The sequence below is a fragment of the Lagopus muta genome, chromosome 14 (genome assembly GCF_023343835.1).
Source record: "Lagopus muta isolate bLagMut1 chromosome 14, bLagMut1 primary, whole genome shotgun sequence".
NCBI classification, from domain to species: Eukaryota; Metazoa; Chordata; class Aves; order Galliformes; family Phasianidae; genus Lagopus; species Lagopus muta.
This window is the reverse complement of record NC_064446.1, coordinates 7,927,220-8,201,617: the sequence shown is the minus strand read 5'-3', so window position 1 is coordinate 8,201,617 and position 274,398 is coordinate 7,927,220. Positions and strand designations below refer to the sequence as shown.

Genomic DNA, 274,398 nt, shown 5'->3' with positions numbered 1-274,398 from the left:
GCATAAAACAATAAGGCCCTTATTTATCATAAAACATGGACTTCGGCAGCAAGGGAAGCTCAAAGCCAGCCTACGCCGTGTGATAATGTGCAATCCTTGAAGGTCTTCTGACCTCAAATTGTTTCCATTCAAAAAAATGCCCAAGTCTGCAAAGCTGCTCAAAGCTTGCTATCATTTCATGGCTGGGAGGAGAGCTGGGAGCAGCAAATGAAGCCAGGAGCCGACTCTGAACACAGCTCATGCACACTCTAGTTCTGATAGCACTTCTGCAAGCTACTGCTAGTGCTTCTGTGCTGTCCTTCAAACTCAGAAGGAAACAAAGTAAAGCCAGCTGCTCACAAAGTCAAATTATAGCCTTAAAGGGATTTGCACCTTTAGTATCAAGCTCTGCAAAGCAGCTGAGCTCACTGCAGATCCTTTAGGAACAAGTATTCCTTTTGGCCACAGCCTTCCACTAACATACGACCTTTCCTTTGTGGCAGAGGAAAAACAGCCCCAGCCTGTTTTGAAGTTTCATTAGAACATCCCCATACCCTGGCACAACAGTCGGTCATTCTCTATTCTTTGTACGCAGACCTTGCACAACCCCCCCTCCCCACCCCCTTCCTGTTTAGCCCTAGATAATAAGGATTACATTAAAGAGCAATTTCCACATTAGAACACACCATGAATGCAGTTGTTCCACTCAGGCCCAATTAGGAGGGTGGGCACTTCCTCTGCGTCGTCCCTTGCCTCATGCTTCCAGAGACATTAGTGCTCAGAGCAGACAGCTCTTCCTCCCAGCCCCCTTTTCCCTTTTGTCTGGAGCCTGCAGTGATCATAAACTTGCGTTATGACATCGATATGAAATCATTATGATTTCACTGTGACTAAGTAAGGAGCAGATGGGCTGACGAAGCTGGCCAAGCAACAAATCTTCTAAACTGAAGAATGCTGTCAGGAGAAATTAAAGCCTCGTGTAAAAAACCGGCCCAGGATCACAGAGAGAATCCCAGTTGGAAGGGACTGCAGGAAGGTCTCTACTCCAACTCCTGCCCAAAGTAGCAGCAGCTGCCTTAGGCACCTTCAGCTCTTCTGCATCCCTTGTAGGAAAAGCACAGCACACAAAGCCACATCCGAGCTGCTGGAAGCAGCACACCTGAACCAGCCCACTGGGAACAGCACAGTGCGCTGGCAGAACAAACCAACATGGAAGCTTGAGAAACAAAGACCACAAACTCTGCAAGTGAAATTCAACAGAAACCAGCAAAAGGTTAGAAACCCAGGATCACACACACAGAACAGGTTTAGCAAAGCTAGCAAAAACATCGATAGCTTTTCCAGGCTGACACAGTATGACACATGCCTGTGTGTGAGAAGAGTTTGATTTCACCACTATCACCAACACCCAACGCTGCACAGAACAAGAGGCAATGGGGGACACTGCTCATCCAGATGAGACCTGAAGCACTCTTCTGAGTGCCTTTTACGTGGGAGAAAAGAAATAGGCTCTTAATTGCTTGCAACAAGGAATGGTTTAAATGGGTTAAACAATTATGAATCAGCACACCACGCAAACACTCCATCCTCCCACTTAAGCAAGCCTTTTAAATGTGGCCTTAAAATGCCTCGGTTGCCATAAAGAAGTTAATTGCTTTAAAACACTGTATGTAGCTTAGGAAGATGGTTGAGAACCTGCTGGTCACAGACTAGTTTTGTTCTCCAAACTCCAGCACCTTCCAGGGAGCACAAGGTTGTAGTTCCTGTACTTTATGGCCATCTTTGTAAATAAGTACTTGTGAAGGGCCCGAGTTTGCTTGCAGATATTTCACTTTGCATCAGGATAACAGATAAACCTCTCAACACAAAACCTTTGCAAAGCTGCAACCAGAAAGTCAAGATCCACATAGTTTTTAATGCTTTGTTTTAAATCTTCCTTACAAACCAAATAGATCATACAGCAAACGAGTGTTCAATATCATCACAGCATCTCTTTGAGAAGGGTTGCCATCTTGGTCAGCATGTCTGGCGAAGGCTGGCTTTCTGCAACGAAGCACAACAGGGCTGACAGTTTCAGCTCACACCTCTGTGTAGAAGTAAACTCTATTAACATAGCAAGTTTGAAAGACTAACTGGACTCCGCACTCTTCTGTATTGCAAGACTTGCAGTAGCAAGAACTACAAACCAACGCATTCTGACACACCAAGCACTACAGGCTGTTCTTGCTTATTCAAGGACAGTTCTGTTTTTCATCTTTGATAACCCTCTTAGAAGTTTAAGTTTAATGAACAGAGGAAATTTCTTCTCCCGAAACCAAATTATTTCCTCTTATTTTTGAGCATTGTACGTCAAAGCAAGAGAAGAGGTACCAAACAAATCCAAACAGCCACTCTGAAACCAGCTGCCAAGGAGGTGTTTCATTGATGTCTTCCACCCATGCCAATGCATGCTGTCAGATGTATTGCCTAGACATCTGAAATCTTAAAGAATTAGCATAGTCTTCTAGACACCAGTTTTTAGAAAAGATACCAGTCTTCATTTGAGGCATGGCTTGTAAAGCATCCATTAGTGGATGGGGCAATGATCAGAACTTTAAAAATACCCTAGCCAAGAGAGAGAGCTACATTTCCTTCACCTCCCAGGTAACAAAGAATGCTCTTAAAACAGCAGACAGGTTTCCAAAGCTGCACGGGTATCTCTGAAGCCTGGCAGACTTCCAGCTCCCTGCACTCCAGGTTAATCTATCCAGCATTCATGAGCACAGTGCTCTCCAGCTCAAGTTTACCATCTCCTCAGAGCAGATCCTTCTTGTACAGGGAGCATGCACAGCAAGTGAGCAGCCTTGATCCAGATTACAACTCTAAGATGACAGAGTGCACAGTGTGGTTGTTATGACCTTGAAGAGACAGTTTTCAAAACAAAAGATCTTTCCAAACGGTAGAAATATGAATTGTGACCAGAAACTGTTACATGCATGGAAACTGGCTAAAAAGCTAACATACAAACAACATTTACACAATAGGCATCTGGCAGCATTTTCAGACTTTTTTTTTTAATTTATTCTGACATGCTATAAAGGAATAAATTACACTGTTAAAGAATTATCAGCAATAAAATTATTTCTGTCTTTCAGCTGGGCTAGAATAAAAGTGAGAAGGAAGACAGCCCGGGGCAGTAACCAATGTGAACTCTGCATGGCGTGAGGCTGTCTGAGAACAAGAGTAAATCCGCTCATACCCACTTCACAGGAACTTAAAAGAAAACGCCTTGGTTTAAAACCATCCAAAAACTCCATCTCAGCTTTCCCAAAAGGAGGCAATCACAAGGCAGTCCAGCCGAGGCATGACGTGGCAACGCTCAGGCTGCCAACACTGGGTCTGCAAAAGATGCCGTTCTGAAAAGAAGCCAATCTCAGCAGAGGGATGGGTCTCAAACAGCAGGTTATAAAAATGCTAGACTGCCCCTTCCCCTCAAGAAAAAAATACAAAATCCATTTAAAAACAAAACGAGGAAGAGTTACAACACTACGTCTAAAATGATTTAGAAAGAAATACGACTTCTTTCGCTTAACAAACGGCCTTGAAACCTGGTTTAAAAAACAGGGTAATGCAGATTTCTCTTGAACTGGATTAACAAGGCAAATTAAAAAAAAAAATTTCCTTACAGAAACGGTTTTTAGTTTTTAATGAACTTGTAAACAAAAAAGCTCCCGCTTCAAAATAAAAACAAAATCCCAGATCATATAGATGTTTACAGTGATTACATTTATCTAAGCAACTTACATACAGGTTCAGTTGTAAGATGTTAACTAAATTTCGTGACAAATATGCTGTTTTTCCTTTTATACCAAGAACATTATAGAGTTAATGCAGAGTCCTAAAGATTATCTAGTAGTCGCTAAGTTTCTCTTAAGTCTTCACTTTAGATGCTGTTATTTCTAGCACAGGTAAGCAGGCAGAGTCTTTCATACGCTTAAAAACTGGAATCTTTGGTTACTACCATGTCAGCTGGCTTGGTATGTTGCACATAGAAGCCAACAACTTTAAGAATGTTTAAGTGTACAACTTTCAAAACCCAGGGAGGAATAACCAGAAAAGAGTGCACAATTGTGAGCATTTACAATTATCACAACTGTTGCCGAAGACTGTTCATGCCATTCTTCCAAAACAATGAGATCTCATAAGCAGTGTAGTTCAAAGTAAAAAGGTAACAAAAATTGGCATATGCACAATTTTCTCCACTTGTGTGTCAACCATTAGTTAACTTTTCCACTTGAAAAAAATGCAATAGAAAACTGGACACCATGTTTCACTATCTCAGTAATATTCACAATTACAGCTGCTACAACTCAAAGTGCAGCATCGTTGACACTGCCCAGAGCCAGTTTATACTGATATTAAGTTCTTTACACCAATAAATGGTTGCCCACAGCCACTGGCAAGTGTACGTATGAACTAAATTTCTAGGATTTGGGGAGTGACAAGTCCTGCTCCAATCTGCTCTGCTTTGTCCCATCCTTCCATGCTCAGAAACCTGCAAGACAAACACAAGGGCAACTTACTGATACAGGATGGAAGTGAGAAATAGCCTTCACGGTAAGAAAAGTAAACATCAGTTATGGTCACAGGGGAAAGTGCTGTTCCACCTCCGAATTTTGCAAAGTTCTTGTGGTTTTCCAAAGTTTAACCAGTATTTGCCATCATCCTTTAACTCAAACCCGTGGCTCTCACTCACACCTACTGCTGCACTGGAGAAAGGGTTCAGGCACCAGCTGGATGCCACATTACTCAAACAGGAATTCAGACCAACAGTTTGAAGGATGGATTATTGCCTCTAGGAAGCAGGATGTAATTTCATAGGATTGTTTTCTACTCGTCTGCCATGCCTCACATTCATATCCTTGAAAGTCAAACTGTCATCTGATTGCAGCGGTGCTCTTCAGAGACACAGCACAGCAGTGCACACAGACAGAAGGAAAAGAAACAACTTACCTTCCAATGACTGGTGCTCACTACATGCTCAGATGTACGATGCTCTGGGCAACCACAACAGAAGCTTTACATTAGCTAGAAACCCAGAATACCTTCTGTTCTCGGAAGGACGAGTCTAACTGATATGTGACCCAGAGGGGGGCATAGAGAACAACTGTTTAGGAGTTCAAAACTGCAAGTGACAAGTTTAATGTGCTGTGGGAAGGGGAAATGAAAGGAACACACACACAGATCTCAAAGAACCAGTTACTGCAAACTAAGCTGGTCTTATCTTCATGAGACTGCTTACGTACTCATTTCTGGTGACTCAGGCAGCAGCCTGTGCTGTAAAAGAAATTTCAGCTGAAGACTACTGAGCAAGTTTCACTGTGATGGCCTCCAAACAGCACTGCATTCTCTGAACGTGTTAATTCCTTTAAGCAACAGCTCTTTTTTTCCCCCTCAAACAGAATCATCTCCAGAATGAACTCCAAAGCTGACCTCAGCAATAGCCTGTGCTATCATCCAGAGCAAAGCAAATGTAAACAAGCCTTAAACAGGGCCTGACATTCCATCCCACATATATCTGGGTAACAGCCAGAAAACTGCTTTAACTCTTCCAGGATAAGTTACAGGTAATTCAGAAGAGATTCAATGGCTTTGTGTGAATCCAGTCTTAAAATAACAGACTTCCCCTTATGCAACACTAGCAATTGTTAAAAAAAAAAGTCCTGCAGCAGCATCAAAGCAATCATTCCTACTGCAGTGCAGAATTCTCACAGAAGCCCCAGTGATCCCTTGGTTCCACTGGGATAAAGCTGCTCACAGCCCTTCCTTGATTCACACAGCTGACATTTACACTGTTTTTCCATGTAAAGTGGTCATCTATGAACACAGATTCATCACCTGAACCACTTTCTCCATCTAAGCAGCCAAAACCAACTTAAGAATGGAGTCCATTCCCCATATGGAAACAAACAGACTGACTCACTGCTCAGGAGCCTGGACATTTCAAAAAAGGGATCCTGAACCTGAGGACAAAGGATATACTAACAAATGATGTGCTGCTGTTTGCTTTGGAGTAATAGTCTTTACTGTACAAAAGTCTGGAAAATTGAGCCACTTTTGAAGGGCAGAATATAGTGCTCCAGATTCCAATCTGACAACTGATACACAAAAAACCATGCAGACAATGCAATACAGCTATCTTTGGCAGGGCTTCTCCATATCAGACAAGCATCTAAGCTCTACATACACAGGTATAAGTCACTTGGATCATGCTTTTGTTCAACTCAGATCCATTGCAGCTACCTCAAGAAGTCAGATTTGTATGGGCCAAAGTAAGGACACTCAGAACCAGAGCAGGCATGCTGCTCACCTTTTAACAATAGATCTCTCAGACTCTCAATTGCAAACACTCAGCACCAGTTCCTTCGAGCTGCAGGGATCACCTTTCTTTGAATCAAAAATAAGAAACCACAGGTTTGTCATCCCCATGTATCAGATCATTAGTTGAATAGCTGTTCTTCATGGTCAACACTTAGAAATAAGCCATTTCAAAATCCAGTCTGACTGAGCAGCACAGCAGTATGCACAGCGCTGTTAAGAGCACTCACCTTTCATCCTGCTGGTCATGGCTCCTCTCTCCACTTTCCTAAACTATTTTATCCAAAGCTTGGAAGGCAATAGTGACACAGTCACTCAAAGGCAAGTTGCTTCTAGCTGGAAAACCTCAAATTTAAGGTACTTGGCAACATAATGCCCAACTTTGCAAATATCAGTAGGGAACTGCATTCAACCCATAAAGGCCCTTGCAGGTCCTATTACCACTATGTAGATATGTTCACCATATATAGGGCCAGTTCAGATCTCTGTCTGTTTCTATCCGGGCGTTACCCCAAACTTTCATGTCCACAACAGTATACAATGGATGCTCAAACTGTTTTAATATTCCTGTAGCTACAGAATTATTTGGTTCCTGCTGAAACAAGCAGTGAGAATTGCTTAGTTGTCAACTGGCTAAACCTCACAAAATGAGCAGTGTGTTCTGAGAAACACTGCCATGACCAAAGGTATCCAGTGAATGTTAATGGGACTGCTTGACAGGCTATACAGCTCCACATCAAAGTGAATGAACAACATCTCTCAAATGGAATGACAATGTATTCTGGATAATGACTGTTTCAATCAGTTTTATATCTGAGGGAAGCTGACTGTAAGCATTGTTACAAATCACACCTGAACTACTGCACTGTCAGTCAAGAGATTGAGCTGAACTTCCCAGAATCAGCAGGGAAGCACTGTTCAGTTCACCTCTCCCAAGATCAAAACCAGTTCATCTTGCTGTTACAAAAGACATTGCAGAGTTCCAGAAGACAGGGACAGGAGAAAAAATACTAAAGGCCAGTGAAGGGACTACCCTGGAGGCAAGCAGAATATTCAGCCTGAATAACCTGCAAAATGGTTTAACATGAAACACAGTTAAGGACAGCCTAGAAATGAACGTGCTGTCAGAAGAAGTGATGAATGTCATTTAAAGGTTGATTTTTTGCCCCCAAGATGCACACCTCCAATAGCAATGCTATATTGCATAAAAATTGCATTAAAAATGCTAGTTCCAGTACTCCTGTTACACTGGATGTGTTTATAATTTGGTATGGTAAAGATCTTTAAGCCAGTTCAGGACAGCCTTTACTACAGCAACTACGGGAGAATGTAACTGAACACTAGAGAAAAATAACCATGCATTATTTCATTAATCTTCAATGTGACACCAACGTATGAGAGTCATGCAACCTCCTGCTTGAGTTTAGCTGGCTTCTGATCTTTATTAACAGGCAATGTTCCCCACAAAAATGCATGTAAGATTTTTGTAAGCTGACATCTTTGCTTTGATGAAGTGATTAAGCTATCCATTTTAAGAAGCTGGAAAACCTTCAGATGTTTCACACGCATGACTTTGGTGCTTTACCAACATTGCAGCTTGATCAATCTACACATCACGGATCTTCACAATGGGAGAGGAAGGAATCATTCCACTGAGAGGCTGCCACGCCAGGAGCCATGGAGATTCTCCCAGGAACACACTCCTTCCAGAGGCTCAGGGCCCAAGGATCGTGCACAAGGGGAAGGTCCATCAAGGGACAGAAATGCTCCTGGGTTCAGCCATACGGCTGCTTGTTATTCGCGCTCATCACCCAGCTGCAGCTTTTGTTCTGCCACTAACTCATTATTAGGAAGTGCAAGCAGATAATGATGACAGCCTTTACTGATGGTGTAGCAGTTGACCAGATAACTCCTGAGCCAGCCAATCAGCACATTAAATGTTAGAATACTTCACCATCAAATCAGCATTTCAAATGCACATAAAACTTGATTTTCAAGACAGCATTGGTTTACAGATGGCCACAACCTGCAAAACCTTCACTTTACAGAACAGTTGCTGGGCAGAATGTTTTCACCCGGATCACTTCTTCCTGCTGTAATAACCAACCTTTCCACACACTGAATAGGACTGGCTCCTGCACTGGGTTCTAAACTTCAACCACAACTTCCTGTTTCAGGAAATAATCTATGCCTGCTTAGTTATCACCAAGTCTGCTATGCACCACAGTTTCAATCAAGGAAACTGGTTCACAGCTTTCAATGTTGTAACACCTGTCTGCTCCAACAAACCAAGAAAACCTATTAGTTTTTTTTTTCCTTCAGGAAACTTCCAGACTGAGTCTTGGAAAGATCAGCAGGTATTTTAGTTCACTCAGAAAGGTGAAAACATACACCTTTGGATAGTTATTTTGACTCAGGCTACCTGGTAAGGTTTGAATGCTGCCACAATACATAAAAAACAATATTTTGAGAAGCTCTCTGTAAACACTTCTGCTTTTATTTGCCACCTAAATCTACCATGTTAGACTGCTAACTACATATGTAAAAATACATAACAAAAGTTAGTCAAGACAAGAATGTACTGGAGAGTAGCAAGCGGTAGCAACATCTCAGTACATAACTTGAACCTGCTCTCTCCATTTGATCAACCCCACAACTTCAATCTTATCCAAACCTCTTCCTGAAGAGTCAATTTCATGCTAAAACTGGCTGTAATAGCTGTAGCAGTGTTTCATTCTAGTGGCTTACTAGACTAACACTGGAAAGGTACTTAAAAAAATTAAAGCCTGTAATATGTCAAAAAAATTCTTAAGTGCCTCTTCAGAACTTAATTTTCTAGCTTTTACATAACTGTATGAACATTATGCAACATTTCCCCTTGAAACCATAACCTAGAAACATTAAAAATAGTCCAGAAACCTGAAAACCCACCCAAGCCATCTATGTACTTCAGAAAATTGTGACGTGGCAGTCCACAGCAGTTCAGGGTTACTCAATTTAGGCAAGACATTTTGAGCTCACTAGTGCTTTCCTTTAACTGTGGATCAAATGTCTCTGTGTAAACCCACTGGAGGAAGCCAGACCATCCACAATTTTCTGTTTGCGATGTCTGAGGCATACAGAACAGCAACAAACCCACAGCACTACAACAGCTGGAACAGAGTAGAACCCAAAGTCTCTAGATCCTTGCCTAGTTGATGAGAATTATCCTTTAAGAAGTGTTAGGTCTAGGATTTTGGATTGTATTATATATTTATACATATACAAATATATGTATATATATATATATATATATAAATAAAAATAAATAAAAATGTCCCATTCCCAACACCAGGTCAGTTCCTTGTTTTTGGAAAGTGGTTAATGCAGGAGCAAAAGATGCAGTGGTTAAAATGACCCAACATCCCCAGAAGAAATGATATGAAGAACAAGGACATTTTGGTATAAAGTTAGTAGTCAAATTCTCCAAGGACGTCTTTTTGTTTTTGCTTTTTCAATTAACAGCCAAATGTATGTTTTTAACCACCTCCTTGATCTAACACTTGAATTGCCAACATCGTCCAAATTAGTGTAATTTTTTTTCCTGTAACGTCACTTGGTTCTTGGCTACTAACCTTTCATGTTACTCTTGGATTTGTCAGTTTGCTTGCCTGTGGGGGTTTGGGCCTGCTGCCCCTGCCCACTGGAAGAGGCTGCCTGCTGTGCTGCTTTCTGCTTTAACATTGTCCAGTCGAATGTGTAGTCATATTGGTGGTTCAAGGTCCTAGAAAAGAGCAAAATACTTTACTACAATATCATAACTACCTCACTGGTAAAGCAGTCTTTGCTGAAAACCCAGAACTAGAGATTAACTCTTTCTGGAAGCTGCTTTGGAGATTATGAATGATACACAAATGCTAAGAACTGCTAACTGAAATGGATTCTTGAAGTAAGCCCAAATATCATCAAGCAGAGTTTTCTTCTTTCTTTATGCAAGAGTCTACATTTGTCTCAGCAGCAACCCAGATTACTGCTTTGTCTTAACCCTGATTCTCAGCCTTTTAAAGTATATGTAGTTCCATAAGGAACTGCAGTATCATAAATTCCAAATTTAGCAAATACAACTTCTTTGGATTCTAGAAGCTTGGAGACTCTTAAAACATCAGTATAGCTCCTCTTTTTGCAGACACTACTCACTCTGCAAGGTTGGGTTTATGTTCTAGATTCTCTAGCAAACTTAAGGAAACAGCTCTATGCCCCTCCTCTGAAATCAGTCTCCTGGATACTGCTGCTATTCTCATCACTGTCTGCCAAACAGGAAAAAGCTTCAAACAGTTCCACGAAGGGGCCAGCTCCTCAATCCATTTGCAACAGATTTTGAAGCATAGGCTCAACTCTCTAGCATTAGTGGTAAGATCACAGAACTCTTAAGCAACAGAATCTTTTCCTTCATACATAAATATCATGCAGTATTTTTTCAGGGTCTTTTGGAAGCAACTATAATCACTTTTCCAACTCTGAAAGAAAAAAGACCCAGCGCTCCAACACCAGGCACCGCAGCTCTCTGCAGTGCAAGTTCCAGAGCAGTTACTGGCTGTACAAATTCCTCTACTGCACTTTGAGACTGACCTGAAAAGAATACGGAATAATTGCCTCAGATACATGTAATCTGGTGCCTCTTCAAAACGCAGGCCACGACAGTAGTTCAGATACATGGCAAATTCTGCAGGGAATCCCTGTAAATCAACAGTGTTAATCAAGCCATGATTTGGAACAAAGGGCTTCATACACTCCTAAGGCAAAAAGCTGAGTCTATAACAGAAAAAGAAAGCTGGCTGAAGATTCAAATCCCTAAATTCCACCTTGCCTCTGTTATTCCCTTACCCTGTATTTTAGAAAGCAGATTTGATAGCAAGTTACCAGGTACATGGTTTTTTCCCCTCCTGAATCACTACTTGATGCATTATTTGCAATCATAAATACAAAAACCTTCAACATACAACATTTGAGCAATTGACTAATCCTACTTCTTATTAATTAGGCCTCTGAAATACATAATCCTAGTAATTGATCTTAAGAGATTACGCTCATTTTCTTGATAACCTGATTGAACATACCAATGGACATTTAAGTAAGCATGAAGACTTAAATCATGAAGACCTCAACCTCTTTCAAAGACTCTGGGCTCTGTGTTATGTACTTCTCAATTTAGAATGTGTTCAAGCACGCAGTTGAGTAGGTAACTGTAAATACATAATGCTATACTACAAGAAAGAAAAGAATGAGCAACAGTTCAATAGTTTGCAAGACTGTTGGTGCCATTTTGATGTGCAAAACTATGCGTTCTCAAGGACCTCTGTTAACCAGCACATGGCTGTACAGCCCAGGAGACCTCTGCAGACAGAAATAAAAATCACTGCTCTGTGACATACCTCTGAAGATCACTGACATCCAATCCTACTACAGGACGCACTTGAGATACAGAGGACATCTAAACAGGTAAAGGCGGCCTATATACATCTGCCTTGGTTTTATTTATCCAAGAGGGTAAATGTCAAATATTTGCTGTAGAAGTTTAAAAAAAATGGATAACCTTCTGCAGAGAGAGAGAAAGCTTGCACAGCCCAGTCTCCAACAACTGGAATTGTGGTGGCATGAGCTATCCCAAGAAACAGCAGTGAATGCCTGCCCTGTTCTAGCACTTCACGCTCTTGCTGGGTGGCCGAACACAAGGCATTTATTGACTGCCAGAGAAGTATAACTCAGCAGCAAATGCTATGTGAGATTAATACATTGGCTCTAATTTTAAAAACAAGAAAAGAACTTCCAACTCACGGCATGACATCATTTGGAAACTCTTACCTTACACAAAACCTCAACAGGAGTGGACATTTTCTTTTCACTAATCTTTTCATACTTTTGCTTCTTTGTTGCAGCCTGTGGAACATGTAGGTCACAATATAAGAGATATTGTGCAACACTGGATTAAACAAGAACAGTAGCAAAAAAAATGACAAAAACCCTTTGGTCAGCTGTAAGTATTTTACGTGAAATCTCCAAGTCCCACACACTCACTGCAAAGAGAATGAAGGTCAATCTGGTATTAAGATTTGGACACAGTTTAATACCATTTGTTGCAGTCTAATGCTTCCCTCACATGGCATAGCTCGTGTAGTTCCAGCTACTGCTTTTGTGCACTGAACAGACCAGACCAGCAGATCTATTTGGTAAAGTTACATCAATTCCCACTCAGTGCCCCATTCAAGTTCTGCCTGCTTCAGTACACAGTCATTACACTCATTAGCAGCTGAAGCATTCCTGTGTTTCATTCCTAAAGCCTGCCTTTAGAAAGCTAACATCTGCAGCTGCAACACTACTTGAGTTACACAACTCTCACATAGAGAAAAAAACAATTAAAACATGGATACAAGTCACTGAAGTGTATATAACAGAAACAAGACATATCTGCCACGCTTGCACTTGGCTACTACCGCATGTAATAATATTTGAAACAAGTACATTTCAGCTGGCAATCGTGCCATAAACTAGACTGAAGATAGCAAAGCTTAACCTGGTAGGCAAGAGATTATTTCCATGCTCTCTACGGCAATTCAGAAAGCCACTAAAAATGTTATTTTCTACTTCCCAAACAGGGCCTCAGCCTCAGACAGGACAATAATAATTTGCAAAGCTGACGTAAGCTATTGTTTAGCATAATTTTTAGGAGTCAAACAATACACGTTGCCTGCTGCACAAGGAGGAGGCAGAACCTTTTTCTTCTATATTCTATAAATACCATGCCTCAGGAAAAGCTATTTTGCTGAACTGGAACTGAACATTATATACAGCAACCTGTCCAGACCAGGAGGCAAAACCATGGATCCCAAATAGGCAAAAGAAAAGTGCAGAAGGCTCAAGAGGGAAAGCAACATTACCTACCTTTAACCCTTGCCAAGGCAGACTGGTTCTGTTAAAGTACATCAATACGTAGCCTAGAGACTCCATGTCATCTCGGCGACTGTAGAAAGGGAAAGAATACCCTGAATCACACATTTCAGCATTTCAGCTTTGTTCCAAGCAGTGAAATCATTGCAAAATTAAAAAAAAAAAAGGAACCAGCAGTGCACCAGTCTGGGACCAATAATGAACACCTGTGCACAAGGAGCAATGTATTTACAAAGGGCATAACTCCTGCCTTTTCTTTGCATTCTCCCTCCTCCAGTACAGTTAAAGAACTCTTAAGTTAACCATCTATAGACTTCACTGACAATTAGCATGCAAGCTTTCATGTAAAAGGCCTCAAATGTTCTCTGTACTGCATATGCTCCAGATCTATGCTTCAGCCACACGAACACCATCATAGTTTGCTACACAGCTTTCATGATTACTAAGCCTAAGTACAGCTCAGTGAAGTGGAAAAAACACTCCATGATTTTTTCCTCTTGGCAAAAGTGGATCTGACTGCTTCAGCCTCTTCCCAGCTGTAGCAGTCAGATTTTTCCTGTGACTGCATCTCTGCAGCTGACATCTACCTGAAGAGAAGAAACAAACAAAAAAGAACCCTAACAAAACCCTTATTTTTTTCCTAGTTCCCTTCTAAACAGAAGCTGACAGGTATAGCTGCTGCAAGAAAAGCATTTAAATGGTAACAGGGAAGACTACACACCTCCTGTCCTCACAATGGAGTAAAAGGCTTAGAGAGTGGGAGTGCTAACAAGATTATACATATGGATGAGGTAGCAGAGCTTCCTTAAAGTGAGAAAAATCTGCAAGAACCTTGACAGTTCTACCTCCAGCTCTTGGTATCAGAGGAAAGAAGCTATAGGTAAAGCTTCATGTTAAGGCCAAGCTGATATAACCACCAGTTATACCCAGAGCAGCCTACCACCCCATGCTTCTTCCACCTCTTTGACCCCTTGGGGAATTACTGCAGAAGAGAATCAGTTTGTGTCTTCCTAATCCACTGCACTACAAAGGGCACTAGCTGTGGGAGGGCTGAAGGCTGGAAGACTGGTTCCCTCCTCTTGACAGGAGCTAGCTCTCAAGTCATCTCAGCTGTAACACAGCCAAGGTCAGAGGGATGAGAACAGATACAAAGACCACAATCCCCACCTGTGAGGCTTCAGTTCTACTGGATTTGTCTTTTAATCATCAGCAGAACCCAGTGAAACTGGTATAAGGCCATGACACAAGACTAAATTCTCTGAGGAGCAGTGGCAGATTCATGACCAGTCAAGAGATTAATGGCTTCTTTCTCTCACCTAGTTCATTCTTCAATGTTCAATTTCATGATTTGGTAGTAGGAAACATTTATGAGATCTTCAGTGGAAACATTACATTTGGATGGACTGTAATAAAAATTATTTTCAGGATTTGGAAAACAGGATGATACTCTCCATTACTGTAACAAGAAACAGAACACTACAAACAGCTCCTTAGGAACAGTTGTCACTACATATAGGAAAACATGCTCTGTAACTACAGCACTAACAGTTGGAGCATTCTGCCATATGTTTCAGACCTGGTCCCTCCTGATTACAGTAATGTGTTATCTGTCTGCTTCACTGCTAGCCTGAGAGAGGCAATTTCACAAACTGGCATGGACCAAACCACATTTCTAATTACACTAGAATTTCCAATACCAGCAGACAATGGTACAAGACCTGTAAACAAATTCAACAGCAGTAATCCTCTGCAGTTCTCTCCCTTCACTGTGAAGGCTAGCATGGCTTCTCTCACAAGAATAGCTAAAGTTCTGCAAAATTTATTTAATTCAGAAATAACACCTGTCATTTACACCACCAGACCCACAGGTCAAGTAAGCTTAAACAGTGATACTGACAGACAACAAAATATTCTTAAGAAATACTAGTGAGAGCAAAGATGAAAATTTTTTTTGGATTTTTTTTTAAAGGAAACAAATATTTTTAAGTTGCATTTTCTACCAGTGCTACCACTAGAAATTGTCTTTGCCATTTGATTAAATTCAAAATCATAGGCACCGTCACCCATGAAATTTCTGAGTAGGAGTCCTCAGCATCACGTGGTAAAGCCGTGGTATTACACTGCTGTACAACACCCAGGCACACAAGAACAGAGCTGAGTTGTTCTTTCATACCTAACAAGAGCCTTCCAAAGAACCTGAAGTGCGACCTGCACCAGCACACTGCCAGCACTCTGTAGCAATACCTTCTCATCCAGACACTAAAAATGCGGTGCTAAAGTAAAGATAAAATGTGTCTGTACACACATACATACACAGTGCTGCAACTACTGCTACACAGGGCAGAACGCAGCAGAAACTGAAACGCAGCACGTGTGGAGTAGCAGCGCGATCATAGGCAAAAGAACAAACAGTAGCTTGATAATTAATAGGAAGTCAGAGAACATCAGCTTCAGACAAGTCCTTCTGGTAACAGAACTGCCCATCTCAAGTCAGTCACCAGTGGCACTGACAGATCCGCAATCACAAAAATGCAGTTATATCTGTGAAGAGACAACAGTGTAGATTGCCCTAAAAATGAAAAGCACACAGACCATCCAGCTCACGCTAGCAAGAGAGCATCTCTCCAAGAAGCAGATTAGGTGCTCTGGTTTCCTATCCTTGCACAAGGAGCAAAGGGATACATACACTGACTCACACAAAATTGGTTTAGACATTTCAGAAGCTTACAAATAAGATCATCTTACTGCTGTGCTCTTCAGGGCTGCAATCTCTTTGAACTCACCTCTGCTCAATGCCAAGATGTGCGTTGATACTGGCATATCGAGCTGTGCCAGTGAGGTTTTTGTCTTCTCTGTACGGTATGTGTTGCCTTGTCCTGTTGTCCCGGTACTTTTTGGCCAAACCAAAGTCAATAAGGAATAACTTAGAAAAGAAAAATGAAAACACATTATACTTATACACACGGAATCCCCAACCAATTTCACTAGGCATTAGCTACACTTTAGGACATCCACACAACATAACAGCCTACAGTTACAAGGAAGCAAAGTAACAGTGCAGTCACAACTAGCTTTAACTAACAAGTTCAAAAACTTAACAGTGAATTAGTTCAAGCCTTTTTTCAATCCAGTGGAATAGATTAGACTGTGCTACTCAGCATCTCTAGTTTAGCTCTGCATTTATTTTGTTACTATTATAGTTTGTATCAAATTAGCTCAATAACTACAGTGCACAATGTAGAAGAACTGTGTCAGTGTTCGTCAGGAAAACCCACTCTCACAGAGCATTTTACATGTACAGATAGTTAATGGCAGCTCAGCAGCTTAATGCAAATGATGCACATCCTGTTCTCTTTTCTATGTACTGTGAAGAGCACTGGCCATTTTGCAGAGCAGAAGGCCAAAGCCTCCAGCAGCAAACAAGACATCTTGCCTTCGACAACATGTCCTCTGCAAGGCTACCAGAAGACATGAAACAGCAGCATGAAACTCTTGTTGATGAAATTAATACAGCCAGGAAGCTAGAGCCTAATGCATAGAATCCAATTTAGATTTCTAATGATCAAGCTTGCTCAATGACTTGGTATTTAGCAACAACTGAGTGCGTGCTAATTAGTGTGCTAACAGCCAGTCTATCCACATGTTCATACAGACAGTAACTCCCTGCGACAAGATTTCAGGACTAGGCAAATAAACTGAGGCAGAAATACACAAGGAACATTTCAAACTCTAGCAGTTGGCCTTCAAGCTATTCATCATCTGGCTGAGCAGATTTCAATGCTGGATTAACGACAGGGGATCAGGGACTACAAGCCCTGCAAATTAGTGAATGCTGCAGAAGTGAGCAGGGGGAGGAAGATGATGGGAGAAGAGACACGGATTGAGAAGTTCTCAGTAAAAACCTGTTCAGCATCACCTTAAAGATAAAGAAAAGAAGATACTGCTTTTCATGCAAACAAGTACAGGGATTCACATGCAGTTGTATCTGCATTCAAGAATGAAACAGGTCACTGTAGTACACTGGCACTGGAATGTGCTATAAAAAGAAACACTCAGCATGGAAGATTGCAAGGCAACGAAAGGAGTTTCTGAATGGCACAGCAGACACCTTTCAAAATACTGGCTGAAGATTTTTCTATCTGTAGTAGTCGAGACAAGACAAAAAAAAAGCTAAAAGCCTCTTTAAATGGCTGATGTTAGAGCAGAAATTCTTGAGCTGAAGTTGTAACATGATTTATGTACAACGTTTCTGTTCATCCGCTTTTTACAAACAGTTCTATGGAAAAGTCACCCTGAAGGGCCCAGAATACTCCCAGCAAGAGGAGTTAAAATAGACTTTAAAAATGAATTATATCAATTGGACAACAGCTTGGGAAAGGTGAGGGCCTTTTCTTTGTTGCACCCACTATGCTAAGCAGGCATGAAGATGGTCTCAAGCTACAAGAGAATGAGAAATGTGCATACTAAACTTCCAAGCATGGAGCACAAAGCTCATATGTGATTACTCTGGTGCAAATGCAACTTTCTCAGAAGCAAAGCTTGATCTCAGAGGCTATCTTGCATTTTCTGATGAAAGGTCTGTGATTTCATGATAGTGTCTGACATACAGTTTGCAACAGCTACTTCACAAGGCCTTTGCCAATTAGCTTAAGTAAAGCACTATGCCTAGAAAAGGAAGGAAACCGAAGACTTCACCCACAGAATCTTTTCAGTACAAATTTAATTACAAACAAAGCGATTCAATCTTGACATTAATTAATGCCACGAAGGGACAAAGTCACAGCTTGTGAATGAATACAGGGAACATTGAAAGCACACCTCTAACATGCAAAGATTTGGTGTCTCGTTCTTTGTTTAACAGACTACTTAAGATTACTTCCCTCAAGGGGCAAAGAAGTAAACTAAGTGATGTTGTCTCTTGCACAGCTGCTACAAGCTCTGAATATTAGCCCTGAACAAGGCAATTATACATTCTCTTAAGCAGTATGGGGAGCCCTCTTTAAAGACATACACATATAAAATAGAATCACTTTTGTAATACAGTTCTGCTTTACACATTAGTCAGGTTATTAGATATTATTTGACAACACTGGCCTCTCTGTGCAAGATTTTTCTATTCCCTAGCTCAGGCTCATGCTGTACGCCCTATTCTAGATGGATAGAAGTCAAGGGTGTTAAGTTAATCTCAAAAGGAGGGACACTGGAAGATACAGCCTTATTTGGGTGAATATAGAACACATCGATGCCAGTCAGCAAAGAAGTTTTTCCATAGATAACCTCATGCCACCTTAGCTGTGCTTACTGCATGATCAGTAGGAAACTAGAAAAGTAGGGCAAGATTTCTGCCAAGAGCAACGACAAAAGTAGATCAGAGTCTCTGCTTCAACCGATAAGTGAGTTTCAGAAGCAGACAACAGAAGTCTAAGCCTGCACACAGCAGCTAGCTGGCTGGGATTTAATGCTTGAAGACTTACTGGGGAAACTATGGGCTGCTGTTCAGCCAAACTCCTCAGCTATGATACATATTCAGCAATTTCCAGCTGTTCTGCTAGAAAGAGGCATGTGTCTTGATGTGCTTCCAATTCATCTTTCTTTAAGAGTCAAGAGTACTACATTTAACACTAGACACTTCTCCAAGACACTGGAGTAATTTTATAAGCACAACAGATAAAAATATGAGAGCCCTTATCACACATTTGTGAAGATTTTGAAGAAAAATGGTATGGGAAAAAGTCTGGTTGACACGACAGCAGAACTTGTTCATGTGTGTGAAGATGCTGCAGGAACCCTATGGGAAGGCAAGGAGCCACCTGCGCAGGTGTCCGTGTAGAAGCCCTGCTACTTCACTTGGGTGGCAGGTCTGTTCTTTAACATATCCAAGACCTCGCCTTTCAGTTATAAAGGACAGAAATGAAATCTGCTTCTGCATCTGAAATCAAGCACATACATTTAGCCCTTTTGAAAACCAAGTTTAGAAATAATTTCACAATTTAAACAAGCGCCACAGGGAAACATCTTAGTAATGTTACATGTTTGCCAAGTATGTCTGAATAATGCCAACATAAGAGGTGCTTTTGCAAGATCTACATTCTCCAGATTAAAAAAAAAAAAAAAAACAAAACGAAAACAAAACAAAAAATAAAGCACATGAATTTGGGGTTGAGGTTGGAATAGGAGACAGTTCAGACCTGGTTTAATCCTGAGAAAGATGGGTCCTGAGAAGTACTAACAGTCATGCTTCTTTTCCTCTTCCCCACTGGAGATTCTAAACACTGAACAAACAATAGAGGGTGGCAGTGCATCAAACAGTATTGCTTACATTGCAACAATGGCCGGCGCAGACAGGCAACACCGAGGCGTTTGAGAAAGAACAGGGTAGCCAAATGCCATCCTTCTTCCACCAAGCTCTGTAGCTTTCCAATAGCTATGTCGGTTTGGTTTTTTAATTTGTTTTTGTAAGGAGAAAATTTAAAAGATATGGCAGGGTAAATTTCAACTGCGAGCCGCTCCAAAATGGCACTGCCTTGGCCAGGGATAACAGTGGTGACATTTGGCTCTATTAAAAAAGGAAATTGAAGTTTTGCTTACAAAAGCATCCTTCGGTTCCATAAACTGCCCTTCCCCCGAAAGACATTTAGAAAAAGTAAATCTTCAGTAAGGAAGAGGTAGAAGGCATTTAGTCACCTTAAAGTTTACTTTCATAAGCATGCAGGGCTTATTTCTAGCAGAGCTGAAAATTCACCTTTTAAGGGGGAGCACAATTTCTCCCAAACACCAAATTAAAATTTGAATACGTTCATGTTTTTCATATAACTGACAGGAAGCTACTGGAACAAGATTACCATGCTATTCTCGCATTTGTGGCTGATTTTGATTCAGGTAGTGTACAGTCATCTTTCCAAAAACCCTCAACTATCCTTTACTACAAAAAGGAGCAAACGCTGTGTGGTGGCAACTGTCCCCAGATAGAACACCTAAGTGCTAAACTCACCCAACCCCTTTCTCATTCTGCTCATGTAAACCTGCCAATTTGCACTTCTCTCAAGAAGTGCCTCTCTGATCTCCAAAACCCTGCATCAGTAGCGAAGCCCATACCCACAGCTCACAGGAAGTATTTAGCACCATAAGGCTGCAAGGCTCTCTAACTAGGATACTAATGGGAAAAGAAGAAAAATAATGGCTTACTGGCATTTTTTTTTCCCCAGTTGATGCAAATCTAATGTGTCTTTCCACTAAAATAAGCACAGCAGTATCTTCTAGGCCATTAATCCAATGAAGATGAAACAAAGCACAGCAATGCTAAGCTAGCATAACTGCAAAAGCACGGATAAATGGCCCAAAAAGAACAACTGGAAATCAGAAACTAAAACTAGAAAAAAAGCTGTTTTTACTCCAAGTTTGGTTAGAAAATTAAGGAGCCTAACTGCTTGACACAGCAGAGAAAAATAGAGCTCTACAGAGTGAAAGTATGAAACTTGGGAATGAGCAAAGTTTAATAGCAAAAGAATTACATAAAGACTGCCTTTCAATTAGGCTTACAAGCTTTTCCAACAACGGTTGCATCTAAACATTCAGTGCACTGCACCTCTTCAGACAACAGCTGTTACCTGATGTTAATACATTTCCCCCTTCTAGTGTTCGTGGCTCTGAAGTTGGCATTCATACAGGCAAACAAAGGTAAACATTTTAAACACTGGTAGTGCCTAAAGAGATTAGACATTCTCTAATGGCATATATAGAAAATAAGTGGGAATCTTGCTTCCAATAAACAGCTTGATCGTGTACATTTGTCCTGAAGTTAATTTCTATTAAGTAGCATGCTTAATGCATTGCCAATGCTGCCTGTCTGCCCGAGCTCAACACACAAATTGCAGGATTAAGCATATTTTACTTAAGACTAAAAATAAAATAAAACCTCATGTAGAAGAAAACTCCCCCCCTCCCCCACATCTGGAAACATGCACTTCTGAGTCTTTTTAACCACCCAAACAGTGCACTATAGCCCGCTTCCCACCCCCACCCCTCTTTTCTTCACAAACTAAAAGAAGTTTTTTGTTGTACAATATATTCAGGTTCTCTATAAAGTTTTTCATTCACGTTTCAGCATAAATTCATTTATTCATAGAGACAATTGATCTACACGTTGACTAGTAGTCATATCCACAGTTCTGATGGCTGAAGAGTCCTCTTTACCAGTCTGTCACTGCAAGTCTTACTGCCCTGATGACTGGTAGGCCAGGAGCTCCCACGATGGCACAAATACTTTTCGTCCCAGGAAGTCAGCCCAAAAGTCAAAGATTTGACTTCGTTATTAAGAAAAAATGCCATTACAACAGTCATCTCAACAGTGAAACTCCATCACCGATGAGAATAGCAAAGTATTCTCTATGGTTCGTTTACAACCTTGTTGCAAGACTTGAACTCATCTTGCAATCAAGTCCATCTCAGCGTGGGTCAGAGACACACACACGTGCCACTGCATTTAGCAGTGGATACTGAGAAAGCCAAATTAGCCAAGTTCTCACAAAGATTTATGGTTTAGCATCCAATACATCAGCTTCAGCAATGAGTAAAAAGGCTGTGCAGCTTGAATTAAGTAACATAGCCATTCTCTTTGAATCTTTTAAATACAGCATTAGACTAACCTTATTACAGTGACGCCCAATACCCATTAGGAAGTTATCTGGTTTAATGTCTCTGTGTATAAAGTTCTTTGTGTGCACATATTCAATTCTACTGATCATCTGTAAAACAGAAAACATCAAGAAAGAGATTCATTGAGAGCAACACAATTCACTTATGCCTACAATTAAGCATGACTTCTTAGTGCTACTTTCCACTGCAATTTAAAATGGTTTTTGCTGAGCAAATTATACAAGCCTTTTTCATATACTTTTTAAAGAAAGTTCTTTTACGTGTTAAAATTCCATACTGGCTGTGAGCTGGAAGATTAAATATCTGAAATTATTTCCCAGACATTCACATTCATCACGTAACTACAGTGTCCAACTGAAATTTATTTTTGCAGTGTAGCTTTTCAATACCCACCATGAGACAACTTTAAAGCTTGTCTCTTCATGCAGCACCCATCTCAGTTATTCATTCAGACAGTTATTCACTTATCACTAAGTACTGCTTTTCCAGTCACTTCTTTAGAGCAAGTAACAACTTGATGGTGGCCCATCCTACCCTGACGACTACAATCCAAGAATGACAGTGAGCAAAGATGCAGAGAAGTTCTCACATCTTAGCATCATAAATGGTCGTGCAATTTCCCGTGCGTGAGAAAAGAGCACGAGTTCATATGGAACAGCTTTTCAGCTGCACTTCACACAGCCTTCAGTGAGCTAAGTATGTTACAACATCATATCCTTGACAGCTGTTCTACTTTATTATGTCCTAAAACCCAGTTCTGTATGCTGACCTCATACATCTCCCTTCTTTTCCCAGATGACAAAAAGTTGGTATTCCATACAAAGGAATATTGCTCAAGAACTGTGTGGGTTCCTCAGAAACACTGTAACAGCCTGACTCTAGTTAAGTGAGCATGTAAATGCTTTGTTCTAGAGCAAGCATACCAGCCATTTAGAGCAGCAGAGATAGGGGACAGCTGATCTTGTCTCTAAACAAGCTCCCCGAGCTTCCCTGGCCATATGCCTGGGATTCTACGAGCTCTGGCTAAATGACAACTGGGTACTAACATTGATTATGTAATATTAGATTAAATTGCCATTGAAAATTCAACTCACAAACCCCCTACTGCCTTCCAAATAACTGAGAACAGTACAAGCAAGCTATTTACTAAACAGCAAGTGGCTACTTCAAAAGCTGTACTCTCAGAACCAAGTTGAAGAACTGTCAATTGCTAGAAAAAAGACTAAACAGACAGGCACTCCTGAGGCCTCAGTTAACAGACTGCAAGGCCTTGATTAAGTTTGAAGCAGTACAGCATCTCAACTAACACAGAAGGCTGTTTAACACATTATTTAACCTACTTAAAGAGAACCATGCTACACGAAATAACATTCAGGTTTTCTGACATCCTGACATTTATGCTTGTACGTACCTGGTCTGCTAGCATAAGTACTGTTTTCATCGTAAACCTGCGAGAACAGAAGTTGAAGAGGTCTTCAAGGCTGGGACCAAGAAGATCCATAACTAGAACATTGTAATCCTTTTCTTGACCATACCACCTGCAACAAAGAAACGCGCTCAGCATTAGCAAGAATCATACAAGTTTGAGCCTTAGCCATCAGTAAACAGGAGTGAGCCAAGCAGCTCCATTACTGTCAGTAACATGGCAGTTATGCTCCTGAACGTACAGAAGTGATCATTCTCAAAATGCATTTTTGGAAGCCAATGGATGCTTTTAGAACATTCAACATTTCCAAACCCTAGAAGCCCTCTGCTGGACTCTCTCCAGTCCTCCCACATCTCCACTGTCCCCAGAAGTCCAGAGCTGAACACACCACTCCAGGTGCAGCCTCAGTAGAGGGAGTGGACCATCCTCCTGTACCTGCTGGCACCACTCCTGATGCACTCCAGGATGCCACCAACCCTCTTCAATGCAAAGGAACATTGCTGGCTTATGTTCAATCTAGAGAGTTAACTAAAAACCAGAGTTATTAGTCACTCTTACTTTCCTGGAAGCAAACCCTGAAGGCAAAACTGAAACTGACAACAGTGCATGGCATGTTTAAGTTTCCCTGAAGTAGCAACATTAAGTTTTAGCAGCAACTGAAACACCAAACACAAGAATTAACACAATCAAAGCAGAAGTCATTACAAGCCAACATACTGAGGTTTTGGTATATATCTCAAGAACTGAACTAAAATCTGAACTGAAATTCATCAGCAGGACACCTTACAGTTCTATCTTTATTTTCTGCATTATTTAATTTCACAGAAGCATTGTTAATTGCTTTAGGCTTTGTTTCATGTAAGGCATCTCTGCAATGCAAAGAATTCATGCAGTTAACTCATACTACCTTCTCATTTATTCATTCAAGTTTTGCAAATATCAATCAAGTACTGCTGTACTACTAAGTAAATGACAAGAACTCTTCACTAGATTTTTAACATGATACAGGGAAAGGCAGTTGAGTGCCACAGAGGCAGAAATAGTTGTTGCAACACACACACTTTCAATCACAGCCAAGCAGGCAGTAGGATCAACCCTTAAGTGTCTGATGTGTCAATCTGGGACAAAAAAAAAGAATGTTTGTTTCAGGAATTACTCGATATGACATCTTGGTTCCTATCAAAGTCACCTCTGCAAACTGCTGAGTAGTTATGACGAGGGTCTATAAACAACTCTGCAGCTCACAGTTCAAAATGAAACACTGCAGTCAACCAAAGCGATGAAAACTGGATTGGATGATCTGCTAGATATTCTGCCATGAAATTTAGCTGCTCTATGAAAAATAAACCGAATCCAAGCACCCTAAGACCTGCCATTCTAAAGAGTAAATCCAGATTCAGCTAAACTATGTTTTGCTTTAAGAAGTGAAAACTATTTCAGATGCTGATTGTAATTGTTCATTACAGTAATGGCTCAATAGCCAATAGCACAGTCCAAGGGAAAACATAGGCACAAGAACTTTTTTTAATCTGCTGATCACTTAATGTTTCTGAAAAGCAGACTCAACTTTGCAAGACAACAGGACTTCTATACGCCCAGTTTTCATGCTTACAGGCCTATAATTCCTCAAGTAGTAGAGCACCCCATTTATTCATTGCACTGACAGCAAGTGAAACTTCTGCTAGAATACCAGAGTCACCCGCGCTTTATTTACTTTGCTAACGCTCAGTTTTCATTTCCCTTGGAACATTTCCAGGGAAAATGAGATTAAGAAGTAAGGCTACATCAGGTCCATTCAACAGCGTGTCCAGTAGCTGCTACTGCTGGCAGCACAAGAAAAAACATTACAAATGTTGGCTCTTCTGAGGAATCCTTGGAAATGATGATGCTCAAGAGCTTGGCAAGTACTCGTTGATCCCACAGTCACTGTAAGATGACATATGATCACACCTTTTGGACACGTGCTTTGCCATGCAAGTTTTAATGCTGCGGGGAATGCCACAGCACCAAACGGAGCACACCTCTGGAAAAAAGGCTGGTCGTCTCCAGAGATCTCCAGTGGTCCAAGCCCTACTGCTGGTGCAGTGCCAGAAGCAAACTACCAGTAGGAAAGAATGACTGTACAAAGCCCTGGTTAACTATCAGATGCTACAAGAACCTCAGAACACGTCTTCTACTTGTCAGTTAGACAATTTTCTTCTAAACACGCCCAGAAAGTGAATTTCTCTCTCTCACTGAGGAGCAGAGAACAGCAGCAACATTTTTTAAGCAAGGAGAGCTCTAGAAAGCAGGAAGAAGATATTTAACAACTTACCAGTTCACTCTGGTTACACAATAACCCTGTGTATTAGTTACGTACCACACATGTTCAAAAGAAATACAGAATCCCTGGACTAGGAAAAAATCGTTATCACTATTCTAACTCACTTGCACAGTGCCCACGTCCTATTAGGACATACTGCACAATTAGACAACTTCAGTTCTGCTGCACAGGTCCATCTGTACCTACTCATGAGAACATATATATATATAGCTTATAGCAAAATCAGCTTTCCCAAACATTTGTAGAAAACCTTACTGGAAGGCTTCACTAATTATTAGCAGGACAGTGCAATACTGTAAGACTAGGAGTTATCTGTGAACACTGCACGCAGCACAGCAAGCCCTGACGCAGCCGCTAAGAGGCACAGCCCATGCTGAAGCTGCAGGCCGTGCCTAAGCTGTGTGTGCGTAGAAATGCTTCGTCACTCCCATGTTTCATTTGTTCAAGGCCACTGATCAGTTAGAGCATAGTTCATAAAAACAAAGCAAAAAACCCCAACAACTCTTTCTGAAGCTTTTGTGGTTAGAACATTATCAAATTCGAACTGTGGCCTTCATTTGGCTTCAGCAGCTCATCTCACTCAGCAGACCAAGACTCACCATGTCGACAAGTTTCCAAATCACATGGTTTAGCAGCCTGCTACACAGCTCCCATATACTCACACACAGAACTTCTTGTAACATCCTGAACAGTTTGCAGCTCTATGCTAAACAACTAAGTCACATGACACAGTAGTTTCAAAGTATTTGGTTTCCAAATCCCACCCAGTGAAGTATGAAGCCAGATCACATGACAAATGAACGCTTACTCAAATGTTTTTTCATCCCCTTAACTAACCTGGAGACAAGCAAGCGAAGTACTGATGCACATCTAGCACTTAGTGGCAAAGACCGTAGGTCAACTTGACCCAAGCTTAAATCCTTTTCTGTTTCCAGAGATGCATCTTTAGAAATCATATCATCTCTATTTCATAACCACATGGCTCCTAAATAATGCCAATAGTAAAAAAAGCCCTTCAGAAAACATGTCTAAAAAGAACTTTAAGAAAATGAAATATTTGGTTATTCCCCTGTTCACATTTTGTATTTCTTTCCCTCGAAGAGTCAAACTGAGGTAGACCAGTAGTAAAGAAGTCAGCAAAGAGCTAGCAAAACTCAGAAACAGGCTGAGAAACTACAGGCCCAGCTGCAGCCTCCTGTGCCACTTCTGCACCCTTGTTGGACAATGAGTAGTTTTACGCATTACACTGATAACTGTGCTGGTACTGCTACCTTGTTGTAATTACCACCACCAAAACTGTGCAAGCTGTTCAAGGGATAAATAAAAGCATTCAGGAAATTCATGTTTACAAAGTGGCAAATGTGAACAGCAGTGAATGAAGCAGCTCACTGGACAGCTGTTGGTCACCAGCAAAGAAAACCCAAACCCCAGGTGCTCCGAAACTACCAAGGCATGAGCATAAGGCAGCATCATTTCACCTACAGGTTATTGTATGTGTAAAACCAGAACATCAGCTCACTGTCACAACAGTGCATCCCTACTACCAACTATAACAAGACTGTCTTGTTTCAGATCAATAAAAGCTCTCCTCAGACCCCTGTTTTGCCCAGTGTCTGCTCTTCTGCTCCAGGCTTCTGTGAATTTGACTGCCACCACTGACTATTCCTGTACCACCAGGAACTGCAGAAGGTCACGCTTGTGTCCTACAACAAAAAAGCATCCTAGTGCCTCAGTGCAAAGAAGTACAACGCTGCTGTGAGAAAGCTTAGACCCAAACCTTTAGATTGTGGAATTCAAGCAAAAATATAATATTGATGAAAAGGCATCCAGAAACAATTATATCTTCATTCAATAAAAAAGGTCAATTTGCACTTCAACATTCTACTACCTTCTGCTAATTTCATCATTTGTACTATGTCACCCTACCATTACTCTGTCTAGTTCTATGCAATTAGTTTCCCAGCGTTTTGGCTTTCAAATGTCAGACAGAAGAACTCATATGACAAAAAAGTGGAGACTGTCAAATGAAAGTGGATTGAGAAACACTACTAGAACAAAAACAAGCCACAGTGAACAAGCAAGCTGGAAAGAACTAGTGGGATTACCTGAGATAACCTTATCAGTAAGTTTGACGAGTCAGTGTGCACATGAGGGTGAATACACAAGTCTGGAAGACCTGATGAGCACAAAGGGCTCAATGTCCGAAATAAAACCGAATGACAGCGAGGCGATGAATGCACTGGAACTGTTCCACTTCTGTGATCACTAAAGCACTGACACAGAACTCTCCTAACCGGGCGTAACGTAACGAAAGGGAAAACACAGGCCTCCCTATAATCATATGCTTCCACAGGCAGCACTGAAAAAAATCAGCAATCCTAACCAATGCAAACACAGGTATTCAACAGAAACTGGGCAGGAGGTGGTGCCAATGCTTACAGCACTGCTGTCCCTTCATGCAGCAATCCACAAACGCACGGGTCAGATATCCAGGAGAGGCAATATAAAGCAGAACAGGGACAGAGGACTTCAACATGGATGGAAAGGTGGTGATCCTAGCAACCGTGTTCACACAGCTCAGCAAGCCAGTCATGAAGTTATGCAACTGCTCATACAGGATGACTGTAAGAGGGAGGCAGCCATTAAAGAAATCAAGGAAGTAGTAAATGGGCACCGACCGCCTACGGGTACAAGCACTCATCTTCAGGCTCTTTCCAACCACAGAGCAATGAGTGCTGGCCTAAGAAGTCAGCATTGTGCCAGAATCACAGGAAGAACTGCACATTAACCAAAACAAGCGGGAACAGGACCAAAAGTAATCTCTTTGGACTTCTCAGGCCAAACTCCTGAGAAATAAGGATGTTACAGACAAACCACTGAGTATATTCTGCCTGTAGAAGTACACTAATTTGAGTCTTAACAGATATGGAAGCAACACACGAGGAAGGCAATCTACCACTCAGATTCTGATTCACATCTACATTGCCACATACCCTGTACTCCCTGAAGCTGGAAAAGCACTTCAACTGCTAGCCAGCTTGGAATCAGTAACATAAATGAACCTAACATAACATGGCATGACTGAAATACTGAAATGGAATATTTAACAGATGTCATCTAACATTAGTTGCCATGGTGAGTATGAATTAGGCCACTCAAGTACTAAATAAAGAAATAGCAAAGAACACCCTATGTTATCAAGTTAGGTAGGATATAAATAAAATTTTGTACCACTTTTTGTACAGTTATGAGAAAAATATGAATACATGAAGCATGCCAATGCAATTCATCCATTAGGCACAAGGGAAATTTCATCTGCCTGGTCTTATGTTGCATACATACTTCTATGATCTGCTGCTTTGCTAGTTGTTTTATGAAGTAAACTAACAGCTGGTAGGAAGCGAGGGGAACATAAGTCACATTTCTTCCATAGAAGTCAAAAGGCTCAGTTCAGATGAGAAGGTAAGCCATTAATCTACAGCATGTACTGCAAACACTGGAGGAAAACAGACCCTTTCTGTAGGACTTCTGCTGATCATCTGTGCCAAATGGAGTTAACACTGAACTGCAAGTGCACACTTCTGCAGCTGTTTCTGCAAAGGACAAACTAAGGCAAGAGAAAAAAAACAATAAAAAACAGGGTCTCAGCTGCTTTTAAGTAGTCCATGAGCACCAACTAAAACAGAAGTTTAGACTGTTATAAAACATGAAATCTTGTTTAAAGACATTCACTCCCAGCAGTAAAAGTTCAGGGATTCATTTCAGTTTCACACTGAGCTTCCAGAACAGGAGTGTTGCTCATATCTACCACAGTGGGTCTGTCCCTCAGTAAAAAGGTGCTTGAAAGAAATTTACCAACTTTTAAGAATAGAATTTAAAATGCTCAGGGAAAATTCCATTGTGAGAACCACCTCAAAATTACTGAACTTGACCATGGTTTTCCACTGCGTGTACTATTTAGTGAAGATAAATATGGAGAGAGGCTTATTAACAGATTATCCACCAGCATGGCACTAAGTAATGAGAGCCCTGATGTCTGAGATGCTTTGACTTTTTTGACAGCAGCTTTATAACATGCCACACGATAGGACATAATGTAGCAATACCTAAGTGACAATATTTAATTTCTCAACCTCAAAATATTTTGCAAGAACTTACTGTATTGTCATGTTAGAAATGTAGGATTTTACTTGTTCAACCTGCAAAAACAAAAGAGTCAATAGCATTTGTATTTAAACTTCGCAGTGACTGAACTCAAATATTCCCCTGATAAGCCTCAGATGCAACTGAATACTGCACCTCTCCAGCTCTGCTCACAGAACACAAGCATCTTCTGTTTTACAGTCAACCCTGGTTTTTGTGCAACACTTTCATACCTTGCCAACAGCTGCAGCTAGATCCAGCACAACACCCCTTCCTAGTGGGAAGCAGGTAACAAGTTACACCAAGGTGTTGTCAGGAGAAAAAAATTCTTAAGTTTGCTTTTCTTTTAGAAGTACATATGCAAGATATCTAAAGAATCTTCATAAAGGATATCAACTCTTGTTCATAATCACCATAAATGGCAAAAACCAAGAGCGGCAACCACAGGCGGTTCAAACAATTCTCTCGTCAAGAGTGCTTCAAGAGATTCACACCATAAACAAAACAACGAAACCTCAAAGTTTCACTTCTCTGAATCAAGATGAAGAAGGTGGGAATCAAAGCAGATATTCCAAACTATTAGGATCAACACCCAGTTAGCGAGACGATCACAGCTAAAAATGCTTTGCTACTAAAAAAAGAGAAAGAAAGAGCTGATGACCGAGAACAACCAGAATAAACCTACCAGAATATTGCAGACTTGGCACTGTGTCCCAAGGCAGACCAGATCATCAGATGTTAAGCTTGGTTCCAAAGCTGGTTGTCAAAAATGAAGACAGTATAGCCAAAATTCGTGCCTACCACAGTCTGCAGCGGTATTCACAGGTTTTGTGACATTTCAGAGAGCAGTTCAGAATCCTCCCTGCTCTTCCAGAAAGCAGCAGCTTGCAGCAAAGTTGAAGAGCCCCGTGTGAATTTAAAGTTGTGTAGATATTCAGACAACAGACAAGCTAATCTCAATTTTTGCTATTTCATGTGGAAGTGATATGTTCTGTTACAGTGCAAGCAGCAAGGCCTCTCCACAAGTGAAAGCTCACAGTTAATCCCACAGAAGCAGCAGGATAAAAACGCCGTTGAGCCCAGCTTATACAGCACAGGAAGTGGAAAAGCTTGGAACCAGATACTTCATTTCTGTTGTTGCTGCTTAAAGGTACCACTTCACAGAAAATTTAACCAACTTACTGCAGGAATTTCCTCAACCTGATTCATCCTTCTCAACACACTGAGCCAAGAACAGCTCATTCCAACTGGACAGCAAACCATTACAAAACAAAAGCAGAATGCGTATTATCAATTGCACACGCACAGACCTGAGTACAAAGTCATACACTCTCTCAGCTTTGCTGCTGCCAAAAACTCATGTCAGAAAACTTGAGCTGTCTGGAACAACATGTGCAGTAATCTGACGTTGCTCCTAGGCTCGGTTAAGCACCTCAGTGATGCACCTGATTGTGTAAGACAAGTCCCCTCCTTCAGATTCCAAGCACCAGGAATTGGGATTCTAATGACACAATGTTTCAATGCTTATCAAGCGAACTGTGAGCTGAGCAGCCCCTCTGCTTCCTCTTCTAGAATATAAACAGAAGTACTGGTTTTTATTTTTTCAAGCATCACCACATTTCATATCACAAGACAACAAGAAAAGCACAAAGAACCAGTCAAGCAACATCTAATATGCACATACTTAAAATTTACAATAAAAGACACTTCCAAAGTTTTTCAGAAAAGCTTTTCTAAAAAAAGTCATCCTAAGATTAACAATGCTGGAACCTGAAGGTAGAAATCTTCAAGACCCCCTGACATAATCAAATAGTACCTCACGTACAACAGAAGCTATCTGTGTTGTTTTGAGGGCTGCCCCAGTTGTCAATTCTTACCCAGATTCTTGTAATCTGGTACTACTTTGCAGAGGCCAGATGTCAGAGAAAGTTCTTAGTTCCTCTGTGGTGATGGAACTTTAAACAAGAGTCACAGGGAAAGTGAGGTCAGATAAAAGTATGTCAAATACAAAGGAAAGAAAGCTTACAAGATTACTGCCTCATTTGAAGCTGGAAACAAGTTTCTCAACATGTAAGACGACTTCCAGCATCTCGGCTTTAAATAAAAAGCTCGTATGAGGCATTTAAATCAAACCCAAGAACTTACTTCAAACAGTATTTCACTTCTGTTACATGGTAAGTTTGAAAAACGTGAAACTTAAGTCTCATTATAGCACTAAAGATTTTCAGAAAAAAGCATAAGCTTAAGAAAGCATGCTTTTCCAGTTTTGTGATGAAACACCAGATACCCGCACGCTTTGGCTGCTCTCCCAGTTACCCTTGTTTTAGCACGAAGCTGTACCGTGATGGCTTTCCAATATGCAACTTCTATTTCTCAGCTGTGAAACAAATGTATTCATACAAAGAAAAGAGAAACTTGTCTAAAATAAAAATTAAATCTGGTTACACCCAAGCAACTGCTGTAACTGTAGCTGTTCTGTTTCATACAGGTATGTTTGTTCTATTCCTGTAGAAGGCTGCCACGAACAGAGAGGACAGATGGGTGAAACAAGGCTGCATAACTCCAGCATACAATCAGGTCTACAATCAGTTGTGTTTACAGAGCAGGGCGAAAAGCTAGCAACTTCTAGGTTTTGTTAGAATATACAATCTGAAATACACGAATGTCCCTCCAGTTTGTACAGAACACTAGTCTATACATGTGCAACAAAGTGAGTTAAGAGCAAAAGGACTAATTAGAATTTGCAGTTTGACTCATTAGCCCTAACGAAGTTGTTCCTGCAGCACAAGACACCAATTCCTTTTATAATACTGCACAAACACCACAAATACTAACTTTAAAAACAATTATTTAAAATACTCTTGGCCAAAGTGTTTCTGGAAAAGAAAGAAGTTTCACTTAGGCTACTCTGATGTGGATTCAGCAGACAGAACTACACAGGATAACACCTCAATAATCAGAGAAATGACTCCTCCTAGAGTCTGCTGCACCAGAACAGCAGCAACTTACTTCTGGATCAGGAAATTATTGAAAACTCTGAAAGTTTCAGGCAGAATAAGAAACAAGGAAACTGCCTAACAAGCAACTGGGAGGGATTAATCCTGGCACTTTAACTGTACGGAAATCCTAGTGACGCATCTGTTGCGGGTAACAGAAAGGGGCTGCCATTTCATTCCTGGTCGAGGTTCTCAGCAGTCTCAAGCCTTGCTGCACATAACTATGAAAGGAAAAGATACATGCCTGAGCACGTCCCTTGTCCCAACAGGAGAAGGGGGAGGGTTAATCACGTCTATCCGCCATTTTCTGAGCGGAGGAGGAAGACATGTTGGAACAAAAAAAAAAAAAAAAAAAAAAAAAAAAAAAAAAACACAACAAAAGAAAGCAGCCATTTCCAGTACCAGCTCCAAACTCAGCTCATCAAGAACACTGGCTCACACAGAAACAATCTCATGCTTTATTCTGATCGCTTTAAGAATTTCTCATAGCTCACAAACTGCTGAAGATCTCACTTCCAACGCACAGTATGTAAGCCTAAGAACAGAGTCTGGAGCAGGGAGAGGAAGCTACAAGGATACCCAGGTAGTTGTTAAGCTTAGAAAGGAGTATTTTCCCCAGCAGTCCAACTCCTTCAAGAATGAGTCTCTTATGGTGGTGTCCCACCTCACGGGAACATTAAAGAAAAGTTGCCATAATCAGCATCTACAACTGAATCCTACCGTATATGTGGGATGCCAACTCCTCCTTGCAGAATTTTGTAGAGTTTGCTCTCATACAGCAGCTGGGGATGTCTGGCCTTCTGAGACTCCAACTTCACAGCAACTTCCTGCAGTGAGAGGGAACAAGGAATCAGAGCAGAGCGTCCACCGAGCACTGCCTTGCCACTTTAGTATTCCCCACACTCTGAGCTACAATTTTTTACACTTCTGCCAATCAACATCCTGCAATTTGTTGCCTCTTCAAATAAAATCCATTGCATGATGATTTGTACTCGAATATCCATCCCAGGTCATGAAATTGAGCTGGAGATGTTATATCTTCAGATTCACACAAGCAAGGAAGAACATACGTGGGTGTTTCTTCTTTACAGCTCAGAGAAGTGAGGGGGAGAAAGAATTAAAAAAATACGACAAAAAATAAAAAAGAACTGAAGAAACAGGGGATCTTCTTTGTTTCTACTGCGGTTGATGAACACGAGATAAATCGCTTCCCAGCAGAAAAAAGGGGCAGAGATGACTGCCAGAAAACAGACTTCTCCGGCCGCTGACAAGGCGCTCTCCTCTCCCTACCTCTCACAAAGCAAAGCGCCGGGCGGCGGCCAGCGGCTCCGTGGGAAGAAGCAGAACCGCTCCCAGCCAGAGGCCGTGAGCTGCGGGCCCAGGACCAGAACAAAACGCCCGGCTCCACAGCCAGCGCCCCGGGAAGGCGAACCCAGGGAGCCAAGCGCCGGGCTCAGGAGGGCACCGCCGCTCTCCGGGTGCGCCGAGCCTCCGGACGGGGGTGCGTGCCGCCCTTACCTCCCCGTTGGTGATGTTGATTGCCAGATAGATGTCCCCGAAGGAGCCCGAGCCGATCTTCCGCACCAGCTTGTATTTGCCCCCGACGATGAACTCGGCCTTGGAGCCGCTGCTACTCGCCATGGCGACAGGCGGCCGCGGGGCGCTCCCGGCGCTGCGGGGCTCAGGGGAAGGGAGAGGGGAGAGAGGGCTCTGCCGCCGCCCCGGGAAGGGGAGAGGGGCAGGGGAGGGAAGGAAGGCGCGTGGAGAACGAAGAACAGCGGTCCCCGCCGCTCAGATCGGGCCGGGCCACTCGGGCGGCCGCCCCGCTCCGCGGCTCTGCCCCGCTCCCCGGCCGGGAGCCGCTCGGCTTCCCGCGCCCTCCGGAAAGGTGAGAGGCGGCCGCCGAGATGCTGCGAGGGAGCGGGAGGGGAGAGGGGAAGGGAAGCGCGAGGCCCGCTGGCTCCGCCGGGTCCCGGCAGCCGCCGGTCCCTACTCGGCCGCCGCCGCCATCTTGTCTCTCAACCACTGCTATCGCGGACACAAAATGCCCCCAGCCTGCAGCCGCCGCTTCTTCACCGCGCGGGGCACGCTGGGAGCGGGGCGGGGCGGCCCGGCGCACGCGCTGAGGCGAGGCCGCCTCCTGCCAGCAACGCGCCTGCGCGACGGGCGGCGCGGGCGGGGACAAGGCGGAGAGACGGCCGCAGGAAGCCCTCCGCGCATGCGCGCGCACCGCCCTTCCGTTGTGCCAATGAACGCCGTCGTTTTCCATCCGCCCCCAGCACTGCGTCGCGACGCGTTCTGGGTGTGCGCGTGCGCGTCACTGAAGCTCGAGGCCGGGCGGAAGGGGAGAGGCGTGCGTGCCCTCAGTGCTCCTTAAAGGGGCTGGAGCGCCGGGCTGCGGGCAGGGCGTGCATGGGCCTCCGAGCCGTGGGGCTGGTGACAAGGGCTGTGTTCAGTCTGGTGGGCTCTGTCTGCACAGGGAAACGGCAGGCGGCGCTCTCACTGCCTGCACAGCGATGTGACACCTCTGCTGCTGGCTTTTCAGGGCCGTGTCATACGTGGAGCCTTGCCTGCTTGTTTCTGAATTGCCTGCATTTAAGCCATGAAGAGAATCTGCAGCAAGGTGCCCTGTGTCCTGCTGTGGTGCTGTAAGCACCAAACTCCCATTTTGTGGGGCTCAGCCCCACTACCTGAAGGGGTGTACAGGAAAGCTGGGGAGGGGATTTTTAAAAGGGCCAGTAGCAACAGGATGAGGGGGAATGGTTTTCAATTGGGTAAGGGTAGGTTTAGACTAGATATCAGGAAGAAATTCTTTACTGGGAGGGTGGTGAGATGCTGGAACAGGTTGCCAGTGAGGTTGTGAATGCTCCCTTGCTGGAAGCATTGAATGGAGGTGTGGAATTAAGGGTCCCTTCCAACCCAAACCATTCTATGATTCTCTGAAAGCAGCTCTCCATGATGCTGTGAGCACACAATATCTGCCTCGTTACTGCTCCCTGCCCAGCCTGTGTTATCCATCCGACCTTCAGCCCTAGCCTGTCAGGAGGCAGCACGCAGGGCTGGCAATCCCAGCAGGCCTCACAATGCTGTGGGAGGTTTCTGGGGCAGAGGTGGGTTTGTGAGGAACACGAGGGGCCCATAGCTTCCTGTGAAGCCCCTGCCGGGTCCTTGGCAGTGTCACCTGCTGTGATCACCTGGAGCCATGATGCCGCTGCCTTTGCCTGGCAGCTTCACTCAGGCTCCAAGCACAAGAAGCTCCTGCTCCAAACCCTATTTCTTGCTGTCTTTCAAAAACAAGTTCTCCTCCCTTGTCCTCTAGCTCAGTGCTGTGAGTTTTTCCTTTGCAGGAACATAAAACTGTGAATTCCCAATGACTCATTATCACTCCCTGTCAGAGCAGCGTCTTCTGCTGTGCAAGCCTACATTTGGGAAATGATTCAGTCCTCAGCAAAAAGAAAGCTCCTACAGTAATGTAGCTCATGTATATAGAAGGAACATCTACTTAGGTTATTTAATTTAATGGGGGCATGCAGAGGATCTGTTTTCCAGCTTGCCTGGCATCCTTAAAGTAATGGGAATAACAAAAAAAGGTAAATTATTTTAAGACTGGTCTATGCACAGATTGTTTTAAATAGCTAACACTGATAAAATTGAGATTAAGAGGTCCAGGTTAGGACATTATGGTATCAATAGGAGCATGTTCGTATGAAGGTAGAGGAGTCTTAGCATAGCAGCGTCTACACGATAAGGGAGGTTTTTATTGCACCCACCATATTGCTTTCTAACTTGGTAAAGTTACTGTGGTATGAATACTTTCTGTCTGCACAAGTGCAAAAAAGTCCTGGCTTGTGTCCATGTGGCTGTTGCCCAGTGAGGGAAGTCTGCGATTTGCTGTGTTTCTTCCTGTGGTGGACTCACTTAGCTACAGGATGACTCCATGGTGAGAGACCAGGAGGAACAGAGAGGGAAAATTGGCAGTCAGCAATGCTGTGAACTGCAGATATCAGTTCCAAATTTCCCTTATGTTTCAGGGACTTTAGACCCAAGGTTCTACTGCAGGTGCCTGTGCATTTCCAATAAAAATAAAATGCAGGAGACTCAAAATCAGATCAGACTGTACCATATCTGACAGAATGAAAGAGATGCTGAGAGAGCAAGCGAGCCTCCGGCTCATTCCTATCTCAATACTCTAAGGGAGCATTCGTAAGAGCAAGAATATCCACACTCTTCTCACTGAGAGGGAAGGTGGATTTTGTGCGGAGGAGCTCTGACACATCACACAGCACTTAAGGGGGCTGGAGCTTCAAGGGCAAACGAGGTGTATCTGAACATCACACTCGTTTCTAAATACAGAGCCTTTCTGTCCTCACTTGCCCTCATATTACTGTTAATCGTGATTTGCAAACAGATTAGGACTGATGTGCACTTAGAGGCCTTTGGGGTTTAGTCGTTTTTAATGATTGCTCTGGATGGGATTTGAGCAGTCTGTAAGGGTTCGAGTCACGTATCCTTGGAGGAGCAGGAAAAACAGGTCTGCAGGTCCCGGGCAGTACCTAGCCCGTCCGTGGGATGCAGGGGAACAGGCTGTGCTGGGCTGTGCAATGCTGCCACCTCCTGCCTGCCGGGGGACAGCTCTGCGGCCAGGGGATGCTGCCGCCCGGGGCCCAGCGCTGCGTGGGGACCGGCCGAGCTGAGCCTGCTGCAGAGATGCCCAGACACGCATCGTCTCCCAAAGGTCTGCAGTGCAAAAACAAACAAAAGCGATGATCAACAGTCAGGTTTGTTATGTTGTCTTTGTGTTGAGTCCTGCAACGATGTTAGGAATGGAGGGATTGGAAAGCAGGCCTGTGTAGGTAATGTGGGAAGGGCTGCAGGAGGGCAGAGGTGGGAGAAGTCAGGCAGCATAAACTGGGACACATCACTGGGACACAGAAGACCTATCAGTGCAGCTGCAGGCTCCATCACTCCTGGCCAGCACACTGTCAGAACAACGAGCGTGGGGAAAACCTTGCCCCCATCGCCAGCTGTGGCAGCTCCAGGCAGCCTGCCTGCTCCTGATGTCTGTCGGACAGGTGAAGGAGCAGCAGAGCCCAGTGCCAGCATCCCACCGTGTGACATGGGATGACCTCAGCCCGCTTCCTGTTTGCTCTCTGCCTGTGGTTGCAGCCACGTTGGAGCCCACCGCTCAGGTTTATGCCTCGGCCACTCCAGTTCTCTACTTGTGTCTCCACAGGAACAAGGAGAGGTCTATTTGTTTGTGAGGAAGAGTGAAGGTGCATGTGTATTTCTGGGTAAGCAGGATTTAACCTAGGGAATGAATAGCTCTATTGAGAGAATGATGGCGGATGACACTGAGACTGAAGGACTGTAGATGTCCAAAGCCGGAGGCAGGTCTCATTTCACATCCGGACAGATCTGACATCCACCTGTTTAAGACCTGTTGCTCTTCTCTATTTTGGCCCATGAATCTGTCCTGTCTTTGTTCCACACATAGGAACGTTCCCCTCCCAGCCCCTCATGGTAAACCACATCCTGTGCTGCCACATGCGGGGTTTGCCTTGCTGAACAACAGAGATCCTGATGGTCTGAAAGCAGTGCTGGCATTGTAAAAAGCCTACACAGCCTGGGCTTGTGTCCTGACTCTTTGGAAAGCACAGACGTCAGTGAAGGCACACAGTAGATGTGCACAAACATAGAAGCCGTGGAGGTACCCATGGATTTAAATTGATACAACTTAAAAATCCTTCACCTGTAGGTTGGGAGGAGGAGTTCAGGCTGTGGTTTTGTAGCAGCTGACCCAATCTAAACCAACTTCTGCATTCTTCTCCCCTCCTGATCGCCCTGCTCCCAGTGCCTTGGTCAGAACCTCTGCAGATCACTTTGACCCCCTTTCAAAAATTGTCTGCATGTGATTCTTCATGTTTTCTTTCGGTTAATATTTTGCCAAACTGGAACAGTTCGAGGAGCTCCAGGGTGCCCCTGTGACAGTGCAAGAGTTGTCCCTTTCTGTCAGCCAGAACACAGATGGGAGTGGAGAAGTGTGGCCTTCTGTCAGGAAAGGTTCTCTGCAGACACCCAGGAAGAACACAACAGTTGTTGAATTCATTGCTAGTGAGGAAAACAGCAGTTTTAGCACTAAAAAAAGAGGGGGTAAATCCGGCTTCTGGTGCCTCATGCAAGCTATTCTTCAGCTCCTGTTCATTACTATTTTTCACATCTTTCAGGGACATGGAGGAAATGAAAGCACTTTATAGCCGCATCACTTGATAAAGTGAAAAGAATTCTCTCTTCTCTTTCCAGAGGACAGGCCAGCAGTCCTTCTGCATGGCCCAGTCTCCAGCATTGCTCATCCTTCATTTGTGCCTGCTTTGCAACTGAGCATCTCCACACCTCTCAATTTGATCACAGCAAATGAAGGGAGTGTTTTCAGTGTAATAAACCAGCTGTTTGAAGCAGTGCTGATGGAGCAGCATCCTTTTTGCATGCTTGTAACTGTGTCAGCAAATACTTGCTGCTGTGTTGGGTCAGGAGGGAGCTGTTCATCCTCCTGGGCAGCAGGGATATCCCAGGCTTCTATAAAAAGGCTCAGGGGGAGGGAGTAACATTGAAATAACAAGCTAGACAAAGTCATATCTGAAAAAGTCAAAGGCCACATAATGCCTCTGCTCCAGAGCCATCGACTTGTGTTTGGTTTGGGTTGGAATTTCAGAGCTGTCTGAGGTGGATGTGCCACTTCCCAGGGCTCTGCTTGTGCTGCTGCAGGGGGGACCTGGGGGCACAGGGGATGCACATCCTGAGTGCTTTTGCAATGCAGACCACAAATGTACGCTGCAGCTGAGCTGAACTGAGGGATCCCCTGCTGGCCTGTAGCTCTGCTCACCGCATGCAGTCTGGCCACTCGCTGAGCTGGTTCATCCTCCTCACTTGTGGGAGGGTGGGAGAGGACTCACTTGTTTCACAGGCACTTGTTTTTGCTGGGCTGGGGAATCAAACTGCCTCACGGCAGGACCAGTAAAGCTGGAGCTGACAGGAAGGAGAAAGAGGAGAGGGATCACCAGAATCCCAAATTCTTTCGAAGTAAAATGTATATGTTTTGCATTCTGTCTCCTCGGCTTTGCCACCCAGCATCAACCCCATTCCAGAGAGGCACATTTCCCCTATGCACCCTATATAGCCAAGAATGAGTTCCAGAGCTCCAGCACTTCTTCCTGAAGTGCTTATTGTCTCAGATAGAGACAGCCATGGTGGTTTTGCCTCAGTTTTCACGTAAGTGGCCAAAGTCTGGGTGCAGGTGTACAAACTGAGACACTGTCGATGGATTTCCCTGAGGCCTGGACAGCCAAAGTCAGCTCAGTATTTCTTTGCTCTTTGGCAGTAGGGACAAATGAGCTCCTGGCACTTCCCACGGCCGAGGGATCTGCGCTTTAAATTAGATCTGGGTTACAGGTTTGTAGACACAGCAGTTGCTTGTCTCAGGACACCAGTTCTGCTCACACATCTCTCTGTGCTCCCCCTGCCCACGCAGCCCCCAGCAGCACGCCTTTCACACCGGCTGTTTGCCCTCCCTTCCCTCCAGAGCTGTGGGCTATGGCTTGGCTCTGACCTTAGCTGACCCCACTATTTTTAGCAGGGCTTGTGGTGCTGGAGAACATGGCTGGAGAGGAGCTGCTCGTGCCAGGACGAGTCAAATCCAGCTTGTGCTGGTGATTCCAACAGAGGAGACTGGACTGTACCACCATGGGCATAAGTGAAGTGATTTTGTCTCAAATTCAAGAAGTGGGGACCTGAAAGAGCCCTGGGTGTCTATGCTACCTGAGTTTTAATTGCCCTTGGAAAAAATGAGACTGGTAAGAGGGACTGGGGCCCCACAGCTCTGGGGAGAAAATATCCATGAGCTGACAGCGCCATTGCCAAGCTGCGCAAGAAGTTGGATGGGAAATTGTGTGGCCTGGGATGTTCTTGGCTGCTTGGAGTGAGATTTTTTAAGCACAGCCGGAAAAGGGGGATTTTCAAATAATTTTGGTGATTCACAGGAAATGCCATTACTGCACAGCTGATGCTCTACCAATGCACTTGTTCCTGGAAGACTTTCCTGCAAAGTTTCCCTGGTGAGGTATTGCTGCCAGGAGTGGTGCCTGCAGGCTGCTTGGATTGCCTGGGCTCTGCTGCAGAGCTCTGAGCATCCACCCAGCCAAAAAGGTTTGGAGACATGAGAGCCCTGCATGTTTCTGCTTTCCTTTAGGTCTGCGGCCAGGAGGAGGAACAGCAGGTCCTTTTGTTTGGCACACTCCCCAGGGACAATTTGCTGAATGGCGGTGAAGCTGAGGTTGAACTTTTCCATGATGTCAGACTTGAAACTGCTTGGAATACGCTGCTGAATGCCTTGTGAGGTGAGGCGAGAGGCTCCCAGGAAGTTATGGGACAAAGGATGTAAATGGCAGCGAGGCTGATTCATGGCTTGTCATATCCGTGGGTACGTCAAGTCCTCGGCAGCAGCTTCTCTGGCACTGGTTAATTTATTACGCTGCTAGTGAGGAGTGCTGATATTTGGCTTCCACACCACAGTTCCACTGCTGCAATCACTCAGCTTCAAATCATCGGGGTGAGTCTTCTCTAACGCAAAGTAACTCAGCTTGTGGACGGTGGCTGATACACATGGGGCTGCCATCAATCTTCCTGAGTATAATTGCTTGAACAATTTTAGGCAGCATGGATTTCACGCATGCCCTGTGCAGTGGTGCGGGATGCAGAGGGGGACGGGAGGAGCAGAACAGGCAATGCAGGATTTGGCCATACTTCATGGCTGCTGCTGCTCTCCAGTGGCAGGAGCCAGCCAAGCAGTCTGTCCCTCTGGGTTCACCATTCCCTTTCTGAAAGCTCTGGCTTTTCCTGGCACATTTTGGGAGGGAGGATCCTGAGCCGAGGACAGAGGTAAAGTACTATGCTGTCCCCAAGCCCCATGCAGCAGGGACCCTCCCACTGCCTCCCACCTCCTGGATGTCAGAGCGCTCACAAGCTGCTCTTGGAGCAGAAGCTAGCACTCGAGCAGATTGCAGATGAGGGACAAAATCAAGGGCTGCTGAGTCTGGTGATTTTATCGCTCACAGCACATCACGTGATGCCTTTTATCAGCATCTCCTCAGGGGTCACAGAGCTGGTCCTGTGCAGCCAGGAAGGTACAGTTCTTTCCAGATTTTTGGAGCTAGTTGCTTCCTCTTATGATTAGGATAAAAAACCCTCCATGATTAAGAACATCCCAGAGAGCAACGGGAGCAAGGCGCAACAGAAAGGAGCCCCATCCCTACAGGGCCTTGGTGGCAATGTCTCTGATTTCTAGGCAGACTGTTTCCTAGGCCATCCAGATGTCTAGGTTCTGGGGGGATTCACAGCAGAGCAGCTTCTGCAAGGTGCCCAGTATGGGCCCATCTCCCACATGCCATGGCAAATGGACTCAGGCTGGCACTCCCAATTCCAGACAAGTGGGCTGTCTGGGGCTGCAACCCCTTGTGCGAGTGTGTCCTCCCAGTTCAGCATCTGCTCACGTCTCATTCATTCCAGCAGTCACCTGCAGGCCTGAACACCTCTGCTCAATGGAGCAGCTTTTCATGCCATCCAAAAGCTAATTTCTGTTGAGATCAGCAAAGCAGAGCTGAGAGATACTGCTTGATAATGCTTGAATTTATTCTCTCCCCTCCTCCAAAGATTATCACGAGCTCCAGTTCATTTGTGCTTGTAAAAAGCACAGGGTGGAAAGTGCCAGATAAGGGGAAAGGCTCATCACGTGTTGTTGCCACAGTGCAGGAAACATCGCTAACAAATCAATCGGTCCCTTGATGGCACGGCCCAGCTCTGCATCTCTGGAGCAGCATTCATGCCGTGTGGGTCCCACTTTATCACAAGGGGCTGAGGGAGCAGATGACAAGCATGCAGGCTGTCCCGCTTTGATGCTTCAAAGAGCAAGCTCTTTCAAGGACTCCTTTACTGATGGCCCTTCAGCTAATTTTAGCACCAATGAGCAGCAGCTTAGCACAGCTCAAAGGAGCAGCACTGAAAAAGCAGGAGCTCCAGGCACACGACACTGGCTCTGTGTGCCCTCACTGTGAGGTCTTCCTTACAGCCGTGGGAACTCGAGATTCTGCTCTGAAATCTTGAAACTCATTTACCTTGCAGAATTCAGTAGCGCCGTCTGGGTATGCCAGCACTCAGATCAGAGCCACCTGGCAGCAGGCAGGCAGAAAACACTGGAGTCAGTGGCCACGTCCAAGCTCCTGCCACATGTGAACTGACTCAAACTCTCATGAGCATTAAGTGGGGGCATGGAGACATGCAGGCTGGAGATGGAGGCTGGACTGAGTCCTAGCGAAAGAACATTTTTTTAATGATTTTTGTAACCTGAATAAATACTGTAACTTCCGTGAATTCCCATGCTCTTTCTCTCCACCCTGTCTCAAAGACATCACACAGTTAGCAGCAGATTACTTGCTTTTGCCACATTGTATGTGTCCTGAAAAGGCAGTGGAGACAGAGCAGAGGGATGCTCCCTGCCATGAGGTGTTCCAAAAAGTGCTTCAAGAAAAATAATGGACTCCAGCTGATTATTATAACTGCTCTGTTAAAAGCAGACCTCACGATGGCCTGCATCCCACGCTGTGGAGCAGCCTTCCTGCAGAGGCTGTGTCTTGGAGCAGCCAGGCTCGTCATGCAGGAGAGGACCCCAGGTGTTCCCAGGAAGCTGCTGGGTGCACGGCCTCACCACACTGCCCAGTGGGACACATCCAAGGCCGTATGACAGCTCACCCTGGCCAGGTGCTGGCAGAGGAGCAGTCAGGGTGCAGCAACAGTTGCCAGGTGCAGAGCCCAGCAGTCCAGCAGCCTTCAGGAAGAGATGCTGGCTCTTTCTGTTTAATAACACAGCAGATTTTTCTTCCATGAATTCATGCTGTTTAAATGCTTTACATCTGTCACATCCTGTGGCCAGAAGCTCTGCAGTTTAACTATACGTTGCACCAAGAACCACTTCCTTTTTGTTGTGTTAAACTTCCTTCAGGTAGTTTCAGCTGGAGCCCCTACTCCTGCGTCAGAGGAGACAGCGCACACTCCCTCCCTCCCTTTACGTGCCTGCCAGGACCACATGGCTCTGTCTCACAGCCTCCCACCCATCCCTGCTCCCAGCCATGGAATTGTTCCTCACCCCGAGGCTGCTGCAGGGCTTTGGGCACTCACTTCCTTTCCCTGCTCCATCTTTGTGACACAGAGGCAACAGGAAAGCTAGACGTGCACACATCCTCCTAAGCTGTTGGCAGTCATTTTGCTATTTCTCCTCTTTCTTGGAACATTCATTTTGGGGTGAAAATCTCAAATCAGGCATGTTTGGGCCAATGTTGCCTGCAGTGATGCAGGCTCTGGGCACACAGTGGTTTCTCCTACAGAGGAAGGAGACCCTGCTGGCAGCCCCAGAGAGGGCATTGGCTGCAGCCCAGAGCATAGGCCAAGCACAGGGAGCCCTGTGAGGCCAGGAGCCAGGAAAATCTGCCTCCTGAGAGCCTGATAATGAGCAGAAAGAAAACATAGTTGTCGTTTTGCATCGAGGCTCCTAGGGGGAGCAAGGGCACACTGCGAGTGGCCTGCTTGGTGCTGCTGAACGTGAAGCTGCTGCTGGCTGGTGGGGCTGAGCTTTTTTGTGCCTCCCATCAGTTCTCTCTGTGCAAAGATACCTGGGGGCCAAATCTCTGGTGTGCTCCATGAGGAATCAGCACATTACCTGCTGTGGTGTGTGATGAGAGAAGGACACATCCCCTGCTACAAGCCCCCTTCCAAAACTGGGCATGCTGGTTTCCTACCAGCTATGGGGTGGCTTGCACAACCCATTCCAGCCCAGGCAGGAGCCTGGGGATGCTGGAGAATCCTGGATGCCCCCAGGACTTGCCTTGGCCAAAAACAGCACCCAGAACTTGGCAGAGAGCTCAGAGGCCTTGAGGCTGATGGCTCTCCATCATCACAGCCTGGGGAGGAGGCCTGCAGCTGGCACACAGGCTGGTGACTCGAGGGGTGGAGAAGCTGGAACTGGTATCATCTAACAGGATTAATAATGGAGATGTCCCTTCTGACACTGCCATTGCCTTGTGGCTGGATGGGATGAAGTAATTTCTGCTCATGCAGCATTCTTGAGCTGGGTGCTGTCACGTTGGCAGGAAACTCCATGTTGCTGGAAATGTCCACGTGGAAATGCCAAGCTCTCCTTGAGAAAGAGGAAGCCCAGAGGAAGGAGAAGCCCAGGCATCAGACTGTTCCCCTGTGGGCTTCCCCAATGGGCTTCCGCAGCCCATTGCACGGTGCCTACCCTGCCCTCCACCACGGGGTCTGGGACATCCTCGCCATGCTGTGAGCCTCAGAACACCAGTCAAGTTTCATGGGAAGAGTCTCTGCCCCCAGTAGTGAAACAAACATGCAGTGCTCCCTTTCAGGAGGGTTGCTGTTGTGCTCACTTGTGGCAGAGACTAAAGCCCCATCAAATCAAAGACACTCCCAGTTGCATCAGTGGAAAAAGGAATGGAGAGCTTGCTCACAAACTGGATTGGCAGCTTCAAAGGCTGATCTTGCCTTCCTCCCACCCTTTGTTCCTCCAATGAGCAAGGGTAGCTATCTCCTGCAATGTGTGCACAGAGAGCAGCTATCGCCATGCCTGCAGAGCAGCCACTCCTGCAGGAACCTGCCCAGAGCAGCAGATAGTGATGGGACTCCAGAGGCGGCCAATCCCGGGGAAGGTGCATCCTGAGGGGACGTGCCTCTGCAGAGTTCCTCACACCCTCACCTTGCACAGCACAGCCACTTCACCCTGGTGAGGTGTGGACAGCAGGGTGCCTGGCTGCTTCTTGAGGGCACCTGGAGGAGGCGGCTCCCTGGTGACCTGGCAGCTGCAGGAACTGCACAGGCAGGCAGACACATCCTCCATGGCTGCAGAGCACCAGAGCCCAGAAGCAGCTCAGTGTGTGCAACCTTGATGGGCAGGGATGGGAGATCTTGCAAACCATGGCCCTTAGAAAATAAGCTATTTTCTACCTTGCTGACAGTAAACTGTTCTCCTTCACCAGCAGAAACACCAGCATGAAAAGCAGCCACAAGCAGAAAAGGCTCCAAGTCAACAGCCTTGGAGGTTTTAGGGTAGCGAAAGCAATGCAAGGCAGCAAGGACGGGGAAGGGGAGAGGGAAGGGCCACAGAGGCTGGTAGACATGAAGCCTCAGGCTGTAAATGTGGGACAGGAGATGTGAGATGCTGCAGACCTGGAGAGGGTGAGAGGAGCTGACACTCCTTACACAAAGTAGATTTGTCTTGATGGTTGGGCTCGATAATCTTAGTTGTCTTTTCCAATCTCAACGATTCTATATTCTTCTTAGGAGGGTTGTTCTTTCCATTGGATTCACCACAGTGGGGAAAGAAAAGTCCACGGGAATGAAGAGTGAAGCCCACAGCCTGGGAGGAAGTGTGAGGGGCAACAGTCGGAGCTGTCACTCCATCTCATGCTTCTTTTGCTGGACACCAGGGTGCGTGCTTTGGGGATGACAGCATGGAGGTGATGGCACAGGTAGAGCAGTGACAGCAATGTTCTGCCATTGCCAAAGAGATCTCCATACAGAGCAGAGAAGGAATACATGGCACAGCTAAGCCAAAGACAAGCAAACCTTTGGCCCATAAATAACCCCTTTAGAAATAAAGAGCTGGCTCTTAATTTATTCTGCATGGATCAAATTCTATCTCCTTATTTTTAGCCTCCGCTCTGCCTCGTGGTGGAGGCGGTGCCCCCCAGCACAGCCTGCAGCCTGCAGCTCCTTCCTGCAGCAACTGCTGCCTGTTGGAAGGCCCTCATATGGCGTGGGGGTAATTAGTGTGAGCGGTGTGCTTCCCTTCCGTCATGGACTTAGGCACAGTTTATATGGACTGGAAAGAGAAGAAAGAAATGGAATGACATCTACGTGGTTTTTCATGTGATGCTTATGCTAATGACCAGCCCAGATATGAAGTCCTGTGAAAATATTTAACTTTATGGCACTTGCCTCCTTGCCTCAGCACCCCAGCTTGGATCCCATGCTTCACTGCATGCATGAGTAACCGTGCTTGAGGCAAAGTCCACTTCCCAGATGTGCAGTGTGGGAGGAAGCTCTGTGATTAGGACGCACCTGCCACCGTATTCTTCAGCAGTTGGGTTTTTTTTTTTCTGTGTGTTTTCACTTCCAACATGAATGGCTGATAGCAGTGTGCGGTCGTGAAGCCCTTTCAAGACAGGAAAGAAATCCGAAGAACAGTAATAATGGAGAAGATTAAATAAAAGGAACACTGTTTTCCTGTGCAAACATGCTGCTCTGTGAAGAACCCCTGCCTGCTGCAACTGGGCATACCCAGGGCTGCTGCACTTTGGGCCTGCTTTCTGAGCAAGCCCTGACTAACGCACAGCACATCTGCTGCGTTCCCACTGAGCCCCCTGACGGCTCCAGCTTCCAACTTCCAGCTACCTGAGCCTTAACCTTTTGTGCAATTGGGAAAATCCCTCTGCTCTGGCCCATCAGCTGCAAACAGCTCTCCAGGAGTTGTTCAGTTTGGGCTGAGATGTTGGGAGGCTGCCCTCCCCTCTGGGTGCTCCTGCCGCAGCTGTGGGTACAAGCAGAGCCAGTGGCGTGTGGGGGTGACCCTGGAGAAGCTGTGAGCAAAAACAGGCGTGCACCGAGGTTGCAGAAACCAGGGAGCCCAGCAGGAGGAGGCAGTCCTGCCCTGCCGCCTCCGCAGCTGTGTGCCTCCCCATGCCACGCTGCTGGATCACATGCTTGCAGGATCTAAGGCCACAAGGCTACAGCAGTCAGTGCCAACGGGGTGGAGAAGAGAGCAGGGCCCTTTAGATTGGCTTATTGAAACCTGGAAACATAAACAATTGTTCTAGACCAGCATGCACCTATTTGCTTTTCCTTGTAACCAGAGCCTGGCAGTGGCAGCCAGCCCACACCCATGCCTTCCTGACTCCTGGTGAGCCCTGGAGTGGTGACAGCATGTCTGCGTGGAGCTGTGCAGCCCCAGCTTGGGGCGGGATAGGAAGAGAACAGGGCTAGCGACACAGCAGGAAGGAAACTGCTCACACTGGGGAAAATCACTTGGCAGCACAGTGGTCTTGCAAGGAAATCACCCTAGCTGTGCTATCAAGCATCCGAAAATACTGGTTGGAATTGAAAACATGCCTGGGGAAACACCCACAGCATGACCCATCTGGGGAGGAGTAGACAGCCGGGAATGCTGCCCCACTGCCCTGGCTGCTGGGGCAAGGGACGTGCTGGGAGGAGAGCACTGCCAGCCACGGTGTGACGCAGCACTGGGTGCTGATGGGAGCCAAAGTCAGTGACATACCTCCATGGCTTCATTGGATGTGTTGGTAAGTGTGCCTGCCCAAGGATGGAGCCGGGAAGCTCCTGACACTGCTGAGATGCTGTCCCCAGGGGCACCTGGCCAGGCGTTCTGCTGCTCCAGAATGGACCTGGCTGAGGCTTGAGTCACTGCTGTGGGGGAGAAAGAAAATCTGCATCCCTGCAGCCAGAGCCAGGTAAGGCCTTTGCTGCCAGCCCGTGTGGGTTGCTTGCACTCACAGCCCCATCCCCACGTGGCCATGTGTCTGCCCACTGTGCCCCTCTGTAAGCCCCTACGTGTGTCCTTTCACTGCGCCACTTCTGGATGCTCTGTGTCAGCCTGGAAAAATCCAGGTGCGGCTGTCACCTCCCTGTGGTTGGATGGGACGCGCTCGGGGGCGGCGGGAGTTGGCTGTGCATCAGCTGCTGCCGTCTCAATAGCTTGTTTACAAGGATGCAAATACTTCACAAGCGAAAAAACCTGCAGCCTAAAACGGCCGCTGCGTCCCGGTGGCACCGCTTCGTCGGCTGTATTTGGACTTTTCATTTCTGCTTTCTCCGAACCCCTTTCTGCGGCTGAGCAGCAGGGCAGCGCCAGCAGAGCGGGTGCCCAGGCACCGCACCGGGCCGCGCCGGGCAACTCCAGCCCCGCACAGCCGGGAGCGAAGCCATAAACAGCCGCGGAGCGCCGGGTCGTACAGCAGCGGGGAGCTCCGCACCGCCTCGAGCCAGCCGCAGCCGGGAACCCGCAGCCGGAGCTCCGCCGCCGCTGCGTAGCTGACCCGGCTTGGCGTTCGGGCACCGGCTGCAGGCGCAGTCTCCCCACCCCCGCCGCCGCTCCTCTCTTATCAGACCCGGGGGGGGGCATCTGCGGGCGGTGCGGAGCCGCCGCCGCCGCGCTCCTCCTCGCCGCTCCCCCGGGCGTTGCGGGCGGGCCCCGGCCGGACCCTGTCCCCTCTCGCCGGGGGCCGCCCAGTCTCTCCCGCAGCGTGCTGTCATTGACCTCCCCCCGCTGCGGCTGCGCGGCCGCGGCTCCCGGCGCCGGCCCTGCAGGTAAGTGCGGGGTCGGGCCCGGGCAGGGGGGTCTCGGGCACCGGGGCGCTGCGGGGTGGGAGCTGGGGCCCGGCAGCCCCTGCCCTCCCCCGGGTGCAGCTCTCCTGCGGGGATGCTCGGAGGCTGCAGCGTAGCGCCGATCTGCAGGCAGGCCGAGGGGAGAGCCGGGGAATCAAACCTGCTGTCAGAACGGCTCCTTTTCAATTTTGTTATTTCTTCGCCGTTTCAGATGGGGGCGCAAAGAGGTTTCCTAGCCTGGGGGCCGTTCCTGGAGCATGGGAGAGCGGGGGTCCCCATATCGGCACTGGGACCAGTGGCACTCAGTGCCTGGTTCCTCGAGCTGCAGCCAGTGAGGAGTGGGGCAGAGCTGCACAGCGCGGTGGGTCCAGAGAGCACGGCAGCACCCTGAGCCCTGCCTTCCCCTCGGTCCCTGCATTTGTGTGCCCCTCTGCCGTGCAGAGCTTGAAGCACTTCCAGCCCCGGCCCCAATCATCTGCTTGTCTCTGGGGTACATCCCACTGTCTGGGGACCTCCGAGGCACCCAGTAGAGCGCAGAACAGTGTCCTGTGGCAGCCACAGATACGTAGGGGGTTGGGATGACAGCTAGCAGGGTAGAGTTCTCCTATAAAGCAAGCAGAGGCGCTGTGCCTGCTGTCTTAGCGCATGTATTTGTGTTCTTGCCAAGCCTAGCTCTCCTGAAGAGCAGCTGCGGGCATTTGCCAGGCAGGGGCACTCACTGCTGCAGCACCCAGCATTTGCTGGAGCAGCCCCCAGCTGAGGCTCTGGCTCAGCTCTCCGTTCCCACCACATGCACCAGGGCTGTGCAGCTGTGCAGGAGGCCAGGCTGCCCTAGGCTGGCTGTGTCTCAAGGCCTCCCGCCTCACGCTGCCCCAGCATCTGTCTGTGCCACCTGGAGAGCTGTGCCTTTCTCCTCAGCACCAGCGTAACAGGGGATGTTCCCTGAGAAGGAAGTGCCGTGAATCAGCTCCCAGATTTTGTGCTCTCTACAAGAAGAGAGAGAGCCGGAGCAGCACTTCTGCAGAAAGCACTCTGAGCACCAGGGGCTCCCAGCGCCTCTGGCACCAGGCGCTCACGCCTTTGCCCACTTCTCCCCCCAATTTGTAAATCAGCTCTCCCTCCCATAGAAATGCCTGTTGTTCAGGCGTCACATAAATACTCTTTGTACTTTGAAAAAGACACTTGAATGCAAGGCAGCACGCCAGGCACTGCTGAGCAGTGACAGCCAGCCCGAGCAGTGCTGGAGCAGGCGCGGAGGTGGTGGAGCCCTGTGCTCCTCTTGGGGAGGGGCGCACAGCTGGTGCTGGGGTGCTGCTCTGGCAGCTGGGATTTGGGCACGACTGCTCAGCATGTCCCCATCTGCCTCACGTGGGTGCCTGCCCTTGACAGCCAGTCTACTTTTCGCTCTCAGCATTTTATGGTTTTATGTTTTTGGAGTATTGCCCTATCCATCCAGACCTTATCAGTGGTAGGAAAGCCTTGCTTGTAGATGTGAATGGCTTGTTGTCCCCTGGAGCAAGTGTGCATCCCACAGATGTGCCCATGGAAGTGTTCTCTGTCCCCTGGCATAGGTGGACCAAGTGTGAGCACCGAGCCGGACACCGGAGCACCAGTCCCTGTGGCTGCAGCTCAGCCCCTGACCCAAACTCACTCTTGCAGAGCATCTTGTCATGGCAAGCACCCACACAGAAGAGCCACTTGCTGAGGACACAGCCGACCATGATGCACACATCTATGAGGAGGTGATGCTCTGTGAGAGGATGGAGCACAGCCAGCGGCTGGCTGTGGAGGAGCTCATCACCACTGAAGCCAGCTATGTGCACAACCTCCAGCTGTGCCTGTCCGACATCCGGGCTCACCTCCAGAAGAAGCAGGTGAGGGCGCTGTGGGGTGAATGTGCTGGGAGCAGAGGGGCTCCCAGTTCCCAGCAGGGCTGATGCTGAGGACAGCTGGGAGGCCAGTACCTGCACCCTGATCCTTTCAGCCCCCCAGCTGCCCCCATCAGGCAGGGTCGTGGGTTGAACAGACATTATGTCTTAGCCAGTACAGCCATTGAAAGGCTTTAAGTCTGCATCTGTAATGTTAGAAAGGCCTTGTCCTACTTGGGAACAAAGACAGGTCTTATCTCCAAATGCCTCTTGAAATGGAGCGTTTCCAGCTCCTCAGATGTCACATGAGGCTGCTGGAAGGATACTGGTGTTGAGAGAGTGCAGATGATTCCACAATGCTAGATCCACCTCCATCTCATCTGTTTGGCTTGTTCTGGGGCAATTGTGTTCCTTCCAGCTGCCTGGTCTTGACCTGGAAGGACTCTTCTCTAACATTGATGACATCCTCCATGTCTCCAGACGGTTCCTGAGGGGACTTCAGGACACTGCTACCCAGGAGCATGAGCAGCTGCTCAGCATCAGTAAGTGGAAAACAAACTCATATGGTATGTGGGGAAGAGACCCCTTCCCATAGAAGAGAACTGTCCCATCCAGCCTGACCCTCCTCCTCCAGGCACTCTGTTCCAGGAGTTCAAGGAGGAGATGGAGATGGTCTACAAGATCTACTGTGCTAGCTATGAGCATGCCCTCCTGCTGGTGGAGAGCTACCGCAAGGACCCCAGGCTGCAGGAGGAGATCATGGAGACCCTGACCACAACAGTGTAGGTACCCATGCCACCCCCTCCCTAGTGGCCTTGCCCTTCTCTCTAAACAAGCTCCCTTCGTGGATAGGTGCCTGCTCTGGGGTACCTAGCTGAGTGCCACATCTTCACAGCCTCTCCCGCATCCTCTGAGACCTGTCAAAGCACTACAGTTTGGGAATCTATTATGGTGGACTCCAAACCTATGGTGGGGTGGCATCCATGGCTCCTGCCTGCTCCTCTCCCCCTATCACTGCCATCCAAAGGAGCTGTGCCACAGAGAATATGCATTTTCCAGTATCAGCAGAGAGATAGGCTAGCCCCAGTGGACATGGAGGACCCTTCCTGCCACAAACACTACAAGCCACTTGCATTTCCTCCTGCTTGCAGTGTAGATGATGTGCTGGAGAGAGGGGGTCTGTGCACACAACCTGGGGTGTCTGTCCTGCACCTCTCAGCCAGTCAAGCACAGTTCTGTTCAGGAGCACCAGATGCCTGCTGAGGCTTGGAACTCCCTTTGGGTCTGATGGGGACAGCACGCTGGTGAGACTGCCTGAGGGTGCACAGCTGGGGTACATGGACAGAAATCCAGGCACAGCTCACTTCTGGATCCCAGGCAGCAAAGCTTTCTTGGTGCTGGAGAAGGGCCGGGTTATCCCCAGAATGCTTGCAGAGAAGCCCAGAGAAGCATCGGGCTGTCCTCCATGCCATCCTCACGCAGTTCCCCCTCCTTCAGGCCTCACACGAGCGCCTCGGACCTCAGCTTCTTCCTGGTGATGCCGGTGCAGAGAGTCACCAAATACCCACTGCTGCTGGGCAAGATCCTGGAGAACACCCCTGCCAGCACCAGCTCTCACGCAGCCCTCGCTGCAGCCGTGCGTGCCATGACCCAGGTCAATGCCAACATCAACGAGTACAAGCGGCGCCGGGAAGTGGGTGAGCAGGGGCACATTTCAGGTAGAGGGCACGGCACAGGCAGCGGGTGGCTGGGGAGGCTCAGTTCAACCCTGGTTGCGTCCCATTGGTGCTGCACTGATTCCTATTCAAGTCAGTTCAAAGCTCTCCCTTTCTCCTGTCCTTCAGCCATCCTGCCAGGTGGGGCTGCAGGCTGGGCTGCGTCCCAGCAGCTCCTGGCACTGTGGAACCTGGCTCAGGGTGGCTGCTGCACTCTGGGTAAGCTGCAGGAGCAGGGTGGCATAGGAGCGAGCACAGAACTGGTCCATCTGCATTCCCTGGGCTGGGGAGTTGAAGGAACAATCCTGCCCTTGGGATAGGAGAAATCAAGCTCCCCACAAATGCAAGCTCACTCTGCTTTTTGGTTTTCATGGTAGTTTCCCTGGGGCTGCCCTTCTTTGATGTGGGTTGTGCTTATTCTGTTGATCAGCCCCAGCCTTGCTGCTGTTCTCACCTTGCTTTTTCCGTTTCACCCATTCAGGCTGCTGCTATAAAGCTTCTGCAGCCACATTGTTCTCTTGGTCACACCAGCATCCCAACAGCTGCCCCAGCACCGTGCAGGGAGGCTGCTGGGCTGCAAGGCTGTGATAAGAGCATGCTACCTGCAGAGAACAGCCAGGACACAGTGCCGCAGGAGCCAGATCTGCACTGGTTTGCTGGTGGCTGCAGGCAGGATTTCTGGTCCCAGAGCACTGTTGTCCTATGAATGAAGGCCAAAGCACCCTCGGGGTCCCGCTGTACAGATAAGCAGCTGTGTGAGCAGCCCCTCACCTCGGGGCCGCCGGACCGCTCACCAACAGCTCTCCTTCCCCTCTCGTGTCTCCCCGAGGCAGCCACCAAGTACAACAAGGCTGAGCAGCTGACGCTGCGGGACCGCTTGGCTCGGCTCAACACCCATTCCATCGCCAAGAAGACCACGCGGCTCAGCCGGCTCCTCATGCACGAAGCCGGCATCGTGGCCAAGGTGCGCGCCTACCTCCCTCCTCTGCCGCTTCTGCGGCTTTCCTCCTGCACCGAGGCACGGAGAGCCGAGCCCGGTGCTGACACCCAGCGGCCTGTGCTGTCATGTAAGCCCCCGTCCGCCTGCCGGGTGACCCAGTGTGGCTGTTGGTCTCCAATTCTAGCCGCTGCGCAGGCACAGACCTCCCTCCTTGCCTCATAAGTATCAAAGGGGAACATTTTGACCTCCGAAAGCCCTTCAGACCCGTAGAGCATCCCAGCGAAAGGATGCACACCCAGTGACACAGAGCACTGCTTGCAGTTAGGACATTTTCCCCAGCACCACGTCCCATGTAGTGCCCAAACACCCCGTATCGTGGCCCTTATCAAGCTCCTGGAGCCCCTCAGGGTCTCCCCAGCTCCAGCTTCAGGCTGCACCTTGTGTTGACATCCCCTCTGCCCCCACCCTTCCCGTTCTGCCTGCACAGAGACAAGCCGCCCCTTGCCTTGCAGACAGAGGACAAGGAGTATGATGACCTGGAAGAGAAATTCCAGAGCGTGGCATCCAGTGTGGTTGCACTGAAGGAGAACGTGGCATCCTACCTGAAGCACTTAGAGGTAAAGCTCTGTCTGTGTGCAGGCAACTTTCCCCATCCAGGCCTCAGGACCCTGTCTGGGAGCTGCAGAACACCCCCAAGCCCTCTGCAGACAACAGCTGGAGGTGCTCAGGGATTTGTGTTTCTTGGCTGAAACGTGTTGTTGTGCTGGGGAACTCACAGCCTCAGAAGATTGCTTCCATCCACAGGAGGCTGAAATGAAGCTAAGGCTTCATTGGCAGAGCTGGGTGTCAGTTGAGAAAAGTCAATCCTTACACTGATCATTATTTCAAAGTACCAAATAGCTGGAAGTGCTCATTGTTGTTCAGCCTGGAAATTCTTGCTTTACCAGGTATAAGGCACAAGTGTCCCCAGATGAGGCATGGCAGCAGACTTCCCTTCTGAGTGACCTGGGTCAGTAATTGCTGTAATTTTCTTATAGAGATCCTTCAGGCTGTCTGAAGGAAATGAAAGCATGAGTGATGGCAAAAAGACTGTCAGGAAGATCTCAGGAAATGGCAGAGGGGTCAGAGAGCACCTATGTCAGGACGGAAAGACCTTGTCCTGAAAATACTGAGAACGGTTCCCCACACTGGTATGACATGAAGGAAAAGGGGACAGGATGACTCCTTGCAGCCCAAACAGTGCATAAAAAGAGAAGAACACACGAGGATGGCAGTCTGTGTGCTAGTGAGATGTGGCAGGGAATGGCTGTTCTTTCTCCCCCTTGTATTTGTGTGCACTACATGTATGGGGAGAAGCTCCCATGCTGCTGGAATAGTTACAGGATGCTGCACGGTGCTGGGCAGCTCCCAGAGGCCTGCCCTGATTGCTTTCTCCCTTCCAGGCATTCCTGCTGCCCACCCCACACAAGTGTGAGCTGCAGATGGAGGAGGGCCCTGCCCAGCAGTACCGCCGCCTCGCAGAGCACCTCCACTGCGCTGTGTTCCCAGAGTTTGTGAGTGCTCCTTCTTTGCAGAGCTCCTTTGGGATCAGAGCCAAGCATCTCTCACACCTCCTGCCAGGGCTGCCAGGGCAGGGGAAACAGAGAGTGGGGTTCAGAATGGCCCGGTGCAGGGAGCATTCTTATCAATATTCAGCTTTGGGAGCCCATCAGCATTCCATAGATGGTGTCTGCCCTCAGCCCCACTGATTGTAAGCATGGCCAGGATGGGCTTCCAAGCAGTGCAGGCTGTGGCAGGGCAGACAGATCCCCAGACTGGATACAGTTCCCCTATAGGGAGCACCAGCCCTTCCCTTGCCCATGCTGCACAGGGTGAGACACGGGGTAAGCACACACAAGTCCCCCAGCAGGCTCCCAATCCTTTTCTAATGCATAAGACAGTGTTGCATGCAGACAGCGGGGCCTGTCCAGTGGGGTTCCCATGGAGATTTGGGTTTTGTCATCCCACAGAGGCGCCGGCTGGACAGGCTTGTCTGGCAGCCCCTCTGCAGCCTGGCAGAGATGCTGGTGGGGCCGCAGCAGCTGGTCAAGAAGCGCCTGGACAAGCTGCTGGACTACGAGGAGATTCAGGAGAGGAGGAGCGAAACGGGCAGTGTGACATATGATGAGGAAGCAGCCATGAACACCTATCTGGCCATCAATGCCCTGCTTGTGGCTGAGCTCCCGCGCTTCAACCAGGTGGCCATGCAGCTCCTGGAACAGCTCCTGGGCTCCTTCTGCGTCCTGCAGCAGGACTTGGCTGCAGAGATTCTGCATGAGGCTAAAAAGGAACTAGAGCAGGTGAGAGGAGGAGAGCGGGTGTCCTTGTGCTCATCCAGGCTTGCCTGTTTTAGCTGGGTTCATCCGTCTCCCCCTCTAGCAGTCCTGTGGGGCTGTGGGCGCGGGCCAGGACCTATGGCAGCTCTGGTGAGCTGGCTGCATCCCACACTGACCTCAGGGTCCTTCACAGATGCCCCATGGCCACATGCTGCTGCCCGCTTTCTGGAGGCTGGTGGAGGACACCCTGCAGCAGTCAGGAGTTCAGCTCTCTACCTTCATCCAGGCATTTGAGACTGTCACACCAAGCCCTGTGCCACAGGTAGGTGCTGGAAATCATAAACTCATTAAGGTTGGAAAAGACCACTAAGATCATCAGGTCCAACCACCAACCCATCTCCACCGTGCTCACTTAGTGCCACATCTCCACAGTTCTTAGACACCTCCAGAGATGGTGACTGCACCACCTCCCTGGGCAGCCTGTGCCAAAGGAAGGGCTGACAATGAGGAGGCACTGTGTCTGAGACTTCGTGGTGCAGGATGCTGGGGGCAGGTTGGCTCACACAATGGCACAGGGGATCCCCACAGCCACAGTGCTACTCCAGAAGAGGCTGTCTGGGAATAACCAGAGCTGGAACAGCCTCAGCTTTTCTGGTTCTGAGCTCTGGTCTTCTCCAAACTGTGTGGAAGAGCAGATAGTGTGGAGAGGTTTCTCTAAGCACCCATTGGAATGTGACCACATGATGATAGAACATGCTTACAGAGGGCCTCAGTCTCCTGTGTCTGAATGAGTGCTCCTGTGTTTCTTGTTCCCCTCCAGCCCCTGAACCCTGCTGAGGAGCGGAAGGTCCTTTCCCTTGTGAGCAAACACGGCCCAGACAAGCTTTACCAAGTGACAAGCAACATCAGTGGCAGCAAAGACATGGACCTGACCTTGCAAAGGGGGCAGATTGTGGCTCTGCTGCAAAGTGTGGATACTAAAGGCAACAAGGGCAGATGGCTTGTGGATGCTGGAGGTACTGTTAACACTGCAGGGAGGCACCAGGGTCAGAAAACAAACCCAAACCACTTCCTCAGCTTGGATGAAACAGTGAGCCATTGTCTCCTGGGCCCTCCTTTCCAGGACTGGCTTAGCCCAAACCCATCTGTGCTCTGCCAGCTACACCTGTAGCCATTGGCTGTAGATCTTGGGTTTCCTCATTTGTTCCCCAAAAGAGCACTTGTGAAGTGTCAAGACTGGGAAAGGAGAGTCCAGCCCACACAGAAGTGTCTTGAAACCCATTATTTGGGCTTTTGCTCTGGATGTACCCTAGCGACGGACACGTTTGAGTGGGGCTCCTGTGCTGTGCCAGCCACAGCCAAGTTCCCCTCCCTTCTCCTCCAACCCATCCTATGTGTGCCAGGTGGTGGAACCCCATGACCTGTGTGTGCATGTTCTCCAGGTCCCCGAGGGTTTGTGCCTGCTGCCAAACTCCAGCCCTATTGCCTGGGACCAAGCCAGCAGCCCAGGATGCAGATGTCAGCCCTGGAGAGTGGTACAGAGAGAAGGCGACATTCTTATGTGTCACCTGAAGCTCCTAAACCCCAGGTGGCCACATTCACCCCGGCTTTCCAGGTGAGAGGAGAGGACAACCCAGGGCTGTTCCCAGCGACCCTGATAGCTCTCTGCTCGTGGGCAAAGACACAGACCTGTTTTTCCAGCACACATACAACCATTTGTGTGCAGCTGTGTGCCTTGCAGGAGTGTCACAGCCGCCTGGGTAAGGCTGAGGTTTGCCTTTCTGGGACCTGGGGTGGACAGAGCAAGGGAATTGTGCATTGGAGGTCTCCATTGTCCCTACATCGATGTCCTTGGTGTCTCTAGGTCCTACCCTGCCATGCATGTCCCTTTGCTTCCTAGCTCTGCCTCTTGCTAAGTGCTTCCTCCTCTCCTCCTGCTCTCACAGGTGGTCGCTGGCTTCTCCTTCACAGCACGCAGCCCACAGGAGCTCAGCCTGCAGGCAGGGCAGCCCGTGGTGGTGCTGGAGCCGCACGACAAGAAGGGCAGCACCGAGTGGAGCCTGGTGGAGGTGAACGGGCAGCGGGGCTACGTGCCCTCCAGCTACCTGCGGACAGTCCCTGTGCAGGAGCCCATGGGCTGGAATCTGCCCGTGTGAGCAGCACCAGCGCAGCACCCGATGGCTTCGTGCCGCTCACGGAGGAGAGCTGTCTGATTGGCACCCGATGAGCTCGTTGCTGAGGGAGTGGCTGCACAGCCCTTGCCTGGGGAAGCAGCAGAATGTGGCCCAGGGGCGGTTGCAAGTGGGGAGATGTGCTTTGTGCAGCTGTGCACAAGGGCAGGAAAGTGCGAGGGTGCCACGTCCATGTGTGTTTGCTTCTGGCTGGGCAGCACGGAGAGAAGACTTGGGATGGAGTGACATGTGGCTGCAGCTCGGCAGGGATTCATTTTGGTGAGAAAAATGCCTGTAGTGGTGATGAGAGAACCATCCCTGAGTAAATCACGTCTGAGCTGCAAAGACCGCAGTGCTGCAAACGGGGCTCCAGCCTGGCACGTGTCTCTTGGAGACGTGCTCTCCACAAAACGGGTGGGATGACGCTCCCTTGTGCCCACCCACACGGCCCATCGCCATCTGGGCATTGGTTGCCCCCGACGCCAGCGCTCTGTCACCTCTCGGCCACCAAGCCCTACTCCTGCTCCCTGCACTGCGGTGCGGTGCTGCCGAGGGCCGCTGACGCTCCCGGCGCGAGAAGCGCTCTGTGCGCGACCGCAGCTCTTGGCTGTGACGGTACGAGACTCCGGTGCGGCCGCAGCCGTCCCCGGCCCCGTGCCCACGGCGTGGCTGCGCGGCCGCGAGGTGGCGGCGCCGTCCCGGCACAGCTCAGCTCAGCTCAGCACCGCAGCGCCGCGCCTCCCGCCCGCGGCTCCTCCGGGATCTTCCGTTGCCAATCGCATCGCGTGGATCCTCGGTGCCCGCGGACGTTCCCTGCAGATGCTCTCCCCGGGACGTGCGCTGTTACGGGGTGTGAGGACGCGGGGCACCGACGTCTCTCACTTCTCCCATTCTATCACCCCAACTGCGCTGGTGCACAGAGGCTTCGGCTGCTCCCTCGGGGTCAGCGCAGGGCACGGGTCCCTTCCAGCCCAACCACGAGGAAGAATAAAGGGCACAAGCGTGCCTTTAAATAGCGCGGCGAGGACACGCTCTCCCGAGAGGAACGCTCTGGCCGGGCTGGTGGAACATGCCTGTGCCCGGGGGGCGGCTCCTGGCCAGGTGCCCACCTCAAGGTCAGGCATCGCCCAGAGCAGCAGCTCGGCAGCAGGGCCGTGTGTGGGGCAGCCGCTCACCAGCCTGGGTTTCAGCATGCGCAGGGCTCTGGTGGCGGTGGAGCTGGGTGGCACTGCTGCCCACAGCCTCCGCTGGCCAGCAAGGGACTCGGCACTGGCACTGTGCCTGAGCTGATTCATATCCTGGACATGCTGGCATTTGGATGGTGTCCACCCAGAGGGTGCGACGAGGATCAGATCTGACCTGCTGGCCCTGGGCCGGCTTGTTTGTGTGCGAGGCGCATAGTGACCGAGGCACGGCTGGCATCGCCGAGGGAAGAACGGCATCCATGCAAACTCCAAGGCCTGGTTCCCAAACCTGGGTCCATCCCAGGGACGCAATGTGTGCAGGGCTGTGGTGTGTAGGGAACGCAGGGCTGGATGCAGAGCAGCACATGCAGCAGGATCTCAGGACCCAAGGTACCTGCAGTGCTGCGCTGCTGGGGGGCTGAGCCCCGCAGATGGTGGCCACAGGGCTGGGAGATAGGAGCACAGGCATGAGCGGCACTGCTTGCTCCCGTCTTGCACAGCCAGCACCTGAATTGTTTAATAAAGTGTGAAATTGCTTTCATGCTCTGCTACCTTTGCAGACACGGACCATCATTACTGCCTCCCCCCACCCCCCAGCCAGCCGCTGGCTGCTGCCAAAGTCCCTGCTGTCACAGAGCTGCCAGATGAGCTGCTGGCTCACATGGCACCCAGCTCAGCTCCACAGCACAGCCACAATGCGCACCCTTCCCTTCTTCCCAGCCCCATAGCAGAGCTCCACTGCTGTGGATGCAGAAGCCCAGCCATGAGGCTGGGTTGGGGCTGCACACCCCATTTTTCCCCGTTCCCCTCTTCAGATGGCCCTGGGGATGCTGAGAGATGCTGCACACTGCAACATCAGCCAATGCTCTGCAGGGAACACAGGACTGCCCCACCGCCAAGGTGGACCGATGGCTTTTGAGCCGCCTGAACATGCTCAGAAACCATTTGCAGTCTTAACAGAGATAATCAATCACTGTGCTCCTGCTCTGGGCCTAGCTGCTGAGGATAGCTCTCCTGAGCTGAGGGCTGGCAAGGCTGGTGAGGACTGTGCTGCCAGCAGGGGAAACGTCCCCTCGAAAGGACACAGATCTCTGCTCTTTCCTTCCTGCAGGAGGGCAGTCTGTGCCCCTCTGTGACAGGAAATGCCGAGGGAGCCAGGCGTGGGATGGGTGCAGGGATCTGCAGGAAATGCCAGGCAACAGAGATACTTTGCCCCAGGGAAAAGGTGTCATGTTCTTCCAGCCACTGATAAAGTTAAACCCTTGATCTTGTTAAAGATTTAGTCCAGAAGGCGAGTTTAGATAGGACATGCACGCTGCCGGTGCTGCGCAGGCACAGGGACAACTCTGCTGCCCTCCTTCCTACGGGAAGAGGATCAGCCCTATCCCAGGCACAACAGTAACAGAGCAGAGAGCATCACAGTCCTTAGCTCTGCTGTGCTGCGGAGGAGGCATGGGGAGAGCAGGGCAAGGCTGGGTACAGCCTGGCATTGTGGAGCCCTGCGCCCCGTGCCCGGCTCTGGATGATGGAGTGGTGCCCCGTAGCTCACCCTGTGCTGTAACCCTATAGCCCACGCTGCCCCTGCCACCTCCTTGTGCTGCAGCTCAGCCAAATGCCGTGGGTGGGGGGAGGCTCTGTGCTGTCAGCCTGCCCCTGACGTGAAATGAGTCAGCTGGAGCAGCCCATACTGCCGCTACCCCTCACGGACAGCCGGGTGCCCCCCCACCGCTCCCCATATCCCTGCTGTGTCCCTGCAGCACACAGCCCAGGATGGCGCTCCTGGAGCAATGCACCTTTCTCTCCCTGCCTGTACCTCCTCCCCTGGCAGCGGCCCAAGGCAGAGCCCTGCAGGCTGTCCCTTCCCCAAGGTGACCCTGCTGGCGGGTGTGCTGCGCTCCTCGGGGCTTTCCTGAGGGCACCTGAGGTGAAGGCAGTGTGCGTGGCAGGGGGTATGTGTGTGCAGGGCACAGGCTGCTGGGTTTGGTGACAGCTGCCCACAGTGGCAAATGGCCTAAACCCATATCTCAAGGGCTCCTGCTGCACTTGTGGGTGGCCACTCACAGTTGTCACAGTGGTAGCAAGGACTGTAAAAGCACCCCAAACCCCCAGGTTCTGTACCTTCAAGCAGCTCCCAACCATAGGTGCACGCTGCTGACAAAAACTCCCTTTGTGTGCTGAGCATCCCGGCTGGAATTCACCTAAACACACCCCGGGGAGGGAGGGATGGGTGAAGGGCGGGGAGAGGAAAGCTGCCTGCTGTTTGTTTTTGCTAATGAAGCCCCATAATCAAATCATTTCAATTTTAATTGTAAAGCCAGCAGGCAGATTTCTGTCTCCAGATGGGATGCGATATGAATAGCTCAGGGCTAGCCACGTTCTGCCCTCACCTCAGTGCCTGCCCAGAGGGATCCCCAAATAAGCCTGGGGAGTGCTCAGGGTCTCTTCTGCTCCCCCATCCCAACAAAGGGACCTACAGGTGCTGTGCTGCACTGAATGGGAGCAGTGGAACAGGAGTTGTTCCCCTGGTTTATATCCCAGGGTACATGAGATCTATTTGCAGCTTGCACTGACTGCTTTGTTTTTGGGTGTTTGGACATGCGAATGAGAGAAGGAAAGAAAAATAAATGGAATAAATGGGGTCCAATTTGTTTTTCGGATAGCTGCAGTGCTAGCCTCCAGCCTCAGTGGGATATGTTGAACCTGGAAACAAGCAGCTGGGAGAGGAGAAATTGTCTATACTCAGTAAGACACGTGCCATGCCCAGCTTTGTGTTTAAGCTGCTGGGAGCTGGGTGCCAGCCACCAAACCCAAGGTGATGCTATATAGGTAATTGCTGGATCCCTGCATCCTGTAAGGGGTGCAGCTGCTTGTATTTCTGACAGCACTCCAGGCACCCTGCAGGAGGGCTCCAGGCTGCAGGATGAATGGTGTGGAGCAGCACCAGCACCCCTTGGGCAGGCCATCACTCTTCTCTCCGCTCTCTGCTCCTGCCCATATGGCTGCATCACCAGAGCCAAGCACACCAAATCCAAAGTCATCCCCAGGGCCGCTGCTGCCGGTGGGCTCACCCATAGACCTGCTTGTCTGCTGCCCAGGGCACAGCCCACGCATGTGTCTGTGAGCAGTGGGAGCGCGGGCACGGAACAGCTGCTGGGAATTTAAATGACCGCTCATGAATGCCGGTTTTGTTTTGTCCCAGACGCGGCTGCGTTCTGCCTGGGAGAAGCAGCATTCAAATGTGGCTGATCACAGGGCTCTCCCCTGCAAATGAAGCTGGTCTGGGAAATCCGGGGAGAAACAGAGCTTGAAAAGAGCCTTGGAGTGACTCCTGTCCCTGCACGGCCCTGCCAAGGGAGCAGTGGGCACCCAGGGCAGGGAATGCAGCGGTGGTGTGGGGACATGGGGACGTGGGACCTGTGATACGTGACATAGGCACATGTGGAGACGTGGACATGGGAGCCAGCTGCGCTCCCCTACAGCCCTGATGTGCAGCCAACACAGGGCTGGGCCTGGGGAGACAATGCCATTCACAGGACAGGGTCAGCAAGACTAGAGGAGAGAGCAGGTCTCCAGGGACAACCTGGAGGTGAAGATTTTGGCCTGGTCAGGGTGGGAAATGCTGTCCTGTGACCAGGCTTATGCCACCAGTTGCCACCACTGACTCAACGCATGCTGCCAAATGCATGCCCTGGAGATCTGGTTGTGAATGGATAAACAACATTTCTTATTACGATTGCTAATGGGATACCAGCCCATGACAATGTAGATATTTTAATAATACAGAATTCTTTTAATGAAGAAGCTTAACAAACTAAATTACTTCCCAACATTTGTATATGTCATATTTGCTCATTTATGCATGCAGTAAATGAAATGAACATTACCAAATAGTTAGAAAATAGCGAGCATACACAAGAAGTGCACTTGTATGAGAACAGAATTGGGCACTGCTTTGCTCAGCACACGCTGCCTCACACTGCAGTCGGGCATTCCCTCCCCAGTGCTACACTGCACAAAGCAGTGATGCAATGGCAGAGCTGCCCCCACTCATGGCCAAGGATTCTGCAGCTGCTGCAGTTGTGACAGCCCCGGTTGCTAAACCCCTGTAGCAAATGGTGCTTGCAGATGGAGGGCTGCAGCCCTCACTTGGATCCCGGCCAGGAACCTCTTAGTTCATGGCAATGGTGCTCTGCACCATGGTGCACCTCCACACCTCTGTTTGGTCTGCGTGCACACCTGTAAGGATGTGAGATGTGTGGGCAATGCACCCCGCTGCCTCCTTCTCCCCTTGTGTCACTCGGTGTGTTCGGATGTAATTCCCCTTCTGGTTCTCTGCTCATGGGAATATTATGCCCAGCCCTTTGTAGGACAGGTGAGCTGCGTGGCTGTGTTCCTTCCCCTCCTAAGGAGCCGAGAATGCACGGAGAGATGGAAATAGCCCTGGCTGACACAGATACCTGTGCAAAGCAGTTGGGGCCTGCACTTGCTTTTGTAATTGCATGCTGCATGGCGATGAGTCAGCCAGCCCTGTGCGGCAGGCAGCATGCTGCGGGATGGCTGCAGCCCTCACCACGCCAAATCGGTATCCATTGGTCTGAGAAAGAGCTGTGCCCTCCCAGAAAGGGTGCTCAAAACACAGCCAGCACATGGAGAAGCTAACAGGGAGAAGGATGGCAGCAAGAACATCTTGCAGCTTTTTCAGCTCTCTAGACACTTCCAAGTGGCAGGAAGGAGCGTAAGCTGTGATCGTGCTGCATTCTCTCTGTTGCTATGTGCAGAACTGCTGCCTGCAGTGTTCAGGCCTGGCTGCAGGGCTCAGCCCCCAGCTGGCATTGCCCACGCCCTGGGACCAACCCAGAGGGATGCAGAACCCCAGGGTGCCGGTATTGCAGCCACCGGCACAGGCAGCACTGCAGACAGGGACGAGGCGGGGGACAGCGGGTGACATCAATGGGATATGACACATGCTATAAGCGCAGTGCGAGAGCTGGAGTGAGAGCGTAAGCAGGAGGAACACGGAGCATACGGCACAGCTCCCGTTGGGCCCTGCAGGCACACAGCCTCCCAGTGCCAGCGCTGCACGAGCTGCTCGTAGGAGGCGCACCGCGGTGCCCAGCCCAGGCAGCGTCGGGGCACAAAGCTGTGTGCAAGGAGCAGCCTCTCTGCGATAGAGGGCTTCTGGGACCCCATGGAGACACTGTCCCCAAACAGGACAGGCTGCCAACCCTGCACCGTGCCCGTGCTCAGCTCTGGTGTGCAGCGCAGGGACTGGGTGCACAGCTGCCGTGTGCCGCTCCCCGCAGGGACGTGAGTCAGCAGCAGCACTGTGGGGAGACAGTGGGCATCCCGGGGTCCTCGTACAGCCCACGCAGCCAGCAGCAGCCCCATTGCATTGGAGACCTCCCCACCCTCCTCAGCTCCTTGCTCTGGGAAATTCCCATCTGTTTCAGCAGCTAATCCTCAAACCCCACGTGTCTCTCTCCACAGGTTTCCTCTGCAATAACAGCCTGACTTCAGCATGTTCAGGGAAGCAGCTTTGGAGATGAGCAGGCTGCAAAAGCAGGCTGGACCAGCAGAGCCTATGCTGGAGCAGCTCCATCCCTGCCTCTGCTGTGGGCTAAGAGCTGCAGCACGCCGAGCCCTGGGGCAGCTGTGATGTCCATTCCACATGGGGCTTTGTGTCACAGTGCAGCATTGCTTTGGTGGAAGAGCAATGGATCCCAAGGAGAGGAGCCCAGCAGAGATGCTCAGTGCCACATGGAGCAGCACAGCTGGGAGCCCTGGGGACAGTCCCACGGTGCCTCATTTAACGTATCATAGAATCATTAAGGTTGAAAAAAACACGACCATCTAGTCCGACCATCAGCCCATCACCCACGCAGGTGACAAGGAGAACACGACATTGAGTGGGGCTGGCGAGCTCCCGGGGAACCCCGTGCTGTAACCAGGAGGACCCCACTCAGCCCTTACAACATCTTACAACAACGAACCCCAGTTCGGCCCTTACAACATCTCCCCATCCGCAAACACAGCGGCTGAAACCCGAGCACGAGGGCGGGCGCTGGCGCGGGGTGGCTCCGGCCCTGGCGCCGCTCATTGGCTCCGCTCCGCGTCCCGCGTTGGCCTTTGGCAGTCCGAGGGCACTCAGCCCGCGTTCCCCCCGACCGCTGCCCTAATGACACGGCTCGCCCTCCCAAAGGGCATGTGCAGCTTCTTGTTATATTTTACCTAGGCTCTGTTATCCCCGGGGCAGACGCTGGCGTGGGAGCGGGGTTGGGGTCGGCACGCTCAGCCCCGTTGTGGGGAGGCTGCGGGGCTCCTCCTCTTGCAACGGTCTCAGCTGCCTGTCCCTCTTTGAAGAATCAGGAAATTTCTGGTGCCTGAGATTATGAGAGGTGGAGAGAGCAAAAACCAGCTTGGCCATATCATGGGACAGAAAGTGTCATTGCTTGGGGACGTTGGCTCCTTCAGGGCTGGGGCTGGAGGAGAGCAGTTGGAGGAGGGCCTATCTTCCCTGGCAGAAAGCTGAGAGCTGCAAACCGTAGCTGACACCTCTTCAGTTACAAGAACCAGTGGGCCTTGAGCTCTGCCAGCCCTCCTGCTTGCAAAACTCAGGTTTTGATTTAGAGAGAGAAGTCACAAGCAATTGATAGTGAAACTGCACGATGCTCTGCATGCAGCCAGAGAAGGGAGCACTGCATCCTATTCACACCACTACAGGCAGGACACGCTCCATCCCCACCTGATCACTTCTGAGGAGGCAGAACAAAGCAGTGAGACATCTTGTCCTCCTTCACCACCTCCTTGGGGCTCTCCGTTCTACAGGGGAAAAGCACCAACCAGCACAGAAAAGCACCGGGGCTGTGCGAAAGCCCAGAGCAGGCAGGAGCAGAGGGAGCATCCAAGCACCACCACGCAACCACGTCAGCAGCTGTGCTTCGTCCCCAGGATCCTGTCGGACCCCAGGGACACAGCCAGCAGCACGTCCTCTCTGCAAGGTGTCCCCATTGTCCCACCTGCGCTGTCCTCCACTCACCTGCTGGCACAAGGGCCTGTCCCCAGCTGGCCCTGCCCAGTCTTGCGGCCAAATGCAGCCCTGTGTAGAGGAGCAGTTGGGCGGTGTGGGCTGTGTTTGGCTCTGCTCTGCTCCTTGGGTGCTCGCATACTCAGCTGGGAGAGGTGTTTTTGAAACTCAGGGCTATGGGGGCTGGAGTTTCAAGCCTTTTACAAATGATTCTCATAGATGGTTACTTCCCATTTGAGTGCAACTCACATAAAGGAAATCACGAGATACACGAAGGAGAACCTCACTTGTCATTCAACAGATTCGGCTTGAAAGCCCACATTCAGCGTGATGCGCTGCAGCCCTGCTTCTCCCCCAGCGAGGCAAACACCGCTGCCGACAGCTCACCTCTCCCTGTACTGCATACAGAGGGGCACTGGGACCACACTGCAGGACCCTGGAAGCACAGCCCTCCTCTGCAGGAAACCACCCGTATCCCAGAGCCATTTCCTGCCCTCCTGCCATGTGCGGTGGTGTGGGCTGCAGGAAGCACTCTGGGGCATGGAGCCCTTGGGGGAGGGAAGTTTTACTGCGGTGAGGCAGCGTAGAAGTGCCTTGGGTTGCAGTGCTGCTTAACAGTAATCAGTACTAAAGCAGCACTGCATGGGGAAGAGCTTTGGCAGCTTCTCTCTCACTTCTTCCATCCCAGCAGCAGAACCCCACGTCCCAGCTCTCACCAACCTCGTGCTGCCTGTGACACTGTTGGTGCAGAGCTCGGGGCACAGGGAAACCCAATGCAGCTGCTGCTGCTGCTGAAGGGTCTGCAAAGAGCCTTTGGAACAAGAGCAAGGAGAGAATGCTGATGGGCAGCAAGGCTTGGCTGCTGGGGGAAGGGACCCTCAGCACAGCCATCAGAACACAGCACATGCCTCCCCACCTCATGGCCTTCCCACATCAGCAGCTGGACACACAGATGTCCGGCACCAAGCCTTCTGATGGGACTGGAGGCTGCAGCTCCTTGAGCTGCAGGTGCTGCCACTCGGCTCATTGGGCAGCAGCTAATTCAGGCTGCAGCAGGGAGCCCTGCTCCTTCCCGTGTAATTGCAACGGCTAAGCAAATAGAACATTCGTGAGATTTTCATCCTGTCATCAATTATTTCTAACAGGGCTTTTAGCGTGCATATGCCTCAAAACCTGAGACAGAAAACGATACACGTGACATCGAGATGCTCGCTGTAGGCACACTGCTGAGAGGAAGGCGGCCCGAAGTCCTTCTGCCTCTCTCTTCCCACTTTCTGTCCCCCGGAGCAGCTCTCCCGCCCGGAACCCCCCCGCTCTCCTGCAGCCCCCCAGGACGCACCCCGCGGGCGGCGCAGCTCAGAACCTCCCGGCGCAGCGCTGCCCCACGCGCGGCCGCAGCTCTGCGGGTCCCCCCGGCGGGGCGGCGCGGTGCCCGTCCCCCCCCTTTCGCCGCCCCCCCGGGCTCCCGCAGCCGGCGGGCGGGGGCTGCTGCCGGCTCCGCCCCGCCGGCCGCCCGGCTCCTCGCCGCCGCGCCTGCTGCATGCTCGGTGCCGCCTCAGCCCCAGCCGGAGGTGGAAGATGGCGGAGCCGGGGCCGGACTGCGGAACCCTGCTCGACGAGGCGCTCTCCTCCTTCGTCTTCAACTACCTCGCTGACAGCCAGGTGGGGAGGGCGGCGGTGCGGTGCGGTGCGGGAGGAGCCGACGCGGAGCCCCGCGGAGCGGCGCGAGCCCCAAGGGGAACCCGCGGCTGCACCGCCGGCTGCGCGGGAGCGATTTTAGGGGAGGGGGTCTGCGGGGCAGCGCCGCACCGCGCCGCAGCGGCTCCGGCCCCCGCTTTCAGCACCACTCGCACGTGGACTCCCGGCCCCCCCCCTCCCCGTGCGCGTGGGGCGAGCGGGAAGCCGGCGCTGCAGCCCCTCCGGCCGCGGGAGAGGGGCGGCGGGGAACGCCGGGGGGGCGGCGGGGGGCTGCGCGGTGGGGGCGATAAGAGCCGGGCTGCGGGATGAGTCATGCCGAGCGTCAGTTGCACGCATACGGGCTGGGATCTGGGGATGGGGAGGCTGGGAGAAGGGGCTTCGTGCTGCGAACCGGCTGCTCCAAAATCTGGATCGGCTCCCTCCTGCACGGAGCCGGGTATTAAAATCAGATTAAGGCTCCTTGGCAGCTCCCGCACAATCACGAGAGCGAGCTGTGCTCGCTATAGGGCTCGCATGCTTTTCCATTTTGGGGGCTGGAAGAGAGGCACTATACGATAATCCGGGCGGCAGCGAGAGCCGTGGCCGATCTGGAGCACCTCCGCGCATTTCACAGCCGGATTGCTGAGGCCGGTGCAAGTGGGAAGAGTTTTCTGTAGTTATATATCATCCCTCCAGCCCTTCACTTTCATAACCCCAGATTACAAAATAGCTTCGATTGTGAAGTGAGCAGATTCATCCCAACCCGTGCTCTCTTACCAGTTAGCTTTGGGATTGCACACAGCAGGAATATGTCGGGTGTGTGTGTGTGCGCGCGCGTGGGGGGAGAACGGGACACACGGGGACTAATCCTGCTGTTTGGGTTCCAAACAAACAAGCTCTCAGGACTTGGTAAATCAGATTTGCCCCTGGTGTGTGTGCCAGACAGAACCAGGCAGGTCTTGCCACCAGCTAGATGGATGTGGTCCCAGTGCCTGCCCCGCATGCTCCTGCCTGGCACGGGACGCGGGCGCTTTGCTGGGGGCAGAGCAGCGGGTGGCAGCTCCGGCTCTTAACGAAGAGCTGATGACAGGCTGCTTACAGCAGAAGGGTCAGGGAGGGTGAGAGGTGGGCCGAGGAGGTTTTGTAAGCAGTTCGCTTTCTCTAATTCGGATTGATTTATCATTGTTGGGGGGAATGCTTGGCTGAAGGAAGGAGGCAGGTTTGGGGGTTGTTGTCCCCCAAAGTGCTGCTGCGGCTCCCAGCAGCACAGCTGCTCTCAAGGCAGGTGAAAGTTCCTGGCTCTGCTTCGCAGCAGTGCGCTGTGTGCTCTCAGTGGCTTTAGCTCTGAGCACAGAGCTCGTGTAATTGCAGCACGCATCTGAAGGGCTGCTCCGTTTTGCTTTTCTGGTCAGCATTTGACGTCTCAATCTAGGAATCTTTTTTTTTTCCCAAAAAGGGACTGTTCAGGGAAAAAAGAAATCCTGATGATTGTCATCCTTCTCTGGTGCAAAACCACCATGTTGTGAGCATCCCCTGCAGAATTTGGGACCGTGAAATGGCCTGTGATGAAATAAGACCATTTTTATGGCATCTCGTGAAATAAGACTGCTGCGCTTGTGCCCTCTTTTTCCCTCCCTCTCCTCTATGTGCATCGTGATGCTGGAGGGAGCGCCGTGCGTGCACATGGGGTCAGTGCTGGTCTGACGTCTGCCAGCCATATAATGTTACGGGTGGCAAACGGATCCGCACCGACTGCCGCAGGTCCGGGCAGCGACGTGCAGCCCGCGCTGGAACAGATATTGCATTTTCCCTCTGTGCCCTAAGTGCGTAGAAGGGTTAAAGCCTGGTGTGAAAACAGAAGGAAAGAAAAAGAGAGAGAAGAAAAAAAAATAAAAAATAAAGCCCCCCCCCCGGGGATGATTTGCATACATTTGCTTAAGGAAGGACTAAGTTGTAAGTGTGTGCTGTTCGTGTACCTTCACCCCTGATGAAACTGCAGTGGCAGCTCCTGCTGCTGTCACATGCTTTCTCCAGAGCTGGAGCCAGAGGCGGGCCCCGCGCTCGCCGCTGACGTCCCTCCCCACTACTACTGTACAGCCCTGCTTACAACTGGGTGCTGGCTGCTCATTGAAGCCCGAAAGCTGCTTCTGCACAGTCCCCGGTGCTTGAGCATGGAATCAGATTATCCTAAGTGGCTACGATGTCAGGAGGCCATGAGATCATGAATATTACCCGTTTCCTCTGTGGAAATCTTGAGGAACTCTGACTCTTCCCCCGCTGCCTCTCCCCACTCCCTCCTTCACAGTGGGTTTTGGGTGAGGAGTGGCTCAGTGTTGGAGATCAGCGCTCTGTGACAGAGGAACCCTCGGGAGATGCACAGTGAAGGTTTAACGTGGGTATTTGCATCCGTCCCTTCATTATATGGGCTTGTGCTGAGGTTGCCTGCGAACCTCTATTTACATATTGAGGACAGCGATGATTCACCTGCAGCCTGCATTGCTACAGAGAAAAAAATCAGGGTTTCTCACTCCATACAGGCCTTTCTCCTGCTGTCCCCTTTCCTTTCTAACAGCAACGAAAAAGTGATTTTGTTCTGCAGTAACTCAGAATGGGCCCATTTGATCCATTTTGTGCAACCCTGCTGCAGCAGGCAATGGAAGGTGGCAGCAGGTGCTGGAAAGTGGCATCCCTGTGGCTCTGCAGGGAGCATGGGCCTCAGCATTCCTGCAAAAAGCAGGAGCACTGTGCTTCTATGGCTTCAATTTATTTAAAACCCCCCAGTGAAGTGCAGCAGTGAAAAACGGTAACAACAGGCTGCTGCTGGGAGGGATGCTAAAAGATCATGTGAGCTGCAATGCTATATTCCTCATTAACTTCTCAGCCTCCCACTAACAGCTTAATCCATTGATGAGTGCAGGGAGAGCACTGAAGGCCTCGGCTGAGCATCAGGTGGATCAGTATTGCTGGTAATGAAACGAATGTGTGTCCCTAATTTCTGACAGTCCTTGCTGAGCAGGCCGATGTTGCGCTTTGTGCGTGTGTTGAGCTCTGGGTAGTGGAGGCAGCCCCAAGCTCTGGCAAAGCTGCCCTTGCAGCTCAGGTCGTGCAGCCCATGCTGGTGATGCTCTCACCTTGCTGGGTGCTGCTGGGCTGTGGCACAGATGTGTGTGGATGAGGCCGTCAGCATTGGTTTGCTTACAAGGCAGGATGCCCACAGCTATGTGCACTGCAGCTTCAGATATGGAGGAGATGGAGAGTGCAGCGGGAGCAGGGAGAGGAGGGCTGGCCCTCTGGAGGGCTGTGTTCAGCCTGACTGCTCTCAGTCCTGGCTTTGGGCCCCAGCAGGACCCTTCCCTCCACCTTCCTGCACATCCCTCCCTGCTCCCATGCTGTAATGGAAAGGCACCTCTCCAACAGGTGAATAATTAAGGTCTTAACCTCGTGCCTCTAGCAAAGGGTGCTTTGTGAAAGAGACTGATTTCTCTCCCACATTAACCTTTCCAATGTCAAAAGCCTCTTTGTAGTTAGAAACTCTGCTTGCTCCCACACTTAAATGCTGTCAATTGAGAATGAAAAATGTCCTGGGGCCACGGATGCCCTTCCTCCCCCAAGACCCCCTCTCTGCTGTGTGCAGGGCCAGGGACATGGGCACCTGTGAAAATTGTGCTGCTCGGGGCTTTCCCTGAGGTGGGGCAAGGAGCCTGCATTTGTCAGAGGAATCCGCTTCGGCCCCCGCTTCACGGCTGAGCCCCGCTCCATGGCAACCCCTTGCAGGCTTTCATTTCTCGTGATGGCTTGGTGGAACGGAAGCGATTTAGCAGAGGAGGAATTTTGCACGCTGCCTGCATGGAGAGATGGGCTGGGGCATCCCTCACCTGCACCCCAAGAGCGGGTGAACGCAGGCAAGGGGATGCCCTGCTGCTTGCACCATGTGCAAGGGGATGCGGGTGCTGATCGTGGTTGTCACGAGCCAAAGACTAAAGGTTGAAGTTAATGGCGCAGATGGTCAGGTGGGGTGAGCTGACCTACTTTGGAGGCAGCCACGCTGCTGTGCCACCCAGGTAATGGTCTGGCCGATGTGTTCTCCTTCACTTATCACTCAGCAGTTCTGCTCTTCAGCACTTTTCCTGAGTTCCGGCCATGGAATCGCACTAATTATTATTTATTTATTGGCTTTTTTTATATATGCGTGTAATGGGAGCTTCCAAGAAACGCCACGGACTTTGCATGGATCTGGCAGTGCTTGCAATGCCAGCAGAGCTGTCCTCATGTGGCTCTGTGACAAAGGCAGCGTGCAGCTCTGAGCTGCAGATTGTTGCATTGAACGTGATTATGGCAGAACTAAGAAAAGGAAAAATAAAAGCTAGAAAGCTCTGCTTTGGCCATGTAAGAGCTGAAAAGCCCCAGTGGTTCCCAATGCAGTGTCTTGTGTATTGGCTGGTGGGGATGCAAGACTGGCAGCTCAGCGGCTGTATGCAAAGCCCCCAGTAGCCAGACTTAACCTTTGATCACTCCTGGCTCCTGGGCAGATGTCTGGGGCTTAGGGAAAATGCTTTGCTTATCTCACTTCCCCGCTGTCCTGAGACAAAGCCGCAGGCGCTGGGTGCTGGGCACCTCCCCAGTGCCCTGTGGACAGAGCAGCTCTGCAGGTAGGATGCTGCTGTGCACAGAGCGCCGTGGGAGCGCTGCAAAGACGTGGCTGAAGCGGCACAGAGCTTCCTACATCCCCTCCTTCTGCAGCTGTCAGCTGGTGAGGGGCCGCACAGCGCTTCCCCTCCAGCAGAGACCAGAGGACAGTCCCTGGGCTGAGGGCTGCGGTGGGAAAGACACCGGTGGCCTCGAGGGCTGATGTGACACTTCTGTGTTCCCATGGCGCGCAGCGGCACATGCTTGACAGGGATGTTTTTGTGCTGAGGTGGCTGAGGATGAAATGAGTGCCTGGAGCTCTTGCAGTGAATACGATTGCAGAGCAGCGGTATCTTTACTGCGATGCATTTTCTAAATTCTTCCTCTGTGCTGCTTCTGCGCCGTGAGCTGGCCGCCTGCAGCGACAGGGCTGAGGCAGCCCCTTCTGCTGAGCCAGCGCTGCTCGGCAGGCACCTCTGTTCCCGGCTTGCAGAAAGTTCCTTGCTGCTGTCGCTTTGCTTCCTGACCATTGTTCAGGAGGGCTGTGTGAGCACGCGGGGCCCAGGCAGATGGGGTGAGGGTGGGAGGTGTCATCCTTCCCCCCCCCCTTCCTCCCTCCCTGCCCCTCACCGGCCAAAATCTGCTTCCCCCACCCAGTCCCTGAGGAGTCCTCATTTCCTAATTTTTGCGCACATCAAGAGCGAGGAAATCCTGTGGCAGGGGGAGATGGAGGGGAGAGAACAGAGCATTCTGGCACGGGGTGGGAGGGAGGTCTGAGGCAGCTGCACAGTGTGTGCTGGGGGGTGGGGGGCACAGCCAGCGGGGAGCCTGGCTGCCACGCAGCTCGTTTCTTCTGCCCGGATGGGGCTTTGTGTTTCACCTCCTGCAAGTGACAGCTGGGGATCTGGCCGTCCTGTGGCATCCCCACAGCTAGAGCAGCACTTGAGCACACTCAGGATGCAGGCAGTAGTGCAGAGCACAGGCAGCATGCTCAGTGGTGCTCAGCCTGCAGCCTGCTTGCTGAGTCTTCACTTTGCTTTTAGCCCAGCTATGTCAGTGGGAGCAAGGTATGTTGTTTCTTCTCAAGAAAATGCAAGTGTGGCTGTGAGGTGTGTCAGGAAGTGCTGCAGCAGGAGCCTGCTGTGACCCCGTGTGTGCACAGGGGCCAAGTCAGGGCAGGGAGCAGCCCTGGCTGCAGCTGCAGTGGTGATCAGATGCACACTTGGGTGACAGCAGCAAGCCACAGGTGTGAAGCATAACCCTCACATGACTGCCATGTGGGCAGTGGTTTCACCGCCCCTGTGCATCAAACAGGATGCTGCTGCCATGGTCCTGCTTCTCCTCACACGTTCTCCATGCAGAGCACATGCTCCTCTGTCCCTGTGCTATGATAAGAGTGAGTGCTGCAGGCCGCACGCAGAGAGCCCACCTGGGATCCCCATGGAGTGATTCTTTGCCTGACCTCAGCACTGGGTGCTGGAGGCAGAGCGAGACAGTGATTTGTGCAGGCACAGCTGGCTGTGCTCTTCCCTTCCTGCAGAGGTTGCCCACCTGGCATCCATGGTGAACTTTGTTCCAGCTGCAGTCCATGTGCCCTGCTTTACCAGGATTCTCACAACCTCAGTGCAAATGTTTGCGACTTTCATGGCCCTTCACTGGAAGCTAATTAAATTTTGCCTTGCTGCCAGCTCTCTTTAAACCGCAGTGCTTAGCTGCTTCTCTGCCTCATCCCTGCAGCCTGCCCAGGAGCGGTGTTCAGCTCATGGACACGGTCAGCACCGTGGGGCCAGCAGGATTTTAAACCTTCCCTGGAGCAGCGTGAGCCCCAGGGCTCTGCAGAGCTGGAGCTGAAGCTTTAAAGCAGCCAGCAGCACATATCCCTGTGAGTAAGCATGCACACAGATTGTCACGACCTAACCATGCTAATAATGAAAAGAAAAAATTGCAATTGCGTTTCATGAAGAGGAAGTTTCTCTGTATATTTGGGCCTCACCAAGAGACCGGCACATAATTTTTTGGGTTCTAAAACCTATTACTCAGATAACAGAACTCAGGCCTTATGAAAACTCCGTGGTTTTCTCAGTGTTAGAGCTGTTGTGGTTTTTTTTTCTTTCTTTGCTGTCATGTCCTTTTTGGAAGGAATATGTATGTCTATACGTTTATTTTGAAAATGAAAGCGCTTGGTGCAAAGCCTCCTGCTGTGCGTGCTACCAAACAGCGCTGGCGTGGAGGCTGCCCTTCATGTGAATGCAGCACACGGACCCCAGGAGCCCCCACCCTTTACCCCCATGGGTTGGAATGAGAAGCAGTGGGTGTGTGGGACACGCTCGTGCACGTGCGTCTCCTCCTCGCCCGGCAGAGGCTTTAGATTATGGAAGTCAATGCAAGAGGAAGGAAGCCAGCAGCCGAGAGGGGTGGGAGGTCGTGGGGAGCTGTTTGGGCAAGCACAGACAAGGAGGTCTGGAGCTGCTGGGTTTGTTTGCTGCTCCACCTGCAGTGCTCAGGGTGCCTCCTCTGTGCTGTTTGCTCCTCCTGTGCTGCCCAGGAGGATGGCTTCTTGCCCTGGGGACCTGTTGCAGGACTGGGGCTGAGCAGCTGTGCTGGCATGGCGAGGTGCCACCTGGGGCATGGTGAAGTGCTGCATGCTGAGATGGTCAAGGATATGGCAAGGTGCTCTTCAGGACACAGTGAGGTGCCACTTGGTAACATGGCAGTCAGGGCCCTGTCCTGGGGCAGGGGGTTCCCCTCATCCCAGGCACTTCCCCCATGTTGCTACTGGAGCTGTGTGTCCCTGTGCCGTGTGCTAGCCTGCCTGTCAATACTGGGGAGCACAGCCCCAAATCCGGCAGAAAGTGAAGGCAAGTCACAAGAGAGTGGAGACTGTTCCTGGCTCTGCTGCTCGCTTATGGCAGTCTAAGGTCCTTTTAAGTTTCCCTCTGTATTTATGTAACCCAAACTAACTCTTTTTGGAAACAGCCACTCTGTCTCATTTAGATACCTAAATATAGCTGCCGCTGTTGTGGGAGGATTAGCCTGAGAGCGCAGTGAGGGGCTGGGACCTTTGTGGAGGAGTGCTGGGGGGACCTCAGACCCCTCGCACTGACCTCCATGTTCCCTGGCCACGGCTCACAGCTTCACGGGCACTGCAGAGCTCATGAGGTGGGGGGGAAGCAGGCAGCCTGCTGGATCCAAGCAGCAGATTTTTCTCTAGATGTCTCTCTGCCTTTTGAGGTGGGAACCCATCTATGCCCAAACATGCTGTTTGTTTGCTTCCCTTGGAGGAAAGAGCCAGATTGAGAACCGCACAGAACAAAACTTACAGCTGCAGGCAAAACCTGCAGTCCTGTGCCGTGAAGGGGACTGGCACTAGGGGTGGTAACTCAGGCTGCTGGAGCAGAGCCACCAAACAAGAACGTGGGGCTGGGCAGCAGGAAGGGAAGGGAAGAAGAGCAAAGGTCCTTCTGTCCTTAGGTGACTGGGGCACTGCACACATCAAAGCCCTGAGCTTGTTTAATGAAAGACGTGTGATCTGCTCCTTTGGAATGCCAAGCCAAAACACCTCTTAGAAGCCCATTTCCCCTTGTCAGGTCTGTCCTCGTTGGGTCCTGCTGGTGGCCTTCCCTGTGCCTGGTGGCACCCAGGGTCTGACTGCGTGGCACATGGCAGAGTGGTCCGTCAGACATCACCACTGGGACTTGAGAGGGCCACATGCAGGGACAGGATATGAGTGGTAGATGTGGCTTTGGGACCTGCTGCTGCATCTCGATTCACACAAGACCCCATCGCCCTCAGTGGTGGTGAACTCTTTGTCTACGTGCTGCACTGGGCCCTGATAACATGAAGGTGAGATAGAGGAGGTAGAGGCTGCACATGCAGCATACAGCCAGGCAGAGGGCCCGAAGCGTCCCCAGGATCCCGGAGCTGCTTTGGCAGATGGCTGAAACCATCGTGCCCTGCTCTGAAGAATACAAATGTGTGGCAGATACGGTTACCCATCCCTGAGAGCAGTGTTAGCTTTCATCTAGATCGATATCCCTGCCTGCCCACGTCTGCTGGAGCACTCAGCTGGCAACTCAATGCCAGCCAGGAGCAGACACCCGCCAGGACTCGGCTGCCCGCTCCCGGTCCGTCTGTCCGTCTGTCGCAGTGTGCGGGCTGAGCCAGCGCCAACCACAGTGCTGCCGCTGTGCTGTCGGACTCCATCATGTGTAAAATGTAATAAATAGGGCCATAAGCCTTTTACGAAGTCTATTTCCACTCTTGGATCTGGGATTTAATGCATGGCTGCTTAGCGAGGCTGAGGATTTCAGGGGTCACCGAGGCTAATTGCAGCGCTGCGCAGAAGGGCCGTGCTGCAGGGCCCTGTGCAGGCAGGAGGCAGTGGTGGGACCTGGTGGGGGGGATGCAGCTCCCACCCTCCCTGTCTCTGCTACAGGGCCTGGAATGCGGCCACCATACACAGCGACTTGGCCAGGGACCCCTGAGAAGTGCTGGCATCGCTTTTGGATTGGGGAGCGTGGCAGCTGGGCCCAGCACCAGCAGCTCTTGTATCTGGAGGGCTGCACGCTGCCCATGCAGGCTCCAGTACCAGGTTGCGCAGGCTGGGCTGTGGCGTGCTCTGAGGTGGTGCCATCGGCAGTTGTCCCTGCAGCCACCAGCACTGACAAAGCCGCTGTGGGGCACAGCACCAGCTAGGTGCTGCAGGCACGGTCAGGATGGGGCTAGTTGTCAGGGAGGGAGTGGTGGCACGGGGACAGCCACAGCCAGCATGAGGGGGACCCAGATGCCTGGAGGCTCTTGGGCTGGTGAGCCTGTGCTGCAGATGGAGGATGCCAGCTCCGCTCGGTTACTTTCCCTGTTGATCCCGTCATCTCCATCTTGCACTGAGTGCTGAAGTTGCCATGGAAACCGGCGCGGCGGCAGCAGCATGGCCTGCAGCTCCCGTGTGGGATCCTGTAGCTGGCCCAGGCCTGCAGCCATGGCAGGTGGCAGGCTGGCCGCTGGGTGCTGGCCATCACTGCCTGTCCGTGTGCTTCCAGGGCTCTGCTGTGCTGCTGGGCTCTGCCGCGCAGCATCGCTTCCCTGGAGTTGTGGCAGGACCAGTTCCATCACTCCCGGGGAGAGCCTTGCAGAATGCAAGAAGAAAACCTGCAAAACCCCTACAATATCACTATTAATAGCACCTTTGTACGAAGTTATCTTTAGCAGTGCTGTTCCACCTCCGTTCACAGCAGTGATTGCACAGCCCCAACTCCTCCCTGTTGCCCCATGGCTCAGAGCAGTGCAGGGCCCAGGCTGGGCTCACCCTGCCGCCAGGCCCTGCGCTGCGGCTGCTCCCCAGTGGTTCGTGGGAGACTGCCTGCATAGCCCTCCTTGCAGTGGGAAATGGAGCAGGATTCTTTTCCAGGGTTTGTTTCTCTCTGGTGGCCCCAGCTGTGAACTCTGCTTGCCTTTGCCTCTCCTCCCACATCGCCTAAAGGCTTCCTCCCTGGAGCATCCCCGCTGGGGGCCTGCAGCAATGCTGGGACCATGCATGGTGAGCGGAGGAGGCAGTGCTGCAGCTTGACCGTCTGGGCTGGAGCAGACATTTTCCACTCGTATTTCAGGGCGTGCTCTCATTGCTTTCAAGCTCTGCTGCTGCCTTCGTCCACCTCCAAGCTCCCACAGACCCTGGGAGGGTTCAGGGCTTTGATGGTCCTCTGGGCTGTGCCATTCAACCCAGTGCTTTGAGGCAGGATTGCACAGTGTCTGCAAGGGAAGAGCGGCTTTGTCCTGTTCCTGAACTCCGCAGCCACAGAGCTTCTCGGTTCCTGGACTAATCCGTTCCTGCTTTTAATGAGCTGCCTCATTTGAGTGCTTTTCCCCTAATAATCAACCCTCTGGGCTTGGGGGAGAGGCTGGAGATTTTTGACTGCTGACAGCCAGAGGCTGCAAAGTGCCTGCTCCCAGCTGAGTGGTGGGTCCCTTTGGCACAGCCCCTTCTTGTCGTTGCAGCCCTTGGCCCCAGCCGTGGAGCTGGTCCTAGCAGGTGGAGGAAAGCATTGGGTTTTACTGTGTCCACCTACCAAAGTGCAGCTGGGGAGGAAGGAGAGGGGTGGTGGGCAGTTTGCACTGAGGAAGGCAGCGCCTTAGAATTGGAACAAGCTGGGCCCACGGGATCTGCACTGCCTTGCTGCCCAGAAGGCAGGCTGCAGCTTTCCAGCCTTACCCACCAATGCACCACACTCAGGCTCTTCGTGCAGCCCTACCAGCCAAACCCACGCGCTCTTTATGGATGGGCATGCCTGTGCCGCAGGCTTGGCGGTGCACTGCCAAGCCTTAATTATGGGGTTTGAGCTCGCTCTGTGTGTGCTCAGGAGCTTGGGCAGCTGCTTCTGATAAATGGAAATCTCCCTCCTGCGGGCCTGTTCTGTGCAGGGCGTGCACACGGTTTGCAGCTGTGGGCTCTTGTGAGCATCTGTCCAAAGGACATTGGTTCCACCTGGTCCGTCATCCCATGGTGGCTGCCCCGACCAACCTGGAAGCTTGGGGTGACTGCTATAGGGAGAGGTCTCAGTGATGCCTTTGGCAACATAACGTTTCATGTCTGCCACAGTGCAGGCTGAGCCAGACCCTGTTTCAGGGCCATCGTTTCTAGGGTGGCAATGATGCAAGGCGAGAAGGTGCCTGGTGCCGAGGCTGCTTGGGCTGTTTCATTTATATTTAGCTGACCCACTTGCTGAGCAGGACACTGAGGGTCGGGGAATGGCTGACACTTCTGGGGCAGGATTTGTCCCCAGTGGGAGCAGCCTGAGTAGGAAATAAGGAAGCAACCTTTTGGTGGGAGCAGGAGCACCTGAGGTGTTTTCCCGAAAAGAGCTGCTTCTCATGTGCTGCTGCCCTTGCCAAGTGGAGGGGACATGGTGTTCCCATCCAGCAGCCTCCCTGGGGTCCCTTGGCTCTGAGCGCCGAGCTGGCGGGGCTGGCACACCTGGGGAAAGGCACATCCCCAAGGTGGGTCAAAGCAAAATGCTTGCTAAGGAAAAGGAAATTAATTATAGGAGCTTTGCTTCACTCCAAGCAACTGGAAAGGCCGATGTTTTTTTCTGTTGGCTGATAAACTAATTGTAAGGACAAAACCTCAACAAAAGCAGTGCTCTTAAATGCTTTCTTAATTAATAATTCTCAATAATTAGTTGACGTCAATGGCCAATAAACATTTCAAAGAAAGGAAGTTGCAGTTAAGTGCTTGATACTCTGTTCCTACAATCACCACGCTTGGGTTCTTGAAGCTTTGATGAATCCAACAATAAAACACAGGGAGGGCCAAGGCTGATGTTTGTGAAGGAAAAAAATTAGCAGGAAAGCATTACGCCTGTGTTTAATGAGGAGGGCAGCTGAGAAGCCATGTGGCCTTGCTGCCCACCAGTGCAATGGCAGCATCCAGTGGATGGCACCGAGGGTGCAGCTGAGCTCCACCAAACCCTGGTGCCCCAGCTGTGCCCCCACAGCCTTTTCAGGCACTGGGGGCCACTTTCCTGGGGCAGCACAAGGGGGCAGAGCAGCCAGTGTCTGGGGAGTGCTGCTGCTGAGCATCCTGGATCCATGGATGGCACCGCCGTGGTTTCATCCTGTGGGCACTCGTTTTGTGCTGCTTCCTCCACCTTCTCTTCCTCCTCCACCTTCACCTCCTTCTTCTCCTCCTCCTCATCTTCTTCTTCCTTCTCCCCTCAGCGATCCATCCTTAGAGCAGCATCTCCCAGGGCCTGACAGCACAACTAGGTGCAATTTGTCAGGTGGGAGTCAGGGGCACCCTGCTGCATCTGATGTTGGGAAACCCGCTGCTTATCTCAGTGCCCCAGCACTAGCACAGTGCTGGGAGGGTTAACATCCTCCTCCTCCTCTCAGCTTCTCAGCCATCTTAAAGCAGCTGAGCTGGAGCACTGCAGTCTCCATTCCCGCTCCTTTTACAGTATATGCCAGCAGCTCCTGCTTCGCCCTGCTCCTTTCCTTCTTTGGTTGTCCCCGTGCTGGCTGCCCCATGCCACTCCCCCTGCGCGCCCCGTGGGGCCGTGCCTGTGGCCATGGCCATGGCGAGGGGCTGCTCACAGCAGTGCGGGGTGCGAGGTTTGCCGAGGTTTCTCCAGGACGGCGCTCGGTCCCTGCCAGCAGCCAAGATGGATGCCAGCCGGCTGTCGGGCACGGCAGCATGTGGGAGCTGCAGTCCCTTGGCAGGCGCTGGTGGCATCCTCCTGCGGGGACATGAGCCCTGTTTTGAGGTCCGGGAGTGGAAACTGAGGCACTGCTGGCACTGGGAGATCTTCAGGTGCAGAAAGAGATCCAAAAGCAGGCATCTCATGTGTGCACAAAGCCAGGGCTGCTCCAGAGGGTGGGTGGCAGCAGGAAGGGGACAGCCTGGGGACTGGCTTGCAGCCACCACGCTGGGACCCCAAGAGTCCTGGAGCGTTTGCTTGTGGCCATGGGAGAGCGGTTGGAGCATGTGCTGCTGATGGACAGGTGAATGGGTGGATGTGGCCATGCTGCAGCTGCACTCCCCTCCTTGTCCCCAGCAGCGGAGACAGCGGGCAGCTTCCAGAGCCTTTCATAGCAAACCTGCTCCAGGGGGCATGGTGCAGGGAACAGGGTGCACCTGTGCACTGATGGAGAATTGAGATGAAACGCACAGGTGGGAGCCCTGCACAGCTGGACCCAGGTGCTGCTGCCTGCACCACTCTCTTTCAGGGAGTCACCGGATGCATCCCCATTCCTGCCTCTAGTGTGTCTCGGCTGATGCCAAGCTGAGTCTGCCTGCTGCCAGCTCTTATTTTAAGGCTGTGGTTTTCAGCTGCTTCTGGCTCTGTGTCATCAGCACATGGTGGCCTGCTATCCAAATACCAGTGACAGCACGCGGGTCTGTGCCCCGTGAGCTGGGAGGAGTGGGGGAAAGGCGCTGGGGCAGGGCAGCAGCTCCCAGCTTGGCCCTCGCTTTGCTGCTCCAGCCATGATGCCCCATTTTTGGCTTCTTTGGGTTGCAGCAATCCTGTGCTCGGGATATTCCCTGGGCATGTGCAAGAGGAGAAGTCTGGGAAGGCACTGGAACGTTTCCTTGTGCTCCTGACCCTGTAAGCCATTCCCTCTCCTCTGGACTCACTTTCCAGTATCCACTCTCCCCCAAAAGATGGACTTTTTCCATCTGTAGGATCTGGCTGAGAAATGGAGCACTTAAACTGCGTCCTTACCCAAGTGGGGCATGCAGGGAGGATCTGATGGCTTTAGGTTCTCCTGCAGTCTTACAAAATGAACTGTGCTGTGAGTTCATTAGAACATTGTAAGACTGAGCAAAGAGGGCCAAAGCATATCCCTGCTCCAGGTGGAACCTGAAGGCTTCTTCAGCTTCCCATGTGAGCTGTGTGCTTCATCCTTCCTGCCCCCATGTGGAAACATCCTGGGCTGTGAGTGCCCATGTCTGGGGCTTGGGCTGGGGTGCTTGGGAACTTGCAAGTGATCCTTGTCTCTGTCCTGTTCCTAACCCTGTTGTGGATGGTCAGGTGCTGGTGTTGTTCCCACCACGTGCCAGCCCACTGCAGCAGCCTCCGGGCCAAAGGAGGGATGAGGGTGTGGGGTGGGAAGCATGCAGTGACAGGGTGTGTGATGGGAGGTGTGTGACAGAAGGTGTGTGATGGGAGGGCTGGGTGAGTCCAGCAGCTTTCTGGTCCTGTAAGCACTTGCTCAGGCAACTGCTTTTGCTACTAATGCAGTGGGGTGGGATTCACCCCAGAATGTGCACTGCGGGGTGAAGAGGAGCGTGTTGGGTGCACAGGCTGTGGGACAGCGCTCACTATCCTTCTGCTCCTCCATTCCCATGCATGGGAAGCAGTCTTGAGCTTCTTGGTTGTGCTGTGGCCATTCTGCCACCACTGCTGCCCCAAGCTCATGGGGTGAAGGTGGGGAGACTGGAGCTGTGGAACTGCTTCCTCTGGCCATGTGCCCCTGGCCAGCTCTTTGGACACGGGGTAGGGGATGCAGCCGTGCCGGCAGTGCTGGCAGTGGTGCCCCAGGAGCAGGTGTCCCAGTGTGACCCGGTCGGCAGCACGGGATGCCTGGAGTTCCTGTCTTCCTTGGCCCCGTCTCAATGGGACTCAGCGCCAAGAGCGGAGGAGGAGGCTGCTGTGTGCAGCCGGCACTGCCTCGACCCAGCTGGGGCACATTTGCAGTGCATCCCTAACTTTTTTTACCCATTTCTCCTCTTTCCTTGAGTATCCATCCCTCTCCAGCAGCACTCGATTTCCCATCAGTGGGCTGCATCCCTCAAGAGAATTTTGGCAAGGAGTCAAGAAGGATGCGAATCCCCAGCACATTTTGGGGCACATCTCCTTCCCTCTGGAAAGTGTAACAAAGCCTGGTGTGAGCTGAATGTTTGGCATGGATGTCTGCTCACCCATAGCCCCAGGCAGACAGTGATTGCACCAGAGTGAGTGCTGGCATCCCTGGCTGTGCTGGATCCATCCTTGGCTCGTGCTGGCTCCATCCCTGACTGTGCATGATCCATCCTTGGCTGCAGGCAGTGCAGATCTCTGCTCTCTGGGGCTGGGTCAGCGTTCTGCGCTGGTGTCCTGGGTACTGCTGCTGCTTTCCAGAGCACTTTGAGTCACAGAGGTATTTTTAAAAACCCAGAGCAGGCATCAGCATTGCTCCTGGGCTGGATCTGTACCCCGGCTGGGTCTGCTTGGCACAGCCTGAGCACACAGGGTCTCACCAGCCCCATCCCTCTGCAGGATGTGTGCTGCTGCCATGCCTTGCCGAGCTCTGCACCGCCCGCCTGCTCCTACAGACAATGCGTTGTGACTGAGGCTCCTGCTGCAGCACTGCACCTGCTGCCCGCTGGGTCCTGCACAGCAGGGAGGGCTGGCAGCCAATGTACAACCTGTGCTGCACAGTGCATCCCTCCCAGCCAGGTCCGGCACTTCCATCCCACTGCCTGCACAGCCTCACACAGAAATATCCTCGCTTTCTCTTGTGTGGCCCTACATGGCTGTGTCACGGGCACCTGAGCTCAGTAGGATGCTGGAGTGTGCGCCCAGCAGTGCCACTGTCACTTTCATCTCATTGCAGCGCCAGCTGAGCTCTGGCAGTGGCAGGGCAGCCTCATGCAGCACCGTGGCTCCTCGCACCAAATCCAGCAGCAGGCACAGTAACAAATGAGCAGTCTATATTTAGACACAGCGTCTGGAGAAGCGTCACAGTGTTGCCAGCAGATTTTACTATTCAGTGCAGGCAGGTTTCCCCGCTCCTCCTGCTTGATGCTACCTTTGCAGAAAAGCTCATCAAGGACATGCAGCAAGCTGGCAGAGCATCCCGACAGCCAGAGCACCGGCACCAGCACCTCAGGGCCTGGCACCACAAGGGATGTGCAGAGTGGAGCAGAGCATCCCACGGAGCCTGGGACAGGCACTGGCTTGAGGCCCTTTGGTTTTGGCAAAGGCCTGATTTTGTTGCATGGAAACGACTCCCTCGAGCTGGTGTGAGTGGCTGGGGGATTAGAGAGAATTTCCCAGTTGTAGCCAGGGCCTCACAGACTCATGAGGAGTTCCTGCAATCCTGAAATGCAAAGAGTGTTGTGCAAAGCAGGAAGGTCCCTGTGCAGAGCCAGGCTGCTCCAGATCGGCTGCCATCCCTGGAGGTGTGGGATTGGGGCTGGGATGGGTGGGATGAGGTTTGCATAATGGTGCATAGTGCTCACATCCTGAAATGGATTTTTCCTCCATTTTGCAATGCTGCAGAGGTTGTTGGGAGCAGCTGCTCTACCCACTCTGGGTGCTGGTCCCTCCTGAACTCTCTGCTCCCAGCTGCACATGCCAGTGCTGTAGCAGTGCCATGCCAGTGCCAGGTGAGCATGGACAACCTTTCCTCCAGTTGCCTGTGGTGCACTCTGCACCGGCAGCACTGGGACACATGAGGACACCTCAATGACTGTGAAACTCGCTGACAGCGCTGCTTCGCAGCTGCATCTCGCTGACTCCTGGCAGCACGTGGGAGATAAGAGCATGCCGAGCTGGGAGCTGGGAGCCCTATGCCTTTGCTCAAGGGACTGTTAACCCCCCTGGGAGCAGGGATGGAGACAGCTGCCTTCCCGAGGCCCAGCAGCCTTTGGGAAGGAGGAGGAGCGGGAGACGAAGGCACCTAGCATTGCAGGGGTTTGAGGCTTTACACATGGAGTGTGCAGGGTGTGTGCGAGGGGCCCTGCTGGAGCTGCAGTGCTGTGCTCGCAGTAACATTGGAGATGAAGGCGGGTGGGCATGGGGACAGCTGGACCAACTGCCGCTCAGCAACTCCCAGTACCTGGAGCAGAGACAGCGGGGGGATGGATGGCCTCCTTTGGGCAGGAGATGGATCGGATAAAAGCGAGGCGTAGAGACGGTGGGGCCGGGTAACTGGAGCCGCTCACATGACTGAGGAGCACTGCCAGGTGTGGGGACCATTCAGAGTTTATGAAGGTGGCACATGGAGCAATCGCCTTAAGCCCTGCGAGCCTCGCCATGGAGATGCGCAGCAGGGGATGCTCAGCTCTGATGCTGGTCAGGGGGTCAGAAATGGGGAAGGGAGCAGACACGGTGGTGAAAATGGTGGCACAGGACATGGAGTGGGACAAGGGGTAGGGAGAGCACCAGCAGTGATGGACTCACCCATGGCAAGCAGGGAGGAGGCGGAGGGCAGCTCTCAGCAGCCCCTAGAACCCCCACCAGCCCTCAGCAGCCCCAGCAGCTGCAGTGGGGAGCGGCCAGGCCCCACCCAAGTGTGCAGCTCCCTGCGCGCCCATCGGTGCCTCTTGGGCTGGGGTTTTGGGAAGGGGAGAGGTGTGGTCCCTTGCAGGGGGTAATTTTCAAGAGTGTGAAGCTTTGTGTTCGTGTGTGATCGCCTTCATTTGCATTTACTCCTAAATGAGCATTCTGCCCTCAGAGGGATTTTTCTATCTGCAGATCTCACAGTGCTTTCATTCTGAGGTGAGTCACTTTTTGGGGGAGAGAAGGTAGAGCTGACCCCCTTGCAGGAGCAGCCAGGCCAGCGGCACCAGCCCCAGCATCCTGCTACCCCTGCAGCTGCCGCTAGAACCCAGATGCCAGGCAGCTGATTGCTTGAGTGTGATTCCTGCCTGCTGCCAGGGCACCGGCTCCAGTGCAGACATGGGCAAAGCAATGTGTTGTATTTGTTGGTGTGGCTGTGGGAAATCCCCATATGAAGTGTGCTGCGCCAGGGAAAGTGCAGCTGGGTGGTGCTGGTGTGCCCACAGCCGGCCCAGAAGTGTTGACCATCACCCTGCAGAGCCACTTTCACAGCTGCCAGTCACGGGACACGTGTCCTGTAACAATCAGATCCCATTTTGCCTTCCCGTGCCTCATTTTCCCCACTATAACCATTGGAACTATTCCAATATATCCAATATAACCCTGCTTCCTGCAGGGCAGCAAGCAGGAGCCGGCATGGGCAGTGCTGCCTGCAGCAGGAGGTGCTGGAGCCAGCCAGGAGGGCAGGGCATGGCTGGTGCTGCCACCCCCGCTAGGATATGGGCCCAGGCATGAAGGAGCAGGCCTGATGGGAGGTGTGGAGAGATTGGAATAGTTTTGCCTTTTCCACAGCAGTTTTCATCCTTGGACATCTTGCGAAAGCTTTGTTTTTCCATGTGGGAGCTGGGCACAGCGAGGCTCTCCTGAAGTGCAGAAGGAGCAGGGCGAACACAGTGCATTGCCTGGGCCCCTGTGTGCCCTCAGAGCACAGTGCCAGAGACTGCAATGGACTGTGCCATGCATGGAGACACAGCACTTACCATCCTTGGGGGGGGGAGGGCAAAGGGAAAGAGGGAAGGGGGGTCCTGGCTATGAGAATAGGAGCTTGCAGAGCATGCAGGTGTGCGTGCTGGGAAGGTACAGGCATTTTGGGGCCTGTGGAGAGGGCAAGAAGGGTAAAAAGGGTACTGTTCCCCTCCTCCTCTCCTTGCCCAGAGGGGATTCTGGTGACCAGCAGGAGATAAGGCTCTGCTGGGGGTCATCCTGGGTTGGTTTTGGTGCTGAATGCCCTGACCGCAGTGTCATACTAAGCGTGCCCATGGCAGTGGCACGGTGTGGTCAGACCCGCTCGGAGCTCAGGCTAATGCGGAAAGATCCTCCTTGCGCCTTCTTAACCTGGGCTTGAACCTTCTCCATCTCATCTCCTGCCTCGCCCTGATTTAGCACTAAGTCGGTGCTCTGCTTCCTCATGGTGCCAACGACCCCATGCAGGTGCAGAAACTGCATTGCCAACCTGGAGGCAGGAGCATTGCCCATTGGCACAACGGCCAGGGAGTGCTCTCCAGCAGAGGAAGGGTGAGCTGATCCTGCAGGCAATAGTCGGCACATTATCCTGACTCACTCCTCAGATGGATGTGTAAGGGGCTGGCATTTAGGCTGGCTTCAGCCTCAGCTCTCACTTCACAGCCACAGTTCTGCTGACATGGAGGAGAATGTGGCCCAGATCCCCAAATCACAGCCCTCCAGCTGCAGGGCTGGGCTGCATGCCAAGCCAGGGCCTCCAAGGAGGAGATTTTTGGTGATCGCAGTTCATCCCCCGCTGCCTTCCCATATTCTGTCAGTGCTCAGCATTAGTATGGCAACCACACCAGCGTGCCACAATGGGAGAGCGCACTGATGTGCCATGGATGGAAAGCTTGTGGTCTCCAGGGCTGCACTTCTCAGGGACCTGGAGGTGACAGCGCCTGCGGGAAGTGGCCCTGCTAGCACTCTGTGTTTGCTGGGTGCCTCTCCCTGTTGTTCCTCAGTGCACCCCAGGAGCCTCTGCGCTTCTCCATGTTACCTCTGCAGGTCCCCGAGCGAGGCCGCTGGGTTCCAGTGCCACAGGCTGGAGCTGGTGTGGCTGGGGGAGGTTTATAAGTGTGGTGATAACACCTTCCAGCCCAGCAGCCACCCCGCCCGGCCCCTGCCCACAGCCGTCATGTGGCTGCCAGCACCCGGAGCGCGGCAAGAGGAAGGTCTGAAAATAATCGCCGGCTCATCCTGTCCTTTTGAAAGCCAGGAGTTGCCGCTGTGGGGAATTTTGGTGACAGCAGACTGGCTAACGGTCAGCTCCCCACTGAGTCAGGCGCAGGCCTCATCCCACAGCACAGCTTGTGCTGGGGGGACCCCTGTGTTAGGGGCTCCCTGCCTGCTCCAATGCCACCGCTGCTCCCTGCCCCCCTGGGTACCGTCTGGGACAAGACCCAGGGCACCATGCCCAATGTGACTGCAACACAGAGCCCACACAGACAGCGGTGGGTGCAGCATTAGAATGCAGCTCCACAACCTGTGATGTAGGCACTATGCTGCTGCCCTTCTTCCTAAACTCGGCACACCTTTGTTTAAAATGTTCCAGTACACCTTTGTTTACTCAGGGCATTATCGCACTATCTCAGGCTCCTTTATTCTGGGTCCACGCTGTGACTCAAGGATAGTTTAATGCAATTTATTCCATCTTTACGCCATATCAAAGATATCCTGGCAAGTTCATGTTTATTGTTTGTAGTTAATGTTTAATATTTCCTATTACTCGCATCTTGTGGTTGATCTTAATTATACCCTTCTAATGTAAGACAAAAGTCAGTGAATGAGAACACTTTCATTGTGCTTTCGGCTATGGCTGTGCCTCAGACCTTAAGCAGCTCTGTGTGCTGCCTGCACTGCTTGGCTGTGCTGCTTGTCTGCACGGAGCTGTGCATGCGGTGGTGCATGCAGCTTTGCAGACTGCTCTGTGTGGAGCTGTGCATGGTGCTGTGCATGGAGCTGTGTGTGGAGCAGGGAACTGTGCGTGGACCTTACGTGGAGCTGTGCAGGGAGCTGTGCAAGGCTGGCACTGTGGCCAGGGCTGCCCCATGCTGCAGCAGCACAGGCAAACAGTGGCTATTTCTGAGGAAGGAAGGCCCAGCCTGATGTTTGCTTTGTCCGAGTTTAAATGATAGTGCTGTTTTTCCTTCTGGCTGGGCTGAATCATTAAAACAAATCAGTACCAACTCAAAACAAAAGAGAGTGCAGAGGTCAAATTCTCCTAACCCCATGCCTGCATAGAGCTGGGCAGCTAGCAGCTCTCTCTGCCCCTCTACCCCAAACGCAGCACTGCAGCAGGGCAGGCCCCAGTGCTGCAGCCCCACAGCTCTGCAGGAGGGGTGGCAGTGGCCCCAGAGCTGCGGGGCCTATAAATAAGAGGGGGGAGCAGGCAGCAACACAACCTGACACTGCGCTGCTCCTTCGGTGACATTTTGTCAAATGCCAGTGGGGAGGGGGGCTGCTTATCTGCGGCACGCGCTCCGGTGACCTTCACAGCGCTGGCCAGGTGCCTCCTTGCTGTATTTACTCTTATTTATAGCTCTCTCCTCCACCATCCCGTGCCCCCCTCCTGGCACCGAGGGCAGCCACCCCTTGCCATGCTCTTATCAGGGAGCGGAGCGGGAGCCGACACAGCCCTGCGGTGACAGCTCTGGGACGGGCAGGCGCCGGCTGCAGGGGCACGCAGGGTATGGTCGGTGCCCACAGGGCAACAGGATGGTGCTGGTGGCACCAGTGCCGCTGCCCCCTCGCTCCCTTGCCCCAGCTGGAACAATCACACGGTGTCTGCCGCCCGCATGGCCATAATCCCCATTTCAAGCAGTCTGTAATTACGGATTTCCCTGATAAGCGTTTACGGCTCTCTCCAAGCTCCTGCCCAAGGTGTTTCTTTCCTTTTCAGAGCTCAGGGCACAGCATTCCCACCTGCAGCAGGGCTGTGGTGGCGAATTTTCTCACCTTGCAGCCGGGATTCCATGGGCTAATTTGGAGCTGTGTCTCCCGTTTGTGTGTGGATGTGTGTTTATCCCTTAATGCCTTGAGCGGGCACTGAGTGGTGGGGATAGAGGGGCAGTGAGTCACAGCCCCGCTCCCTGTGAGAGCACAGCCTCCAGCTTCTTCCTTCACCCTCCCTGGGAAGCCCCCTCTTTCCTTCCTTTTTCTTGTTCATTAGACACAGAGAGCAGCTAAGTGGCATGTGAGTGACAAGCCGATTGCACAGCATCCTGGGGACATGTGTGGAAGTGGCGGTGCAGATCTGCCCTTCCAGCTTAACTGGGATTAAGCCATGGAGAGGCTGCCGTGCCCCATCCGCGCCGGCAGACTTCAGAGCCTTGTGCTCGTGCAGCACCGCTGAGCACAAGCACGGCATGCCTGCTGCACCCGGAGCTGTGCTGCACAGCACTTGGCCACCACTTCAAGGGCCTGCAGGGAGGAGGCTGCAAGATAAGGGCCAGTGCTGCCTCAGTGCTGTCTCTGAGCTGCGGTCATGGACTTGCTGGTGCCATGCATGGGAGAACCCATTGCTCTCCAGGAGCCCTCAGGCCGGCCATGACCACACATACTGCTGGCGGGTTCAGCCCAAGGAGCTCAAGTTCACATTGAAAGAGAAAAAAAAAACATTTCCCATCTTGTTAATCCAATATTTGAAATAGAGCTGGGCTCCTTTCTTAGCAGATAAAACCTCACAAACACCTGCACTGAAGTTAGTGCTGCTCCAAAGCAGGAGAAAAAGCTGCAAACCACCTGCCCGGGGACATGGCCCACCTGCTGTCCCCATGCCAGCATTAGTGCCTGGCTGAGCTCAGCAGGGTCTGCTCAGAGGTGACTCTGGCCAGCAGCTGCCCCAGCTTCCAGGCAGACCCCAGCTATGAGGAGACACGAGGTGGCTGTCCCCTGCCTCCCCACTGCCTCTGCTCAGGCAATTGCTCTAGGCGAAGGCACAGAACAGGCTGGGAGAGTTCTTTGCTTTGAAAGAGGCTGCACTGTGCTTTCTTGGGAAAAGGCCTGGGCAGAGCCGTCACCACAGTGACCTCTGAATGTCCCTGGCAGCCTGTCCTTCGTGCTGTCGCTGCTCCTGGCTCAGATGTGGTACGTGGGGACGCCAGGGACAATGAGTAGAGAGTACCTGGAGCCAAGGTATCTCCACAGCACGGCACAGGGCTAGTGGGCAGCTCTGCACAAACCCGCAAAGTGAGCACAAAGCCCCACTGTGTGGGTCCCTGCACATCTTCCAGGCAGGTCCTGAGACTCTGGCTCTGTGTCCCTGGACAGTGTAGGGCTGTGGCATGGGGACCTGGAGTTGTTCCTGCTGCAGGATGAGTTGGACATGGCAGAGCTCCCTGCAGCTCTGGCTGCAGCCATGCAGCAGTGAGCACAGGTCAGGTGTCCGGGCTGGAGGATGCCTCCAAATTTTCAAGCATGTCTCCATGGGTGTTTGCTGGCTGCACACCAAGAACCCATGGCTGATCTTCCTACAAACTCCCAAGTAAAATTAGAACAAAAGTTCACTCCTCTCCCAAGGCAGCAGGAAGTGGAAAGGATGGGAAAAGGGAAAGCTGGAACAGATGAGGTCCCATGCCCAGAGCAACCCTGCACCAGTACGCACTGGTACCACACTGGTACCTCACCAGCACCAGCTCATGCTCCCCACTTGTGCTCCTGACCCGACAAGACCCCTCCTGCTGGAAGCACATGGCCTGGCACAGGGCTGCCCTGCTGGTATGCGGGGCTTTGGGCCACCGCTCACCCATACGGGAGCTGGGAGTCCAGGAGCATCCACCGCGAATACTGCTGGGGTCACTGCAGCACAGGGCACCAAATGCCTGTCTCTGGGTGCCTGGCTCGGGCAGCTCCACGGCATTGGATTGCAGGAGTTTATTTTTACCCAGCCCTGTTGCCAACGGGGACGTGTCACATCTGTGGAGTTGATCAAAAGACGTCCCAAGCACTGGTGTCAGCTGCTCCTTGTGATCAGCACCAAGAACTTTTCCCTGGTGGCATATCAAAAGGAGCAGGAGAATTTGTCTGCTTTGCTATTTTTAATTGAACATACACACACGTATATATGTGTGTGTATGGCTTTTCTAAAAATAAGCCCTTTGCCTGTGTTCCCATGGGAAGATTTAGGGAGAAGGGGGAGCTGGAGTTGTTGCAGGAGATGAGGAAGTCAGAAGCACTGCCTTTGCCCTTCCTGCAGCTCAGTTTGAGATCCCTGTCCCCCTGCTGCGTGGCGGAGCAGAGCCTGTCAGCGCCGCACAAGTGGAGGCCACCGTGTTTTTCTGCCTCTCTCACGTGCTCAGATGTTTGCCTGCTTCGAAATCCATTTGCTGTGTAAACAAACTTGCTTCCCTCATCACCAGAAAACTCCCTCCGGGCAGCCAATGCTGGGGCGATGCACACGGACCTTTCACCCTGTGCTGGAGCCCCGTGTTTTGCTGGGGATGCATGGGGGCAGCGGGGCAGGTGGGTGCAGCTCCATGCGGGCAGTGAGGAGCCAGGTGGGATCAGGGCAGGTCTCAGCTGTGTTCTGTGATCAGTGGATATTTTTAGCTGGGTTCCTGGAGCTCCAGTCGCCCCATGTGCACATGGATGATGATCTCTGTGCCGTTTTTCCTTTCTTGCCTGTGCAAGGAGCCTGAGGGGCCCTCATTGCAGTGCCTTGGGGCCTGCGCCTCCCCAGGGAGCATTGTGCTGCCACGTAGCAGGAATGGGGACAGGGTAAGTGGTGCAAAGCCATCCTGCAGAGCCTTGCCCTGTGTGTTGCATGTGTCTGCGCCCACAGTTCTCACCTCTCTCTGTTGTTGGGGCAGCAGGATGAAGCCTAGGTGCTCGCCGTGCATCACCAAAGGCACCACAGGCTGCGTGCTGGCTGCCATACCCCAAGCTCTGCCCATCCTGGGCTCAACACATGTGCAGCGTTTCCATTTTATTCCAAAATGCCACTGTTGCAGTCTGAGGAATGTGCTTGAGAGGAGGTGATGCGTGTGGGGACCCCAATGAAACCCCTTGCATTGCAGCTGCACGCTCACTGCCGCTTTCTTCTCTCCCCAGTATGAGGTGTCTGATGAGGAGCATCTCTACTCCGACTTCCCTGAGATCGATTTGTCCCAGCTGGATGCCAGCGACTTCGACTCGGCCGGCTGCTTTGGCGAGCTGCAATGGTGCGCAGAGCACTCTGAGACTGAGTCCAGCCAGTACAGCACCGATGACTCTGAGCTCCTCCAGGTACCCGTGGAACATGGGGACACAGGGACACATCCCTCCATTACTGGAGGCAGAACCATTTGTGTGGCGCGTGCTGGGTGACAGCCAGGCACCAGGGACCCAAAGGCAGAGGCGTGGGGAGCACAGGGTGTTTGGAGAAGAGAGGGAAGGTGCGATGGGACTGCTATTAATATCCCCTCCCCAGCTGATTAGTGCTCTCATTAATTTGCTCGCTGTCTGTAAATGGAGCAGGCAGAGTAAGGATAATGAGGAGGTGCCAGAGCCGCCTTTCCCAAAACTCTCCCTCCTCCCATGCTGCGGCCTGGATGTGCCCATCCTCTCAGGGCTGCCATGCCCTTCTGAACATCCCCAGGCCCTTGACTTGGAGGCCAGCTTGGCCAGGTCGCCTACAAAGGGTCACTTTTGGGGAAGCAGGAGAATTTGTTCTTAAAGAAAAGGAACAACAACAAAAAAGTCCCAATATTTTCCAACCTGGCCATAATAACAGCCCTCTGGCTTTGGTGCTGTGCTGATGCTGTGCTTGAAAGTGGTCCAGTCCTGCTGACGGACCTTCATCACGAGATGCATATTTTCCGCTGAACTTCCTGGGGAAAAGATAAACAGAAAAGAAATGCAAAAGGCAGGCCTGTGAGGCACAGCAGAGTATGATGAAATGTATCCCACTGAACTCGTGTGCGCTGCAGTCTTGTGCCAATAACAGGAGGAAAAGAAACAGAGCCAAAAATGGAGCATCCTGCTGCCTTTCCCTGGAGCCTGATCTAGTAACTGCGAGCAAGGTTAGGGCATGGAACAAAAGATATTTAGTTTTCAAACAAGAAGAGAGGAGCAAGGGAGGCTATGTGCAGACAGCAGTCCTCCTCGTGAGCCTGACTTTGCTCCCAATCTAATTTTATGTTTGCTTCTTGTCGAGTATGGTTTATGTTAAGGATATTACGGAGGAGGACCAAAAGGTGCCTGAATCCCTCTCCTTGCTCCTTTCAGATAATAGACAGCGAGAATGAAGCGCTGCTGGCGGCCCTCACCGAGACACTGGATGATATGCAGGGAGATGACGTGGGCCTGGCTGCCTTCCGATCTATGGAAGAGGGGGACACGCTCAACCATGCCTACACCTCGCCTGCCCCCTCCCCCAAACCCACCGCCCTGGTCACGGGGGAGCCGCCCCCGGCCCCCGAGGTTGATGAGCTGTCTCTAGTAAGAACCCACTTCCTACTGTTTAAGGTGGATTTGGATGAGCCCCTGATAAGCCGGCTGCATGGGTATGATAGGAAGCAAAGGTCTGAATTTTTTCATTCTAGGCTTAAAACTCTCTTTAACCGTCAATACCAAAGCATATACTTGTATTGTATACGTATACATGTTCTGCATCATTGCTGTCACCTCCATCGCCATCCTCACGGGAACAAGCTGGGTGCTGCTGTGTGTGTTCCAGTATCTATTTAAGGGGCCGGGGTGGGTGCCACCCACAGGGGGTGTCACAAGGTGGGGGGTGGCATGGCGAGACCCACAGCCCCTGTTAATGCCAGAAGAGGCTGTGGGCTGCCTGGGGCTCCTTCCAGAGCATCATGGCCCTAAGGCCCACCCTGTATCCCCAGGACAAAGCTCCCGCTGCTCTCTAATGAGAAACAGAGGGGACTTAGCCTGAGTGCGAGTACTGCCATCAGCTTGTAGGGGTGGGTGTAACCCCCCCATGCCTTCTCCACAGCTCCCCCAGGGCTGTGTGGCCTCAGTCCCTGTAGCCTGGAAACGGGATATCTCTTCTGGTCCCTGCATTACCAGGCTCGGCCCCGCTCCCCGTATCCCGGCTCACTGCAGCATTCGCTGCAAATCTCTGCCATTCCCGGGAAGTCCATGGGGATGGGGCCACTTGTCCTGCTTCCTCCCAGGGCTCACGGCCCCCCCAGATCCCAGCCCTGCCCGGGGTCCCCCCAGCCCCACTGTCTGGTGGGGAGGAGTGACATCCAGTGGTGAGAGCGTGCATTTCCACCTCCCACAGTCCCGCGCGCAGGTGGGTGTATATATCACACACAGTATGTATGTGTATATATAGGATGTATACGTTGCAGGGGGAGGGAGAAGGTGCTGACTGCTTCCACCAACAGGAGCTGCACACCCACAGCCCCGGCTGATGCTCTGACCTGGGCACCCCCATTCCTATTATCCAAAAAATCCCAGTGCCTGATCCAGGGCACTTCAGATCTGTGCCTCCATGCAGACCTGCAGAGCCTATGTGGTCGCCCTGTGCTGAGCCGCTGTTGCCTCCAGGTGCAGCACAAAATGCTGTTGCTGCTGTGTGTGGTGGGTTTTTTTCCTGACCAAAAAAAAAGGTTTTTGAGCAGAAATGTTTTGCTAACCTGGCTGTCAGGAGAACTCCACTGTGACCTCAGGAGAACTCCACTCTGACCACCCTTTGGTTTGCAGTGGAGTCTCCGGGGAAGAAGCTCAGCCCAACACAGGGGTTACATCTGCACGGTGCTTTGCAAGCTCACTAATGAGCGGGGGCCTCGTTCTGGGTGTTACAGCTGAACGAGCCTTGGGGAGTACCCAAGACTGGCCCAGATCAGTCACCATGTAAATATGGACTCTGTCACAAAGGACAGAGCTGATGGATTGTGGCATGGAATGTTACGACAGCTCCCATGTGGTTGGAGTGGGGATGGCTCTGGGAAGCAAATTCCCCTGCCCCACATCCCCACTGCCCTGTGCTGCTTCTGGGCATGAAGCTGTGGGCACTGGGAGGTGTGAGACCCCTCCTGCCTTTTTCCCCTGCTTTGGGAGCTCAGCACTGGGCACAGCCCGCAGCCCCCTGCGCGCGGTGCTCATTGGAGGAGCTGCCATGCTGACACACTCTCTCGACACTTCTCGTTGCAGCTGAAGAAATTGCTCCTCTCTCCATCGCCTCCAAGCTGTGAGGTGCAGAGGGATGGGAGCGCCCGGCGCCCAGGGACACCCAAATCCCGGCCATCTCGACCCTACACAAAGGTATTTCCTCAGTGGTGCATGCACAGAGAAGGGCCCTGAGCCCCACGGTGATGGAAACAGCATCACAGGGTGGTGGAGTGCTCTCTGCTTTCCTGTATGTCTCTGTGGGGCTCAGCAAAACATGTGGGTTTGTTCTGCTTTGGGGGATAACCTAGTTTTATTTGGCCCAGTCCTCTACCAGTGTCACTGAGAGCTGCTGTATGGGAACTGCCCCTTGGCCCCCTCCCATCAGCCTGCACCCACCATGGCACCACTGGGCCCAGGGAGCACTGCAGCACCTGGCCCCAGCCCCCTGCTGACCCCAGCAGAAGCTGCTGTCAGATATTTTTCTACTTGGGTAACGGTAATTAGGATGGGCAAATTAGACTGCCTAAGAGCAGCTGTAAAACTCTCTTGGGAAGGAGGAGCTCCGTCATCCTGACTGTCTCCACCATCCCATGTGTCTCTTCCCCCGCTCTCGATGCCGGGCCCACGTCCACCTGCGGGCGCGGAGCTGACGGCTGGCTCTCTCCTCTCCCAAGGTGGATGCTCCCCGGGACAGGCAGGCAGGCGCTCTGCAGAGCCGCAGCTGCACCGAGCTGCATCGGCACCTCACCTCTGCTACCCCCTGCGCCCAGACCAAAGCCCCCCGCGCACCCGAGCAGTGCCACAGCGGCCACCACTACCCACCCGTGGGTGACTGCGCCCAGCACGAGGACGACAGCGACTGCAGTGAGGACTCGCTCAGCTCCAGCGATGCGGTGCCCTCTCCTTCCTCGGCGGAGGACGGCTCCGACGGACGGTTCTCCTGCGAAGGGGGGCTGCACTCGGTGGTGGAGCTCATCCGCTACATGCACACCTACTGCCTGCCGCCCAGGAAGCTGCCCGCCCGTGACGCTATTGATGCCAGGCCCCAGCCCTGCAGCAGCCCCTTCAAGAGAGCCAAAGCAGACTGTGCCCTGCAAGAGAGCCGGCCGGGCTGCGCCTGGCACGCGGCTGGGGCCTGCCAGAAGCCCGCAGCCTCCTTCTCCATCCTGAAGGAGCTGCTGGCGCGGGACCTGCTGTGCGATGTCAGCAAGCCCTACCGGCTGGGCAGGCCCGTGTACGCCTCCCTGGCCCGACTGCCCCCCACCTGCTGCCCTGCAGTGCAGGCCCAGGACAGGGAGGAGGCCGGTGGAGCCTGCAAATCCAGAGCCAAAGCGGTGCCAGAGAAAGCAGAGCCACGGCACAGCCCTGGGACTGAGATGGAGGCGACGGGGGAGCCTGGCAGTGCGGAGGAGGAGGCCGGGAGGCGTGCGAGCACCCCTGGCACAGCTGCAGGGAAGGCGGCCCGCAGGCCCGAGAGCTCTGTTTATGCCGTCCGACGGTCCAAGAGACTCAACCCTGAGCTGGGCCACTGGCTGTCCTTCCTCGATGAGTCGCCCCCCGACTCCTCTGTGCCCCAGGAGGCCGCAGCCAGTGGGGAGCCCGTGCCGTGCCCGCCACTGGAGGCCTTCCCTGCTGAAGAGCCTGCGGCCGAAGTGGAGGTGGGCGGCACAGAAGAGGGAGATGGCGGGAGTGCAGTGCTGCCAGCAGAGCCCCAGCCCCTCATCCCGGCATCCCCGGGGGATGGTGAGAGCTGTGAGAGCCAGCGCTGTGCCCCCCAGCAGCGTGCAGGTGAGGGGTGGGGGTGACCCTCAGGTGCTAGCTGGCCGCGGGGTCCCACACGTGGGGAGCTGGGGACTGTTCTGGTGTCGGGGTGCTGTTTCAATCCACTCCCACCTTGCCTCCTGCCTCAGTTTCCCCATCGTAATGGCAGGAAGAGGCAGCGGGTGCCGCAGCAGCAGCCCAGCAGACACTGGGCTGGACCCCTCTGGGGTTCAGCTGTGCCAGTGCCCCAAAAGCACAGCCGGCACAGCCTGTCCGTGGCAAGTGCTTTGTGTGCATGAGCGGCTCCAACCTGCCGGCCCAGGCCAGGCCACACCGTCCCTTGTGTGGATGCCATCACCTCACTGGCAGTGGCCCCAGCCCCGGCTCCCGCTGCCCCGCGCCGCTGCCTGCCCACGGGCGCTGGAGGGAGCGCAGCTCCGCCGGTAACCCTGCTTCTCCTGCCTTTCAGAAACACCCCGGTGTCTCACGCTGTCCTTGGCGCAAACGTAAGTGCACACAGGATCTGTGTCGACAGAACTAACCGCGCTGGGGCTGGAAAGCCGTCTCATTGTGTCCGGCTGGGCATGCCAAAAAGCAGAGGGATGTGCAGCGGGGCGGGGGTGTGGGAGCCATGCACATCGCCTGGGTGCAAGGGGCCGGGGGGCTTCAGGCCCTTGGGTGAGGACAGGTGCGTGGGGGATGTGTCCCAAGGTCTGGCTGCAGCTCATTCCCAGCAGTGGCAAAGAGGGCACGCTGCTTGTCCCAGTCACCGCCAGGCACTAGGAGTGGTGGGATAGTACATTTGTAGGCAGCATCTTCTCAGCCTCCTTTTTTGTATTTCCTGACTGTATTCACTTACACACATTCTTTTCCTTCTTTTCTGCTGTTCTCCAGTGACTCTACTTTTGGGAAGAGAAACTCGGTGTCAATGCTGACCATGGAGCTGTGTGGTACAGCAGGTAGGATGGGCTTTTAATGTCTCGCTTCTCCTTGGGTTGGAGAACAGCCTGAGTTCAGCCTAGAGCTGCTGGTGCATTCATCTTGTGCTGTGGGAGCCTCCATCATGATCAGCCACGGAGATTCACAACACTGTGAGCAGCTTCTAGGCTCCATCTTTCCGAAGAACAGGCACTGCAGTAGGTGTTTGGATGTGGGGGCTGTTTAGGGGTCTGCTGCTTGGGCCAAGGGGAAGGGAGAGTGTTGTGGTCCCGCTGGGGATCCAGCATCCTTTTATCCCAAAGTGCCGGTGAGTGGATAGATGTCAATGCTGCTCATCCTTTGAGGTCAAATGGAGTGTGTCAGTTGGGGCAGAGCTGACTCCTGCTGACTCCTGTGGTTTGTTTGTCACGGGTTCAGGTCTCACGCCACCCACCACTCCACCGTACAAGCCTGCTGAGGAGGATCTGTACAAGCCAGACATGCCCCCGGAGACAGGCAAGGAGGACAGCACAGTCCCCAGCTCCAGAACTGGCAGCACAGGGGACACGGCCACCTTTCAGAAAGCTACGAAGAAGCACCCTGAGAGGACAGAGCTCTTGGCCCACCTAAGCCGAGCTGCTGAGCAGTCAGGAGTGCTCAAGCGGCCCTTTTCACGCTCCTTTGGGGACCATGACTACTGCCAGGTGCTGAAGCCTGAGGGCACCCTGCAAAGGAAGGTGCTCAAGTCCTGGGAGCCCTCAGGCCAGATTGAGATGGAACACAAGAGGAGGGTCCCAGACACACACTACCAGGGGCTGGACCTTGGCAGCAAGGAGGCAGGTGGCGAGATGGTGTGGAAGGATGGCATCAAGCAGCTGAGAGATCAGGACATCAGAGCCAGTTTAACGAAGCACTTTGGTGTCCCGGACAGTCCTGTTGACGATGAGGACATGGCTTTCTGCAAGACCCCGGAGTATGACACTGTTTTTGACGACAGCTGCAGTGAAAGTGGCTCCCTGGTAGAGGAGGAGGAGGAGGAGGAAGAGGAGGAGGAGGAGCACTGCGGCAGCCCATTGGACACCAAGCTGTGCCTGCGGAGAAATCCCCTCTCCAGGACCAGTTTGCATTATTGCTCCCGGAGCAGGTCCAGCTCGGGGTCTTCGTGCTGCCGGTCCCGATCCCCCACAAGCAGATGCACTTTCAGGTACAGCTGGGCAGTGGAAAGGGCTGACAGCCCTCAGCAGCTGCAGGCAGTAGCCTGGGGTCACGTGCTGTTGTAGAAGCTTCCTTTGTCCGTGGCTTGGGACAGTCCTGGGCCAGACTGGCTGTTGGCCTGACCCAGTGCAGTGGCTGTCTCCTCCCTTCCTGCTGCAGGAGGTCCTTGTGTGAATCTCAGGGCTTCCTGCTCCCAGCACCAGCCCTGATATCATTCCTGCTGTGCTTGGTGCACACAGGCTGTGCTCCCAGCACTATCCAAAGGCACTGTATGACAGCACTGGCTCTCTCTGGTCTGCTAGCCTGAGTCATAAAAATGCTAATTAATTAAAATCTATTGATATAATTGGTACTACAACAGCAGCTGCTGAAAACATCAGCCATAGCCAGAGAGCGGCACCTGGGGAAGTAATGTGGATTTCCACTGTGCTGGGAGCAACAGGCAGAGGCCAGAGCCATTCCTGTGAAGGGATATTATATTATATCATTATAATATAATATAATTACATAATTATATATTATAATTGGAGACCTCTTCTGGCATCAAGGAAAGGTCTTCCCAGTGTTGGAGCACAGCGGAATACTCTGCATGACCCAATCTCTCCTCTGCTGCTAATAGTTCCCAGCACCTAAGCTCCTTTCTGACAGCTGAAGCTTTCCCCCAGTTTTGGGCTGTCCCATTTTTGGGCTGACCTTGACTCTTGTGCCCTGCAGGTGTAAGAACAATGAGCGGTGTCAGGGTGGCAGCAGGAGCCGGGGCCAGCTTGAGAAGAAACAGGAAAAGGCCATCGTAAGTGAGCAGGGAGCTGCAGCCATGGGCACCCAAATGTGCACTGGGACAAAGAAACCCACAGCCCTCAGTGATCTATTCTGGAAAAGCAGCACTGGAGCCCATTAGCTCTGGCTTCAGCATCATTTGGTGCAAGGCCAGTGTTAAACAAGGACATGGTGGGGGAAGAGAGAAAATCTAAAGTAAAGTAGAAGCAATTGGCAATTGGCAATATGCAGAGTCCTTGGCACAGAAATACCCAGAGCATCCCACGTCAGCGCTCCATTGTGGAGCTGGCAGCTGGGGTGGTGAACTGGGGAATCCTTGGAGCTGCCCTACCACCACTGCTGCAGAGGCAGCTCGGGTGCACGAGTGTATGGCAGGAATGGGATGTGCAGGGACATAGCTGCTGTTCCTCTCTACTGCCATGCATATATGCATATGTTCACACCTGCCCATCTGGCATCATTTTACTGCAGCATAGTTGAATTTTTCCCCCAGTTGTTTCAGGAATATTCCCTGATGACTTTACAAAGATGAGCTGCAAACGCCAGAGGGGTGCAGGAGGCACTTAATGAGAGTAAGGGGCGTTAGCTGGTGGGCTGGGAGCCAGCAGCACTGCATGGTCAGGGTGGGGGCTCCTGGCACTCCGTGTTTCCAGTATCCGTCGGCAGCAGTGGAGGTGTGGGTTGGAAGCCTGAGACCTGTGGCTTGGTGCTGGCAGGGGGAAGGCCGGGTGGTGTACATCAGGAACCTCTCCAGCAACATGAGCTCCAGCGAACTGAAGAAACGCTTCGAGGTGTTCGGTGAGATCGTGGAGTGCCAAGTCCTGTCCAGGACTAACAGGTGGGTGGCGAGGTTCCTGTGCATGGGGGTCTGCACTGTGCCCATCCCAGCCCGGTCCGTGGGCACATGGCACAGAGCAGAGTCACATTTGCATGGCTCTGGAGCCTGACACAACTCCACTTCTTTCTCTGGTTGTTCAGAGGGGATAAATACGGCTTCATCACCTACCGGTATTCAGAGCACGCCGCCTTATCTCTGAAGAATGGCACCTCGCTAAGGAAGAGGAACGAGCCTTCCTTCCAGCTCAGCTCTGGTAGCCTTGGGAACTTCTTCTGGACCAGATACACTGACTTAGGTAAGAAGGCTTCCTCAGAAGCATCCTGTTTATCAGCGTGTTGCGGTAACAGCACTGCATCTTTGTCATGCAAGAACCCTAAAGCTTTTCCAGCCTGCAGCAAAAGCCCACCTGCTCTGGCACAGCTCACACAGCTGTTCTTAGCTCAGTTGGATGGCTTTGGGTGCCAGGGGCAGGAGGATAGCAGCTTGTGGGAGGACCCCAGAGTGTGCGGGCCACAAAGCACAGCGTTCCAGTCCAGGGCCACAGGATCTCAGCCAATGCACAGATCATCCTTTCCCATATGTGTTTCTGCTTGACACTTTCCAGCAGAGATCTCCCTTCCCTGTCATTAGAGAAAGCAGTCAACAACAGCTCCAAAATGCGATCTGAATTATTTGCTGCTTGACAGGACAATATCCCCAGCATTGCGTATGTACTTTTCATCCAAAATGATAAGGAAATGCACTGTGGTTGCATTAACTGTGTTGGTGCTGTGTGGATTTCTGCAAGCACACACTCTGCTCTCCATAGGCCCCTTCCTGGATTCAGTCAGGCTCACTGAGCCTCACCCCTCAGCCTTTGCTAATGGACAGGAGCGAAACTGTGCTGATTCTGAAAGAGAAACGTGATCCAGCCTTGCTTGGCTCTTGTTACTTTGACTCTCGAGTGTTTCATGAACAGCACACGTTAATTTCTGCACCCTCTGCAGTAAGTGAAGTGGTTCTATCTCACTTCATGCACAAAATAAGGCAGTCCTGCTCCATGCCCAGAAAATAAAGCCATACATTTTGATTTCCCCCTAGGTGCCCAGTCTGACACAAGTACTGCCTGATCCCTTAGCACCTTGTAATACTTCATTTGCTCAGAGCAGTACTCCAATTTTGGTTGTGGGTGCAAACGCTCATTATTCATGTAATAAACCCCAAGATCCTTCATTCTGGGCTCTGAGGAGGTAAGAACCAGCATGCAACACATGATGAAAGCACTGGCTGTGCTGTGCTGCGGGCAGCAGAGCTACAGGGACCCCAGCATGGCTCCCAGCTCTTGCAAAAAGTGCACACGAAGGGGTTAAGCTGCTGCTAAATGAGGCTGCCTTATTTCTGGCATTTGCTAGATGTGGCAGGCTTTGTCATGGCACTCTTTGTTCAGCTTCTGATGCAAGAGAAGGGGAGCTCCACAGGCAGACGCCCACGCTTGCCGTGACCTGGTTGCTCACGTGGGAACTGCCATACTTTGGGGACTCAGAACCCGTCTGGATCTGGCAGTTTTTGTGAATTTCTGACGTCTAACCTGACCTGCGAGAGCCCCTCCACCAAACACCAGTTTGCTCCTTTTCAATGGGGACAAACAGCCCATTTTCCCACTTTCTCTCATTCTGGGATATGGGATAACAGCGGCACGTTTGCAGGCACCCATCAGGGGAAACACCAGCTCAGGTGCTTGGTGCCTGCCAGCACGACCAGGGCTCAGCGGTGTGATGGCACAGGGAGCGTGGTGCCTGGGCGTCCAGCCATCCCTGACCCATGTCTTGTGTCCTGCTCTTCCCAGATTGCAGCGTGGAGGAGTCCTCCCCGGCGCCGGTGAAGAGCAAGTATGAGACCATGGATTTTGACAGCTTGCTGCAGGAGGCCCAGCTAAGCCTGCATCGGTAACAGCCTTAACCTTGGAGGAATACCTCAATACCTCAGTCAAGGCACTTCCAATATGTTTACGTTTTCAAAGAAATTATTCAGTCTATGACAAGCGAGAGAGAGCGAGAGAGCGAGAGCACGCACGCGCGAGAGAGAGACTGCTGTCCCTTTCAATTGATGTTTACATTGAACAAAGCTGCTTCTGTCTGTGAGTCCCCATGGTGTTGATGTCTCACTGCCACACAATAGTCGCCCCGCTTCTGACTGGTTGTTTTTGGGTGAGCCTAGGAGCCCCCGGCCCCTCTCCCCCGGCTCCCGCCGTGGAGTTGCAGCTGTGTTCACCATAACATTTTTTGTCCGTAGTGTGTGATGATGAAATTGTTAATTGTGAATAGAATCAGGATTATAAACTAATTTTTAATAGAAGAAGAAAAAAGAAGTATATACTTAAAGATGTATTTATGGCTCAGATGTACTGTAATTCAGATTTATTGTACCGCTTCCTTGATTTTTAACTATGCACTGTAATGAGGCACTTGCCACTGAGCAAATGGGGGTCAGAGCAGAGCCCCAGAGCCAGCGTTCGCCCTCTGCCACGAGGCCGCCCGCCTCCCCGCCGGGTCACCACTTTGCCGTCAAAGCCATTCTCCTCGTTGGGGCCGAGCCCCGGCCCCCAGCTGCCGAGAGGGGCCACGGTGTGGGCATGAAGGGAAGGCTGGTGAAGGAGTGGCACGACCACCTCCGGGCATCCCCGCTCCAGCCTGCCGTGTGCAGGGCACGGCAGCTCCATGTCTTTGCCCGCCGACACGCTGCCCATTCTGCAGCCGGTGCCCGATAAGCCATACACCCACCCAGCACCCGGTTGGTGAGCCGGATCCGTGCCCACCACCGGCGCGCTCCGTGCTGCTGCCTCCGTGCCCAGCAGCGTGAAGGAAGCGTGGCAGCTTTGCTGAGTCTGTGGCTCCTGGCTGGCCTGCCGCTGCGTGCTCCAACCCCTGCCTTTTGCCAGGGGCCCGGGCCGCCCGGCACCACTGGATATAAGGCATGCTCAAGCAGCGTCCCCGTGAAATTTGCTTGCAAACTTGTTCCCCACCTCTGGGAAAGGTGGGAGCGGGAGAGACCCCAGCCTTGGTTGGAGGGATCCCAACCGAGAGCAGGCCAGGGGGAAAGGAAATCTCCCTGGCTCCTCAAGCCATCTCCATCACCCTCATTTGCTTTCTGGACACAGAGACCATTAAGGATTTAGCCATTCTCTGTAGATAGAATATATAGCCTTAACTCTGCCAATAGATAGATTAGAGTCTTCTGGGGTCTCCCTGGTACGCGACTTAGGGTTTTTATTCTCATTTCCTCAGTGTGGATGCCATTTCATCTTGCAGGCAGTATTACCAAAGCCCCCAAAACTGCAGGAGGTTCGGTTCCAGGAGCACTGCCTTGCCGACACAGCCTGCGGCTCCAACCCAGGCCTGTCCCTGACAGAAGGGCTGCCAGCAGCCATGCAACAGCACCAGTAAGGCAGTGACACAGCTCCACTGGTTCCCACACCTGCCACCAGAGCCGGCCGTGTCCTTGTGCCACTTGGCTCTAAGCCCAGAGCAAGGGCAGAGGTCTCTCCTGCCACAGGCTGTCCCCATCCTATCCCCAACCCAGCATACACGAGTAACCCTGGCCGAGACTGAGCATCTGCTATTGGCAATTGCCTCATTGTAGCTTTGCCTTTTTCTGTCCTAGTATTTCCTCACAACAATGATGTTTACATGTGATTGCTATAGAGCTTATGTAGAATGTATATAGCGACACATTTAGGGTGGGTAGTACTGTCCTGTGCTGTGCTGATGTTTTTCAGAAAACGATCAATCCAAAAAAAAGAGAAAAACAAAAAAAAAGGCCAAGTGGAATTCTTCCATCTCCTCCTTGCTCAGCCATGGGAGCGAGCCCTGGGCTGCTCTCAGCTGGAGGATGCATCAAGCCTGGCAGAGGGGAAGGGTAAGCACGGTGGGGCTGCTGGGTCCTCGAGGACCCCCCTGGGGCAGCCTCCAGGTGCATTGCCAGCCTTGGTTTCTGTGAGCCCCCAAAAACATCCAAAATTTGATGTTGCTTTCCTGCGGCTTCCTGTGCCATCGCAGCACTTCTGCACAGAGGCACGGTGCTCCCTGCAAATGGGAACTTTGTAACGCACAGAGCCAATCAGTACTGCAGTCGTAGGATAGGAAGAGATGCAATAAGTGGTCTTTGTGTTGCCTGAAGCCTATAAGTGGATTTTTTGTTGAGGTTTGGGGGTTTTTGGTTCTTTTTCCCCCTCCCTTGAATTTGGACGGCTCATTGTCCCTCTCCCCCTGAGAATTGTCTCCTGCACTGATGCAATACGCACACAGGTGCTCAGGCACCCTCCTCGCCAGCCCCCATGCCTCCCCCCAGGTTAGGATTCGGTGAGCGCAGAGCGTTTCAGCCTGAGAAGCACAGGTGTGGCTGCCTGCCGGCTGGGTTTAGAATCTCTCAAGCAGGGGTAGTGGTGAAAAATAAGTTTCCACTGGAGTTTTATTTTTTTAACGGAAAGGTTTTGTTTGCTCACAGCGCCCAGGGGTGAGGAGGGGCCAAGGAGAGCTCGCTCCATTCAGGGACTGAGGCTGCTCTGGGTGCAGGGAAGGGCCCTCGCGCCCCTCACCGCTGGGGCACAGCCCAGAGAAACTGGGAGCAAAGGGTATATTAAGGTAGGCAATAAGTAAGGAGGAGATTTATTTTTCTAAGAAGTATATAGCTCTAGAATGCCCCCTGATAGCTGCCTGTGAGTACTGTGGGGAGATACTAAACGTAAAGAGTTTGATGATGAAATGCCGTTTCGCTTTTTTTGCACAGATCTGCCCCATAAAATCTTGCTGTTCAGGATGGGATACCAGGTTTCCTGGCTGGAATCCAGCAGGTTCCTGGGGCTCCACAGGAGAGGAGCCGATGTTTCTGAGTCTGGGCTGAATGCAGAGGACAATCCCAGGTGTTAGGTTTGATGCTGCCCCAAAGATGAGGTTCATCCCGACTCCTTGTCAGCACAGCTCGCTGGGCTGCGCACCTTCCCCACAGGAGCAGCAGCTCAGGCGCTGCGTTGCAGGCTGAGTGTCTGACTTCAGCGCTGGTCCATGCGGAGCTGCATTACAGACCAGCGTTTGGATTGTTTTGAATCGTATTCTTTCTTTTTGGCATTGTGCTGAATGACGAACTCCATCGTTGTTCGTAGCTGAGCCCTGAAGCCCCTTCTGTTCTATCTCCATCTGTCCCAGCAATCTCAAGCAATATGAACCAAACTCAGCCTTCGGGCTCCATTCCTCATCCCTGGAGCCGTCGCAGCGCGGCACCGCCAACACCGCGTGGCCGGGGGCCGAATGCATGTGAGAGAGAGGGAGGTGAAAGCGATGCATTTCTCAAGAAAGGTGTAAGAATTTCACCTAAAAAGGGGCACATCTGCTTTGTTATTTATAATAAAAGCTAATTTTTTTTTTTTTAATTAACTAAAAGGACACTGCTGATAATTATTAGGGGCCAGTTCTGCCCCCTTCCTCGTGCTGAGTAAGTACTGCTTAACTCTGTGATTTTCTGCTTGCAGAGTAAGTCGGAGTGGCAGAGTTGATCCCTCTGTGATTAAGAATCAAGTTTTTAGTCTGATTTTTTTTAATTGGTAGCGGTTTTTTATATTTCACTTTTTTGTTCCCCCCCCCCCATTTCCGTTCCGTTGTGTCCTTATTTATGTAATATACTTTAACCTTAAAAGATGGCATGGATTCCTATGCCTTTCCTTTATTATTATTATTGTTATTATTTTTAAACAGAGATTTATTTCTAGTGTGATTTAACTGTCTACCTTCTAAAACGAGAGAACGTTTTCTTGTATTTTTACATTGTCAGATTCTATAGTTTCATAGATAATTTAACCAAATCGCTCGATGTATTATCTATATCTATCCAGTGGGTATAAAAGTTCTATTTTAAATTGTGTAAATACTTCAGAACTGGCTTCTTTTTCCAGACTCCCCTGCTGCGGAGTTACTTGTTTACATCACAAAGACTGTAGAATCTCTACGCTCATGTACTGTAAATAGTGAAGTGATCTGCCTATAAATAAACGATAACATATATACTACAAACTGGGAAACAAACCGATCACGAGCAGTGAGTCTGTGCTGCTGGTATGTCAGGGTACCAAGCAGGCGTTCCGTGCAGCAGGATGTGGCAGTAGGCTGGTGTGCACTGGCCTGGCTGTGTGGACATGGGGTTGTGTACAAACTCCAACAGTTACACTCATCCATTTGAGAAAAAAAACAACAGAAACAAAAAATTACAACAAAACCAGCACAGCGGTTTTCTGTTTTGGCATAGCTTTCTGGTAAACCAACTTCTTCTCACACACCTGGGAATGCATTTGTAGCTTCAGTGCCTGCTTTATCAGTCAGGCAAAACCAGACAGCAGGCACAGCTTGCCCTGTGGGAGGGAGAGGGGCCAGTGACTGGCTGTTGTGCACGGGGACAGCCTCTGATGCTGACCTTGGCTGGCTGGAATCAACGAGGGCAGCATCTTCAGCATCTTCTGAACACCTGACCTTGAGCAGGGCTGGCTGTGCTCTGAGCTCCCAGCCCTGCAGGGGAACTCAGCGCTGGCACTGTCCCGGTCGGGGCTCTGGAGCCCACATTTGCCCACTTGGGATTTCTCCATCTTGACTTGGCCAGATCTGATGTGTGTCTTTAGAGGGAAGACTGGGGAAGGCTTTGGTGGTTTTTTTTTGCCTCTTGTCAGCTCAGGGACCTCTGCCTTACTCTCCCAGTGTCACTGACCTCTGCCAGCAGCTGCTGCCTGTCTCGCCCATCTTGCTGTTCTTTGCCCTGCCAAACTTTGCTCTCTCTGTACACCAGCTGTGGATGCTGTCTATACTCACTATGAGCTTTTAGGGGCTGGTGGAGAGCTTGCTCTAGATGCTGCTCCTTGTGGGTTCACAATCTGTTCCTTCTTTCTCTCCCCCTCAGTCCTTGACTGGATACATTTTAGCTTTTCATATACCATCTCTACCTCCAAGTACCTCTTCAAACTCACACTTGGAACCCTCACACTTCTCAGCAGCCTCCTGCAGGTAAGAAGATACCATTTCCCAACCAATCCCTCTCCTCAAATGCCCACCTCAGTGCTGGGTGGGGGTGAGGCTGCTGTGCCTCAGGCTCTTGTTGCCTGCATGGCACAGTGGGCTACACCCAGTGTTGGCTGAGCAGACCCTTGAGGAGCCATGCAGCAGGAGCACATCTGCCCTGGGCGAGCCACAACAGCTCAGCAGCAGCTGCAGTGGGTGAGGTGCAGGCAGAGCACTCTTGCAAATGTGCTGGGGCTCTCTGCTTGTCTGAGCATCTCTGCTTCCCTTTCAGTTTGACATCCACAAGGACCCACATGCGCAGAGCACTGAAGAAATGGCACAGGATGCTGAGCGGAGCCGTGTGGGGATCTGCCCTCCACCAGCCTGTGGGGCAGCAAAAGGATCTCCCCACTGCCTTCACAACAACGATCGTTTTAGAGGGAAACCATCTCCACTGCAGCAGTGCACGTGTCCTGGGTGTAATCCTCCCAAAAAAGGAGCACGAGGTGCCCCGGGCTCACAGCAGTACCCTGGAGCACAAAGGATTTACTGCCCATGCAGAACACACTGCTCCAGGGCGCAGAGAGGAACTACATCTGCCTATACCCTGCTACACTCCAACCATGATTTGTATCTGCTCACGTTGATTTGTATCACAAGGATTCTTCATTTCAGTGAGTTTGCAAAATATCAGCATCTGCCCGGAGAGAGGCAGTGCAAGGATTCAGCTCACTGCTGCTGCGTGGGCAGTGAAAGCCTGTGTTCTCATCACCAACATCTCCATCCCTCACTGCGAGCCACTCATTTCAGGTCCAGGCAGGAACTCAGCTGTCCAAGGAGAACAGAGAACCCGTGCTTCCTACAGGTTGGCAGGGGAAGGCACTGCAGCAACGAAGTGCCTGGACCAGAAGCATTCCTCCCATGGCCAGCCTGGCTCCGGTTGGTACACGTGGCTGTTCTGAGGGACACACAAGACGTGGGGATGGGCTGTTGCTGCCATGCCAAGGAGAACAGAGGCCAAAGAAGAATTGAAAAGCCTGTTTGGCTGAAGCAGCACACTGTTGTGCCATGCGGGTCACCATGCAGACAGCCCAGGAGATAACAGCAAATTATTTACAGTGGTCATTACCTGCAGCTTCCAGAACCTTCTGGCTATCTAAACTCCTGAAGAAAATTAAGGAGATTAATTCTTTCTTCAGTGAAAAGATTAATAACTCTAATTAATTGAGGGTAAGAAAACCGTATTTCAGGACAGTGCTGAAAAAATAAACTATAAACCCTACAGAGGAGCAAAAAGTAATGATAAAGGACCCTGAGCTTTTGGGAATGACAAGAATACAGAAGTGGGCCAAGGTCACAAGAAAGCTTGGGGAGCATGCAGTGGGCTGATATGGAGGGAAGAATTGCACCCATCCGCACCAGCTGCAGTGCATGAAACAGGACTGGGAGTTGAATATCATCAGGAAGAGGTTTGTATGATAAATTCCTGTAAAATAAGCACCTACTGCTCCTCTGGGCATTTAACTGAGCACAGCACACTTGCCCAGATGCTCTGCACCAGCCCCTGCAGACAGGTTGCAGTGAGGGCTGTGCCACCAGGGGCTGCAGGGACAGTTTGTGCTCGGACATTGCTACTGACCGTGGCCAACAGCTTCTGGTAAGACAGGAAGGGGGGAGTCTTGAGTGTTTCAGGCAGCTGTGGGCTACATGGAGAAACAATACTAGGAAAGAGAAAGGGAAAGCATGTGACAGAAGGGTAATTTCTGCACATGTGTAAATCAAACCAATTAAAAGCAGCTAGAACCAGGTTCTAAGGTGATTTTCAGCTTTAGAACAGAGTTGATTGGAAAGCTCCTTTTTCTCCAAACCATAATTTTATTCTTTTTTTTTTTTTTTTTGGAGAGAAGGTTGTTGCAAAACACCAGGATCTCATGGGCCATTGCAGGTTTTTTAAGCAGGAAGTCAATCTAACTTCAAATTTGATGCTCCATTCCCTGAGATACTTCTTCCTCTTATCTATCTCCTCTTTAAGAGAAGCCAGTGACTGGCTGTTGTGCACAGGGACATCTTCTGATGCTGACCTTGGCTAGCTGGCACCTGCCCAATGAGGGCAGCATCTTCAGCATTTTCCAAATGCCTGACCATGAGCAGCATCCCTCTCACAGGATCTGTCAGCTCCATGTCAGAGCTCTGAGAATGGCTGTGTGACAGCAAATACATGCTTTGAAAATGTCTTTGGTGCTGCCCTGTTGTATGAGCCACGTTTGCTGGAGTGGCCTCAGATGTGCCAAAGGGAAAGGTTCATGAATGCAGGAGCCAGGTGCTTGTGTCCAGAGTGGAGGAGTGCAGCAGTGCTGTTAGTGGGAAGGCAGAGGCTGTTGGTGAGAGGAGCAGAGAGCAACTTCTTCAGTGAGATGAAGGCAGAGAGGAAACAAACATTGCAGGAGCAATAGGTGCACTGAGTTGGAGGACTGTTTGTGGTAATGATCAAATCCCAGCCAACCTCAATCTTGTAGGTGCAGTATTTGCTGCTCCACTTGGATATATATAAGACCATAGGACCCCATGGCATTCATCCCAGGGTATTCAGAGAGCTGGCCAGTGTCATTGCAAGACCTCTCTCAATGATTTTTCAATGGTCTTTGGAGAAGTCCCAGGTGATGGGAAGCTGTCAAACTTTCCAGTATTCAAGAAGGCCTAGACAGAAGACCCTGGTAGTTACAGGCCTGTCAGTCTCACTTCAGTGCCTGGTAAAATTATGAACAAAATTATGCTGGAAGTTACTAAAAAACACTTGCAGGACAATGTGGTCATTGGTCACAGCCAACACAGGTTCCTAAGGGAAAGGTCCTGTTTATCTAACTTAATTTCCTATTATGACAAGGCCATCCACCTAGATGAGGAAAGGAAGTCAGCTGATGTTATCCTTTTGGATTTCAGTAAAACTTTTCACACTGTTTCTCACAGTATCCTTCTGGAACAGCTGTCCAGCATACAGTTAGACAAAAACACCAGGGTCACTTCCAACTCAGGATCTTCTACATATGATATCTATATGACTCTATGATTCCATTCTTTGTACGTGTCCTATTTTTCTCCCTGTTCTTACATCTGCTCCAGGACCTTTCAGCACACCCATAGGAGCAGAGGAGCGGCTCAGCCCCAGGCATTGCCACCTGTCAGCATCAGACCACCAGAGCTGGGTACGGCCTGAAGGCCTGCACAGAAATGCAGAGAGAAGAGAGGGAAGCGGCTCTTAAATAAGGTGCCTCCATCTTCCTCTCTCCTCTGCTCCTGAAATGCTAGAGCATTTCCTCCTCCCAGGTAACAGTGATAAAACAAGAGGGGTGGCCTTCAGTTGCACCGGGCGAGGTTCAGGTTGGATCACAGTAAAAATTGCTTCTCAGAGTGGCGATGCCCTGGCACAGGGTGCCCAGGAGGGCTGCAGTCACTGTCCTGGAGGTGTTCAACACCTGTGGAGATGCGGCACTGAGGGCTGTGGGATGGGTCAGTGGGAACGGTGGCAAAGTGTTGGGGTTGTACCTGATGATCTTAGAGGTCTTTTCCAACCTTAATGATTCTGTGCTTGCCTCCCTTCTGTTTCCAGGAAGAACAAAGGTCTGACTCAAATGCTGAGGGAAGGTGAGAACTTGGGCAGTGCTGGAGCACGGAGAAAGTGACACGGGGCCGTGCTTTGAGGATGGAGGGCCCCAGATGTCATCTCAAGAAATTTCTAGAAAGGACCGACAGAAAGAAAAGTGAAACCGGCTACAGATGGAAGCCGAGGGCCGCACCTCTCAGCCGCCGCTCTTCCCGTTCAAGGAGGGCTGCCTACTTGCTGCGCTCAGCTCCGGCTGCGGCTCTGGGGATCCCCAGGGGGCCGGGCAGCCCCGGCAGTGCAGGAAGGAGAGCTGTAAGCCGAGGGGGCACCGCGCCCTCGCGGGAAGTGCCGGCAGTTCCCAGTCCCCGCCCAGCCAGCTCAGCGCCGCGGCTCTTTTCGGCCCGGCCTTCGCCCTGTTGAACCGTGCGTTTGCAGACGCCATGGCGGAGCCGCGGGTGCTGAAGGCGTTACAGGAGGAGCTGATCTGCTCCGTCTGCCTGGACGTTTACAGGAACCCTGTGTCCCTCAGCTGTGGCCACAGCTTCTGCGAGGAGTGCATCCAGGGGCTGCTTCGCAGTCAGCGTTGCCCGCAGGGCCTCGTCAGCTGCCCGCTGTGCAGCGCCCAGGAAGCCCTTCCTACGAAGCTGCAGCCCAACATCCAGCTCCGCAGCGTAGTGCAGAAGTTTTTGGACACCAGTGAGCAAAATGCCGCTCTTGAAGAGAAACTAAAACGTGAAGTGGAATGTGAAGAGAAGGGAGAAAGTTCGGACCTGCATGATGAGGAGATCTTGTGTGATTTCTGCCTTGAGAAGCCTCAGCCAGCAGTGAAGACGTGCATGAACTGCGAGACCTCCCTGTGCCAGGCCCACCTGGGCAAGCACAGCACAAAGGCTTTCCTGACAAGCCACGTCCTGGTGGAGCCCTGTGATGCTCGTGTTTTGGCGGAGAGGAGATGCGCCCAGCATGGCAAGCTGCTGGAATGCTACTGTGTGACGGACTCGGTCTGTGTCTGCATGCTGTGCTGTGCCACCAGCTCCCACAGGAGCCATGAAATCATCAGTGTGGAAGAGGCTTTTGGCCAAGCACAGGTAAGGGGCTGCTAGGACAGCTGCCCAGACTGAGGATGCTCGAGGGAAAGCCTGGGGATACGGGATATGGAGAGCTGCCTGCAGAGCGAGGCCTGAACAACTCCTGGGATTCAGGTGTGCAGGCTCCCATGTTGGGATACGTGGCTTTGGGTGTGGGCTTTGCTCCAGGTTGCCTCTGGGCTTGCTCCCTGGGCTGTAAAACAATCTCCCGAGCGGTCGGTGGGACCGAGTGTTTGTGGCTTTGCTTTTAGTCCTCACTGCATCTTCAAACAGGAGTATCAGCCTCAGTTGCATTTGTGCAATGAAAATTGATGGCATCATAACAAAAAGGAAGCTGCTGCCACCAATAAAAAGTAGCTTTCCGTGTGGCTGTTGTGTATGAACAGTTTTTGTTTTGAGAGTATCGTCCCCACGCTCATCATCATGAGTTCTGTTCAGGGGCAAAATCTCCCTGTAAAGCTTTTATGCGCTGATTTGTCGTGAGAGCAGACAGTGAACAAACTTCTGGGTCTGACCCCCCCCCACCTCCATAACATTGCCCATCTTGTGCCCTTATGTCTGTACCTCATACCTCGCTCTTGTTGTTTTCTCAGAGTGATTTCCCTAAAGCTGTGCAAACACTGAAAAAACATGAAGCTGCAGTGAATAAAAGCTTGGAAAATCTGCTGTCACAACAGGAGAAGATAAAGGTTTGTTCCACGATCCCATAGCACTTAGAGGGTGGTTTATGCTCATAGCTGATTAGGGTTGTGTTGGTGTTTTTTTTTCCCTTTCCTTGACCCTGGATCTCCAAGCTTTTTAGTTCCTGGTTGGTTTCTCAGTTACTTTCTTGGTTTCCCCTTTGGAGGCTGATGAGCAGTTTTCTTGTAAGACTGGGAAGTACATTTTCAGATTACAGAGGATAGATGAACTTGAATGCTGCTGTTGAGGCCATGCTTCCTCTTAGGTGGGTGGCGATTTCTTTTTCCAGCTTTCTTCAATTTGCATGCTCTAAAATCTTTAGGGGAAAGATATAAACCATCTTACAGTGATTTTAATCCTCTTTACAACAAGAAATCCTATTAGGCTAGCCTGTGCATCTAAGAAGTTGGTAGATGGGAGGTTAAAAGACCGTCCCAAAGTGTTTTGAATTTTTTGGCATGCAAATGTACTTGACTCCTTCCACCGGTAGAAATGATGGGGCTGTAAGTAGTGAAAGTCCTGGCACCAGACAGGGGAAGTACTCCCTTGTTGTCTGAAGGCAAAACTGTACTGTTGGCAGTGTCCTGTTTGGGGCAGCACAGCTTTTTGCTAACAGTGAAGGCAATTTGGTGGAGGCAGTAAGCAGTTAAAGCATTCTTCCTTACCCTTCTTTAAAAGAGCAAAAGAGAACATATCCATGGAAAACTACCAGTGCAGAAAAAGGAAGGATGCATAGCTGAAAGCCTTAAGCAAGCTTAGTGCAAGAACTGCTACTTAGTCATTGGCAGCATCATTGTGGTTCTCCTAAAAGCACTGAACTTCCCAGTATTGGAAACCCAAGGAAAGAGGAGCTGGAGTCTATCCAAAGGGAATGAGACTGTTCCCCAATTACTGCTACCAGGTGTTCTCTGGTCAGCTGCCAGATGCAGGAGTAGGGCACCTATGTCAACTGGCCCATCTGCTGTCAATGAGACATCTTGCTATGTTGCTATGTGGAAGAAGTAAATGATACTTTTCTAAGTGCAGAAAAGATCAGGCTCCTTTCTAAGTGAGAGAGAGTGTGGAAAGTGTAACATTCCATCCCTAATAGTTTTGCAAATATTTTCTCAAAAGGCATTGGAAAGATTGCACAGGAATCATGTGGAGCACTCCTTCAGGTTGATTTGTGAGCAGCTGGATAGAAGCAAAACAGAGATCCTGGGAGCCATCAGTGACATTGAGGAGCAACAGCTTTCTCAGATTGAGCCGTGGATAAAAGAACACAAAGAGATGAAGGATGCTGCCAGCCGCAGTGTGCAGGAGTTGAAGGCTCTGAGGGATCAGAAGGATCCCGTACTCTTCCTTAAGGTACCTAACAGCCCTTCCCAGAGATATTGCAGCACTTGTGTTGGCCTTTGTACTGTGCTAATCCTGCTTTCATAATGCCTTTTTTACAGGGTTTGTCAGCAATACAAGCCAGGTAAGTTCTTCACTGGTGGTCTGCTGTTGCATTTCACTGAGCTGCTGATGGCTGTCACTCCCTCAGTCCCAGGCTGTCTGCCCACCTGGCACACAGGGCAAGCCCAGCTTCCCAGGCTTATGCTGGGCTCACGACGGCTGCCAGTTTCAGCACACTGATGCATGCTTGGCACCTTTCTCCTTCAGAGACCTGAAGAAGCCCCAGAATTTTCACTGATATCGTGTGTGAATCTCCACATACAACATGACTGACTTTTCTGAACCATCAGCACCCATTCCTGTGACCAGCTTGGGGCAGTTTGTGAATATTGAGATGCCTGTGCGGACGTGCAAAGAACAGATGAGCTTAGATAGTCAGAGTTGTCCCCAGCACTGCATTGCCCTCTGCTTGGCTCAGTTGTTCACTCAGCGTTGGGATTGGTAACATCTTCCCATGACTCACTGCTGTTCTGATGCCTTTCTGTATGTTCTAGGAAGAGGAAACAAGTTCCTAATAAAGATGGCACAGAACTGGCAGAGCAGCTCACTATTATGGATGAATCAATGAAAAACATCATTCAAGAGCATTTCCAGCCTTATGACCAATTAATCTTGGATGCAGAGTCCTCAATGGAATCGTCATTTGGTAAGTGATTATTTCACTAAGTAAGAGGTAAGACAGAGAATCAGCAAAGCATATTTAAGAAAGGGCTGTAAAATACAGCAAGTACACCAAGTTCCTCTAGAACTGATTGCTGACACTGCGCTTGATTATTTTCATGTATGTGTGCAACAAAAGGAAAGCTTGCTCTGGGCGTCAGCGCTGTGGGACTCGGATGCACCCCAGTACAATGCGCTGTGGGTGGTGAGGTGCAGATGTCTAGGAATTTTCTGAGAGGACAAAGAGAAGAGTGTGGCAACATCTCTTCTGTCACTAGCATCAAAGTGGCACAGGAGAGATGAGCACTCCACAGCAGCAGGTGGAATTTGTTTACAAATATAAATGATTTGCTCTTTCTATCTAAATAACTGTACTCTTTCGTGCTGTTTTAAAGGATCAGCATACTGATGTGCTGTGTGCTGTAGGATCTTGTCCAGCTGAATTAAAAAAAGTTCTGGTTCCCATGTTCTTGCCCTCTTGAGCAGACTTTTGTGATTACCTATCCCATTTGAGCAGCTTTAGTTGCCAGCTCACAGCTACTGAAGGATAACTTGCAGAGTAAAAAAAGCTGCAATACTGAAATATATTACTTGCAAGAGATAGTATGAAGGAAAACAGGGCAGGATTAACTGTCTGTGGCAGCCAATGCTTAGGGCTTTTTTGAGAGCTCTAGGAAATGGCTTCAAATGAAATAAGCAAATAATTTTATAAAACATTTGCATACTTGTGCGTGGGGATTGATCCAGAGAGCGTTTTAGAACACATAATGAAGCTCTGCGGGATAATGGTGAGGGAGTTGCTGCAGTTGGAAACAGAAAGCAAAAGTTGTGTTAAAACTGTGAAATGGAAGTATTTCTTGAAACGTGATATTCACTCCCTTTAGAACTCTGTAGGAGTAGCTAAGAGAGGTGCAGAGAGTGTACTTAATGAATACACTTTGAATAACTTTGGGTTCAAGATTTCTTTCACCTTTGTTTCCAGCAATGGAGATGTATGTTGATCTGCACAACCATCTGTGAACCATAACGTGGTTTTTTTTGTTTGTTTTTGTAGCTCATGAACACCTGACTTTCAAATCACGTCAAGCATGTGGACTACATGTAGATGACAAGGTGCTCAGAGTAGTTGGGCCATCTTACCCATTTCCTGTGCTAATTGAAATGCCGTTCTGGGTGTACAGCACCAGCTGCTTCTCGAGTGGCCAGCACTTCTGGGAGGTGATCACCCGTGACTCATTGTGCTGGAAAGTGGGTGTCACTGATAACAGTTTTCAATGCTACCTGGAAATGTCGTCTCAGCGTCGTCTCCGTGTGTTTCTAGATAAAAGACAGATTAAAGTCCATTTACTTAACACAGCCATCAGAATGGTCAGGGTACAACTAGACTGCGAAAGAAAGACAGTGTCATTTTTTGATGTGTCTGTCAAGGATTATTCGGGCTCTTCTAGGAGCTATGTGCCCATAGCTGCAGTAATCATCCCTGCAAGCTCTCCTGTCTATGCTATCTTCAGCATTTCTCATGGCTCCCTTTCACTCACATAGTGACCTGGGGGAAAGGCTGCCTTGCCTTTCTGCTCCTTGGTTCTCTATATTTTGGGGCTGCAGCTGCACAGACTGCCACATTAGCACAGTATAAGCCAGGCTTCAGGCCTGCTCCTGAGCTATAATAAGGTCTTTTGCAGCTGTGGGCTGAGTGAGAGAATGAGAAAATGAGGCTCTACCATCAAATACATCTCAGGTTTTCAGTACTTCTGTTTCAAGTATTGTACTTTTGCTGAACTGTATGGATTGCTGTGTTGGATGGATATTATTAAAGTAATTTTGTTCACAAAACTTGGTGGTAACCTAGTCTATTAGATATACGGCACAACGTGAATGCTACAGCACTCACAAGCAGCATTGCCAATCTCTGCTCTAGTGCACCAGCTTTTACCTCCGTGTCCTGCACAGCACTGCCATAGGTCTGTTCCTATCCTGGGGTACCAGCGGGATGGTGGCGCTTGGAGCAGCTGAGGAGAGCGCAACTAAGCAGAGAACGCCTGGCTTGCTGCAGCCAGGCTAAGGCACATCGCATCCACGGCTCGCTTGGGCACAGGGCTGCAGGCGAACTGCCGATAGCACGCCTCACATGGGGGAGCATTTTGTTCACCCCAGAGAGCAGGGGGCGGGCTGCAGGGGGCTGGGCTGCACGGGGCTGCAGGGGGCGGGGCTGCAGGGCTGGCCCTGTGCCTTTCAGTTTCGTTTCTGGCAGCCTGGTGGGTGTTGTTTATCGGTTGTACAGCCATGGCAAAAGCAAAGGAAGAATTTGGAGCCTCTTGTAGCTTAGAAGATGAACTCAGCTGTTCCATCTGCCTGTCCCTGTACAAGAACCCCGTGTCACTCCGCTGCGGTCACAGCTTCTGCAAGCAGTGTGTCCAGAAGGTGCTCAGCACCCAGCAGCAGGACAAGGCCCCCTACTCCTGCCCGCTGTGTAGGGTCGAGCTGGGGCCCACCCTGGAACTGCAAAATAACTTCCATCTGTGCAGCATCGTGGAGACGTATCTGGCCAACAAAGGGAAGCAGGACGAGGGCTTTGCGACGGAAAACGGAGAGGCAGTTCCCTGTGACTTCTGCCTGGACAAGCCCCAGCCGGCCGTGAAGACGTGCCTGATCTGCGATGCCTCCCTGTGCCAGGCCCACCTGGACAAGCACGGCGCCAGGGCCTCCCACAGGGACCACGTCCTGGTGGAGGTGGGCACGGGCGGCTCGATGGAGGAGAGGAGGTGCCAGGAGCACGGCAAGGTCCTGGAGTACTTCTGCCAGGACGAGAGGCAGTTCATCTGCGTGCTGTGCTCCATTGCAGGGTGCCACAAGGGCCACAAGATCCTCACCCTGAAGGAGGCCCATGACATGAACCTGGTAAGGGGCCCTCCTCTCTCTCCTCTCCCCGAGGCCCTGCATGTCTCACTGCAGAGCCTGGGCATGGGGGCAGGGGGGCACAGCGTGGGGGTGGGGGCAGGAACGCTTAACCCTTGCTCTGGGGTGGGGATGGGGGCTGAAGGCAGGCAGGGGCACCACGGGCATGCCAGCATGCTGGTCCTATGTGCTGAGCTTTGCTTGTCATTTCCTCCTCTGTGGTGGCTGAGGAGATTACCGAGCTCTTCCTCCAAAGCGGCACTTTTTCCTCTCACAAAAGCCTTTTGGGGCAAGGAACCTCAGTCAGATTTGATTCTTCATCTTTACATTTTTCAAAACTTAAAACTTTCCAGCTATGACAAATATCTCACAGAAAAACAAAAAACAAAAAACAACAAACAAACAAACAAAAAAAACCCTAAGCTTTCTGGTATAATTTTTTACTCAAGAGGTTTAAGAAACTGGCATGTGTGCTGCTGTGGCCATTAGTGCGTGCAGGAGGTGTGAAAACACTGCTGGAAGCAGGTGAGGAGTAGCCAGCACCAGCCAGGCAGCAATCAGAGAATCATAGGATGGCCTGAGTTGAAAAGGACCTCAAAGATCTTCTAGTTTCAATGCCTTGCTGTGGGCAGGGTCGCCATCCACTAGACCAGGCTGCCTGGAGCCACATCCAGACTTGCTTTGAGCAATGTCTAGAGCCTGCCTCATCCCTGAAGAGCGAGACTTAAAATCATCCAGAAACCTGCCATCATACATTGTAACAGCACTCAGGGACTGTACCAAAGTAAGCAGCTGGGTGAGTAAGTACTGATGCATTGCTAATGTCCTGAAAAGATGGTCACTTGTTACCTTGCCCATAGATGCCACAAACACTGACAGATGTGAAAACCAAGGGTTTGGATTACATTAAGCACATGCGGAGGTTCTGACGGGAACAGAACTTGAACAGACAAAGTGAGATTTATTCATTTAAAGAGAAATTTACTTATTCAAAGGGAAGGTTTTTAATTGATTAATCTACCATATACAAAGTCACGCATACATCAGAATTAAACACTGGCTTGAAAGACTTCAAAAATTATATTGGTTTTGCCATTTTACCCTACCTTTAAAAGGAGGCAAGTAACACAGCCTATTTTAGAGCTTACTGCAACCATGGTGTTGGAGAAAGCAAGCACACATGCTGCTTCACCAGTGCCGCAAACGGCTGGCCTGGTTTAATAATACACATGCTGCTTCTCTGTTGTGAAGTTCAATGCTCTTTTTTCTTCTGCTAGGATGACCTCTCTCACACTGTGGATAGGCTGCTGAGATACACAAATTATTTATCTATCGCCCTCGAGGAGCTTCAGCGAAACAAGAATCAGATTGAGGTATGCGCCCAGGTCATGACTAATTCAGAGCATCTTCCCTCCGTGTTTTCTAAGAAATAAATGATGGCAATAATACTGTGGTGTCACATTCAGCAAGTTGTTCTGATAGATTCACCTGCAAAGGCACTCCAGTAATTACTGAAAACATCAGGCACAGCCCCGTACAGGTGGTGGTATTGAAGCTGCTCTGTGACAGCAGTTTCAAGCCAGGGCTGCACAGGGATGCTGAGGCTGTGACAGGGCAGAGCTGTGCCTGAATGGCAGCCGGTGACCTCCACTGACTGCACTGCTGTGGGCTGCCTTCCTCATTCCATCTGGAGCCCTTGGGAACGGTCAAACCAATCCTTTGCAACTCTTCTCTACATTTTAACATGTAGTTATTTGGGTTTTAGGATCTAGTTTGTCTCTTTTGCAAGAATTAATTAATTAGGAGTGGTGCTCGCTATGAAATATACTGGCTGTTGGTATTATTACAACTGCAGAAGAAATATGGTAAGCAAGGAACATAGAATCTTTTAGCTAGAACAATTGTCAAATCAGGAGGAAAATTCAGGTATCATCTAGGTGTCCAGCTCTTCAACTATCAGTACAAGTAGAAAAAAAAGATGAATAGAAAGAGATGCAGTCCAAAGTAGGGAAAACACTGATTTAAGAAGCTCCCATCAAGCTTTTTTATAGCCTCCCAGCATAGCTTCTCAGAAGGAACCAGCTGGGAAACTCCACCTTTCATTATGGTGGCAGGACTGGCAGAGTTTAGTCATTTGCACACCACAGACTGTGCATAGCATTATATATTTTTAAAGCTTTTTATCCTTTAAATAAAGGTATTGCATTTAGCAATGTGGTTCTCACACTGCTAGCTGGATTTTATCCGATTTTATTGCTACAGCAGGGTAATTTTTAGAATTTGTTGTGTTTATCACATAATCTAAGCAAACACTTATCATCTGCTTCCTTCTAAAGCTGAAAGGACAGATACAAATCTAGTAGAGACCCCTAGTTGAGCACCTGAGCCAGTGCACCATTTTCTTCTCTCTTCGTTTAGAACAATACGAAAGCAGTGACTTTCCTGCTGCAAAGGATGTTTGGAGAGATAAAGACACAGATAAAAAAGAAAGAGAAGAAGATCTTCAGTGATATTCAATCCAGTGAGAAATCACAACTGGCAGAATGCGCTAAACGGAAGAAAGAGATGGAAGAAAAGAGAGCTGAGCTTGTGCAGCATCTTCAGTCCTTGCAGAAGATAAAAGAACAACCAAACACTTTCCGCCTCGTCAAAGTAAGCAGCTGTTCTTTGTTCGTGTGCCCGCTTCTCAGCCAGCTGCCCTTCCTGGAAATTACACTAATGATTTCTTCTTCTTTTTCAATCTTAATCACAGGAATTTAGGCTGGTGCTGGACAGGTACGTTCCATCTGAAAACACTTGTTTTCTTTGAAAAAATATGATGTGGGTAACTGAGATCAAACCTGCTGCATGTGCCCCTCTGTCCTGGAACCCCGTCTGCAAAGCTGCTCCCTATTGCATCTGTGCCAGAGGGCACCATGCCCACACAACTAACAAAGATGGGGACATAGCTGCTGACCATTCCAGTGGCCCGAAACAGCTTCAGTTTCTTTAGCTACATGGTTACTGGATTCTGGTGAAAACTACTGGCTTTTATTATGACAAAAATGCTTTTGTTAGAGATGGAGACCATAAGGGTTCAGGTTACAGACAGCAGTGCTCTCCCAGCTGTGTATCTGTGACATTCCCACACTCAGTTGCACTGAGCAGCCCTTGGCTGCGGAGACAACCAGCTCAGTTTGGGTTCTGTTTGTGGACAAGTGCAATGACGTGACAGAGCACTTGCCTTCTCCTGCAAGTGATACATTTAATTTATAACTTACCACTTCCTAACTGACATCTGGGTGTCTGTCGTAATTCAATGGTGCAAAACCACACTGCCAGTACATTAAGTTATGTATCCACCAGGGATTCTGTTGCTGCAGTAAACTCCTCAGTCTCGTGAAGGGCCAGCTCTAACATCTAGCTGGATTCTAAAGAGCTCATCTCTGTACCTTGCACAAATTAAGGCTGAGATTGGACGGTAAGGATAACTTAGAATCACTGCATACCTGGCGACTGTGCTGGCAGCAGTGCATTCTGTTACTCACAGCTCTGCTGCAAATCAAAATGTAGCCTGTGGGATCGAAGCTGTTTTCCAGAAGCCTGGAGACTGTTCAATAGGTCTGGCGTTTTCTTTTTATCACAATGGTCATTGTGCTAGAACAGTGACAGCCTGCCTGCAATAGGTCAGAGCACCTTCTCACAAAAACACTATGGCTCCTCCTTTCTCATTTCAGTATTTCAAAGGTCTTTTGTGGGTCTGGTAAGTAACAGGTAATGCCAAATAAATTGTTAATTTTAACAGCTGTGACTTGTTTAACCTTAACAAAGAGTTGTTTACACCACAATGCACTGTCATCTTTGCAGAGTCCTTCTTAATAAAAGAGTTTGTTAAATCTTCAACACTAAATGGCTTTCTGTGGTGAAATGCCTGCTTGCATCCTAGCATTTCGAGTCACAAGTTCAGGATCTGTCCGAAGATGGACGTGTCAGCAGTGGAACTGAATGAGGCTGCTGTCAGCAGCTTCCAGACACTGATGGGGGACTGCTCATCCCGCCTGGACATGTACCTGCAAAGTGTGCACAGTGAGTGTCCTGCCCTGACCCAACAGCAGTGCGTGGCTGAGTGTGATAGAGCCTCCTCCCCTTGGTGCCCAGCGCTGGCTCCTTCCCACAAAGGTTCAGAGTGAGAACTCAAGTGAGATTTGGGGGTTTGACAGTGCAGTGTGGGCTGATGGAGAGGTAGGAGGGAAGGGGCAGTAAGGCTGATTCTGGAGTTGAAAACAAGGGCTCCAAACTTGTGTAAAGCCAGCTTCTCCTTCCTCTGCACTGGTTCCCTGTTCCTCCTGCCTGCAAGGCACTGGACAGTCAATCCTGATTTTGAGAAACATTTTCTTTGTTTGCCCATCCTCTTTCCCACTGAGTTTATCTCTGCCCATGGTCTCAAGTGCACAGCGCCAAGTCACAGACTTGAATGCACTGCCAACTTTGTAAAACATTCTTCTCAATCTTTCCTAGGACTACTCACTAACCAGATTAAGTGGAAGAGGTAAGTCTTTTTCTTTAGTTATGAAATAACTCTGCAGCAGAATTTAAGGCCTGTACATCTTCTGGTCCTGTGCTTTGGTCTCAGGAAGAGCCAAGCAGATCCTAGACGTGGACATCCAACCTTTTGCTGTGCCCCGGCTGCATTAAGAGAAGAGGAATTGTCTTGGGCCGCATGTAAAATAAATAATATAGCTGAGAACTTGTTAAAATATATTTTTTTATTCAAACATTAAACAAAAGAGGGCAACAGAACCAGAAAACTAGTGGGCTGGACATATGTGTGGAAATCGTCATTTATCTCAAAATAGGGGGGTCAGATCTATTAACATCACCTGTTTTATTATTTCCAAGATGTGATGTATGTTCTATGAGGCACTAACACTCACTGCTGTCTCTTTACAGTGAGGATCCAGCTGCTGGTAGCAGTTCAAACAGTAAGTGTTCAAAAATGCTCGCTGTTCCTCAGGAGGCTGGCATGGGGCTGTGCATCTTGCAGAGAAAATATCTCACCTAAAAGTGTCAGCAACATTTTTTTGTATGTTTCTCTTCTCCATGAGAGAGGTGAGACCAGCAGAAGTGCAGCCTCTGGGCACAGTTCACAAGATCTGCAGAAATCTGTGGAAACTTGACAGAGAAATTATTTATCTTGAGCTTGATGGAGAGGCAGGTTTTGTGTTGGTACTCAGTAAACGTCTGAGCCTGCCCCTGGGAAAGACCAAAGAAGAGTTCCCTCTGAGCAAGCCCAGTGCCTGAAAACATCCAGAGACAAATTCAGATGCTGCAGGAGATATTAAACCTGTAAACAGTATTACTCCTCAGATATCCATAATGCACAAACAGCCTTCTGCTGGGTAGGAAGTGGTGTTTGTCCTATAAATTTTCTCTAAGGAAAACTTATTTACAAGTTAGTTGAAAGATTTAATCGATGCTTTTCTGCAGCTGAAGTTCATCTTACAAAATAAGTTTTGTTCTATTTCTCTGGTTTTTAAATTCAAAGAAGAAGTGACACTTTCTTCACCACTTTTTAAGTTTTGGAAGGGAAAAGATTCCATGCTGACAAGCATTTCTAATGGATAGATGGATGATAAAATTTCACTTTGGAAGGGATGTAGAGGATTGAAAACAGTGCTGTCTTGTCCTAACTGCAGATCTGTTTGTTTTACCAGGCAAATTCGGGAAGAAAAAACGAAAATAATGCCATAAATTTCAGTAACTGGAATAGATGGAGAGCACAAGAGGTAGGTGGTACCACTAAACTATTCAATACAGTTTAAATTACACAGCTCAACTTAACAATATGGCTGCTTTGGCTTTAACAGAGCCAGCCTTAGATTATTACAGTGTTACAGTTATTATTACTGTGTGAATCTCTTTCATCTTGTGTATTTCTACAGTATAATACCAACTGGAAGGATGAAGATGTGGACAAAGTGAATGGTATACGTATTCCTGGAAGAAAGGGAGATGCCAAAAAGCTCAGAACACGGAGAGAAGGAAGTTAAAGATTGTCCAAAGTGTTCTTTAACTCCAGGTTGCCGTTAAGTGTCTTGGTCCTCCATATGAACCTCCTATTAAAAGCAGTTCTATAGCAATGCCAATTTTGAAAAGAAGTGTCAATTATTAACATGAACATAAGAAAATCTCCAACTACTGCATCTTGTAGCATTAATGTTTCTCGTGTCCTATTAGTTGAAGTGACTAGGTTGCCATTTTACAGTAGCGTAACCAAATAAAGAGCTGTAGATATAAACAAGAAAGGCTGTTTGATTTCATACCATCAGTGGGGATTAATTGTTAGGAACACTGCTTGTGGCTGGCTGCAGTAGAAAGCTGTTCAGGACCGTGGCACTATTTGGATAACCACACGTAACAAGTGATCGTTACAGCACAGATGGAATTGTCTTTGTATGATAGCTTAGTCAGCCTCTATTGTGGAAATGTTTTCATGGTCTGAAGCAGTGATTGAGCACCTGGTGGGAAGGCAGGGCCAACCCAGGGGAGTTCAGGTGCATACAACCCAGGGGAGTTCAGGGATGGAGCCAGGATCCACCCCTTCCCAGACCTCATTTAAGGGTTGGCAGTGGAGGTGAGGGCATCTTGCTGGAGATCCCGGCATACCTGATGCCTTCTGAAAGTAAGCAGCTTCTTTCCTTTATTTCTGTGCCCGTGGCTGTTGAGTTTCAGCAATTCCTCACTTGTTGCAGCCTAGAACCTTGCTGCTTTGCTGTCACTGTCATGCTTTCTGTTGTGTTACAGCCTCCAAGACATATTAAACACTCGTACAGACTTCTCAAAGAGCCATGCAAAATACCGTGGTCATCCATCACTATATGAAGGGACTGAAAAAGGCCTGATCCTAATGCAGAACTTTCTTTGTTAGTGTCCTCTCCTTTTGATGTGACAAATGACTGAAATCAGTGATTTACCGTGTGAGGACTGTGTGCTGATGGGGTGTGCAATGAAATTGCTGATCTCCACTCCCTTTTCCAGGACAGATGGAAGTGCATGTTACATTTCATGTGGCTAGTGTATCTGCTTTCACACTCCAATTTCACATTCTCTGGTCTGTGTGGCTGCTGGCCTCCATTTTGAGCATTTAAAAATTATATATGGTGTCCTCAGCACTCCCAGTAAAATGAAGAGACTTTACCTGGTGAATTTGCACAAGATGAATCCCTTAAATAAGAACACTTAAGATTAAAACAAAACCAACCAAACAAAAACACTTTATGTATGTAATGAAACTCAGCATCACAAATGAGCTCTGGAAAGGTGATCAGCAAACGCACCTGGTCTTCTCAGTAAGTTGCTGTTGTAGGAGCAGTGCTAATGTCTGTAATGCCTTCCCCTCCCTTATTTCCATGCCATTGTTTTCCTTTGCTTCTTCTGAAATCTGAGAAGTGAAGGACTTAGGCCTGGGGAGGCACGGGGCTGTCTCCACAGCTGGGCCATGCCTGGGAGCACTGCACACCCAGTGAGGTGGGCAGCAAGTGTTACACAAGCGCCACTGCTCCCAGCACAGCTCCTGATGGTTATCACTGCTGCATTTTCCAAGTGATCTGGACTGGAGGGACTTAATTGCAGGGATTAAAAACAATCAAGGCAGCAACATCTCCTTTCCAGATTTAAATGGACTGCAAAACTGCTGTGGATCTGCAGCCTTTGCTCTGCTGCATGCTTCTGCTGTCAGCGTAACAGACACTGCATGGCCAAATCTTGGGAGCTCAGCAGTAGCTCAAGGTGACTTTGCAAATGTTCCCTACCACTGCAAGCCAGCAGGACATAAAGGACAGCTACTCTCAACCACTAAAATAAAGTGAAAGAAATGAGCCAGTCCCTCAGTGCTTTTATTACTAAGGCTGCTCTCTGCCAGGTAGTTACTGCTTTCACCCCAAGCAAAGGAGCCATGACCAGCAATTGCAGCTCAGCGCTGCTGCAGGCAGCAACTCACTGTGCTGCTGCAAATCAGTACAGAGTGAGAGGTTATTCAGCAAGGCATTTTGAGTAGCTCCCTTCTCCCCACCTCACTGCATCTCTTCAGTTGGCTACACTTAGCAAATGTCAGCACCTCCATATCCCATTGTGAAATATCAGTTTAGTATTTCCCTGGTGTGGACTTGTGTTACAAACATCTTTCTGTGTCCCAGGATATATATATATATATAAAATATATGTATTAGAGTATTAGATAGCAATCAGAAGGCAATAATTACCTGAATGGAACTTGAATAGCACTTGATTTGAAGAGAAAAGTTCACGCAGTTCTTCACTACTAGATTTACCATACATGAATTTGTAGCACTTGCCAAAACGGAGCAGAAGAAGGTGGCTCTATTACAGGCTAAATGAACATGAATGTAGAATCACAGAATCATCATGGTAGGAGAAAACCTCAAGATCATCAGGTCCAACTATCATCCCCCCCATGCCCAGTAACCACGACCCTCAGTACCACACCTCCATGGTTCTTGAGCACCTCCAGGGGTGCAGCACCTCCCTGGGCAGTGTGCCATTGCCAGATGAGAACTTTATAACTGCTGCTAAATGGCAAAATCAATAATTTCATTTCATTCAGATTGGAGAAAACATATTTTTCAGTACTGCCACAGGCTCACAAAGCTTTTGGATGAAAACAAATATTCAGGAATGCAGATTTTCTGAGTTAGACACAAAGCTGATGGTGCAGATTATGTCCCGATATATTTGACTTGTAAGATTAGCAGAGATGAACTTCAGAGAATTTGACACGAGTCACATTTTTAATATCCCACAGATTAGCCTTGAGGAAGCAAAGAGAAGTGAAAGGCAGTGAAAGGAATGTAAGAAAGCACACTGGAGTCCAGTAAGTAACTAAGCCTTGTACTCCACAGAAACACTAAAAAATGTAACACTTAGCTTTTTTATTCTAGGAGACCGTATTGGACTCTGGCATTCACTGAGAGCTCAGCATTTCTGCACAACTATTAATACAGAGCAATCTCTCTTAATGTAACTGTAGAGATACAGTCCAGAGATATGGACAGAGCTAATTTCTTTTTTATGTCTTTACGGCTTAAGTATTTTGATTACCTAAATAGTCTGATTAATTACAACTTCCAATATCTATTATGCTCCCTTCCCTCCATCCACGCCATTTTTATTTGGCCTTTGTCTCATCTTTGATGGAAACTTTTGATAGTGAAATGGCTGACTTTACAGCTTCTTTTTGCTCTTGCCAAGCATGTGGCTGAATTTATAATCAAATAAATTTTTTAAAAAGTGCCTTTCAAAAGCCAGAACATCTTTCTGCTACTTACTTTGCTGGGCTTTCTAAGCAGGTCGGATGCACCGCATCTCAGCCTGGCACCAGGGCCTGCTCCAACCAGCAGCTTAGCACCAGCCCAGGAGCACCACCTGGGTTTCCACACTGGAGACGTCAAGACGTCCCCCAGGAGGTTGTTCCAAGTCCCTGGATTGCTCACATTGAAGAAGTTCAGGACAGCTTAACATTATTTCTGTTTTGTCCTTGTTTTCCTTTATGTTGCCCAGTGCCATTTGCTATAATACCAGCAGCACGGCTGTGTGCAGTGAGGGTGGAATTAAAGCAGAGTGGAGCTGGGTGGGTGACAGCTGTCTCTCTTACCCTGGCTGGGCTCTCTCCAGAAATGCCTGTCTTCCTTCTCTGGGTGATCAGACAAGCTGCTTGCATACAGAGGCAGGGTTGCACAAGCTCCTATAAGCTAATAGAGACACAACTCTGTGCAGCAAATGAAGCAGTGCTCATCTTCTCCATCTGCAAATTCCATGCAACGTTCTGCAAATCCAAGCCTGAGGTCTGTTAAATGACAAGTTGTACAAGGAAGGACAAGAAAGAAGACGTGTTTCTAGTGGCTTTCACCACGCCCAGCTGTCCCACACTGGAGCTGTTGAACAATATTATTTTGCAGGCCAATGAACCGCTCTCTGAAGATTCACAATCATAAAAGCAATGGCGAAACCTGGGCAAACAGAGGCAGCAGGTTTGACTTGTAGACTAAGCAGGACGGGGAGGTGGCACGTGTCAGCATTTGTGCATCAGCAAGCCTCAGGTCAGGTTCTTTGGCAAGAGATTCCTTAGCATGAGAAACCCAGTCAGACTTTTCCACGGCCAAAGGTTCCCTGCACATAGAAATGCATTAACCATAAAACTTAATATACCTTAGGAAAAGGAAAGTAATGGGAAGTTAAATGATTTACTCGTCTTAAATTGGATCTTCCCCCACTTTTTAGAAAATCAATCTACAGCATTAAAAAAATAAAATTAAATAAAATAACCCCCAAAAAACAAAAAACAGCAATCTAACAGTAGCTCATGTACAGTAAAAGGAGGAAAAAGAACCCTAACAATAGCAGTGATTCTGAAAAGAAAAAGTGCTTGGGATGTCTTTCTTTAATCTCACCTTCTTTGCTTGTGCCCCATGAAGACACTCTTTCCCCATTGCTCTGAAGATGACACAATGTGTTTGATGATCCAAGCTGGTCTACAGCCAGCACCACCAGAAAGGCAATGAAAAAGCTCTGAGTCCATTTCTTTGCTTTGTGGCATTAGGTTTCTACACAGTTCCTGCACAAAGGCTGTTTCTTTGTGCTTTTATAATGGATGTCAGTCCTCACAAGGTTCCACTCTGATAGCGCTGCTGTCACCATATCTTAAACTCCAGTAAAACTCCGGTGCAAATCCCTATAAGGATTGGGAAGTTAGAGCTGCTGCTGATTCTGACAGCAGATAGCAAGGGGAGAGGAAGGTTGCTCTTTCTTTTCCCTTGCAACCTGTATCTTCCAGTTACCGTCACTTCCAGTTGAAGCCTTGTGGCAAGGGTGAATCTGACATATTTGAAGTACTCTGTATTTGCACAGAATGACAGATCTTAAATACAAGATCTTTAGCACTGCTTTCTCCATTCATATATTGACGTGGTGTTTGGCAGCTCAAGGTTCCACATGAAATGCAAATATTAGGCAATGTTCGATTTCAGATAATGCCATGATAATGTAGTTCTTCAGTACAAACAGGGAAGGGAAGGGAAGCGGGTTCAGCTACTGTGACCATGACCCCCTAGTCCAGGGGAAGATAAAAAAAGAGTACTGAGCTCTTGCAGTAGGGAACAGTCAGAGAGTCCATGCTCCTCATAGCTGGACATGCTTCCCAGACAGATCTGGATACCGAAGCAAACAACTTGAAACACTGCAGTGAGTATCAACGGCACCCCAAAGCAGAGTCAGTGTCTAAAGAGGGACTAAGGGAAAGGAGGAGACAGACTTCTTAGCAGCGTCTGTTGTGACAGGACAGGGGGAAATGGTTTCAAACTGGAAGAGGGAGATTTAGATTGGATATAAGGTAGAAGTTCCTTACAATAAGAGTGGTGAGATATTGGTGCAGGTTACCCTGAGGTGCCCCATCCCTGCAGACATGCAAGGTCAGGCTGGAGGGGCTCTGAGCGCTGATGGAGCTGTGGTGTCTGTGTTCATTGCAGGGGGTTGGACCAGGTGGCCTTTAAGGGTCCCTTCCAACTCCAACAATTCTGTGATTCTGTAACAGACTGTTACGATATCCATAACTATAGTAGCCATGGAAAGTTCAGGTCATTTTGCTTAATATTACCAACAAATTATTAATGTTTGAATTTAAAAGTTGGAGAGGCTCAATTAGCAAATACACAGATTGTTCACGGGAGTTCTTCCGGTTAGTTGTCTCTTCAGTTTTTTGGGCTGCTCTTTTTGTGGAGGAGATTACAATGAGTAACTCTGCACCAGGCTTTGTCAGGCCGCTGGTAGTTCAGAACACACATGGAACGAATTAGAAAGTAAAAACTGAAGCATTACCAGTGCCTTTGCTTGGAAAAAAAAAAGAAAAAAAAGCTAATTAAGTGAGAGCGGACACACTGCTCACTCCAAGCGCTGACGGTGAAGGCACAGGCGGGGTGAGGGCTGCCGGGCCCCGCTGCCCGTTGTTGTTTCTCACGAGCAAGATCTCTAGGGGCACCGAGGGCTGCCAGGAGGCAGCGCGGGGCTCGGGCCGGGCTGCGAGGCGGGGCACGCCCGTCCCTCCGCGCTGGGCCGGCTCCGGGCTCCTCCGGCGGCCACGGGAGGCGCGGCGGGGGCGGCTCCGGGTCGCGGCGGGGAGGCGGGAGCTGCCGGGCCGCCTGCAGCCTCCGGAGCCGCGGCCAGCAGCCGCACGCCGTGGTGAGTTGGCGGCGGGCAGAGCCGGGCGGAGTCGGGCGGAGCGGGGCGATCGAAGCGGGGCTCGCGGTGTGAACTTGGTGCGAGCCTCGCTGTCAGCGCGGCTCTGCGGTGGGCTCGGCGTTCCGCGGCCCGTTTTGCGGAGGGTCTTCGACTGCGGTGTTTCGAGCCGGCAGGAAAGAAAAAAGCGAAAGTGGCGAAGCCGAGAGGAGAGCGCGCGGCGTGAGCTGGGGGGAGCGGCGGAGCGAAGTGAGCTGCTCGCAGGGAAGCGCCGTTCGGATCCAGAGGGTGGCACTGGATTTACATAAACCGATCCGTTTCCTTATCCTGGATACTTCAACGCCCGCTGTCATTCTAAACGATACGCTCTCCGCGAACACTGCGGTTTCAGGAGTATAAAAAGTGGGTGCGTTTTGTGCTCCGGCGCGTTCCCCTCCCCGCAGCCCGGCGCCCGCCTCTCGCGCAGCGCGCAGCCCTGGGCCGGCCTCGGGCCGCACTTCCTCTGTGTCTGCAGCGCTGCGTTCCGGGTCCCGTGCTGAAAGAGGGGCGGTGAGCCCCTGCAGCGCGTCCAGAGGCGGCTTAGAGCGTTGGTCGGCAGTTGGACTAAGGATCTTAGTTGTCTTTCCAGCCTTGGTGCTTCTACGATTCTGTAAAGTGGTTCTTGCAGAACTTGGATTTCTGCTTCACCTGCTTCTCTTCCCCATCTCTTCACAGTGTTCGTGCCTCTTTCACTTGTGTGTTCATACGCCAGTTTGTGAGTGCGTGCCTGAAACTTCTCGTGTCCGGCAGGTGGGTGGGGTGAGCCTGGGTGGTGATAGTATGAGGTGGTTAAATGTGCCAGTGGCATCGAGAGAAGTAATCTGGAAAGCTGACATTGGTGACATAGAACTGACACTTCTTTTTTATTTAGTTTCTATTCTTTTTTGCTTGGGTCTGAGTTTTAGCTTGTGATGCGTTATCTCAGCCTAGGATAATGAGCTTTGCAGCCCATTATTCTCTTGCTGTCTGAGTGTCTGTGTTCTGGGATGGATGCGTGGAGGTGCAACTCACCCCGTGCTGCCAGCACTGCGTCCAGCATTGGGATGGTGCCTTGCCTGTAAATGGCGGAGGGTCAGTAAGAGAGTGCTGGGTGGGACACAGAAATAGTCTGCAAAAGGCATCAGATCTCAGTCGTGTGGTACCTCTAGTGTCTCAATTTTATGGCAGCCACTTGATAGCAGGACAGATACCGGAAGTTTCCACAAGTCTGTGTTGTGTTCTCAGTTCCCTGTGGCCTTCAGACCTTCAGACACCCCCTGAAGATCTTACGCAGGCCAAAAGGAGCCGATAAAAGTGAATTACAGGCATACAAGTAACTTCATGAAAATGGTGACAGACTGCAGCTTCTTTTCCAGGTTAACTGTAGCAGTATACTGAAGCAATAATTTTTCTTTTTGGAAACAAAAATGTAGTTGTACTGCGCGTGGTTGGGCTACGTGGTTACAAAAGTAATGCAAAGCAACGCTTTCAGGCAGAAAAGGGTGAAATGGGTGTTGGAAATGGTGTGTCACTTCCTTGTGTCCTGCCATGGTTAGAGGCTGGGGCTGTGTGGTGAAAGGCCCTTTTCTTGCCACGGACAGAAAGCTGTTGTGCAGGTGAGCACAAAGATCCCCTGTATGCTCAGAGTTCAGCAGGCAAAAAGACTTTTGCTTAGAACGTTTTTGTGCTGTGGAAGAACAACCCAGGTATGGCACTGCACAGAGCTAAACTGAGCTGTGTGCGTTTGGTGTTTGAGTTTCCTGACAGATCAAGAAACATTCTCAGGCTTCAGTGATCTGAGAGCCCTGCATGAGGGGAGAGGAGCCACAAGGGTCCTCATTGCTGACTCTTTTCTGAAGTCTGAGAAAATTAACTGATCTAAGTAGCTTCACACAAAAAATTGGAGGGGAATTCCCCCCCCCCAGATTTTGCAGTATTGATTTGCTCAGCGTTGGATGAAAGCTTATTAAATTCTTACTCTGTGCTTGTGAAATGAATAAAACCTCTTGAGCAAATACAAATATGGAATGTGCTTCAGACACGTGCTTTTGTGCACCGAATTCACTGTGTTCTCACTGGGCAGCATTTGCTTTTCTTGTATGTGCTATAAATAATTCCCTACTGGACTTTGCAGTACCATGTGGGTGGGTGAGATTAGATATCTGGAATGTGAGGATGAGTGCTGGGAGTCTGCATTCTCCTGGGAGCACGATCCCCTGACTGTCATCCTGAGTCAGTCACACCTTGCACTGTAGGTGTCCTCATTAGGAAGTGAATACTCTAATTCTTCATAAGATTTTCTAAGCCTATAATCATTCTAAAGTACATTGAAGATACTGTGCTGACAGCTGTTAGCCAAGGGATGTTGGTCATTGTGTGTTTATAGGCTTGTAGCACAGTAATTCTGCATGGCTAGGAGGCTCTGAGAGAGGTTTGGGATGATTAAGAACACACATAGGCAAAACGGAACCTTTGTTCTCTTTCTGCCTATTGTACTGGAGGATTATCTTAAGCAAGGAGAGCAAATATGGTGACAAGTAAATACATTTGTGAGGTTATCCCTGAAAATATAGATGTATTACAGTTCTGGGTGGGGTAATCTTTGGATCCAGAACGTAGCTTTTTAAGTTACAAGGGCCAGACTCTATAGAAGGACACGGGTTCCAGAAAGAAGACTTGAGTTCAAACTGGAATTTTCCACTTAGGACTCACCTAACACAGCAGTGCATTAAGCTTCATTTTTTTTTCTTATTTTTTTTTTCTCTTTTTTTTTTTTTCCCATTGGAACATGAATTTTCCAGAGCTGCTCCTCAGCCTGCACTCAGAAGCGCGGCCACAAAGAGTCATGCTCCTGACTGCTGTGCTAGGGCTTCTCTCTGGTATGTAGGTCCAAACAGTGCCCTGCAGTCCCCACATGGCATTCAGGTGGGGCTGGCATTGATGCAGTGGGGTTATCTGTGGCTTTGGAGCCAGGAAGGTCTCTGCTCAAAGCACAGCAGCCTTTCAGCGGCGGTACAGCGGCCGGCTACCAGAAATGAGCTGTGTTGAGTTCTCTGTGAGGAGCAGGAGCTTACCCACCTGAGAGGTGCTATAGTGAATGAAAGCATCTTTTGAGGCTAAAACACCAGCCTCTGCCTCTGGTATTTCATGTTGGCAATCTACCCACAGTAGGCAGTGTGTTGACTTTAGATAGCCTGGTTGGTTAGAGACATGGCTGCTGTAAACCGCTGTAGGGCTGCCCCACATACAGATACCTGCCTTGTTTTACTGGGTGTACATAGCCTGTGTTAGAGCATGTGTTCTGGCAGAAATGTGCTGCTTACTTTATGTTGTCCCCCTTAACTTGCCTCCCTTTTGTGCTGTTTTAGCTAGATGTAGTTCACTTCAAAATCAGCTTCTAAAAATTGCAAAGAGCATTTTGCCATTGTATCACTGGGTGAAATAAAGTCATATAAAGTCAATAAAGACTTCTTAATGGGTAGCAAATCTTTACAGTGTTTGCAGGAGTAATTGGTGCATGAAGAATACTGGTTTTATTGAATGTATATATGAAAGAAGTTTAGACCAAGCAGTGCAGTGTGAGAAATACACTAATTGTAGTTAATTTTCAGCAACTGGATTGAAGTGACTGTTGGACCACAACAAACCCTGTGCCTGCCTTTCTGCAGTGGAGCAGTCTGCAAACAGCAATTTAGTCAGGGAAACTTCTCTGGGAGGCAGTGCTCTTGCATTCTTTTCCATTTCACAATTTAAGCAGCAGCAGGTTTATTCTACAGGATATCAGCTTCTTTCTTAGAAAGCTGATTCCTTGTTTAACAAGGATGTAATGGAGAGACTCTTTCCATGTTTAATTGGAACTTGCTTTCTGTGCTTAACCAAGACTACTAGCCCTTGCTTTTTGTATCCTCTGAACCAGCTCCATTAAGAATTTTGATCTAACACATTCACTTACGGTTTAATAAAGCAGTCTTTCTTTCTGTTGCTAGGGAGCCCTTGAGATGACAGCCATGGCAGAATTCAACAACGTTCAGTCAGTGTCTGAAATGCCAGAAGAAGGTGAAGCTAAACGTGGCTTCTATCACAGAATGTTTTTGGAACCTCAGGAGGAGAAGAGGAACCTGAAGGCTCTGATGGTTAAACAAGTGAAGAAAACTTGCAGCTGCACTCCAGCCAAAGTTAAAGACTGTGTTTTGAGTTTCTTTCCCATCGTGCAGTGGCTTCCTAAGTACAATCCAAAAGAGTGCTTACTGGGAGACATAATGTCCGGTGTGATTGTGGGGGTCTTGCTAGTCCCACAGTCAATTGCTTATTCTCTCTTGGCTGGGCAGGAGCCTATTTATGGCCTTTATACGTCCTTCTTTGCAGGCATTATTTATTGCATATTTGGAACCTCTCGCCACATCTCTGTTGGTATCTTTGGTGCGCTCTGCCTGATGGTGGGACAAGTGGTGGATCGTGAGGTGCTGAGAGCCGGCTATGAGATGGAGCCAGCTGCTCTCAGTGACCACATGGATACAGCAGTGCACGTGAACTCCACCGCAGCACCTGTGAACCAGACATTACAGAAGCTGCTCTGTGATAAAACCTGCTACGCAATAAAAGTGGGAGCCACCATGACCTTCATAGCTGGGGTTTATCAGGTAAGAGGAAGTAGGCAAACAAGTATTCTGTGGCAATAGTTTTAATTCTGTGTGTGGTTGTTCATATGGGCAATCTGCTGAGGTTGCACATGTCCTCTGCATCTCGGGCAAATGGATCTAAGCAGGACTGGATGTTGCCAGTTACTGTGGTGCAAGAAACTCCTCTGTGATCTGCTTTTTGTTTGGATGACATTTTATACTTGCTTTGTTGGCTTGCTGGTGACTGCAAGGTCTTGCATGGAGCATTGCCAGACCTGCTGCACCCACACTGATCTGCACACTGCCTTCCTTGCTCTGCTCTAAAACTTGTATTTTCTGGCTTATATCAGGGCTCAATTTCACTGAGCCAAAATGTGGCATGTTAACTAAGGCTTGAGTCACTTGCATTTATTAAAAAAACAAAACAAACAAACAAAAAAAAGAAACCAAACCTGAACAATAAAACTATTTCCAGTTTCTTTTTATTTATCTCTAAGCTTTTTTTTTTTTTTTTGTGAAACTTTGTTGTTTGCCCATTCAAAGCCAAATTGATGCCACTGTGTATTACAAGGGTGGATAGTGATAGGGCAAGGGACAAGGGGAAATGGTTTTAAACTGAGACAGGAAAGGTTTAGGTTAGATATTAGGAAGTTTTTCACACGGAGGTGGTGAAGCACTGGAACAGGCTGCCCAAGCAGGCTGTGGATGCCCCATCCCTGGAGGCATTCAAGGCCAGGCTGGATGTGGCTCTGGGCAGCCTGGTCTGGTGGTTGGTGACCCTGCACGCAGCAGGGGGGTTGAAACTGGATGAGCACTGTGGTTCTGTTCAACCCAGGTCATTCTATGATTCTATATGAAGAGGGTACTACTGAGATAATAAAGCAGTTTTGAAACAAAGCTTTTAGTTATGACCATACTAAAATATGTTATTTAATGGTATTTTACTCTTCAGTCTCTGCTTAGATCGTAGAATTCAATGCTTGCTGAAATTAAAGCAGATATCTTTGTTTTTAGACTGTCATGCATTAACCAGAATTGATTTTGTTTTAACTGTACTTCAGAACTGTGATGTTTAAGTTCGTGAGTTCACATTCATTTCTTCCCACAGTGACATTCACAGTGATAGTTCACCAAAGTGTAGAGGAGAAGAAAAAGAGACATTTAGCTCCATTTAACATGAAGCTTGTTGGGAAGGAAGGGATATTTCCCTTCACATGGTTAGGGAGATCTCCTGTGGGAGAACACCAAGGACTTCTCCATTCAGCTAGCATTAATAAAAATGAATGCCAAGGCACTTCAAAAGTTTATCTCTATTTATGTAATCTGCATCACAACGATTTGAAACTCATATGCTTTCCAAGTTGGATGCAGCAAGCTGTATGCAGTGCAAAGGGCAGCTGTTAGACCATAGGCTGTATTTTTATTGCAGGTTGTCATATTTTATTTCATGAGACATACAAAAGCATAGATTTTTGGATTCTGCAAAAGTTCAGAGAGATTGAAAGAAGTTGAGACAGAAATGGTGAAAGTAATTAGTATTGCAAATGCTTTCTTCTCTTGGGACCTTTGTTTCTGAACCCAATGAGCCAACATAAGCATGGGTTCAGAGCAAGGAGGCCTCTGTGACCTCTAAAAAAGCCTGCTCTATGTTGGCAGCGCGTTTCGTTTAAGCGTGGTGCACAAGGAGCAGCTGAGTACTGCAGACTGCCTTTTTCATGCTGAGGCCATGCCTCGTCCTCCAAGGCCATGTTTCTTACCACTTTTTACAGATCCCCACGACGATGACATCTACAGAGTTTGAATCCTAATCTCTTGTATGTGGTTGATTCCTTGCAGGTGGCCATGGGTTTCTTTCAAGTGGGCTTTGTCTCAGTGTACCTCTCCGATTCATTGCTCAGTGGATTTGTCACGGGTGCCTCCTTTACCATCCTGACATCCCAAGCTAAGTACCTCCTGGGTCTGGACATTCCACGGAGCAGTGGCGTCGGCTCCCTCATAACCACGTGGATAAACATCTTCAGAAACATACACAAGACTAACATGTGTGATGTCATCACCAGCTTTTTGTGCTTTCTTGTTCTTATCCCAACTAAGGAGCTTAATGAACATTTTAAATCCAGGCTCAAGGCTCCAATTCCAGTTGAATTAGTTGTGGTTGTGGCAGCTACTCTGGCATCTCACTTAGGGAAGCTGAAAGAAACCTATGGCTCAAGTGTTGCTGGGCACATCCCAACTGGCTTTCTGCCACCCAGCCCTCCTGACTGGAACCTGATTCCTAACGTGGCATTGGATGCTATCCCCATCGCTGTCATTGGCTTTGCCATCACTGTTTCCCTCTCAGAAATGTTTGCCAAGAAGCATGGTTACACCGTGAAGGCCAACCAGGAAATGTATGCCATTGGCTTCTGCAACATCATTCCCTCTTTCTTCCATTGCTTCACAACAAGTGCAGCTCTTGCTAAGACTCTTATTAAAGAGTCAACAGGCTGTAGAACACAGGTTTCTGGCATTGTGACTAGTTTGTTAATCCTAATAGTCCTCCTTGTGATTGCACCTTTGTTTTATTCCCTTCAGAAATGTGTCCTTGCTGTTATAACCATTGTAAACCTCAGAGGTGCCCTGCGAAAGTTCAGAGACCTGCCAAAAATGTGGCATTTGAGCAGGGTGGACACGGTGATCTGGCTAGTTACTATGGTGTCCTCAGCACTCATCAGTACTGAGATTGGTCTTCTGATTGGTGTTTGTTTCTCAATGCTTTGCGTCATTTTTCGAACTCAGAAACCAGAGGCACCATTGCTTGGCTGGGTGGCAGAGTCTGAAACATATGAGTCCCTGTCTGCTTATAAGAACTTAGAAACTAAGCCAGGAGTTGTGGTGCTGCGTTTTGAAGCACCCCTCTACTACATCAACAAAGAGTGCTTCAAATCCGCACTGTATAAGCAAACTGGAGTCAACCCAGCCTTGGTGAAGGCAGCAAAGAAAAAGGCAGCAAAAAGAATGCTTAGAGAGAAGGAAGCGGGTTCTGGTGGCAGCCAGACCAACGTTTCCATGGAGCTTGTGTCCGAGCCGTTGGGGTTTCACACAATAGTGATTGACTGTTGTGCAGTACAGTTTCTGGACACAGCAGGAATCCGCACGCTCAAAGAGGTCTGCAAGGACTACAGTGAGATAGATGTCCAGGTGCTGCTGGCACAGTGCAATCCTTCGGTGAGGAGCTCCCTAATGCGGGGAGAATTCTTCAAAGAGGGGGAGGACCATCTTCTCTTCCACAGTGTGCATCAGGCCGTGGACTTCGCACTGGGTGCACAGGAGCACAGCAGGACCTGTGCTTCTAAGAACTAGTTGGAACAAAGCCTGGAAAACATGAGCACTGCTTTATGTATGGAACTGAGTGAATGCATCTCTTAAGTTTTTCGTGATCTGTATACGAACCAAAGAGTTTCATATGAACATTCATCTCATTTCTCTTCTGTCATCAACTTCCCATTTCTTGGTTCCCCTCTGTTTTGATCACAGCATGGAGGTCTTTCTGAATGAGACAAGCTTTAGAAGCATTCTAGGCTACCCATCTAGCTGAATGCTACAAGGCAACTCATTTCTTGTTCCCAGTTGAGAAATTGCTTTTTCATATCATCACAGCCCTATATTTTTAAGGAATGACTGACAGGTACTGTTTATTCTGTTTTTTATCACATTGTGATTGGTTGGTTGTATTAGGACAGGGAGATAAGGAAAATCATGCAACAAAAAAGTCTTAATGCATAGCTTGTAAACTTACCTGTCACCTCTGGACGATGCTTTGTCATCGTGTGTTGACAGCCAAATGCAGCTGTATGAGCAGGGGCAGGGTTGTCTAATTTCTGTGCAGTCCCTTACGAGCCAGGAAAGATTGCTCTTTTGCTTGAATCTCTTTGGATAATCTCTCTGGAAGTATTTTTATTTGGACATGATTGCTTAGAAGTCTGATTCATACTTACGGTCAATTGCTTGTTTTGTTAGTATTTAGGAGTGCTTTAGGATTGTGAACATCAGATATGAAAGATCTCCAATTCATGGGTTGCAACACAATACAAGCCAGTTTTACCTGCCAAACTGACAGAACTACAGACAGCAGAATGAAAAGGGCCCCACATTATCCAGCATCTGGCCAAATCTGCCTGTGCCATGCAGACTTCCTGTGTGAATGCAGGTTTTATTGACCATAAACCCTTTACATATGCTCAGTCATGGGCCTTTTGTAATGGAGATGTTGGCCAAGAAGAGAGGTAATCAGAAAAAGAGCCAGAAAGAAATGTGCTGAAAGCTCTTCACCACCTTCGTGTAAATAAAACTTTGTACTCTGCTGTTAAGTTGTGCAGAACAGTGAAAAGTCCCTATTGTTCATGTCGAAATAAAGGCACTGGATAGGAAGTCGTTCTTTGTTCTTACAGCAATAGAATACAATTATGAAAGCATAATTGAAAGATTAACTTTTCTTTACTGACTGCCAGGGGAGTTTATGGTCTGAACTGCAGTTTCTTGACAGCTTTTAAGAGGGAAAAGGTGTTGTATATGACAGTAAGCTCATCCTTAATCATTCAAAAATGAGTCAGGAATCAGAAAAGTAAGAAAATGCAATGTAAATCATGAAACATTTTGTAAATGGAAATACATTTTCCATTTAGGATGATTTTATTTTTCTGAACAATTAGGAACTTCCCCCTCATTTTGGTGAAAGCTGAAATGTCACACGGCGCTTCAGTCTAGGAGCTGAGAGCTCAAGAGAAAGGATGGAAGGAAGTTAAGTCCCAGGACCTGGCAACGTTTATATGCTAGGTGAACTTAGTACATTTTTTAGGACATCACAGGAGTGTATAAAAACGTTTAGGGAGTGGACAGGGTGGATGCTACATGTATGGAAAAGGATCACATAACTGAGATCCTTGAATTGGATTTAGGAAGGCAACAGCGAAACTTCAATCATCAGAGATTCTAAAGCTGCAGCGTTCAAAAAAACACAAATAATTTTCTTTCATAGCCTTAAGGTACATTTATACAAGGAGATGAATCCCAAATAGCTACTGCTGATTTTTTTTTCTTTTCTGCATAAACTTTCATTCTGTGCTAAGAATCCCCTTTGCGCTTTGGGTAATTGCAGGGACCAAGTTTGTATTGTCAAAGTGGGGGCCACTGTCAGGAGGGAGCAGCTCCAGCAGCCGGGATCCTGCCACAGGACGGCTTTCAGCTCTAAACAAAATTACCCATGCCATTTATTCATTTTCACCGCGTTGCCCCTCAGGCATGGGCAGCTCAGAGGGAATGAGCTGCTCTGATGGTCCTGCAGACTTCCTCCTGGGCAGGGATGGAAGCGCGATAGAAGGTGCTGTGGTGAATCTTTCCTGTCTGCACTCATGACTTCTACCCTTTCCACGCTGCCCAGGAGAGGATTTTTTGATTTGTGACAATGTGCAGTGATAACAGAAGAAAATAAAAAAGTATTTATTAAACACCTTTTTGTTACATTTCAAATTTGTTTCCACCTGTGCCAAGAAGGGAGGAATAACTGCATGGATTCCAAGAAGCAGTACTACAGCTGTAAAGGATGCGTATTTGTAGCACCTGAGTGTTTGTATTAAAGCACAATAAAACAGCCATAAATTGATTTTCAAAGAATTAATTTAGATTACAGCTAAAAGATAGACTAAAGTGATTTATGTTTAGCTAGAGCACATCATGCTTGGCCGCAGTGCTGTTTGTGCAGCCACAATTGGCAGTGTAGCCTCCAAATTGGATTTAAAGCAAAACACACATGCACAAAATGTATTAAAATGCAACTGCATAAGCATCCAGCCAACAAAAAAAAAAGCCAACAACAACAAAAAATTTCTGATGTTGTTTAAGATAATATCCATAGGCTGCAGTTTATCCTCTGTACAAATGCATACGGCCCTGGTTGGAAGGGAATACAGATAAATGCCAGTTGGCAGAGAGTTAATGTGATAGGCAGTCCTTTGGCATTAACTGAAGGTTGGAGCTTATTGTGGCTGGGATTTCTTAAAACGGTGGGTTTTCAGGCATTTTCCTTTCAGAGCTTTTTTTTTAAATGGAGACACAAGTGTAAGTGAATTCAGGCCCACTGGAGCAAGAATCATGCCTTGCTTCAGTCTGTTTGTGGATCCTTGAGACATGATCTAACTTCATGTTTAGGAACCAAGGATCACTAAGTGAAAACTGTTGCCCTAAAAAATTTGTTTCCTAAAGGAATTCCAGACGTGTGTATACATACATACATATATATATATATATATGTACGTAAATGTACACACACCCTTTGCAGCTTTATGTCTCCAGTTGTGCTTTTGCAAAGTGGCTGCTTCTGTCCTAGAAGGGGCTCTCTAGCCTTCTACTGACTTAATTTGCCATCTACAAAAAGAATGAATCCCAGAATGATTGCCTTTGGGCTGCCCAAAATAGTGACATTTGTTGCAGAAGCCTTCACAGCCCAGGGCCAACCTGGAAGGTTGCATAAACCTGTTGGTCTCCTGTAAGGCAGCTTCCAGATGTCTTAATTCAGCAATTATCTGTCTAAAAGAGGAATTAACAGATCATTATCTCATTCATTAACGGTAACAACGTGGCATTATGGAAATTAACACTCACAATCTCAGCTATACTGAAGGCATGTGGAAGTATCTTCAGTGATCTGCTAAATGTCAGTCTTGCTCTACTGCTATAGGCAGTAGTTTTCAGCTCCTGATGTGCCAGTTGCTCTAATAACTGTTTCACTTGTGTAAACGTTTTGACACCATTTCTTAATCCATTTCAGAAATAGGAAGGTGTTAGATGCCGTGGTTCTTATTCTTATTTTTGGATTTACAATGACATTGTTGTAGTGGAAATGCTCAGTCATGGCTTGAACCACTGACTGAGCACCTGGTGGGAAGGCAGGACCAACCCAGGGGAGCTCATGTGTATGCAATGCAGCTGAGTGACTGGGAAGGATGGAGCCAGGGTCCACCCTTTCCCAGACCTCATTTAAGGGTTGGCAGTGGAGGTGAGGGTATCTGATTGGAGATCCCTGCCTACTTGAGGTCTTGTTAAGGTAAGCAGATTTTCTTCTTTTGTTTCTGTGTCTATGGCGGTTGTTGTCATTTGTTGTAGTTTGGGATTGTGTCACCCTGCTATTACTGCTGTATTTTCCATCACATTGTAGCACTATGGCATTACAATTGTCAGCCTTGGTCCTGTGTGATTTAGTGATCCGGATGTCCTAGCAAGTTGTTGCAGCTCTACTCATTGATCTTCAATTCATCACACAATTCATCTCACCACCTTCTTTCACATTTCTGCATTTGTCTGTAAGGCACTGTGTGTGATTGACTGTAAATAGAAGAATCTTAGCATATTTTGATATTACCTATGAGCTGCTATTCAGTTTTCATGTCAAATCTTCTAGTGAGACCAAAGCCCCCGAGCAAAGGCTGTAGAGTCACCCCCAAATCCCACACTGTTTGGGGCTGTGGGGAGCAGCCCCATGTACCTGCTGGGAGAGCTACAGCCAGGCCTGGGGCTGCACAACAGCTCGTGTACAAGTGGCAGTGCCTGCCCAGTGACAGCACTGCATGCAGCCATGTGCCTTTTTCCATGAGTTTAGTACTAACACAGGGTCCTTGTTCCTGTCTGGTGCTGCTGCATGAGTCAGTGTCCCATTCTCAGTATTAAAAGGGATTTCTGGCTTTGTGATTATTTTTTTATACTTCTAATCTAATTCTGTACTTGACTCTCCTAGAAAAGACCACAAAGCTGCCATGACATCCGTACTCCTTCCCCATCAGGTTGCAGTGATGAGCAGGGAGATCTCTCAGGGGTGGAGGGTGGGGAGGAAACATGGTGTTTCCTTCAGCTCTACATATTTCCTGGCTTGTGCCAAGAGATGTTGAAATCGCTTGTTGATGGGCCTGAATTGCAGACAGGAGGTACTGCAGAAAGCAGTCTGGGTTTTTGAGTCAGCTGGTCCCAGCTGCAGCCCACATCCTTGTGCCTGGTGTGAGCTCTGTGCCAGATACTACATCTGCATCTTGCTTGCTGTGCAAGCCTGCCTAGTGAGGTCTGCACTTCCTGTACCCAGACCTTGCTGGGGCAACACTATACATCTCCCCAGGTCCCACTCTTTGAATCTTTCAACCTAAGGCTGTGAAAACTCCCTGCTCCCAGTATGCTTGAATACCTGTTAGCAGGTGTTGCTGCTAAGAGGTTTTTAATGAGACTGAAGTCATCACCCCCAGGATCCAAACTGCTGGCCTAGATCACAGAAACTGGAACATGAGGAAGCCCTATTGGTTGCAGTGAAACACTTAGGGCAAATAGTTCCTTTTCAGGATGTCTATGATTCTATGTTGCTTTCAGGTGTTTTTTTTTTTTTTTTTTTTTTTTTTTTTTCTTTTCATATGCTTTAGAGAGATGATTAAATTATTTTAGTGATTGAAGTTTATTTTAACAGCATTAACTAAGCTAATGAAGCTGTGATGCAGGTAGGAGTCATCTGCTAATGCAATCCAGGGTGCCTTTTGTCTGTATAACTTGTTGTGCTTTGCTGAGTCTCAGGCTAGGATACCATTGTGAGTCTGGAATATTGATATAATTGTCCTCATTAGAAGGGATTTGCACTTCTACTATGCTGGCATAGCTAAAAGGAGCAATATCTTTAGTGCAGATGAGGCTCTGTGCCTTTGCATTTTGAACTGCTTTAAGTCCCAAGAATTACTTGCACTTGGTTGTTGTGTTTGTAAGCCTTTGTTGGAGCAGCTGCTCATGTGGAAAAAGAACCTGATCTTTACTGACTCAATAGAATTTCTTCTGAAGTAGAAATCATTTTGAGTTTTGCCTTTTCTTTTGAGATGATTTTAATGCTAAAAGTGATGCCTCTGGTTAGGTATAATGACTAATATTTAATATATATATTTAGTTTATAGCATAATGAGTACCTTTTATCCTATTTCACGGAGATAAAATAAGGCACATTGCTATTTCTCTAACGTGCAAATACACAGAATACTACAACATTTGATGTAGAGTCAAATCTCCACTGAGGAAGTGTACTGCCCAAAATATTTGAATTCTGAGTCTGAAAGCACTCAGTTCTCAGTCCAGTTCCCAGATCGTCTCAGGACTGCACAGAATGATGGGAAGCCAAACATTCTGCTGCACTTGGGTCCAAATTTTAATGTCTACCTTTTGACTTCACAAATTCTGTGATTTAAATCTAACTGAAAGATGTTTGAGGAGATGTAAAGCATCACTCTGTGGCAGCACGCGATGATGTCACTTCATCAGCCTCTGGTTACTGACAGCCATCTCTGGCACTATGGTGTGACCTGGGGTATGATTTCTGAATTATTCTAAATTCAGATTGATTTTAAGATACTGCTTGTGACAGTGTTTTGCTCAGTGAATTAAATGACAAATTTTGCCTGGAGTAGCTTTTCCAAATTTGGGAGTTAGCTTAAACAAACAGGACCTCAGGGGTGGAAAAACTGCTTGTCTGACTAGACCAGTTTACAGAAGTGGTTTGGAAAGTTGCATAGCATGTATAATGATTGCCTTTTTATTACTATTTATAAGTGCAGTATAAATGAGGTGTGATACTTCCCCCACTTTGGTGCTGGAATCTGGAGTGCTGGGGAGGCTGTCTGCCCCTTGCCTCGGCCTATTCTGTATGTGTGTTTGCTAGCACAGATGTGGCCTTGTGCACAGCCTGAGATGCGTTGCCATCAGCTCCTCAGGAGTGCTGTGCTCACTGACCAAAGCCTGTGATGGGAGTTGTGTTTTGTCAATCATCTTATGTTCTACTTAGGGGTTATATCATCTGCGTATTGCTGGCTTTACGTTTTCTCTATCTGCCTGTCCTGTATCAACTGCCATTTAAAAATGCTGATGTGCCTTATTGTCATTGCAGAAGACTGTTAAAAGAAGAATTTTCCATTCGTTATGGTAAAATCTTTGAGATTTCTTTACCATCATTAAAAGATATTTATGTTCTTTTCTGCTGTCAGGTGTATGCTTGATACCTTAACAGATGCTGCTTTAAATTTTAAGAGGAAAAGCCACACATCTGAGCAGCGACCTACTCCCCGTCTCTCTTCACAGCTGCATCAGTCACTGTTGTAAACATGGTGTACACAGCTGCATGCAAATCTGACTTTCCCAAACTGGTATGAACTTTCCCTGCACTGATTGGTACACATAAGCACACATGGAAACTTTCTGTCAACACAGAAAAAGGTATTAACAATACATGGATGGCTTTCACCTTCTATCTTGGGTGCTCTGTGCAAGTGCTTGTGGTTTTCTCGTGAAGAGATGTGGCTGTAATAAAAAATGCTGACAGCTGTGTGCTGCGTCAGGGTGAGCAGCACCCTCCTGTGGGCCAGGTTTGAATTCCTGAGATGCAAGAGATATCAGACGTGTGTATTTGTGTATTGCAGCACATGGCATCATCTATTCAGCTGTTAAAAAAAAAAAAACAAAAACAAAAAACAACAACAAAAAAAAAACTGCAGTGTGTTTCAGTGTTAATTCACTTCACTGGTTATGTGGCTTGGTCAGGTCGTGGCCAGGAAGAGTCAGAGCAAAAATAGACCAATGCTGAGTGCAGTTCTGGGCAGTTACTGTGAACTTTCTATAGCCATACGTGCCCTTGTGTAATACAAAAGGTTTTCTTGATCCAGCTTTTACCTGAGGGCACCTTTTACCTCAGGAGACCTCAGCGCTTTCTGTGATATTCTGTGTGTGTATGTTGGTGCCAGCAGTGGTAGGTGCATTCAGCTTCAGGTGCTGCCAGCAGGAGCTTTCTGTTCTGTAAAGTGCAAGGCTTTTAGTAGGATAACTGATGCCTGCTGACACTGAGCCAAGGTGATGGGCTTCAATCAGCAGCACCCTTTGCTGCTATGTAAGGCTGTACCTTACCTGCAGACAGCTCTAGTTGTCTCTGTACATATCCTAGGGGAGCCCCCCCTGCTCCAACATCTATTAAAAATCAGAGAATGTTCTGAATTGGAAAGGCCCCACAAGGAACATCGAGTCCAGCTCCTGGTTCCACAAAGGACCACCCAAAATTCAAACCTTGTTTCTGAACAGTTTGGGGCTGTGCCTGCTGCCGTCTGAGGCAGAACTTTCCCTCACCTCCACCTGCCCTCCCCTGACACAGCTCCAGGGAGAGCTCAGCGCTGCCCTCCGCTCCCTGTGAGGAGCTGCAGCTGCCCTGAGCTGCCCCTCAGCCTGCTCTGCTCTGGGCCGAGCAAACCCGGGGAGCTCAGCTGCCCCTTGTAAATCCTGCCCTTCAGAACAGTCCCCATCTTTGTAGCCCTCCATTGGATGCTCCTTAGCTGTGAACCAGCCAGCAGGGCAAGCGGCATCCCACGAGCATGGCCCCAGAAGAGCTGGGGGCTTGCAGGTGGAAGCAGCAGGCCAGGCCTGGAGTGATGCCGAGCAGCCTGGGCTGAGTGCCAGTTCAGTATGAAATAGCCACGTCTCCCTGGCTTATTTCATAATACTCATCTGTAATCAATTTAATCAGTTTACTGAGCCATTACGGAATTTTCAATTATTGGCTGGATAATTCAGAAAAGAGCCATCAGCACTAGATACTTGTCACACAGGAAAAGCAGCAACAAACTGTTGCGAAGCTAGCAAGGAATTGTTTTCATTCTTCTTATACAAACAGGGGATGCTCTCCAAATCCCCAAGCTTTTGTACTGTGAGGTGCTGGGGTTTTTCCATGTTTTACAAGCAGACAAAGGATAAGACCAGTCTATGGTGTCCCAGGTAGTGGGGCAGCTGGTGCGCAGTGTTTGTATCTGCAGCCAAAGATGCCCTTCCACATCCAGTTAGATTTGCTCTCCCTACACAGAATCCCTTTCCAAAGGACTTTCTATCTCGCATCTTCCAAAGTATACTTAAAACATTATTTGCATGTTTGTCTTTGTGGCTCATTGGTGGGAGGGAGCAGTAGTCCAAATGGATGCTTTTTACATTTATTTGTGGGACCCTTTGTCCCTCTCAAACTTAAAAATGGAGTAACTGTATTAACATGTGCAGTCTAAGGGTGAGTGACACTTCTGGCCCTCCAATGTTTATGTTTGAATAGAACCTTGTTTTTGCCTTGCATGCTCTGCTGTGACCCCTGCACATTATCATAAACTGAAAAATCACAGGAGGCTGCAAAAAGCTATTTTATTTTCTGGGATGACCTAATGTACTGCTTCCAGATGCTCTGGTGTTATCTCTTCAAAACTGTGAAGTTGAAGGAACCATAGGACAGGTTCTGATAATTATTGTCCTCAGGTGCTGTTTAATATTTTGCCATGTCTCAGCAATGGGACCAGTTCTGAGCTTGTCTCTCTTTTGTTTTTTTCCCTTTAAATAAATAAATAATGAAGCTTTGCGAATGTCTGCATCTCGAAAATTCATTTCCAAGGGGAACTGAACCGGCAGCCTTCTGAAAAGACAGTAAGGTCCCAAATGTAAAAGGAAAGAAAAGCACTTCATTTAGATTCCTGGCACCATTACTTGGCTCACTGTGTTTTATTAAAGTGGCTCGTGATCTCAGGACATGCAGAGCTGTGGGATACACCCATGACTAAGGCAGGCTGGTCATTTTATGGAGCTGAAGCACTTGGGATGCTACCTGAAAAGCTTCCAGGAGCCAAATAGTCATAAACATATTCACAGAGCTAAAAACAAATAAAAATCCTTGCATATGCAGTTAGCTCTGTTTCACAGAAAACAACTGTATTGCCTGAGATGTTGCTAGTCCTGTTAAAGGCAAACAATGCATTGACACGGCAGCAGAGAATTGAAATCAATGCACTTATCCATTGCAAGGTGCCTGTGTAACAAACACATACCCACCCAATTTTGTGATATTTTTCTGTTTTTTCTGTTTTTTTTGTCTGGAATTATAGGATCGGTTGTGTTATAAAGATCATCTAGTCCAACTCCCTTGCAATGAACAGGGGTATCTGCTGCTCAGTCAGGTTGCTCAGACCCCTTCAGCCTGGCCTTGGATGTCTCCGATGCTAGGGCATCCACATCTCTGGGCAAGCTGTGCCGTGCCTCACCTCTCCTATTGTAAACCACTTCTTATTTCCAGTCTAAATCTCCTACATTTTAGTTTAAAGACATTTCACTTTGTTCTATCACAACAGGCCTTGCTAAAGAGTCTGTCTTCTTTCTTACAGCCCCCCTTTAGATACTGAAGTCTGGTCTCTCTCTTCTCCAGGCTGAACAGCTCCATCTCTCAGCCTGTTCTCAGGGGATGCGCTCCATCCCTGGGATCAATTTTGTGGCCCTTCTCTGCACATGCTCAAACAGGTCCACATCTCTCCTGTACTGAGGACTCCACATCTGGACATGGTGCTCCAGGTGAGGCCTCATCATCAAGAAGTAGAGGGGCTGGATCACCTCCCTTGCTTTGCTGGCCATGGTTTTTTTTTTGGATGCAGCCTAGGATATGGTTGGCTTTCTGGGCTGTAAGGGCACATTGCTGGCTCACATCCAGCTTACCATCCACCAACCAACTCTAAGAATGAAACAGCCCTCTGCTGCAGCTCCACTGCACCTGGAGCTTGGGTTTCCACTGTTCTGGTTCTAGCTGTTTGCAATGTATTGCAATGTATTGAACAGATTGTTGTTACGTTGCTCGAATACCGTGCTACAACTGAAAAGAAGATTTTTTCTTCTCTTAAAAAACAGAGGAAGCTGTATTACTGAGAGGCAAAGTCTTGCCTACATTTGCGCTGTTCGAGCTAATTGTCACCATCTATCCAACCCAACCTTTCCCACAGTGGAGTCTATCAGGTGCGTTTATGGTGGCAATAAAGATCAACCTGTGAATATGCATTTGAAAACAAACTATTTCAGATGTTTAGCTGTAGTGACCTTGCATTTGGAAGACTTCATGTCCTCTGACAGCTGAAGGTCACCTGAACTGTTGTGGATTTATTTTTTAAGCTTATCTGTTACACATTTTCTAGAGTAAATGTGAAATGTTTCCAGTTTCTGCCCTTACCTCACCTCATGCAGAACAAGCAATTTTGGAGTTTTACTCAGCGTTCAGTGTAACCAAGTATGCTCTTATATCTTTTCTGTCAGGATGAAGAGTATAAAGAGGCCTCTCCTCAGTGCCAACAGGCAGAAGGATTGAGCAGAAGCTGCTCTTGCATGAAGGCCCTCCATTCCAGAGAGGCCACTGCAGAGAACTGAACCCCATGGGGAAGCCTGCTGGGACAAGGAGCTTGGGAATGTAATTGCATGGAAAGTATGGAATATTTTAAAGTCTATTATACAAAAGCAATTGGGAATTTGCATGCAAGAAAGGGAAAGACACAGAGCACAGAGAAGGCTTCAGGCAACTAAAAAATCACAAAGGATGGTAGGGGAAGAACAGAGACTGAAGGAATGGAAAAAAACTTCCCAAAGGCACAATCTTCAGCATGAATTGAAAGAGTATGGGTAAGTCAAGGCTTACAAACCTGTGGCAAGAGGTAAAGAAAATCATAACACATAAGCACTTCAGTGCCTAAGTGGAACATGAAGAAGAGGTGACGTGCAGTGAGGGCAGTGTTGAGGTTAAGTGCAGCCTAGATACTGTCCTAAGTGGAGAACATGCTTTGTCCCATCTTCGTGGTGGGTAGTAATGCTGAAAAGACTGTCAAGATCAGAACTCCTTGACCTGAATAAGATGAAAAGTCAAAGGATGGATTGTGCTTAGATGTGTTTTATCCCAGCAAATAAGTCAGCCTTCGAGATGAACCTGGCCAGTTCTTCAATGACTGAATCACCAGTTCTCCAGTGACTGCACTTCAAGATGAAGGAATTGTACAAAAGATGGAGATATGGGTCGTTTACTAAGCAAGAAGATGAAAAATAGAGACAAACTCGGGCCAAGATACAAAAAGAGCTATAACTAGAAAGGATTATAAAGCATATGAAGGGATCATCTTTAAAGCATTAGAGGAATGAAAAGGCTAAGGAAAGGAGTAGTCAACAACTGAAAGAAGAGGGAGGGAGAGGGGAACTATCAACAGGTGTATCTGAAAGTACGTGAGCGGTGGAGGAATGGCAGAGAAAGAAGGATTAGCATAAATAGATAGATACATTGAGCAGCTGTCTCCCCTACCGTGTCTTCTGCAGGCAGAGAGTGCTGGTGTTCTTCATTTATTTACCTCCCATTACTGAAATACAGCTTTCTGTAGGGTTAGGTAGGTGCTTGATGGTAGAAAAGCTACCAGAAAAGAAAAAATGTTTGTTTCACTGAAGGGTTTTTTTCTTTATCATAATCATGTCAAGAATAGATGAAGATCTGAGCAGAGAAGCCCAGTAGCACTTGGGCCCAGGGAGGGGCAGTGCCATAGCACACGAAGGAAGATTTCTGTGCACTGCTCCCCTTGTTTAGCCAACACATCCCTGGATACCAGCAATACTGTTATCTGGCAGAAACACTTCTCCAAACTCCTTCAATCATTCTTAATGACCAGAACAAGTTTTCATTAAAAATAGTCATCCAGAATGATGTTTGTTTTCAAAATATAGCCCTGTTTGGCTGGCTGCACTGTCTTCATCAGCTGAGGTGAGATAAAAGGGCCAATGTCTTGGCAGAAAAAGTCAGTTTTCTCAAGAGAAGCAACGCGTGATTCAGAAGGAGGGCAAAGGAAAGAGGTTTGCAATTGTTTGGCTTGTGCTTTCTCTGTTCAGTGTGTGCTGTGAGGTGAGAAGACGGGTCTAGCAGCAGGTAAGCAGCTCCACATGGTTGCTGAGGGACCTTAGGAGATCTTCCTGTGTCCCGTGGCTCCTGCAGCCAGAGGTAAGAGAACTGGGTTGGGAAGTGAACCTGTAGGGCAGGAGAATGGGATTTCTCATTATCCCAGTTCTGTTTCCAAACTGCAGCTAGGACGGTGCTCAGGACTACTTTTGTCTGTGTGTCTGTGTTCAATTCTGATGAAAAGGTATGCTTTATTGCAACTGCATTTTGACTGAGAAACTTGGAATAGCTTTGGGAACTATATACTTAATCAGACTGAGAAAGCTGCATACTTTCATTTTGCAGATATCAGTCCCTGTGATGGGCTTGTTTGATGCAAGCCAGCAATGTAATTTCGAATGTCAAAATGTTAAAGGAAAAATTATTTTGCAAATAACTTTCCCTACCCGTGTGTTGCATTCCTAAAACATCACTTGGTATATTTCAAGATTTTCAAACTAGATTTTAAATGGAAGTATCATCAAGAAAGGCAAGATTGTCTGACCTTTATCCCTCTGCTGTCCCACTAGTAAAGAGCACAACAGCCTCTGTAGCTCTCTCTGATGGGGACATCTGTGTCAGTACGCAAACCATAGCCTCAGGTTTGTGCTTGCTTGAGTCCCTAACTGATAACAAATGGCACCACAAGAAGGTGTTGTCTGTTTGGTTTGGCTGAGGTTATTTTCTACTGTTTGTTAATTTGCTCAATCTGCATAAGCCCCGGAGCCAAGCAAAGCACATTATGCACATGAACGCAACATTTCCTGTCTGTGACTCTTCATACCTGCTCTCCTGCTTAGCCTTCCTGCTGCAATGGAGGACAAGTCAAGCCAGACATCAGGACAGAGCAAAGATGTGCAGAGCTCCCTAACACCAGAAGAGCCTCCTGTCAACTTTACGCACATCAAGTTGGAGGAGAATGAGCCCATAGACTTCAGGACTAAGGATTTTATCCTGAAAAAAGCCAGAGAGGTCTGCAAATGCAATCATCAAACCATCATCACCTTCTTCTGCCAGCTGTTCCCAGTGCTAGACTGGCTTCCCCATTACAACATCAAGATGCAGTTGCTTGGGGATGTCATATCTGGGCTCCTGGTGGGGATAGTCGCCATCCCTCAGTCCATCTCCTATTCCCTGTTAGCCAACCAGGATCCCATCTATGGAATCTACACAAACTTCTTCTGCAGTATCATCTATGTCGCTATGGCCACTTCACGCCACAACTTCGTGGGATCCTTCGGAGTCCTCTGCCTGATGATTGGGCAGTCTGTGAATCGGCACCTCCAGCTAGCAGGGTACGATGACAACACTGACTCTCTGCTGGTGGGCAATGCCACCTCCTCCAGCGATGAGATGGGTACCTGTGACAGGAGCTGCTATGCCATCACTGTGGCCCTTTCCTTGAGCTTTCTGGTCGGTCTTTACCAGGTACAAATGTCCACTGTTGTGCAGTTTCCTTGCTAGGAACTTCTTAATGCTTAACAACTCTAAGCTCCAGTCCCACTTCAGACTTAAAAACCATGAGATACCTTTCCTAAATGCAACTAGAGCCTGACACCTTTAGCCAGCTGCAGTGATTTGAAAAGCCTGAACACAGCTGAATTTAAGGTTTTGCTTCCCCCATGTGCTGGGTCCTTGAATATATCTGAAACATGCTTAGAATCAAACACAGTAGGGGAAATAAAGGAAACTGTGAGCCACCTTCCCATCACTTTGGTTCTGGACCTGAGCTGACTGCTCTGTAGGTCAGAAGCAGTCAGGGCAAAAAGGAACAGCCCTCACAGACTGCCATCGGCAGGGGCTCCGTTAATGGCTGTGCATGGCTTGGGCCTGGCTGTTAGACAACTTCAGATCCTCTCACTGGAACAACTAAAATCACACTATTCTCATGCCATTGAGATGCTAATTACTGCTTTGATCTGTCTGCTCTCTGGACTTCCAGTGTTAACTATGCACCCTTATTGCTTGAAAAAACACAGCAATGAGGATCTTGTAGGCTTTCTTGTATGGCATCTCTCACCACAGACAAGTCTGGGTAGCAGTCTTTAGTATTCAATACACCACATTATCTACCTAAGACAAAAATCTGGGTCTCATACTGAATGCTCACAGACAGAATAGCTAGACATGCTGAAGTAGAAGCAAATTGCCATAAATTTCCAGCCACCTCTTCTATCCCTTCTCATGGATGCTAATGATATGGCTGTCTTGCTTTTCAGATCCTGCTGGGGGTTTTACAGCTGGGCTTTGTGTCTGTCTACCTGTCAGAACCTCTCCTCAGCGGCTTTGTGGCCGGCTCCAGCCTCACCATCATCACCTCCCAGATGAAGTACCTCCTCGGGCTGAATATTCCCCGTCACGAAGGGGTGGGGTCCTTCATCCTGACATGGGTGGATCTTTTCAGGTACATCCAAAACACCAATATCTGCGACCTGGTCACCAGCCTGGTTGCTTTGGCCGTCATAATACCTGTCAAAATGATCAATGATCGGTACAAGGACAAGATGAAGGCCCCATTCCCTGTAGAGCTGCTCGTGGTCATCGTAGCCACAGTAGTATCTTACTGCTTTAACTTCGAAGAGCGATACAAGTCTTCTGTTTGTGGGGCCATCCCCACCGGCTTCAGGAAACCCACCCTACCAGATACAAAGCTGTTTTCCAGCCTGGCAGTCGATGCTCTGCCCATTGCTATTATAGGCTTTGCTATGACGGTCTCCCTGGCGGAAATCTTTGGCAAAAAGCATGGCTATGCTGTCCGTGCCAACCAAGAGATGATCGCCATTGGCATGTGCAACCTGGTCCCATCTTTCTTCTACTGCTTTGCTAGCTCTGCAGCCTTGACCAAGACTTTGCTGAAGGAGTCCACAGGGACCCAAACGCAGCTCTCTAGCCTGGTCACCTCCCTGGTGCTGCTGCTGGTGTTGCTGTGGATCGCTCCGCTCTTCTACTCTCTGCAAACTGCCATCCTGGGGGTGGTCACCATTGTCAACCTGCGGGGCGGCCTGAAGACATTTTGTGAAACCCCACGCATGTGGCAGCTCAGCAAGCTGGACACGGTGGTGTGGTGGATAACCATGCTGGCCTCCACGCTGATCACCACAGAGATAGGGCTCCTCGTGGGCGTCTGCTTTGCTCTGCTCTGCGTCATCTTCCGCACGCAGAGACCCAGGGCCACGCTCCTGGGCAAGGTCAGCAACACAGAAATCTACGAAGACCAGTCTGCTTACAAGCAGGTCAGCAGTATTGCCAACATCAAAATCTTCCGCTTTGAGTCGTCCCTTTACTATGCCAACAAAGACTATTTCAAGACTGCGCTCTACCAGAAAACTGGGGTCAATCCTGCCCTGCTGGCTGCCAGGCATCACAGGGCAAAGACCCGGGCAAGAGCAGAAACAGGCAACAGGAAGAGCATTTTTAACACTCTGTTTGGTTGCCTGAAACCTTCCAAGAAACACGTGGAGAGGTCACCCACAAGCGTCTGCCTGCCATCCCTAGATATGCACACCCTAATCATTGACTGCGGGGCTATGCAGTTCATAGATACCATGGGTCTCTCCGTGCTGAAAGAGACGCACAGTGACTACCAGGAGCTCGGTGTCCAGGTGCTCCTGGCCAACTGCAACCCCCTCCTCCGCCGCCGGCTGCGGGATGGAGGCTGGGCTGCTGGGGCACACGGCGGCCAGCCGGCTTTCCACAGCGTGCACCACGCGGTGCAGTTTGCACAGCAGTGGTACCACGAGCAGCAGCAGGAGAGCAGAGAGAGAAGGGATGCTGCCCTGGATCCTGAGGACCTGAGCGTCGAAGCGTCTCTGTAGAGCTGCACGTGAGGAATGATTTCTGATGAGCTGGGCTTCACCGCAATTTTAGGGTGGTTTTTTTTGTTTCTTTTTTTGTTGTTTTTTGCCTTTTTTTTTTTTTTTTTTTTTTTTTTTTTTTTTTTTTTTTTTTTGCATGCAGAGCACTGAAAAAGACCTGTTAGCAGCAAGCACGGAGTAAACGGACAAGGGAAGCGCGGATTTCAAGGCCAATAATCTGAGAGGCATTTCAAGGTCAGCCGCGTCGGTAAAAAACCTGGGTGGCTTCCCCTCTGCGGAAAGGACTTGCCAGCGACAGGCGGCACACAGCCGTGCGGAGCCACCGCTGCTGCGGTTCCGGACTCTCGTAGGCGCTGGGGGGCGCGAGTGAGCCGCGCCGGCACCGCGGCGGGGAGCGGGGATGGGCCGGCAGCGGTGTGCGGCCGCCGGCTGTGAGCGGCACGGCCTCGGTGCAGGGAAAAGGGAAGCGCAGGAGTGTAGGTTCTTAAAAAGGCGGCTGAATTTGGAGCCGTTCAAATTCCAAGTCCAAACTTCCCGTTGTTCTCAGTGGTACAAAAACAGCCTCCAAATCAATAACGGTGTTCTCCAAACCCAGCGCCAAGGAGACGTCGCTCTATGAGCGTGCTTAGGAGCATTCCCAAATGCAATGGGAGCTCATTGTGGAGAGTTTCCTTCTGTGTGCAGCTCCAGTGCCCAGACAGAATGAAACAGGAAAGTGAGAATCCCCTCCAGGGGTGCTCTCACAAAAATTGCACTGTAGAGAAATCCGCGTCCCATGGCTCTGGTGCTCCCCAACCAAACCAGGACCAAGAACCAGCATGGCCCCGCTGCTTCACACATGGCCCCACGTTCCTTTGTGCCACCTTTATTTGGGACTGTCCTTCCCTCCCCTGTGTCCACTCTGAGTCAATGTGGGGAGTAGATTGCAGAGGAACAGTTATGTTCTAAACAGCCCACGGCAGAGAGCATAACAGTCCCTCAGAGGCCACAAAACAAACACTACAGAGAATAGGACAGGACAGGATAGAATCATTTGAATGGGAAGGAACCGTTAAAGGCCATCTGGTCCAACTCCCTGCAATGAGCAGAGCTGCTTTAGTGCTCAGAGCCCCTTCAGCCTAACCATGGGTGTCTACAGGGTCAGGGTATCTATCTCCTCTTTGGGCAATCTGTGCCAGTGCCTCTTCTCCCTTACTCTATAAAGAATAAAATAATAAAATAAAATATTATAAATAAAAAAATATATTATATATATATAATATATAAATAAAATAAGAATAAAATAATAAAATAAAGAATAAAAAGATTCTTCTTTATATCCAATCTAAATCTCCCCTCTTTTAGTTTGAAACCATTTCCCCTTGTCCTATCACAGCAGACCTTGCTAAGGATTCCGTCCCCTTCCTTTAGTTACTGACAGGTCTCCTCAAAGTCAGCAACAGCAAAACACTTCCCTTAAAAACAAACAAGTTTCAGAAGACTGCAGGGAATTTGTTCAGCTGACAGCCCTTGCTCCATCTGCAAATCCACCGTATATGCTGCATGTTTAATACAACACTATTCCCCTGATCACGTTTAGGAAACACCACATCTGACAGCTACTTGGAGACTTGTAAATAAAGTGCATGGAAAAGGAAACCTGCTGGCTCTGCTCAGGAAAATATTTTTTTTTGTGGTCAAAAAAAGAAAAAAGAAAAAGATTCCTTCAGATAGCTTAGGATTGGGGTATGCCCAGCAGCCTGCTGGAGCTGGGGTGGAAGTGCCAGACAAACCCAGACCTTGCAGGACTGACTGCTCAGCGTGGGTCTATCAGGACCTGAGGAAACAGCCACAAGTTGTACCAGAGGAGATGTAGCTTAGACATGAGGAAAAACTTTTTCTCTCAGAGTGGTCAGGCACTGTAATGGCCTGCCAAGGGTCCTTGCAGGCTGCCAGGGCATGAAGGAACTCCCAGGGAGGTTGCATCAGTCATGGAGAGTGGGCAGTGGGCAGCTCTGTGTGCAGAAGAGTCAGAGAATCTGCAGAGAGAAGACTTGTTACTTCCACTTTGCTTCCTCTTTGGAGTAGCAGCCCATTTATGAGGGAAATTAAATTGTTTTAGTTAGGCTTTATATGCATTTATGATCTCAGCAGGTTGAATAAAGCCACAGGAGGAAGTCAAATGGGTGCTGATGACTTCTGGGCACCGCCTGCTGCAAGATAGCAGGTGAGGTTCAATGGGAGCAGGGATTCCTACCTCCTGCTGCAATGCAGTGTGCAGGCACAGAGGAGCTGTGAAAGTGCCAAAGCGACACTACTTTCTTATCAGTCCCTATGAAGAGGCCGTGAGTTGTAAATGATACCGAGAGATAGGACACAAACTGTACGGTCCAAGGGTAGCCCATAATCAGTGGTGCGGGAAATCAGGCGGTATATCTGGGCCCTTCACCTTTGGGGCCACGCAGGAAGGGCACCCACCGGTGGGACAGCACTGCCCAGACACCTCCTGCCCCTTCCTGCAGCACTGCCAGGCACTGCGGAAATGCCACATGATAAAAGCAAATGTTATCTCCCCCAGCAAGCAGCTCACCTGTTCTGCTCCTTCTCTCTCTGCCCCCTGCCTTGCTGAGGTCTATAAATACTCCAAGAGTGTGATAAATAGATGCTCAGGCTTTGTCAGCTGTGGTTGGAGCTGACTGTGCAGCTGTTAATTATGCCGCAGCAGCAGCCGGACAGGTTTGAATCCTTTTGATGCTTTGAAATGCTCCCTCTGGGGAAGTTTAGAGAATAAAGGTTTTATGGCTGAATGGTGTTTGCTTCACCTTCTGGAAAGCATATGGGATTGCTGCTCTTGCCCCTATTGCCTGTTGCTGGATATGCTCTTTTCTAGCCCCAGGAATTACTTCTATGATAAAGCAGGGTGCTCCCAGCACAGGCAAGTCCCACAGTGTAACATTTGCCCATGTAGAACTTCCCAGGCAGGCAAACCTCGGCTGGGAAGGAAAATCAGTGAGCTGCAGGTGGTGGCATTGAGTCTCCTAAAAATAATAATAAAAAAAGAACAAATAAAAATTAAAACTTCACTGGAGGCAGCTGGTGCTGGAGGAGTGTCTGGGCAGAGTTGGTGCTCCCCTAAGCCAGCTGTGGGCTCTATCAGTGGCTCCGATGGCAGAAGAAGGAAGAGATCTCTATCTTGTGGCTGAGAAGGGGTTTCTGACGTGGATCCTCTACAGTTTCAAATCTTTTAAAGCAGGGTTTAAACAGAGGGTGCTGTGCAGCCCTTTCAGCAGGAGAATTCAGAAGCTGACGTGATTGTGTCAGAGCAAAGCCTTCTGAGAAGCCCAGGTAGGAACACAGCAAGGCCATGAGGCAAGGCAGAGCAGTGAGCTCTGCCCATACAGGGGTGCAGGGGACAGGTCTCCTTCAGGTTAGACCTAAATTAGGCTCTGCAGGAAGAGCTCCTTGCCCCGGGCTCCAGCTCAAGCAGCCAACTGCGGTCCCACAGGCAGCTGCACGCAGGTGTGATCACAAATTCTGCATTACCACCACCAGAGAGGGGCTGGGTGTCTGCAGGGACGGGGCTCCGAGCGCAGATGGAGCTGTGGGTATCGCTGTTGGTTGCAGGAGGTTGGATCAGATGGCCGTTAGCGATCCCTTCCAACTCAAACGATTCTACGACTACGCACCGCACGCCGGCTGTTTTCCTGAGCTCTTTACAACCGTTTGCCTGGACAAATTAGCAGCTGATAGGTTGGGAGATGGCCACCGATGGATCTGTCAGCTCCTCACTCTCGGCTGAGGCTACGGAGGAGTAAACGGGACCGGTAGCGCTCCGTTGAGCGCCGGCAGAGCGCCGCCGTGCTGCCAGGGGGCGCCACCGGTTCAGCGGGAGCACCCTGAGCAGCGTCTCCCGCCCCGCCTGCTCCGCTCTGTCCCTGCGCGCACTGCCCGGCAGCCGCGGCGGCTGAGCTTCGTGCTGCCGCGGTGCTGTGGATGGAGCACAGGTACTCACTGCATTCTGCGCTTTGTTTTCCCCGCTTTTCCCCCTAGAATTCCTTATTCAAGCAAGTAACTCGCTTCAAAGAGAACGCCCAGCAGCTGCTGCTGGTCCGACCTGGTTTCGTCTTGCCGGCACTCTCACCCCAGCGCATCTGCGTCATGGTGTGCTTCACACGTCTGCTGTGCTGCGGAGGATGCAGGGTGAATTTCCCCGAGTGCTCTGCTGCGCTTGGGTGGGCATTGGATGTAATCATCGCTGCCCAAGCGTGCAACTGCCAGCACAGCTGGCACAAGACAAGCAGGGTCCCGTCTGCTCTCCTCTTTTTGCACAGCTCTGGATAAAGAAACATCCTGCTGTTTTTCTTCTTAATGTTAAGGTTTTTGATGGGAAATGAATGGTCAGGAAGATCACTGTTCCACTAAGCAACGAGAAGACCTAGCTAATGGGTTTCCATCCCATGAAGGGTTTGGGGTTCCCTTCCCAGGTGCTGCAGGCAGCCCAGTGCCAGTGGGGTGGCACTGAGAACCTCTCACTGCTGAGTGTGGGTACCAGCGTTGGGCCAGAGCTGACCCTAGGGGTTCCAAAGGCCGTGCAGCGCCCCAGTACCACTCCACCCCTCGTGCAGTGCTGTGAGCTAGACCTGGAAATCTGGGTGGGAATAACTGCTATCGCCTGAGGATTCCAAAGGTGAGGACTCCCAAAGGCCAAAGAGTGGGAAGGAAAAAGTCACTCTCCTGGTGTAATTTTGTTTGCATTTTAATAGTAGAATTGCTAACAAGTGGAGTCGTCTAACTGCTGCCATGGAAACAGCAGCCTTCATCCCTCACACGGTGCAGCCATCTGCAGCAGAGCAATCCTGGGCTGCACGAGCGAACCGAGTTGGGGGCTCATGGCCAACCAGGGCAAGTGGCACGGAGCACAGCAGGAGCTTCATCCCTCTGAGTGATGTGACATACCTGTACATGCAAATGGGATTGGACAAGAGCAGCCATGCAGATCCAGCGTGGATCAAATTGGTTTGAATGGATTTTGGGTTAGCAGTGGCTGCATTGCTTTGGTTCCACACTTAGTGGACACTGATATGAGCAGGCAGAGGGCGGGATGTGCAAGAAGTGCTCCGAGAGGAAGCAGCCTCACAGAGCACCAGCACTTCTGGCTGGCTTGGATGTGCTGTGCTGAACCTCTTGGTTTGCACAAAGTGATTCACTTACGAAGTGTAGCACTGAGCACCTGGCTATGGCAGGTTGAGCAGATCCCGTTACCTTCAGTGCTTCCATGTGTGCACTGGCTTTCACGGAACCCCTTGTCCCATCCTTTCCTGAGAGCAAAATGACTTGTGTTTACACTACTTCATCTCCAAAACTATGCAACAAAGGAGGAAAAATAAATTCAGGAAGGCTCATGGGCATCCTGAGTGCAGAAGAGGTAGAATTAATACTATCCATGATCCGTGATGAGTGATTCACTTGGCTTTTATTCAGTCACGTGTAGTTATCAGTATTTGTGTGGATGCGTGCAGCCCCTGTGCAGATCAGCAGCAACCAGAGAGGGTTCCGAGCTGCTGTTGTCCTGTGGGGTCCGGGGGGAAGAGTGAGATGGGGCGGGCTCTGCCTCTTCTCATGGAATCATGGAACCACAGAACCATGGAATGGTTTGGGTTGAAGAGATCTTAACTATGACCAGATGCCCACATCTGCTCTGACCCAGAGTGCCTGATTTGTCAGCTGTCCTCACACTCCTGACAGATTGCTCAGTAGCTTCCAGCTCATGAGCTGTAAATGGGGAGATGGTCTCCAAAGAATGATCTCTTGTAAAGAAAGACAGACAAAATTGTCCCCTGTTATCAGACCTGTTTATTACTCTGCCTTGCACAACTGAGACCAGGTCATTGGTCTTACACATCTGTAAAGCTGGAAGTCAGACCTGTCTTACGCTGGATTTTAGATTTATGTCTGTGCAGACTTATGGATAAGGCACAGTGGATAAATCAAAGTGCTCAGCAAGCAGCACAATCTCACTCTGCAGTGCTGGGCTTTGTGTCCTTACAGGCTCCAGGTTGGCTCCCACCTCTGTGTGCCTCTTACTTGTGATCCCTTATGGTTCAGCTGTTTCCTGTCTCATTTCAGGCTGAGCACTGTGACTGTGAGCCTAGGAGTGTGGCTGCATGGAGATGGAGCAGCACACAGACAGTTCCTTGGCCTGGTAATGAGTAATGTAGAGAAGGGAGGTGCTGACAGCAGTGAGACACCTGTAAGGAAGGAGAGCAGCACATCGGCAGGTGCTTTCAGTCAGATGGAGAGCAGAGTGCTGCCAGTGCCTCACCTCCTCACGGTGCTCTCCTTCCCAAGAAATGCTGGGACAGACCCTGCCCAGTGTCCCACTGCCCTGCCAGGACCTTTCAGCTCAAGGCTGGAACTGCTGGCTGCTGGGACCTGCACACTGCCCACACTGAGGTGACCCCCACTATGTTTGATATGGGAAAGAGAGGAAGAAGCCCCTCCTCAGCCCCAGGGCAGAACTGCGTGCTCTGACAGCAGGTGTAACCCTCAGAAACGTAATTTATTCAGGCTCTCTTTTCAACAAAGTCCATCCTGCAAAATGAAGCACAGGGGGGCCATGCAGCGTTCAAAGCCAGCATGCCATGCACTCCCAAGGCAGCCCTGCCAAGTGGGTTTTATCTCCCCGTCTCACCACTGTGCCTGGCAGTGTGGCAGTGATGTGGAGCAGAGCTGGAGCTGCTGCAGAGGAAGGCAGCGAGCGCCGCTGCACCGCGCTGTGATTCAGGGCCGATGAATCACACAGCCACTTTTTTTCTCCATTGGATCTTCAGCTTTATTATTGTTACAGAAGGAAAAAAGGACGAGGGAAGGAGAGAAGAGTGAGCAGCAGCCTTATCGTCCTCTACAATCCTTTCCAATTTTTCTTTTTAAAGATTTAATTAAATTTTTGTACGCATCGCACTCGTGCTGAATAAACCCTTTGATAATCCTGGAGAGCAATTTGCATTAAAAGGAGGTGTGAGAAAATACGATGGAAGTGATGAGAGTGCTGGGGCTCAGCACGGCCTGTTCTCAGGTTCTTTCTCAGGTTCAGATACACCCAGGGACAGCTGGCTTTGCAGCCCACCCCCCATGGCCCTTCTCTGCTACAGCTGGCAGCACAGAGCACCCCAAACTGTCACAGGGTATTTCTTCAGGTTCAAGCCCACTCAGAGGGCAGTGAGGCACTGGCACTGCTGCCCAGAGCTCCATCCCTGGAGGTGCCCAAGCCAGGTAGGATGGGGCCCTGCACAGCCTGAGCTGGTGGGGGAAGCCAGCCCACAGCAGGGATTGGAGCTCAGTGGTCTTTAAGCCTTCTGTCCTAAGCCATTCTGTGAGTCTATGACAGTACGTCTGTGAACTTTCCTGTCCTTTGGCTCCCAGCCCCATACATCGGGTTTTGGTTTGTAAGCTGTCCGTATGAGCAGGGCTGTGTGCGGGGCTCTCAGAGCTTGGAGTCCGTGAACAAACAGAGGGAAGAGGGGACCGAGGTGCCGAGCAGAGCAGGAGGAGCTGGGGCTGGAGGGCAGCACACACCGCACAGGCTGCAGTACGTAGTTTGAGATTCGTGTTCTCCCTAAAACGGCCCAATTCAGGTCCAGGTGCGGGAGGCGGGCATAACTGGAGACGGGGCGCCTGTATCCCGCTTTTGCGCTCCGTCCGTTTCTGCAGTGGGACGGCTTGGATCCCCATGCGGAGCCGCGCGGTGCCCATCTCCTCCCGGACCGGGTCAAGGGGACGGATTCTCACCGCCAAATCTCTCCTAAGGTCAGAAGAGCCGGGCTGAACCCCTCAGTGAGAAACGCGCTCCCGCGTCACCGCGCTCCGCTTCCCTTCTGCGTTTTTCTCCCGCAAACGAACCCCAGAAGTCGGCTTGAAAAGCCACGACGCGGCGAAACGAAGCATCTTAGCCGAGCTGGGGGGAGGATTTGCCCGACCGAAGCGCTCAGCCACCAACCGCCTCGGAGGATGCGCGTCGGGAGAGCGGCCGGGAGGTGCCGGGGGGCTGAGACCGCCCGGGCCGGGGGGTTGGCGGCTCCTAAGCGCGGGACGGCCGCAACTTTCCGCTGCGGGGCTGGGCTGGGCTGGGCTGGGCGGGGCGGGGGCGGGCGTTGTCCGCGGAGCTGCGGGGCGGGGGCGGCTCTGTTCGGCGCTCCCGGGCAGGAGGTGCGCAGCCCTGCGTGCCGCTCCGCACCGCCGCGATGAGGACGCGAACCGCCCGCGGAGCTGCGGCGTGCGCCGGGCTCCGGCTCGGGGATGGTAAGCAGCGCGGAACCGGGAGCGGGCAGAGAGTGGCGGGGGGTGGCAGCCCGACCCCGTTCCGTCGGTGCGCTGTTGCCGTCCTCCGTTTTATTTACACCGTGTTTCTGTGGGAGCGCACCTGTGCAAAAGCACGTGTGTCCGCTCGGTTGTGAATGGAAATCGTAGTAATCGCGCATCGGGCGGCTGGGAGCGCTTTGGTACGGAGTTGGTGCGGAGAGAGCTGGAGGGGAAGGTCGGTGTGTGTGTGTGTGTGTGTGTGTGTGTGCGCAGATAGGCAGCCAGGTAGTGGGGAGATTCCTCCCGAGGTGTCTTACCGATATCTGCCGTCGCAGTGTGTGCCTGCTCGCTCTGAGCCGCTGCGTCTGTGCGAGAGGTGGGTGATACTGTGCAAACTGCGGGGGCTGCCAGCAGCGATCTACAGGAAGGAACCACGGTGTTCCAGCTGGGGCAGAACGCGAACCTGATGGTGCTGAGAAAGTTCCCAAGTAGAGAGGCTTGTTGAGCTTTGTAAAGATAAAAAACATCGCTGGAGTGATGCAGAAGGGAGGTGTTTTCCAGGAGATGAGCTATGGGAATTCAGGCAGCTCTGTGCTCTGACTGTCACATCCCAGGGTCTGTAGTGCAAAGCCTTCCCCATCACAGCCAGGCTGCCCAAGCTCTGTATCCACTCTGAGCCCATGCTACTGAGGCCAAGTGTTGAGTTGTTGCTGAACCTGGCTCAGCCTCACTCCAAAGCCGAGGGTGTGAGCAGGAGCCCTATCCATTTCTCAGTGTGTTCAGGTACACGGACAGGATCTGGTGCTTTATCTGTGAAAGAAAACTGGTATCGTTTCCTCAAACCCCTGACACATCCCTCCTAGTTCCAAAACCAACTTCCGCTATGGAAACTTCATAGAAGGGTGAGTAATTAAAATACGGCACAGCTGTAGGCTTCTGTGGTTTGTGGGCAGCTTGGAGGGTGAGTGGTCCTGGTTTATGGACTGCTCCAGGCAGCTGTGGCAGTTGGCCTGGACAGTGCTTTGAAATATGTGACGTCATGATGACTTTGTTTGTCTTTAAAAACAAAATGCTTGAAATCCCTGTCAAAAAAGCATGGTTCTCTCTGCCCTGGGTTCAAGCAGTTGAATACTTTTGCATGGCAAGGTGCAGTTTTCCAGGAGCTGGCTCAGTCTGTGCTCAAGGTGGGGATGATGGGCAGCAGGGCTGTGGTCGGTCCCAGAGACCAGCAGCACCCGGCCCAGGAATGGCCTCGCTGTTTCCTTTTTGCTCCCCTAGCTTGACCTCAGCATTGCCATCAACTGTGCTGCAAAACAAGCATGTGCATGAACCTGTGTGTTTGCTTCAATAATAAGTATTTACACACTGAGGTATGTTTATCCTATTTCTTTAAACAGTCCCTTGCTGGGGATGGACTTAAATAGTTTAATTTCCCCAGGACTTTGTAAACACTGATTTGAAAGCAGCAGGACCAGCGTGCTGCAGGGCTGAGCTCTTGTCTGCCTGGTGCAGGGCTGTGTGCCCACGAGGGCATGGAGGTACCATGCAGTCCTGCACATCCAAGTGCCGTGCCACACTACACGGAAATCTTTGTGGAGGGTTTGTGCTCGAAGACAGATCTGTCATTGAGTGAAAGGTGGCAGTGCTACGAGCAGAGGATGGGGCAGGGTGATAGGCCCCATGCCTGGGTGGGCTCACAGATGCAGGTGTCTGGCTGGTATAAGGGGAGGTGCTCTCAGTAATTCCACTGCGGAGCTGATGGAAACCCCTTGGAACCCTGCACTGTAGTGCACCCTTGTAGACACAGAGTTCTGCAGTGAAACCTCCTGGCCACCAATGTGCTGCACTGACAGAACCCTGCGTGTTGGGGCACAGCCATTGCTGAGCTCCTGAGAGTTAAAGGAAGCCTTCCCTCATGGGAAGGCTATTAATTAATTATCCTCTTCTGACATTTCTGAGCCCATTAGCTGGAAAGGATGGAGGTGAGCACCAAATGACAGTCATTCTCTGCATGGGATCACTTCTCACTGTGCACGATTAACTGTCCTGGGGTCCCCATCCTCTGTGTGTTGAGCTGTGGGCTGCTGCATGCCTGCAGAACAGGGGCTGGATGGGGATGCACCATATGCTGGTTCACTCAGCCAATGTGAAACTGAAAGCGGGGCTTTAGAGCAGCTGACTTTACTCTGATCATGTTGTGTAATTCCATTAGACTTATTGTTATTGTTATTAGAGCAAATAATCTAATTCAGCTCCTCCCCCCACCCCCTCAACCCCTATGTGTCCAGGCAGCTGCAGACATGCGGGTTGCTGCAAGCGAGGCATCAATGCACAGCAGAGAGCAGATTGCTCTGCAAGAACACAGATTGGTCTTGGACGATTTTGTGAATTTAGGAGGCAGTTGGGGGCCCAGCAGGAGGTGCTCTCCTCCCCAGAGACAGATGTGCTGATGGCAGTGTGGCAGTGGCTGCTGCTCCCTGTATCTTGCAGAGCGGCTCGTTATTTGGGTTTGCTTTGGTTTGAGATGGCGAAGATGAGTTCTGCCCTTATAATAGTTCCCATGGAGATGGGCTGGATGCTGTGCAGTAAGGGGTGAGGTGCAGTTGGGTCTCACCCAGCCCAGCAGCTCCAGTGTGTGGGTTATTCTGCAAATCACCCTTTCCCCCACCTGCCCTTGCTGTCGTAAGACTTCCAGCAAAGAAAAGGTGTTGGCCAGATAGCTGAGTAGCACAAATAGTTATGATGGCATGATTCCATGGTTCTTATCTATAGCATTTTTTTTTTTAAACTCTGTGCCCTATACTAAAGACAACAGCACCATTACTTTCTTCTTTTAGAAGGAGTGCTGAGAAGAAAAAAGGACTTCTCCAAACCCTCCTTAGTGCTTAGCAGCAGAACCAGGTGTAGTCTGGCAGTGCCTGGGTCACAGGTGACCCCGTGTCACTGGTGTGTGCCACTGATAGCTCATCACCCAAGGAGCAGCTGCTCTCTGCAGGTGCTAATCCATGGAAAAGCAGGCTCCAAGTTGAAAACCTTGCCCACTTGACAGTCATATTACCACCAATTTCATCCATGCATTTTTAAAGTCAGAAAAGGAGTTCTCTGATCATCTTGTCTGTTGTCCTGTCTACAAACGAAAAGCACAAACAAAAGAAAAACTGTAGCTAAGGAAATGTCTTCATGATTAATTCCAAAATTTCCTATAGGGAATAGTGACAAAAAAACCAAACCAAAACAAAAAAACCAACACAGTTGTTTTCTTTAATAATAATAGAAGCAAAAAAAACCCAACCAACTGTTAAAATCCACACTTGACTGTGAGGGTTTCCAAACAGCCCATATAAAAGTGTCTGGGAGGATGGAATGAAAGGAAATGCTTTCAGGCAGTGGTTTGACCCCTGTTTGGGGCCAGCTCCAGGCTGTTCCTTGCTGTGTGATGAGACGTCAGGCTTGGTGCAGGGCCAGAGGGACGCAGGCGAGGAGAGAAGAGGTCTTGCTCAGTGACACAGCTATTAGGATCAGTGGGTGCCTTGCGACATGAGGTCCCATTTACTGGATTGGAGAGAGATGAATAGGGCCCCACTGATGAACCATGCTGAGCCCTTCTCATTAGGCTAACTGATGCCTGCCTTGGTGTGCCCAGAAAGTGGCAGGGTCTGGGGGCATGGAGAACAGGCAAATCTTTGGGTTCTCCCAGGCAGGAGGAGTTGGTGCTCTGCATGTCAGCAGGCACACGTGTGCCATTGCCAAACAAAGTGCTGGAGAACTGCTGCTCGTTGAACCCCACCCAAGGTCAATACATCTGTGACAGGACATGGGGAAATGGTTTCAAACTAAAAGAGGGAGATTTAGATTGGACATAAGGTAGAAGATCTTTACAATAAGGGTAGTGAGGCACAGGTTGCCCAAAGGGGTGGTGGGTGGAGATGGATGACCGAGGACAGGCTGGAGGGGCTCTGAGCACTGATGGAGCTGTGGCTGCTCCTGTTCATTGCAGAGGAGATGGAACAGATGGCATTTAAGGGTCCCTTTTAATTTCAACAGTACTATGGTTCTATGGTTCTTTGGCCTCAGAGCCATCTTTTACTGCAGCTCCTGACAGCTGTGGTGGTGGGAGGACCTGTGGGTAAAAGGCAGTGGGAGCAGCTGCAGGACAGCCTGCCTGAGCTCTGGGCTGTGCTGCCCAGAGATGGTGGATCTTCCATCCCTGGACATATTCAAGCAACTTCACTCAAACAAGTTCATTTATATAGCCTGCCTAATTCTTATTTTACACAGAATATCAAAGGGCTTATTTTAGCTGCCCCGTCTTTTTGTCAGTAAATATGGATTTCAAAAGCATATGTCAGATGAGAAGCCCCAGGCTGGTTTTCTACTGTTCCAGTGAGACGCAGAGCCTGAGTGTTACTGAGGGTTACACTGGGAAGTGTTGAAAGTGTGACTGAAAACTGGTGGCTCAAAGGAAGCAAGACCTCATCTTTTGTTTTGATTTGCTTTTTTAAGCTTGGGTTTTCTAAGAATTGATCTCAGAGTGGCTCGAGTTGCTCTAATGCACTGAAAAGAAACTGGTTGAAGCTGAATCTGAGCTGCTTTTTAAACCAAATTTGGTAAAAGTGTGCATACAGAAACCAAAAGGTCTTGAGAGACAGTCAGAGAAACTTTTTTGAACAGATTGCAGGATTTGCTCTGAAGCCAGTGTTTTGATGCAGGTACCAGGTGACTCAGTATCTGGGTCTTCAGCTCTCTTCTTAGTTTTAGGAGATTTACAGTGAAAAACTTCATTCTGAGGAGGGACGATAGAGTCAGCACACTGTGGGATACTTGTGGGGTGCATGGGACTCTTCTGGGCTGGATGTGCTTGTGATGTGCAGAGCTGCTTCCTCTTCTCTGCCTACCTCCTCTCACTTAGCAGCTTTGTAGGTCAGGGGGAATGCAGAGGAGCTGACTCCAATCTAGTTGCAAAGACACCTTTTATGAGCACGTGATTTTCTAACTGTTCCTCTTGGCTCATTCATTGATAGATCCGTGCAGTAACAGCTCTTGAAAGAAAACAGCAGCTCTATCTGCACCCCTGTTTACATTTAATAGGATTTAAAGCAAACAATACTTGCGCTATGTGAAAAATAACCAGGGAAGCAGGAAAACAGAAAAAGGGAATTTCCTCTCTCCTGCAATTGATCCTTCTCCTTTCCTTGATCTGCTGGGAAACTGACCAGAAGGAAGCAAAATGGTCTCCTCCTTTGACACCACAGCGTACAGGTGACAGTCTGCCATGGAGGCAGGGCAGCTTGGGTGCCTCTGTGCAACACAAGACTGGCTCATGGAGGAAAGCATGGTCACAGGTCTGAGCTCTGCCTGCCTTGCCCCCATCAGGGTCACAGGTCCCTGAGTAGAGCTTCCCTGTAACACCTGCAGCAATCCCTTGGGATACCTTGTAGGAGATGTTCTGGGGGCCGTGGCCTTGCGGTTTCCTAAGGTGTTTGTTCTTGACATAAGCAGATGCATTGGAAGTGCTGACATTGAGATTTGGGTTGTTTTTGCCTGGAAGCGTTGATGGCCTCTTCAACAGTAACTTTTAAAAGTCTTTATTCTGGAATGATCACAGAAGGGAGCCTGAAGTGATCTCATGCATTACAATGCCATGACAATGGGATGCCAATAAACTGTCATTAAACTCACGATGCTGTCATTGTTCGGTGTACAAAAGCTGGCTGGTAAATACAGATTGCGTGGAAAAAAATCCCCTACTCAGCAGATTGCACTTCCCGTGAGTTCTGTAGGAGACATCACAGAGAATTTGGAAGGAAGGATGAGGGGAAAGCAGCTGCTGGCAGACGGTGATATCTGGCTGCCCTGCACCGTGCAGGTGGGCAGGGCCATGCTCTGGGAGCAGCACCATTGCTTATCCTTGGCACAGGAGATAACAGTTGGCAGCAGACTGATTGCTTCTCTGTGGCTCATCTGCATTTATTGTCACCCCAGGAGATCCGTCACCTTCCCCCCTTGGCATCACCACCAGATGGAGGGATTCTGGGATGTTTGATTCTGTGGAGTTTTCCTCTCCCTTCCCCAGCCTCGTCCCTCTTCTATAGCAACCTTCTCATCCTTCACTACTCCTTAGGTCCACAGGCATTTATTAGTACTGCTATTTTTGATTTTAAAACAGCAACATAAAAATACAAGCAATGAGAGCCGCTCAGATCAGGGATCCAAAACTAGGGAACCCAAGAGGGACTTAAAGATCTGGTCTTGGCGCAGGAGAACATTTTTAGGTGATGAAGAATTCCAAAAGCCTGGCTAAAAACAGCAGAACCCCAACGACATGTGCAGAGAAAAATGACAAACAGAGCATGCACTGCTTATCATCCCTCATGAGTGCTCCAAACCCAGGCAAAAATAGCGCTGGTGTGGGGCAGCACGAGCATCCACATCCCACATGGAGTCCTGTGGGAATGGCTTCATCCCTCCGGCTGTCCTCTGGGCTGCGCTTTGCAAGAGTTTCACTTAAACAGGGAAAACCTAGGTGGAGTTTAAATTCCTTTGCCTCTCTGCACTTTATTAAGCAGCTAGTGAGTTGGGATTTCTTTCCCACTTGAGTTAAGGAAGGCAGTGCTGCTTATCTGCGCTGCTGTTAGCGGGAGGGATGCTGCCAGACTATCTGGAGCCTCTCCTCTTGTAAATGTGTCTCTCTGGCCTCGGCAGGCAGTGCTGAGTCCCACTGGCAGCAGTTGGCAGTGCTTGAGGTGTGTGGGGAGCAGCAGAGCAGGGATGGGATCATGGTGCTGCATGGTGTGGGCAACTCTGCTGAAAGGAGGGCGGTAATGGGTCTGTGTCTGCTGGGGGCAGGAAAACAACCCACTGCGGGGAGGCAGCCAGATTTAGGATAGGATGTAGAAACACCTCTGTGTGTCTTCCCCTGGGGGACGACATAAGGAGAATGTGGAATCTCTGCCACCAAATGCCATCTCCAGGAGGCTAAAATACAGCTGGTTCTGATCAAAGACCTCCTCAGGGTCTGCCTCAGCCCCTCGCCCTGCCTAGTTTGTCTCTCCATGGCCTAAGAATCTGTTCTCATACCTGCCTAGAGAGAAACGTGGAGCTGAAATAATGAAATGACAGACGTGACTTATTTTCCTAAAAGCTTTTCTAGATGGGAACTTCCTGTGGGAAAAGTCTGATTTCAGTGTAATCTGCTTTTATTTCATTGTTTGTGGAAAAAAAAAAAGCCAAGATCACAAAGAAAACTCACTGTTTGGTTACTGGTTCTGCTGACTTGATGATGGTGAACAGAGGCTCCACTGCATCTGCTCAGCTGGTGCTGCTGGAAGCCTTGGGCACTGTTCTCCATTAGGATGCTCCTCCCTGTGAGCACAGACCTACCCAGAGGCTGGGCTCTGTTTGCTCAGCCAGGAGATGTCGATGAACGACTTTCCCCTTTTCTCTCTCCGTTAAGAAGGCTGTTTTTCTTAAGTTCACCTTCTCTTGCTACGTAGAGGTCTTTATAAGAACATTTCCCCTGTTTCTATTGTTAGTGGCCTACGTGCAGATGCAAGGTTGTGGGTAGTTGCCAATCACAGCATTTACTGCTTATTGTCATGTCCCAACACTTTCTCTCCTCCCTCAGCATCCCAAAGCAATTAGCAGGAATTCAGCTGCTGCCTGAATGGATAGATGTTCAGCAATCTTCTTTAATTCTTTATTTACTGTAAGATAAGCAGGAAAAAAAAATTGCAGAATCAGTTCCTCTTCTGAGGGTGGATTAGTTCTCACGTTTCAGACTCTCTCCCTGTGCTTTACCCAACTGTATGCTGCTATCTGATGAGCTGTGATGAAAAGCAGGCTGTAAAACATCTGATTGCTGCCCGTTGGTTCCTCGAGTGAACGTATTTCAGAGGTAACTGGTGTAGCAAGAGCCGAGCTATTCTCAATCGGCTTTTGGAACTGGTAGCATCCCTTTCTATGTTAAGACAGCAGCTTGTGCCAAACGTGCTGAAAATTTGCCTCTGGATCATTCATAGAAGGACATGATGCAACTTAGCACTCTACAAAGGGAAAATTAAATACCTAATTCATAGCTTTAAATAAGGAAGCTTTTGAGCAGTGAGGATGGGATAAGGTGAAACAGCAGTGGGGCTGGCTGAGGCAGGGGGAGGGATGGAAGTGAGACACAGACTGATGGAAGGGCCAGGAAAGCTGGGCTCTGCTTTATCAACCTGTATTTCCCTCCTTAAACTGCTCCTTGACTGTTACAGCCTCAGGAATTAAATGCTATGCTATGAGCACAGGCATCAAGACCTTATAAAAAAAAAAAAAAAGACCATCACAGGTGTCACTGGCATTTCCTCATAATGCTCTGTGACCTCACAGACACCCTCTGTTCTTTGCAGTTGAGGGGTTATGCCTGAGGGACCCACTTTCCCTGTCTTCAGAAAGCAAGGAGGTGACAGGGAGGAATCTGTGCTGCTGAAAAGCTTTAAGCCAGCTGTGTACAACTGGAAGGCTCAGAGGGCAGTCCCCTGCCTGTCCCTCATCCTGCCCTCCTTGCCCTCCTCCACCTTCTGTCATGATGGGTGCTGGGGCAGGAGCAGAGCAAGAACAGGGAAGGATCAGGATCAGAAATAGGAACAGAGCAGGGCAGGAGCTGGGCTGGCCCTGCATAGGGCTGCAGGCTGATGCCAAGGGCTTCTGAGGGCTCCCAGGGGAAATGTGGTCCCATGCTTCAGGGCATCTCTGCTGAGCAGAGCATTGGCTTGAAATTGCCTCTCTTTGTTGAAATCAAAACTATATAGAAATAAACAAATAAAAGCTCTGTAGGTGCGCTTCACTGCCTGGAGTACATGCTGGTGCTTCAGCTCCTATTGCTGGTCACTCTCACAGGTTCTGTAGGCCAGGGCGTTTCTGACCTGAGTAACAAGTCCAAGTGGGACCTCATTGGAAGGCTGTTCTTCCCCACCTACACCAAACCAACAATCTGCAATTTGAGCAGCAGGGAGAACTGCATGCAGTTTGGAAAAGAGAGATGCTCCAGAATGGCGGCAGCCAGACCGTTTGGGCTTTTGGAAGCCTTTGTTTGCAGCAGTAAAGCCTGTAAACTGCTGGGTGACTTGTCTGTGTGAGAGTGCTCTGTGGGCTCGATGTCCTCCATGTAAAGAGTGGGGGAGTGATTACCCACTGCTTGTTTGCAACCTCAGTGGTTTTTGCATGTGACTGAGAGCTGTGTGTACAGCTGAGAGGGTGCAAAAATGAAAGCAGTTTTGGGAAACAAGTTTGGTGATGTTAACGCAGTTGAGAATGCTGAGTTCAAGGGTAGCAAGGCCCAAATTCCCATTGTGGAACACGAACAGGTCGTGGCACTCATCAGCACACGGGGCTCTTAGTTGCATGCAGGAGCATGAAGGGGCACTGCAAGTGATGTCACCTTGATGAACCATTCTAGTAAATTTCAACAAATCCAACAAAACCTCTTTCTTGCATCAGTAGGGCTGTTGGAAAAGATCTTAGGAAGTCACCTGTGCAGGAAGCCTTACAACAGAAGATCCAATGGGTTATAAATAAATTTCACATTTAACAGCAGCTGCAGCACGACCTTCCCTGTCCCTTCCCAGCCTCCATTCTAGACCCTACATTCTTCAGCCTTTTCTTACTATTTCTTTTCTCATAGTTGTTTTAAATCTTGTTGCACCTGGCACAGCTGTCTGAGCTTGATGGTGCCTGGAGGCAGCTGCTGTGTGGCTGTCAGGGGATGGCTGGGGGGCAGGGCTGGCACAAAGCTCATCACTGTGCTGTAGAGATGGCCCCACTGTAATCCAGAACAACTTCCCCATCTTTGCCTTGTCCTGCAAGTCAATGAGAAACAATTTTGCTAATACAATGGGCTGGAGCATCTAATTCAGTTTGCCGTTTATTCATGAGTGCGTTCCAAAATTTGCGTGCACTGCTAGGAGCTCATTATGCAGCTGAAAAAATCATTTGGCAAAGAACATTATTTATACATTAAATCTGTTCTACCTACCATACACGTATTGCTGACTATTGATGTCTTCTCTGGATTTTTTTAAATTATTATTATTTTAAGTATGAAGCAACCAACCCAGTTACTGCTGAACTGTTTATCATCCGAGCTCCTTCATGCTAATGGCTTGTTAGGATTCATGCATTCTTTTGGTTTTACCCCTTCCATGCAGCTGAGCATGGAGAACAGACACAGCCTACCCCGAGCAGCTGGTGAATGAGAAGCGATGAATATTGATGGGGAAGAGAATTTGTAGAACTTGTTATTCACTTAAACTTTTTTTGGTGATGAATATGAAATATTAATAACCACAGTTATGATAAAAGCAAGTCATTGATAGCAGCACTTGGAGATCTGTGAGCTACAATTCAGTTCTAAGGGATTTGCAGGGAGTTTATTGCCACAGCTCCATTAGCTGGATCTCTTGTCCTGGTAGCAATCACATTCAATTCTAATGAAGGAAATAGGATGAATTGATGTAAGGAAAGAATCAGCTCCATGGTTATGACATCCCTAAGGAATAATTTCCTGAAAAGGCAGGTTAGGACCCACTGAAAAAGTGCAATACTGTGTGAATCATGAGATCATAGGGTAAAATATATGTGGGGAAGAATGTTACTACAAATATATCCATGGAGGGATTGTGAAGGTCTGCAGAGAGGGAACAGCTTGAGTAGAACTCAGGGACAATGTGAGAGGATTCCAGCACAGTGCAAGTCAGGCTTTCCCTGGATCAGTCTGGAGAAAATGACGGCTTTCACCCATGAGCGTTCCTGGCTTGGCTGGAAAGGGAATGGGGCTCTTCCTGCTGACATCACAGTGAGCAGCACGGCCACAGTGAGGCCATGTTTTGAACTTAGGCTCTGGGAAACAGGCAATGAACTCCCACATCCTTGAGGGAGCTGCTTGAGGTCTGATGGGCTTTAAGAAAAGCACGGGGTCCCTGTACACGTTCTGTCCCGAGTTCTTATGCATTTCCTTGTTTCTCTCTCCAGCCCCCTTGTCCACCAGACTCTGGGTGTGCAGGAATGTGTGCACAGAGCTCTCCTCTTGGTACATTTAAATAGAGACTGCTTCCTGTAAGGTTTCCCAAGGAACAGAAGAAGAGTCAGAAGAGATTTAAAGATGTTCTCCTCCTGCTTTTGGGCAAATACAAGTCCATTTCTTAGAGTGGACTTTTGCACAAACAGGAACTCAGTCCTAATGAAAAGCACAGTGTGTGCAGCAATCCCACTCCAAAGGAATTGTGGCTGTCCAGAAGATAGAAGTTGTTATGTTTAATAACAGAAGTTTACCACGTTCCGTAAAAGCTTCTTAAAGTGAGACAAGTGTTACTATCCATAACTGTTCCAAAGCATTCATTTGCTCATAGAGCGAATAAACATTCCAACAGTTATAGCCATCAGGAGCTGCTGTTTAGTTTGTTTGTAGCAGTTTGATCAGATGGTGCTGAGTTTGCAAAGGCTTTGTCAGGTGCAGCCTGGTGCAGGGTAAGCTGTGACTGCCTCATGGCCACAGGGTGTGAGCTGTGTGCAGATCAGACCTAAACTAAGAATGACAGTCCTGAAGTTTAATATCTCTGTGGCGGTCATTGTGCTTTGTGTTGTGCTGGAGAGGGGAGCAGAGGAGGAGGAGGGATGGAGAGAGCTGTACCTGCTTTGCTTCTGGCACTCTGGGAGGGCCCTGCTTTTATTTATAGCTGTTTGAAGCCATTCTCACTGTTCTGCTTTACTTCTTTTAAACACTGCGGTTTCCTCTCAGGCCATTTATCTAGACACATGAAAAGAAGATTTCAGCCACTGAGTGGAGGTGGCTGGCACAGGTTGGCTCCAGAGCCGCCGGGTACTAGATATGTGGGGTCCCAGGCTGCCTCTATCTGCTCCAACAGAGATGTGAGGGCAATCTCAGTGTGTGCTTCCATAAGCTTCAAATCTGGATTCATGTAAACCTGTGGGCTTGAAGCATGGTCAGAGCTAACAGAGTTGAGCTAATGCTCACTTTCCTGTACGTCGCTGTGTGAGCAATGGAGTGGCTATGGGGCAGACCTGGGGAGCTGGAGGTGCAGCTGGGGTGGATGCTGCACAGGTTATGCCCAGCTGTACACCCTGGAGAGAGTGGAGGACAGCCAGGGCAGCTCACCCTGCACACAGGATATCTTTGCATGCGCCCAGACACGCTCAGAGTGCGCCCAAATAGCATGTGCTGATGCTTTTCATGCTATAAGCAGTGCTTGTCCTTGCAGGTGGATCCATAACTTCCCCACCTCGTATGTTATACAACACAAGGAAATAGGTGTTTAAAATTCTCCTTATAATAATGTTTGTTTAGGCTTTCTATATTTAAGCTGACTGAAGGTCGACTGAATTGTGCCAACAAAGCATCGTTTCCAGAGGGCAGGTGGTGCTCCCCAGACGCCTGTCTGCAAACAAGCTCACAAGACCTCAGAAATGAGTTATCTCCAGGATGACAGGCATAGCTCAGGGAAGGGAATTCTCCTTCAAATGACAAAATACAGAGCTCTTGTGCTGAGCACAGAGAGGCTCATCCTGGCATGAGATCTCACAGGCTGAGCACCCCAGGCAGCAGGAACAGCACAGCGCCCACAGCTGCCCCCAGCCCCAGCACACCTCTGCAGGGAGCTCCAGCTGCTGTGCTGCTGACACCTGCTCACCTCACCTCATGCTTGGTGCTGTCGTGGCTTGTGCATCCTGTGCCACTAATGAGAGAGGCTCTGCCAGCAGTGAGCAGGGGACGCTCACACTCCTAATGTTGTCCTTTCCCTGTGGCTCTTCCTCTGTTGTCCCAGCTCTGCTCACACCCAGCTCCTTGTGGGGACTTGGGACTGTCCCATTAGCATCACATGAACCAAGCCCTGCCTGGCTTTTTGCTCCAGCCCTGGGAAACTGAATAGAAATACCTCTCAAGCAACTATCTGCCTTTGTTTCAACAACAGTGACATTTCTTTGCATGTATCCAGGCTGTATTTTGGACCTTTAGATACTGCAGCTGGCAGATACATCTGGAACTTGTTTCCTGACCAGAACATTTATTGTTGACTAATTTTGTCCATCACAACTTCTTATTAGGACAAGTAGATTTTTTTTAAATTTTCTTTGTGATGGATGGTGTAAGTATGAGTAAAAGTAGGTTGTTTCACGAGCAGTGGGGGAAAAAAAAAAGATATAAAATAGATCCTTTTGCAAACACCCACATAGAAAATTTTAAAAGCAGTCTCAAAATATTAAACTGCATCTGTAGGCTGCAGCTCATCCTTCTCCATTGTGTATCACTGTACTCCATAAGGGGAGGACAAAATCACAAAGCGACTTTTAAAGCTTCTTTCTGTGCACTTATAAGCAGCTCCACACTGTGCAGCAGTGCTGTGTTATCCCCCACAACTGTGTACTTGTCGTGCTGCCCTGTATGCACCTGGAAACAATGTGGAGAAAACGCTCCAGTCTGGAGCATCCAAGGATGTGCTGAGCTGGGTGCAAATTCCCCTCTGCATCTTCTTCAGTGACACTCACTGACTTTGCTTTCCAGTTCCTATGGCATAGTTCAGATTTGCTGCTCAGAGCTGGTCGCATCCAGATCTCAGCTGATGCATATTGGATTCAACAAGGATTGGGCATAACAAGTGTTGAGATCCCAGAGGAGCAAGGCTCCAACGCTGTGGCAGAAGTAAGGGAATACTGCTGTGAAAATGATGACTGATAGCTTGTAGATGGAGCAGATTTATAACCTCCATGTCCACATCAGACTTCAGCCCCTGAATGAACCCACAAAGGCATGGCTTAGGTGTGAGAGATACAGAATCTAAGAAATGTGAGCACTTTCCTTCAGCTGGTTTATCTGGTTGTGACCGACCCTTTTTCATGCTTAAAACCAGCAGATTTCAAAATAACAAACTTCTGTCACTCCTGGTGCCACACAGCATCCCATCGGTGCCTCCTGCAGCGAGCACAGTGAGACCTCCACATCCATTTAGCACAGGAGTGGCACACGAGTCCAGCTGCACTCAAGGATTAGGAAGACCTTGCTATCAGTAACTACACAGTGTATATGACTGAAAGCCATTCCTTGACTTTGCACATTCAGAACTTGTCAGTAATGAATAATGCACAATGTTTGGTTCAAACCCTGCTGTTCCCATGAGCTTTCTTGAAAGTCACTTCCTTTGCTAGGATATTGACAGAAAGCAAACCCAAAAACAGAAGGATGTTTGTTTAAATGTGTGAATGTGTATTTTTGTAGTATTTACCTTGCTGTAGTTTTAACAGGTTGTTATAAAGGGGAAACAAAGCTGAAAGCTCACTGTTATTTTAAGAAAAAAGTACAGCATAGTTGCTCAGGATTCTCTGCAACATTTCTGTGTGCCAAAGGGGGGTGGGTATTGCACACCTAGGACTGTGTCATTCTAGAGATGGCTGTGGCTGCTGGAAAGTCAGAGATGCTTTGCACTTGAGAATAAGGAGCGGACCCGTCAGCCTGATTTGATCAGCAGTCTTACCAAACTGTGCGTGATGCAATGAAGCATCTGGGGCTTGACAATATTGGTGCAATGCCTTGAAAATGCCACGGTCAGAAAATTCCCAGCCTGCTCAGCAGTCCTCCAGGGCGTTCGGGATCTTCAGCTCTTTCCTGGTGTTCATTCTCTGGCTCCTCAGGCTGAATGGGAGATTGGTTCTTAAACGTTGCCAGAGGATATCATTCATTTAGAACAATAATACAACAGCAGTGGGTTAGTCAAACAGTAATTAGTAACAGGTCATGCTATAATTAGAATGTCTGGTGTGGTTGGCTACCTCATCCTTAATGCCTCCAGTAAGTCAGCAAGCATTTGGGTAAGCAGGGGCATGGCAGGCAATGTAGGGGAACACACAGACCTTTCTCTTTGCATCCCTTTATCCCAACACTCAGTGTAACACTCCCAGGTAGCACTTTCTTCTCTCTCTGTTGCATGAAATCTTGAACAAAAGCTCCTAACAGCTCTCTAGAGTGATTACATCTCATCTGAAAAGCTTGGAGTGTGGGGGGGTATAAGGAGTATTGCTTTTCTCTCCTCTTACAAATGGAGAGAAGGAAAGTTCTGTTTCTCAAGCTGAGGTTTACAGTTTATGTGTCTTTTTTTTTTTCCTTCTTTCTATTTTAAGCATCAGGTTTCCACAATCCTATTGTCTGAGCATCAGAAGTTTCTCTTGCTTAGACAGGCAGTGAGATTTTGGTGCTTTGTGTGTGAAAGGAAAGAAAATATCTCAATCAGTTACGAGTGTTCACAGGTTTCTGCTGAATCTTGCTTCCATGGAATGATCTTCTGTATTTCAAGAATGAAGGGCTGAATTCTGTGACTAGTGATGGCAAATAGCTACCAAATAATTGCCCCACACATCAGAGTGAATGTGTTTCTCAATCCTTGGGTGCTCCAGCAACACCCCCACGTTGCAATTTCATCTCTGCAGTCTGCACTTTGCCCTCCATTAGCCAGGCTCTCCAGAGCAGCTCCCACTTCTGCTCTCCTGTGCTCTGATCAGCTCACAGCTCTCACCTTGCCATTGTCTGCAGTGATTTGCCTTCTGATAGAAGTGTGTTCGGTCACACTGCACTGCTGGACTGTGGTCAGTACAAGTCAAATATGTGCTTCTTACTTGTCTAAATTTGCCTGGATTCAACTTTCAGCCCCAGAAAGTATTCAGAGCCACTGAATAGTATCATCCTGCTTCTTGAGTGTGTGCTTACAGGATGTGCTGAGTCCTTCTTCAGCCTGTCCTGGAACAAAATAACTGGATTATGCTCCAAAAAAATCGCATTGTAAAAATGCATCTTTCAGTTCTTTCATAAGCCTCGTGGCTTTTCTGGTATGCATTTCCAGCTATCCAACATCTTTCTTAAATGCCAACATCAGTATGGAGCAGCCTACTGCAGCCTGGTTACCTGCCTTCCCTTTTCAAGATGTTCCTCAGAATTTTATTAGCCATAACAAATGGCATTAGGAACTTGAAATGAGCGGCAATGAGCAGGGACCTCATGTCCTTTTCAGAGTCATTTATTTCCAAAGCCAGATTGCTCTTGTCCTGTTCGTACTTCCTTATTTTGGCTGCCTCACCTAGGCTATACACAAATGCATATTGTTTTCTTGCAAAATATATCCAAACGAACTCTAAATGATAATTTCAATGTTTTTTTCCATGACACAGATGAAAAAATAAAATGAGTAGCAGGAAACCAATAACAGATTCCCAGAGGACCACATTAGAACCAGAACTGTTGGACAATATTTCCCAGTTTGCATTCACGTTTGAGGCTCCTTGCTATACAGAGTTTCACTCGACTCAGGAGTCTTGTACTGAGTTGATACTGCACTTCCTTTTATATGAAAGTCCCTCATGTAGTACCAAATCAAATGGTTTTTCTGGGGATCAGAGTATACAGCAACTTCTTACTGCAATAATGCTGTTGATTAGCCCTGAAAACAGAAAGGTGGCAAGGTTTATTCTCCTCTAATCCACACTGTACTGCCGAATTCTGCTTCCCATCTTTAATTCTTGATGCATTGCACTCTTTATGAGGCATTTTATCACTGTGCTGGGGATCAGTCTTGGATTGACAGGTTTATAATTGCCTAGATCATCCATTTCATTATTTCAAAATACTGTTTTTTTTGTTAACTCTGATGATCAAAGTTTATTAACCATGTGTAAAGTTCCTCACCCAGGCCTCTGAAAAGGCAATGTTACAATATCTGGACATGCTAATTTTGAAGTGGCCACCATTAGTAATTGATGTTCAACATTTTGTTTGATGTCTGTGGGAATGGGAAAGTTCATCACCACATAATATGGCTCCTAAAAATAGCACAGATGTATTTATTGGCCATATCTGCTTTTCCTGAATCATGATCAACAACTCTACCACTTTCTGGTTGATCAGCCTAACTTGTAATACTTCTTTTCTTCCTAATACGCACAAAATCAAGCTGTTCTGCACCTGCAGATTTGCCTGCTACTTCTACTACATACTCTAATTCCCGACTCATAGCTTCCCCTTGCTTCTCACTGTAGTGTTTTTTGCAAATGCTAAGCAGCTGTCATGTCAGACTCCTGCCTCTGTATGCAGTTGTGGGTATGGAAGCTTCTCTGTGCTGCAGGGACGGGACCTGGTGTTTCTTGATCTCTTCTTTTAGCATCCTTCCTCCTGCTTTGACTCTCTGTTTTCAGCTGCATTAAAACATTAAGAGCTGCCTGCCACAGTCACCACGTCTCACTTCAGTGAATGTTTCCACCTAGCACAGGATCGCTTTGTCCCATGTAGAAGCCTTGGCCAAAGAGATTGTGCTCAGCCTTTCTTCTGCATCATGCAGCAGGGTGAGGGAGTAACTGAGCTGCTGATGCCTGGCCCAGGGCAGTGCCTGCTGCTTCAGCAAATCTCATCCCCAGTGGGATGCGCATTCCAGAACCACCAGAAATAAGGAGTGAAGCCTCTGGCATCCAGTGCCTACCAGATCTATTGTTTCCCTTCAGAGCAGGAGAGAGACTGGCTTTTTACACGGGCGTATAGTGATAGGAGAGGGAGAATGGCTTTAAACTAAAAAAAAGGAGATTTAGGTTAGATGTTAGAAATTAATTCTTTACTCAAAGGGCAGTGAGGTGCTGACAGTGCTGCCTGGAGCTGTGCTGCCCCATCCCTGGAGGTGCACAGGGCCAGGTGGGAAGGGGCCCTGGGCAACCTGATCTGGCTGGAGGGCAACCAGCTCATGGCAGAGGTTTCGAACTGGATGGGCTCTAAGGTCACTTCCAACCTAAGCCATTGATTCTGTGATTCGTTGATTCTATGAAACTGCACTTCACTGGCAACATGAAGTAAGATGCCAGTGCCCTGCTCCCCAGCACAAGGAAGGTGATGGCACGGGTTACATAGTAGAGAGTTTGACAGAAACCAGCCTCATGCTGTTTTTCAGGGAGTTGCAGTCTGATATGAGCAGAATTTTAAAAATGCACTCGGTCAAAGTATGTGTGCTGGTTGAAATAACAGTTCTTTATGAAAGTGTAGAAAATGAGCCATGTAACATCTCATAGCTGCTGGGTGTCTGGTGCCAGACGCAATTAGTGTCTGGACAGCTTGTTTTACCTGGAAAGTCTGGCTGATGAGAACTCATAGTCCACCTAAAGTGTGTCCTGTCATTCTTATTTTGGAAGTAACCTGCTGGAAGCAGCTTGCTCTGTGTGCTGATTTACTCTTTTCCCTCCATCAGGAGTGCCGTGAAACTCACGGTTTTATCCAAAGAAGAGCAGTCTTCAGGGTCAGCCCTCAAGGTCTCACTGTGCCAAGTTTATTTTGGTTTCTTCACTTTTAGTGACCTGGGAACGATTCAGTAGCTTGGTAATTCAATTGAAGAGAAGGTGAAAACAGCAGCAGCATCCTGGGAGGTGCCCATCTCTGCAGAGCTGGTTATGGAATTGCACTTCTTGACAGGCGTGCTTCCTATGCAGAGCTTGATCTCAGTGGCTGGATCCTGCCCTGGACAGGTGCCTCTCCCACCGAGGGTCACTTACATAAGCTTGCTCCATTTTTCTGCACTAGAGATCCCCATCCCTTCCCTGAATACCCTTTCCAGCCCTGTGCCCCACAGCTTGTGTTAGAACATGGAAATGAGCACATTCTTCCCCAGCAATTGCCAACCAGCTGGCCTGCTCCTTAACCCGCTGCATCCCCAGCCTACCCAAGCCTCCTTTCAGCACAACTTCTGTGCCAGGGCTGTACTGAGTAGCCTCATGGGGCTGGAGTTGACTTAAAATGCCTGCTGTGGGATGATGGATAGACCCTAGCATCCTCAAACTCTGGGCAGCTGGAGCAGCCAGGTTAGGGGCCAAAACACTTTGATTGCTTTCCCTCAGGAAAAGCTGTGTTACTGTGGTGGCTTCCCTCTGACCGCCACCAGAAAGGATCTCTGCTGTATTGCTCCTGTATGTAAGCAAGTGCAGTCATCTCGAGATAGTTCTGTTGCTGCTATGAAATGCTTAGAACAAGCTCTACCCTAGGTAAGATCAGAGCCTATGTGCTGAGAAAGTATTACAGTGTGTTCCCTCTTACAGCATCTCAATCTTTTCAAGAAGTAATTATTTAATTAACCTTTTGACTTTCCCTGATGGTATCAGCTTCCTAACCAGTGAAGGTAATAGCCATGTGCTTTATATATTTTGTACAGATCTGGAGAATCACATGTTCTCATGGGGACTGTGATCAGTTCAGCTTGCTGCTCAACTAACTGACTTTTTAAGAGAGGCGGAGGCAGATGAGTTTAAGATGAATATTCTCAGCCAGTCTTCTCTCTGCACAACCTGTCATCTTTCAGCAGTGTGAAGAAATGGCTGTAGAGGCATGAGTCACTTTGGTTGGCTACGCAGATCAGCAGTTCTGAGGGCGTTGTCGCTCCTTCATCTCTTAGAATGTCCCACAAATGTGTGGCTTTCCCACTCCAGCACAGGGGCAGCAGAGAGCTTCTGGCTCAGGTCTTCCAGTGGCAGTCGTAGTTTAAGGTTTTTTTAATTATGATAAGGGTGGTGAAACACTTGAAAAGATTTCCCAGAGGGGTGGTGGTGCCCCATCCCTGCAGACACCTGAGGTCAGGCTGGAGGGGCTCTGAGCCCTGATGGAGCTGTGGGTGTTTCTGTTCATTGCAGGGGGTTGGACCAGGTGGCCTTTAAGGGTCCCTTCCGACTCAAATGATTCTATGAATTTGAATGGGTGAGACACAAAGCTTCTAACCCCTTCACACAGCTGAAATTGCAATGCTAGCTCCGTGCACCTCTGCTGATTTCATTAGTCATAGTTCCAAGAAGTAATTAAAACAAACAAGTACATCTATGCCAGGAAGAATTCCGATTTCTTCTCAAGTCCTGATCTTGCAGATAAACAGTGGCAGGTGCTTTCTTCCTCCTTGTATTTCATGGGCCACAAAGCCATCTCACAGCAATGATAAAAACGCAGAGAGGAATCTTATTCCAACACCATAAAGTCAGTCATGTGTGGCCTCCAGATGAGGAGCGGAACATGTCCCTGCACAGTGCCTGCAGCCATTGTGGCCTGTGCTCTGAGCCCATCTTTGTCCTGGCTCACTCCCCTGCTTTGCCCCTCTGCTTCCTCACAGCCCCCATCTTCTGCAGACAGTATGGGAATCCACGTGGGGCAGAGAAACGGGCGGAAAAGGCTTTCCTGCAAGCAAGGGGTTGCCCCAGATAGCAAAATGCTGGCTGTGAGGTTCCTCTCACTGCCTGCTCGCTTGGCTGGAGCAGCACAGCCATGGCTGGGATGAATGCCCTTCTTCATGAGCATTTCTCTGTTTGCTTTGGAGCAGGGCAACTTGTTTAAAGCAGGAGCTGGAACCTGTCCTTGTTTAAGAGGATTGGGTCTGAGTCACTGCACGCGTCACAGCCCACAGTGTCCCTGCTGGGCTGTGAGCTAACCTCTGCCACGGGAGCACATCTCTCTGCAGTTTGCTTGCAGTAGGAGAGTGCTGTAATGGCTAATTATTTATTAGAGAACTGGTAAAAGTGGGGTCTCAGATAAAGCTCGGTGAGTTTTATCTGTGCGCCGAGTTAATGATGCTGCTGGGCTCCCTGGAGCTCATCAGCCCTCTCATGAGCTGTGGTTTGCCTTTGCTGCCATCACACCTGTGTCTCAGATGAAGGTTTTCTGCTTTCCTGGCATTTATATTGCATATTTCTCTGCTGTGTGTTTCCTTCTCAATGGACAGCAAAAAAAATGCAGTTGATGGCAATTGTAGAAAGTACAGCCAGTGCTAGTCTGGGGCACCAGTTTCCACATCCTGGTTATTTTCTGGCATGCAGACTACAGAGGAGCTGGAAAGTGTGTTCTAGGTAGGGAAAAAGTGGCAGTGAACTGTTGGGAAGTTTTACGACAAGTCTCCAGGAATGAAGCATGTTAGTCCTGTACAAATCCCTGTCAGACACACTTAAGGTTCTTCTGAAGGGTTAAGTGGAGAGCAGCACAATATTGTGGTTTTAGCCCTTTGTGATGGTGAGGGAACAGTAACACTGGTTTGTCCTTGCAAGCACAAAACCAATTGTCCAAGTAAATCATGCCTGTCTGCTTCCATCCCCACTATGGACGCACTCTCTGAACTCAGCTCCCTTCCTGCCTTCATTTATTGACTGATCTGCTGTATCTTGGTCTTTTGGAGACCAACAGCCTCCTGCTGGATCTTTCTGTTGGCTTACTGTGCTGAGGGCTTGATATTGCAGTGAAAGACGTGGAGCATTCTGATTACCAACTGGTAGTAATTGCTGAAGGTGAGAGCGGTGAGGTGCGAAATTTCATAATACTAATGTCACAGCAAATAACTCCTCAAGTTTTATAGCTGTTTTCTCTCCTTAGAGCTCTTGTACAAACATAGCTTGGTACACAGAAGGATCTCATATAGATGTCCCTGGAACAGAACAATGTCACCCTTGAGCAGCCCATAGAAACTTTACTGCTGTAAATACAGAAGTAAACACTTGGGTTTGTTTGCATTTTGTATTACTGCTATCAAGAGCTCTAAAATAAAGTTTGCTTCAGTGTTCCTCAAGAAGATAAAATCATGCATCTAGGACAAAAATCACTTGGTATTTTTGCTGTTACTGGCACACATCGAATGGATATGTCACTCACAAGCAAAAAGCAACCATTTTTTGTAGCCTGTTAATATCATATGACTGAGAAAAGATCTCGATTTGCAAGGCTCTGCAGAAGGTATGACATGAGCTAACCACCCTGGGCTCAGCTGGCAGAGCAGCTCATGGCTGTTTGGAGAGGGGCTTGGATTTGCTGTACGTGCTGTCGGTGCAGGACCTTGCAACTAGGGCTTGCTTTCAGAGAGCCCATGGGCAGAACTGCAGCTGTGTCCTTTGCAGGGAAACAGCCTTAAGTTTGGTGTCAGTATTTCAACCTGGTTTTTGTGAAAGTCCAGAGCAATAACTTGGCATAGGGGTGACAAGGCTGAGGGATGCTGGCTGCCAGGGCGTGCGTGCCAGGATGGCAGTGGAGGAACACCTGTGTGTCTGCAGACACGTGGGACAAGGCGTTTGCTTCCGCTGTGAGCCACGCACCATCTGCAAGTCCTGCGTCACTGGGGATGTAAACCTGCTAAACTTAGCACCTATGGCTTGGTTTGTAAAACCATGGAATTCAAAGAGTCATTCTGTAAAGTAACCCTTCAGTGAAAGGATGTTTCTTGTCTTTGTCTATTGAAAGCTGGACTCCATTTCCTTTTTTCAAGTGACACATCAATTTCATCTTTTTACTTTTGCCCATTTAAGCAAAGTGCTTAACCTGCTGGAATGATGTTCATTTAAAGTCAATTCAGCAATCTGTGCTTGACAACTGAAGGACTACTTAGCAGCTTTGTCCTTACAAGGAGAAAAGCACACAGCAATGGTAACGAAGGCAGGAAGTGCCGTGGGAGGGGGCAGCACCTTTATCAGAAATGGACTGAGGAAAGAGAGGCACTTTATTGGACTGAAGTAGTTGAATCCCTGTGGCATCTCTTGCTCCTCAGGCATTGCTGTGGGCTGGAAGATGTACTCTTGCCGTACTTGGAGAGTTTGGGGATATTGTCCAAAACAGTGATGAGCAAGACTTTAGTGTTGAACAAGAGTTTAGCTTTGGACTGGGTGATTTTCACTCCACAGTACTGGTATATTGTAGCTTGGGGAGGTTTTGTCCATCTGGCCTCTGTTAACACCTGCTGTTTCTCTGATAATGCCGAAGATGGAGCTACAGAAAAAATGACCCCACATATGAAATATGTTGGGAATCAGGGAACAACTTTTTTATTCAATTCCAGTTTTAATTTAGTGGATGTGCACTACAGAAAGTAAGGAGCCTCCTGAAACCGCAGACTCAGATGTTAGCAGTCTTTATTTATGTCAGTGATTCTCTGGCTTCAGCTAGAAGAAAGCTGAATGACTCCCTGTACCTAGAAGAATTTACTCTCTGAGATGTGGAGGATAACCATTTCCAGAGGAAGGCTGAACAGGCTTTCCAAAAACAGGCTTTCCAAACGTCTGTGACAGGCTCTTTTCATCTTCCCCCGCTGTTACCCACTAACAGTGTGTGTCTCCAGGACTTCTACAGTGAAGTCAAAGGCTGCATCAAGTCATTGTCACTGCTCCAAATAGACAAGACTGGCAAAGGATGTGAGGAGAACGGCCAACTTTTACCTTGAGTTTATAGAGAGAGGCATGAAGTCGGAGAACTGTAGGGAACTGTAGGAACTCCAGTTCTCAGAGTCAGAAAAAGCATTTTTTAATATCCTCCTCCCCCCACCGTAGTGCAGAGGAGCAGCATAACAGTATGCATCTGTAGGTGAAATGAGATGGGCTTTTCAGACTGCTCAGTCCACCCTCAGCACTGTTTCATTTGAGGTGTCACAAATGATGAAGCAGCACAATCCAGCAATGCGAGAAATGGAGGTGTAAGTTTTTCAGGAGAGTGACTCAACTTTTCTGTTGTCATCAGCTCAGCAGTGACAGAAAGTGGAACTAGATGTGGCTTGAGTAGGATGGGAATAAATTGGATAAAGAATGTGTCAGTGTCTCAGTTAATCGGTGCCTTGCAAGAAAAAATTCCTCACAAGGCTGGCTTGGCTGTACGTGTCACCTGGTGGGACACTTCCATTTCTACCAGGCAGAACAAGGCTCCTGGCAGCAAAACCCACCAAGGCCACTGGGCAGAGCGGGCGAATCTGTGGTCAGGTAAGAGAGGACGTTAGTTGTGCTGGCCAGCTCACTCGTGGTCTTGGAGAAGTGAATTCCTGGTTAGTCTTAAAGCTACTGAGTAAAGGATCCCCAACAGTCTCTACAACTTGGTTAGGAAGGTGCATTGATTCACCCATATTCTTGTTCCTTTTTTGCATCCCATGACTGTGTAGGTAAGGGAGTGGAGAGGCAGAGCTAGGGCACTATTGCTGGGCTGCCTTAGTGGTGTGCTGGGTGAAGGTATGAGGCACACATTCTTGACAGATGGGTGGCTTCTGGTTTCACTGAATACCATCAGTGCAGCCTTGCTGAGACTTGTAACTGGATTGCTTTTCTCATGTCTGAGCCAGTCTCAAGTGCAGTCAGTGATGACTAGGACTAGTCATCCGCATATGATATATCTGCTCTTTTTTGGTAGCACTGATTAGAGGAGAATAAAATAAGATGAAGACTTCTTGTCACACAGAGGAGACTATGCAGCTGTCATGTCAAGCTTGCTGAAGATGCTGTGCTTCAAACTTTTTCCATTAAAAATGTTGGACTTTGCTGACATGGAAAATACTGCCAAAAGTACTGGTCTCAGTAGAAGCTTCTTTGGGGGAACAGTTTTTTTGCAAAGGTTTTTTAGCTTAAGAGTTCCTTATTTGTTTTTTAAATTCTAAAATATCATTAATATAGATATGTTTTGGGTTTTTTTTTTTCTGATTACCTGTTTTAAGGGTAATCCCATTCTGTCCTTGGAGGCATTCAAGGCCAGGCTGGATGTGGCTCTGGGCAGCCTGGTCTACTGGTTGGTGACCCTTCCCACATCATGGGGATTGAAACTAGATGACCTTTGATGTCTTTTTCAACCCAAGTCATTCTATCATTCTATGATAATACAATCAACTAAATATTCTACTTTGTTCTAATAATACACTGTTGGTGTGCTATTTTGTGCAGGAGGGGCTACATGTGTGATGGGCTGGGTGACATGCAGGCTGAGTTAGGAGGACTGTTGTCTCTCTGAGGCAAAGGACAGTTTCCTAATTGAGTATGAGTAATCACTTTAATAACAAAGAACAGCATCAGGCCCTTAATATGAGCCAAATATGTTTACAGAGTAATTCTTTGAGAGATTTTGCATTATATGATATTGTGTCATTTTTCTTTGAGACTCCAGTTATTGCACATCCCACCTCTGTGCTGCTGTGGGGAGAAGCAAAAGGAAAGACGTCCTCTAAAATACCAATGATGAAGGGAAGATGTGGGTTGGGGTAGTGCAGATGGGTGGCATTTTTTTGTTTCATGCCCACCCTCTGCTCTTGCTCACGCCCACACGTACATCTTTCCCTTGCAGCTCAGAACTGTAACAGGTGTAAACGGCAGCAAGCAGTGCGGTGCCCTCCCACTGTGACAGTGAGTGCTCATGTCCCTTTTCTTCTGCACAGCAAAGGAACAGTTTTCCTTGAGTCAGCGTCAGCTACTCAGATTTTCCTCGTGGCACACCTGTGCTAACTCAGCCTAAGACCAAGTGAATATCTTAGGTCTGGGGGCTGTTTCTGCCCTATCCGAGTCCCCATGGTGGGGTCAGTGAGCCCCTTTGGTCCTCAGCCTCCTGCATGGCACACCGGGACGATGCCATGCTTTTGAAGGCTGCAGTGAGGGAGAAGGAAGCGGTGCTCACCAGCTGTGGCAGGCTGCAATTTACTGTGTGTCCTGTTTGCTGTACAGCTATCCTTTCTGAATTGACAGAACAGGAAAGAAAGGGCTCCTGCCTTGATTTGAACCAAAACACTGTATTAGACCCATTCTTATGCATTTCCTACAAATTAATTTCAATTAACTCAACTCATATGCCAAATGAGCAATTTCAACTTGGAGGTTACTCAGGTCTCTTTGGAGATGAAATAATTAGGTTTATTTTTGTCCATTACTTTGAGCTCAGAGAACACTGATTGCATTTTTATATCCCCAAAGAACATTTCTAGGATACTCTTCCTGCATCTTTGACAGGCAGCTGTCCCAGCAGCCTGCCAGGCATTTCATTCCATGGGCGAACTCCAGAGCTGGAGCAGAGGAGATGATATATTTTCACCTCCAAATTAAAATTGGAGGTGATTTCTTAGGGATGCAGAGGTGACTCGATGAAAAATGTTAGACTTGTCATCCTTATACATGCAAAAGGCAGTGGTAGTCTACATATTAAAGTCTTTCCTCAGATAAAACACTCTCTTGTGTAAGTTTTGTTGGCAAAACTATGTATAGTCTATACCTTCTGAAGTGCTAATTCTGGTAAGTGCTGAACCAGGCCTGGATGGTGGGTGTTCATTTGCACGACAAACCTGGCATCGCATCCGGGAAGCCTGACTCAGTACTACTGCAATCTCTGAATCCAAGTAACCACCATGACATTATTTTCATTTGAGTTATTATTAATAGTGCCATGGTGGTAGCATTATCCATGGCTCTCCAGAGAAATAACACAAGGGGCAATTAAAAGCCAGAAATGCTCAGAAACATATCCCATTTTTTTTCCATTGAGTTAACAGCAGCGAACGCACAGTCTCATTATTAGGATGGTGTATTCATTTCTCATGATGGATTTTTGATAGAATTAAAAGCCCCATTAATATTTATATCACTTAGTGTTACTGGGAGTAAGTACATTTATTTTAACTCAAGCTGCAAATCATTTAGTTCTTTGTAATTACAGTGCTACTATTAAGTATTCATGAGGCTATACAATACAGTGTCACAGGAAACCTGTTTTAATTTAGTTGTAAGTCAATGTTTTAATTTCATGTAAAAACAGAAACTAATTTACCAAGCATTCTAGCTTGTCTTTTCCCAGCCAGGTTTTGCAAGCTTTCCTTAACTGATTGTATTTAAACAACTTCCTATTGCTTTGAGTGTTTGTATGTTTGGAAGACTTAGGTCCTGTGCAGCTGTATGTTGTCATGTCCCATTTCGAATGGGAAGGCCTATATAAGCATAGGCTGGAAGAGGTCACTTGTTTCAGATAGCAGAGAATTGTGTTATGGCAACTCTTTGCAATGGTATGATTTCATTTTGACACCTCTACTTAACCTCTGCTGTCAATAAGAACAGAGCAGAGGGGTAAAATGCAGTGAACGGGTGTCATCACTGGGGTAAATGTGAACCCATGAGAGGTTCTTTAATTTATAACTCTCCTTTCTAACTCTCTCCACTGCAGGACAAGGTCTTTTCTATGGACATTGAACACCCAGCTACCTATGCCTATTGCCTGTGATGGAAGAGCTTGATGTTAATGTGAGGTAGGATGCGTTGTATGGCTCCTGTACCACGTCTCATCCAACCAGTGAGCTGCTATGGTGTGCCTGCAAAGCTGTGGGGTGTTCTTTGCTGTTTGCCTGTAGATTAAGGTCTCCGCTTGTGCAGTGGTGCCTGGTTTTGCTCTTTTATTTGTGTAGATGTAAGGTGTGGCTTAGATGAATTTCGAACTTCCTTGCAATTGGACAGATAAGATCCCATCAAAAACTGCATACTGACACATTTTGGTACTGATCACTGTGATCCTGGAAAGGTGATGACAAAAGAAACTGTTCAAGAAGCCTGGATCCTGCCCATGGCTGTCCCTAGGATCTGGGGCTGGCTCTGGCTCTGCCATTCTCAGATATGATCTGGGGGTTTTACTGCGGGACTAGGGTTTGTCTCTTCCCTTTTGACTGGCCAAGCAGACAGTGATGCTGATCAGCATAAATATTGATTCACCATTGTGGGGAGCTGAACTTGATGCCCACCAAGCCCATTTTACACAAGGGTATGAAACATCTGACCAAACCTGGGCTGCTGGCACAGACGCAAGAGGAAGCAATATTCCAGTAGTGATGAGAGTTGTGCATTTCCACAGCGTTTCCTCAGAATTAGCTCTAGGAAATATCTTTTTTGATGTTTCAAGTTTAAAATTCCAGAAACAATTCTTCACCCTTCCCCTGTCTGGGCACTCAGGTGACATGAGAAATGCCTTGGAGGAAATTGCACTGATAGAAATGTATGCAATCTGATCTTCCACAAAACCTTTCCCTAATGAGTTACTGAAGGGAGACCAGGAAGAAATAGTAGAGAAGGGGAAACATGATGTTGCCCTCAAAGGGACCCTGCCATACCACGCTGCCCTCGCAGCTTTCTAGCTCTTGGGCTTACCTGTGCCAGCTGCATCCCACTCTCTTTAGTTTTGTGCACAGAGAGAGATGATACATCTTCAAAGATGATTTCTCTTCTTAATGGATCTCCTCAAAGCACTGTGCTATCAGAGGAACATTCCAGCTCTCATGCACCTACTCAAGCATCAGGAAAGTCACCGGTAACCCAGGTTGCTGCTTTAATGCACACTTAGCAGGGCACGTTGTAACCTGCTAATCAATGCTGAAAGGTAATGTGTTTTACTTAATGAAATGTGTCTTGACTTTTTAATACCAGAAATGTAGTTAAGTGCGTAGGCTACCCAGCTGCTCTGTAAAGGGAATTAAGGTGCTGACACCAGACAATTGTCCCTACTTTTTTTGTTCCTTTGAAGATGTTAGGAAAAAAGAATCTATTTCTGACAATGATGAAAAAAAATCCCCCCAAATACATTTCCACATTCACAGAGGGAAAATCTCTCAGCTTAGAAACTGAGAGCTCAGAGAGTATCTTACCTTGCTCACGGTTTTTGGTAATGTTCTATTTGCCATTGATGGAGACAGATGCTGTCTTGTACTTGTTTGACTTGTTTGTGTGCTTTGAAAGTTTAGGCTGATATTTCCAACACTCCTTTACAGCATTTCTGCCTCCTTATGGGTGGATTAGTCCTTTGGTGGGTGGAGTGCTGCCATTTGCCTGGAAAACTGCAGCTTAAGTGGAATGTGCTCATTAAACAATGAAAAAACAAAGCTGAATCCTGTTAGATTTAGGCTTTGTAAGCGTCTTTCCTCTTTGTTTCCAGTTGCAATAGTTAAAAGCATGCAGCATAGCACACCATGAGAAGTACTAGGGAGGATGAGGGTTTGCCTGCTGCAGGGATACCTGTCTGCCCTGTCAGCTCACTGCCAAAAATGCCCTCTGAACAGGAGAAGGGTTTTCAGAGGCAGTTCCTGAAGAGGCTGAGTTCTGCTGGGAATTAGCAGGTGCCACCAGCTGATCGGCCTGACCCTGGCAGATCTGACAGCATGTTTAGATGCTAAAAGGCAGCATAAGGTGTTCTCAGAGGTCTGATGAATGAAAAACCGTGGCAGGTTGAAAGCTCTTCAGCATAAATATTGATTCACCATTGCCTGGATGTTCTGATCAAACACTGTGGTCAAATCTCACTTTCATTATACTTCAGGTTCAATTTTGGCTGTGGCTGTGTTTGAGCCATGCTGATGCAGTCCTTCATTTCTCATGATTGGTGGCACATGCAGACTTCCTTCTAGGTGTATAATTTAATCTTGCTTCCATCCTTTTCCACATTGTACATTTTTGGCTTTGAGCACTTCGCTTGTCAGCTACCAGCAAGGAGCTGCTGTTCCTCCTTTACCTCCCCTGATTTCAGCTTTTTTTTGCTGAATGTTTTCTGTTGAAGCCAGGGTTTCATATGTTTGCCATGACTGTGTGAAGCCATGGTGGGAGCTCTCAGGTCCCCATGGGTCTTGGTGTGCTCCTGTGGAAAATCCTCTGGCAAAGGGAAGCAAAACCTGGGGAGACAGGAGGTCTTTGTCAACCTGAGGACAGCAGCGAGAGGGACAGGTTGGCTTTGTTGGAGCTGAGCCCTGTGGAAGCAGCAGGCTCATCTCCTGCCCTCATGTGTGTTTGGTGCAGTGACCCAGGGGATGCTGAGCTTTCCAGTGGGGAACAGCTTTGCATCTCTCCACCTATCTGAACACTGCAGGCAGATTCAGCTTTACAGATGTTTCCTTTATGTGGAAGAAAATGGTTATGTATTTTACAAAGTGTGAAGCTAGAGATATGTTCCTGGCAATTTTTGACATTCTGCAATGGGACTTGTATTTATCACAGAGGGGTGGCAGGCCTCATTTTCTTTAATACTAGAGTTGAAAAATAAATGAGCCTGCAAGTATTTCTATTTATATTTTACGGGATTTTTCAATTTCTTGTGACTTGGTGATTGTTATTGGGAGCATTTATTATATGCAGTAGGTTAATGAGATACTGTCAAGTGGTTTGGAATGAAAACTTGAGCCCCTGAATGAGCTGTAGAGCAGAGAAGAAATATTCTCTTTATTCTCCTCTTTTGAAGCAATTGTGTAAAGGTATTGGGCACATTCATAAGCAAATGTGAGATGGCCCTTCCTACTGCCCGGCCCCAGCCCAGCAGCACTGTAGGCTGTTTGCTGCCTGCAGATGCCTCCACCATTAGCCACAGTGGCAAAATCCTCTTCTGCCGTCTCAAAGCTGTTGACAGACCACTCTGCGTTTCCTTTGCCAGTGTCAGTGCAAAGACCTGATTGAAAATACTGTGCTAACTTCCTGAAAACTGTTGGCTTAAAGTTTTTAAAAGAGCTTCTGGCACAGGCAGGCTCCAGGGTGGTTTGCAGGAGTGCAGCACATAGGAAAGCTGCAGTTATTGACTAGGGGCAGTCTGAGCACTTCTCAAAATCTGCAAACTGACTTTCACACGTTGGGTGGTGTTTCCATTGGCCAAGCACTCTGCTATTGCGTGCTACATATTCACTGCGTGGCGATGTTTCACATTGCTTTTGAAATATTTCTGCCAGGACTGCAACCCAGGACGCTGTGCTCCGGCCCCATCCCTTGGCACCAGAGCTCCCATTGCTTTCCAGGTCCCTAACTGGGAGGAGAGAAGCAGATGATGGGCTCTTCTCACACTCATGGTCAAGGACAGGGAAGTCTCTGCTGTTTGAATGGATGCTTGTGAGAGCTGGTCAGAGCTGGTCTGTGTTGCTCATGCTGTATGGAAGAGTTTTTGCTTCCCCAAGTGCTAGGCAAAGGCTGATATGCTCTTGAGAAATAAATTTGTGGGGATAACATTACTAGAAAGTTCAGTGCAAGCAAATAGCTTTTTATATAATCCTTTTTATTGCTGCTGTTGGTGAAGGCAGACTCCTTTTGCTAAATTAACTTTGGAGAAACAATATATTATTTGAGTTTGTCACAACAGTAATTGCTTTTTATTTTTAAGCTTAGCCCCCAAAACAACTGAATTTTAGATTGATGTTAATTGCTTCTGAACTTGGTTTTTTCAGCTTTAGTTCTCTGCTTGCTGAAGGTATTTTTGTGGATATTTTTGTGGCTTGAAGTATTTTGAAAAAGGCAGAGCCCTCCAGCAGAACTGTGGGGTTCATTAATCTTGTCTTGACTTTGAGAAATGAGAAGCAAGGTGAAGGAAGAAGGAATCAAATTGGTTGAATTAGTTGTGTTTGGAAACAAAGAAAATACTGCATTATTTAACCCAGCTGCTATTCCCAAAGCCCTCATACACAGGGACAGCGAGCACCAGGTATTTCTGAAGACAGCTGACCTTCCGACTTGAGATATTCTATGATTCTGTTCTGAGTCTCCATTCTGAAGCCTTCTCTTCTGACTCAGCAGGCTCCTTCCTGCCCCACCTATGGGAGCAGGGCTGCTGGTGACCAGCTGTGATGTGGGTTTGTTGCCTAAAGCTGGTACGGGCAGGGGCTTCTCTGTGGAGAGGGCAGAGGAAGCTGGGGCTGCAAGCAGAGGTGGATGTCTTTGGGAGTGGGCTGCGCCGAGAGGCTGGGACGAAAAGAACATTTCATTTGCGATTCTAGAGAGCAGAAAGCTTTTAGAAGAGAGCCTGTGTGCTAAGTGCCCTGGCATTCATAGAAAGCAAGGAACTTAGGATGCCCCAAGTGGACTGCTTGTGTTTATTCTCATATATACACAAGGTCTTTTCAAAACCTTTCCAGCTTCTACACTTCAAGCCATTAAATCAGTGTTTATTTCAAGGCCTCTGATCATGTTTCAGTCTAGGTGAGAAACACCAGGCTAAAATGTCACTTAATAGGCCAGAATTAACTTCAAGCACTCTTCTCTTCCTAGTTGCCTCTCTAGGGGAAGACCAGCTCTCATCCCTGTGATACCACTGCATGCGTCCATGCTATTCCATGGAGACAGACTTACAGACTGAGCAGACTTTTTGCAGAGAGCCCCTTTCCCTTTTTGCATCCCCCAAAGGGGACTGGTGATCAGCAGAGCACCAGAAATGTTCAGTAGCCAAAGAAGCCCTGAGCAAGCTCTCTGTGCTGAACTCTCCCATGCAGCCACTCAGCAGGAGCAACAGCCGTTACCAGCCTGGGCACTTTCCTTATTGTTGAACTTCTTTCCTCAGTTTCTAGGGAAACACTTTATAGCACTGTATTTATCAGAATGTCTTTCCAAACACCTCCGCCAACACTTAATTAATGGAATTTTTAAACCCAGCTCTAGCTTCTGCAAATCAATAGCATGCTCCTGAACGGCAGCTGTGGAGCAAGGAGATGGATCTGCTCCATGCAGTTTTTAGAGGGTGCAGAGGGGCTGTGTATGCTGAGCCCCTCACAGGGTAAGGATGTAATGCATAGCTGGGATGTTCTTCTGCATGAGGCTGGCAAAACTCCATCTGTCTGCAGCTTTGGGTCTTCTGGAACCAGCTGTTCTCAAGGTCACGTTCCCAAGGAACCTGTGGCAGGGCTCTTAAGGCCGGGCTGCTGCCAAACCTGAGCTGTATGAGAGGCAGAAATTGAATGGCTTTTGCTCTCCTGTTAGTTAAAATTCCCTGAGTGACTTCAGGAAAAGTGGCAGAAGACAGTCCCCAGGTCCGGGGCAGATATCTCTGCCATCTTGGGGATCGGGTGCTGTGAGCTACAGTGAGCTGTTACTTCAGATCCCTGCTGCAGAAGGAGGCAGTCATGTCTTTGGAAAGGGTGTTTATAGTGTCTCAGATGGGAAGGATATACTATATCAAAACATATTTAGTGCTTTGTTCCCAGCCATGAAATTAGGGCCTGCTATGGGTGGTATCAGTGACCGTTGATAGACTATCACCTTGGAGCAGAGTGCATTTCCTGTGCAGATAAGACCAGTACTCCAGTTCTTACTAAGGGCACTCTTTACACTATTTATTTTGTTCTTATGTGCAGTGGTGATGAATCACCAGTTCCGTGCTTGGCAAAGCTGTCACAGGTCTGAACCTCCATCACGATCTGAACTGTCTTGCCCTGTCTGTTAACCAAGGACTTGCCATCACATCTCCTCTGACTTCCCAGTGTCAGATCCTGATTAAATGAGACTGCTGTCTGAACACAAGCTTTGGCACTTGATGGACATGACTGTGGAGCTGAAGCTTTCAGGGAGTACTGGGCTGTGTGAGCAAAAACCAAATAACTGAAGGCCAAACTGCTCCACTTCTGAGCACAGCAATGGGAGATGCTTGGTCTGCCTGTTGCAGATGACTGCAGTTGATCCAGTTTTACTCCCTTCTCAGCCAGTTAAAGCTTAGCGTGGCCTTATGAAAGTCAAGACCTTCCTGGGATGTGGTGCTTGGACAACAGGAAGAATTTGATCTTGTGTGTCAGATGCTTCTCTATTTCTCACATCTGAGGAATGGTAAATCTTGCAATTTAAAAATAAACAAGATTCCTTTGCAAAAAAGCCCTTAAGAATGTGATCTCAGCACTCTGCAGTCATGCTGAGGACAGGAGCCAGGTTTCCAGCTCCATGCTGGAATACCAATTGTAAATAAACCAGCAGCTGATCTTTTAACTGCACTTTGGCATTGTTGTAACCTCAGAGAGGAGTAAGGGAGAAAGGAAAGAGCTCTGATTGCTACTGGTGAGGCATGGGGAGGGCAGGGTGCTTTGAAATAGCTGGCTATCCATCTGTTCGTGGATCAGAGTGCAGGAATGGGATTGAACCAAGCAGGGCCTTTCTCTTCCCCGGGCACATGAGCTTGTGCCAATATGAGAAAAATGAAAGCTAGTCTTAGCTGTTATTCAGTCCTATCTGCTCTTCTGTCACTTCTCATTTAGCAGGTGATTACAGCTCATCCCTGTCTGTACAGACACAGACACCTTTCTTGCTTTTCCATTGCCCCAGTGTTAATACACCAGATATCTGTTTGTTCTTTGGCTGTATGAGTTTCACAGCCCACCTTCCCCATTGCAATATTGGGTCACTGCCACAGAATGGCACTGGATGGATGTAAAGCAGACTCCAGTGTTTGGTGTGTCCTGGTAACTCTGAGCTCTTTTAAAAGCCAGTTCCAGGAGTCCAATGGGTGTAAACACATTACTCACCACATCCCCAGTTCCTTAGCCTGATCTCCCATTTGGCTTTTAGAGTCCGGCTGATGTTTTTTCTATCTTCTTATCTTCAGATTTATATCTATTGACATTTAGTTTCTGTTCAAATTTGTTTTAAAGGCCAGGACCTGAGAACACAAAGGCTACTTATTTCCAAAGCTTTATTTCCACAGTGAGATCATGGGGCCATGGTGATGGGCCAGCTCATCACTCACTGTCAGTAGATTAGCCTGGAGACCTGTTCAGGGCTAACTCTTCTCATGAACTTCGAGCACTTCTCTGGAAACAGGCTCTCTTTCTACTCATTAGGGAGTCAAATAGGACAATAAAAAAAATGCAAGGAGAAAATAGGCAGGAATTACATGGTTCATGTTGACTTGATCAAGAAGTCTTCAGTACTGATGATAGCTCTGAGCGGTGGGAAAACTGACCACGAACTGTTTGATATTATCTGCATAGCTTCAGACAGAGTCTTGGGTATTTGGAGGACTTATGCAAGCAGAGGATGACACAAGAGTGCAGACAGATTTTGAGTTTCCCTGTGAAAAGGAAATAGTGGGAGGAATGCAAGGACTGTTTCTTATCCAGTCTCCACCACAGAAGTTTCTTTGGGACTCATGCATCAGGATATCCATGTTCTCTTTGCTGGTAGAGATCCTTGGAAAATTAACTGATTGCCTTACTTCCTTGGGATGAAACTGCTGTTGTGGTATTCTGCATCATGCTAAAGTGGAGGAACATACTTGTTCTCCATTCCCGAACAGCTGGGATAGATTTGGCCATTATTTGCAATTTCCATTGTTATGGGCCATAATGGGGGTGTGATTCTCAGGAAGGGCTGGCAGCTACAATGAAACATGATTTTTTTTTGTTCCTTGCAGTTCAGCTACTGTTCAGTATGCTTTCCTGAGCCCAACACAGTGGGTCTAGTCCAGTACTGTGTTCTTGTATTGTTTGTACTTTTCCCTGTAAGCCACACGCGCTCAGAGCCCTTGTTGCTGCCATTTCCTTTCAGCAGTGTGAGGATCTGTTTAGAACTGCTCACAGTGACATGTTGTGGAACACAGGTTTCCACTGGAGCTAAGGGCTATAAACTGATGTGGCTATTAGTGTCGCTCAGCTACTGAAATGAGTAAGAAAGTTCACAGGACCAAAAAAACTAATTCCAAAACATAACATAACCTTCTGTACTGACCCTCAGTGAAAGTGCTCTCCAGAAACATCACTATATTAAGAGTTTTATGACTATTAAGTTGCCAACCACTCTGCAGCCCCCTCAGCAGAGAGTTTAAGAGATGAGAGCATCTTCTCTAGCAGCCCCTGGCAGAGCAGTTTGGCTGCTCAGTGCTGGTAGGGATCTGCAGACCTTGGGTTGGGATCCAGTTTCTCTGTTCTGACATGGAAAAATTGCCCGCAAAAATGAATGCTTGCTAGTTGCTTGTTATCTTTTTTGAGCTCTGTGCCTCTTTGCTGGCTGGTCCAGTGGTACTTGAGAACTATGTTGTGGTATCATTATCTAGGTGTATCTAAGAAGCTGAGTGCAGCCCATCTCTTTCTCCTACATTTGCCTCAAAACTTTACATATCTGGTCATATACAATACAACCAACATGCAGATTCTTCAACTTCCACAGGACTTTAAACCCTCATGTGGTTCCTATGTTTCCATTCTACTTTATCAAATTTCAGCCCTCCGGACCTTTGCTCATTTCTTTCTTTGGCCTCTACACGTTAGGTTTTGTAAGTGTGCAGTTAGCAACCTGAAGCAAATTTGTAGAATCGGATTGCTTTTTCTCTGCTCTGTGCTGCTTGCCCAGGTGGACATCTTCAAATGTTTATTTGAAGTGAGAAAGCTGATGGGGATTTGTGGAGAATATTCAGAATGTGTACTTTTCTGGGGACACGGAGATTTAAATGAAACAAGAGATCAAAGTGCTTTGTTCTCAGTTCAAGGACTTTACACATCCTTTGCTTAGCTATCTGGAGCCTAAAAGCAAAAGTGAGATTCATACAAAGTGAGTAGATGGATGTATGCTCTGGGGGTGGAAGGTTTCAGGCTGCCTCCTCTGGAATCAGCATTACTGAACTGCAGTGCTTGTAGTGCAGCTCACACTGACAGCAGAGCAATGGTGTCTTAAGGATGACTTTCATCAAGACTGGCTGATCCGCTCTGTCTTGGGGTACTGCTGACTGGTTGAGTAATTCAGAAACTGTAGTACTGGTGAAGGGATTGGAGGAAGAAGGCAGTCGTTCAGCTAGGTATTTCAAGGAGCACGCACCATAGAAGGTGAATAAATGAACTGCACCATGCTGGGCCTTCACAAAGCTCATTGGGACACTGTCACATGCTGTCTTCAAAGGAAAGAACTTCCTGCTATTGTTTGCAGTGAATGAGCAAGCTGATTTCCACGTGGCTGAGAGCCACGAGGGGTGTTGAGGACATTCTCATTCTCTGGAAATATATTCCAGAAATCAATGTATGTATTATCTCATCTGTGCCAAGACTTACATTAGCAGGGTTGACAGCAAAAAACTCTCTTGTTTCTCTAGATTCTTAAAACTGGGAAGCTGTCCAGGAAATATTAGAAGCTAGACAGCCAATAGCTGTATTTCACTTTTATTGTTCAAGGTGTAAACAAACAGGGAGAAAAGTACACAGCCTGGATATTTTCATGTACAGCCTGATGCCAGGACTCTCCCACTGGCTTAACTGAATGCCTCTCATTGAACAGTATTTCCCTGAGTGCAGATATTGCTTACAAGAGTAGAGGGAGAATTTTCATGCTTTTTAATCTGAAAGTTTTGCAATTTGCACACTCTCAGCAAAGATGGGAGCAAAGGTTTTTCCCGGTCTGAAAATGCAAACTCTAAATGCTGATAAATACTAAGAACTGCTGTTATGGTGTTTCGAGAGTTATCTTTGGGAAACACATGTGTGTGGATGGAGCAGGACTCCCTTTTTCAATTTAATGGCAGAAGCAATAAAAAGCCGAGCAAACAAATGCTTTTAGCCCAGGAGCAGCAGCTCATCCTTGCGAGCTGTGCTCGCTCAGTCTCAGCACGCCCTGCTATTGCAGCCGGTCACTGCAAGAAGTGTCACACAGATTTCTGTGAGCATGTGAAATGTGGACACTCAGTGTAGTTAATGTGAGCCTAAATTGGATTACTGAGCTCTCTCCCATGCTAGAGGAGGTATGACCACATCACTAACACAGACTGTACAACAAAAGCCATGTTTATTTTTGTCCTTCTTTCATCATCTCCTGTTCCCTGTTCATCTGACACACATTGTTTGGAAGGTGCATCAGTCTTCCTTCTGAGGAACAATTCCAATTGCAAACTGATCAAGAAATTTCTGATCAAAGGTGTGTTTGATCTTTGGTTTTATTCAGCATTTTCAAAGGAGAATGATTGTTACAACATCTCTACTGCACTTCATAGTGTGCTTAAGTTCCTGCTTGTGCCTAAACCAGAGACTTGCTTTTTCCTAGTTGCGGAGTGTTTGCTAACCTCATTATGATAAGCAGACCCCACATATTCAAACAACATTATTATGTGTATGTGGAAATAAAAAGGGAATAGTCAGTGTTTGAAGGGGACATTGGGAGTTAAATGGGAAAAGTTGGAACAGAATATAAGGAGAACAAGTGCTGGGGTCCAATGATTGCTCGTGTTTGTGCAGTGCTTTGCACAGGAGATGGCTTATGGTATTTGTCAGTAGATCACAAGCAGCAGTGGCAGCAGCTGTCCTTCCTCCATGCAAACACCACGATCTTAATCTAGTGCTAATTTCGTAAGTTAATTTTAGCTTATATTTTAGGTGACAGCCTAATGGCTTTTAAGGATTATACCTACATGCATCAGCCTCGTGGCAATATCCTCTCATATGTGGGTGTAAATTATGTAACGCTTGATCTGCTGATTGAGAAGGAGCTGAGCCAGGATTTTTGTCCTTCGTTTTATGTGGAATAGCAATGGCTGTGGCTGTGTGCTGCCAGCTGGGCTGCCCTGTCAGGGCTGAGGCCATCAAGGTGCAGGCAGCACCCTGGTGGTTGCTGCCTTACGGTTTGTTTCCTAGCTCAGCAATGTTCCCATACAATGTTACAAGTTTTTCATGCTGCCCAGATCTCAGACCTTCCTCTGTATGCAGATGATGATAAAGGATTGCATTGCTCAGAGTCAGTTTTCAGTCCCAGGCTGGTCATCCAGGGAAGGCAGGCCAAGGCAAACTGAAGTGACTGCATGGACCGTCAGGAAGCTCCTTTCCTCTGGGGTTGTTACTCGGGACCCCTGTGCCTGCAATGCATGGTGCCATCCCACAGCACCCAGGCAGCCCAGTGCACACCTGCTCCCAAGCACAGCACTCCTGGCACGCACCTGATTGACTGCACAGCCCACACGTAGCGGTGTTTAAAACACTGAAATAGCCTGTCTTCCTCCCTTCATCTTGACAGTTGATTTTAATCAGTGTTATCAACTGTTTGAAGCACTGAATCCTCTGAAGTGCTCTTGCAGGAGATGCTGTGTGAAGCGGAGGTGTGGTACCAGTGATGTGCACAGGAGCTTTGTCCAAGAGGAGGTGACTTGAAGCCCTTGTTTTGCAGCTCATGGCTCACGGTCCTTCTTGGCTTGCTGCTGTCTGCAATAGGGTAGAACTTAATTCCCACACTATAGTGAAAGCAAGTTTGTTTGCACAACTTTTCTGAGGTTCAGCATGAAAGGAAAAGCCCTTATTATGCCTTCCTGCCCACCCCAGTGCTGCAGTGTCCTTTGTTAAAAAATAAGTTATTTTGATACCTGGATTGCTGTTTATTTGTGGCTTTTCATTACTTTAATTAATTTCAATCTGTTTCTAAAACAGAAGTGAAATACATCATTGATTTTGCTGGTTGTGGACTTGCCATATGCACAGTCTGAAGTGAAGGCAGCGATTTGCAGTGCATTAAGAGAAATTATATGCTACTAGTACATTAACGCTGATTTCTGATTAATATTTTTAGGTGGCAGTAGAAAAGAATACGGTAACAGCAGGAAAGCCATAGATCAAATAATGTCTTCCCTCTTGTCATGCTTCTGTGCTGAGACGTATTGTTAGGTTTACTCATATAATAACATATTCTGATTTTTAAGTGTTTAACAATCAGCCTCTGCTTTTATGCCTAGGAATAACCAGGGGAGTAGGGAAGAGGAGAGGCAAATAACTGCTTACTTGCAGTGAAAGGCCTGCATGAAATCTCCTGTCACCTGGAGTTACAGAGTTGGCTGCAGTTAGCAGACGGGCTCCTCCAGTATTCCCCACTTTCCTTGAGGCCACTACTAAAGCGAGGAGCAAGCTCTGGTCTATGGGAACCTGGTAATGCTCACAGCTCTGGGCTCTGACTCAATTACACATGCACTTTTGCTGTGAGGTGCTCAGGAGGTGCCCCGCTGCCTCCAGGAGATGCTACATGTCATCTCTGTGGGCAGAGTCATTCTCTTGTGGTCAGGAAATGGCTCTCTGGCCACTCAGGCTCTGTGCGTCATCTCCTCTGCCCCAGAAGAGCAGCCCTGTTTGTCCCCCCCGGCTCTTTTTTCTGTCTCCTTCATCATATGATGTCTGCAGTGCCCAAGGTGCTCTCTGCTGTTCATTGGTCATTTTATCCCTCTACAATTGTGGGGAAGTTGAGCTGTGACCTGTAACAGAAACCAGAGGGGTGATGTACACAGCATACCAACAGGGCTGATCTGTTGCTTAATTGCTGCATAAAACATGCAGAAGCACTTGAGGTCAGTTAGAAAAGGTGGGCTGTTGGCAGGAAAGTAGAATTTGAGCTTGAAAAAAAATAATTACACCATTTTTAAAATATTAACAACTACTCAGAAGAGGTTTTTACATATATTCACGGGGGTTTTAAGCATTCATTCCATGTTAGTATTGCTAAGTGATTCTATATTCCTTTTCTTAAGCGATTTCTGCATTCCTACTAACCAACAATCATTTTGTCTGAATCTCATTTCCCTGTAATAGCAAACCCATCAATCTCTGCTTTATTAAACAGAAGCGTGCTTGCGCTCAAATTTGATCAAAGAAGTTAAGCAAACCATTGATTTTAATTTACAGCAATATCCACTTCTTCCATTATTAACAGATTCAAATTACGGAGACTGAATAATTAACAAATCTTCCCACTTGATGATGGATCAAAAAGCAAATGAGCAAAAACATCTTCCAGAGAAGTGCCCTTCCTTCACCCCAAGCACTGTGTACGCTATTTAACACTCCCCAGGGGAGCAACACCACAGGCCATGGGAGAAATGCTTTCTGTAGAGACCTCCCAAGTGCTTCTGAAACTGTTGTCACAGCAAATGCTCCGTGGACATGTGTGCCAGTGCCTGTTTCTGACCTAATCCAAGAGGTAGATTGGATACCAGAGAAAATTTCTTCTGCAGCAGAGTGCAAAGGGAAAGTTTTGGAGCAGGTGCAGAGCTCATCCAGCTGAACCCACAGGCAGGGCTCACAGTGACTCTCCCATCTGTAGACACTGCAGGGGGCAGGGAGAGACAAGGTTCTCAGATAACACGGAGATGAGAATTGTGTGGGAAAAGCAGAAGGGTGAGCAAAGCTAGATAAGACAGAATATAAATCAAGCCCTCTGCCTGGCTCTGTACAAACATCATCATTCTCCCTACTGCCATGCCAGCGTATGCGTGCTGCCACGCTCTGGGTGAAGGAACACCTTTTGTGAGGAGCCATCCGGTGCATTGTGACATTTCATTTCACAGATGTAGCCATGGAGTTTGCCTATTGTGAGGGCTCAATTTAGGCAGGCACAATTACAGCTCCTGGAGGTGCCTTTGATCCCAGTGTCCCTATTGTGCCTGAGCTTTTCATCTGCCCCATACCCAGCTAGCTGGCCTGTGGCTGAGACCTGCCTTTGAAGTTGTTTCTTTTTCCTTTTCCCTTTAATTTTTGTGGTGTCTGCTCCTGCTGATGAACATATTAATGAAGGTTCTGAACATCAGCTTTGCTCACTATACTGATGCTGGCAAATGTCTGTCCTTCCCCAGCTATACAACCTCTGTCTACACAGTTAACATGTGTTCCAGCAAGGAATCACCTTGCGGATCCCAACAGGCACCATGCACATGAGCTATAGCACCAGCTACAAGATGCTCATTTTCCAAAGCACTTGACCGCAATGTAGATCTGTCCGTTAGCAGCTCCCAGCCTTCCAAAATCTCCAACACTTCAGAGGGAGAGGAAATATTTCAGATCAGATTGACATGGAGAGGAACAGGAAAGTGATTTCTAGCTTCCTTCTAGGGGGAAGGAATGATGTCCTTCTGTAGAGCCATTCATGTTGCTAGTGATCAGCTCTGTAGAGCAGCTTGGGCTAAGGAGCTGGATGCCTATTACCTTTATTTTTGAGGGAGCCTATGTATGCAACTTGGGATGATTGAAAAGCACAGAAACTGATTCCGTGTGCCTGATTTTGCATTTAGCACACTACTGCTAGATAAAGGAGAGCTGCCCAGATACATTGAGAATTCAACAGTCAGACCAGAGGAATTCACCAAGAGCCATTTGACACAAAGCCATTATGACACAGACATTTACAGTGTGAAAGAAGGAAGTACTGCTATATGCAGGTAGACATTTCATTTCCTACAGGCCACTGTCAAAGACAGGATGATGGATGAGGCAGAGTCTTTGGGCAGATGGGTTTTTCTTCCATCAGATGGGAGGAGGTGTGGCTGGATCAATGGAAGCAAATTGCAGGCAGCAATTACAAGAGCTGCAGTGACAAAACCCACTCATTTCAAGAGTTGTCCAAGAAATGATGACCCAGGGCAGCCAGAACACAAAAAAAAGCTGGGAAACCCACACTTAGTTCTGACAGAGCCTTATCAACATTTCTGCCAGCATTTGCCCAGAGCTACCAGCTGCTCAGAAAGCTTCTTAGAGCCTTAATTGCCCTCTTTGAGTTGTATTAAGTCCAGTAGACAACTCCTTCTAATTAAGAGCAAACTTTTTCAGATGCTTTTTCAGAATAAAACACACTCTTGACTTTGCCCTTCTCTTATCTTAGCATCTATAATTAACTCGCACAGAAGTGCCTTACTGAATGTGAATCTATGACTACACCTGAGCGTCAGCATAACCCTGCAACTTTCCTCCACTAAGCAGGACTGAGTTGTCTGACATTAGTTCTGAAAACCATTGGGGCAGAAGGAGCAGTCATTGCCTTGGCCACCTGGGCTGGGACCATTCACTTAAGACAGGACAAATCCTGCCAGCTTATTGGGAACCCTCTGCATGAGCACCCATACCTCTCCGGCTATCCACAGGTACCCCAAAAATCCACGTCCAGACACACATGGGGCTGGCAGTGCTCAGGAATATTTTGCCCCAGAACTCTGCAAGGAGGTGGGATACAGCCATCTGCCAATGCTATGTGACATTTGTCAAACTCCTGGTTTTAATTCATGAGATTATTGTAAATTAAAAGCTGTGTGTGCTCTCATGGGTGAGAAAGCTCTACTTGACATAAGGACATAGATTTACAAAGCTAGAATGTGCAACTGCCTTGGACTCTTTCTTATTATAGCCAGATCAGTGCTGCATGGATCAGTCCAGCACTGAATGCTTCCTTTCTTTTTCCTTATTTGCTCATGCACACCCTCACCCATCTGGATGGATCTACACGCAGTGACGTATTTCCTTGTAAAAGTGAAAACTCCAGGCATTCCTAGGACAGCGTTCATACAGACTGTGAGTCTGAAGCTTCAGCAGGCTGTGATCTGACCCAGCAGTGCAACCAGCAGCAAGCAAAGGAGTCAGACTCAGAGTAGTGCTAGGGACAGAGGCTGTGATGAACAGGATGCTTCACAGTGCAGGTGACCTGAAGTTGGCCATAAGAAACCTATTAAGATGGTACAGGCACTGGAGATGAGATTGCAGCAGAGCTTCTACTCCTTTTTAGCTTTGCCAAAAATCAAGAGAACTCAGTGAGGTAGAGTGTAAAAGTCTGGGTTGTATTTAGTAAATAAAACATGACCCCAGAGGAAATCAAACGAAGACAGAATAACCATTCAGTTTTTCAATTACCTGAGCAATCTCACTGCATTAATCCCAGGTAGCAAATGCCAGCTCTGTACTCAATGAAGAAATCTCCCTGCTGAATCAGTGTTGAGTCCTGCTCTTAATGCCATCTTACTTCCAGCCCCACGCGATGCTGTGAGCAGTTACCCCTTCTCACTGCTGTGATGTACTGTGGAAGGACACAAGTGCATGGTTGAGGTACCTTTGGTTCTGGATACATTAGTAGAAATAACCTAAAAGAAAAAATGGCTCAACAACTTCATAATAATTGATTTTGGGAGAAACTGAATGCTGTTCATTGCATGCTGTTTGCTGCCCTCCTGTTTTGCAGGCTCCTAAACAGAGAACAGTAGTAAAATGTTTAACAAGATAGTTGTAGAAATGCAGACTTCAAATATCCCCAATGTTGTGTTGGCACATTATTCTTTAGAATCATGGAATCACTCAGGTTGGAAAAGACCTTAAAGAACATTGAGTCCAACTATGACCTAACCATACCACCCTAACGAACAACCCTCCACTAAATCATGTCCCTGAGTACCACATCCAAATGGTTTTTACATGCATCCAGATGGCAACTGTACCACCTCCCTGGGGAGCCTATTCCAGTGCTTAACAACCCTTTCTGTAAAGAAGTGCTTCCTAATATTCAACCTAAACTTAACCTGGCCCAACTTTCTTTTCATTGAAAGAAAGAAATTGTTTTCAGGGTAGGAAGACTGCACACCTCCTTTTAATAGATGTGTTTTCTTTTCCCTAATGCTGGAACAGTTCCTAAATAAAGGAAAAAAATGCCATGCTGCCTCTTGTTCTGCAGGTGGTCACCTGCAGCCCTCTGCTCTGCAGTCCCAGGCTCTGATGCGTCTTTTCTTTTCTTGTTTCTGCTCTCCCCCTCCTCCCCCCCAAAGTTCAAGTGAGGGCTTCGGCGTAGCAGAGAAGATCGTGCTGCTCACCTTCATCTCTGCGGTTATCCTGATGGCCATCCTGGGGAACCTGTTGGTGATGGTGGCTGTGTGCCGGGACAGGCAGCTCAGGTGAGCCCACGCAGCCCCCATTGCTGCCACATCCCACATGGGAGACCCACACATGCAGCTGTGAGTCCAGATCACAGACGATGAAGTGCCACCGCCAGCTGTGCCGATGTCACACTGTCTGCTTGAGCTCAGCACCCCTGAGCTCAGATCTGCATTGTGGTGGTGGGACCACTGTTTCCATCCCCTACTTGCGTTGCACTCAGTGTCAGAACCAGATATATCCGTTACAAACAGAGCTGAACACAGAGCTCAATTCTGTCTCCCATTACCTTTCTAACAACCCCCTCCAAAGAATGTGCAGCTCAAGCCCTCCTGCATCCAGCAAATGTTCCCAGCAGCCTGGGGCTCTCCTGCAAAACTCCTGTCCCAGGGCTGGCTGCTGCCCCTGGGCTTTGTCAGTTAGAAATTCAGCAGCCTCTGTTCGTGTTCTGCGTGGGATTCTTAATGGATTTAATGCTATTTTATTGTTATGATTCTAAAAGTACTCTTCAAGTTAAAATGATAGCTTCAGTCTAGGTTCTGCAGAGTGCTTTCTGGAAGGATTTTCACAATATACAAATTAAAATAAAATCTCCCCCCTCATCCCCAGACTCTCCAATGCATCCCACAAGGCTGAGCCAGATGCAGAGCCCTGTGGGCATTTATTTACCTCCTGCATGTGGGCAGAAAGATGTGTTCATGCAGGAGAAGCAGGGCTGTTAAGCTGTAAAAACCACAAGCAAGCTGAGGGAGACAACATGAAGTGGGACATTCATCGAAGAGGAGATATTTACATGATAGAGCTAATCAGACCCAATCACAAGCCAAGATCTCTGTTCACATTGGAGGATGCTGTGTTGAAGTTATTCATTTTGTTACCTGTCTTGCAGGAAAATCAAGACCAATTATTTCATCGTTTCTCTCGCCTTTGCGGACCTGCTGGTATCAGTACTGGTGATGCCGTTTGGAGCCATTGAGTTGGTCCAGGACAACTGGATTTATGGGGAGATGTTCTGCCTTGTCCGAACATCCCTTGATGTCTTGCTCACCACAGCATCGATCCTGCATCTATGCTGCATATCACTGGACAGGTATGAGCAGAACAGCAGAGCAAATAACTTACACTTTGGCTTTCTTCAGTGTTGTTGCTTATCCATAACAGCCTGATCCTGTTAGGTGCTGGGCAGCAGCGAATCTCTCTTGGTAGCTCTGTTTGGAAAGAGTGGTCTGAATCCTCATCAGCATAGGAAGACTTTGAAGGAAATGAGATTTATACTGGTAGAGCAAGGTGGGTTCTCACCTGGTTCTTGGCACAGTTTGCATTATTGATCAGACATGGCATGTTTTCTCCTTTTAAGTAAAGATTTTAATTAACCTTAAAAATGCATCCACAGAAAAGAGCTGCAGAAGGAGGTGCATTTTGTGCAGGTTGCTATTTCAGTGAGGAAATTGCTGCGCGTGGCTGTGATACTATAATGTGATGGAAAAGGAAAACGGAAAGCACAGCAATGATAGCAGGACAGCAGAGCCCCAGGCTGCAGCAATTGAGGATAAGCTCAAGTGCAGCAGCTGTGGATACAAAAACAAAGAGGGGAAAAACAAAAACAAACAAAAAACTGCTTACCTTGGGAAGGCTTCAGGCAGGCAGGGCTCTCCAGCAAGATACCCTCACCTCCACTGCCAACCCTTAAATGAGGTTTGGGAAGGGGTGGATTCTGGCTCTACCCCTTCCGACCATTTGGCTGCATTGTATGCACCTGACTTCCCCTGGGTTGGCCCTGCCTTCCCACCAGGTGCTCAATCACTGCTTCAGGCTGTGACTTAGCATTTCTGCTATAATGGCAGTGCTGGGTGCTGCTCACTGCTGGGGCTGCAGGAGGGCAGGGAAAGGGTTATGTTGAGCTTCATGAGCTTGGGAGCTGAGGCATTTAGTAGCCTGTCTTTCCATCCCTTGTCAAAGCAAACCTGACACATCTCTGAAGTGCAATCAGAGCTGCTCTTCCTTCATCTTCCTTCATCTGCTGTTAGCCAGATGAACACCCATATTACTGAATGACACGTTTTGACATATATTACTAGTTTATATGGAGAAAGACTTAAAAAACAACCTCCCTCCTGCCTTGCGGTTTTATAGGTTTTTTGCTAAGGCATCTGTATGCAGGTCTCTGCTAGGGAAGACTAACAAGGAGGTAATTAGAGCAAGAAAGGTGCATAGGCTTTGTAGGAGAAAAGTTCGAAAAACTTTCTTTTTATTTAAACTTTCCTTGCAAAATTAAAGTGAAGCCAAAATCCTGAAGAAATGACATGAAAACAATTTTGTTTTATTGATGGCTGTAATTTTTCAAATGGGAACAACAGACCTTCTTAACTTGAAAAAAAACCTTCCAGACTTGGAAGCATATTTCACAGGATAAATACTTAGAATAAAACATTTTGACCAGCTGTACTAAAGAGCAATATTTAAAGCCTTCAGTTGCGTTCTGTGTAAAGATTTCAACAACTTTAAAAATACTATCGCTTAGTATTACTATTACGAATAAAATAACCATAATCAATCTCACCATTGTCACAACTGATATTTAAATAACAACTTTCATCCAAAGGGTCTGTACCTAGCCAGGCTCCAAAAGGTACTTGATTAACTTCTGCACTGATTGGTGTGGACACAGGGGCAGCATCACCCCGTAGTGCATCCCGATAGCAGCTCATGTGCAGCAGTGACAGCGTGTTTCCTTATGGGGGAACAGAGATGGCTGGAATGCAAAGAAGATGCTCATTATCTTAAAAACGTTGACAAATTGCCTCTCTGAGCCAATTAGTGGTGAAGCAGCTGTTATGCACTGCGCTCTGGATGTGGACTTGTTGTGTAAAACGTTGGGGTTTGGTTCCCCAGGCTCTTAAGTGAAGGCAGGAGGTTGTGGAGGCAAAATATCCCCTCCTGCCCATTTTCCCCTTTGCAGTTCCTGGTACACTGTGAGCTCCTGTTGTCCCTTGTGCCCAATGCTGCTGGGACAGCCATGCTGGGTGCTGCGTGGATTTACTGCTGCTGCAGTGTTATCCAAGTGGGGACGCAGAAGAGGCATTGCAGTCATACACAGGAAGACTCTATTTTGCAAACGGGTCAGAGGCAGGTCTTGCAAATGCCCAACTGAGTAGAAGGAACTGGAACTGGAAATATATTAAAAAAAAAAAAAGAAATGAGACAGGTTAGATTATTCTATATTAAATAACACATGCAGAGGAGAGTGTGAACACCTGGACAGGACCACATTTTTTCATTGGGCGCTCTTTTATTCTCTGGCCCCTAGAGCTGTGAGCTTTCTCTGCCAGATCCAGAGCTGCCATCACAAAGGGTGTGGGAGAGACTCCCTAATATTCATCACTCCCACTGCTGGCCGTATTAGACTAAGAACATGGGTGCATTCAGGGCTGAGCCATGGGAGTGCTGAAGGCCACTGCAAGCCCAGGCTGAGGAAGCAGAGCTGCACTGGCTGCGACTCAGCAGCACAGCAGTAATACCTGGCAGCTGACAGACCTGAAATTGCCAGATGTCAGGGAATTATTTCAGGGCACACAACTGCTCTTGCTCTTTCACATGTGTTTACCATACAGGTGCTGCTTTGCTCTCAAGCAGCGTCTCTTTTCCTCTCATCTGCACATCCTCGGCCTTTATCAGCTGTTGGTAGAAACTTGCATTTCTGGGCCATTTTGGTGTGGTTCTGGAGGTGTTTTTCTCCGGTGAGAATTGACACTCAGCAGAAGCACTGGGAGCAGGGAACGGGCAGCAGCTGGCCATGGGAAGGCCAGAGCAGATAGATGGGTGCAGTGCGATGGGGGCTCAGCCCAACCTCAGCCATTCTCCATCACCACCACTTATGGCAGCTGCCTGTGGACCAGCGCTGCTTCTGCAGAGTTTTACTTCACATGTGCTCACTGTTGCCCCTCAGTTCGCTCAGACTTTGGTAGAAATCTGGAAAAACCACCGCATGAGCAGGAGGAGCCAATGTTACCACTGAGATGCAGGGAGAAAAGCATTGCAGAGACTTAAGGACACTGGCTCATCTGAAAATGTGAGTCTCCAAGGTATCAGAGGTACATCAGGGCTGACTGAATCCAAATTCTGATGTCACTGGGTAATACTTCTTTATTATTTTTTCCGTATTTTAATATAAATGATAGAATTAATCCCAAATTCTTTATCTGCTGCATGCTTTATGCATACCTATCCATTCTTTGTTGTCTCTGCAATAAAAAAAAAAAGTTGCACTGTGTATATATAGACAAAGAAGCTATGATAGAATCTCTCCAAATAGAATTCACCTGCCAGGAAAGGCAATTTTCTTCTCCAGTATTTGCAATACAATTTGCAGTATAATTATTTCTCAAAGCCTCATGGAAAAAGAAAACCAAAGAGCACTCACTAAAACAACAGAGAGAAACAGTCCTAAATGGCCTTATATGCACACATGGCTCCTCTGCTTACCCACACACCCAGAGCATCCTGTAGGCTGCTGCTGCTTGCTCCAGCTTTCCTGGTATGTCCCAGCCATGGAAGCTTTCCTCCAGGGCTGTGTCCCTGCTGGCTGCTGCTCGCCTGGTGTGTTAGAAACATTGGTATATTTGCTGTGTACAGAACAGAACAGACCTAGCTGTGTGTTTGTGTACATGGGGCTAATCTTACTGAATCCAAACATACCACATAATCACTGCTAAATAAAGGCTAAAGCAAAGCAGATGTATCCAAAGAGTGTTGGAGCACCAGAGTGACAGATGCTTGTTGCGCCATTTACAAACATTAATTAACATTAATGTACTATTCAGACATCAAATTAGCACAATCCTTTGAGAAAAGTGATGTTTTAGGGCCTTAAACTTCCCTAGAAACAGGGGCAGGGGCTGCAGCTGGCCAGGCTGCAGGGCTTTGGTCCTCTGAAGGACAGGGAGGAGGCAGCTGCAGCCAGCTGTGTGCCTCCGGACATCAGCTGGCTGCAGCTGCAGGGACAGGGTATCAGCGGGCAGCCTTGCTGCATTCTAAATAGCTATCAGTAAATAATTGGGAGTTCAACAGGCTGGCTGTGTGACACAATGCCAGTGTCAAACCAGGCCGTGAGTTCCGCCTGTCCTTCTCAGACAGAAAAGTGCTTGGTCTCCTGCAGTTGGTTGTGTGGTCCCAGCCTCGTGGGCAGGGGATGCGTGGGATATGGCACATGGCTGCACGATGGCGCCGAGAGAAAGCTAACACAGGTCTGCAGAATTCAGGTTGGAAAGCATTACCAAAAATAACGGGGCAGATGGTTACGGCACAGCCTGTGAGAAGCACTGTCCTTTATTTATCTCTACCAAACCACTAGAAACATGGACACGTATTTTGCCACCATTGCCTGCAGTAGCCCTGCACACACACCAACCCATGCAGGGATTGTGGAGGGGCCTTCCATCTCCGTTTGGCAACATACGTTTGTTTGTATTACTAGCTAAATTTATCCAATTCCAATTAACTGTTCTCTTCAGCATTTTTTCTCAGTGTAATTATCTCAACACCAGCAGGCCGTTGTTTTTCTAATAAGAATTTAATTTTGTTAGATATAATCATTTTAGGACATTTTTCCTCTGGACCAGCAATGCATAACTTTGTTTAGTTTGGTACAGTCAGAGATCATGGCTTATTTGCTCAGCAGGAAAAAGGAAAAGAGAAAAGAGCCATTCTCTCCCAGAATAATGTAGAAGTCTGGTTATGTGGAAGCTAGAATGTGGTTTTACAGGAATGTTGGCAAAGTCACTAGCACTGTTTTAATTCTGCACAGTGATGAACAACTTCAGGCTCTCTCTCTGTGGACCTCCTGACTTTGCCAGGGTTCAGCTGAAGCCTGATCCAGTCCGGCTTGACTGCAGAAGAAGAAGAACATGCCATTCTCAGTCACACAGGTTTTTCCCTGCTCCATTCAGCAGCTTCTGTATCTGAGCCGTGGCTGGGAGCAGTTTGCCAGGCAGCCTCTCTGCTCGGGTTCTTAGTTTTGCCACCCCCCTTTTATGCTTTTTGGTGCTCTTTAAGAGCATTAAACAGTTACAGTACTCAGAAAGTTTTCCTCTGCTCATTTTGGCCCCAGTAATGATAAATCATATGGTACGCATATCATGGAATACATACACGTGACACCAAATGGATTTCTATGTGGGAACCCATATGGCCCCGTCTGTTCTGTAAAGGTGGGTGTGTATTTGTCTGTCTGTGATGTCTAAGGAGCTTCTTTCAGGGTAGTATCTGCATACTCATAACTTAAATAAGATTGGATTGAAAACTGGGGAGATACTTCAATTTTTTCCAAGGAAGGAATTATCTCATGCAGTAAAATAATTAGGTTCTGTGATGCTCGGAAGGCAGCAGAGTGGTTCAAACTGTGCTCATCTTAAGGCAGGAGCTGAGGATGCCTGGCTGCTCTCTGGAGATGTGCCCAGGGCAGCTCATACACAGTCCCAGGCTTGAGGAGGAGCTTGTGCCCACATCAGTGCCCACTTCTCTTAAACCACAGAGAATGGCAGCTCTGCTGGCCCAGCTGGTTACCTGGATTCTTGAACCTCTGGTTTTGGTCTCGACAGTGGGTCTGGTTACAACCAGAGTCTCATCTTGTTGCTGCTTAGTGAGTATACAGATATCACTGCTGCAGATAGCCATCCCTGCCATGGGCCACAGCTAAATTCTGCTGCTGTCTGGTGGAAGTCAGGAATGTAGTGAAATGCCATGCTGTTTCTCAGCCTTTTCGCTTTCCTTTACCGTCTCCAAGAGCCTATAATCTATAAACTTGTGTTAACTGCAGGTGCTATCACTTGGAAGTTGACATGATATTGAAGAACCCTTATTTCCCTCTTTTTTTTTTCCCTTGGGCAGGACGGTCAGAGTGTGCATGTTTGTTTGTAAGATTTTTTGTTCAGGCAAAGAGGCAACAACAAACACTCATGATTTACAATGCTTGCATTTCCACGAAAGCCTTGGACCTACACAGCAGATTCAGTGTTCAGTCATACAAGGCAAGAATATAGTTGTGGTTCATTTTCTGTCTATTTTCTCTTTGCATTCACAGCTTCCTTCTTATCCGTCACATCCTGTCTTCACATATACACAAACTTAACATTAGACAAGCTGTCCACGATCCTGCTGCTGAGGAATGTGATATTGTGCCTGTTCTGCACAAAGTGTTGAAGGCTGTTAGGTACAAATGTGTCACTGGTGTACCGTGTGTTATGCATTTATATTTGCTTTTTGGTTTTAAATGTAGCACCGACCATGAAGATGAACTCACCAGCAGGGAAAATTCAAGTTCTGTTGGGAAAGGATAAAATATTCTGCTCTTATAGCAGTTGGACATCGTTTATATTTGGCTCCTCCATGGGGCAGTGAATCTTGTGAGGCATTTATAGCTTTCATGAACATAACAGAGGTGTACCTGCATTCATAGAATCATAGAATGGGTTGGAAGGGACCTCAGGGATCATCAAGTTCCAACCCCTCATTTCTTTGGAGCTCATGAGGCTGTTTGTAGCAAATGAGGTTCACTCTGGGGTATCAATCCATTCGGCACTAATGAGTGCCCCCAAAGTCATTGTGATTGGAAGAGAAAGGACAGTTGCATACATGTTTCAGAGCCAGAGACTGGGTAGAGCACAAATCCTTGGTAGCCAAACATATCCCATATCCATAAAGGCCATAACTATGGCTCCATGAACTATTTTGTTCTGTTTGAGCCATCTGTAAAATGTTAGCTCTTGAATCATTCACATGTGGTAAATGTCTGATATGGGAAAGGAAAAGCATTGTAATAACCTTTGCTTTATGGAGCTGTTTGGAAGATCTGCAAGTCCAGGAAGGGATCCTTGAATTTCCCTTTCAGCTGAGAATGTCATAATAGGGGCAGAAGAGAGGATGTTCACATCATCTACTCTGCTGTAGGTAACGGGAACTTAATGTTTCCAGGGAACTGCAAAAAACATGGATCTTGGCTGATCATAGTAAGAATTAATATTTAACTCAACTTGGACATTGTATTAATCATGTGTATATATTGCATTTTATATTCATCCATCATACTGTCACAGCAGTACCTAATAGATATTCTTTATGAGCTTAGGAAAACAGCTCTAGCTTGAAAGGAAGCAGAAATGTAGAATATGCCTTTATTTCAACTTTTGACTAAAACTATTGATAATCTTGGAGATATAATTACTTTTCTCTCAGTGAATAAACAGCTGCTTAAATACCGAAACCATTGTTTGCATCAAATCATCAGCTACTGCAAAAATTGGTGTGACTTCAGTGTCTCCTGCTAACATACACAGTTTGCTGTTATCTGACTCTCTGGGCCATTGAATGGAGTCCTGCTGAGCAGTGGGCAGCCAGCTGTGTGCTCCTCTGCCTCACTCTCCATCAGCAAAATTATCACCCATGTTCTGATTGCGGGACCTCGCTGCTGTTAACAGGGGAGGGGCAGGAGGAACCCAGCTCAACTCCCCGAATACAGCAGGAGTCATGGCAGCAGCACCTAGCAAAAAAATATGCATGTGATCTTTTGACATGTAAGTGGAGGAAAATTGCTGCTGAATCACTGGGAGGGAAGAAATATGAGAGCTTACGGTGTCATTTTTACAGGCATAATTTTTACTCTAATGGCCTTTAACAGCATGTACAAGCCAGCGTAACGCTGTCAGTTGCAGCAGAGATAGGAGTACAGAAATGTAATGACTTGAGCTGCTTGGAAGAATTGTTTTCCTCCTGTAGCTAATTAGCAGTGTGTCATGGTTTTCTGTTTGCTGATTCAGCAGCTGGAATGGTAGCTGGTGTCCTGGCTTTTCTCTCCATTTGTTTGTTGAACTTCTCCTTCTGCCCTTTCCACAAATAAATGTGGCCTCTTGGGGCTTGCAGGAACTTGCTATCAGGAGTGTGACAGGAATCCTTTGATGTCCAGCACTGGGTAGCACTTTGCAATAGGTGTCTCTCAGATAGTAAATAAACAGATATGCCAGGTAGATCTCCCTTGGGTCTAGAGTCGGAGGAGCAGTTGCACATAATGCCAAGAGAAGCACCATCTGTCTGAATAAGCAGTCAAAGATGTTACTGAAAGTACCTGTTTGAATTCAAAGGTCAGTTTATTTCCTTGGGGAAGGAAACTGAAGAACGTGAGAAATCTGAACTCGATAATCTCTAGTAATAGAAGGCGAGGTTACACGTGCAGTGTAAGGTGGCTGATAAGCACAGGAAGAAAGAGATATTTATTCTTCCCTTGGAAATCACTAAGAGATTACAACTTGACCGTGGTGACCCTCGTTGTCTGATAGACTTGGAAAAGTTTGGGCTGAAGGGAGCTGTGGAAATCTCTGATCCATCCTTCCTCTTCCAGCTCAAATCTGTCTTCATTTCAATCAGGCTCCCCAGGGCCCTCTCCAGTTGAGTTTGGCATATCTTTGAGGCTGGGTAACCTCGCCTGTTCAAATCTGGACCCACTGAAGGCAAACTAATTAAATCTTGTTACTGTAAATTATTTGGCTTCTCCGTGTGCTGCCAGAGGCATGTGAAGACCATGTCAGTGAACAGAGGAATTGGATCCACTGAATATTATGGATGTTTGCATTGCTCCACGGAGGGAGCATTTCAGACAATGCCCTAAGAGAACATTTACTGTCAAATACACCGTTTCTTTGAAAGCAAAATTTTTCAGAGAAACAGACTGATTTTCATGCGCACATGAAACCAGAAGACAAGGTATAAATGATCAAATTGAAATAGTTGAATGCTTGCTTCAACATTTTTCCCCCGTGACATTTTGAATCTCGCTTCAAAGAGATGTTAAAAATGTTTTCTTTTGACACTTTGATTTTATTTCAACCTTCTGTATGGAATATATCTTCTAATTTTATCAAAATAAGGCAATTTAGCTGACTCCACATGACTGTTTTTAATTTCTGAAGAAAATTTGGCAATTTTTAGATTTTTCTGCCTGTTCAGTACAAACTTTTCAGTTCCCACTCAGCTCTTGACAAATCATGCACCTCAAGGATGTCACTTCTATACACACACACAAGATGTGCACGTGCGTGCTTTTATCTGTCTCTTATTTTAATGGGCTGCTGGCACTTAGAATTTCTCAAAGGCTACTCTTCAGGTTTGTGGTTCAGTTTTAGTGTATGTGTGCTAATTTAATGTCTCCTTTTTATGATTCTACTGACCTCATAAAGCAGACTTAGATGGGCTGCATACGCATTATGTCTTGGTGTGAAGCCTGACTTTAAAAAAAATCTCTTTGACAGAGATCATTAATTCCTTTTATAAATAGTTGTTGAAATTATGGCCACTTCTTCAGTGCAGAACTGATCTCCTCTGGGTACACAGATGGGCACCACATTGCAGAATGTCTGCGCTTCCAAAATCTGGCAGGTACATCTACTAGACAATAACAATTCATTGGGAAAATACACCCATCAGGCACGGAGCTGAATTCTGTATGGTGTTGTTTAGAAGAGCATGGGTGCTTGTGATGTCTCCAGTCTACTGGTTGTGCCAAGTGAAAATGCCAGGAGCTCAGCAAGAGGCATCTATAGGGGAAGCAGAGGGGCATTTGTGCAGGAAGCCTTGTTGGCAGAGCGGGGCCATGCTGAGCACTGCTCTCCCACCTCACAGCAATTCCTGCTTTCTGCAGCAGAACAGCTGTGTTCTGGAGCCAAGCCAGTCGCTTCCAACCAGTAGTTTCCGGCATCTCTAGATGTAGAGATCTGAACTGCAGGATCCCTGGAGACTTTTAAAAGGAAGTTGAAAATGTTCTCAGTTATACATTTAGAGTGAGACTCGTGTTGGTTGTAAAGAGATTTTAATGCTGTTTTATGAGCTGAATTATAAAACATTTTGCAAAAAATGTCCTTTTATAAAAATCCTTGTTATGTCTGTGTGGTCAAGAAGAAAAAGTCTGATGTTCTGTAGCTGAGTGTTGACATTACTTCCTATCAATTATCTGGAGCAAGTTCAAGGACGTATCTAAACTTGGTTTTTGCATACAGTCCCTTTGCAGACCAACTGTCTTCATAGTCTACCCAGTGAGATTTCTGTTGTGATCTTCCTTACTCTGTCATGTTCAAATCAAAGAAACTACAAGACTGCTAGAGCAAGGAGCAGGGGATTGAAAGTCAGGACCATTTCTTGGCTCTGCTCTGGTCTCCAGTGTGAGCATGGGTAAGCCTCCAGCCTCCAGCTCCCTATCTCAGCAGTGGGGATGTCACTGCTGGCCTGCAATGTGTGCTGAAATTTAAATCTCTGGAGTTTGAAAATATTTCATTAGGAACCTAAGACAGGCTGCCAGGTCAGGACCTCCAGAAATTTGCAATAGGATGATATGGTTGCTGATCTGCTGCGCTTGTGGGCATATTTAACTTTGGAGATGGATTTCTGTTTTTAGGCTTGATACACCTTCTTGATGTAGAAATCTAATAACAGGTGGATAGCACAGGAAACAAACAGGCAAGTTGATTTTTTATCTCAGAAGATATTTTCTGTTCAAAGCTGGTTGTTATTTTAAGAACATGAATCTATTGTACTGTGAATGTGTTAGAATAACAGGGAGAAAAAAGGCAAGTGCAGGGCACCTCTCTTGATGGGGAAAAGCCTGGAAGTCCTGGGCAGGGCTGTGCTCTTCTTGTGCCTGAAGGTTAAGGCCAGGGAATAGGGAGGAAGAAAAGAAGCTCAGTTAGGGAAAAGCACACTTAATTTTACTGACATTTTGACAACTATGAAACACTTTGTTAATTTGCAATAACAACCTTTGCAGCTTTGCCAAAATACATGTCCGTTGCCATTAGAAAAACCCCAACATTTACTCAGTTATGGCTAAATAGAAGGAAGGTGAACTCATTCATTGTGGTAAGGAGGGTGCAGACAGCTTTGTGACTAAGCACAGGAGGAGAGGAGGGCGACATGGGAGGTCACTCCCTTGCTCAGCGACTTCAGACAGACCACAGCATTAATCTGTGCCTCATTTTCCCTAGCTGGAAAATAGAAAATATTGGCTTTTCCCTGCAAGGGACTCTGAGACCTTATTTACTCATGCTGTGAAAATACTCTGAGCTCCTTGTCTGAGAGGAAGTCAATAGAAATAGACTATAGAATCATTTTTTACCACTGTTTCAAAAGGCAGAAGAAACAAGCTGAAGAAAAGGCTTTACAGTTTTATTTTTAGAAGACCTGAAGGTCTCCTTCAGTGATGGTTGTTCTCTTTCTTTCCTCCTTGCAGGTACTATGCTATCTGTTGCCAGCCACTGGTGTACAGGAACAAGATGACTCCACTGCGTATTGCTGTAATGCTTGGAGGCTGCTGGGTAATCCCGACGTTTATTTCTTTCCTCCCTATCATGCAAGGCTGGAATAGCATTGGCATCATTGATTTGGTGAGTAGCTTAGGAGATATACCATCTTGGTACTACATATATTCCCTGCTGTATCTTCTTTTAAAAAGCAATATTCAAGGAAAAGAAGGCAAGGGAGGCTAAAGGAGAAACACCTTGTGACTGATTCAGAGGGCCTGCTGAATTCCTGGAAGGTGTCTTTATGGGGATTTACAAAGCTGCTGCCCGCTGCCCTGTACCTGATGCAGACCCTTGTCTTCTGAGGCCACAGCAGCCCAGACCCATGCCACCTATGTGGTCCTTCTCCAGTGCATTTGGGCAGATGAAGCTTTAGCATTCTTGGTATAAGAACATATTCTGATGCACAGGTCAGTGAGAGCTGCAAAAAAGCACAGCATCAAGTGAAGTTATTCCTCTTTGCAATGTCTGGGCTGTCAGGCTGATTTTCAATAGCCAGGTTGAGCCATGCTCTGGGATGCTGGAGCTGCATCATGGGAAGGTCCTACAGCAAAGCCCATGATGTGAGCACAGGCAGGAGGGGCAGCAGCAGGTAAGTGAAGCACTGCATATAGAAGAGGGAAAGGAAGAGAAAGAATAGCAAAGTGATGGTGGAGCTTCCTAGCAAACAGACTGCTGGTATCGGAGGAGCAGCACTGAATTTCTTCCCTTCTTTGTCCTTCTTCCCCCGGCCCCAGATTCAGCAAAGGCAGTTCAACAAGGCTTCCAACTCCACGTACTGCATATTCATGGTCAACAAGCCATACGCCATTACCTGCTCTGTGGTGGCCTTCTACTTTCCCTTCCTGCTGATGGTGCTGGCCTACTATCGCATCTACGTCACTGCCCGGGAGCACGCCCGGCAGATCCGGGTGCTGCAGCGCGCAGGGACCCCTGCTGACAGCCGGCATCAGCCTGACCAGCACAGCACGCATCGCATGAAGACCGAGACCAAAGCTGCCAAGACCCTGTGCATCATCATGGGGTGCTTCTGCCTGTGCTGGGCCCCCTTCTTTGTCACAAACATAGTAGACCCTTTCATAAACTATACGGTGCCGGGGAAGTTGTGGACAGCTTTCCTGTGGCTGGGCTACATCAATTCAGGGTTGAACCCCTTCCTCTATGCCTTCCTGAACAAGTCTTTCAGACGTGCCTTCCTCATCATCCTGTGCTGTGGTGATGAGCGATACCGAAGGCCTTCCATCCTGGGGCAGACAGTCCCCTGTTCCACCACCACAATAAATGGATCAACTCATGTGCTAAGGTGAGTGTTTGTTCCTCAGCTGCTGCAAAATACCTTGAGTCACTGGGAAGAGAACTTCTCATGAGTTTTCTTAAGGGATTATTTTTGCATTGCATTTGAAATAGCTTATGGGTTAACTGTTCAAAAAGGAGGGAGCAGGAGAAGTGCACAGAAGTCCTTAGGGTGCTCCAATGACCAGTGTTTGTATGTGCCCAGATATCTACTGGAGTGCACAGTTTCTTCAGAGGCGTGTTCAGGAAACAGCTGGGAGGAGGCAGTAGTTGTGCATGCATGCTGGAAGTCCTATTGCTTTTTCTGAGAAGAAGGGAGCACCCTGCAGGAGGCTGCCCTCCCTTTGCTCTAGCAGAGGGACCGAGGTGCTCTCATTGCCACTTCTCCTCAGATTCTGCCTTTGTAGACCCACCGGCTGGTGCTGCTGCTCCTGAAGTGATGAAAGGCAAAGGATGTCACTGTGGAATCCTAGGGAGTGTGAAGCCCCCACACCTCACACATCCATCCTTTACATCCACACATGCTGTACATCCACAGTGCTTTTTGCAAGAGGACTGCGTGTGGTTGGGATGGCAGCGGGCTCTGTGCTGGGCCACATCCTTTGCTGCCTTCTCCACACGGAGCAGTGGAGGCAGAGCACTGAGGAAGGCAGGGAAGAGCAGTTATCTCCAAAATATCAGAATGAGCTCTATTCTCTGAAAGAAAATCTGCAGGTGTTTCTGTGTAACTGCCTGAGAGCTATGTGGTTCTGGTGGTACATGGATTCATGGCTCCATACTTGCAGCTAAGGGCTTGGTAACTGTTTGTGTTCAGAGCTGAACCCGTCTGGAGAAAAAAATCATACTTCCAGCTGTGCCTGATCTGTTGGTTTGTGTCTGGTTTGCACCCAGCTCCCTTCTGTAAGTTTTGGAAAGAGTCCTGGGCTGTGTAATGGATGGGAGACAGGGCAGGGCTTTCCACAACCCTGAGACAGGCCTCTCATGCTTTTCACATTATGAAGGACATTAAAAACTATATATCTTCTGCTGAGTAAAAGTTGTTCAAGGGCTAAGGTCCCAGAGTCCTCTGCCTGTGATGGATGCAGGACACAACACAATGCTGAGCTTGTGTCAGATGAGGCGGATGCTGCTCAGCTGCAGGAGGAGGCTGGGAGCTGCAGAAACAAGCACTGGGAATGTGGCTGCATGCAGGGAAGAGAAAAGGGCCACCGGTGGTGGAGGGCTCCATGCTGTGACAGCCTCCCCAGGGCAGTGGCCATGACCTCAATCCTTCCAGAGTTCAAGGAGTATTTAGAAGATGCTCAGAAATATGGTTTGAGTTTTAGGTGGTCCTACGTGCAGCCAGGAGTTGGATTTGATGATCTTTGCGTGTTCTTCCAATTCAGAAAATTCTGAGGTTCCATGATTTTAGTGTTTACCTGGTCAGCCCACTGGCCTAAGCACAGAGAAAGAGCGAGTGGTGTCTGTTTGGGCTATTAAGTGCTGCAGCAAGATACTTATTGTGAAAGTACTCCCATTTCCAGATCCCCCCTCACGTTTGTAACATGTGGCTCCTGCAAACAAGTCCTCCGTGGAAATAAATAATGAGTCTGAGGACTGCGTGACCAGCTGCCCTGCCTTGCTGCAATCCTGTCAATGTAGATGTGATAAACACTATAAAATGCTCCATGAGAACTAACTCTGTATACGGCATCTTCTTCGTTTCTAGCTTGTATGAGTTATTGTACAGATAAGAGTGGGTCCTCTCTCTTCAGCTCACTGCATGCACAAGCTATATTCCCTCCTGCCTTTCTGTGTCACTCCTCTTGCAGGGAAAGGCACCCAGGGCTGCTGAGCAACACTTCTGCACTCCGGCACTTCAGACACAATTACTTTCTATTTTTCTTGGCTTTGTAGCAGATGAGAAAAGCATGACTTCCTCTTCTGTGTGGATATTGCACTGCTGGTGATGGAGGCGTAGGGATTAAAGGAAAGGTGACTAATTGTAGTTTCTGGGCTTAATCTCACTTGTGGAATTTTGAATTCTTTGGTGCTTCTCTATTAAATGCAGAACAGTTTGGACTCAGCTCAGATGGAAGGCAGGTCCTCTCAAGATGTAACTCACATTTGCTCTGTAGCTTGGAAATCCTGTGCCCAGTAACTACAATACCTTAAACCTATGGGCTAGCCTCATACTAACCCAGCTGTGAAGAAGCTTGGGGACTGGGCTTGGTTAACACTCTTCCAAACTCAGAGTTGTTTTCTCCTGACTAAGAGCTTCTGCACATTGGGGGAAGTTGTGCAAGAGGGATGCTGCAGCTGTGTCTTGTACCCCGGCAGGAAGAGCATGGAGAGTCCTTGTGCTGAATGCAGGGTGGGCTTCCACTCTAAAGGTCTGCAGTTCTGAGTTAAGCTGACTGAATCTCTCAGCCTCAATAGGATTCAGGAGTGGTGGAACAGGACTTGGATTTCTATCCCCTCCCCACATCCAATCTTGATAATATTTGGACTATTCTTCAGCTCTGTCTGTCCAAACTATTCTTCCTTTGCCTACGACCAACTCACTGGTGCTTCTCCAATTGCCAACACTACACTTGTCTTCATTAAAGGTAAATTTCAGGCTTTCTCTCTTGGATGTCTGACCTGTGAGCGCCTTCCAGAGAGGAAACCATTTCTTCATTTTTTTTTTTATAACTTCAGAGCCAGAATATTCTAATGTTCTCATATTGGGATTTCTCATGGTTGTATTAAGAATGGGGGAAAAAAGAAAAAGAGGAGGAGCAGAGCACAATAAACAGCAGTGGTGAGAAGAGGCAGACCCCCTCAGCACACACAGACAGGCCAGTTGGGAGGAGCCCTCATCCTTTCTTTATTTTTCAATTGATCTGTGAAGACTGTGGTGTTCTGGACAAGCAGACAGGGAGAGGCTTTGCACAGCACACCTGGAGCCCATTGCATGTCCAGTGGGATGGGCAGGCTGCCTGCAGCTCAACTGCCTTGCCACAATGGGAGGGAAACCCCAGCAGCCACCCTCTTTTCTCCCTAAACCCTGAAGCAAGAGATGAGGAAAGGATTTCCCATCACCAATTTTGCTCTTGAACTCTACATGAAGTGATGGAGATACCCATTATTTGAGCAGGGTAAGATGTAGTGCAAAGTATGGTTGGAAGATGTCATGAAGAGGCAGGAGATAAGATTAATTAGAGCTGGATCTGCCTGTACCATAGGCAGGAGTGGTAGTATTAAATATTCATTCAGCTGTGAAGAAGATTTTCGCTTTCCTGTTTTTAAAACTTGCTTTCTGTAAGCAGAGGAACTGCCAGAACATGTACTTTTGGCCCTTCGGATCCACCTATTTCACTTCTGATGTGTACTATCAATTGCAATCTAGGCAGGACACATGCAAATAGCAAATCGAAATTTGCAGGTGTGGATGCTATCTGAAATTCATACCCTATTCAATTTTCAAAGGCTGAGATTGCAACTCGCGTGTCATATGCAGAGGTTTGTTTCTTTGGTTGCAGCACAAATTGTGTAATATATAAATATGAATTTCTATTTATCTATGAGCATAAATATACAAATGAATTTGCAATTCACAGTTCTAAGAGGCTGTGGTATGAAATATTGTGTGCGGAAAGGATTTGGGGATCTTTCTGACTAACAAGTGAATTTACAATGAGCTCTCAGCTAACATAATGCAAAAATAAGCAGAATAATTCACAGCAGTACATAAGGCTTTCTGGACAACTCCAGCACGTGTTCAGGAGTCCTGTGCACCACCAGAGTGAAAACAAAATGCCATAATTACCTGAAAAATGCTGCTTCCTTTTTTAAACATATTGCTTGCATATCTTTTGTTGTGCATAGACATTTGGTTAACGCAAAGCAACAAGCTCATACCCTTTGGGAATCATTAAACTCTTGTACTGCACAAGGGGATTGGAACACAGCTCAGCAGTGCTTGAATTCCTGGATAAATCACGTTCTGATATTTTGTCACAGCAGAGAAGGTGAAGTAGAATTGAGCGATGATCAGAGCAGACAAACTCTGGAACGTCTGGGTCAAGTACGTCCCTTTGGTATTTGTATTCCCCATCTCCATCCAGAGGTGCAATGTGTAGCACAGAGCAGGGTTGATCTCTCCTGGGAGAGCTAACGCGAGTGGTTTATTTACTCATTTTCCAGCACAAAGAGGCCTTCTCAGACAGGGCTGATGCCAATGTCATTTCTCCAAACTAAAGCAAATCCTGATTTTCCTTTTAGAAGAGCCAAGAGAAACAAGATAAGGGGGGAAGAAAAGCAGCGTGCAGCTTTGGGGACTGGAATTTCATTGTCCTCATAAATACAGAATTAATAAGTAACCCAATCAAACACACTCATGTCAGCACTCTGAAGGTGCACAAGGCACGGGGAGAAGAGCACAGTAAATCACTGCGCAGCCAGCACTCAGTGCTGGAGCATGGCTGCGGAGCCTTATTGGCCCCTGTGGGCAATGTGAGTGATGGAGTCGGTAAATCTGAACAGGTGCTGCAATGCTTGGCTCCTCATTTTGCAGAACTGTAGCAGCTCCCTGGCTTGCAGCTGCACTGGAATAAAAAGAAATCCTTCTTGGCTGTAGGGAAGCACGGCTCACCTTGCTCCTGCCCCACTGGGTCTGACGCAGAGCAGGTGTGCACAGGGATTGTAGCACTGCGCTGCTGCTTCTAGTCTGTAAGGTGTTGGCAGGAGCTCTTCCTCCCTCCTCTCCCTTTCCTGGCCAGGAGCAGAGGAGACACTGGTACAGAGGCTTCGGTGTTCATGTGGGTGGATGGGCTGACTGCGTTGCATTACTTCCAGAAGCAATGAAACAAGAATAAATTAAAGAGGCTGCCCTGAATTGTCATATAGGTCCTGGAGCCCTCCTGCCTGCCAGGCTGCCAGTACAGAGTCTTCACTGCTGTGCTTACAGGTAAAATTCCGCTGTCCTGCCTCCTCCTGTTCCTCTTATCTCTTATCCTTCCTTAGGCATTAAGGCAGCCACACAGACCACGGAATTCCTGAGACAGAGCAAAGCAGTCAGGATGGGACAGCCCTGTGCTGCGGCTGCTCCCGCACAGCCCAAGCAGCTGCACGCTGGGCCCTGGCACCTGGACAGCCTGCAGACCGCAGCCTGGAAGCGCAGCCCCTCCTCACTACTCGCCCACCTCTTCCCCGGCTCAGGGCCATCCTTTGGTGTCAAAAAGGTGTGTTGAGCTTCAGCGGGGAGCGAACGCCTTCACTACCACCTTTCCCCATGGAACAGCGGTGGCTGCTGGAGGAAGGAGAGACAGCGGTGACAAAGGGCACGGATAGGATGAGCTCACTGCCTGCCCTGATGAAGCCCACAGAAAGCATACAGGAACAGCAGCGGGAGCCTGGGCCCAGCTCAGCCACTGATACACCACGCTAAATATTTCTTGTTGCTCTCCTTCTCCCTTGCACACATACCCATGCTTATGGAAACAACTCATTGCATAAGCCAGCAGGAAGCAGTTTCTGGAGAGGAGGTGATCACGGGCTGCTTTGCAAGGTGCTGCATCCTGGCTCTATTTGTGCTGCTGGAAGCAGGAGGGTGCTACAGGAACCTGGGATCTGTATCCTGGCTGCAGCAGCTTGCCACGGCCAAGGAAGGGCCTCACTACTGCTTTGAGAGAAAAAAAGATAGCTTATTTCAATACATGCACAACTTTACTTGGACAAACTTGCAAAGTCTGGCCCAGAGATGAGAGGTAAAGGGCTGGACTGAAACACAGCGTCTCCCAGCGGTAGTGCATGCAGCTTCAAAGCCAACTCCTTGCATTGGCAGGGTACTGAGCTCCACCTAATAGGTGAATGGGTAAAACCCACTATTATTGGCTTTTCTAGGGCATCTGAAGGGTGTAACTTTGGTTTTGTTTTTTCTCTTAAGGAGAAATAGGCAAGCAGTGTAGGCACGTGAGATCATGGTGCTCACTGTAGCAATTGGACAGATCAATACAATGGGAAAGGCATTACAGCAGAGCTGTGATGACAGAAGGACCGGCACAGTAGAAAGGTATTATAAAGGAAAGGAAGAAGGTTGCTCACCTGTATCAGAAGATTCTAGGTTTGCAGGGGAAAGCTTCACCAAGGAGAGATCTCTCACCTGTATCAGAAGATTCTAGGTTTGCAGGGGAAAGCTTCACCAAGGAGAGATCTGCAGAAAGAAATCCTTCCCCAGTGGCAGTCAGCCCTTAAATGAGGTCTAAGAGAGGTGCAGCTGGGCTGCAGCCCTTCGGGTCATGCAGCTGAATTGCCTTCACCTGTGCTCCCAGGGCTGACTGGGTCCTTTCCCCAGGTGCTCAATCAGCGGTTCAGGCCATGACTCAACAGTTCCCATACACTTACAAACAGAACCAGCAAGGGCACAAAATCCTGAAAAAAGTATTTGGATAAAAAAGCATGAATTACAAACATGTCTTCTTAGCTTGTTTTGACCAAGTTTCAAAGCGAAGTGGATATGAATCTTTCGTGGCATTTTTTGAACACAAAGGATGCAAGGCCTTGGCTTAAAACTGAGTTTTTATTTTAGCACTAACTACACCATGAATATCTTTCTGAAAGGTTTTTTCCCTTTACAGATATTGAACAGATTTTTCTGTAGATGTTCTGTGATTTTTTTCTTATCACTCAAGGATCACTGGGGAAAGAATTTCAGTGGCAGAGTATTACTGCCCAAAGCTATACAGTTATTTACAGAAAATCATCATAGAGTAATAGAACCGTGGAATGGAATAGCTTAGGTTAGAGGAGATCTCAAAGATTATCTTGTTCCAACCCTCCTGCCATGGGCAGGGTTGCCAACCACCACCCCGGGCTGCCCAGGGTCCCATCCCACCTGGCCTTTAATGCCTCCAGAGATGGGGCATCCGCAGCTTCTGTGGGCAGATGGTTCCAGCACCTCACCGCTCTCTGACTCAAACATTTCTTTCTAAACATCTAACCTAAATCTCCCCTCTTCTAGTTCAAAGCCATTTTTCCTTGTCTTATCACTATCAGACTGTGTAAAAACTTGGTCCCCCCTCTCCTTATAAGCTCCCTTCAAGTACTGGAAGATCACAACAAGGTCTCTGGGGAGCCTTCTCTTCTCCAAGCTAAAGAAGCCCAACTCTCTCAATCTTTCTTCAAAGGGTTCCAGCCATCTGACCATCTTCGTGGCTCTTCTCTGGACCCAGTCCAACAGCTCCATTTCTTCTGCTGAGGGCCCCAGGTATGGACCCTGTACTCCAGATGGAGACTCACAAGGGCAGAGCACAGGGGGACAATCCCTCTGTCTCCCTGCTGCCTCCCCTCTGTTAATGCAACCCAGGGTACTTTTGGCCTTCCAGCTTTTACCCATCAGGAACCCCAAGTCATTGTCTGCAGGGCTGCTCTCAAGGAGTTCCTTTTCCACTCTTACTCATATCTAGGATTACCTCAACCCATGTGCAACACTTTGCACTTGACATTATTAAATCTCATTAGATTCTCACATTTCCACTTCTTGAGTATGTCCAGGTCCCTCTGGATGGCATCCCTTCCTTCTGTTCCAGAATGGAACCCTGGGGGGCACCATTCATGACCGGCCTCCACCTGGACATAGAGTCATTGACAACAACCTTCTGGCTATGATCATCTAACCAATTCTTCATCCACTGAATATCCAGCCTTCAGATCCGTCTCTCTTCAATTTGGAGATAAGGATGTGATGCAGGATCATGTCAAAGGCCATGAACAAGTCCAGGTACATGACATCAGTTGCCTTTCCTTTGTCCATTGCTGCTGTCACTCCATCACAGAAGGCCACTAGTTGGTCAGGCATGCCTGCTGTTGGTGAAACCATAATCAGACCATTATGGTCAGAAATTCTGCCTGGCAAGAACTGCCTGGGAATTTTAGTGGTCCAGCAATATGGATCAGAGCTTTGACACAGTGCATCATCTTCACTAGAAGGTCATTAGCCTCAAAATGGATAATTTGGATTCGTTCTGCTGTTTCCTTCATTGCTTCATTGTTTGCAGTTCCATGCTGAATTGCCATAGATCATTTTAGAAGCATACTGACACCAGCAGACATTTTGCTGTGCTGGCGAGCAAGTACAGGCTCTGGAGCCTTAGGACGCCAGCTGTAGATCCTCCAGCTGTCACTTACTATTGGGAGGCAATAGACAAGAAATTCATGTTTGCAAAGTAAACAAAGAACATTCCCACTAAATTCTTTCTAGAAATTTTCTGAGCAAAGGATTCAGAGATCCCCCTGACATCTCCATCCACTGCAGTTTTGCTGTCATGTAATATCTATTTTAGACAGGAGTTTAGAGGGAAGATGGGAAGGTTTTAGTTTCAAGAAAATTTGATGAAATACTGACTGGGTGCAGCTAGTGTCTTTGCATATATCCAGACTGGGATTTTGAGTTTTGTCCTTGTTGACAGGGTTTTATTTGCTTCACCTTAGCGAATTGATGCAAACATTATGTTTGTGTGAAGGCAGACCACAGTGCTCTGCTCTGCAACGGCTATAGAACCAGATAGGAACCTCTGTGTCAGGAGTTCTGTCCTTGGGGATGCTCCAGTGCTCAACAAGAGGCACAGGAAAAATGAATGAACTTTTTCATCTAATAGAAATCTGTTGGTGGACTTGTCTTTAAAATGCAGTAGTGACATTTTTTGTCAGCTGCAGGTGCCTGGATAAGCTGTGCTGACATCTATGGGTGATGTTAGGCAGACCTTTTCACCAGGACCATATGTCTGTGAGTACAGCATCAGGCATGGCCAGAAGTATAACCCACAGAAAGTATCACAGGGCTGCCCAAGGTCTTTCTGCTCAGTACTGAGCCATGGCAAGGAAAGGAACTCCATCCAAGATGTGATGTACTATACCAGTCAAGGCATTTTTAATGAAATCCATAGAGGTGACCAAGACCAAGACCTCAAGACCATTCAGTTCATTTTAACTTATGTTAAGATCAGCCCTGAGCTGATCCCACTGGGCAATGCCACCAAAGACTGGAAAGGGAGAAGAATAATTTGAGCTAAGGAGTAATGTTAGCTCGAGAAAAAGAAAAAAAGATAGAAAGTGGCCAGGAATAAATCCAAACATGGAGTCAGAAAAAAGCTTCTGGCCATCATGGCACTGATGTTTTGAAACAAGCTCTCCGTAAGACTAGTGGGGGAAAATGGCTGACTGTTAGCAAGTTGAAGCTTGATGAATATGCAGAAGTCGTATCGTTGTATGATATGATTGTATCAGCAGCTGGAATCCCAAAAAGCCCTGCTTTGCCCTTATCTCCGATCTTTGTGGAGACCAGAAGCAGCCCAAAGTTTCTTGGTGGTCCCCGACAGCCCCCCCCCATGGCCTCCAAATACTTTTTTTTCTTTATTTGTGTCTTTACTCTTATTTCCCCATTTATTTTTCAGGGCGGCTATCTGATAGTCAGTGTGTGCAAAATTATCTGACACATTGTCTCCTTCTGCCATTTAAATCCAGGCAGGGCAAAGTAGTTAAAGGTAGTGTGGGAAGTGGATAATTTTCTACCAGGGAAGGCTCAGACCAGGGGAATTAAGAGTACAGCATTCACTAGGTCTTATTCTTTGTTGATAGCATTAATACTTGTCAGGAGATAATCTGGTTTTCACTTGAATTTCATTAGATGCAATTCCAAAAAGGTATTCTATAAAAATATATGAGATCATTAGACTCAATAACAGATAAAAGAGTTCCGTAATTTCGAGGAGCTTTCTTGTAGTTTTTCATGAAGCTTTGCCAATATTTGCAATCAAACTTATGTTCCAACTTCCTTGGCACGATTTTACAACTTGGCAGCAATCTTCCCTACAGTCACAGCACTCACAAAAGCTGACTGGCAGTGTGAAGGCTCACAAGCAGGACAAGGAGAACTATAAATACCTGGAGGTATGTGATAGCTCAAACAGGAGATATGGGCTGACCCAGGAAATGCAGGGTGAGATTATGCAAGCTGTTATGCAGAGAACACGGGGATCTGGGAATTTGGCTGTTCAACAGCAGCAAAAGTTCACACCATAACAATAAGAGAGTTGCAAACATGGAGAAGTTGTTGTGTTTTGCTCTGTGCAGCATCAAGGGGGCTACAAGCCAAAAATAGACATCATCTTCTCCTTCCTTTCCCCTCTTCCTCTTCTGAAGTAAGCTGCATGGATTTCTGTTTCCCCTGACTTTTACACATCTGGGTGTGCACAGGACATCTTGTGGCCAATGGCACACCAAGCTCTTCCAGGCAGCTGATGTCACCTGGTGCTTCTGCAGCACAGCCTGGAATCTGGACATGAGGAGAAGGAGCACAAATGCCAAGAGCTGCAAGAGGGAGGAGACCTCCAACACGGCCTGGAAAATGAGGAGTGTGATTTGCACCACTAATTGAAGACAGACACCTGGTGTGCAGCAGGATATTGCAGCTGGGAACAGCAGCGGCATCAGGGCAGCATCCCTGCCGTGCTCAGCCCAGTGTTTGGGCTGCATGGCAGCAGTTCCTGCAGCACAGCAGCCACCAGCATTGCAGCATTGCAGCATGCAGTGAACCTCCAGCTTGTGTGGGGGCCGACTTATTTTTTTACTGTGGGTGTTTTCTAAAGTTATTGCTGAAGCCTTTCTTTTTTATTTGTAAATGTGATAGGCTTTTATTGAAGTTGGGCTATCCCCAGGGTAGGATGTCGAGACACTAATTTCTTATCCCTCAGCTGTCATCTTTCAAGTGTGGGGAAAGGTTCTTCCTCCCACCTCTTCCCTGCTTTTTCTTTCCTAGGGATCTGAGCTAAATTTAAAAGCAGAAGAGTGCTTGGATCTTTCTTGACAATTGAAAAAGATGGAAAAGGATGAAAGTGGAGGGAAAGGTGTGGGACAACCTCAGCTCCCTGCACCGGCTCCCTTTGCCTTCTGTGGGTGGTGTGTGAGCCCATCACCCAGACTTCGGTCCTCTCTGACCACTCAGCAGCCCCACCAGCTCCTGCCAGCCCCACCAGCTCACCCCACTGCCCATACCAGTACAGACCAGCTCCTGCTGGGATGCTTCTTAAGTATGCTGATGACTGTGTTGGTGAGGTCTTCCTTCAGTCAAAACTTGCCTGTCTTGCCCATAAGTACACATACAGTGGGCTGAAGCCTGGTGCACAGCTCCAAAAATACCTTGCCAGAGAAAAAGGAGAACTTTTGATAAAAGAAAAGCTTCTTGTAATTGTACAGAATGAAATCAAGAAATTTATCTTATTTCCTACAGAGGAGAAAGGGGATTAAGGTTTTAAAATACCACAGTTTCCTTCAATTTCAGTAAGGTAATCTCTTTCAATATGTCTGTATATTGGAAAAAGATTAGAGCTATGATAAAACCCCTTTTGTTATTTGGCCTAATACAAGACTCAGGATCAGAAGTTCTGTTCTGCATTGGTTTGTTGCTGGTAAGGAGACTGAGGGGTTGAAGGGCACCTTGAGCTTGGAAGTGACTGAATCATCAACTAATTTTTGTCAGTTTTTAATTGCATGGCTTGTGCTTTGGGTAACGAAGCCTATTGCTGTATCCTGGTGGGTTAGAATCCCCATTACTGCTTACTTTCTGGTGTGAGATTTACTTCTGTAATTTGTTGCCCTGATCTGTGCCCCCTGAGGAGCAGCTGACTCCTGGCTCAGCAGCACCCAGTGATGGTGTGACCCACACAGAACATGGGGTCCCTGGGAGAGACTTTTCTGCAGGAAGCCGTGAAAATTGGTGCTCCCCAGCTGCTTGGGGAGCTGGGCTGCTCCTGACCTGCTCGCTCTTTCTGCCCATTACCAGCAGAACTTCCCTGGCTCAGCCCCACTGCTCCATAAAGCATTGCTTATTCTGTTTATCACCTATGAAAATGGAAAATAATTTGGTTTATAGAAGTTTGCAGCAACCCGGCTGTGAGCAGCCCCTGCAGTGCTGTCGGAGGACGGTGCTGGAGGGAAGGGTGAAAAGCAGCATGAAAAGCCAGCAGGGGAAAGAAACCATGGGGATGGCCAGAAGTGCTGCAGGTCAACGTTTCCTCTCTGTGCAATTACTGCTGGGTTTCTCTTCACTGTGGCTCTTGTTCAAATGGAAACTTTAAGTAACTTACATTACGTGTTGTCTTTTCCAATTAAACCTCTCTGGCCTTTCTCATGCATGACTGTTTCTTATTTCTTTCTGCTTTGCAAAGCCAGCTTGTGTAAGAGACAGTGCATCCCCAGCTCTGGCTCTTGGCCTGGAGCAGGAATGCCATTTCCCAGGGACGTGGTGTCAGGGCTGTCCCCAGGTCCTCATCCCAGCCACATCTCTCTGCTCCGGCCTCCACAGCTTTCTTCCAAGTTTCCTTTCCTCTCTGCTGCACAGGACAGCACAAGGAATCAACATGGGCGTGCATGGCAGGAGGGATGTGGGACTGTCTGCTTGGTGGACACCCTTTATAAAGATGGGCTGGATTTCCACACCTTCCATCCTTGCAGGTCTCCTGGGAGTAAAGCAAGCAGTTCCTTTCTGCATGAGGCTATGTGAATGGTTGTTTAAATTGGTTTGGAGGTCTCATTGAAGAAACAGAGCAAGATCTGTTTGGAGAAGCTCTAATCTGATTTCAGCTCAGTCCTTGCCTACAGGAAGTACAATTATAGGACTGCCTAATTTAATCCCAGCCCTGCTTCCTGAATCAGCAGCACAATGGTAGGGATCTATTCAGGTTTATACACCTAAAGCAGAAAGCTGCTGCTGAGAAATGAATTCTTACTCATGCAATGACATTTTGCTGACCCCAACAGCACTGCATCCTGCGTTGGGAACATAACTTCTCTAGGAGAGCAGTGGGTGCTGGGAGGGTGCGATGGGACAGACAAGGCTGTGTGCAGGGCCCTGCTTGATGCAGTGAGCAGCCTGCTGCCTGTTGCACTGGGCCTATCGACCACAAGAGAGGCTCAAGGAAGGTGTACAACTAATTTTGGTACCTGAACAAATCCTCTTTTGGATAGAATTCACCTACTTCCCTTCTGTGTATCTCCCAGCAGAGACCTCTGCACAACTCTGTTGAGTGCTGTGGACCAACTGTTTCCCACCTCTCCACATTTTGTCAGCCAAGATGTTCTTAGACAAAGAGCTCTGCATGTCATAGGGTTAGAAATGCTATATAAATCCAAGTAATTATTATTAGATTCTATTATTCATTGTAGCAGCAGTTATCTCTAAAATGCAGGGCTAATTGCTTGAGAGCATTTTAATATTAGGTTAACTTATTTAATTTTTTTTTTCTTCAGTTTTAAATAACCCTCTTCCTTTCTGATCAGAAAGCTTACCAAGCTTTTTGAAAAGGCTGTTCATTTACCTGAATGCCATAAGGATGCACATGAGAAATATTTCGGGATCCATCCCTCAGGCTTCCCCTCCTAGCAAAAGATAAGCGTTGGCACAGTGAACAGTAACCAGAGGGCAGAGACCTTATGGACACGGAGAGTGTTATAAGCACATCTCATTATCACTTGTAAAACATACTTTGCTTTCTCTGAATGGCACTGCTGTTTAACATCTTGGCTTTGAGATTTGTTTTCACTTTTGGCTGTGAACCTTGGTGAGCTTTTCCAATTGACCGTTATCTTTGGTTTGTAAATTTTGGCAGAAGGCAGCTACAGCAAAAGGATGTACTTACAGCTCAAAGTCTCCAGCAAAGCGTAGGTCTCCCAGGTTGCCTACCCATCTAGATTTGCCCACTGCAGCTTATGCCACTTGTGCCACTTCGTACACCTGGGACAGGGACAAGCGCTGCTGCTCACAGACATTTTGGCCACCAACTTGGTATCCCAGTGACTCTCACCACCCCTGCTGTGATTTGATTGCTTGTTGCCATTTTGCCTCGTTTATGAGGATTAGCTGCTGCCTATATTTCTGATTGCAGGGCAGTCACCAGACCCAACCTGGCTGGTCCCAGTGCTTGCAGGTAATGGCAGCAGTTCCACCTGCTGTGAGCCTGTCTGCTGTGCTCACCCACCTGTGATTTCAGCTCTTAGCCAGCTGTGAGCATCTTTCCATCCTTAACTGCAGTTTCAGAACAGTACATTTCAAGTCTTTTGTTTTTATTTATTAGGCATGGCAGAGATTATTCTTGCTGCTAACATCTGCTGTTCAGTGTGCATTTGCATCTTGAACAGATGACCTGACCTGTGAATTGATGCAGATGTGCCTTTGTTTTGGTTTAGTCACCAATAAAAATGCAGTAATTTTTTTTTTTCTGTATGCTTTTGGGATGTACAGAGTCTTGCAAACACCAATATTACACACAGCTCAGTAAGTCTAATGCTGCATTAGCTGATGATTTCCAGTCCTTCCTTCTGAATTACTTTGCTCTTTGGCAAATGCAGGCTTGGCATCACTATCATCCATTATCATCCATAAGATTTTTAAAATTCAGGTAGCTACATTTAGAATGTAGTTTTATAACTCATCTTTATTCTTCCTGTTTTGCTCTGCTTTATGACTGCATCTTTATTAATGTGATTTATGCCTGGCTTATGATGCCTCCATTGTTCATTATGCTATTAATGGGGAATTTTTCTAGAGAGCTTTCTTTGAAGAGTGATTATCCCTTTGAACCTATGTCTTCACTTAGTCCATTTAATCCTGATTAACTGACGTTTTTCTTGCCTAAAGATTTCATTAAACCACACATTGCCTTTCTCTTACCGGTGAGCTGTAGTCCTCTCCTTTGCAATGTATGAGCTCTTCAGTATCTGAGGCTTTGTTCTTACACTGCAGGGATAAACCTGGAGACATTTTCTTACCATGAATGTCAAGCCTTCTGAAATCCTAGAATCTGAAGTCAAATTTCACTACAAGCCTTTGCATTTTGCAGGAAGTGTAATCAGGAGGGTATCCATCCCTTGGCTGAAAGACATCAAAGTTCCATTAGTGATTTCATTGTTAGGTGCTTTTTAAGTTCTTTCCTCCATTAAAATCTCTTTTTTTCCAGTTAACTCGTTTATCAAAAAAGTACCTCATTCTCATAGTTCAAATTCTTGGCATCTACTACTGCAAGTCTACATAAGTAGTTAGTACAAAGAAAGTGAACTTCACAATGCTGTGAACTTCAGAAGAAATCACTGACACACACAGAACATTACTAGCACATCCCATGACCAGGGTAATTAACTGCACTGTGAGATGGCAGAAGAAGGCAAGACAGGCTGTAATCCTGGAGCAGCTGGAAGGAACTCCTCCAATAATTACTGTCATCTTCAGCAAACGTGGATTCTTCCAGACCAGAGACAGTGGGTGAGCAGCAGCAGCTGTACGGCTCCAGGTGCAGTGGTGCAGCTTTGATACGTGCAGAGCTCACCCCTTCCCCAGGTGGTGCTGGGGGCTGCTGCTGGGCCTGGCAGGAGGCATTTTTGTGCTTTGCCCAGATGTGATGTCACACCATGTGATGGAACATCCTCACAGAAGTATTACGGTGTCCTGTAAACCTCACCCCTCTCAAAATGTCAACAAAGGACAAAAATCCCCTTGGCCTTGAACTGTACCAAGGGTTTGGGTCTTAGCAGCAATTTTTCCATCTCTGGCAGCATTTTTTCCACGCAACGGCTGCTCAAGTGCACAAATAACAGGAATATAATCTTTTTGAAGGAGGAAGCAAAGCAAACACTGTACATGTTTATCACTTTGGAGGGAATGGAAGGATACCGTGTTGCTACCAGAAATGGAACACAGCCAGGTGTGATTATTTGACTTAATGAAAAATCAAGAAACTGGTGGTGTGTTACACTAATGATATGTGTGAATAATCTTACCACTGATTGATCTCTGAGCTGACTGGTAGTGCACAGAAACAGTAACTGTTTAAGTATTAAAGGCAGATATAATTTATTCAGTGAGATTCATGCCCTGTGGTGCTTTTGAAAAGATTTTATAGCACCCCAGCTACTATTTATTAGCAATGAAATCATTTTATAACACTTTGAAACAACATTGAGACAAGAAGAGCACTAAACAACTACTTTGTAGGCAAAAAAGCAGCTATGAATGGCATATCAAGAAATGTTACCAAAGAGATCTTCAAAGAGCTCAGCTTCACATCACTGAAAACACAGTGCTGTCAGAGCAGAGGATGGGGACATTTGTTCAGTTCTGTCCAGCAGGAGCATCACAGCCTCCTCCCCAGCATCCCTCATAGACCCACTCATCTGGAGCAGTCCATGGGGGAGCAAAGAACATGGGGTGCAAGAAAGGAGTGGGCATTTAAGTTGGGTTCCTTTTGCCATGGGAAATCAGCAGAGAAAGACAAGTTCCTCCACAGGGGAAGCCAAGTACCAAAATGTCCAAAGCAGGGCTCTGGATGCCCCACCTCTGTGATCAAGTGCATCACGCAGCTGTACTGAAAAGCCTTCCCTCCAACCTCTATTTTAAGTCAGCAGGAGGAGAATAAAATCCTGATCTCAACATCATGTAACTGAATGTAAGAAGGTGGTATGATGCTCTCAAAATACTTGATGAGCAGATGCAGAGGTTTAAGCATATTGTTGGGCTCAAAGGAAAAGGCTGTTATTAAAGGTGTTAAAAAAAAAGCAGCAAGAAAATGCAAAAAATAAGCCAGGCAGACTGCTCGTGCAAGTCTTTTCCTTCTCACAGTTGATCCTTTTCTAATTCTTTTCCTTGTCATTCAGGAGAGCTGCCAAGTGTTTGGCACAAACCTCCAAGTCTTAAACAGCCTATGAAACCTTCCTTGAATCTACAAAATAACATGTATTTCCTGACTTGTTCTATCCTTTTCTGCTTGGCAAATACAGTTTCTATCTCACACTCCTGTTTCTGAATGTTCAGCTTTATTGAACAGGTTTTGGTTTTGATAATTGTTGCAGAATGAGGCCCAGATCTGCACTTCCCAGAGAAGCAAAGGCTACAGCTGATGCTTACATTTTTAAATATATATATGAAAACAAAAACAAAAAATACCTTCCCCTTCTTTTCTGCTCGGGTTCTTGTGTCTCCATAATGCCATGAACTTGTGGCATTATTCGTCCCCTCCACAGCCAGGAAGGGGTGTGCAGGTTCATTCATTCAACTGCTGCTGGATTTCCAGTACTTGCTCCTCTCAATTTCCCTGAACTCCTTTTAGGATGGGTGCTGGAGGATCAGGGTACCCTACCCTGCACCAGATGGATTGTGTCAGAGGATGATCTACCAGGGAGGGACGGCTCTGCAGCAGATAAGGCTGTGCAGCCAAGGGTGGGCAGCTGGCAGCAAAGCACACCCCTGGGTCAGGAGGGCAGAAGGTTCAACTCATGTCCACGGATGAAGAAACTAGAAGAATATCAAGGAGAAGTAATGAAGTGACCTCTGTATATGCTGTATTGAGTTCTGGTGTGCCCACAACAGGGATGTGAAAAAACAAACCAGAAAATTCAGGGAAAGCAAAGCACACAAAGTAATGAAATGTTTGAAAGCTTATCTTAAGCTTAAGTGAGAAATTAAAGAATGATCTTATTAGAAGCTGGTCTTTAATCATAGCTTACAAATAACATTCTTCTGTGTAAAGTGCAGTGAAAAGTGGATCCTGTGGCTGCAAGTTGAAACTAGAATATTTGTACTGAAAATAAGGCATGCATTTCTAACATTAACTATAGGTACTAGAGAAAATTACCAGCTGCTTTGTGGTTTTTCTTTCTATTTATATCTTAAGAAAAAAGATTAGATCTCCTTCCTTCTTCCTCCTCCCACCTCCTCCCCCCAAAAAGCCATCAAGAAACCCCAGATACTCCATCTAAACAGCAATAAAAAAACTTGGTTGAAACTTTTAGCAAGACCTTGTGTTGTAGGCAGGTGATAGATGCTTTCATCCCTAAGTCAGCCCAAGTCAAAAGTACAGTGGCTTCCAAGTCTACATCAGTGAGCAAGGTCTACCTGTAAATCTGTGAGCATATTTCCAGTGGGGAAAACTACAAAAAATCAATCAAATTCAATACAATTTCCGTTTATGAGAAGGTCTAAGAAACTCTCAACTTTCTGCATCAGAACTGCTGTTGTTGATATGTGGAAAGTGTTCTCCCTTTGTGCTTTATCAAGCTTTCATCAGAAAGTCAGGGGAAAAATGGAAGACTAGGAATGGGAATTACAGCAACTAAGTGCTTAAAGAGGCGCTGATAATTCTCTGCTACTTTAGAGAACCAGTGAGAAACCTTTGGTACCTTGTTCACAGCCAATAGCAGTGTATTTTTAAAGTTAGTGCTGGGTGTTGGCTAATGGCCAGGTGTAGTTATAACTTCACTAAAAATTAAATGGTAACTGCCATATTCCTGCACTGCAGTGTGACAAAAATCAAGGAGCTCAACAATTACTCCCCCGTCTGTATTAAAACACAGACCAACATTTCCAACATACTAAAGCTGTCAGCTGGCTCGAGGATCACCAGCCAGGAATCCACATTCCTCCATAGATCTAACTTCCTAGCAGTGAACGTGTCAGTTACCGTGGCTGGAAATTAAAGGACTCAAAAACTACCCTCTAGGCTTCTTATTATGAGATATGGGTGGCTTCCACAAAAGATCATCAAACCAAATATGCCAGTGCTGTTCCTGAAATCAGCAGGAGGAAGACATTACATTGCAACCAAACCTCTCCCTAGAGCACTGCTAGGGAGCTGTCAGAATGTGGGCTCAGCTGAGCACACCTACAAGTAGATCAAAGAGGATATTCTCAAGGAGCTGAAAATACTGAAGGATTCCCAGTGAGGAATATGGAAGAAAATGAACTCACCTGATGTCTCATACAGTTCTAACTCAGTTAGAAACTGCTACCATAAAGACAGGTTTCCCTTTCATTAGAAGATCTGGGAACATAGCTCTAGCTTTGACACTATTAAAAGTAATTTCCTGGTGTTTTAATGCCAGGCTAGGTAGAGAGCATTTCCTATTAACTGTCCGTTTTTTCCCTTTCTCCCTTTACTACCTCTGTGTCTTCCCTCCTCTCTGCACTAAGCGGCTGTTCCTGTCTCCAAGCTCCTCCTGCTGCTCTGCAGTAGATCAGTTCCCATCTAGCCATGCCCGTGCTCTCTAAGATGTGTAGAGGTGTAGAGGCAGATACCCCAGGCACATGGGGATGTTTCTCCAGGACACTGAGGGCTCCAGCTGTGCAGTGCTGTGGAGCAGCAGCGCTGCATTTAGATGCTGGTTCTCACTGTGTTGCAGGAGGATCCCACCATAAGTACCACATAAAACATGTCAAGACAGAGGGTATTAATTTCACATTGGCATTGCACAGCACCATATATCACATACCACACTGAGAACAGAACAGCTCTTTATGGCCTTTGCTAGAGCAAGCCTGAACCATACATAAAACATGGGATATTTAACAATTCCAAGAACTTAGATATAGCTATGAGAGTTTCTCAAACAGCTATGAAAGACCAATGACATCAGTGCCTTTAAGTCAGTCATACCTTCTGGCTACTGGTAGATATCCTCTTCCATCAGATGAGGTGAGTGCTTTCATTTGGATTCCCATCACAGAGGAATGCCCCCGGGGCCAAGCACTTCAAAACATAGCTACAGTTAGCTGAAAATTAAACAGGAGATACTGTGAAATTGGCTTTCTGCTGGAAACAGAGGTAGGAAAAGGAGAAGAGCTCATTTCAGGACCAAGAAAGCCCTGGAGGTCATGAGGACCTCCCCATCTTGAAACTGGGGTGGCAAGTCACAAAAGCTGATATGTGACCAGCCTCCTCCATCAGGAGGCACACGCTGTGTGTGGACCCTCAATGTCAAACAGCCACAACCTGTCTGTGTTACTGATTGCTGTCAGCTCGTGTTCTCTGCATTGAGCTGGTAAGGCCACAGACACTGGGGAGACTTCACCTCCCAGTACCAAAAAACCCACAGTTATCTCAAGACATTTGTGGCAGACAAGGAATTTCCCTCCTTTGCACCTTCAAAGATTTTATTTATTCCCTATTAGGACACTCACATATTGGAGAGAGACAGCAGATTCCAACAGTTGCTTTAAGAGTGCAGAGTTCGAAGTGGAGGAAGCAGTTTCAGGTTCCACCATCTGCTGTTTCCCACACCCAGGTCTCCTGAGTAGGCTGCAGTACACACAGGATCAGGCTGCAATCTGCTCCCTGCACTGGTACCCAACTTGCTTCTGAATTTCTGTGCTGCAGAATTCCAAGCCACTGGGGGGAACTGGCATCATCCCCTCAAAGGTTAAAAGAAACAAGAAATCTCTCAGGAAGAAGGGAAAATGTCTTTGGAAAGCAATTAGTAGAAGTCATGTAAGGGGCTAATTCAGAGTGAGACTGCCATGAAATATTCTTCAGACCCAGAGAGAAGCTCCCATGCTGAATAAGAAGGGATAGCTGAGCACTGTAATGAAAAAAAGATGAACGTCAGTAACTTCCATCATCCTCTTATCCCTCACTGAAACTTGAAGGTTTAGAAGCCTGGTCTGGTGGGCTTTCACGTTTTTCTGGTCAAAGTCAAAAACACCTCCCTGGAGGATAGGACAACAGAGAAAGTAACTCCATTTTGGGAAGCAAGAAGGAGCAAGAACACAGCAAGCAGAACTCTGTTGTCATAAGCCAGCTCACTCATGTGCAAATCAGCAGAATCCATTGCCTTCTGTACATCTCTGCCTGGCGCAGCACCCACGGCCCTGACCCATGGCTGGGCAGGCTCCTTCACAAGACTCTGCTGTCCTTGGTGTGAGGTGCACAGAGCCCTATTTCACAATTTCACATTGATAAAGCCTATCCTTAGTTATCACAGCCTTTGAAGTCCGCAGCACTTCGGTTAGGACCTGCAAAGAAAAGCATGCATGCTGCCAGAGGAGTTTCTGAACCAAATAATTCATTAGGAAGCAAATTTAGCCATTCCAAAACATGGAATTATGATGAACTGAGAAACCTCGCTGACTGCTGTGATGGCATTCATTATTGGTGCTGTGGTTTGAGAGTGCCTCCCTGTTCAACATGGGCTGCTCCATTTCTTTTGTTAAGGACTTTGCCTGGGAAAGATAATTAGAGGTTCGTTAGGCAGAAAGTTCACATGCACTCAAGAACAGATAGCAGTGAGGCTAAAGGTTATCCTACAGTTAATTTGCAGAAGTAGGCAATCTGTCTGACCCTAGCTGGGGGGCAGACACGCAAAATGGCAAATTGTTTTCTTTTTCATTTCTAACATTTTGAAACATTCAATTTTGATTTGAAATCTAGTTTATCATTTATTCACTTTAAAATAAGATTTCAAACTTAATTTGCTTTGAAAAGGTTGAAATGAGGCGTTCTGAAAACATGACATTCTTGGGGAGAGGAAACAGAGAGGTTTGATGTGGAACATGACAAACAAACAAGCAAAAACAACAAAACAATTCATCTTCAGTAAAATGGGATTTTCTACTGAAAATCTTCCAGCCTGCCTTCAGGGCTGAATGTGCTCCAGAGATTCATAGCCCCTTGTCCAAGGGAGTCACCCTGTGAATCCAGCAGGGAGCTGGAGCATCCTGGCACCTTGAACCTGTGCTGCAAGATTCTGGCACATGTGTGCTGCTGTTAAACAAATGAAACCAACCCAACCCAAACAAACCCAATCCAACTCAAACCAAACTAACTAAAACCAAAGCAAACAACAGCAAACACGTAAAAGAATCCAAACGCAACAATTTTTATCAGCTCATTAGACCAGGAAGCTCCACTTTTTGGGGTCATCGGAGGGAGCTCCCCAGGATGGTTAAAAAGGGAGAAGCTTTCTAACAAATTCACTAAGCCATTGCTGAGCATTCATGGTTGCCTACAGAGACAGAGCAACAGAAACGCACAGTTTCACCCTTTGGTCTTTTAAACAGTTCTGTGTGAAGCTTTAACAGCATATGTTTCCTGAAATACTAAAGAAAGCAGAGCCATGGCCTAAAAAATCTTGTAGTCGAAAAGGAGGATTGAGCTCTGAAAGAGTGAGAGTGTGGAAATTGGGGGCCAGAAGCTGCCTGGGGCACTGGGGTGATGTGGGATGTGTCCCAGAGCGCGGCTGGAGCTGTCACATCCCACCTGGCTGCCCTGGAGGATGAGACAGTGCCCAGGAGGCTGCTCCAAGCCATGGGCTCCCCTTGGGCTGTATCATGGCCAGGTGGGGCTTTCCTCAGATACCACAGGCAGGGCATCAGCGCCAAGGAGCAGGAAAGGCTTCTTTTTGTCTTTCTCCCTACTTTAACGATGCCTTAGGGTGATGACAATAATATCTGATGGCAGTTACAGTTGTAGTCACACAGCAGTTGCCTTGGAAGATGTCTCAGCAGCACAAATGAGAGTCAGTATCATTTTCCAAAGCACAAATCTTTCAATTTTTAAGACTCTTCTCAAAGAGCAACTGGAAATATCCAGCCAAAAACTGGCTTCCATCCGGAAAGGGCAATAATAACTATCAAGGTGGCAGGGATTTCTCAACCCAAACCGCACCTCCACTCTCATTTAACCCAGCTTCTGAGGCAGGAGTGGGACAACGGAGCAGGTGGAAGAGCAGGGCTGGGACCACCCTGTGCTGAGCCTCCAGGGAGCAGAGCCACGGCCGTGGTGCAGATGGCAGCGCCATTTTCAGAGCTATAAACAGCCTCATTGTCATAGCTCTTTGAATGGTACTGCCATATGTACCGGAAAAACAGCATCTATGCTTGGGAGGGCTTGGGGCCAGCTGGATTTTCTCCCCATTTGGATGAAGCTGATTCCTGAAGTATGAATGAAAGCTGCGTGCTGCCTGGGAGTAATTCCCTCTCAACGCTTGTTTTTGAGTCTCCGAAGATCATCGTGTACTGCTCTGTCTCCTAGCAGCAAAACTCAAGTGTCCTGCGTGTGGAAGGGTTGCTGATGCATCTAAACCACCCTGCTCAGTTCAGGAAGCAGCGTTGAACATTCATGGAAATTCGGGTAGAAGATCAGTCAGGCTCTGTGTGCTTTTCTTCATCATGTGATGCAATGAGTGTTTGACTGTGTCTGGATGGGGCACGAAGACAATCCTCATCACCCCGTTGCAGTTCCCACTATGCACTTCCAGTTGTGCTGCTGAGGGAGCAGCCAGTGCAGCAAAGGAGGAAGAGCATAGCAGAAAGCTGCACAGATGGAAACCACGCTGCGGGAGTCAGACCCTGACCCCAGAGCTGGGGTACAGCGGGGCAGCTCTCAGGGAGACCTTTCTGGAACAAGAGCAGCTTGTGAGTTTGTCTGGCTGTTGCCAGGAGTTCGACTGATGGAAGCCAGATATCTCTGTTAAATATTTACCTGATTTCTGCTTCAGAAGAACCTACGGAGATCTGAGAACCACAGAGCCGTGCAATGTGTTTCTGATTCTGTGCAGTATCAGCAATAGATTATGATGGCTGATGAGTCCAGGCACTTGTGATAAACTCACGGCTTAATTAGCCACCCGTTTAGAGACATATTCTAGGAACTAATTAATTCTTTCAGTTTCTGGATTAAACCATTGCATAAAGCATCCCTTCAAACAGAGAACATTATATGTTATGCTACTGTAATTAAATAAAGAGTTAACTGAGCTTGAGAGATGCCCACAACACTTAATGAGGATTAATTAAGCAACATGATTTACAGCTGGAGAAGATGAAACTGAGCATTTCCAAGCTGGCAGTGCAAAGCAGCTGTGGCTGCTGAATTCATGGAGGCACACATGGGGAATGTGCCTCAGCAGGAGCTCTGCTACAGCCGCTTCGCTGACCAAGTTTGTCTATCACAGACTCATTAAGTTTGGAAAAAAACACTAAGATTACAAGGCCCAACAGTCAACCCATCACCACCATACCACTAAGCCATGTCCCTCAATGCCACATCCACCCTTTGCTGAAAAATTGCCATGGCAGTGACTCATTTAGTAAGGTTGCATTCAGCCCTGGCAGTGCCCCCGTTGTTTGGCTGGACACTTACCTCCCTATTTCCCTGCTAGGAGTTAAGACCTTGGCAGCCAGAGGCTTGAAGGGCAGATAAAGCACAGCCGAAATACTTACAGGGTTTCCTCTAGAAGCCTTCCCTGAGACAGCCACTAAATTAGCCTGTTATTAATTTCTCTGATCTTTTCCTTTGATGGCAACACAGCTTGTCTGTGTAACAGCATCATTACACTCCAAGCACACCAACTATAGGAAATGGTTGGCTGGTATTGGCCTGGTTAGTACAAACAATTCAAGTGATCAGTGTCATCAGTTCTCACTTCAAGAGAGAAATCCTGTGTTGGCTCTCCCGTAAACCAAAAGAAAGAAGCTTGGTGAATATAGGCCAGATTAAGAAAAGAAAAATCAAATGAAAGATTTTTTTTTTTTTTTAAAGAACCATGGGATCCTTGTCCAGAAATCACCATTTGGCCTATGATATCTTCTGTGCCTCAGCCGTGATGCAGCCCATGTGCTGAGTGCATGCCCATGCCCAGCTGAAATCTGCAGCTATTTCTTGGGTGTCCCTGTATTTTTTTCTCCTATTTTCATTCTGCAGTCCTAATGCCTATGTAACAGATTACCTGAATAGACCGACTCTCTCCGTATTTCATTTCCCAGGCACGGCAGTCTCATTTTTTGAGAGCAGCTGCTTCCTTCATCCATACATCCTGCTGAGTCAGGTGGCTCATGTCCCTCTGTGCCAGCGTTCTGGTTTTGTGGCTGTGAACACACAGAAATCCTGATACATTTGAGAATTCCCACAGAAGTTGAGCAGCCATATATTACCAAGTTTTGTAGCTTTCAGACTGCTGTTAATCATTGTGAGATCTCGCTTAGTGATTTTCACTCACTCCAAAGCTGTAAAGCTCAGTGAGAAAACAACTCTGCATCAATACAGGCAGCTGAAATAACTTCAGTGTTGGTAACTAAACTGCTCTTCTGGATGTATACCAGATGCCAGCAGTCCAGCTGGAGCCAACAAAAATCTTAAGTTTCCCTGCTGTGAATGGCTGAGGGATTGACTCTGTCCTCCCCACATAACCCTGGTCTCAGCCATTGCTTTTAAGACAGCCCAGTTCTGGATAGAAGACAGGACTGCAGTTTAGAGACCCAGAAGTGAATATTTGGGTTCTCTCACTTGTAAACAATGTGTGATGAGAAGCACAAGCAAAGGGCTTAGTGTGTGAAAACCAGCTTCAGCGAAATCAGTCTTTGCTCTAGAATAAATAATTCACTTTTAAAAACAATTAGTGCTGTCAGACCATTCTAAGAAGCAGCAGAAATGAAAGCTAAGGATTTAGGGTGAGTGCTAATAAAATTATAAAGAAAAATGTCTGCAAAGTATAGCACATCTCTTATTATTTCTATTATACAGGCTGCGTCACGTTCACAATTTTATAGAAACTGAGATGAGTTTACATAAAAAGGGAAAACCCTGTGTCTTATACCAGTATGTAATGCAGGTGTGTGATATTTTGCTAGATTAACGGGCAAATTACACCTTGGATTAGCCTCAGGGTAATGCAGAGAACTGTATGTACAAAACTGGGCTGATTTCTTAAGAGGATGAACAGGCACTTGCTGCAGTTGAACCCAAATCAGTTACATTGGAAGCCTGCTGGCTAAGATGCAATTTTCTTTTCCATTTGCTACGTATATCATTGCTTCATTTTTCCTCAAGAATGGGAACAAGCATAAATCTGAGCAATGTTTATTTTTCTAAGGCAAAGGCTAAGGCAGGGATTTATAGAACACATCACATCCTCTGAAGCGGAAAATACAGAGGCCCAGAAGCAACCAAGGAAGGGGATATCACAGCCTTCAGAAGTTGGAACTTGTTTGTTTACTTTTGCACTGTAAATTGGAAGGTGCTCTACAAGGCAATGGATGGGCAGGAGGTGATGGCTTGGCGAAGCCCTCGGGCAGCAGCAGACCAACAGGCTGCAGAGGGCAGAGCTCGGGCAGCTCAGCATTGCCTTCAGTGAAACATGGGCAGAACCCACCCCTAACCCAGACCTGCTCAATATAAGGTCTCTGCTTCCTGCTGAAGGACCTAAAACTGCACAAACTGAGGAAAAGCACACAAGGGGTTTGCTGGCCATGTCTGGCTTTGGCTTTACACTGTAAGTGTTCTTTATTTAAATAAGAAACTGGTATTTCTTGTGCTGGAGAAACTCCAAAGAAATCTCTTAAGTAGACTACGAGCAATTCTCATGTAGATAGAAGGGCCATTTGTAGATCAAGGGGAGGCTTTGCACCTGACCTTGGTGGGTTGCCCGCTGTTCTTTCCTGGCAGCTGTGTTTGGGCTTTTACATGCTTTTAAACTTTTAAAAGACTACTTCTGCCACAGAGAATGCTTGTATCAGCATTAAGAAGTAACAAGGCTTTGACTTTAGACTTCTCTGTCCCATCTGAAGTGAATCAGTTTATTCCAGTCTGTCTGATATTTAAAGCATGTAATGAATATTGCCACAACACAACTGACAAATATATTTATTATCTGTCTTGACAGACAGCATTCACATTTAGGTACCACGGTCTGTTGTGGTGGTTGTGTCATTTGCAAATATAACAAGTGAATGTCATGCCAATGAAAATGTTATGTGCTACAGACCCAGCAAACTACATGTTCCTGAGGGACTCTTGGCTGAGTCGGTCCAAAGACTCAATATTCATAATGTATTTCTGGATTATTTTTTGCCAGCATTTCACTTTATGTCAAACAGAATAAATGACTAGTTTCACCTGAAGATTAATTTCTCCTTCTTGTATTTCTGCAATAAAGCTGCAAACTCAATCATGTCAGCAGGGGAAGGATTATGACTTTCCCAGTGATTCCTGTGTGTCTCCCAGCCAGTCACCAGGTACTTTGTGCTGGTTACATCCCCCATGACCACAATCAATATATTGATCAATACAGCTCTGAATGTTATATTCCAATCCACAAAGAATCTGTGTAAAAAAGGATTTCAAAAGGGATTGCCCAGAGTTCTTTTGCTTATGAAATCCACCAGAAAATAAATTTCTCTAACTCTGGGTATACTTCCCAGATTTCCTGGATTTCCTCCATCCTCTCCAAAACATCTGAAGTTGTTTGCAGTGATGTTCTTTCCTCCTCGCTTGGAGGATACCTGGAGATGTGCTCTTCAATAAGGTGCATTCAAATGTTCATACTGAGCATAGCATTTTTCCTTTTGCACATCCCCAGCAAATATGCCTTTCTGCTCCCTACGATGCTCAGATGAAACCTTTCCCTTAGGTCCTTCTTGCACACAGAAGTTCAGAGGGGCTGTGAGCTTGGAGGTGACAGTTGTACAACATCCTCACTAGCAGATGTCCAGGAACAATCCTGTTGAGATTACAAAGAATGAAGCCAGATAACAGACCATTATCACAGGATGTTTGGGGATGTAGCTAAAAGAAAGTGGGGGTTTAGCAACCTCTGAATCATACTGAAATGAAGAAGCTGTCAAAGGTGCCTCCTGTGCTCCTCAGCATGCTCCTGAAGACGATCTAACCTAGCTGTGAGATAGCTTTTGGCAAGGGAAGTGGATGAGCAAAGGCAGCATCATGCTTCCTGAGGAACAATGGGAGTGGCAGCACAGCCACTGAGCAGAGCATGCTGCTGCCTTGTTTGGGTATTGCTTTCAGCCAAGCTAACAGGGATTAACGCCTTTCTATGGATGCAATGCAGGGAATTAAAGCCTGCACATGGGGGGAGTGCAAGAGGGGCAGAACAGGGGTGGGGAAGCACAGAGCCGTGCACTGTTCTTACTGTACTGTAACAGCCAGAAAGATCAATGCAGTGGAATGACAATCCATGAGGTGCAATAACAAAGGGACTAGCATGAATGGAAAGGTGCTACAAAGGGAAAGGAAAAGTGCTCACCCATCTCTGAAGATCCAGGCTCACAGGGAAAACTCCACAAGAGGGGGATCTCCAACCAGAGAACCTTCCCCAGTGGCAGTCAGCCCTTAAATGAGGTCTAAGAGAGGTGCAGCCAGGCTGCAGCCCTTCAGGTCACGCAGCTGAGTTGCCTTCACCTGTGCTCCCAGGGCTGACCAGGTCCTTTCCCCATGTGCTCAATCAGTGGTTCAGGCCGTGACTCAGCAGTTCCCATACACACACTGAGGGAAAAGTAAGGTGTGCTTTCATCAGACATAGGCTGTACGGAGGAGAATATGGAGATTTTACTCAAATTAAGCACCCACTCCCAATGTCACCATCTGTGAGATGACATTTCATCCTAATAACGCGCTTAAAAAACAAACTAGTTATGAGCTCAGCCTAAAAATTTGCAATGTTAATATTTTTTATGATATGATGTGTAAAATTTTACAAATTCCCATCCAGAGATCCGTAACAGAGAAGCAGCCTAAAGTCAGGAATGTGCTGGTTAATGCATATCGTAGAAACAGAAATACTGAGAAAACGACCTTTCAGATCTCACCATCGGGTGCCCTAAGCAAGGGCTGGAGTGCAAACACCTCTTCTGGGATAGCCAGAGATCACTGGGATGCACAGCACAGACAGAACGTGGGTGCACGTGGGAAGCAGCCCCATGGAGCACAGGGGAGGCAGCGGGGGCCCTGGGAGCCGAGCTGGGCGGAGGAGTGGGAGGGAGCATGCGTGAGCCCCAGGTGCTGTGCGGGAGTCAGAGATGGTTTGTTATTCAGGAACTTCCACTCCTGACTGACATATGCTGGAGTTTTGTTATACAACATGTCATTGTTTAGAAGAAGTCTCGTTCTGGCACACGCAGAGTTCGGCTTTTGCGTGCACAAAACAGACACGTGCAATGATTATGGATTTTTTTTTAGGAGAGGATTTCAACAAACTCCTGTTGCCCCTTTCTGTTGGATGTTTCTCATTTCCATTGGGTGTGCGATAGCCGGGGCTGTGCAGCATGGAGATTAGGAGGCTCTGGAGAGAACTGAGAGCTGCCCTTTAGTATTTAGAGGGGCTGTAAGAGAGCAGACTCTTAGCAGCATCTGTTGTGACAGTGCCAGGGGAAATGGTTTCAAATTAAAAGAGGAGAGGTTTAGACTATAATATATATTATAGACTATAGTATATATACTGGATATAAGGCAGAATCTTTTTACAATAAGGGTGGTGAGGCACTGGCACAGGTTGCCCAGAAAGATGGTGGGTGCCCTGTCCTTGGAGACCTGCAAGGTCAGGCTGGATGCACTCAGCACTGATGGAGCTGTGGGCGTCCCTGTTCACTGCAGGGCAGTTGGACCAGATGGCCTTTAGTGATCCTTTCCCACTCAAACAATTCTGCAAAAAAAAAGCCAATTTCCCAGATAGCTGCAGTTCTGACACCATAGCACATGCTAGGAGCCTGATGACTCTTTTGCTAAAAGGTGTCCATCTCTCTCCATCAGCCATAAGAAAGGCCTCAGTTGCTTAAAGAGTAAGGGAAAAAAATCCAGGTGCAGGCCAGTGCTGGGGCTCATGGCCTCTGGTCTGCAGTACATTTGAAAATAGCAATGCTTCCATTGCACAAGGAAACAGCTCCAGTTTCTTCTGCCCCACTTTCAGCTTAGAGAAATGGCTTGTTTCTCTTCTGCTGATAAAAAATCCAATTTTCCCAGTTATGAGATCTCCATTTATAAAAATCATTATAATCTGTTTGAATTTTCTTAATAGATCCTTTCTTGTACTTCTGTAATTGAAACACCTTACTTAAAAACCAGAAAACTATTGTGAGCTCTCCCATCTGTAGGCAGCTGTGAGCTGCTCTTAATGTGATGTTACATATATATTTTTAACATAAGCGAGCACTTCCAACTATTCTAATTATCACATTTGTGCCTCTTAAGAATGTTGCATTAGTGATGGTGCAAAAATGAAGTGTAGGCCAAAATTGACAGGTGATTACAATATGTAATGTAGTGCCAAGCTTAACATTAATGAAAGGAAAATACACAGTTAATGTGAGGAGGAAAGTGCCCACCTTCTGCAGCATGGCACTGGGTGGCCCCTCTCATTTTCTTGCTTGTTTTCTCCAGGGCATTCTGTTAAAGTTGAGCTGAATGTCCTGCGAGGGAAAATAGGGAAAGTGATAAACATCATTCAGGTCAAGCATCTGAAAGACAGAAGCATGAGCGGCAGGTTCTTGCCCTCACACCCAGGGGAGGTGAAACACAGTCTGCAGATCTTCCTAGTGAGGGGAACATGAGATGCACGTGGGAAGTGGTGGGGAGCACAGTTCTGGCAGGATCAGAGCTGCTAATGGTATAATGAGGCTAATTATTTTGAAAGTGAGCTTTGTGGTTTGAAAGCTGCCATGTTTGACAGCTCTGGAAGGCACAGGCATCTGCTTGTGCATGAAAGGGAAAAAGCAATTAGGCCACAGGAGCACAGGAGCACAGCAACAAGTTCATCAGCTGCATGGGAAACAGAAACTTCATTCTCAGCTTCTTTATTTTTTGGTTTCATAGAAACACTGAGGTTGGAAAAGACCTCTAAAGCGATGGGTCCAACTGCCCACCACCACCAATATTGCCAATAACCATGTCCCCAAGTACCACATCTCCACGTTCCTGGAACACCCCCAGGGACAGTGACTGCACCTCCCTGAGCACCTGTGCCAGTGCATCACCACTCTTCCTGAGAAGAAATCTTTCCTAATAACAAACCTGAACCTCCCCTGGCACAGCATGAGGCCATTCCCTCTCATCCCATCTTGAAAAAAAACAACAAACCCGGGTGAAAAGAACCAGAGGAAAGGTGAAATCTAAAGAAGCAGCATACAGGGGAAGTATTCTTGCCTCTATCCATGGTGAAAGGAGGCTCAGAGAAGTTGCTTAGCTTGCCCCTAACAGGAATCTTTGGAAGCCACCTCTGAGCCTGGGGTGTCCTGAGTACCCAGTAACTTTCTGTGAGCAATCACTTCAAACAGATCTCTGAAGAACGTGGTAGATCTCCACTCTTACAAAAAGCTGTTAGGTTGGCATTAACATACCTGTTGCCATCCCCCTGGTTTTAACTTCTGATATCTATCAATAATCTTCCAAGAGGGTATTACTATTGTGCACAAAAATGGGACTTCAGGGCATCATGCACAAGGCTGTGGAGGATAGCTAGAGATAATGACATACAAAAATGTGCTCCTTCAGCCCTATTTTTTATTGAATTTGATTCTTTGCTTCTTTGCTGATCTATGTGGAATGCCTCGGCTGACTCAGGCCAGGCTCCCAATTAGTTGCCTTCATTAATCAATCTCTTTCCAATCTATTTCCTGTGCCAAGTGAAGGGTTGTGTTCAGCAATCTACCAGAGAGACCCAAATGCTTTTCCTCCATTCATGGAACATCGGAGCAGAGGGGCAGTGTGCTGGGATTAGCTGTTGAAGCTGAAGTCGCTTAAATGAGTTCCTATAAATTTTCATTGACCAAATTCATTAACAGAGCCTGGCAATAAAAAGAATAAGGAGGGAAGATGTAACGAACACTTTCTGTTCCAAGGAAACAAACTGGTTGGGTCAAATTTAGTGAATGTTTTCAGCAGGAGAAAAAGGAAAGGAAACAAGATCCTGAAGTGTTTTGACATTTTATTTCAAAATCGTACTTCAGTTTACTATTTGACTACACTTCAAAAAGAAGTTAAACATCCTCCTCAAAAAAAAATAAATGCTTCCACAAAAGGAAATGAATGGGAGGGTATTTTGCTAGAAAATGTTTTGAAACATTTCTATTGTCAACCCTGCCTGCAGCAGGGGGCTGGGAAGGGGTGATCTTTAAGTCCCTTCCAGCCCAACCCATTCTGTGATTTATGGTTCTCTGATCATCAAGATGAAGTGCTGTCTGTGTGCCCGTGGTTGTACGGCCATCACACGCTATGTGGGAACACCAGGAGCTGTCGGACTGAGGTGCTGTGGGAACACATCATGGGAATGTGGGTGGTGGGAGCAGGTGGGAGCCTGGGCTGCTCCGTAGGAGTGAGAGGAGGTGGCTCAGCTGAGGAAAGCATCCGTCAGGAATGATGGAATAGAGGAAGGAGAAAGGTGAGGAACAAATGCATTGATTGACGCTTCCTTTGTTTTCTGTGGCTTGTCAGATAGAAAGCTCTTTTTCTTTTTTTCCAGCTGTATATTTCTCTCACTCAAAGGCTTTGCTTAATTAGAGAACTGTCTGCTAATTTTAAACCTGAGGAGGCATGCAAAAGCCTTACAAAATGTGCTTGAAGGCTGGATGATGTGGGCTGCAGACAGCTGTTCTTAAAACCTCTAACTGAAGTTTAGTAGAGAATGATGAGTGCTTAATTCCAGCTCGCAAGGTCTGAACAGCATTATTTGATTTAATGATAATTAAGATATTCAGCACAACTACTCAAGAGTGGAAAAAAATAAATGCATGTCAAGAGGTAGAGATAAATTTGTATTTACGTTTGACTACAAAGGACTGTAAATAAACAGTGCTGTCAGATCCATCTAAATAATTTAGCAGTCCCAATGTTTTCCTGAGATCTGGATTTTCACTATTCAGCTGCACCCAGAAAATTGAACTTTTGGTGGTATTCCTGTGGATTTTACCTGAAGGACTGCGTCAGCCATAAGGAGGAGCAGACAACCAAGAGTTGTTCCTCCTTGTTTTTTAAAAACCAGGTAATGAGCAAGATTAGGACAGGCCAGCCATGCCTTTGGATTTGGCTTGGGCATCTTAAGAACTCAGGGCTACGTTCTCTTTGGGGATAGATGGATACTGCTTGAGACAGCTGGGTTTCACCAGCCCCTGCCCAGGGTTGGAGCAGGGGGCACACGGTGCAGGTTAACCTCATGTTAGCAGGCTCACTACAGAGCATGGGCTTCATTTTCCTCTCCTGGTCCTGGCTGTAATAGGGCACACAGACAGCGACTGTGTTTGCTCACCCCCCTTTGGTGACAGGCTGTCCTCAGGGCTGCAGGACATCAGTCACGGCATCAGGATGACACACAACAGGCTTAGGAAATGATATGCTATAAGCCGTTAGGAAATCCTGCAAGTATGATGCTCATCTTAGGAGCAAGAAGAAATGAAAATCCCACAGAGAAACAACAGGAGCCATTCATCCTGGAAGCGTTAGATATATTGCTGGCTTTGCAGCACTGAATATGGAATCAATTTATGTTGTTCTGCAGTGTTGATACATAGCAATGAGAAGACAGAATGAGCTGTAATTTACTGCTCCCTCTCACCACCGGAATCGTGTTGAGGGGGTGTGGGAGTCGTTCTTATCTCACTGTGTATTTTCTATGGTCAAATGTGGAAGTTCAATTCAGAGATGGAAGCATGAGTCACTCAGCCCAGAGATGGCAAGCTTTAATTTCATGAGGCCTACGAACCTGGTCACTGCAAGAGGACAACTCTCCACTGACCTTTTAAAAATTAAATATGCAGCTGTACTGAAATTGGATGCTTCATGAAAATGCATTTCATTTGGATCACGCGTATTCTCTTTTTCCAAGAGAAAATGGAAGTGAAACAATGTATTTTGTTCACATTTCATGTTGACATCTTGTGTATTTCAGGCTTAAGAGAAAAATAAGACTATTTTTTGCCTTTTTCAAAATGAAAAATGTCACAGATTAAAAGAGCAAATCCTGGAGACTGTTGGATCTTAGGCTCACTCTTCCCAACTTTCTGATTATTCCCCAGGATCTCCCAGTTTTCCAAACTGCTGAAAGCATCTTTTCAGGGAGCAAATAGCACCGCCACCTTCATCTATCCTCAGCTCCTGCAGCCCTGGATGGCACTCCAGTGCCACAGGCAGATTCAGTGCTGCTGTTCTGAAACACGAGTTCAAGGTTTACTCCTCATCCACTGAGACACAGGACGGTCTGCACCATCTTCCTTGGGTCCTTCTGGTGTAGGCATGGCAAATCATGATGCCAGCCATGAGCCGCACTGAACTGCATTGCCATCCTCTGCCATCAGTTGTTTACTGTGGGTTAGCGGCTGCCATAACATGCAGAGTCAAAAGACTGTTACCTACCTGTTCCTGAAACAGGAATCAAGTAGGCAGATGCATCACTGTCTGGAAGAACTAACAAACACTCATCTTAAGCTGTTCTCTTTTTCCCCGTACGTTTTTAGTGCATTTATGAATTATATTGTTTGCGTTTATAATTACAGAGCTGAACAGATGGTGGAAGGCTTATTTCAGAATGATGTGTTCATTAAAATAACCTGCTCCGGTCTGCCAAGTGATTGTTAACCGTGATCCCAATTTCATGTTGGAAAGAGATACTTACACTTTGTAAGTTCACCTGAAAGAAATGGAGCTTTGAGAGGTGGGCCCCATATTGAGCATAAAGCTAGAGCAATGGTGCTGTGTGTTGTCAATGGCAAAGCGTCAAAGGGATTTTCAGCTGTGACAAAGAAAAAAAAGGAGAATTTGGAAACCACATTTTTTCAGCTCTAAGAAAAGATTCAATTCTATATTCAGTTTGGAGGCTCTATTCCATTACAGTGAGGCTAAATCCAGCTTCCACCTATGCCCAGACTGTGATCCAAATACCTAAGGCTCAATAATGGTAGTTTCCACTATTAAAAGTGACTTGAGTCTTGATCACAGTTTACCATCTTCCACATCTGCCTAGTGATGTTTTATCTCCCTCTGGTCCTAATGAGCACTCACCGAGTGCACCTGCAACTAACTGGAGGTTTCCTTATGGAGCTGGGCATGCTTCTTTCTTCTTTGGAAATCTTTTTTTCCTAACCACACTGCATTCCAAGGCAGTCAGTGCATCCTCAGACATTTCTTTGCTCTTTATCCCCCTTTGCAGTATTTCATTTCTGAGATTTCCTGCCCCCCTTTCCCCCCCTCTCCTCCCCCCACGTTGAGATTTCAGGATCTGGTCTGAATATGGATGAAAGCAGGACACAATGTCAAGGTTTATTGGAGGAGCATCTATTTCCCAGGTCTGGTGCTACCCAAGTTCTAATTCCTGGCCCTCATTCCTCCTGGTGAATGCATCCTACCTGGGTTACCTCCAGGCGCCCCACTGCAACCGGGAGATTTGCTTCAGTGGAAGTCTGCTCAGAAACATTTACAGATCTCCTACAGCTGAAAGCTTTGCTCTTCTGCATCAGTGCAGTCGGCAGCACTGGTACCCCCCTCAACCATGCATGTGGTCATCAGAATTTTGCAGGCAGTGAATTAGTGGAGGCCAAGATGGAGAGGAGCGGGACCAAGGAATGGGAGAACAGTGGGAAAGGTGGCTGTGCTCACTGAGAGCAACCAGAAACATTAATGTTTTCTGCCTTGTTCAGAAAACATTTTCCTGAGATCTGACTGCTTCAGAGAAGCAGTTCCCCTCTGAAACCCTGGATCTGTTGGGAACCAACACATAGGGCTGCTTGGCTGGCATAGCTCGTGCCTGGGAGAACTTCTGGAGATTGGAAAAAGCATTTCTCATGGCACTATGATTTTAGCTTGCAGGTTATTATTTCTGACCTATCCGTGTCTCTGTAATCACACATTTCTCTGAGACCTCAACCTCCCTTAAAAAACCACCCCCATCTGTTCAGCCTCCTAGCTGTAAATGAACTCTACTTGTACGTTTTTACAGGGAATGGGTTGTCTGCAGAAGAAGCTAGGCAGCACTCAGCACAACAGATTCATGCTTTAATTTGGACACCAGAGCTGCTGGCAGGAAGATGTAGCTGGATAAGGATTATTTGTGATTTCTGTTTTGTTGGAATTTAATGCCTGCTTTAAATGGAAGTGTTGCATTTGGAATGCAAACAGCTGACACACATGCACACACACACACGTGTTAAAAACATGTATGAAGGACATTTCCCAAAGAACAACAGCCTTTAATGCCTTTACGTGAAAATTTTCCCCAGTCACTTTTACAGAATTATTGCTTATTATATTTGTTTAAAAGACAAACTCAGAGAAACCAGCACAAATTCAGAAGACCTCTTGGTCCCACAGATCTATTTCACTTCTCTACAAAAAGCCAGTGCGTTCTTTCAATTGATAACAAATTGACAGCTGAAGCTCTGCTCCTCTGCTTCCTGCCTTATGGAGGAGCTTAAAGACTCATTCTACATTTACAATGTACAGGTTACCAAAAAGATTTACAAATACAGGGAAACTTGGTGCTCATCAGCTTTCTCTATGGTTTGTGCCTAACCATCCTCAGAGTCTGTGGCAATTGTGCCCCAGCCGTCCCAGCAAAGCAAAAAGCTCACCTGAGTCCCCATCAAACACCAGGACAGGAGGAACCACCTTCTGCCAGCTCAGAAATGGAAGCAATTAATCATGTAAGCAGATGCACTGGGAGAGGATCACTAAGCAGAGAGTGGGGACAGCTGTGCACCTACAGTGCTCTGTGACAGCGCTGCTTCCCCCATTAATCTGCCTTAGCCCAGCTGAGCTCTTCGCCATGCTTGGGCAGTTGGGGCCATTCATTTTTGCCATGTTTTTTGTGCTATTGTTACGGCTTTTGAAGCAAAATTATTTCTCCTGGCCAAGGTTAAAGAGGCAGAGGCTGACGAGGCAAAATGAAGCCCAGTGTTCATGGGCAGGCAAAGGGCAGGAGGTGCAGTAGACCCTTAGCCCCTCAGTGAGTCAGCTGTAGCTGGGAAGGGCTGTGTTTGCCCCTTGTCATCAGTTCACTCTTTATTAATGAGCAGCACTACCATTATGGCTCTGGCACCTACCAGAGTTCTGTGCTCTGCAGTAGCCCAGAGGGCTCTGTGGGGATGGCAACTCCTTCATTACAGCTGGGGAAGCCAAAAAACAGCACCTTTGGCTGCACTTCCATAAGGAATTGTGCAAGTTGGTGCGAGGGCTGGATCTGCAGAGAGCACAGAGTGTCCTGCATCCTGGTGGTGCATCCTTCCCAGCTCTCGCTGTGCTCCCAGAACAATGCTGGAGCTTTGTGTTCTGGTTGTGGGCCGACGGGGGGTAAGACCACACAACTCCCCACTGCTGAGCTGAGAGCTAATCCAAGCAGTTAATTAAAGAGTCCATTGGACTGTCAGAAAAACCAAGAGACACAGAAGCAATTATTTCCAAATTGGTCATCATCACAAAGTACCATTTAGCAAGTATGTGAAATGCCTGCTGTGGGGTCCTTGTATGGGTAGCAGTGCCTTTTGATCCCTGGGGTCTGTGGCTGGGTGGCTGTGTTCAGATCCAAGTGAAGCTGGCAGGTGGCACAGTGGGACATGATAGTGATGCTGCTCCTTGCTCTGGGAGCAGCCAGGTGCAGGAGCAGTGTGGGATGCTGCCTTTAATCAAGCCTGGTTGCTTTGCACACCAGTGTATATAAATCTCATCTAGGAACTCATTATAGGCAGGAAAGCTGAGCAACTAATTTGCTGCAGATAACTTATTTAATACATTTAAATCTCTCTTTTTCCTTGCTCACAGATTATATCTTCATATCCATTACTCAGATCTAGCTGACAAATCTGGCAGAATTTAGCCCCCCCACACAGGGTGCAGGCACTGCTTTCTGTTTGGGGAGACAGACCCTGCAGTGCATGGCTTCTGGGCAGGCTGAGCACATGTGTTCACATAGGTGAGGCAGAAGTGATTCTCAGCTGCTGCTGTGCTTTCTCTTTGAAACTTGTTTCCCATTGATTCTGATGCCTCAATGGTGTTTTCAGAATGCAGATCAGTTGAGATGTGGTGGCACAAAGCAAGGCAGGGCTGTTACAAAGCTGCCATTAATCTGCCACTAACTGTGCCATGTGGCAGGCAGCTTTAATTTTTATGTGACAGGAGAAACTACCATAGTGTAAACAAAGTGCTCACACAAAATCCTGACAGCAGAGGACTCCTTTAGCAGTTTCCTGGGTAAGTTTTTGGTACAGAATCACACACCACTACCAAATCATGCCCAGCACACCCACAGCACAGCCTTCATACCCTGCCTGTAAATGCTCTTTCCTGCTCTCCTACTGCTCCTCTTTCCCCACAGGGTAAACAGCTGGAAGTGCTGATCTAATGCCAGCAGCTTCAGGCAAACCCTGTGAGCCAACAGAAATCCTGGGACACCTCAATGACTCCTCTGTAGCTTAATCAGCTTTGTAACAAATGGCATCACCTGATAAATTGCCCAACCATTTTCTGATTCCTGCAGAAGAAAAAATCAAAGGTTTGGTTCTTTGGCTGTCCTCTGTGAAGTCAGCTTTCAGTGCCTGTCTGTTGTGCTTCTGAGCAAGCCAATATACCTGCCCTGTTCTCAGAGTGAGGGCTCTCCTGGCTCTTGTCCCGTCACCATTCATAGCAGGGATTTTGTGTCCCTGAGGTTTGCTGGACCACTCCACTCCATGTGCTGTGGCTCACTTGGTATGGGAAATCAAACTTGCATTAAGGCTTGTATGCGTCATGCTCATCTAATCAGAGTGTCTGTTCGGTGTCAGATGCAAACAGTCTTCTTGTTTCTTACATCAAGCCTGTATCTTGTTGGTAGAACAAATGTGATCTGGCAAACTTCTATGGTCGTTGTTCAAAGTGATGGAGTCCTGTGGGAAGATGTTTCAGTGGATATGTCTGCATGTACAATAACCTGTATTAAGTCAATCAAGCCTAACAGCGTTGAAAAACAGCATCTAATATGTTGTCAGAGGGAAAATTCCCCCAGCAATATTCACCAGGACAAATGTGGACAGGCAGTGAATTCTATATTATGGCTTTTATCTCGAGCCCGTGGCTGATCTACTAGAACTGGTGGATACATCATTTGGAGGATTCTCACATCATCTACCTCAGACATCTCAGCAGCATTGTAAGCACTATACTTTAGGAGCCTAAGTCCTGAGTATATTCAGTGGAAGGATGCATCCAGTTTAATGATTCCAAGTCAACTGATATGAATATTTAGAGGATATGATTCTGGGTTTTCAGGAGCTCATTGTACATGGGCTTGTGCTTTTTATCTAGCGCTAACGAAGCTTTGTTTTCCCACTCTCAGGTACGCTGTTTTACATAATGGGCATCATCAGGAACATCAGAAGCTTCCCATCCACAATGACCCAGAATCCCAGGAGTCCTGTTTCTAGCCACAATCCCAGAAGAGGAACAGCCCAGCTGGAGGTTCCTTTTAGGACACCCAAAGGATTCCCAGACAGCAGATGAATGAACACCCATTCATCTGCATTGTCAGGAGCTGCCTGCACTGACCCTGTATGAAGGCCCAGCCACACGCTGTGTGGATCCATGGAGCCAAGGAAGGTCCCTGAGTGCTGTATGGTGTGGCCATATGACTGCATCAGAGCCTGCCCTGGGTGAGAGCAGGTTTCTGCCAAGCAACACCACAGATGCAATCTGCCTAGAACAGGGACTCCTGTTACTCCTTTCCAGATGCCAACTCTGTATGAGCCACCACTCTGTCCCGTGCTATCCTGATCCTAAAGAGTTCTGAAGCCCTGGCATCATGTGAGATCAATTGCTTTATCACACCGGTGGCTGAATGCTGCCAGGAGAGAAACAGCTTTGTTTTCTTTAGCCAAACAGAAGAATTTTTTGCCTTTTGACTGTTGTTATGGGGAAAGATCAGCACAAGCTGCTGATTTACCCTGCCTTGCAGAGCTTTTGTTGTAAATGCTTTTATGATGCTTCCTGGCCAGGTTCCTTGGAGCAGGATTCAGGAGGTGTGTATAGTACCTGGCAAGCCGGAGAGGCCTCCAGAGACATTCTCCAGCTAACAGCAGGTCCAGGACCACTGCTGCAGTCCACTGCTGAGCCTGGCCGCACTGTGCTGCTCTAAGGCCTCACCCAGCATGCGGCCGGCACTGCCCTCATCTGAGCAAACTTTGGGCACCGTCAGCAAGCAGAAAGGTTGGTCAAGGGACTGTCAGTCTGTAATACGTCACTAAGTGCCATCCTGAAAAATATACCATCTAAGAATCTCTTCTGTCTCCGTTAGGAAGACAGACTCCTACTTTTCCATCTTTATTTTTGTCTGTTTCCTTCTGTTCTCTTCCAGTTGGGGCAAGAAGTTTCAAAACGTTAAGATAACGCTGTACACACAGCTGTGGGCCAAAACCTCGCTTCTAAGCTGCTTCCTGCATGTGTGTTGCTGTGTTCCCTGTGAGCTGCTTTCACTTTTGCACATAAATGGTAGGCAAACTGTGCACATCACAACTTGGAAAAAATGACTTTCCTGCAGTGGGAAATATGCAGGATCAGGACTACATACCTATTTAGCTGAAGATCTAACCCAGAGATGCTACCCTGAACCTAGGAGATAAAATTGTACTTTGTTATATTGTGTAGTCATGTACAGACATTTTTAATGTAAAAAGTTGTAGTGACATTATTTATTATTATTTTTTATCAGGAATGTGTGAGTTTTGTTCATTAAAAGCTTCGAGACCCAGGAGCTTAACATTATATATATATGATTTACTAATATTTCTGTTGCTATGTGACAGATATTTACTGTAAACAAACAAATCCTGCCTTGAACAAAATTGTTGCTCAGTAGGAAAAGAAAACTGTGCATGCTGAGAACAACGGACTTCTTCACCTTGGCGTCTGAGTTCTTTGAGATGCTTCTTCCACACCAAACAGTCAGTGATAGCTTCACTTCATTTTCCTTTAGGATCCAAAAGAAATGTGGGCAGAAACAGCTCTAATTAGAGGAAGCCAGACACATCCTAGTGTAGGAAATCCCCAGCACTTAGGAAGAGACCAACTACTGGTGTTTTGGTCACAGGTGCTGATGGGAAGAACATGAGCTGCTTGAAAAGAGATGGTAAGGGATGGTTTGTGCCAATTCCAGTTCATCATTAGGGATGGTCCTTCAGTGACCTGTTTTTCCAAGAGAACTCAGTGTCAATTCACCTCTACTGTTAACTCTAAATCAACTCTGGTGGGTGAAGAAGTAGGATGTCATTGAAAGTTTTGGGAGAAATGCATCCAAGAGAGCTTCAAGCCTATGATTTATACCTCTGTGGAACTGCTCACACAGGTTCTGTCTGGACTTGGGTACACAAGACTGCAGAACAGGTTGCCTAGGATTGGCTCCAGATATCAATTTCTTAAAGAAATGCTAGAGAAGAGTTCATCTGTCCTCATTAAAAGGCATCAAAATATGTTGAGCGATACGGAACCAGCTGCATGGGTGTTCTTTGTTTCTGGTTGTCCCTGAAGTATTGTTTTCTCCTGTATTTTAATGTACTTTAGTAATATATTCTTAATTTAAAATGAACTTCTCAGCACTGAGTTTTGCTCACGGGCAGCGTTCAGAAGGCTTTGTCAGTGGGCTCAGTAGCTCACTAACCAAAATGGTCAACAAATCTTAAAAAAAGGGATTCGATTCTTAACACTATTTAGTGTCACCTCTGCCTAATGGCTGGTTGGATTCAGCAAAGCGGTCAAGAATCACTTGGCAGCTTCTGCTTAATAAGTCAGTAATCTCAGCAGTGCTTCTGCAAACACAGTAAACGGCATTGTCCATCATCAGTAACGTCAGTATTTCTCTGGAAAAGGAGCTGTCTCAGGGAAAGAACCTGTTTTTGATTTCCTTCCTCTGCTAAGGGTAGCTGCTCTTGTAGCCTCTGAGTTCATTTTCCCATTGACCATTTTGGTTAGTGGTTTCAGTGTCTCTGCCTGTGCTGAGTAACTTGTAATGCATTGGCTGTTTCTAAAAATAAAGGTCTATGTACATTGCAGGAAACTCTAGCTCACGCTCCTCTCTTGTATTTTTTCCACTCAGAACTTAAGATGTTACCAGATAATGCTTTCAACTTTCCTTGCAATATACTGAAACTGCTAGAATGGGAAGGGAGAACCTGACCACATTGCTTCAAAAATACTGATGAACCATTGGCTATAATACAAGCTCCTAATCTCTATATCCCCTAATACGCCATAATAATCCTCCAGCACCTCCTGCGCTGTTTCTTTGAGTCTCCCAGTGAATTTGACTGAAAAGGGACTTTCTTTCTCACTTATCCTTCACTTCCCTGTCTCACAATTCACTCTAATATCCACGTATTTTGTACATAAAGATAGTAGCACTCACCAGCAAATTGTCCCACTACCACATTTATAGTCTAGGAACATTGTATATTCTTTCAAATGCAGGAAGCCTCAGAAGTGTTAAGCACAGTGCCTACTGTAGCTGTTTTCTTGGACTACAACCGATGACACTTTTCCTTGCCAGAGACAAAGTGCTAGCAGAACAGCTAGCTAATAAGAAATTGGCTGGCTGGGCCTTTGCTAAATAGTCTTCAGGAGGCTGTTCTGTCAACACAGCTGTATTGCCATATTTCTCTATTTTTCCAGGCTTCAGAGGAAGCATTTCCAAGATTTTGCATGGTGTTTGCTAGTAGCCCATTTACCCAGACGAGCAAACCCAAAGCAGTTATTGCACTGGAAGAGGGAAGCAGAGAAGAGGTTGATCACCTTCTGAGGCAGATTGTAAACCTGGTCCAGCACTATAAAGGTGTGGATCATCTGACTTTAAGAGGGCCCTACAGTGCAAGGATGCACAACATGATGCAAGCCATCACTCCAGCTCAGCAGCATTCCATGCTCCCACTGTTCAGTTTGCTCGGATAGAAGCAAAGACTGCTGCAAAGAGAAATTCAGAGGCATAATAAACACATCACCAACGGGAGGCAGTGTTCAGCAGCTACATGGAAGAGTGCAGAAGAGGCCATACACTTTAATTAGGTGATGATCAAGACTGTCTGGAGGGATGTGAAGCAATACTGGGTGACACACCGTAAATGTCAGTGCTCGAGGCAGCCAGCAGCTCCATTGCATAGTGAGATGTACGGAGTTATGGCTGCAGCCCAAGTGTACCAGCAGGTCATGCTCATAAACGCTGTGCAGAGAGACGAATCCTTATGGGAAGATGTCCCTTCCAAATTTATCCTTCACAGTTCTTTCAACACTGAATTTATTTTCAGGTTTTAGACTTGGAGAGGGGAACAATTGGAAAAAAAGCAGAGACAATCTCATCAGAACAATCTGAAAAACATTTTCAGTAAATACTCAAAACCATTTTCATGTAGTTAGAGATCTAGTATGCAACCTGATGCCTGTATAAGCACAGAAAGAAAGGAAAACATTCACCAGAGCAACTTAAAAATGAAGGCAATGATTTCCACTCGCATTGCACTACAGCACTTTGCCTTTGTGCACAGCTGAGACAAGGCTCCTGTGGAACACACACTCGGTGCCGGAGCAGAGGGGTATTTGTAGTGATGAGTGGGAAGCCCTTACTCACTTCTCATCCACACAGTGCCTGGCTCCAAGCTGTGTTTTTCATATTCTGCTTGTTTGAATGTTGAAATCCCTGCAGACGTGAATATACAAATACATGCTTCAAGGAGATGGTGCATGCAGTGTGCGCTAGCGGAGGACTTAAGTGGATAAAACAAATCCAGCACACTGGAACTCTCTCAGTGCTCTCCTCTGTGCACACATTGCAAGTCCGAGCAGCCAGCAGGGTACCTGCAGCCACTGTTTGTTTACAGAGATACTGTCATTTTGATAATCTTATTTTATTACTGGTTATTATTACAATAATTATAACCAGTAATACTAAAGACAACGTGCTTGCAGCCATAGGAGCCCACACCTTGGCCTAACATGCTGTCCCGGTTTCAGCTGGGAGGGAGCTGATTTTTCCTTTGCAGTGTCTGGTATGATGCTATGTTTTGGCTTTAGGAGGAAAACAACGTAGGTAACATGCTGATGTTCTAGTTACTGCCAAGCAGGGCTCTTCAGACATTTCAGTTTCTCAGCTTCTTGTACTGTCATGCCAGTGAAGGGTTATACACAATAACTATTATTCTTTTCTCCTTCTTCTATTTCTGTCCTAGTTTTTATCTCAATCCATGAGTTCACCCCCATCCCACTGGGCTCAAGGATCACTGTGATGCTGGTCTAGCTTGCAGAATGAGTGTGATCAAACCAAACTCACACAAGCAATGAAAACCATCATTAGGGTCAATTTAAACTTGAGCAGTATGAATCCCTGTCTCCAACAAGTCTCTCTATCTCTTTTCTTCTCCAAACCTTGGTTCTAAGTTCCTGTCATAGCAAATGACATTTCAGGGAGAATGTACAGCGGATATGCACATGGTAACCCCTGAAAACTTAAATATGAGCCAGCACTGAGAGTGCTGAATGCTACTCAACTTGCCTTTGACTTCAAACTGGCTTTTATTTTACTGTCCTCTCCTTCTGCCCTCTACATGAGATCAAGAGCCCTGTGAGTAATCATCACTAGTGTAGCAGTTGTACTTAAACACTGTAGTGCAGCATCTCAAAATGCCTCTCAATTTAGGTATTAACTAACAATCAATCTTCAACCTAAGGACAATATGACTGAAGGCTGTGGCTTTCAAAATCCAATACACTCAAAACTGTCTCTGCTCAGCAAAGATGAAGAAGAATCAGAAGGGTACTTAAGGTATTCACTGGTGTCGGTCTGAGTTAATAGAGAGGAACAGAACAAACCAACTGGGTCCAAATTTCACCCATTTTACTTCTAGCATGGATGAGAAATACAGAGCAGTGCCAATAAAATGATGGTTCCTTGATCAGGCAGCCCACAGCCAGCAGACTCTGAGTCATCCTGAGTTTTCCTCACCTATCTCTGTAGATGCTAAAGCCAAAGAGATCATTTCCATTTCATAACTGTCAACTGTAAATCCTTCAGTTGTTTAGGATCCTATTTTTTCCTTTGCATTGAGCTTTCCTCTGCCATTTCTGAGTATTAACATGCCAAAAGTCAATGCATCTGATGTTCTTTCTACTAATTTTAGCATGGAACAACCTGAGTTGGAAGAGACCCACAAGGATCACCAAGTCCAACTCCTGGCTCCGTGCAGCACCACCTAAACATCACACCACGTATCTGGCAGTGTTGTGTCTGACACAAGCACTCCTTGAACTCCATCAGCTTGGGGCTGAGCAGCGCCTTGGGGAGCTGGTGCTGTGCCTGACCATCCTTTATGAGAAAGATTTCAGCTCCAGTTTTTGGACAGTTTAAATCTTGCAGAATCCAAAATCATCACACATTTACTCAGCATCTTCCAAGGTGCAATCTTATCGTTGGAGCTTTCTCACAGAATAAAAAAGATATAATTTAATTAGAATTTACCCAATTAAAATGTTAATGGACCTGCATTCTTTCACTTCCTGTTAAGCTGAACTGAAATTGCCCACTCTGTTGGACTTCCTGTCAAATATATGCTTATTACTGAATGAATTTAGAAGATCTGGCAGAAAAGCTTAAAATTATTTTGGCACACATTATTTGTTTTGACAACTTACAGCTTTTTTTTTTTTTTTTTTTTAATTTTTAATTGTCATCTTTTAAAATCCTTGGAATCAATTAGAAAGAAAAAAAATATAAAGGAAAAAAACCCTATCTCTACTGGACCACACCAGAATGGGCTGCAATGCAAGATGAAGCTCCTTACACCAGCTCTGTAGTGCCAAGGTCTGTACTCTTTTAGTGATGCTGTGAAGGAGGCTTCTCAGTCCTCTGGACAAGAGAAAAAATGATTTGCTTGCTGACTAAGAAGCATACTTGATGACTTACTTGAAGATTTCCTCAAAATCAAGATCTGGGAGGCCCCAAATGAGGATCTACAGCTGCCATGGGGTGCGTTTCAGCTGGGCAATGATTCAGATATCAGAACTAAATCCCTATCACACAGTCTCAGTAATTAATCTCTTATCATATTCCTTGGCTGTTGAATCCCACCCACCAAACAGAGCTCCTGCCATGATCAGTTTCTGAAAGCCCTGTCAACAGCCATCCGCATATCACCGATTTCTAAATCCAGTCCCTCTCAAGGGCACCCCTCTATCTGTAAAAAACAGAAACCAAGGTAGAGTCAAAAGCATTATTTCAATAACAGCCCTGTCAGTAACTGAAAAACAGCTATTCAGAGGTTACTTTGTGGATGACATAGATTAACACAAACAGGCATGAAGATCCAAACAGATTAACGCAGGTATGTTTATTCCATGCCAGTTCCCATAATTGCTCTCCACTACTACATCCAACCCTTACTCACTTGCTACCACTCCCACGGCTTTCAACGAGCAGCCCAAGATCAGTATCAGCAATCACCTTCACGCAGAAAATCAAGCTGTGGACATCTGTGCTCCTCCTGCAGAAGCCTAGAGCAGCCAGGAGTTGTGTCACCCACCCCAGGAGCCTACACGGAGTTCTGCTTTGCCAGGGTTGGCTCCCTGTCGACAATCATGAGCACAACCCACTTCCCATTTCAAGGACAGATTGTTCTCCCTCTGCTAGACCAGGAATGTTTAAGCTGATAACCCCTATTTGTTTGCTCCCATCCTTGCTACTACTGAGTCAGAAAGAGGAGTGCAGTGAAACCAGGAGCTAAATCCATGATTTTTGCCTAGAGAAATCTTCGCATAGAAGTATCCTTGAGAAAGAAGAGCTTGAAAGAAAGCTATAGAGATCAAACTAATGTTGTTGAGTTTGATGGCAGTCACTGTGCTCTCTCATTCTTGCCATCAGACTTGTGTTCAGCCACAGATCTGGCAGCTTGTCCCCACAGCAAAACTATGAGTACACGCAGCAGATTGACCCTGCCACTCCTCCTTTTGTGCCAGAGCTGCAATGTACAGCTCTTTGTATGTCCTTCACAGCACTATTTGTAAAGTTTCAGGTATCAACTCTGGACCATCAAGAGAGATATTGGCAGAAGGAGTGCAGTGACCTCTTCTTTGCCTTTCCTTTTGATTCATTTGTCCCATGGAAGCATGGATATTTTAATGGTCCATTTTGTCACAATGCTGGATATTTTCTTGCAAATGAGCGTTACGAAAAGTGTTCTTCAAGCACCTTCCTTAGCAGAAAATCATCCTTTTCTTAAGCAGCTCTTCTTCAGAATGGCCTATCCCTGAAAACTGAGGTTTGCTCTGGGTCTTTAGATGAAGCACTTCAGAACAAGTTGTAATTATTGAAAGCTCTCAGCCCAAGTTTTTCTTCTGGGATGAAACAAGGTTATGAGAGGATACCTGCAAAAACCCTTAGGTACTTCTTGTGTTGCTTTTCTAACTAGTTCCATCTTCCTGTCTCATCTTTCCTTAGAAGTGTGTGATACAGGTGGACTGCCTAACTCAAAGTCAGCATCCATGGTTAAGGCTGGGTAGATCCTAACACTGAAATGTCTCCTTACCTTTTGTCACAGCAATGCACACCTGTGCATTCATATATACCTCACGTTCTCATACTAACTGCTGGATTCACCTTTGAACACATCATACCATAGGAAGCAGAAGTTCTTTCCTGCAAACACAAAGCTAGTGGGTTTGCTCTGTAACAACAGTCTTCAATGGAGGAAGTTTATCTCATCCTAGTTTGAGCTTTGGCTGTGCTGTTATCACATGCAGTGCACATGTGTACATACAAATGTGCTGTTTTCATGAGACAAGGGATTCATCTTGAATTACCAGATCTAGCAGCATAAAAACATGCCCCTTCAGAATACTTTTCATAACCCAAACACCGATTTTGTTTCTTTATCCTGAAATCAGTGAAACAAGCAAGGACCAGCATACTGCCCATCTTGGAGACAGTGTTCCACGTTTTCTTTCTCCATAGGGCTCATATCCTATGTCTGTTTTATCTATGTACTTTAGGTACTCCGTTTAGATGACATTTCTCAGGTATGTGAATAACTTGGATATCATCACCTCGTCCTCTCTTAGGAAGAGCTGCTACCCCTACTTGCTGTGGGAAAAAAAGCATGAAAGAGCTCATGGACTTGTAAGCAGTGGCACAAGACACCTCAGATGCTTTGCAATTAGTAGAGAGCTAATCAATACCTACCTTTGATTATCAAAATTATCTCCTGGAATTTTTTTCTCTTCATTGACTGTAAGAGGAGATCTCTGTGACAACTTCAGCTGCACTACAGGCATATAAATCTAACAGTATATCCCACCTAGGAAGTCTCCTGTTGGCAAAGAATTGCTCAGTCAGAGCGAGCCAGGAGAGACAACCCTTCCTGTTTAACTGTTTCCCTGAAACCACCTGCACTGCAAAACACATGGAGGAAGAAGGGAACAGAAATTATGCAATCACATCAGGGTTTCTTTTATCGTTTTCATTACCTATCAGATTTAATATTTGCAAAGCTGCCCTTGGACTGAAACAAACTGCTTGCTTTGATATCTAGATGCAAATATTGCTGTTAAGTGTGCTGTAAATGGATTTTATTGCTCACTCCAAAGCCACCATATATTAGCACAGTAAAGCTGAAAGTCCCAGCTGGGAGACTTTCTGTGGGAGAAAGAAGAGCAGAGCAGGATCACCCAATCTGCTGCCACAGATCAACAGCGGGGCGTAGGGCTTTGGCATGCAGAGGGAAGCCTGCTGCACACAGAATAGCACTTGGGCTGCATCCTGAACGAAGTTTAGCAACCAGCCAGAACAGTGCAAACCTTCTTGTGCCCTCCAGGGTTTGACATGGAAATTGAATAACAAATTGCCCCAGAAGGAAACAAAATAGATGGGGAAGCTCAGGTGCAAACAAACAAAGCTGCTTACAACCAGGAAACTGCACAGCAGCATTTCTCAAGCCTTGCATATCTATGTCTGCTTCTGTAAGCCTGGTGGCAATGTTCCAGATGCACCCAGATATCTGGAGATGTATGCAGGACTGGAGAAAATGCAATGGACAGATTCTCTGGATCCACCAATCTCTTTTAAAACAGAATGTAAAAACAGTCCATGGTATGCATGATATTTAGTACAGTAAATCATATTTGTGAATGTCTAAATAAACTCCCTTGTACCTTTGTGACCTGCTGCTGCTTGAGCACCAAAAAAGGGCAGGAAGCGATCGATGGCACCGGCACACACAGATCAGTGTCAGCTGCCCTGATCTGCACGGCTCAAGAAGAGATTGCAAACCTGTGCATCAGGAAGGACCTACAGCTCTTAGAGCCAGGGAAAGGAAATGCATTCATTGAAAGAAGGAAAAAAACGAAGTTTCACTTAAAGTAATAACAAGCGAGCTGCTCTTGACCGTGAACAACGTCATCTTAAGCCTCAACTTCCCCTGAGCAGCCAACGAATGTATGCCAGGAGTTCAGAAAACGGAAGTATCTGAAACCTTGCGAGCGATACGGCCTCGTGCACCGAGCGCAGCGCTAACAGCTGGACGCCAGCTGGGCCGGCAGCGCAGGCAGCGCCTCGGCGCACAGCGCCCCCTGGCGGCCGGGAGCCGCGCCGGCCTCCGTTCGGTCGCTGTGCGGCGCGGCGCCCCGTTCAGCTCCGGTTAGATTAGCCGGGTAAACGATCCTTCAGCAGCTCAGCCGCTCACACGGAGTGCTCACGGAAAAGGGTTTAGCGTGATTTAAGAATCGCAGAGATTTTAGCACACAAACAAAAGCTATGCCCATCAAACTCACGCTCACTACCACACTCTGGCTCCTTTGCTCCTTTGCTCCAATAAACAATCTTTAGCTGACAAACTAAAAAGCAGCTTGCAAAGAAAACTTGCAACTCCCACACACCCCCGCAGTGCATTGTGCTGATGGCAGCGTGATCAGTCCTGTTAACACGTACCCCCAGCACGGTGACACAAGGATCCACAAGGAAGAAATCAGACACCCAAACCACAACCTTCTGTTCTTCGCCATAGAAAACAAACCAGGAACCCTGCAGCCCTCCCACCCGGAGCTGGGGCAGTGCTGAGTGTGTGCATGGCAGCCCACAACTAGCACAGCAATTACTGCTCACACAGCAGCTCTCACTGATGCTAACTGTACCCATCCACGAACCAGTAATAACATTTTGAGTTGGTGGTGAGAACCTCCAGACATGTTTTTGCTAGTAAAAGTTGAACAGGAACATAATTCATTTCATCTGCTTTGCTCCTTTCCTCGATTTCAGATGCTGAACTTAAGGAAGAAAGCAGGTTCCCTGCCAGCACCCCAGATATAACCTCAACCACCTCCATCTCCACAGCTTTCATGTGGACACAATGACTTCAGTCACTATGTTACCACTCTGTGCCAAACAGGTGTCATGTTTAACAGGTTAAAAGTACTGCAAGTTTCAACCGCTTACACAAAGGAACACTGAATATAAATAAGTACACTATTTGTATAAATACTTCCTCAAAAAGCTCAAGTTAGATAGCAGATCTGGTGCAATACTCCAGAAATGCAGCACATTTTCCTGTACCTGCTGCATTAAAATGGTAAACACGTGTGACTGATTCAGATTAATTGAAATGCTTCTGGGAAGGGTCAGAATCAGATTTTACACTGTTATCTCTGGTTAAATATACCTGTCACAATGAAACCATTAAGTTTGATCCTGTATTAAAGTGACTGTATTAACAGCACTGACAGTTAGATACCTCTCTCTTGTTGTTCCCATTATGCACCATACTCTTCCTCTTATCTAATGTACTTTTAGGACCTCATGAACTTCTGCTGAGGGACAGATATGGAGGAAATGAGTGCTGATTTTGCTCTATTGAATGGCTTTGCCTCTTCAGCTCTACAGGGCTAGAAATTCTTGTTAGTCACATTCACATCAATATTCAAAGAAGTGAAATCACCAACAGCGATGAGTAAAGTCTTATAATAGCATGAACTGATCTGCTTTACAGCTTTTACCACAGTTGTATTTTGATAGGCTGGTAAGTTTGTAACTTGGAAAAAAGCAGAAGCAATACATCAGGCCATAGCTGACCACATGGAGCATCTAAAGGTGCAATTGTGCAGCTGCAGCTATGTATGCACACAGATACGTGTCACAGTATGCTGGATTTTAACCAGTGTCCCACTTCCACAGGAACTTCAGTCACAGCATACAAACCAGCTAGGTTAATACTGACTTGTGCATTTTTGTATGGTATTGCTGTGCGTGTGGAGTTACTCATGGACAGAAAGGTAATCAATTTTAATTTGAAATTAAGTATAGAGTATTGCTACACTATATTACTAGAAAACAACAAAAAAGCAGTATTTGTCAGTGCAGGGAAGAACTGAAATTCCTATTTATGTTAGTTCCAGCTTGATATTCCTGACATATGCCCAAAAACATCCAATCTCTATCATAAGGACTTCAGTGGGGTGTACAGTGAGCAACACCCATATACAGGACTTGTAGCAAATTCTGGATGTACACAAAACATCTCTGAAAACTGTGGGAAGGAGAGGTATTTTCTAATACAATGAAAACAACTATTCAGGGGCAAAGCACAGCAGTATGTACTGACTGTATGGAAAATCTGCATTCATGAGCATGAATCAGCCCAAAAGCTCACTGAGTCAGATGACTTATGTGTTTTTCATAGTTGCAGCCCTGACAATAATTACGTATCCCTTTTCCTGCCTGCCTAAAGAAAATTCCCATTTCAGCTTGTTAATAAGCACAGATTTACATGTGAGAATGAAGCCAAACATGACTAGCTTATTCTGCATATCACAAGAGTCGATACACTAATAAAATGAAATCTACAAGTACAAAGTGTATAGAATTTATCTTGCACAGCGCTAAATCTTTTTTCCAAGCTGTTTATGAACTCCAGAAACTACCACAGATCACCAATTTTGCTGCTTTCTTCAGCTTTTGGCCTTCTTTCCCACAGCCACAATTCTCTTCCTTTGAAAAATGCACACAAGACACAAAAGTTGTGCTCAACAGGTTTACTCAGACTGGACTCTTAAATGCTCAAGAAAAAGGCACAGATTAAAAGAGACTGTGATGACTCTTTTGAACACAGCAAATGGGATTTTGTTTATAAGAAAAAAAAAAAAACTGCAGTGAATTATATGGGCTGAAAAATTCAAATATTCTTCCCTGTTCCTAATCATTGGCCTTCATTAAAATGGAATTTAAATTAAATTGTATAAACATATGAAATAAAGTCTCAGTATTAGGAAGTTTTTTCTTTTGTTTCACCTATGTACAAACCTTAGTATACAATTTTTACTTTTCATTATACATTTACTACATACTCTTTCCAAGCAGAGTAAGAGCAACTGCAAAGTGTGTGTTCCAAAAAACCGCTTTGCATTCAGAACGAATCCACCTGCTCCCATGGCGGGCAGAGCCAAGCAGAACCTACAGGAGATGACAGGGGATCCGCTCAGATGTAATCATCCTCGACCGGCTCGCCGTTGACGTCGCAGTAGTGGATGAAGATAGCCACCACACGCTGGAATACGCCCTTCTTCATCTGGCGCAGTTCAGAGATCTCCTCTCCTATGGTTTCCATACAGATGTCTGCAGACAGCTGTCCTTTCCTCCGGGGTGCGTAAATAGTAGCTGGGGAAAGCGTAAGAGTGAAAACCGTAATCCTTCCTGTTATGGAATTCATAGATTCATTTTGCCTTCCTCTCCCCTCATTTAAACTGCTCAATAGCTCTAATCCTCATTTAGTATACACTTAGTCTCTGTGCCTGTAGGTGAAGGGAACCTGAAAGCACAACAAAGCCTTCCTCCTGAGACTTACCTGACATGCTTTCCGGATCCCTGTTTCATCAATCACTTAAATGTTGTATAAACAAGAGTAATTAAGGATGAAGCAACTGCCTTTTTTATGGCTTTAACACCCTATTTATGCTAACTACACCTTTTAAACGAATACATATCATTTTTTGACATTTTAGACTGCGTACTGAACTGCAATCATGGAGTTTATGAATCAGTTTTAAAAAATATTACAGAAATGTATAGCCATGACTCATCCTCTTGAGGCTCATCCTCTTTGAAACAGAGGTAGATACTTGCATCTGAAACCACGGCAGTTAAGAATACTTCTAAAGAAGGAAATTCCAAGATTTTCCTAGTTAAGTAGTAAAAGAACGTATTTATCCCTGCTACTGAACAAGCTTCTTATTTGAAGCCCTAGGAAGTGTCTCCTGTAATATTTCACAAGACAAGCTCCTAAACAGAAAGAGCCTTACTTCATCCTAAACTCTAACCTACATCTTCTCTGTTCCAGCGTTTTCAAGTCAAATTCTTTCCTTATTTCTCCCAATGCTTTGTGAATCTCACTCCTCTCTCTGTTGGACTTTCTTTAGCCTACCTTCACAATTCAAAACACCAAGCCAGAAGCATGACTGAAGCTGAGCTCTGACTACTAACACCAGGAAATTCCTGAGAACTTGAATTGCTAGATCTACACATCACAACATTAGTTTTGTGTACATTTAAGTGCATTCACTCCAGCTAAAATATTACACTTCTTTGTTTTGCTGCTTGTTCAAACTCTGAAACACCACTGTACAGAACTTATTCTGCTGAGACTGCCCACATTATTGATGCTGCCCACTGAACATTGGTTGAGTTAATTCTTCTGGGTATGACACACTCATCATGTTTTCAGGCTAAACATTACACTGCTTTTCTGATTTGTCATAACTAGGAGTCTCCAAGCTGCTCAATCCACTCCTGCACTACTATACTGTCAGTCCCCCTTCTTGTCCAATCAACACTTTTACAAGTGGTTATTTATAG

The 274,398-nt window shown here is 47.9% G+C and overlaps 9 protein-coding genes and 2 long non-coding RNA genes across 36 annotated transcripts in view; 7 read left to right on the top strand and 4 right to left on the bottom strand.

Moving 5' to 3' along the window:
- Positions 1–1,874: 1,874 nt before the first annotated feature.
- CSNK1A1 (casein kinase 1 alpha 1) lies at positions 1,875–34,909 on the bottom strand. Of its 4 annotated transcripts, none has more exons than XM_048960384.1 (11): positions 34,322–34,909; positions 33,524–33,630; positions 23,327–23,453; positions 21,906–22,004; positions 19,449–19,532; positions 16,044–16,183; positions 13,255–13,333; positions 12,178–12,252; positions 10,945–11,051; positions 9,951–10,099; positions 1,875–4,513 (listed from the first exon to the last, which is right to left on the bottom strand). In XM_048960384.1, exons 1-11 carry the CDS (start codon positions 34,442–34,444, stop codon positions 4,506–4,508), a joined length of 1,098 nt encoding a protein of 365 aa, XP_048816341.1. In that variant the 5' UTR covers positions 34,445–34,909; the 3' UTR covers positions 1,875–4,505. The 4 variants fall into 4 exon arrangements, with proteins under 4 accessions (XP_048816341.1, XP_048816344.1, XP_048816345.1 ...); XM_048960387.1 differs by having other exon boundaries at positions 9,987–10,099; XM_048960388.1 differs by lacking the exon at positions 19,449–19,532 and having other exon boundaries at positions 34,322–34,907.
- Positions 34,910–47,751: 12,842 nt separating this feature from the next.
- ARHGEF37 (Rho guanine nucleotide exchange factor 37) lies at positions 47,752–60,016 on the top strand. 8 transcript variants are annotated; one of them, XM_048960895.1, is made up of 14 exons: positions 47,752–48,384; positions 49,470–49,619; positions 50,830–51,132; positions 51,545–51,668; positions 51,761–51,908; positions 52,624–52,823; positions 53,675–53,805; positions 54,294–54,398; positions 55,224–55,334; positions 55,791–56,120; positions 56,290–56,418; positions 56,917–57,112; positions 57,539–57,711; positions 58,043–60,015. In XM_048960895.1, the coding sequence occupies exons 3-14, from the start codon at positions 50,929–50,931 to the stop codon at positions 58,250–58,252; spliced, it is 2,061 nt and encodes a 686-aa protein (XP_048816852.1). In that variant the 5' UTR covers positions 47,752–48,384; positions 49,470–49,619; positions 50,830–50,928; the 3' UTR covers positions 58,253–60,015. The 8 variants fall into 8 exon arrangements, with proteins under 8 accessions (XP_048816852.1, XP_048816855.1, XP_048816850.1 ...); XM_048960896.1 differs by lacking the exon at positions 47,752–48,384 and adding an exon at positions 48,400–49,240 and having other exon boundaries at positions 50,918–51,132; positions 58,043–60,016; XM_048960894.1 differs by lacking the exon at positions 47,752–48,384 and adding an exon at positions 48,400–49,240.
- A 7,955-nt stretch (positions 60,017–67,971) lies between these two features.
- PPARGC1B (PPARG coactivator 1 beta) lies at positions 67,972–107,332 on the top strand. Of its 2 annotated transcripts, XM_048960352.1 has the most exons (13): positions 68,029–68,137; positions 74,516–74,660; positions 92,653–92,826; positions 93,808–94,020; positions 95,698–95,808; positions 96,330–97,443; positions 97,886–97,922; positions 98,311–98,375; positions 98,773–99,538; positions 100,264–100,339; positions 101,043–101,164; positions 101,305–101,459; positions 102,990–107,332. In XM_048960352.1, the coding sequence occupies exons 4-13, from the start codon at positions 93,865–93,867 to the stop codon at positions 103,091–103,093; spliced, it is 2,706 nt and encodes a 901-aa protein (XP_048816309.1). In that variant the 5' UTR covers positions 68,029–68,137; positions 74,516–74,660; positions 92,653–92,826; positions 93,808–93,864; the 3' UTR covers positions 103,094–107,332. The 2 variants fall into 2 exon arrangements, with proteins under 2 accessions (XP_048816308.1, XP_048816309.1); XM_048960351.1 differs by lacking the exon at positions 74,516–74,660 and having other exon boundaries at positions 67,972–68,137.
- A 122-nt stretch (positions 107,333–107,454) lies between these two features.
- On the top strand, positions 107,455–117,688 carry LOC125700091 (E3 ubiquitin-protein ligase TRIM62-like). The gene is made up of 6 exons (XM_048960353.1): positions 107,455–112,866; positions 113,460–113,555; positions 114,661–114,894; positions 114,984–115,006; positions 115,479–115,630; positions 116,699–117,688. The coding sequence occupies exons 1-6, from the start codon at positions 111,952–111,954 to the stop codon at positions 117,184–117,186; spliced, it is 1,908 nt and encodes a 635-aa protein (XP_048816310.1). The 5' UTR covers positions 107,455–111,951; the 3' UTR covers positions 117,187–117,688.
- Positions 117,689–117,867: 179 nt separating this feature from the next.
- LOC125700144 (E3 ubiquitin/ISG15 ligase TRIM25-like) lies at positions 117,868–126,901 on the top strand. Its single transcript, XM_048960482.1, has 9 exons — positions 117,868–118,542; positions 119,817–119,912; positions 120,958–121,191; positions 121,292–121,314; positions 122,465–122,604; positions 123,037–123,067; positions 123,469–123,500; positions 124,233–124,304; positions 124,461–126,901. The coding sequence occupies exons 1-8, from the start codon at positions 117,928–117,930 to the stop codon at positions 124,259–124,261; spliced, it is 1,200 nt and encodes a 399-aa protein (XP_048816439.1). The 5' UTR covers positions 117,868–117,927; the 3' UTR covers positions 124,262–124,304; positions 124,461–126,901.
- A 2,786-nt stretch (positions 126,902–129,687) lies between these two features.
- SLC26A2 (solute carrier family 26 member 2) lies at positions 129,688–147,745 on the top strand. Of its 10 annotated transcripts, none has more exons than XM_048960474.1 (4): positions 130,774–131,170; positions 131,479–131,553; positions 134,769–135,422; positions 137,238–138,743. In XM_048960474.1, the coding sequence occupies exons 3-4, from the start codon at positions 134,781–134,783 to the stop codon at positions 138,741–138,743; spliced, it is 2,148 nt and encodes a 715-aa protein (XP_048816431.1). In that variant the 5' UTR covers positions 130,774–131,170; positions 131,479–131,553; positions 134,769–134,780. The 10 variants fall into 10 exon arrangements, with proteins under 10 accessions (XP_048816436.1, XP_048816434.1, XP_048816431.1 ...); XM_048960475.1 differs by lacking the exon at positions 130,774–131,170 and adding an exon at positions 131,187–131,354; XM_048960479.1 differs by lacking the exons at positions 130,774–131,170; positions 131,479–131,553 and adding an exon at positions 129,688–129,774.
- A 2,000-nt stretch (positions 147,746–149,745) lies between these two features.
- Positions 149,746–155,040, top strand: LOC125700141 (sulfate transporter-like). Its single transcript, XM_048960471.1, has 3 exons — positions 149,746–149,891; positions 151,980–152,607; positions 153,399–155,040. Exons 1-3 carry the CDS (start codon positions 149,746–149,748, stop codon positions 154,992–154,994), a joined length of 2,370 nt encoding a protein of 789 aa, XP_048816428.1. The 3' UTR covers positions 154,995–155,040.
- An 8,124-nt stretch (positions 155,041–163,164) lies between these two features.
- Positions 163,165–262,540, top strand: HTR4 (5-hydroxytryptamine receptor 4). Of its 2 annotated transcripts, XR_007379806.1 has the most exons (8): positions 163,165–163,271; positions 190,234–190,315; positions 207,292–207,417; positions 208,287–208,487; positions 219,663–219,816; positions 220,470–221,035; positions 258,880–259,056; positions 259,876–259,973. XR_007379806.1 is itself a non-coding variant. In XM_048960599.1 (7 exons), exons 2-7 carry the CDS (start codon positions 190,290–190,292, stop codon positions 259,961–259,963), a joined length of 1,161 nt encoding a protein of 386 aa, XP_048816556.1. In that variant the 5' UTR covers positions 163,165–163,271; positions 190,234–190,289; the 3' UTR covers positions 259,964–262,540. The 2 variants fall into 2 exon arrangements, 1 of the variants encoding a protein (XP_048816556.1); XM_048960599.1 differs by lacking the exon at positions 258,880–259,056 and having other exon boundaries at positions 259,876–262,540.
- LOC125700199 (uncharacterized) lies at positions 202,865–209,048 on the bottom strand. 2 transcript variants are annotated; one of them, XR_007379809.1, is made up of 4 exons: positions 209,021–209,048; positions 208,520–208,605; positions 206,390–206,552; positions 202,865–202,974 (listed from the first exon to the last, which is right to left on the bottom strand). It is a non-coding gene; the product is annotated as an uncharacterized LOC125700199 (long non-coding RNA). The 2 variants fall into 2 exon arrangements; XR_007379810.1 differs by lacking the exon at positions 202,865–202,974 and adding an exon at positions 203,184–203,822.
- On the bottom strand, positions 221,072–234,070 carry LOC125700198 (uncharacterized). 2 transcript variants are annotated; one of them, XR_007379808.1, is made up of 3 exons: positions 232,039–234,070; positions 227,092–229,172; positions 221,072–226,297 (listed from the first exon to the last, which is right to left on the bottom strand). It is a non-coding gene; the product is annotated as an uncharacterized LOC125700198 (long non-coding RNA). The 2 variants fall into 2 exon arrangements; XR_007379807.1 differs by lacking the exon at positions 232,039–234,070 and having other exon boundaries at positions 221,756–226,043; positions 226,191–226,297; positions 227,092–227,326.
- A 9,260-nt stretch (positions 262,541–271,800) lies between the features above and the next one.
- FBXO38 (F-box protein 38) overlaps positions 271,801–274,398 on the bottom strand; it is a 24,216-nt gene continuing 21,618 nt past the window's right edge. For all 3 annotated transcript variants that reach the window (XM_048960610.1, XM_048960611.1, XM_048960612.1), the window contains one exon: positions 271,801–273,204. In XM_048960610.1, coding sequence (XP_048816567.1) covers positions 273,026–273,204 — 179 coding nt within the window. In that variant the 3' untranslated portion in view covers positions 271,801–273,025. The remainder of the gene's footprint in view (positions 273,205–274,398) is intronic.

Excerpts from the sequence above, each read along its gene's own strand:
- PPARGC1B (XM_048960351.1), top strand. The coding sequence starts at position 68,054 with ATGGCGGAGCCGGGGCCGGACTGCGGAACCCTGCTCGACGAGGCGCTC. Across the intron at positions 95,809-96,329 it reads CATCTCGACCCTACACAAAG|GTGGATGCTCCCCGGGACAG; the intron begins GTATTTCCTCAG and ends TCCTCTCCCAAG. Across the intron at positions 101,165-101,304 it reads GTCCTGTCCAGGACTAACAG|AGGGGATAAATACGGCTTCA; the intron begins GTGGGTGGCGAG and ends CTGGTTGTTCAG.
- LOC125700141 (XM_048960471.1), top strand. The coding sequence starts at position 149,746 with ATGCAAGAAAGGGAAAGACACAGAGCACAGAGAAGGCTTCAGGCAACT. Across the intron at positions 149,892-151,979 it reads CATGAATTGAAAGAGTATGG|CCTTCCTGCTGCAATGGAGG; the intron begins GTAAGTCAAGGC and ends TCTCCTGCTTAG. Across the intron at positions 152,608-153,398 it reads TTCTGGTCGGTCTTTACCAG|ATCCTGCTGGGGGTTTTACA; the intron begins GTACAAATGTCC and ends CTTGCTTTTCAG.
- SLC26A2 (XM_048960473.1), top strand. The coding sequence starts at position 134,781 with ATGACAGCCATGGCAGAATTCAACAACGTTCAGTCAGTGTCTGAAATG. Across the intron at positions 135,423-137,237 it reads TCATAGCTGGGGTTTATCAG|GTGGCCATGGGTTTCTTTCA; the intron begins GTAAGAGGAAGT and ends GATTCCTTGCAG.
- LOC125700144 (XM_048960482.1), top strand. The coding sequence starts at position 117,928 with ATGGCAAAAGCAAAGGAAGAATTTGGAGCCTCTTGTAGCTTAGAAGAT. Across the intron at positions 121,315-122,464 it reads TTTAGGCTGGTGCTGGACAG|CATTTCGAGTCACAAGTTCA; the intron begins GTACGTTCCATC and ends CTTGCATCCTAG. Across the intron at positions 123,501-124,232 it reads TGCTGGTAGCAGTTCAAACA|GCAAATTCGGGAAGAAAAAA; the intron begins GTAAGTGTTCAA and ends TTGTTTTACCAG.
- HTR4 (XM_048960599.1), top strand. The coding sequence starts at position 190,290 with ATGGAAGAGCTTGATGTTAATGTGAG. Across the intron at positions 190,316-207,291 it reads GAGCTTGATGTTAATGTGAG|TTCAAGTGAGGGCTTCGGCG; the intron begins GTAGGATGCGTT and ends TCCCCCCCAAAG. Across the intron at positions 221,036-259,875 it reads GGATCAACTCATGTGCTAAG|GTACGCTGTTTTACATAATG; the intron begins GTGAGTGTTTGT and ends TCCCACTCTCAG.
- CSNK1A1 (XM_048960384.1), bottom strand. The coding sequence starts at position 34,444 with ATGGCGAGTAGCAGCGGCTCCAAGGCCGAGTTCATCGTCGGGGGCAAA. Across the intron at positions 16,184-19,448 it reads CTTTCTCAGGATTAAACCAG|TTATTCCTTATTGACTTTGG; the intron begins GTCTGAACTGTC and ends TTCTTTTCTAAG. Across the intron at positions 11,052-12,177 it reads CTGTTGAGGTTTTGTGTAAG|GGATTCCCTGCAGAATTTGC; the intron begins GTAAGAGTTTCC and ends GTTGATTTACAG.
- LOC125700091 (XM_048960353.1), top strand. The coding sequence starts at position 111,952 with ATGGAAGCCGAGGGCCGCACCTCTCAGCCGCCGCTCTTCCCGTTCAAG. Across the intron at positions 115,007-115,478 it reads TTGTCAGCAATACAAGCCAG|GAAGAGGAAACAAGTTCCTA; the intron begins GTAAGTTCTTCA and ends TGTATGTTCTAG. Across the intron at positions 115,631-116,698 it reads CTCAATGGAATCGTCATTTG|CTCATGAACACCTGACTTTC; the intron begins GTAAGTGATTAT and ends TTGTTTTTGTAG.
- ARHGEF37 (XM_048960898.1), top strand. The coding sequence starts at position 50,929 with ATGGCAAGCACCCACACAGAAGAGCCACTTGCTGAGGACACAGCCGAC. Across the intron at positions 52,824-53,674 it reads CAAGCGGCGCCGGGAAGTGG|CCACCAAGTACAACAAGGCT; the intron begins GTGAGCAGGGGC and ends TCCCCGAGGCAG. Across the intron at positions 56,419-56,916 it reads CACCAAGCCCTGTGCCACAG|CCCCTGAACCCTGCTGAGGA; the intron begins GTAGGTGCTGGA and ends GTTCCCCTCCAG.